Genomic DNA, 288,358 nt, shown 5'->3' on the forward strand with positions numbered 1-288,358 from the left:
TCGTCCCGCATTTGCATTCTCTGTTCTGTTTACTTTGGCATACCTGACGCCCAACCCCGGCACACTTTTAGTTAGAGCCCAAGTCAGAAACTGCAGTGCTGCAAGAGACCCAGCCTTGCACTCCTTAGAGCCATCTCAGCTGAAAGATGTTCTATCTGGTTTCTAAAGAATACAGATTTCTGGAATATCACATACTCACTCTCACTCGGTCACCCATCCTTGGCCCTTGTTTCAAGTTGACAAATTCCCTGGTGGGTGAAATAAATAAATAAGTATATATATGTGTGTGTGTGTGTGTGTGTGTGTGTGTGTGTGTGTACAGGCTATATATATATGTATGTTCTGGCTTCCCTTGTGGCTCAGACAGTGCGTCTCATGTTGGGGAGCATGGCTCTAGGGCATGCGGGCTTCTGTAGTTGTGGTGCGTTAGGCTGACTTGCCCTGAGGCACGTGGAAACTTCCTGGACCAGGGATTGATCCTATATCCCCCTCATTGGCAGGCGGATTCCTAACCACTGGACCACCAGAGAAGTCCTCAAGTGGTTTTTAATAACTAACCATCCTCCATGCTTTAAGGAAAACTCAATGTGTAATTTTTCTTTTCTGTATGGTATAGAAAAATAATTCCTTCTGAGAAATGACCATTTGAAATATTATTACTAGTTGGACTACAGATATTCAGAAGAGGCCACAAGTACCAACAGTGGACTTCTGTGACCGCATTGGCAAGATTTTGCCCATGTAATGAAGGCTTATTCGAATAATCCAATTTCTTATTGTTCAACACAAATCCTCTAGTATTTGCTGCACGCTGAGTGAGGCACTAGGGGTATAATGATGAGTAGGACACAGGCCCGGCCCTCACTGAGTCCCAGTCTATTACAGGGCAGAGGCACACACGTATTTACAGCAGTGTGAGATAAGCTGGCAATATATATTAAAAATGTGCATACTCTTTGAGAAGTTCCATTTCTAAGAATTTAAAAAAATTTTGAGATGAGTGAACAAAGTACATACAACTGATTATCTCAGCATTCCCATAACAGGAATAAACACCAGAAAATGACCACAACTGTAAGATTGTTTCTTACATGTGTGTCTGAACCCGCTCTTGAAGCTTCTTCCCAGTGAGTTCTGGCCCATGTCTGCCTGATAAATACCCTTTGACACAGAGACACAGGCGCCCAATAATCACAGCTTGCACCATATTCTCTCCAGACAGAAATTCCATCATTCAGTTTTCCCCTCACGCCAGTCAAACTGATCTGCTGGTAGATGTCAGGTTTGCTTTATAATACCAGGCTCAATATATCCAAATACCATTTTGGCATATAATCAACACAAAGTTATTGACAACATATTTTATATTTCTTTGTACCAAATCTTTCAAATCTAGTGTGTATTTTATAGGAGTTCCCTGGTGGCTCAGATTGTAAAGAATCTGCCTGGAATGCAAAAGGCCTGGTTCGATCCCTGGGTCTGGAAGATCTCCTGGAGAAAGGAATGGCAACCCATTCCAGTAATCTTCCCTGGAGAATCTCATGGACAGAGAAGCCTGGTGGGCTACAGTCCATAGGGTCACGGACAGTCGGATACAACTGAGCCACTAACACTTTGTGTGTGTATTTTACACTTGTAGCTTGTGTGAATTTGGACTAGCATATTTCAAATTCAGGGGGCCCAGGTTCGATCCCTAGTCAGGGACCTAGACCTCATTTGCCACAACTAAGACCCAGCACAGCCAAATAAATATTTTTAATAAAAAAAGGGGGCCTACCGCATGACACAGTGCAGTCAGAGGAAGCTTGGCAGGACTTCAGAGATCATCCAGTGGATTTCTTATTTACACAAAGGTTAAGAACATTTGCTGAAGTTATACAACCAGTGAGTAGAAAAGGTGGGAGTAGAATCCAACACTCTCAGTTTACCCTAGAGTTTTATTCACAAAGCTGATTAGTGACAAAGTTGGACTAGAACCCCCCATCCCATACTTCCTCCTGGCTGCTCACACCTGTGCTGGGGCTCTTTTTTTTTTTTAAATCAAGCATGGCCCCTCTACCTGTCATATTACCTTTCTCCTAAATAGTGAGGCTAACAGCCTCACTGGAAACACGTTGGCTGCCAACCAAGACCAGAGTGGAGTTGAATTTTCCCATCTTTCCACCAGATAATGCTTTTTATGACTTGCCACCTTTGTCCCTAGAAGCTCAGTTTCAACAAGCTACTTAAAAACCCTGATTCCTTTATGGAGCGGTTCTCAATAGAGGTGTCCCTCAGAATCCCCTATGGAGCTTTTCTTAAGACTCAAATTACTGGGCCTCTGCTCCAAAATTTTGATTTATAACTCTGTGCAGGAATTCATGTAGGCAGGTGTTTTTTAATTGTCCCCCAGTTCTGGGGCACACTTCCAAACTCACAAGAACCTCACCAGATGGCAGATCACCACTGCCATCGCCTGAGCCCCAGGTGGTGGAAAACAGCTCTGGTCCTGAGAAAGAGCCCAGTTTCAAGGAAAGAAACATGAGAAAGAGGTACCCTGGCACCTCCCAGGGCGGGGCTTTCTGGCTTGCTTTCCTCCAAGCTCTTTCTCTGCACCCAAGGACTCTTTTAGCCTCATTTCCTGATCTCACTGCCTCGCCTCTGCTGCTGTTGCACTCGGGGGCAGATGGGAATGCAGCAGACAGGACTCGCCCTCCTGGCTTTGGCTGCCTGTGCGGCTTTTCGCCCCTCGGAAGGTGAGTCGGGGGTCCGGCTATCTCAGCCTACAATGGAAGGAGGGGCTCTGCCTTCCAAGATGGAGCTGGAAGGAAAGAGATACTGCCAGCAGTTAGGGGCAGGAATTTCCAGTTATCTCCATGAGAATGGCATACATTTCAATCCCTCATCTCCAAGAGGCAATTTCAGAAAGGAACCTCATTTGAACAGGAATATCAGTAATTTGCCACCTGTGTAATTTTGAGCAGTGCTTCCTTTTTTTGATGATACTATCTTAGAAAATCCCCCAGTAGAGGCTGAACGAGAGCCTATTAAAGGCTGTCTTCAGCTATCTCCCCCTCACTCTACCTGCTAAACTGTCTAAATACAAGTGTGCACATTCCTGCAAGAAAGATAAACTTGACCTCTGGTTTAGGGTTTCGTAAGTTGCAAGCTTTCAGACCAAAGTCAGCCCTATGGATACTGAAAACCAAAACTTCAGTCTGATCTTACAAAAGGGACTCAGGAAAAAGGAGTTTGAACCATACAAATTATATCAGAGAGAACTTCTATTTTGAGTTGCTGGCATCTATATGAAGATTATAACTGCGTTTGGACTGGAGGCAATCTTTTCTTCTGTATTTAGGAAACCCTAAATATAGGTATTTAATACTTGACTGATTTGACTCTTTTCCACTATCTTCTTTTCTGAAACTTTACCCTGAATAGATTCTCTAAATTCAGAACAGAGGTAAAATGTAAATTTTGTTTGGTCTGCTTTTTGAAAACTTCAGGCAGCATTTTAAATTGATGGTTTCACACACACATAGTTGTGTGTACACACATACAAACTGGATTTTAGGGCTTCTCCTGAAAAATCAGGTCTGGCAACACTGGTTCCACTTTCTCTGGCAAGAATGAATAGAGCATACTATCCCTTTGCCATTCACCTGAAACTATCACAACATTGCTTGTTAATCAGCTATACCCCAATACACTATAAAAAGCTAAACAAACAAACAAACAAACAGCTAAAGCAGACTAGCCTCTTTCCTTCTCTGGACAGAGAGAAGGACATCCTATTAACTGCTTGGCTATTAACATCCTATTAACTGCTTGGCTCCTGTAGGCATTTGCTTAGGGACTCCCAATATAGCACCCCAATGTGCAGAACTTTACTAATGAGCACAGTTCTTCATCTCTATCCTTCTATTTTATCAAGGCAAAAAGGTTTTCATTTTATGTTTCTGTAAATTTTTCAGAAAATTTCACCATTGAGATTTTAGGACTCAGATCCGTTGTTTCCCAAAAGTCTACCAGCTAAAGCTTCATTCCTAGTATTGGCAATGCGATTTTTTTTTTCTCTTTTCACATGAAGCTTTGAAACAAAGGTGTATATGTCTCCCCCATCAGCTTCTTGGCCTGTTTCTAGCCTTCCCTGTGGCAGAGGCAGCAGCAGCACTCCTCCAGGAGAGGCGGGAGGGAAGGGCAGGCGGAGGGGGCAGGGTGATGAGGAAAGCCCTGCCAGACCCAAGGCCAAGGTCTGCTTGGGAATGAGTTCTGGCAAAGTGGGTGGAACAACAAAACACTGGGGTGTTTGAAAAGGAACACTTGGTGATGATAAGAAAGAGCTGAGGAGATGTGACTGTAATGTTCTGAGTTAGTCTCAGGGCTTCTCCTAAGGTGGTTTGTGTGTTAGTCACTCAGTCATGTCCAACTCTTTGCAACCCCAGGGACTGTATCCCACCAGGTTTCTCCGTCCACGGGATTTTCCAGGCAAGAATACTGGAGTTTGTTGCCATTTCCTTCTCCAGGGGATCTTCCTGACCCAGGGATTGAACCTGGGTCTCCCACATTGCAGGCAGGCTCTTTACCATCTGAGCCACCAGGGAAGCCAACGCAGTTTGGGTCACAGGAAAATCACATTGTCTGGGAAGCTCCAAGTTTCTGCCGTTTAGAAATAAGTGATGTACCTTCCTTTTTTTGGTGGGACATGTATTAATAAAAAGTTAACCTTAAAAGTACATCCCAATATATATTGTTGTTCAGTTGCTAAGTTGTGTCCGACTCTGCAACCCCATGAACTGCAGCATGCCAGGTTTCCCTGTCCTTCACCATCTCCTGGAACTTGCTCAAACTCATGTCTGTTGAGTCGGTGATGCCATTCAACCACCTCATCCTCTGTCGTCCCCTTCTCCTCCCACTTTCAATCTTTCCCAGCATCAGGGTCTTTTCCAATGAGTCAGTTCTTCACATCACATGGCCAAAGTATTAGAGCTTCAGCTTCAGCATCAGTCCTGGTGAATATTCAGGATTGATTTTTTAGGATTGACTGGTTGGATCTCCGTGCTGTCCAAGAGACTCGCAAAAGTCTTCTCCAACACCACAGTTCAAAAGCATCAATTCTTCGGCACTCAGCCTTCTTTATGGTCCAACTCTCACATCCATACATGACTACTAGAAAAATCGTAGCTTTGTTAGTTGTACCTTTGTCGGCAAAATGATGTCTCTGCTTTTTAATATGCTGTCTAGTTTTTTCATAGCTTTTCTTCCAAGGAGCAAGCGTCTTTTAATTTCATGACTGCAGTCACTGTCCAGTGCTTTTTGTAGGAAGCTTCCATTCAAGGGTCTGTGTGTCTCAAGTGCCCTGTGGAGGTTGTAAGGAATGCAGGCTGGGAGGAAGGTCAGGATGGGAGGAAGGGAGGTGAACACTCCCTATGGCTATTGTCTTGGGCTCAGGGAAATAAGGAAGTGGTCTGTGCCGGTCTGAGACTTGGAAAATATGTTTTGTTTCGTAAGGCATTAAATGTTCCATTATCTTAATGGTGCCTACAGTGGCCATCTTGACGTGATGGCTTAGTAACTGGCATTCACCAAATGTTCTGTATAAATCAGAAAGCGGTTGACTTACCCATAATTAAAAGCCTTGGATTCTACCCAAAGATAGGGCCATACTCCACCCGCAATGAGGTGGCTGCCAATTCCCAGAAATCAATTCTGACTCCATAAAAATGTCTATTATTCAATGGCAAAAAGCCAGATTCTTTGAAGCCACAATCCAGGGTTTGTGGATCTTACTGTTTTTATTTTACATTAAAGACTAAATGTCCACTTTGTCCAGCAGATACAAGTTGGGGGATTTTGCTTCATTGAGTCCCAAATTGGCTTTCTTCAAGTTTCTTCTGATAATCTGCCTTCTCAGAGTAGGATGGCTCCTGATTAGAGATATGTGCTAGGGACTTGCTGCTTGAATCCTGAAAGAAAACTTCATCTTTTGTTTGTTTCAGTTATAGCAGATTCACTACAGAGGGTTGCCAAGAATATACATCTGTGCTTGTAAACTGGGACTCTCCATTTTACCAGGAGTGGTCCCCAAGAGGCCAGACATGACATGCCCAGTAACTTTGGTTTCTCTTCAAGTTTGCCCTTCAGTGTGTTTTGTTCTGTTTTTAATTTACTTTTATTTTTAATTGGAGGATAATTACAATGTTGTGATGGTTTCTGCCACACATCAGCATAAATCAGACATAGGCTTACATATGTCTCCTCCCTCTTAAACTTCCCTCATATTTGGTTTTTTTTTAATGTTCTTTTCTATATTTAGAGAAGCAGAGTGACTTCTTATAATACAGTAGCAACTGTCTCAAATTTCAGTCATATATGGACTCCTTTAAAGAAAAAATTCTCTTTATTCTTAATGATGACATTTAAATTATTTTACTACATCACTTGATGTATAAACATAAACCAGGCATAGTCCCCGTATATATGTGTATATATATATATAAATATATATATATATATAAAATATATTTGTTGTTGTTCAGTCACCAAGTTGTGTCCAACTTTCATTCATTCCCTGTTACACAAACATCATCTCAGGGCTCCAAGAAGTATCTGGGAGGACTTTATTTGGACACAGCAGTTTCATGCATCATGGCTTAGTGAGTCCTTGCCTATGTGGTATAGCAGTGGACACCTTTGTTTGTAGGTATTTGACGTATGATTTGGCCCCATTAAAGTATGAAATTCAGTAGAAGGGGAAATGTGTCCCCAACTGACTATAATTGGAACATTTAAGTGCTGTCATTCTGTTTTTTTTTTCTTTCACTTAAAAAAATTTTATACCTATTGCCATTTTTAAATTGTACTTGTAGACTTGAGATACTGACAGAAGCCAAGTAAATCTTTCTTATCATTTTCAGCTTTATCCTGGGAATATTTCTCTAACAATGGCATGTACCTTTGCTCTGTTTCCATTCTACTGTGTTCTCTAAAGTGTTACTTGTATTGGTGTTTTCCAAACTGCATTTCTAATAAACCCCCAGGGGACACCATACCATAGCTCTGAGAACCACACTTTGAGTAGCCATACATCTAAGTAAGAGAGGAAGCTGGGTCACCTCTCTACAGTAACAGAATCCTTAAAGCTCAGAATCTAATTGTTATATCACGAATTTGCAGTGTTTTACTGTTGGTCTTATAAAGTCTTGAGTAAGGAAATAGTTAAAGCCTTCTCTTAGTGACCAAAATTGGATCACAGACATAAAGTCAAATCAGAGACTTGTAGCAAATTAACCATTCAACTCTCTGACACTTAATACTGGAAACAACAATGACAACCCCAAAGCAACAGGAACATTGGCAATAACACTATAGTAAAAGATAATGCTTTTAATGAGATACTAGTAACACCATCTTTAAAATATTAAATACAATACAAATGATTTGTCATATTGAATTAACCCCTAATTACTTGAGGGTGGGAGGATGGTATGTTTTTTAAAAAGCACTGTGCAGTTTTAGGACACTTGGGACATAAGACCTTGACCAAAAACTTATTTTTTAAAAAAGGAAAAGAAAAAAAAAAAAAGGAAAAGCACTAATGCCAGGCGCTGTGCTATGTGGTGTGGGCATAAATATATGCTGAGGGAGTTCACAGTCAAAAGGCATAGTCATATAAACCCTAAAATTTATACATATATAAAATATATAAAACCAGAAAAGCACATGGTACCATAAGACCTCAGATCCATGGGGGGAAAGGGCAAGACTGGGAGCAAGGAGGCAACTGGGATGCTCAGTAGTTCAAACTGATGAGGTCTGGAACTTGGGCAGTGATAACAGGGACGAAAAGCAGGAAGACAAATCTGAGAAATGTCCAGGGAGTAAAATTTACAGGTGTTTATGACTGGCTGTGGAGTGCAGGAAGAGGCCATGATATACAAGTTTCTGGCTTGGGTAATGGTAAATGATGGTTAAATGAGATGCGGACCCCGGTGAGGAGGGTATTCGTTTGCATTTGAACCCAAGCGATGTCCTGTAAAAGAAGACTGTCGAAACAAACAAAAACACCAAACCTGACACAATCTCAACAACAGTGTAAGATTTTTTTTTTTAACCTGCGTGCATCAGAAACGGGTAGATCAAGCAACAATAACAACAACAACAACAAAACTAACGGAGGTGGGAAAGATATGCCCAACACATCTGCTTTCCTCTTCAGCTCCAGGAAGGGCTGCCGGGACGCCGAAACGCGTCCCCTGGAGTTGCGGGGCAGAGGCGGCGAAGTCCCGGCGGAGGGCGCAGGTGCTTGAGGTTCCCGGGGATCGCGGCGGCGGAGCAGGCTCGCGCTGCCCGGCGTCCGTGGGCCTGTGAGTAGCCTCGCCGGTCGCAGGATGCCACCCTCCTCCAGGCGCAGTCCTTGTTATCCTTGACCGGGGCTCCGCTCCCAGTGCTCTCCCAAACGCGGGCTGAGACAGAAAGCCGCCCAGCAGGTTGCGCAGCCGCAGAGCCTGAAAAGCGGCCGGACGGGGCCCAGACGAGCTGCAAGCACCACCCGCTGCCCAGGGCTGGCGCTCCGCGCCGCTTCTCCCCTTCCGTGAGCTGGGCCCTCCGCTGCAGCACCGAGTCTCCCGACCCGTGGCGCCCTCGCCTACAGATGCGTGTGCTGGGACAGCCGTCAAGGCTGGGACACCGTTCTGCTTGTGTCTTTTCCCCATTTTTGTTTTAGTTTTTCCTCTGATTTTCCTTTTCTAGGGACGTGAGTGGAACACCTGTCAACTGAAGAAAATGCAAACCGTGAGAGTTGCCAGTTAAGTTTTATGTGGGACAGTATGAGGACTGTACCCTGGGAGACAGCACCTCAGCTAGCTCTGAGAAACTGTTCCAAAGAGGTCGGGGAAAGAGAGTCTGTATGTGATTTTGGTAAAGGCGGACTACATGCAATCAAGTACATAGTTTTGTGGAAAATTTCTGCTGGACTCCTGCAACTTCTGCTAGACGTGAGAAACAATCATCACCATGAAGAATTTTAGTGCTTTTCTAGACAGGAGGATCTACAAGAATTGCACTCATAAAATCAGTTCCTGAGAATATCTGTCTGAAGACCTGTCCTGCCAGTTTCCTGGAGCGGAGTGCCTCATTTCTGCTCTCCCCCCTGAACTCCTTCAAGGGGTGTTGGAGGTCAGCAGCTGCAGTCCAACAGGATTTAATCCTTGCAGAGGGAGATGGCAAGCACCCATGGCAGGTGCCAATTTGTGGTTGGCACTCAATTATTTTATCCTGTTTGTGTTTTAAATAAATGCACTTATGCTAGACTTAGCTCTGTCCCACCATTATAATAAATACCATTTCCATTATTTTCCAGAATTAATATTTTGTGATTCGCATTTAGCCTGAGTTGAAGGTATTTTTTTAGTTTCTGAGCAAATAGTATTTGTAAATTTATAAATACATTATTATTTAGATCAAAGTTTTTAAACGGTTACTTTGCACAGGAGCTGCCTATTCAAAACTCTATATAATGGAAAAAGAACTCTTAACTACAAATAATGGTGTAATGTAGGGGAGAGGAAAAAACAACTTTCGTTCCATCCTTCTAGGTTCTTTACTAGGACCCCTATAACAAAAGACAGATTAATAAGAAAAAAGCATACAAGTTTATTTAATGGGTGCCTTCACAAGGAAATGAAGACTCAAAGAAGCAGTTTGAGTCATGGCTTTTATATAAAGTTGGACAAAGTGGTAATTTGTGAAAATGTGAGAAAACGAACTTGAGGTAAGGCAGTTAAACATGGGAAAGCGACGAGGAAGATAAGGGTTAGTTTAACAAAGTTTGTACAGATTTTCCTTGGCTGCAACTTCATGTCTCATGGAGACACCATCTCATTTCACCCAATAGTTTGGAAAATGCTGAAAATTTCTTTCTTCCCCAGGTGCAGGGAGAGTACCTTTTACTTGGAAGTTTTGTATCTTCTTTTAGGAAGGTCAGCGTGCCCTTTTTGCATCTGCTGTTTTTCTGCCTTTAACTTAAAATAATTAACATGCCAGAATGGAATACTTTGGGGTCACGTGTTCTGAATTCTTTCAGAGACAAAATATTAAAAATTGTAGATGAAATGGACAAATTCTTAGAAAGCTATCAAAATTGATTGAAGTTATAGAAAATCTAAATAAACACGTAACTCTTAAGGAAACCAAGTCAGAGTTGAGCATCTTTTCTTCAGATAGACACCAGGCCTAGCTGGTTTTAGAGGTTTTACCAAACAGTGAAAGCACAGGTACCTCAATTCTTGTCTTACACAAACTTTTCCAAATAATAGAAAAATAGAGAAAGCTAACTGATGCATTGTTGGTGATTAATGTAATGTTAACACTCAAAACATTCAAGGATGACTTCAGGGGATTAAAATATAGACTAATCTTGTTTATGAGTATAGATGCAAAAATATAAAAATGAAAAAATAAAAATGATTTTATAGTTATATTAATTATTGAAATCAGAGGACATTCCTGATGGTTCTTTTCGGGGGCTGCACTGGGTCTTCGTTGCTGTGTGCAGGCAGTTCTGATGAGCTGGGGCTGCTCTCTCGTGGTGTGCTGGCCTCTGGCTGTGGAGCATGGCTCCAAGCCTCTAGAATACTGACTCAGTAGCTGTGGCTCCTGGGCTTAGATGCTCTATGGCAACATAGGATTTTCCCATACCGGGGATCTAACCAAACCAGTGTACCCTGCATTGCAAGGCAGATTCTTAATCACTGGACTGCTAGGGAAGCACAGACTGTTCTTTAAAAATGGAAATATTCTGACAGGAAGTTGCATGAGAAAACCTCTGGGGGGTGATGTTATCTACAAGAATCTTACCTTCGCCCTAGTCCTAACCATCCCACAAGCTTCATTGCCTAACTTGTGTACTCTTCAAAGGATTCTGTCTTTCTTGGCCTATTGTATTTCCAGGTACCTCCCTAGGGCACCAGTCACACCTACAAACACCAAGTATGCTTGCCTGCCTCTAGTCTTTTGATAGTTAATCTGATAGGTTAAGTGATCTCCAGGTGAGCCCATCTTGCCTTTATATCTGAGAAATGTCATCCAGTTTGTTAAGTACATATAGGTCCCCGGTGCTTTTCTGGGTTAAAGCTGTGCTTTTAATTGATGTCAGCATTCAGATAACTTGAATTCTTAAACACACAAGTTCACCTATGATTCTTAATTCCCACATAGCTTTTAAAAGTCCATTTCAGATTTTTTTTCTTTTAAAGTGATGGGTACCTTTATTTATTTATTTTTTTAAATTAGTTGGAGGCTAATTACTTCACAACATTTCAGTGGGTTTTGTCATACATTGATATGAATCAGCCATAGATTTACACGTATTCCCCATCCCGATCCCTTCTCCCACCTCCCTCTCCACCCGATTCCTCTGGGTCTTCCCAGTGCACCAGGCCCAAGCACTTGTCTCATGCATCCCACCTGGGCTGGTGATCTGTTTCACCATAGATAGTATACATGCTGTTCTTTTGAAATATCCCACCCTCACCTTCTCCCACCGAGCTCAAAAGTCTGTTCTGTATTTCTGTGTCTCTTTTTCTGTTTTGCATATAGGGTTATCATTAGCATCTTTCTAAATTCCATATATATGTGTTAGTATGCTGTAATGTTCTTTATCTTTCTGGCTTACTTCACTCTGTATAATGGGCTCCAGTTTCATCCATCTTATTAGGACTGGTTCAAATGAATTCTTTTTAACGGCTGAGTAATATTCCATGGTGTATATGTACCACAGCTTCCTTATCCATTCATCTGCTGATGGGCATCTAGGTTGCTTCCATGTCCTGGCTATTATAAACAGTGCTGCGATGAACATTGGGGTTCACGTGTCTCTTTCAGATCTGGTTTCCTCAGTGTGTATGCCCAGAAGTGGGATTGCTGGGTCACATGGCAGTTCTATTTCCAGTTTTTTAAGAAATCTCCACACTGTTTTCCATAGCGGCTGTACTAGTTTGCATTCCCACCAACAGTGTAAGAGGGTTCCCTTTCCTCCACACCCTCTCCAGCATTTATTGCTTGTAGACTTTTGGATAGCAGCCATCCTGACTGGCGTGTAATGGTACCTCATTGTGGTTTTGATTTGCATTTCTCTGATAATGAGTGACGTTGAGCATCTTTTCATGTGTTTGTTAGCCATCTGTATGTCTTCTTTGGAGAAATGTCTGTTTAGTTCTTTGGCCCATTTTTTGATTGGGTCATTTATTTTTCTGGAATTGAGCTACAGGAGTTGCTTGTATATTTTTGAGATTAATCCTTTGTTTCTTCATTTGCTATCATTTTCTCCCAATCTGAGGGCTGTCTTTTCACCTTACTTATAGTTTCCTTTGTAGTGCAAAAGCTTTTAAGTTTCATTAGGTCCCATTTGTTTAGTTTTGCAGATTTTATAGTTGTCTGGGTCACAACTGGGGCTGCCCTGGTGGCTCAATGCTAAAGAATCTGCCTGCAATGTGGGAGGCCCAGGTTCAATCCCTGGGTTAGGAAGATTCCCTGGAGAAGGGAATGGCTACCCACTCCAGTATTCTTAGCTGGAGAATCCCATGGATAGAGGAGCCTGGTGGGCTATATCCATGCGGTCACAAAGAGTTGTGACAACTAATAGAGGGTTCTGTGTAATAGTAACTGTTCATTTTTCTACTCCCAGGGTCTGACATACTGATTCAATATAAAAGAACTTGGAGACACATCTATAGATAGTATTTCATTTATAAGAATTCACATAATAATTCTTATATAGTAAGATGGGTGAATGAATGGATAGTTACATGAATAAGCCCAAAACCTTGTTTGGGGTATTAAAACAACTTTACTTGGAGAATAGCAGCACAGTGTAGCTAAAGAAAGGAACTATTAGTTTCAGGAAATCAATGCATTAATAAATGTGAGGAGAACCAGTGTTCTGTTCTCCCATTGCCCTTTAAAAAAAAAAAAAATTGAAATAGGTAATTCCTTGGCAGTCCAGTGGTTAAGATTCAGTGCTTTACTGTCATGGGCCTTGCTTCACAGTTCAGAGTGGCCAAGAAAAAATGGCATTTAATGTAGAGAGTTCACCAGTGGCCTAGTGGTTAGGATTTAGGGCTTTCACTGCCTTGATCTGGGTTCAGTTCCTGGTGGGAGAACTGAGATCCTGCAAGCTGTGAGGCACAGCCAAAACAAAAACAAAAATGAACAAAGAAAGTATATAATTCAGTGATTTTTAGTATATTCACAGAATTGTACAACTATTACTGCTATCTAAATTCAGCCTGTTTCATCACCCCTTAAAGAGACCTTGTATCTGTTAGCAGTCATTCCCCATTCCCTCCTACCCCCACCCCTGGCAAACACTAATCTGCTTTATGTCTTTATGGATTTGTCTATGGACATTTCATATACATGGGATCATACCATATATGGCTTTTTAAACCTGATTTCTTTCACTAATAATCTCTTCTTGTCCCAAGATGAGAGACCTCTGTGGCTTAGAGCTGACACCACTGAGGGATTTTAATCCTAATTTAGGGGCTAACTTCTGTCTGTTAAGACTGCCACCTGCAGCCATAATTTCTAACTTTTTAAAAAATGTATTACCCACTTGGAGGAATGCGGAGCATAGAATACTGTGTGTAGGTAGCATGTGCAGGAGGAATTCGCAGATATACATTTTAGTAGGGGACTAGGTTTCCTTTCATATTTGTGTTGCCCTTTTCTCCTTTTATCTGGGTCACATAAGTTTCTCCTAACTTGACTTCCTGCCCTAATCACACCCCACTTATCCCTACTTGCTCATCACTGCAAGACAAAGTTTTCCAAAACCCTTCTCTTTTCTCGATCTTTAGTGGACTCCATTTCAAAAAAGATAAACCTCCTTAGACTAACATTCAAGGCGTCAATGGTGTGATGTCAGTCTATCTTTTGAACCATATCCTTCATCAATCAGCTTCCCAGTAGCTTAGTTCAGACAAAGAGGTCTCTTTTTCTGTATTCCCTAAGTGTGCCCTGTACTTTCCTATCTCAGAACTCTTGACCGTGCACTTCATTTAGCCTGGACAAGTCTCCATCTTTTGCCATCCCTCCAAATCCTCAAAGATTCAGTTAAGTCCTTCCTGGGCAGTTAATTTCAAACCTGCTCCAGGGACCCATGTGGTTGGTCCCCTGTGAGTTTTTGGGACACTCTATCAATCTTGCTTCTTTAAGCAAGTCCAGTCGCAACACCACTACCCTCATGTTCCCTTGCTTTATGTCTTTGTTTGTGCTTAGTTTTATCTCCCCAAAATACAGTGTGAGTTCTGGAAGGTGGAGGTGTGTCCTGCTCTGTGGTCTGTGTACACAAAGCCCCCAGTAAGTGATTGCTCCTCCTTCAAGCAGGTTAACATTCTGTTTCTCTGGAGTCTCCAAGATAAAGCCAGGCCAGTGTTCTATAGATGGGGAAAAAGTGGAAACAGTGGCAGATTTTATTTTCTTGGGTTCCACAATCACTGCAGATGGTTACTGCAGCCACAAAATTAAAAGATGCTTGCTCCTTAGAAGAAGAGCTATGACAAACCTAGATGGCATATAAAAAAGCAGAGATACTACTTTGCCAACAAAGGTTCATATAGTCAAAACTATGGCTTTTCCTATGGTAAAACCATAAGAAAAGCTATGGTAGTGATGAATAGATGTGAGAGTTGGACCGTAAAGAAGGCTGAGCACCGAAGAACTGATGTTTTCAAATTATGGTGCTGGAGAAGACTCTTGAGAGTCCCTTGGACTTCAGGGAGATAAAACCAGTCAATTCGAAAGGAAATCAGTCCTGACTATTCATTGGAAGGACTGATGCTGAAGCTGAAACTCCAATACTTTGGCCACCTGATATGAAGAACTGACTCATTGGAAAAGACCCTGATGCTGGGAAAGATTGAAGGTGGGAGGAGAAGAGGACGACAGAGTTGTCAATGGTGGTCGCAAAGAGTTGGACCTGAGTTAGCGACTGAACAACATGTGTTCTATAAACCATACGATTTCACATTTCTTTCTTTTCTTCTTTTAGCCATACTTCCCATTGCCTCCAGCTGCTGCACCGAGGTTTCACATCATATTTCCAGAAGGCTTCTGGAAAGAGTGACGACATGTCGCATCCAGAGAGCTGATGGGGATTGTGACTTGGCTGCTGTCATGTGAGTGCTCTTTGGCAGGAGGGCTAAACCTTCTGAATGACCATTTCTCCACTAGTGAACCATAGGTTGGGGAGACTCTGCCTGCTCCCCAACATACAGATCATTATTTGAACAAGAGAGGAGAGGATGTCCAGAGCCCCACGTTAGCCCTCCGCATCCTGCACTGCAGTGCTCTGGTGAAGGCGAAATACTTTTAGTCACCAGACAATGTGCATGACTTTCCTCAGCCAAACGAGGGACGTTCTGAGTGGAAAAAGATTAAAATGAAAAAAACAAATGAAAACAGAAGGTGATTCTCTATAGGAACAGAAACGATACAAGTTTTCACTTCAACAATGGAAAATATGATCAAAAGCATTTTAAAAAGGACTCAATTTTAGTTAAAGGGAAACTATGAAGCCAATCATTTGAATCTAAAAAAACTTCATTCAAGTACAGTTTTATAAATTGACACCTCTGTGCTGATAAGACATTGAAAGATATAGAGTGCTTATGACTTGGTAAGATGGTTACTTCTCAAGTAAGATGAAATTGGACTATGTCTTATTTTGTAATCATAAGTTACATGATTACATGATAAATCATCTCTTTTGTGTTTCCTTACATTCGACATAAAAAGTTAAATGTTCTCTGTTTCCAAATTGTTTTACTACAGAACATGTTTTTACTTATCCAAAATGTAGTCCCTTAACTATGTTGTTTTTTTAAACGTTTTCCAACTTTTGGTGCCCCCAGTCTTCCTAATTTTAGTTTAGTGTGTTTAGTGGTATGTCATCTCAATTTTAATTTGCTCTTCTTGCACATTAGTTCCCTTGACTTTGAATATGTACAAAGACTATAAGGTTTGAGATAAGTGTTTCAGATGCAGAAACCATTGCAAGCATTGAAATGGCAATTCCGAAATAGTATGCATTATTAATCTCAATTAACTAATACAACTTAACTCACAGTGAGTTAAATTTATTTCACTAAATTTATTTCATTGTCCTTTTCTGCCTAGAAATAGGTCCTTTCTTTTCACACCCTTTACACAATCACTGTAATAGCTGATGTCTGAGACAGCAGCCTGCTTGTTTAAAATTTGTCTACAGTGACTTCACTAAAGAGTTTCTAGCTCTTTCTACACATAAACAAAACACAAAGGTGTATATCTTGGGAAGAGGGCTGAGTTTTCTTGAATCACATAGACGTCATCTGTTAGGAAGAAAATTTAGAATTATTGAATAAAGTTGTTTGGGAGGCTTGAGTATTTTTTCAAAAATGGTTGTTGAAAGGCTATTGTACTTAGAGAAATGGGCAAAGAAATAAAGTTTAGGGATCAATTATAGTTATAATCTATGCAGGGCCTTCCTTCAAAATCCACTGGACTGTCACTAGCTACTCTTATGTGTAAAAAAAGAAAAATCGAGAGATCAGCCTCGTGGTTTCCTAGCATCAATCTCTTCACCTAGAAATTCACAACTGAGGGGCTCAGTGCCCACCAGAATATTATGGAATTGGAGGAGGGCAGGGAGTGTGAAAAAGGCTACCCCCTTATCCTGGTGGAGACACGTGTGATACAAGTATAGGTTTAAGCAATCTTTAAATTTAAGGGTTTTAAAACACCAGCACATCTTGGGTCTGAGCACTATGTTTTGGCAGCTGATTTTTCTGCTTGTATTACATTGAGGGTTTGAGGCCCCACTGAGCATGCCTTTGAAATCCTACATGGCAGGTGTTGCTGTGTTCCTGTGCTTCCCTCCTGCCTGGATCCTCTGTCTGCATTCCCCATCCAGGTCTCTCCTGTAGCCCCAGGGCCAGTGCCCCTGCCTGGGGCCTTTCACTCCCCAAGCAATGCTGGCATTGAGTCCTAGTTCTCTCCCTTGCAGCCGACGGGCTTATCTGGCCGTCAGTGGGGTCCTTCTCCCCTGAGTGTCTGCTGGGATTCTTGCTGACACCACAGGGTAAGGAGAGAATTTAGTCCTTTGGAAAGGGTAGGAACTTCAGCTCTTTCTTTGTTGTTTTGTTTGTTCTCCATGTTAGTGCTATAGCCAAGTTTTCTCCTGTAATAGCTTAAGGCAAGCCAATGGGCCACAGGGAGAATTAGCTTTTCTTTTGAAGACCTCTCAATCTAATACACTTAGAGATGTTATTAAGATGCCTCCTATTAAGATGCCTCACTTCTTTTAAGTTAATAATCCCACATGCTGGCTTTATTATGCTCAAGTGTATTCAAGCCTTTCCCAACTTTTCATCCCATTTCAGAAGTCCCCACATTAGCTGATGTTTCCTCTTGGGTCATCTGGAGAAACAGCAGCCTACTTTCTATCCCCACTTGGTTTTTTTCCCAAAGAGAAGGGTGAAGGGTTTCCATTTATCCAGATACAGAAATATTGTATATGTATAACCAGCAGGATTTGTAACAGTTAATAAGAGCTGGATGGCATCTGATGGGGAATTAAAAGTCATGTCTATTGTAACAAGAAATTCTTAGGGTTACCAGAAATTGTGAATGGTGTTCTAGGATTCTCCTATGCCAGTGTCAACATTTCATATAGAAAAATGAAAACGAGAACAAATTCTGAGACATGGTACAAATATATATTATAGAAAGATTGTTTTGTTGAAACACAACCAGATTGTCCTTATTTTGAACATTTTTCACCTCATATCTACAAGTAATTATTGAATTCCTGCTGTGAACAAGGCCTTTTCAAGATACTTCCAGACTATTCTCCCTTCGAGGAGCATAACACCACAGAAAAAGAAGAGAGTCTGAAACAACTACTCAGATAAAAGATGGCAAAAACTAAGTGCCAGAAGACAGGTAACTGAGGGTCACAGAGATTGAAAGAAAAAAAGAGGCTTTTAGCTGAGAGGATCTAGAAAAACCTCATGGAGGAGGATGTGTTTAAGGTGGGCAATGAGGAAGTCATTGGTTTTTTTTGTTGAGTGCTTGGAGTCAGGACAGAGAATTGTTTTCACATGGTTTCTCTCCCTCCATCTCTCCCTTCTTTCACTGCCCTCCTCTTCTTTCCCCCTCCTCCTACCTCTCCCCATCTCCCTTTTCCTCCTCCTCCTCCAATTCCTCCTGCTGCTCCTTTTAATATTTTCTTTGGATGTCCGAGGGACCACAGGCAGCGCTGTACTAAAGATTCATCCTTGTGGTCCTCAGCTTTAGGATTCAGTCTGTGTCCAGACATACACCGTCCCCAAGTGGGAACTGCCTACAAGTTCACTAAGTTGTTACTTACTTGTCCCGTCTATCAGTGATTTTTTTTTCTTCCCTTCTTGCCAGCCTTCATGTCAAGCGCAGAAGAGTCTGTGTCAGCCCGCACAATCACGTTATTAAGCAGTGGATGAAAGAACAAGCAGCCAAGAAAGAGACTAAAGGCAACATTTGCCATAAGAAGAGACACCATGGGAGGAGGAACAGTCAAGGGGCGCGTCAGGAAAGACAGGAAACACATGGCCATAAAACGCCTTATTAGAGAAGGTACAGATGAAGCTACACAGATGAGTCCTGAGGGAACTTGGCCGTGGCTGGTTATAAAAGTATCATGCGAATGTTCCTTATTGGGAGCAAACAGGGCAAAACAAAATATATTTTTCAAGGGGATAATTATACAGATGCAAACATCGCCAATAATATACTCAACTGAAAAAATGAAGTGAAAAGAGAATACTTACCTTCACATAATATTTGAGGAGCAGCATACAGATCTAATTTCTCCAACTTTTTTACTAGGACGTTTTCCAAATCTGCAAAGAAGTTGAAAGAGTGGTACTGCGAACATCTGCATGCCTTTACCTAGATTAATCGTTCTTAATATTCTGCCATATTTGTTGTTTTCTCTCTTCTCTCCTTGTACATGTATATATAAAGCATTATATATACAAAGTTACAAATTTTTTCCTGAACCATTTTGAAAACAAGTTACAAACATCATGACACGTCACTCCTAAATTTTTTTTAGTGTTTCAACTTGACATCCGTCAAGAACAAAGATATTTTCTATAGAATCATGCCATCAGCTTTATACCTAAAAAGGCGGCAGTTTAATCATCTATATGATATAATATATATGTTCATATTCTATAATCATATATATGTTCATATTCTAATATATGAATGTATATATGAAATATAAACATATATATTCGACCCAGGGATTGAACCCAGGTCTCCTGCATTGCAGACAGATTCTTTACCATCTTGGGAAGGTCCCCTGGAGGAGGCCATGGCAATCCACTCCAGTATTCTTGCCTGGAGAATCCCATGGACAGAGAAGCCTGGCGGGTTACAGTCCATGGGGTCGCAAAGACACTACTGAGTAACTAACAACTTTACTTTTCAGGATCACATTCAGATTTAGCATTTTTGGTAAGAATTCTTCCTATGTGAATTTGTATATTTCCTAGTGCACTATTTAGAGTTTGTGAACAGTGAAGTTCATTTTTTACACAGAAGACTTTGGATTGACAAATTCTGACACTTAAAAAAAAAAAAAAGCCTGGTTTGCTCTGGGAGCCACCTGCCTCCTACAGTCAATTGTTGGAGCAGACTTGTCAGGGGTCCAGAGATGGGTCCTGTGTGAAATGATTTCACAGTTTCCTAAACAAGGAGCCTACATCCTTTCATTCCTAACACACCTTTACCACGCCTTGTGGGTCGATCCCCAAGGTTCTGCTAATCCTTTGGCTTCCTTGCTCACAGAGGCTGTAGAATAAGAGGTAGTTTTCGTCAACAGCCACCAGATGGCAGGAGCAGAGCGTGCACTCAGCCAAGCATCAGAAGTCTGGCTCTCCTCTGGGCCACCCCCAGGCAGTGGCGGTGCCAGGATGACCCAGAGGTGCTGAACCTGATATAAGCTAAAGCTATCACCAAACGACAGTCGGTCTAATGTTCCTCATGAACACTAATTTAGCATCAGTGAGCTTTGTATTGGTATTTCTAATTTTTTTAATTTTTTTTTCATTTATCTTTATTAGTTGGAGGCTAATTACTTTACAATATTGTAGTGGTTTTTGTCATATATTGACATGAATCAGCCATGGATTTACATGTATTCCCCATCCCGATCCCCCCTCCAACCTCCCTCTCTACCCGATCCCGGTATTTCTAATTTTTGAATGAAGAAATCAGAGGCTTATGGGGTAAAATGACCTCCCCAAGGGCACATGGTAAGTGGCAGGGACAAGCCTTGCGCCCACGTCTCCAGGTCTCCTGTTCTCCCATCACCCCAGCAGTGGGCCCCAGAAGCTGTGCGCCTACCTGGAGGTGCAGAGGAGGACTGCAGGTAAAGATCTGTGCCTCTGGTGCTCCAAAAGGGCCAGGGATGCCTGCGGACAGTTTTACCTGGGTCTAGAATGAAGAACGTTGCTCCTGGCCTTGGTGACCCTGATCCTGGCAAAAACCGTCTTCATAAATTAGAAAGTGCCCCAACCCGATTTTATTGAGTTAAGCACAATGAAGGAGATTTTATTGAGTTAAGGCAGTGAAGGAAATTGCACACTGTTCATGGCCTTTGTTTTGCAAAATCTCCCTCACTAGTGTCTTCTTTCCAACTTAAAGACAGATTTTGTCCAAAAATACAGGCTTTTCCCCCACTCAATTCCATCATGCTTTTTAATACGATAAAATGGGTAATCCTGAGGAAAATGATTCCTAAATAGCTTAGTCTGTTCCACTTGCTTTAATAAAATACCACAGACTGAGGGACTTATAGTCAGCAGACATTTACTTCTCACAGTTCTGGGGGTGGGGAAGTCCAGGATGGTGGTGAGGCAGATTCAGTGTCTGGGTGTGGGGGCTGTCTTCGGAGCTGAAGACTGCTGACTACCCCGTCTCTGTGTCCTCACGTGGTGGAGAAGACCGGAGGCCCTCTGGACCCTCTGTTACAGGGCAGGAATCCCAAAGACACCACCCACTAATACCATCCACTTTGGGGATTAAGATTTCAACATACGAGATTTTTTTAGTTTAAGTTGCTCAGTCGTGTCCGACTCTTTGTGACCCCATGGACTGTAGCCCGCCAGGATCCTCGGTCCATGGGATTCTCCAAGCAGGAATACTGGACTGGGTTGCCATTCCCTTCTCCAGGGGATCTTCCCAACCCAAGGATCGAACCCAAGTCGGGGGACACAAAGATTCAGACTGTAACACTAAATACTCTTTTTTGATCTCATAGTCCTATCATCCAAGTGTCTTCAAGTTTCAGGTTCTAAAAACTTAAAAAACTCACATTAAATTTGTAATGTAAATATAATATTAATTAATGTATTGTAAATTAAAAATTAAATAATGTAATGTAATTACATTAAATCTCAGTTCAGTTCAGTCTCTCAGTCGTGTCTAACTTGTTGTGACCCCATGGACTACAGCATGACAGTCTTCCCTGTCCATCACCAACTCCTGAAGTTTACTCAAACTCATGTCCATTGAGTTGGTAATGCCATCCAACCATCTCATCCTCTGTTGTCCTCTTTTCCTCCTGCCCTCAATCTTTCCCAACATCAGGGTGTTTTCAAATGAGTCAGTTTTTCACATCAGGTGGCCAAAGTATTGGAGTTTCAGCTTTAGCATCAGTCCTTCCAATGAATATTCAGAATTGATTTCCTTTTGGATTGACTGGTTTGATCTCTTTGCAGTCCAAGGGACTCTCAAGAGTCTTCTCCAACACCATAGTTCAAAAGCATCAATTCTTTGGCGCTCAGCTTTCTTTATAGTCCAACTCTCACATCCATACATGACTACTGGAAAAACCATAGCTTTGACTAGATGGACCTTTGTTGGCAAAGTAATGTCTCTGCTTTTTAATATGCTGTCTAGGTTACATTAAATTTAAAATAATAAAATAATAACTTGAGAGTAACTTAAAAGTCAATTAATTGATCTAATTAATTAATCATAACATAGGGAATAATACTATTAATAAATAATGAACAACATTAATGAAAAGCTAAAATGAAAACATTGGCGTCTAATCCTCTCAACAAACTTGAACTATTTTCAGTTTTGTTTTCCTTCCAGTCCAGATCCAGAATTCTACATACTTTTTTGTAGCTATTAGGACAGTAAGTTTTATGCTATATTTTAGAATTTTTATTTTACTGCAATGCAAATAAATGAAACTTTCTATAAGGGAGAACAGCTTCTTAAAGAAATTCCATTTGACAGGGTATCATATGTGCTTATTTAAACATTACTGTGTCACCAATACTGCACTATGAGTAGATCACCTAGGTTAACCCTCTAAGGTTTTTTTAGATTACATTTTTATTAAAGCAATGCAAGTGTGTAGTAAAAAATAAAAAAAGTGCAGCAGAAATTTATCATGAACAATAACATCCTCTTTCTCTGTCCTCTCTCTTCCCAGACCTGCTTCTTTGATGCGACTTCTTTTAAACTTTTTAAGTTTTGTTCTTCTGGTGGTGTGTGGGAAGAAAACCTTTTCTTCCACCTTCTTATTTTTCCCAACTGTGTCTGAAAATTCAACTGACAAACACAGATTAATGGGAGAAAAGCCTATACCTTTATTTAATATACATTTTGTGTGACATGAGAACCTTCAAAAGGAAATAAAAACCCAAAAAAGCAAACCTGAGTAGTTTTATGCCGAGTTTGATGGCGAATGGGTAGTCATTCATCGGAATAAATGTGATAGATCAAAGAACATGAAGGCAGTGTGGCCAGCTTGGGGAAAGTTAGCAAGACCTGTTTGTTGAGAGTGAGTGAAGTCGCTCAGTCGCGTCTGACTCTTTGTGACTCCATGGACTGTAGCCTACCAGGCTCCTCTGTCCATGGGTCTTTCCAGACAAGGGTACTGGAGTGAGTTGTCATTTCCTTCTCCAGGGGATCTTCCCAACCCAGGGGTCGAACCAGGGTCTCCCGCATTTCAGGCAGACCAGACGCTTTACTGTCTGAGCCACCAGGAAGACCTGTTTGTTAGGATTCTTCTTTATGTCCCTTTATCTTCAGAGATAAGGCTGCTCATCTCCTGCACATATAGGAAGAATACCTGTCACCTGAAGGTTTTATGACCTGTTTCAGGGAGGAAAGATGGGGGAAGGTCAGAAAGATCTTCATGCCTCTGCTGTTTTCTTGAACTCCTTCAGCTTAAAATATTTAATATATAAGGTGCCGTGTTTTGGGGTAGTGTGTTCTGAACCCCATCAGTGGTTACCTCCATAATTTCAAATGAAAACTTAAAATATTACTTATTTATCAATTTTAGGCAATTTCTATTGTCTCCTCATTGCATCCTATTTCCCTTTCTTTCTCCCTCCTCATCTTGATAGTTTTATCACTGTTATTTTTCTTTATCTTTATAATTTGAATAGTATACCCACCTTCCTTCATTAGTCCATTAATTCTAGAATTTCAGTCTCCTCTTTATGTAAAATGTAAATACCCCATTCTCCTTTTTTTCCTTCTATCCTTTTATTTTGTGTCATATCACCTATATTTTTACATTTAATGTAACTATAATTCTGTACTAAAATAATAATCATTTTTCATGCTTTAAGAGTCTCTCAACTCTAGCACTACTGACATCTTTGGCTGCTAATTCTTTACTATGGTGACTCTCCCATACTTTATAGGTGAATTAGCAGCATCTCTGACCTCTATCCACTACATGACATTCAAAGCTGTCTCCAGATATTGCCAAACATGTTCTAGGAGAGGGGAGTAAATTTACTCTCAACCCCAGTTGGGAATCACTAGCCTAGAATCTAAGATAGGTTCTAAAATTGAAAACTCTGTAGCTGGAAATTTTCTAAAATGACCCCTATAATTCCCTGCCCTGGTATACATATACCTTCCAAACACTAATCTAGGTGTTGCACTTTTTTTTTTTTTTTTTTCATTTATTTCCACCAGTTGGAGGCCAATCACTCCACAATACCACAGTGGGTCTTGTCATACATTGACATGAATCAGCCATGGATTTACATGTATTCCCCATCCCGATCCCCCCTCCCACCTCCCTCTCTACCCAATCCCTCTGGGTCTTCCCAGTGCACCAGGCCCGAGCACTTAAGGTAACAAATCAGTTGACTGTAAAATAGGGAGATTATCTGGTGGGAATGACTTAATCACAGGAGCCCTATAAGACTGAGTCTATAGGTCAGAGACAGAGTAGTCAGTTTCAAAACATGAGAAGGATTCAATATGCCACGATTGGCTTTAAGGACAGGAGAAAGGCCAAGTCCCAAGGAATGTGGGCGGCCTGCAGTTACTAAAAGAGGGCCCCAGCTGACAGATAGCAAAGAAATAGAGGCCTCAGTCCTGTAACTATAGAAACTTCCCTTGTGATTCAGATGGTAAAGAATCCTCCTGCAATGCAGGAGATCCGGGTTCAATCCCAGGGTCGAGAAGATCCTCTGGAGAAGAAAATGGCAACCCATTCCAGAATCCCTGCCTGGGAAATCCCATGGAGAGGAGCCTTGCTGATCCCATGTGACAGTCCATGGGGTTACAAGAGTTGGACATGACTTGGTGACTAAACCATCACCACCACCACCTACAAGGAGCCTCATTCAGCCGGGAATAAGAATGAGCTTGCAGCAGATTCTCCCACAGAGCCTCCAGAGGGAATGCAATCCAGTCAGTATCTTGATTTCAGCCTTCTGCTACCCTAAGCAGAGAACCCAGTCACACCACCCGTTTGGACTTCTGGCTTACAGATTCTGAGCTACTAAATGGGTGTGGTTTAAGTGGGCTTCCCTGGTAATACAGCTGGTAAAGAATCCGCCTGCAATGCAGGAGACCCCGGTTCAATTCCTGGGTTGGAAGACCCCCTGGAGAAGGGATAGTCTACCCCCTCCAGTATTCTTGCTTGGAGAATCCCATGAACAGAGGAGCCCGGCAGGCTACAGTCTGTAGTGTCGCAAAGAGTCTGACACGACTGAGCTACTTTCACTTCACTTCTTTTAAGTGGTTAAGTTCATAGAACTTTTTTAATGCAACAGTAAGAAGCTAGCACAACCAATGAGTGGCTCTTTTACCCTCCTGACTACATAAGTATTGTTCGCTTGCCAGGTCAAGTTGTGTGCTAGAGTTTAATATCCTTCTCAAAAAATGAACCCTGCATAATTCCCTATTCAGACAACTTGAGCCTGATAAAACACAACTACTTTCTCCATTATTTGTGTGCTTTAGATATTTGACTTCTTTCTCAGGTTTGGCCAGGCCTCCCTGTGAGCCCTGGATTTTTACACTATCCATGGACAAATAGAACTGTGACACATTTCATAATTTATATAACCGATCTGGTGCTCTTTTAACAATTGTAGCAATTTTCTTCTTTTTTTATTTTTGTAAAATCAGGTGTTCCCTGTAGTAAACGTAAGAGAATTCCAAGTTCATCCTATTCTCTCCCCAATACTATGACTATGCTCTTTTAATTCACTGACAGATAATTGGATCACTTAACATATTGTAGTCTATCCATCTTGTTGCTATGCTCCTTTTGCAAAAACTACCGAAACAATAAACATCCCCTTCCTTCATCCAGAGCTTAGCACATAGTAGGCACTCAATAAATATGTACTAAAAAAAAAAAATATGTAGGCAACTGACCACTTGTTTGGCCAATTACTGTGAAAATAAGACACCACGAGAGGCCTGCATTCCTGTAATGACCAGCCTCTACTGAAGAGTGAGAGGGATACTAAGGGTTAAATGCTGCAGGGTCCTGGCCTGGGACCTGACAATAACTAAACCCAGTGTTACTGGGCTCCATTGTTTTCAAGATTTTCTACATCTCAGAATGTTTGTCTTTTACCTCTTCTCTAGCTCTGACATCAGCCTGCCCATAAAATGAACTTTATCTCCATTTCTGTTTACCTTTCTCCCAGGTCATAATTTTCTGTATCAGTGAATTACAGAACCTTCTCTGCAGAAGGAAATAGGGCAGAAGAAATGGCTTCTGACAGGTTGACTTTGCTGAACCCAGACCACACTGAAGGCAAATTGTATAATCACCAAGAAAAGCTAGGTTTAGGAGGAAGTGGGGGTCTTGGGAATTATAAGAGGTGAAGAAAAGAGGTGACTTCCTATTTGAGTCTCAGCTTTCAGAGTTACCCTGGACTCACCAAAATGGCTAAAATTAAAAAGAAGATGCTAAATGTTGGGACTCATGTGTGCTGGTGGGGATGTAAATTAATAACATCACTTTGGAAAACTGTCTAGTAATATCTACTAAAGCTAGATACCTACCCTATGACCCAGAAATTCTATGCTTAAGCAATATCCAGTTAAATAAACATGTTCACCAAAGCACATACATAAGAATATTCACAGCAACAAATGAGAACTAAGTGCTCATCCACAGTAGAATGAATAGATTTAAAATGTTACATTCATTAATGGAGAAGATGTGGAGAAAAAGGAACCCCCTACACTGTTGTTGAAAATGTAAATTGGTGCAGCCATTGTGGAAAACAGAACGGAGGTCCTTAAAAAATTAAAAGAGAGAAGGAAATGGCAACCCACTCCAGTATTCTTGCCTGGAAAATTCCATAGATAGAGGAGTCTGACTGGCCACAGTCCATGGGTTTGCAAGAGCTGGACATGACTCAGCGATTAAACAACAGTGGAGGTTCCTTTAGAAATTAAAATAAAAATTAAAAATCCCAAGAGTTACCATATGATCTAGCAATGGGCTTCCAAGGTAGTGGTAAAGAATCCGCCTGCCAATGGAGGAGATGCAGGAGATGCCGGTTTGATCTCTGGGGTGGGAAGCTCCCCTGGAGGAAGAACTGGCAACCCACTCCAGTATTCTTCCCTGGAAGATTCCGTGGATAGAGAGACACACTTCCCAGACAGAGTGTAGGCCATCTCAGAACACCCTTGTTTGAGCCTGTTGAGAGAGTCTGAAGCACAAGACCAAGCTCAGCTGTATATGGATTACTGACCCACAGATACTGTAAGATAATAGAGGTGTGTTGTGTCAAAACATAAATTCTGAGGCAATTGGTTATGCAGCAGTAGATAATGAATATAAAAGAGATAATGTAATCAGAGAAAATGGTAACAAATCCTAAAGTATTTTGTAAATGTTTATTTATTCTTTTACTTATTTGGTTGCATTCTGGGTCTTAGTTGCAGCACGCAGGATCTTTAATTGCAGCTTTTGGATTCTCAGATGCAGCATGTGGGATCTAGTTCTCTGACCAGGGATCAAACCCAGGCCCCCTGCATTGGGAGCATGGGATCTTAGCCACTGGACCACCAGGGAAGTCTCATGCTTCTTCTTTTTTGTTTTTTCTTTAATTTTTGACTGCACCCCGCTGCATGTGGCACTTTAGTTCCTCAACCAGGGATCAAACCTGGACTGACAGGGAAGTCCAACAAATTCTACAATTAAAGAACACACACTGAGGATTGGGAATCAGGTGAGGTAGCTTCTTTTAAACGCTTTAGTAGAAAATATGGTCGAGAGCTACAGTGAGAGCTATTGATATAAAAGGCCGAGAGAAACTGAGGAAAAGGGAACTGCTTAACTTCAAACACAGGTATTCCAAGCCTGGCAAAAACCTCAGTGACAGGATATCCGAAGCCAAATGGAGTGAAGATTAATGCAATATTTAGATTTGAAAAACTGCTATTATCTTGAAATGTCAGGAAAGACACTGAGGAATAAGAGGAATTGTTTCTTATTTAATAATTTGAGAAGATCTCATTTCTGACTATATAAAAGCCAAATACTCGAATCAAGTATCTTTTATTGACATTGACATGGCGTCATACATCTGAACATAAAAATCCCAATAATTACTTGATTATTTTTTTTTTATCAGACTCAGCCTAAATTCTGCTGATTTAGGATTCTGATCAAGAAGCCGTATCCATGGCAGTTCCCCATGAAGTTCAAAGCTCAAACCAGAGGGTAAAATGTTTTTTTAAAAAATACACTTACAAGAAAGAAAGGTCTAATGGGGAGGAGGATAATAGTTAGTAAACACAATAATAATAGTAATTAGTATAGGAATTCATTTGAGTGGCGTGAGAACCAGTTATCTGAAGAAAGCTTCTAGACAAGACCATTTTGATCAACCACGAAATGCCATGAGACCAGTTCACAGAATTTTGACTTCGAGCCTTTAAATAGTTGTTTTGTTGTTGTTTGTTGTTTGGTTTAGGCTGCACTGCACAGCATGTGGGATCTTAACTTCTCTACCAGGGATCGAACCCACATCCCCTGCATTGTAAGCACTGGATGTCTTAACCACTGGATGACCAGGGAAGTTCTTGAATGGCTGTATTTAGTTCACAGGAGTAAATGTGCCCATTTTCTCCCCTCCTCCAACCCCAAATTATAAATATCTTCCATCCAAAATAGAACATTCCCCTTAGCTAAGAGTTACAGTAAACAGGCTGTTTAGGAATCATTGTTAGCTGACATTCTGGTTCAGATGCTGAAACAAAAGTAGTCCAAACTAGACAGAAGTTTGTTTCTCTCTCCTCGCATAGCACTCCAGGTGTAAAAACAGCCTTCAGTCCGAGGCTGAAGTGGTGGCTCCATGGTGTCATTTGCCTTGTTTCTCTGTGGTCCTCTCGTCCACAGGGGAGCCTGTCCATAGTTCACCACCATGAGTTGGGGCCACCCCCAGGCTGCAGTAATTTTGCTAGGTCTGTCATAAGAAAGTAGTATAAACGGGATGACCTAAATAACAGGAATTTATTTTCTCACTGTTCTGGAGGTTAGAAGTCCGAAATCAAGGTGTCAGTATTCTTGGGTCTTTCTGGGGTCTGTGAGGGCAGGGAGCAGCTCCTGGCAACCTCCTCGGCTTGCAGATGGTCCTTGTCTCCCCATGTCTTTTCCCATCATCTTTTCTCTGCATGTGCCTGTTTCTGTACCCAAATTTCCTGTTTGTAAGGATACCAGTTATATTGCATGAGGGCCCACCCCAGTGACCTTAATTAATTACAACAACCCTATTTCTAAATAAGGTCACATTCTTGAGTACTGAGGAGGAGGGGCTAGGACTTTAACACAAGAATGTGGCAGTGGGGAGGACAATCAACCCAGAAGAGTGAGGAGGAGTGAGGTGGGAGTGAGGCAGGAGATGCTCTTTTCTTTTAAGGGCATGACCTAGAAGTTAAGTACCATACTCTCTGGAATCCATTGCTGGGAGTTCACGACACAAACACCCAACTTCAAAAAAAAAGGAAGGGCTTCCCTGGTGGCTCAGTGGTGAAGACTCCACTTGCCAATGCAAGAGACACAGGTTTGATCCCTGATCTGGGAAGAAGCCCCATGCTGTGGAGCAACAAAGCCTGTGCCCCACAACCGCTGAGCCTGTACTCCAGAACCTGGGAGCCACAACTACTGAGCCTCCGTGACCTTCAGCCTGCGCTCCACAACAAGAGAAGCCACCGCAATGAGAAGCCTGTGTTCCACAATTAGAGAGTAGCCCCCGCTCACCTCAGCTAGAGAAAAGCCTGCATTCTCAACAAAGACCCAGAACAGCCAAAAATAAATACAATTATTTTTTTAAAAAGAAAAAGGACATACATTCCTTGCTGGTGGTCACATGCCCCACTAAAACTCCTATTAGAGGAAGAATGGGAAGATGGATGTTAGGGTGACCAGTAGCTTTAGACACATTATAGTTTGCAAAAATCTTAGGCAGCAGAGAGCTAACTTATGCCTCCAAACTGCACTGGTAATTAGTCTTATTTTCAATATTACCTATTGTACCAGAAATGTTGTTATATTTAGTTCTCACAATAACTCTGAAAATTTGATTTTTTTCCCCCATGTATTTCAAAAGAGGAGATCCAGGCTCAAAGAGACTAAGCAACTTCCCCAAAGCTGAACCTATTAAATGCTGAAGCCGGGAATCTAGCTGAGGATTCTGTCTAGTGCTGACGCCTGATGTATTTCACCACACCCACCGTATCCCGAACCCTGGCCAGCAGATCTCAGCATGCCAGCCTCACTGATAACTGTTCAACTTCAGCTCATTTCAGCCTCAGTTCTGAATGGGGACTTAAAGATTTGTATGGAAGACATCAGAAATGCCCATTTCTAAACTTTATAGGTTAACAAAGTGATGGGCAACCAAAATTTCATATAGAGAACACAATGCCATAAATACATATATATGTATTGTGTGTGTGTGTGTGTATATATATATACATATATATATAAAACACCCTACACAATACACGGCACATGCACACACGTGCGTGTGGACACACACACACGGACACACACACACTTTGCTTTTGTGGAAAACTACTACTGAGACAGGAAGCGGGCAGGGCACAACCTTTAGAGGAATGACAGCTGTTGAGGATAGGACATAAACTGGTTAAACCAACTAGGTCCAAGATAGTGATGAATTGACTTTCACTAGACTTTGAGCCTCAGCATATGCCCATCGTAACATCTAAAGAGCATACCCACAAGGTGCTGTGACAGCTCCAAGGTTGACCATAAAAGGCCAAAAAGTGGGCTGGGCCCAGTTCTCAGAAATCCCCACCCCCTTCCCCAAAAATAGCTTGAATACTCCTCCAATTCATTAGCCTATGAAATTATCCAGCCCTATTAAAACTGACAACCCTTTCCTTGGAGTCTCTCGCCTTCTGAGATGGCCCACACCCTGTCTGTGGAGTGTGTATCTCCCTGAATAAACCTTTCTCTTTACCATGGCTCAACCTTGAGTTCTTTCCTGCATGAAATCCAGAACCCACACTTGGCAGCCGTCCCAGGGACTCACCTCAGACGTGGGACATAAGCCTCCTCTTGTGCCCACTTTCTTTTTTGCAATATCATCCTTTCTTTCTTGACTCCTCACTTCTGCCCACAGGGCATCACTTTGGTCAGTTGTTGCTTGAGTTAAAAAATAATCAAATATGATCTCTTAGATATGGAACCTAAAAAATCTCCAAAATTTGTAGAAACAGAGAGCAAATTGCTGGTTGCCAGAGGCAGAAGCGGAGAAGGCAGTGGTACCCCACTCCAGAAAATCCCATGGAAGGAGGAGCCTGGTAGGCTGCAGTCCATGGGGTTGCTATGAGTCAGACATGACTGAGCGACTTCACTTTCACTTTTCAAGAAGGAAATGGCTACCGACTCCAGTGTTCTTGCTTGGAGAATCCCAGGGACAGCGGAGCCTGGTGGGCTGTCGTCTATGGGGTTGCACAGAGTCAGACACGACTGAAGCGATTTAGCAGCAGCAGCAGCAGCAGAGGCAGAAGAGGGGCAGTGCGCAAAATGGGTGAAGGTGATCAAAAGCTAGCTACAAGCTTCCAATTATAAGATAAGTAAGTCCTGAGGATGTAATATATAGCATGGTGACTATAGCGAACAATACTTTATTGTCTATTTGAAATTTGCTGAGAAAGTATATCCTGAAAGTTCTCCTCACAAGAAAAAAGAGATTGTAACTATGTGTGATGATGCTTGTTAATCATTTACAGTATATATGTGGGTCAAACTGTCGTCTCTGTACACCTAAAACTAATATAACACTTTTTGTTGATTATATCTTAGTAAAAAAAAAAAACAAACCCACAATTCTTATTAAAAAATGAAGCCTATAAGTAAGAATTCTCTGGAGATGAGCAAAGAAACTTTCCTCTCTCCCCCTCTCCCCAAAGATGAAGACAGATAAAACAATGCTGTTATGGTTTCAGTGATTTTAGCCCGTTTCTTTTTAGGCAGACAGAAAGTCACCTTGGGATAATGATATGCTAGTCTCAGTGGTTCTGCAGAGGGTTTCCTGAGTGGCTTTCATTTGCTGCATGAATGTAAGATCAGTGGGCGTAGGCAAAGATCACAATAAGGGCTCTCACTCCCCTTTATTGGGCTTCCCAGATGGCGCTAGTGGTAAAGAACCTGCCTGCCAATGCAGGAGACATAAAAGACACAGGTTCGATTCCTGGGTGGGGAAGATTCCCTGGAGGAGGGCCCTGCAACCAACTCCAGTATTCTTGCCTGGAGAATCCCATGGACAGAGGAATCTGGTGGGTTATAGTACATGGGGTCGCACAGAATTGGACATGACTGAAGGGACTTAGCAGGCACACACTTTATGGCTTAGCAGCAGTTTCTTCCACTGATCAATGTAAAATTCTGGGGAATGAGTATACAATTTGCAGAAGGAGACCAGAGGAAACCTACACTCTAATAAATGCTGGAATGAGAGTTAATGTCAAAGTAATTTCTCAAGGTCTGCTGGCAGACGTATCACCAGTTGCCACTGAGGGAACCTCATCTGAGCCACAGGATTCTTCTCATCTGATGACTCAGGCTTGATACCAAGGGCTCCATGTTTGGGTGCAAAGTATATCCTTTTTACCTCAGTGTGTAGTTGACAATCAAAGCTCTCAGGGCCTGGCCACTTTGGCATAGTATCTGAGCCCATGTGTGACCCAGGAGAGCCGCAACTATGGAGTAAAACACAGAGCATCTCCCTACTCTGGTCTGTGGTTTGGTTCAGTAAGGCTGTCATCCTCTGGACCACAGTATTGAGAAAGTCTCATGAGAATGGAAGCCAGGTCTAGTGTGTTCCCAGTTATGTCCTTGGTGTCCGGTGCAGCGACTGGTATATAGCAGATGCTTGGTGAGTAGCTGAGCATAAAATATACTAATAAAGGACCCAGAATCCATTGACAACACCCTAGCAGCCACACCAATTATAGATGCTAGTCTCTCTACCTGGTGTTTGGAAAGCAGGCGTGCCTTGTTTGAATTGAATTCTTAGATTATTCAAATAGAAGAGATAGAGTGGCCTTGAGAAGGAATAAAGGTAAATTGATTTGCAATCAGTTGATTGGAAGCATAAAAGAAATGTAACTGTATTTACATTCCAATTCAGTGGAGCAAGTTTTGCTGGCTGCATAAGATATTATTTCAGATATCTAAATCTTGTAGATCACAGGTGACCAATTGAAAGGTTCTGATTCCCCAAAAGGACAGGTCTGAACAAGGTTTATTTCAACAGGGTGCAACCTATCATATTAAATAAATGAGACAAGTAGGGAGGAGGACATAACCTTTAAAAGAATGACTTAAAAAAAATAAATAAAAGAATGACTTAGCCCAAGGACACAACATCAACTCGTTAGGATGAACTAGATCCAGGATGGTGGACAAGTTGACTTCCACTAGATCTTGAACCTCATATATCCTCACTGTAACACCTCAACATGCCATGACCATGTTCTGAGGCCACCGTAAAAGGCCAAAACGTGGGTGGGGCCCAATTCCCAGAAATTCCCATCCCTTCTCCAAAGTACAAAGTGAAAAGTGTTAGTCGCTCAGTGGTGTCTGACTCTTTGTGACGCCATGGACTGTAGCCCACCAGTCTCCTCTTCCAAAGGATTCTCCAGGCAAGAATACTGGAGTGGGTAGCCATTCCCTTCTCCAGGGGATCTTTCTGACCCAAGGGCTGAACCTGGGTCTCCCGCATTGCAGGCAGATTCTTTACCATCTGAGCCACCTTAGCCAGAATAATCCTCTTGCTGGAATAATTGTCCCACCTATAAGCCTATGAAATTACCTAGAGCTATAAAAACTGACAACCCCCTACCCTGGGGTCTCTCGCCTTCTGAGATGGTGCACACTCTGTCTATGGAGTGCATATCTCCCAGAATAAGCCTTCTTTCTCTTTACTATGGCTCAGTCTTGAATTCTTTCCTGCATGAAGCCAAGAACCCACACTTGGTGGCAGTCCCAGGGACTCACCTGAGACCTGGGACATAACCATCCTGTGTAGCCACACTCTCTTTCCTGCAACATAAACACATCAATTTTTGTTGTTGTTATTGTTAGAAACAGCTCCATGATCCAAAATGGGCTCAAGTTACTTTCCAGGGGTTAAAGTGGAAACTTGACATTTCTAGTTCCCCAAACCAAATCTCAAAATCAGGCCAATTTCCCCATCTTTCAGACTGAGAAATCAGAGATATTGAAGGTAGAGCAGATATTATATGTTTTTTGGAGCTAGTATACTCATGATGAGAGCTATGTAAATAATTCAAATAGATATTAGTTTTAATAATCATACATGAGTTTTGTGGTGTTAGTAATTGCTATTTTAAAAACATACAAAACTTGGAAACTATATGTGAATCTGTTATTTTATAAATCAAATATTCCCCCAAATGTCATTATTCAATTTTATTTTTATAAATTGAACTGTACTTTAAAGGAAGTAGGACAGTTTTGTTTTTTTTTTTAATTTGGCTGTGCCGTGTCTTAGCTGCAGCATGTGGGATCTTCTGTCTTTGTTGTGTCATGCAGGATATACTTGTTGCAGCATGCAAGCTCTTAGTTGCAGTATGTGGGATCTAGTTTCCTGACCAGAGGTCAAACCTGGGTCCTTTGCATTGGGAGTGCCATGTCCTAGCCACAGGACCACCAGGGAAGTCCCCAGGACAGTTTTTTACCTAAAGAAACTTCTACAGAAAAACTTGGGCAAAATGAATATAATTTTTTAAAAAGCTAATGCTGACATTTGTTTTTGCTTGTTTGTTTGTGTAGAATTATGTAGTAGAAAAAGCACTGGGTTGTTTTGGTCAGACATGCCTGAATAGTCACTGAAGGACTGATGCTGAAGCTGAAGCTCCAATACGTTGGCCACCTGATGTGAAGAGATGATTCATTGGCAAAGACCCTGATGATGGGGAAGGTTGAAAGCATGAGGAGAAGGGGATGACAGTGGATGAGATGGTTGGATGGACTGACTCAATGGACACGAGTTTGAGCAAAGTCCAGGAGATAGCGAAGGACAGAGAAGTCTGGCTTGTTGCAGTAAATGGGGTTGCAAATAATCAGACATGACTTAGTGACTGAATAACAACACAGAATGTTGGTTTGTTTATTTACAAATGGACATGGTAAAACCAGCCTCTAAAGATTGCTGTTGTGGAGTCACAGAAGGCGATGTGATAACAGAAGAATAATCTATCTCTGAGAAGGATTGTGTGCTGTGAGAAATTCTAAGCCACCACGGCTGCCTTAGAAGATGGAGAGGACCACCATCCATGAAAGTGAGCAGCCTCTAGAAGCTGGAAAGGCAAGAAAGGAAATGTTTCTCTGGTGCTTCCAGAAGGAATGCAGACCTGCAGACACCTGGAATTTTGCCTAGTGAGACTGACTTCAGACTTCGGTTTGATAATAAATTTATGTTAATAGAAGTCATTTAAAAAATTGGTGTGAGGGTTTAATGTAAAGCACTGTGCTGGCTACATAAGAGGTACTCAGGAACTATTTGTTCATTTCTTTTTTAAAATTAATTAATTAAAGAATTTGGCTGCATCTGGTCTTAGTTGCAGCATGCGGGACCTTTCTGGGATCTTTTGTTATGGTACGCGTGTTCCCCAATTGCAGCTTATGGGCTTTGTTGACTCGAGGCATGTGAGATCTTAGTTCCCTCAGCAGGGTGTTGAACCCATGTTCCCTGCATTACAAGGCAGATTCTTAACCACTGAACCACCAGGGAAGCCCCTATTTGTTGTTTTTTGAGAAGACAGCATTTTGGTTTAAGTGAGAAAAATCTTTGAGGGTGAAGGCATTCTCTCCAACTTGACTTTCACTTTCTGACTCCTAGCACTTGAGCATTATAACCTGACCTCAATCATGTCGTGAAGAATTGCGGGAAGATCTGTCAGGTGCAGGCTTCCCCGGTGGCTCAGTGGTAAACAATCCACCTGCCAAGCAGGAGACTTGGGTTCGATCCCTGGGTGGGGAAGATCCCCTGGAGGAGGGCATGGTAACCCACTCCAGTATTCTTGCCTGGAGAATCCCATGGACAGAGGAGCCTGGTGGGTTGCAGTCCATAGGGTTGCAAAGAGTCAGATACGACTTAGCGACTAATCAACAGTTTTGTGCTTTAGAAAAAATAACTAAAGGAAGAACAATGTCTTCACAAGGCCTGAGTGGTGAGGTGGGAGCTGTTACTAATAGAACAGAGAGTGTCTGTGCCCCTTAGGGCAGCAACTTCACATGCGACATTGTGGCTGAGGCAGCAACAAGGCAGCAGAAACAAGGTCAGAGCAAAAGTGCACAAATCGCCTGCCCCTGAGCACAGGTGAGCAACACCTTTGGGCTCTGAGGGTCACACTGAAGACAGGTCAAATATGACTATCTTGTTCGTGGGATTACAAAATATTCTAATTGGGCGTCAAAATAATGTGTCCCGGTCTTTTAGTCACATGCATTATTTGTTTTACACCAAGGAAATAGCTTCTGTTTCATTTATTTCAATTGGACTGGGGAGAAATCCCAGTCCAGGAAAGGATATCCAGGAAAGGATAAAGTATAGTTGTCTCCTGGTATCCTTTTGCCTGGGAGTGGGACTGGTGGGGGGACGGTGGATTGGGTCCAAGACTCCTATGAGTACCAAAATTCATGGATTCTCAAGTCCTTTATATAAAATGCTGTAATATTTGCATATGACCTACGCACATCCTCCCATAGACATTAAATACTACATAGATTCCCTATACTACGATGTAAATGTTATTAAATAGTTGCCAGTGTATGGCAAATTCAAGTTGTGCTCTTTAAACTTTCTGGAATTATTTTTCCAAATATTTCTGATCCTCAAAATATTAGTTGAATCCTCAGGTACAGAAACTATGGAGACAAATGGCCAACTCTAGCTGGAGCTCTATGAGATAAGGACAAGATTTGGGGATGTTCACAGTGTTCTTGTCTTTGTTTTTGGTTTCCATCTGCTTCCACTTGCCACCGAGACTACTTCCTCCAGGCCATAGACCGAGGTCAGTGACTGTGAGTCTTAACCCCTTTCCTGTGTCCACAGAAGGGGTGGGGTGGGAGAAGCGGTGCCAGAACTGGAGTCCACTTGGATCATCCATGGAATGCTGAATTGCTGGCCCCAATTCTGACTCTTCCCTGCAGACATGACCTTTGCCTGGTGATGCGGCAGCTCATCTTGCAAAAGCAGAGTGTGTTCCCTTCCCCTTGACCTTGGACATGATTCCATGATTTACCTTGGCAGGTTAGCAAATGTGTTACAACAGAAGCTTAAAAAGTGCTTTGAGGGCGGGGCTAGCCCTCTGTCACTGAAGAGGAATCCTCCACTCTGGATAGCATTTCCCTCAATTCTAGGTCCCAGGCCAAAAACACATACAGAAGAGATATGAGCTGGCCAGACCCAGAGTTGAGCAGTGCTGTTCTGCTGAACCCAGCCTGAATCAGTTAATCCTTGACTAACACTCAGACATTTGAGCAAATAGATGATCGCTGTTTGGGATGATTTCATATCAGTGCTAGTTGATCTATGCAGCATTGTTATCGTTCAGTCCCTCGGTCATGTCCGACTTGTGACCCCATGGACTGCAGCACACCAGGCTTCCCTGTCCTTCCCTGTCTCCCAGAGTTTGCTCAGATTCACGTTTTGTGATGCCATCCAACCATCTCATCCTCTGTCACCACCTTCTCCTCCTGCCTTCAATCTTTCCCAGCATCAGGGTCTTTTCCAGTGAGTCAGCCCTTTATATCAAAATGACCAAAAGATTGGAACTTCAGCTTCAGCATCAGTCCCTCCAATGAATATTCAGGGTTGATTTCCTTTAGGACTGACTGATTTGATCTCATATTTCCGTGGAAAGGAGGTAGAGAGCAAGGGGTACTGTTTTCATGGGAATTCATAGGAATATATCACAGGGAAAAGGCTGCTACATCAAGGAATGGAGTAGAAGAAACTTTGTGATGGGGTTAGAGTGACAAAGAGGCTATGAGAATAACAAGATTAATCTGGTGGATAAGAGAAAATAAAACCAGAGGAGTATTATTATGAAACCAAACCTGGATCTGCTCACCAGCAGAACAGTAGAATGGATCTCAGGTGGCCTTGGCATGTAGCGAGTTGAAACAGAGATTCAGGTTGGGTTGTGGTGGTTAGCACACCAGATCCTAGCCTCTATACCAGTGGTCAGTGACAAGGCCCTGGCGCTCCAGCTTTGCAGAAAAGAATTCCCACAAAGACTGAAAGGAATGAAACAAATAAAGTGCTTATTAGGATGGAAAAGAGTATGGTACGTGTGGAAAGACACATGGATGGACTCAGAGAGTCTGCACTCTGGTGGCAGTTTTAAACACTTACATGGGGCATTTCTTCTGGGTTTTCTCTGGTCAATCATTCTTATTTGTCTGGTTCAGAGTCCATATGTGGTATATCAGAGGATCCTTCCATGTATGGCCACACTTCTCTTAGCCAAGATGAATCCTACTGAGGAGGCCTAAGGGTGGTTATCATCACTTAGCATCATTCCCCTTTTGACCTACAAGGAGCTTTTCTGCACATGTGTAGTTGGAATGATCTCCTGACTTCAAGAATGAGAAATATGTTGAGATATTTAAAAAATGAGAAATATCTAATGATGCTTTCAAATTGTGGTGGTGGAGAAAACTCTTGAGACCCTTGGACTACAAGGAGACCAAGCCAGTCAATCCTAAAAGAAATCAACCCTGAAATATTCATTGAAAGGACGGTTGCTGAAGCTGAAGCTCCAATACTTTGGCGACCTGATGAGAAGAGCCAACTCATTGGAAAAAACCCTGATGTTGGAAAAGATTGAGGAGGAGGAGAAGGAGTAGGAGGAGAAGAGGTTGACAGAAGATGAGATGATTAGATAGTATCACTGACTCAATGGACATGAATTTGAGCAAACTCTGGGAGATAGTGGAGGACAGAGGAGGCCAGCATACTATAGTCCATAGGGTCGGAAGGAGTCGGACGTGACTTAGTGATTGAACAACAACACAACAATCTTCTATCTGGGTCAGACACAGCCTCTTCCCTAGATCATCTTGCTATTTTCATCTTTGAGTATCAGTCCACAGAGAATGAACTCCAACTATTTGCCCTGGGGCTCATCTATCTCCTGCCTCAACTTCATGGTCAGAGAAGGTAATGGCAACCCACTCTAGTACTCTTACCTGGAGAACCCCAGGGACCGCGGAACCTGGTGGACTGCTGTCTATGGGGTTGCACAGAGTCGGACACAACTGAGCGACTTAGCAGCAGCAGCAGCAACTGCAAGGTGGAGAAACTTGACAAACATGAGCCAGGTGATCAAGGTCAACGTCAACAGTGAGAAGTCATGGAGAATTCTCTGCTGGTCAGGTCTCTGTGCTTCCACTGTAAGGGGCACAGATTTAATTTCTGGTCAGGGGACTAAGATCCCACATGACGTGTCAAAATAAAAACAATAAACATTGGTGAGTCATGTTGATAGTAGGTAACCTTGATATGATCTGATGAGAATAGCACCTTGATCTCTGGTCTTCTTCCAAAATATCCCATAACCCTAGTCTAACCTTGGGAAAAAACATCAGACAAGTCCCAGTTGAGGAACATTCTACAAAATAATTGACCAGCATTCTCAAACCTATCAAAAACAGGGAAAGTCTGAGGAGTAAGGGAACTGAATGAAGGTGGTCAAAAGGTACAAACTCCTAGTTTTAAGATATATAAGTTTTGAGGATGAAATGCACAACATGGTGACTCTAGTTAAAGGTGCTGTTTTATATATTAGAAATTTGCAAGGAGAGTAAATCCAAAAAATTCTCATGATGAGAAAAAAACCACTTATCTTCTTTTTTGGTGTCTGTACGAGATGATGGATGTTAACTAACTTACTGTGATAATCATTTCATAATAAGTATACATATGTATATGTAAGTCAAGTCATTATACTGTACACCTTAAACTATCCAATGCTACATCTCAATTATATCTCAATAAAAGCGAAAGAAAAAAAAATACCCAAGGGCTTCCGCAGTGGCTCGGTGGCAAAGAATCGGCCTGTGAATGCAGGAGACATGGGTTTGATCCCTGATCTGGGAAGATCGCACGTGCTGAGGAGCAGCTAGGCCCATGAACCACAGCCACTGAGCCCATGTTCTGGAGCCCGGGAGCCACAACTACTGAAGCCAGGGCACCCTAGAGCCCTGTGGTCTGCAGCAAAAGAAGCTAGAGCATGAGAAACAGACAGTATCCCCTGCTTGTCGAAACTAAAGAAAAGCCTGAGCAGCAACAAAGACCCAACATAGACATAAATAAACAAAATTTTTAAAAATTCTTGAAAGCAAAGCAACAACAACAAAGCTATAACGGGGAAAGTCTGAGAAATGGTCACAGCCCAAACTGTCACAGCCACTTAATATAATGTGGTGTCCTGGTTAGGATCAAAAACAGAAAAGGATCATTAGATAAAGGCTAAAGAATATAAATTAATTAATGATAATGTATTGATATTGGTTCATTAGTTGTGATAAATGTATCATATGTAGGACATTAACAAGAGGGAAATCTGAATGTGGAGTACAGGGGAGCTTTTTTGTATAACGTTTGCAACTTTTCAATAAATGTAAAATTAATCTAAAAAATGTATTTTAAAAATTAGAAAAGTAGATAGTCTGAACCAAATTATCACTTTCTCCAAAAGGCTCTTTAGCTTTGGTTTCGCTTATTCATATCTCTTCCTTCTCGTTCCTCAAGTCCTGGAAATTCTAGTTCACCTGCCTGTCTTTGAAATGGTGCCCTTAATTTCTCTTCTCTCCCTGCATTTGTTCCCATGTCACCTGCTGTCATCCTAGCACCTCTGACCCAGTTTCTAGCTCCCAGATTGGTGGGTGTGAGTGGCATGATGCCCCAGGCTGGATAAGACATGGCAGGTCAAGACTGTCAATTTACTGTCATATCAACAACTCAAACTTTGTCACCTTAAATGGCTTATCTTTCTTCTCAGAGCAAAGGAAATTTCTTTTTCTTTTTTTTGGAAATTTCTTTAAGGAGCTGTGAAAACAAGCATTCTAATTTTAGGTATTTAAAAAATCTTAGAAATTAAGAACATGGTGGGGACTCTGAATATCATCTGGCCCAAAACTCTCATTTTAAAGATAAAGAGAACGAGGGCCAGAAAAAATAAGGTTGAAAAAGCTGGGTTTCCAGATTCAGATATCATATGTCTGAATGATGTTCATGACACAAAATGATGTTCATGACACAAAATTCATAGAGAACTAATGACCCAGATCAATTATATTTATATCAGAATATAGTTATCAAGGATCTACTTTGGACAAAGAGGTAATAGAACATGAGCTAGAGCAGTAGGTATCCTCAAGGAGCTTCCAATATAGGGATGGGTGGGAAAGAGCAGTAGCATGGGGGTAACCGTAATGTAAGCAAGAGTTACATGTGAATAAGAGGTATAAAGTAGTAAGGGGGGAGGTATGACATCCAGTTAAGTATATCAAGAAAGGATTCATGGAGGCGATATCATCCGTGGTGGACTTTGAAGGTTTGGTGAGATTCTGATGGGTGCACATGGTGGTTGGAGAGACATTCTAGGCAGAAGAAGAGTACAAGCCAAGTCAGAAACATGGGATAGTGCAGACTGCGTTGGTGGTTTAGATGCTAAGTTGTGTCCGACTCCTGTGACACCATGGCCATGCTCCTCTGTCCATGGAGTTTCCCAGGCAAGAATACTGGAGTGGGTTGCCATTTCCTTCTCTAGATCCTTCAGTCTCAATCAAGGATCGAACCCGGGTCTCCTGCATTGCAGGCAGACTCTTTACTAACTTAGCTATGAGGGAAGCAAGAGTAAATCCACTGGTTTGGGGAGAAAATTCTGCAATTGGCCAGGATAATATCACAGAGGGCTTTGAATGCCTTGTGACTTAGGCCTTTGAATGCCTGTGACTTTGGTATTTAATTCTCTAAGTGATGAAAGTGACAGTGAAATTCTCTCAGTCGTGTCTGACTATACAGTCCATGGAATTCTCCAGGCCAGAATACTGGAGTGGGTAGCCTTTTCCTTCTCCAGGGGATCTTTCCAACCCAGGGATCAAACCCAGCTCTCCTGCATTGCAGGCGGGTTCTTTACCAGTTGAACTGGAGTGGGTAGCCTATCCCTTCTCCAGGGGATCTTCCTGACCCAAGAATCGAACCGGGGTCTCCTGCATTGCAGGTGAATTCTTTACCAACTGAGCTGTCAAGGAAGGCCTGTAAGTGATGAGGAGTGCCTGATCTGTGCTGCTGGTAGGGAAGAGGAGGCCCTTTATCTGGCTCGGGTTGGTGCTTTCACTGCAGAGTGTTAAGAAGGTCAGAGGCACACTTGCCCCTGGTGTGGAAGCAGAGCATAAAATGGACTGGGGGAGAGAATGCCTCTCGAATGGGGCGGGAACACACTGGGGAACCACAGTGTCTTCTGAGAATATGGGGCTGAAGTAGACCAACACAAGCATAGCCAGGGAAACGTGTGAGCCTGGAGAAGGGGGACATGCATTAGAGTAAGAATGGACAGAACTCACAGCCAGTTTAAGAACCAGGGAGGCCAAGAGATTTTTCTGAGCGGTGAGCTATGGAATAAGATGATAGTAAGACTGGGAGGTTCAGGAAACTCTAAGAGGCTCATTTATTGTTGTTGTTTAGTCACTAAGTCACGTGGCCTCGTGGTCTGTAGCCCACCAGGCTCCTCTGTCCATTCTTTTTTCAAAAATTTTTGGCTACACCCCATGGCATATGGGACCTAGTTCCCTGACCAGGGGTTGAACTTGTGCTCCCTTCACTGAAAGATGGAGTCTTAAACACCCAACTGCTGGCGAGGTCCCTGCCACTATTCACTTGCTCATGCTGGGCATCATGGGGTTATAGAAGGAAATTAAATTGATGTAACTGGAAATTCCAAAGTGAGTGCTAGAATAAGATGCAGCTCTTCAAGGGAAATACTAAAGCACTGGTTTCAGAATTCCAAAAGCATTCAAGCCATAATAAGGGTGTGATGGACAGTTTTATGTGTCATCTTAGGCCACAGTCCCCAATTATTCAATCAAACACTAATCTAGGTGTTGCCTAGAGGGTACTTTGTAGATGTAATTAAAATCCAAAGTCAATTGACTTTTAGGGTGATTATCTGGGTGGGTCTAACTCAATTAGCTTAAAGGTTTGAAGAGCACAGGTGGGGCTTCCTGAAGAATCCTCTTGCAGAACAGCTTCAGCTCCTGCCAGGGAGTTCCAGCCTGACCTCCCAGAAGGCCTGCCTAAGGACTGGCCTCTACAACCACGTGAAGTCAATACCTTGGAATTAGTCTCGTAGTATACATCTCCTATTATTTCTCTATCTCTGGTTGAACCCTGACAAAGGGTATTGATGAGTTGACAGAGGAGGACTTAAGAAAGAATACAGTGAGGACAGTTTCTTTGGAGGGAGGTATGCTTTGATTTCCTTCCCTCAAGTTGGGTGAGGCTTCAGTGGGACCACTGAGAGTGGTAAAATAATTCTCCTGCTAATGCAGAAGACTCAGGTTCAGTCCCTGGTCTAGGAAGATCCCCTGGAGAAGGATATGGCAACCCACTCCAATATTCTTGCCTGGGAAATCCTGAGGACAGAGGAGCCTGGTGGGCTACAGTCCATGGGGCCTCAGAGAGTTGTATGCAATTGAGCACACACACATACAAATGATAGATACTTCACAAAAAATTTGCAAGAAGTATCACAGTATTTTTCTGATATTCTTTGTAGTTAAGAAACCAGGCACCAGGGAGAGTTACCCTGAATTTTTAAAGCAGTTAAGAGTGTCAGAAAATATAATTGACTTGATATCACCACAAAATACAATCAAATTAATATCAAGGTACGCCAGTTACGAATTTGCTGCTTCTTGGCTCCAAATGCACCATTTTTGTTTGCTCTTTGGAAACTGTTCTGGTTCCTTTAGATACTTTTCTTTTGCCACCTGGCATGATGTTAAGCTTTGTCAGCAGAGAGAGTGCTAGAAGGACATTGGAGGAGGAAAAAGGTTTTTTACTTCCTGATTCTGTGTGTGGCTCCCAAGGACACAGTGCCTGGGGAGATGGGAGGTGTGTGGGGTGGGGTGCGTGGGGGGCTGGGGTGCATGGGGGGTGGCTGGGGGCATGGGGAGTAGGGTGCATGGGGGATGGTGGAGGGTGTGGGAGGGTGGGGTGCAGGGGGGTGGGCCCCAGAGGCCAGTAGCTGTCCCCGCCCCCCATACTGGCTCCCTAGTCCTGAGCAGTTCTGTAGCCCAGTGCCTCTGGCGAGCCCTAACTACTTCCCCACCACTCCAGGCAGTTAATTTCCAGCAAATTATTAAAGGACCCGGCACCACAGCGATTTCTCTGTCCTTCCATGAGCCACAGCCAAGCTCTCTCCAACAGAATGTGGGGATCACAGCCTGGGGGAGCAGGGCTTGCCCTTCTGTGCTCTCTCTCAGCCCTGAGGGTAATGGCTGCTCCTTCTCTCTGCTATTGCTGCATGCTTTCGAATCCCCGTTCCTTCTGAACTAGCCCATCCTCTCAAACCAGAAAGGGAGGTCAGCCAGTCAGCACCAAGCCAGAGTCATGCCAGTCAGGAAGTGATCATGAATACACTTTGGAACTTCGCCTTTGGAAAACCTATGGCCCGGCCACTATCAGATCTCCACTTCTTTGCAGCACTAGCTCCAGACTCAATTCCCAGGTGGATGCATCTGACGGATGCCTTTCTCCCTAACTCTTAGGTGCTCTGGAAAAGTGATTAGCTGCTGTTCTCATCTGATTGTCAGGGGAAGACATAAAGAAACATTCATGGGGAATTCCCTAACTATAGGAAAGCAGTCTGCATGCTAAGAAGTCAGGAGGAAAGAACGACAAATGTGCTCTGTCCTTTTTGGCGTTGGTGCAGATAACCAATTATTTTTGGCATTGGAGCAATTAACCAAATGTTTGTATGGATTAAAGTAGGTCATGCTGAAACCCACAATTTTGTATTCTGTAGTAGCTTTATGATCACCAGAGAGATGAAACACAAAGCATGACTTTTCAAAAAATATATATATACAGTGAATATAATTACTGGGTGTAAAATAGATACCTAGTGGGAAACTGGTGTGTAACACAAGGAACTTGGCCCAGTGCTCTGTGATGGCCTACTGGTGAAATGGAGGGGGCGGTGGGAGGAAGGTTCAAGAAGGAGGGGATATATGTGTACTTATGGCTGATTCACCAACACATTGTAAAGCAATTATCCTCCAATTAAAAATAAAATTTAAAAAATGCACAGTGAATTTTATTTTATATTTACTTATTTTTGGCCTCAAGCCTTGTGGGATCCTAGTTCCCCAACAGGGATTGAACCCAGGGCCACAGCATTGAGCGTGCCAAGTCCTAACAACTGGACTGCCAGAGAACGCCCCACAAAGTGTGACTTTTAAAAAATTAAAGTCCATAAGATAAAAAGTTAATACAGCAATAAATGTTTACCTTCATTCCAACTGCAAATCAAGAAAATATGTAAACCAAGAAATATTAATAGTTCTCATGTTTATTATACCATACATTTTTATTAGTTTTTAAACTGTACATATTCAGTATGTGGGGACAGTGCTTTAACATTCTTTTCTCGGTTCATAAAGTGAGCCTCAAGCCAATATTCAAAAATGGCCACCAAGCTCTCATTTTTTTTTTCCTTTCTGTCTTTTTCTGAAGTACTCAGATTTGGTAATCATGTTGATAACTGTTCTGGGCATATTGCTCCATAATTATCCCAATTATCCTAACAGTTACTACAACTGGGGACTCATTTTCAGAGTAAGATTATAAAAGAATATAAACAGTATTTGAAAATAACTTCTGCAGAATAACATTTCATCTGCTAGGCTGGCAGCTGGGAGAGTTTAGAGCTCCATGCACTGTTCCCAAAGAAAGGAAACACATCCTTCCTGGACAGGACACACCCGCGTGCATCAAAGATACCCTCAAAAAAATGATTTTTAAACATCTGTGAATTGGCATTTCGTATTCTTGTTTACGGTCTTCCTAGGTGCTGCTGCTGCTGCTGCTGCTAAGTCGCTTCAGTCGTGTCCAACTCTGTGCGACCCCATAGATGACAGCCCACCAGGCTCCCCCGTCCCTGGGATTCTCCAGGCAAGAACACTGGAGTGGGTTGCCATTTCCTTCTCCAATGCATGAAAGTGAAAAGTGAAAGTGAAGTCGCTCAGTCGTGTCCGACTCTTAGCGACCCCATGGACTGCAGCCTACCAGGCTCCTCCATCCATGGGATTTTCCAGGCAAGAGTACTGGAGTGGGATGCCTTCTCCGCTAGGTGGTGCTAGTGGTAAAGAACCCACCTGCCAATACCGGAGACATAAAAGACATGGGTTTGATCCCTGGGTTGGGAAGATCTCCTGGAGGAAGGCCTGGCAACCCACTCCAGTATTCTTGCCTGGAGAATCCCATGGACAGAGGAAACTGGTGGGCTACGGTCCGTGGGGCCGCAGAGAGTTGAATGCAACCAAAGCAACTTAGCACACAGGCACACGCATTCTTGATTACATATAATACTTATTTTTCTGTGCTTTTCTAGGCAGCCATATTTAAAACTGGCATTCTGACTATAATACACATCAGAATTTTGGTTGATGAGTTTACTTCTGTGCCTTTTACCAGAAGTTGGCTTCTGAGCCCGCAAGGCCAAGTGCGAAGTCCCTGAGTATGTACCGTTTCTAAAAGAAATGAAAACTGGGCTTGTGTGGCCTCTCTGGAGAAGCTGCTCACCTTCCCTTTTTCCAGTGTCTACCACCTTGCCCTTTCCTTGGCCACAACTGTGCTTTTTCGTGTGTGTGGGGGGGGGGGGTGGTACACAGGATAGTGGAAAGAGAGTGAGTTTTGACACAGAAGACTTAGATTTGGATCCTAACTTTGTCATTTACTGTGGGAAAACTACTTTAAATGTCTGCAGTTTAGTTCTTCACTTGTAAATTGGGAATAATATCTGCTTACAGGTTGGTGGGTAAGATAATGTACCTAAGCTGCCCATTACAATGCCTAGAAAATAGTAGATGCTCAATAAATGATAGCTAGTATTAAAATGTTTTCAAGTGATTGGCAAGTAACGCCTAGAATCACAGTGAGGGAGGAATATGCCATTGAACTCATTTATTCTGCCCAGATTAGAAAAGAGGAAAAACCCACACACAGGAGGATTTTTATGCTGCTGACTATAATTTCCACATTTTCCCCTAGTCTCAAGTTCCACTGTTACTTTTAAGATAACTTTTTCTCTTCTGGTTAAATGTGTGGCTCCAAGTCTGGCTAATTCTTTTTAGTTCTTCAAAGCTCACCTCAGTCAGACTTGCCTTTTGTCCATTCTCCAAACAGGCAGAGTTTATTTCTGTCTCAGAACCTTTGTACTGGCTGTTGTTCTTGCAATATCCAGAGCTTTGTACGGCTGGCCTCTTCTCATCATTGATTTCCTGGATCAGCTGTCCCAGAAATAAGTTTTTTTCCTAACTTCCTCAGGTATCACCATCCTCCTCCCAGCCAATCAGCTTTTATCTTATTATCCTGTTTTATTTTCTTAATAATATGCAATGTGGAAATATTCCATCCTATTATGGATTTATTTATATATATATATTTACCTGGTGCCTCTGCGTGTTTGAGATAGTGATTTATAATCAGAAATATATTTTTGATCTTCATCCTGTTTCTGGCACAGAGAACCCTTGGAATTTCCTATGTCATAAGAGTGATAGAGGTATCTTGCTATTCAATCACAAACTTCTTTCAACCCATACCTGAGTTTATATTAATAAAGTGAATTTTTAAAAAGCATCTAAGGCTGTGACTGGTTGCCAAGGGAACCAACCAGGTGATTAGAAGCTTGGAACTTTCAGAACTTACTCCCAACACCTCTGGGGAAGGAAGAGGGGCTGGGTGATGAATCCAGTTAATAACAGCCAATGATTTAATCAACCATGCCTAAAAAATGAAGTCTCCAGAAAGCACCCAAAGGACAAGGTTTGGAGGACTTCTAGATTGGTGAACAAGAACATAGCCACATGCTGGGAGGCTGGCCCACTCCAAACTCCATGGAGACAGATGTTTCTGTACATGGGACCCTCCTGGACCTCACCCTGTGCATCTCTTCATCTGGCTATTGGTGAGTATCCTTTACTAACCTTTGTAATAAGCTAGTAATCTGGTAAATAAACTGTTCTCCTGAGTTCCATGAGACACTCAAGCAAATTAACTGAATCTGAGGATGCAGAATGGGAATTTCTGATACATAGCTGGCAAGTCAGAAACACAGCTAACCAGCTAAATATGTGATTGGTGTCTGAAGTGGTTTGGGGTGGGGGGCAGTCTTGTGGGACTGGGTCCTTAACCTGTAGAACTGAGTTAAACTGTGGGGCACCCAGCTGGCGTTGAAGACTTGCTTAATGTGTAGAAAACCCAGGTCTGGTTTCAGAAGTGAAGCTGTGTTATAGCAGAGTGTTGAGAGTGGAGGAAACACACAAGACTGTGTTTTCTTTAGTACATACTCAGTGGCTCAGCTGTGTCTGATTCTTTCTCGACCTCCTGGACTGTAGCCCGCTAGGCTCCTCTGTCCATTTCCTTCTCCAGGGATCAAAACGGAGTCTCCTGCATCTCGCTCACTGGAAGGTGGATTCTTTACCACTGAGCCACCTGGGAAGCCCATGCATTTTCTTTAGCCCACTCCACTAGAAAATAAGCCCTCTGGGAACAAAGACTTGTTCTGTCTTGTTTCCAACTGCTAACCTTATAAGGATGGAAATCTCGAGCAAGGAAGGAGACTTTCAGGGAAAACTGCCAGCTCCAAGGAAAGCATTCTTGAAACATGGAGACCACAAAAATAATAAAAGACATAAACTGACTTCTTGGATCAAATTATCCTTGAAACAAAACCAACCTCCTGGATTTTTTATGGGAACCAGTTGATTAGGCTAGTTCCTCTTGGTTTCTATTCTTTGCAACCAGAACAGTGACTCATACACCAACAAATGGAATCTCCAAATCAGATCAACCAGCCACCAGTTAGGGTTTAAAAGGAATGAACTGTCATAAGGCTGCAAGCATGGCTGGCAGAATCCTGTGGTTGCTGGCCCTCTGTGTAGCCCCAGGGACCCACACCCACACGTAGGAAGTGTGGGTGCTCCAGTGGAACAGCTTCCAGCTGGAGACTCCCCCACATTGGCAGATACCCTTCCTGCCTATCTTCAGTCCTTTGCGCCATCCTCCTGATGAACAGAGTCCAATTTTTAGGGGAAGTTAAAGCTAATTATGATCATTGTATCATAATGCTTGATTCTTGTCAACAACTCCAAACCTGGGGGTGGGGAGGCAGAGTGGATACCTACCCTCCCTTCCTCCACAGGGCAGGAAGAAATTATCTTCTTCCCCAAACACTGGACTCCTCCCAGGGCTGATGACTCTGACCTCCCTCTCTCCCTACCCTCAGCACCCCACCTTTTTTAGGTTGTGAAGGTAAAGCAGGTGGTGGTTGATTTTAGAAAGGTTTTCTTTCATCAGTTTAGAAGGCAGTGGTTACTCACTGGTAACCGCATTGCATAATTCAGGCTGTTTGTGGACTGGATGCTGTTAATATGTACCTTCCATACCCCACCATGAGGGAGAATGAGGGCAGTGTGTGGGCCAGGTAGGTGAGTCCACCGTGAAGTGCCCCCTAAGAATATCTGCAGAAGAATAAGCCTTAGAAAGCTGACACATACCAGAGCAGAGATAGAAAAAGTTAGTTGAAAGAATTAAGGCAATTAAGACTTGACTTTAACCTGATTGATTATACTGACTTGTTTAGAGAACTGAACTCTGGAAGGAGATGATCAACCATGGACTTGTAAAAAGGGAAGCCGTAGGTTCGAAGGCAAACAGTGTCAGATTAAGCACAGTCCACAGAAGAAGAGAGTTTAGGAGTAAATTTCAAGTATTCTAGTCTCATCAGCAAAGCAGGTCTTAAAGGGGCCTAGGTGAAGGCAATTGATGGTTTATGGCCTTGGCATATGTCCCCTCCTACTGGGAAGACCATTCTATTGAGAAATGGATACTTCATGTTATCTTAACCCAATAGCATGAAAGAGCTTTCTTTCTAACATCTTCCCAATTCCATGTTTACCAATCAATCGTCTGAGGATGACTTGGCTTTCTGTGTATAATCTAGAGGGTGAGTCATGTAGACTTTGAAGGTTGTGGTCCCTTTTGTACTATAACTAATAGGCTGGTATTCTGATTTTGTGCATTATCAACTTGGTTAATGTGGTATACTCCTCAGAGGACTTACTTCTAGAGCAAGCTGATAAAAGAGGTCTGCTGAGCTCCTGAACCAAGCACCAAACCTGTTCTATGGTAATAAGATTCCCCAAGGGTAATAAGTGCTGTCCTAGGAGAAGTTACCCACCTTTCCTTATTTGACGTTTACCACTTCACTCTAACTTTGAGTATAAATATGTTTCTGTACATAGAATGGTGGAAGGAGTATGGGTTTTGCATCCTAAGACTTGAGGGTTTTTTTTTTAGTATTTGTTTATTTGACTGTGTTACATCTTAGTTGCAGCACTCAGGATCTTTTATTGTGGTGCACAGACTCTCTAGTTTAGGTGCGCGTGCTTAGTTACTCTGAGGCATGTGGGATCTTAGTTCCCAAACTAAGGATTGAACCTGTGTTCTCTGAATTGCAGGGCGGATTCTTTAACCACTGGACCACCAGGGAAGTTGCTAGACTTAGGTTTTAACTTGAAACAAGCTATCTAACCACTCAGTGCCTCAATTTCCAAATTTGTAATTTGGGGTTAATTCAGTGGGGTTAAATGAAGGGAGAGTAGATGCTCAGTAAATTCTCTTTACAGATGTTGACAAGGGCGCTGCAGGCTGCCCTCCAGATTACAGTGTGGGAAGGAAGTTCCATTGAACTCACTCCTTTTCTTCCCAATAACACAGAGAAAAATGTTTAACCCTGATCCATTAACACTCCTTTTACCTGAAAAATCCAGCTCAAGGGAGAGCTCACTGTTACCATAATTTCCACTTATTTTTATCATTCTTGATTAAAGCTGCAGCTCCTGCATATATAGCCGATGGATCCCTTTTCCAGAAATGATTCTCCTCCCCGCTCCCCTCCTTCCTGCCCTCTGGTCTACAACCCAGATAACCTCTTAGTTCTTCAAAACTCAGCTGGGACACATAGGCCTTTTGTTTCCTCCTTTGAGGCCAGTTCCTCCCTGTGCATCACTCTGCCCCCAGAGCTTCATACATTGGCTCCTTCTCATCCTCTGTGTCACTGTCTCAGAGAGACCTTTCCTAACCACTTTGAGTGCATTCCCATCCGACAGCCAGTGTCTGTCTCATCACTCTGCATTATTTTCTTCATAGCATTATCATTACCTGATGATACTGCAACTTATTTTCTCACACAATGTTTAGTCGTCTCCACAAACTAAACTTGACTGGCTTAGACATTGTGTCTGTCTTGTTTAGCACGGGGAATCCCCTGAGCCTAGAACAGAACCTGGCACACAGTTGTGCTCAGTAGAGACTCCTGAACGTGATAAATTAATGAACATCACCCGCTCTGGAAAGCCTGCCTTAACTACTGGGATTGACTAGATTCTTCTCTGGACCTCCATTGTCATTTGGGCATGATTTTTTTGGCCATGCTGCACCGCAGGCAGGATTTTAGTTCCCCAACCAGGGGTCAAATCCATGTCCCCTGCAGACTGCCAGGGAAATCCTTGGGCATGATTCTTTATGTAGCACTTGAACTGTAGTATTATAATTATTAATTATGCTATTTAAAAAATATTTTTTAGGATCCTCAAATGGTAGTAACCCTTTCAGAGGTGAGAAGAGTAAGAGGTAAAACCCTGGAGGGGAGTAGTGTTGGAAACAGGAATGGCTTTTGCGGGTGGGAGTGCTAAATCAGTGGGTTCTCAATCAAGTTCTCATGAGGGGTGGTCAAGTGGTTCTGGTGAGAGAATAATCTCTGACTGTAGCAGCAGAATTTCTGTGGTCAGACTGTCAGTCTGCGGTCAGGTAGGGACTGGGCCCTAAGCCTCCCTCAGCTTCTTAAGTTATGTAGGATTATCTCTACAGAGATGCCCATGCCATGCAGAGGAAAGAAGCCAGCTGAAACTCTGGCTGGCACTGTTGAGGAGTTTCGCTGCAAAAGGGGCTGAATGAGCCTAGTAGTGGGCTGCTGAGTGCATACTACTGGGTACGGTGTAAATGAAAGTGAGCTCTGGGATTTTGCAGCACGAGACAGTACCAAAGTCAAGTCCTATTCATCAAAGGGAGGCCAGTACAAGAACCCACAGCTAGGACTGAGCCCTCTTCTGATGTAGAACAACCTGGGAGCCCTGGCAATTGCCATCTTGCCAAGCAAAAGGGCTTCAAGAGATAGAGCCCTGATAGGGAACTGATTTTTGAGCTGACAGAATATTTAAGCCAAATAAAGCTGCTTAGAGCTGAAGAGACAGAGATAACATTAACTGAAAAATCTAAGGATTTCTTCTATCCCATCCTCTCCTGCCCTTTATCTAGTGAGACAGTGGCTGGAAACTCAGCCCTTTGTTTTTCTCTCTTTCACTCTTTAGACTATAAACAGTTTAATGACAGAGTCTGTCTTCCAATTCTATCTTTCTACTGTAGCTCATTGGGAGTCATAAATGGAGCTGCGTATGTAGTTTTTCATTGTCTAACAGCCATGCAAAAAAGTAAGAATAAACAGGTGAAGTTAATTTAATAATTTTTATTTAACATAATATAACTAAAGTATCATTACAACAAGTAATCAATATAAAAATTATTAGTGAGAGAGTTCCTTTTTTGTACTAAGTTTTTAAAACTTGGTGTTTATTTCACACTTATAGTACAGTTCAGCTCACTTTGGACTAGCACTCTTCAAGTGCTCACAAGCTATGTATAGGTAGCACTTGCCTTATTGGACAGCATAGATCTAGCGCAATTCATGAGTAAAAAGTAAATGCTTGCTCAATAGATGAATTTATAATACTAAATGTTATCATTACATTGTTGACCAAAAGAAAAATTCACAACCTAAAACTTGAGCGTGCATGAGTTTGAGTCGCTTCAGTCGTGTCCAACTCTTTGCAACCCAGTGGACAGTAGCTCTCCAGGCTCCTCTGTCCATGGGATTCTCCAGGCAAGAATACGGCAGTCGGTTTCCATGCCCTCCTCCAGGGGATCTTCCCAACTCAGGGACTGAACCCCCATTTCTTATGTCTCCTGCATTGGTAGGTGGGTTCTTTACCACTAGCGCTACCTGGGAACACCCTAAAAGTTGAGAGTTATATTTTACTTGGTAGGAATTTTTAGGACTTTAACCTGGGAGGCAGCATCTTAAGAAACCCTGAAAAAACTGCTCTGAGGCATCAATGGGGGAGCCAGGTTATACAGAAATTTTGCAACAAAGACCATGTAGTTAGAACTTCCAAAGTTTACCGTTAAAGAAAAACAGATATCCCAAGTTAAGGAAGTTAGGGCCTTTCTGTGTATGGGAAGATGCAAAAGTCTGGACTCACTGAAATTATTCCTCTGATATGCAAGCTCAGCTATCTGGGGTCAGTATTCTGTATTTTAAAATTCTGAGTTTTCTCAGGGCTCACCGTAGGGAGTGGCTGCAGTTACATGGCTACAGTTGGCAGGTATTCTTTCCTTCCTGAGTTCCCTCAAGGCTCACCATCTCATGTATGGCAGTTGGCTACAATCAGTGATGACTGTGACATACTTTGTTTACTGATATGGCAGGCAATATTTCATTTCTTGCTTCTTAAAGTTCGTTCCTTTCAAAGTAAGGCAGAACAATAAAGTATACTTTCCCTTTGATATATATCATCTACAGAGATTTACTGATACTACTTGGCATTAAATTTAGAAACAATATCATTAAACATATATTAACAAGCTTAAAAATGCACATTCAAGTATGACATGCTTATGTCAAATTGTAGCTCAAAAATCCTTATGCTTGCAACCAAAATAAATGTATGTATATTTTGTCCTCAGTTGCATGGATGGCTAATACATATGTAGCCTGGTATAATCTACCATATTTCACAGAATCACAGGGGCTTTTTTAAAATTCAATTGACAAGTTCTATATTTAATTATCAACCTGTTTCATTGTCTATTGCTTGACTTCCCAATAATCAACAACCATGCTCACTTTGCTTAATTGGAGATTAAATCAATCAAAAAGGCAGTCTGGGCTTTGTGGGAATTTCCTGTTGTGCAAAATAATCTTCAAGACCATCTAGCTAATTATTTCCTATTGTGTACTCCTGGAGTTGGAAATATTTGCTCCACTGCTAAAAATATTTTTCTAAGGACAAAGCTGTCTTCTTTCTCGTGTCTGTCCTTACTGTCTTTCAGTGAATTTTAGCATGTCCAAAATGTTTAAATCCCATCCTCAAATCGCTATTGGTCACAATCAAGTGGTGTCTCTATCACCTAGTTACTTTATGAAGGTATCAGTGACATTGGTTCTGGAACAGAACGAATGTCATGAGCAATATTATGGAGTATAACCATTATTGAGTGGTCCTCTCCGCCAAGTAACTTACCCCACCACTCCACAGTGGTTCCATTGCCATTTTCCTGCTGAGAATGCCTCTTACTAGGTTATTATCTATAGTGGATAAGAAATTTCACATAACATTAGTTGTGTGATGTATAGAATCATCAGTGACCCCTTATCAACAGCATTCCTGTGTCATAATGAAACTGAAGGGGAGATACAAACAACTCAGAAACTCTCATCGTTTCCCACCAAAGTACTGCAGTTTCCCTATCTGAGGAGATGAGGCAGAGTCTTACTTAAGTCCATAATTATCCTCCTTTAGATTCTCCCAATGTTTCAGTGCTTTCCTGCAGCCTGAATTGCTCTCTATTTCCCGGGGGAACTAGATGGTGCTTATCCTGTGGGTTTGCTATACTGAGAATTATGAGACCCCTTCCTTCTTTCAACATCCTTTTATTCGGCAACTACCACATATCAAGCTCAGCAGATACAGTGGAGAATGGGCCAGGTGGAGTCACTTCCCTCAGAGTATATGATATGGGCTAGCAAAAATCCAAGAATTAGGACAAACTCCCTGCTTAGGGAAGGCCCCTTACCTTCCTCACTGGTGTCTAATCCCAAACCAACATGCTTTTAGGTTTAGTTTGTATAGAGGCTACAATATTATCTACAAATCTGGTATTTAGAATAAATTTACAAATTCTTGGAGATGTATTCTGCTCCAGCTTGTAATGCGGGCACGCCTGGCTGCTCTAGGAAACTAGAAAACGTTAAGATTGAATTTAAATCAAGTATTTTAGAAATCTTACAGGTGAATCGCGGCTCTGGTTGCTAGGCAACCTGGCGGACTCTCCAGCAGGGACCAACTTGCCTCCCACACTGGACCATCTCTCCCCAGTGGTGGGACGCGGAGGCCTCATTGGTTCTCATCTCCTCTCGCTGAGCTTCAATTGGCCGGAGAACCTCTCACTCCGCTCCCGTTGGCTCTCGCCGTGTCTCGCCGCTCTGTCATTGGTAGGCCGGCTCTCGGGCCACTACACGTCACTCTCTCACCCCATTTTCTCGGCCCTCCGGCTTTGTCCCCGCCCCTTCCCCCGCCCTTCCAGCCACGAGGGAAAACCCTCAGCGATTGCCTCCTCTAGTTTCCTTCGGATTGGTTGAAGCCGGACTAGGGGGCGGGCACTACGGGGCTCCTCTGCTGGCCACGATTGGCTGCTGGGGCCACTGTCCCACCTCTCACGGACTCCCGGCCTTGCCGGAGTCTGGTGGGTCCGCGGCTATAAAGCTAGTGGCTGAGGGGAGGCATCTCGCACTGTCCCTTCGTTGGTCGTTCACTTTCTACGGCCACCGCCCGGTCATATTTGGGTGAGTGTCCCGAGTGGAGGAGGCGACCCTGGCTGCTGAGGCCTCGCGGGCAGGGTGAGGGCACGGCGGATTGGTGTCCTTGACTAGGCCCGAAAGAGCTCCAGCTCCGTCCGGGTCAGGGCTGAGGTTTGGACCTGGACCTGGAGGGTAGGGCGTCGGGAGCGGCGGCCGTGCGGGGCTTCCCCTGCCAGGGACCTGGGGCCGACCGCGGTGGGTCCTGGAGGGCGGGGGCATTAATGTGGGCAGGCGAGTCGCAGAGGGAAGAAGGAGAGAGGGTATTAAGGGGCAGGCTTCTGATGACATAGTCAGGAGCTGGAGGTGCCAGGGGAGTGACTGTGACCACCTTGAGGGGATGGGGGTGGGTACATGAGGGGGACGAGAAAGGAGCTGGCCTGCTGAGGTGTTTCCGGCGCCTTGGCTTCAGGGTGGACGCCGAAGGATGCGGAGGATCACACTTGGAGCCTTGTAGGTTGACAGGGGGTGTGTCGTCTTGCTACTTAAAGAGAGTGACTGGGAGGAAGGGAGGTGGGCAGCGTTGCTCTTCGTCCCTAGCTCAGGTGCGAGAAAGCATCACAACCGTGGTTTAACCTGGCTGACTACTTCAAACTCTTGACTGCTTCGGTCTGTGCTTGCTTCCAATATCACAGGTTCCTGCCTCCCACCTTCCTGCCTCCATGTTTTTTAAGCCCATATATATGTCTCCTCCGTGTTCTGAAAGTCCTTATCTCCCTCCTGCTAATATTAATAGCTTGTTATGATGATGTAATGGGCAGGCACCAATAGGGCTTCACACACAGTAGGCTTTGGATTGAACCAAGGACTTTTCAAAACTCGATATATGGAGTCTTTGAAAAACGTGTGAACTGCCTTGGCCAGTGGTAGAGAAGGGATTACGCTGACCCACCCTGGAGGAGAGTTTTGGACAACAGGTAATGTGAGGCTGTCCCTGCTGGTTACACTTGCCCGGCGGCCTTGCTTTAGGGCATCACAGGCTTCTTTGCTCACCTCTGCAGCAGCTCTTCCCTCAGACTGATGCTCTTGCCAACCTGCTGCACCTGAGATGTTGTAGCCGCGGCTGAGTAACATTTGCTGTATTTCAGGGATGAATTATGAAAAACAATGGCAAGATAAATGACAAGATTAAGACACAAGGAAGGGCTAGTAAGCAGATCTTTCCTTCTGAGGTGGAGTTTGGACTTCTTCGCACAGATTTCTTTTAGAAGGCTAACTGAAAGTCCTTACCCTGTATCTGGGCCAAATGGTTCTTTGCAGCTCGATATATCCAAGCAGTCTGTGTTGTTTTTTGTTTTTTCTTTTTTCTTTTTTTTTTTTTGTTGGTCTTGTTTAGCTCACAAGACCTCCAAAAATTGAGGGTAATGCAGTGTATGTTTCTCCTCGGACCTAACCATGTGAATATGTGGTTTTTTATTTTTAAAATTTGAGTTAGTTTTTTGTGTGGATGAGGAGGGCAGGGATAGCATATCTTATGAGAAAGGAGAAAGACTTTATTTTCTGTGTGTCTAAACTTTGCAGGTCTCTCTCCTAAGTTTGTAAATTTGCACGTAAATCAGTTCCAGTGTAGTTCAGTTCAATTCTAGTTTAGTAAATAATCCCAGTTCTCAGAAGGTGTTGCAGATGGGGAGAGTTATATGGATATTATGTTTGGGGCCATAGAAGTCCACGTCATTTGTTGAACTAATCCTGGGCCTTTGTTTTTTTCTTTCTTTCTTTTTTTTTTTTTTTTTTAAATATTTCTCCAGAGTGCTTTTACATCTTGTTTCTCTTAACTGAGGGATTGATTTTGAGATTTTTTTTTTTTTTGGATTGACGTTTCAGATAGCTTTTCTCACGGGAAATGCAAAACCCTGATACTGGTGTCATATGTGTTTCCTGGGGATGCTAGCATTATTTAAAACAGCAGTCCAGTAGAACTGAATGCAGGGAGATGCATTGGGGCTGTGGATGGAGGAGTTTAATGGCTAAATATCAGAATCTCTTTAGTTTCATTTGGAAAAGAAAATAGTCATAATTTTATGTTGGGTTTATTAAAAAACCAAGCACATAGGATGTGATACTGTGTTTCTCAAGACAGTGGTATAGATTAAAAACATATTGCCCAATCTAATGGGAAGGCGATAGGACTCAGTTCTTAGTAATCTAGTCATCTAGTAATCTAATGCTGGGCTTGTGGTAGTGCCCGCTTGCTGCTTGTTAACCACGTGTAGTGAGAGCAGTAGAGAGGCTAGTCTTTCAGAACTTACAGGCTTCATCTTTGGAAGGCATGGACCTGGGGGAATGTGCATTTGGGAATAACATAAGACCAACAAGTGTTCTCTTCTGATTCCATATGAATACCTTACAGTTTTCAAGGAATAATTGAAACCTACCATTTGCTTTGAAGAGCAGCAGAAAAAAGCCCCCCCCCCCCCTTTTTTTTTTTTTTTTAAAGCTTCTGGACACCATTTGGGGCTGCAGCTCATCTTAAAGGGATAGTGAAAAGAATTCACTAATGAGGGCTGCTGCTGTAACTACTTGAATCTAAAAGATTTTTCCTCTAATTATTATAACTCCAAATTCAGCCACTCAAAAAATGCAATTGTGTGCCCTTTACTCCAGCGTCTCAAAGGGATTTTAAAAGAATCAAAATATAGCCCTTCTCCCAACAGGAGTCTAAGTATCCCGTATGCTTAAGAAGACTGCCAGAAACTAGCTTTCCACTGACAGTAGACTGTGAAGTCGTCAGTGTCATCGTGAATGCAGAGCCTGATTGGAAAGCTCGAGGAAACCTTCCTGGAAGAGGGAGTCTAGAACAGGACCTTGAAATATGAGTAGAGTATCTGATAAGCAGACCAGTACCTCTGGAATGGGGGGGGAGGGGGCAGGGTGTCTGTATTTTTTCCTTAGGGAACTAGACCAGGGTTGTACAGATGTGAGCAAGGCTTTCCTAACAGTATTTTTGCTTGCCGGCCCTCCTAAGGAGGAAACGTTGCCAGCTCATTCTCAGTTAAAAAGGATTCCTGGATTTCTTTCCTGTAATGGTGAAAAGGATCAGCAGGTAACTGCGTGTGGTTTATTGTGTACCAGAATATGTACTGGGTAAACTTCTCTGACTACCTCTTTGAATCCGTGCTAACAAGGGGGCCAGAGGAGGAATTCAGAACAACACTGAATAAACCCCAGGAGAAAGTTGGTTGGCCCTAGGCAGTCTCATCATTTTTCAGGGGTGTGTGTGTGTGTTAGTTACTCAAGTCGTGTCCAACTTTTTGTGAACCCATGGAGTGCAGCCCTTCAGACCTTCTGTCCATGGGATTCCCCAGGCAAGAATACTGGAGTGGTTTGCCAGTTCCTTTTCCACCTTCAGAGATCTCTGCCAAACTCAAAATGCCTATGATTCATTAACTGCCTCCTGAGCCATACCGCTTGCCTCTATCGCTTGCTCTGAAAAGACCTGTTAGAAATAAGCTGATGACCTGCTTGAGCCTTTGGCACTGCTGTTTTTGTCCAGGTAGAGAAGCCTCCTAGCAGCTGCAGAAGAGAATGGAAAGCTGCGGGGTTGGGGGGAGGTCCCTTTCAGATTGATTGTTTCCCAAAGAGGCATTTGTGACCTCCATTTCCTGTCAACTCCAGGCCTCTATTTCTCCTGAGAACTTGAGTAGCTTGGCAGTTCTGTGCGGATCTTTAATCTTCTGTGTCTATCCTTGCTTTCTCTTGTGCACTGAGTTCACTCCCTCCCTTCTCTCTGCTGCTGGCTCTATGCCTTCCCACCTAAGCTCCCTCCCTGATGTAAATAATAAAAATTGAAAGAAGGAATATTGTCAGTTCAGGAGAAATTCCCTCGATTAAAGTAGTGTCAAATGCATATACATACGTGGTTTCAAGAAGAAATATTGTGTTATTTAAATAGTTTCAACATTTTTCAGAGAAGAGGGAATCATGCCCCCCCCCCCCACTAGTCTCCATGGAATGCTTAATTTGCAGATTACAAAAGCATAATTTGAGGTAATCAAGAACACAAAATTAGTTCTTTTCTCATTGTATATATTATCCTGTCATCAGGTTTTTGGAATACAGTAGTCTTATCTTTTCCGATAAAACTCAGAATCTATTTAAGGTTGGGGGAGATTAATGAAGTAAAAGGAACTAAGTCTATAAGCTCTTAAATGATCTAATTATGTGAAAGCAGTAGAGCTTTACTGAATAGCATCTGAGAGTACTCTCCAGTTAATCAGGCAAGGGCAGATGCTGTATTCGCCAACAATTAAATAGAGACCAAAGGTAATTGTGTTTGCGTGCAACAGGAACTGTTCCAAGAAACAACCTTTCAAAGTAAATGGACAGAGGAAAATGCTCCAAGGTCACCTTCCATTTTGTTTCCACATAATTTAAATGATGATAAAGCTTAATGATCCTCGGTCTTGATACCAAATATCTACCTTTTTAACCCAAGCTCTAAGAGGAAAATCACTTTCTAAAAGGTTGGGGTAGGTGAAAGTGACCATGTTGAAAACCAGGAGCATAAGATTAAATAAATGAAGGTAATTAGCTCTTGCTAGAAAGATTTGTTTTTGTTTGAAAAATACTAAGAAGTAAGATAATAATCAGTGTATTGGTGCTTTATATTTTTTACAAATTTTATCTTCTCAAGCATCCTTTACAATGAACCGGGAGGGCAGGTATTAGCTCCATTTTACAGATGAGGAAATTGAAGCTCAGAAAGGCACAGACTGTCATTAGTCTCAAGCTCCTAAGTGCAGAGCAAGCTCTTGAATGTGTAAGTCTCTTTACTCCAGAGATTTGTTAGCCTAGTACAACTTATATTCCTCTCCCCCAATTCTTGAAAACTCTTACTTTAGTAAAGAAGATTACAACTCTCCCAGCATCATACTTGGTTTAAAGCCTGAATCAGTCATATGAACTACATGTATCAACTTATTACCAGGACTGAAACTACCACTGTAAGAGCTAATAAAATAAGGAGAGAAAAGTTTTACAATCTTTAAGTACCATTTCTTTTTTTTTCCTTAAGCAAAGTCAAATTCTGTTCTCTATAATGTAATTGGATCAGGAAATGTTTATTTTAACTTGCTTTGGATTGGAGTCATTATTTGATATGACTTTAAAAGAGGTTCTTATTTGAAATTCCTAGTGCCTGAAGGAGGAAACAGAGTGACAGACCTGGAGACTGCAGTTCTTTATCCCTCACACAGGTATGGCATCCTGTCATGCTGCTAAAGGAGAGTTTTCCTCTCTAATGGAAGGGGGAATTTTTAATTTTTATGCTAGGACAAATAACCATTGTGTGCACTACACATTCTTAAAACCCATTATAGAATTTTATTTTATCTTTTAAATATTGATTAATGCCATAACGCTTCAGAAGACTAATTTTGTGTTTATTAGACTAATGTTTAAAATCTAGAAACTAATTTTCAAAATTAGTGTTCACTCATAAGAGGAAAATATGTAGAGAATAAAATGTAATCCTATAAACTGCTTAATCAGAAATAGTCACAGGTATGCACGTGTACCAATAGTGCATGTTGAATTACAGCCTCAAAAGATATCCATCTGGGTTACAGATGAATGTATACAATTGTGAGACTGGACAGTAGTTATAAATGTGTTTGAACCAATAATCTAATTATTTGCAGCTATTGCTTTCTTCTGTAACCATGGAGCTCCTCTTATGATTCTGCTTTTTTATGCTTCAGCTTTATGATTTCTTATGGTTGTTACTAATTTTAGGTTAGAAGGCTAGTAGAATTTCATTTATTCAACATCCAGCTTCTAGCCTATGCCAAGCATTGGGCTGGAGACTAGGGACACAAAGACGAACAAGGTAACACTTCTTGCTTTCCAGAAGCTCCTTGTGCAATGCAAGGAAGAGGCTTGGAATAGTTTTAAATAGCATCTTATCAAAGGTCAGATGTGCATTTTAGAAAGGTGATACTAGGACAGGGGAAGGATGGAGGCAGAGAGCTCAGTTAGGAGGCTGGCATCATGGTCCTGGGAACTGACGCCGAAGTCCCTCCCTGATGGGCCCTGAGGAGCTAGGTTTGCCCTTATATCAGCATCCTTAGCTGATTTCCCTGTTTTTTTGCCTTTTTTTTTTTCCTTTTTCTTTTCCCATCTGTCTGTCATTCACAAACTTAAAAGATTCTCAGGGGATCGTATTGGTCCGTCTTGTGTCCTCCTAGGCAGGAAGCGTTCACAAATTGTTCACAAGGAAGGTGGGACCTGGAGCTCCTCCTGTCCACCAGAGGGGGTGAGCTTTCACTTTAGGACAGATTGAGTCTTCTTTTTGTCTTTGTTGGAAGATAGCTTTGGAAGGTTCACAGAGTTCTGTGGTAAAAGTGTATTTTTCTCCTCCCTTGTAGAGAAGAAATTTTAAATGAAAATTTATGTCTTTTTATTGAAAATCTCAGATCTTTAGCTGGTCTTTTTCTCTTTCTCTAGTTTATGTCTGGCCTATATCAGAAGACATTTGAGAGGACGACATAAGAGCACACACTTAATAGAATAAAGTAAAGATTTTAGACCAGAAACTATATCAATCTTTTTGTTGTTTTAAATGCCATGAAGCCAGTTTACTTTCTGATTTAATATTCCTTTCTTTCTACTTTTCTCATTCTCCCTCAATTTCAACCAAAAGGTAAATATTTTAAAATTACATGGTGTTTTACCAAGGCTTCCCTTGTGGCTCAGCTGGTAAAGAATCCACCTGCAGTGTGGGAGACCTGGGATTGATCCCTGGGTTGGGAGGATCCCCTGGAGAAGGGAAAGGCTACCCACTCCAGTATTCTGGCCTGGAGAATTGCATGGACTGTATAGTCCATGGGGTCGCAAAGAGTCAGACATGACTGAGCGGCTTTCACTTCACTAACTTTTACCAAGGATGTAACAAAAGTACTTTGGCTATCAAAAATCCTCAGAGAATGAGCAATGTTGACTGAATTAGACAATATAAAAAATTTTCCACACCAAAGTCAGTCATGATTTACTTTGTGATTCACTTTGATAGGTATGGGTTAATTTAGGTACATTTTTTTTTTCCCCCGAAGTGAAACAAGTCACTTGTTTAACTCTAGGAGACTTAATAATAGAGTTATACCTTATTTAGTAAGTACCATATAATAAGAACTAATCAGAGCTGGTTTGATTATGATAAACATAGATTAATTCTGGAATTAGAGCTTTGCTTTATGGCGTAAACTGGTTCACATCTTTAGAAGATTATATGTATTTTTCCTCTTTATTTCCAATAGCACTGCAAGCTATTGGACCAGGCAGGGAAAATTATATTGTCCTCATCATGTTTAGAGCAGTTTGAAGAGTTGAAAAGAATGTAAAGGGTAACCTTGTGGGAAAGGCTGGAAAAGTGGTTAATCCTATCGCCTCTGTTTTGGTGATTTAAAGGGTAGCATATAGGAGGGGTTCTTTTTATAAGTATATGGACTGCTTTTTGTTTTTAACACTAGTTTTTTTCTGTGGACTATGCAGATGACTTAAACATATTTTATTATAAACTTAGAATATGCCTTGCCTTGTGACACATTAGTCTCTTTAGGTCTTCGTTTCAACCTCAGTGTGGCCGAGTTTAGATTATCGTAAAATCGATGGGTTTGCCTATAAGAGGGAAGAGATGGGACAAAGTGGAGAGGTGGTTCTCTGCTCACTTTAGTGTATCTTGACAGTGAGTGATCCTGTCAAGAACTACAACAGTGGAGGCTAGAAATCTGGGAGTTATCTCCCCTAAATATTTCATCCTTTTCCTACCATCTGGTCAATCACAGTGTCTCCCATTTTTTTGTTTCCAAAATTTTCTGAAGTTGCTCCTTTTCTCTTCATGTAGTAATTACTCTGTTTCATGACCTATATCTCATTGGGCTTCCATATCAACTTCCTAACTCGGATCCATTCTCCACGTAGCACCAGTGACTGTGTAAAATGGAGACTCACACTTTTCTGGCTGTGACCCTCAGTAAGGAATCCACGTTGTATTGCAACCCAGGATATGTATGAATAATTAAAACAAAATTTTCATGAAAAATTCTTGGCATTTACCATGTGCTGTGCAATCTGATATTTTGTTTGTTTTTAAAAGATGTTGTTTGACACTCACTAAATTGATCCCAGAATTGGAAAAAGACGATCTGAACATTAATATAACCATGTTGTTTAAAACTCTTTTGATGGCTTCTTACTGCCTTCATGATGATGCTGAAGCTCGCTAACATCACATGCCAGAAACTTTATGACTCAACCCTTAGCTGGCTCTCCTGACCCACTACTTGCCTGATCTACTCATTGAAGGGCTCACATTTCACTTCGGTAAATTAGTATAACTTTTCATGGTTCCTTGTGGTGTGCCTTTGTTTATGTTGTCCATCCTGTGAAAACTACTACCATCTGCTTCTGCAGAGCTTTACTGATTATTCCGACTCATTCCTAAGACTCGGGTCAGGCCCCAGTAACCAAGAAGCCTTTCTTCTCGTTCCTTCCCTGGTTGGGTTAGGTAGTTCTAACAGAATGAGACTGGAATGTCTCTGTTGTTTCACTTGTTTATTGTTATATTTGTAGCTTCCTATCCCACCAGACAGTGAATATTTGAAAGGGCAAGGGTTACCTCCTATAAAACTTATCCCAAATGTTTGGCATTTAACATGTTGTCATTGTTTGGATGGATGAAAAAATATAAATAAGATTCTTATATTTAGAAGGAAGATTCAACTGGTGTCCCTTAAGGCCTTTAACTTAAGATTTTGTGACTATGTTTCCAGGTGCTTATTTTTCAGGCTTTAATACACTCATATCTTGATAACCTACAGGCTAAGGGTAGATCTCGTGATTTAAGGACAGCATCTCTGCTTGAGATATTTTCTCAAGATTTCAACAGTTAACAACTCACTATGGCAGCAGCCTGTGATTTCATTATCACCAGTGCTCCACCTGTGTTGGCAGACTGGCAGAAGAAAAATGACATAAATACAGGATGTGCCTTTGTCGGTGGCAGCAGCAGCGAGAGTGTGGGGCTTTGGCTCTCACTCAGCAGCCGGGGTGCAGCCTCAGTGGGAGTGTGCGCTCATGGGGTCCGAATAGTGACTGTCTTCCCCCCATTTGCTCCTGTAGCCGGGCCAACAGAGTGGTAACCATTTCCCTATATTAAAATCCTCCTCCTTGTTAGAAACATCTCGAGTAATTTCTCTCCTTCTAATTGAACTAACCTCTAAAGAAATTGAGGCTCTGACAGGTTATGTGACTTGCCCATAGGTCATAGCAACACTCTTGAGTGGCTAGCACATTTTCTTTGCACTGTTGGTGAATAAATCTAAACACTACTGAACGTTGGTGTGGCAACAATGCAACTTTTAAAGGCCATTTTTTAAAAAAAAGGGATTATTTTAAGAGGTGTTGTCTAAGATGCCATGCAAATAATATGTGGGTTATGGTACCAGTTTTCAGATTTGGATCAGTTGTGTTGTTTTGCCTGATGTAGAAGCTAAATGATAATCTTGTGATCTCATGATCATTTATCACCTGTACACTAGCTGTGGAAAGTACAGAATATTGACTTTTGACCTGTTATGGGTCCGGGAACTTGTCTTTGCTTTAAATTGTAATCATTTGGGTTCTAGATGGTGGGGTGGGGGTGGGGGTTACTTTGGAAGGCTGAGATTTTAATTGCAGGGATCTTGAATAGAGTGCCATGGCAGACTTGACAGTGTGGCTTTTCTACATATTTGGATTGTTTAGATCAATAAAGAATGCAATACTGTTTGATCTAATTAAAACTGTTAGTATGTAACAGGTTTAGTTTAGTATGTTAGTTTAACTAAAACTGTGAGTATTTAAAGTCCCATAAAGTCAATAGCTGTGAATAATCCATATATGGAAATGAATGAATGACTTAAACTTTTTGAGTGGCCGGGAATAGATCAGATACTTGAGTTCTGATCTGTGGGCCATGTTACTAAATTCTCATTTTATCTTATAGTTCTTTACAACATAGATGAGTCTTATTTCAGTTTTCTTTACCTCTAATAATCATATTTTTTTTTCACTTATTTTTACTAGTTGGAGGCTAATTACTTTACAGTATTGTAGTGGTTTTTGCCATCCATACATTGACATGAATCAGCCATGGATTTACATGTGCTCCCCATCCTGACTCCCCCTCCCACCTCCCTCCCCATCAATCTAAAGATACCTAGTTTTGAATAACCTGTAAGTCTTTCTAAAAGATGATAACTTTAAATAATAATAGAGTCAATAACTCTTGCTCATACTATCATTGCTACCTCCACATATTAAAATTGACTGTCCTAAGAATATACTAAATTTAGAAATTAATATCAATGTTGATTTCTCAAGTTTGAACTTGACAGTCTACAACCTATAATCTAAAACAATGTTTTGTTTTTTTTTTCTATTTTTCTTTCTAAAGTTCTTTCACCATGCCTGGGTCACTTCCTTTGAATGCAGAAGCCTGCTGGCCCAAAGATGTGGGAATTGTTGCCCTTGAGATCTATTTTCCTTCTCAATATGTTGATCAAGCAGAGTTGGAAAAATACGATGGTGTAGATGCTGGAAAGTATACTATTGGCTTGGGCCAGGCCAAGATGGGCTTCTGCACAGATAGAGAAGATATCAACTCTCTGTGCATGACTGTGGTCCAGAATCTTATGGAGAGAAATAGCCTTTCTTATGACTGCATTGGGAGGCTAGAAGTTGGAACGGAGACAATCATTGACAAATCAAAGTCAGTGAAGACGAATTTGATGCAGCTCTTTGAGGAGTCTGGGAATACGGATATAGAAGGAATAGACACAACTAATGCATGCTATGGAGGCACAGCCGCTGTCTTCAATGCTGTTAATTGGATTGAGTCCAGCTCTTGGGATGGTATGTTGCATATTTTTCCAAAGAAACTCTCCTTGAGGATGAATAGGCCCAAATACCATTTGCAGACTTTTACCAGTTATGCTTGTTTGAACGTGTTCAGAAAGATAGCTATGACTTTCAACTTATTTGATTTACAAATTAGTTCTCTTTATCATGTAGGATAAAATGATCTATCAAAATTTAGTCAATATTTTTTTTTCTTTACCAAAGATGGGAAAATATGATACATTCTGGGGAAACACAGTACTTTCAGTTTGTATGTATGATAGGGTGTCAATCACCTTCTTGTATACTAACAAATAATATTTTTCAGGACGGTATGCCCTGGTAGTTGCAGGGGATATTGCTGTATATGCCACAGGAAATGCCAGACCTACAGGTGGAGTTGGAGCCGTTGCTATGCTAATTGGGCCTAATGCACCTTTAATTTTTGAACGAGGTGAGTGGGAAGTATTTTTTTTTATTTGTACAATATGCTGAGAAATTTAAAAATTAGAAGCTTGTACTTGGTGTTCATTAAATGCCGGCACTACCTGCTAAGAGCTTTATGTGTATTATCATATTTAGTCTTCATAGCAATCCTATGACAGAAGTGGGGTCATCCCCATTTTACAGAGGAGTAAAATGGGTTTAAGTAGGGTTGCTAACAACTGGGAGAAGTAACTTGCCCATAGTCATATAGTAATTTGTTTTCAATTCAGAGCAATTGTGATCTCCCAGTTAGGTGTATGAAACTTGCATAAAATGTTGTATATCCAGATGGCTAACAAACACATGAAAAGGTGCTCAACATCACTCATTATTAGAGAAATGCAAATCAAAACCACAATGAGGTACCATTACACACCAGTCAGGATGGCTGCTATCCAAAAGTCTACAAGCAATAAATGCTGGAGAGGGTGTGGAGAAAAGGGAACCCTCTTACACTGTTGGTGGGAATGCAAACTAGTACAGCCACTATGGAAAACAGTGTGGAGATTCCTTAAAAAACTGGAAATAGAACTGCCATATGACCCAGCAATCCCACTTCTGGGCATACACACTGAGGAAACCAGATCTGAAAGAGACACGTGCACCCCAATGTTCATCGCAGCACTGTTTATAATAGCCAGGACATGGAAGCAACCTAGATGCCCATCAGCAGATGAATGGATAAGGAAGCTGTGGTACATATACACCATGGAATATTACTCAGCCGTCAAAAAGAATTCATTTGAACCAGTCCTAATGAGATGGATGAAACTGGAGCCCATTATACAGAGTGAAGTAAGCCAGAAAGATAAAGAACATTACAGCATACTAACACATATATATGGAATTTAGAAAGATGGTAACGATGACCCTATATGCAAAACAGAAAAAGAGACACAGAAATACAGAACAGACTTTTGAACTCTGTGGGAGAAGGTGAGGGTGGGATGTTTCAAAAGAACAGCATGTATACTATCTATGGTGAAACAGATCACCAGCCCAGGTGGGATGCATGAGACAAGTGCTCGGGCCTGGTACACTGGGAAGACCCAGAGGAATCGGGTGGAGAGGGAGGTGGGAGGGGGGGATCGGGATGGGGAATAAGTGTAAATCTATGGCTGATTCATATCAATGTATGAAAAAAAAATAAAAATAAAAATAAAAAAAAAATAAAAACACCAAAAAAAAAAAAAAAAAATGTTGTATATCAAGAGGCTTAGGCCTGTCCATGGATATTGTTATGTTTCACTTCAATTACATACTCGTTTCACCTTGTGATTTCTATTCTGCAAGTGATGAGTTGACTAGATTTAAGAAAAGTTACCAGATAATGCGATTTGCTTACTAGCATACATCAGGAAGCAGAGTTACATGGACCTCTTCCTTTTTTGTTCTTCTAGGACTTCGTGGGACACATATGCAACATGCCTATGACTTTTACAAACCTGATATGCTTTCTGAATATCCTATAGTAGATGGAAAATTGTCCATACAGTGCTACCTCAGTGCATTAGACCGCTGCTATTCTGTCTACCGCAAGAAGATCCGTGCCCGGTGGCAGAAAGGTGGGCTTTATCAATTTTCCTTGGTTTTGCTATCTGTTGAGGGCAGTGTAACGTACTCACTGTCTTTAGTGAGAAACTGCTTCGTGGGCATCCTTCTTTAGTGTCTTCCTTTAACCATTGCTTCCTCACCCACCAAATACCATAGTTTTCCCACAGTTTCTGGTAACATGTAATTTAAGAGGACAGGTAAACTTTGCAAATGAAGTTTATTTCTGTCAAAATACTTAAGATGACTTAACCCAGTAAGAATATCAAAAGTAAGATAAAAGAAAGTAACTTGAATCTGGTACATATTCTGAGAGAGGTAGACAGTTGCAGATTTTAGTTTGCAACTGTGATCTGGAGAAAATGAATGAAAATAAATTACCAAAGTGACCCCCGCCTCCCCACATAGTCTTTTTGTACTTGACCTGTGAATTCATGGGCTTCCCTAGTGGCTCAGCTGGTAAACAATCCTCCTGCAATGTGGGAGACCTGGGTTTGATCCCTGGGTTGGGAAGATCCCCTGGAGAAGGCAAAGGCAACCTGCTCCAGTATTCTGGCCTGGAGAATTCCATGGACTGTATGTATAGTCCATGGGGTCACAAAGAGTTGGACACAACTGGGCGACTTTCACTTCACTTCTGTGAACTAAAACTTGCTGTTTTAGTGTCATCATCAATCTCTATCTTTAACCCTGAGAAAGTGCTTGAGATACTGAGAAGGACAGTATTTGAATTAAAACCATAAAAGCACACAGTATTATATAAAGTATGCTTTTTCCATAGTCCAAGTTTGCTTTATAGGGTTTGTGAGAGAGGGTTAAAAATAAGATTCAATAACATATTAGGAAACATAGTGGCTTTAGATAAGAAGCATTCTTGAAGTATGTAACATATACTGTTTACCAGTATTTAACAGTACAGTGATTTTCTAACATTTATTAGAATCTGCAGTAAGAAATAGGCTTTGCATTGTTATGTGTAGTTAAATGGAAACTAATGTCATCAAATTTTTTTGCTTATGCTGGAAGTTATACAGTTTACTCTTTTCTACTTTTTTTCATTCAAACAAAGACAACCTCTTAATTTATTAAGATTTAAAAAAAAATACTGGCCTTGATCCACTAAATTGATTACACAGCCCACTAATGGATTGTGATAGTTTAGTTTGAAAACCAATAATAGTGTATATTGTTCTATTTCTGGATGTCTTTTTGACACAGATTTTAAACCATAGAGATATTTCATTATATAGTATATTTTTTATTGCTACTTAAAGATATAAAGACATCCCAGTCCTGTTCTAAAATCAGACTTCGAAAGTTAGTGGCTTAAATGGATTTCATAATCTCTTTGGATTTCTCTTTCAGAGGGAAATGATAGAGATTTCACCTTGAATGATTTTGGTTTCATGATCTTCCACTCACCGTATTGTAAACTGGTTCAGAAATCTCTAGCTCGGATGTTGCTGAATGACTTCCTGAATGACCAGAACAGAGATAAAAATAGTATCTACAGTGGCCTAGAAGCCTTTGGGTAAGAGGAATTACGATTTTTCTCCCTTCTATGTGAGAGTATTTTTTTATATTAGTTAAACCACTATTTATGCAGACATGAAAATTTTAGAGTCAAAAGAAGTCATCTTGTCTAACCTATTTAATCAGTGAGGAAACCGAGTCCCAGAGAGGTGGTCACTCACCTATATGAATTCTTTAGTCTTTCCTACTCAGATTTTCTTATTTCCTCCTTTTAGATCTGTTCCTGTTGCACCTTGATAATGTAGCCCCTCAAGTGCCTGCATTTATATGGCAGCGTCTTCATTCTACTCCCTGCCTCTCCTCTGCCCACATCCGTTCTGCCCTTGGCCACGCCTGATATCTGCTCTCATACTCCTTCCGTTTTCCCCACTTTTTGGGCCTCCTGGCCTGCCATGCCTGTTAAACTCTTGCTGTTTCTCCTGTGTCCCTTCTCCATCTGATAAAGTATTTTTTAACTGTTTGACACTTGGCTCCTATGAATGTGACTCTTCTAACTAAATAGACAATATTATGGACTTGAAATAGTAGTATATTCTGTTTGGTGATGACAGAGCTGTAGTGGATTAGAGTCTTTGGACACTGTAAGATTATCTTTTTTCTAAAATTTTCAGGGATGTTAAATTAGAAGATACCTACTTTGACAGAGATGTGGAAAAGGCCTTTATGAAAGCTAGTTCAGAGCTCTTCAATCAGAAAACAAAGGCATCTTTGCTTGTGTCAAATCAAAATGGAAACATGTACACGTCTTCAGTGTACGGCTCCCTGGCTTCTGTTCTTGCTCAGTAAGTATGGATTTCCACTGCTTCAGTCCCCTTGTCTGGGGATGTTACATTTCTGAGACCAGATCTGCTATCAGGCATGTTGGTGGCACAGAATGGTCTTTTACTTCCAGGTCCTCTAGCCTATTCTCTGTTGACTTGAAGACGATATGGAATGAGGCTATAGTTATTTATCCCAGAGTACTAAATTTCACACTTTCCCCGCTGCTGTTCTCATGGTCTTATTATTCTTGACCTACAGTTGAACCATAAATCCCCAGTTGACAAAGTAGTTTATTTTAGAGCATAACTTTTCTCAACTCCATCATTCCTAGAGAGATGAGAACTCTTGTTTTCAATCTGCTTACTGTAAACAGTAAAACTTTAGGTCAGATCCCTAGGCTTAGAATGAAGTTTCTTCCAGCTGTGGTTTTCTGCCCACTGTAGTAGGATGAGTTAAACTTTAACTTAAGAGCTTTTTTCCCTCCTACATAGGTACTCACCTCAGCAGCTGGCAGGAAAGAGGATTGGCGTGTTTTCTTACGGCTCTGGTTTGGCTGCCACTCTTTACTCCCTCAAAGTCACACAAGATGCCACACCAGGTAAATGCTGAGTCTTTTAACAACAATGTATTGAGGACCTACTGTGGTAAGGCTGACTTAGCAGGCTTCTCAAGTGAACACTTAACTCTCTTCCATAGATGTTTATGACATTTTAATCTTTATTACTTCTTTCAACACTCTGCCCAAAAATTCTGCTTTAACTGGGTAAATGGCAGGATTATGTCTGAGTCAGAATATCTTTCCTTCTTTCCAAGTCAGGAAAAAAAAAAAAAAAAACTATATAATGAGCTTAAAGATTTTTTTTTTTTTAATGGTATAGTGTTTGACTTTTCCTTCTTTGGCAAGTAATTTTATTTTTATCTGTTATCTCATTTAAAAAATTATTTATTTATTATTGGGCCGCGTGGGGTCTTAGTTGCAGTGCTTAGACTCTCTAGTTGTGGTGTGCAGACTCCGTAGTGTGTGTGCACGGACTCCCCAGTGCCTGGGCTTTGTAGTTGCAGCATGCTGGCCTAGTTGCTCTGAGGCATGTAGCATCTTAGTTCTCCAACTAGGGATCAAACACTTTCTCTGCATCAAAAGGCAGTTTCTTAACCACTGGACCACCCAGGAAGTCCCTTTTATGGCATTTTTAAAGCATAGGTAGAGAAAGGGAAGTGTCTTTATTTAAGGTGGGCAGCTTTTGAGTCTTCACACTAATGATTGAGACTGATCATAGGAGTGAATAATACCAGGCCATTTCTTGTAGGCTTGGTGGTTTATTAAGTTATCTAATGTCTATAGGGATGTGATCTTAGCTGTATTTAAGGGTACTTTTGTGCCCTCCCTGAGCAGGAAGGAGCAAAAATATAGAGAAAAATGGACTTGGCATTACTCTGAAACTGTTCGTTGACTCTAGACAAGTTATTTATAGTTTCACATCCCACCTATTTCCTCAGCTGTCTACTGGCCAAGGCTGAACAAATGTCTAGTCAAGGCTCATAGGAAGCCACGTCAAATAAATAACATCTTATCTTTTAACTAAACAATAGCCTGTAGTTCTGAAAGAAATGAAAAGTTGTTTTTTCCCTTTGGCAGCATTCTGTTCAGGCTTTGGGATATGTATACTATTTTTAGTGTTTTAATGTTGCAATTACTTGTTATTTTAGGGTCTGCTCTTGATAAAATAGTAGCAAGCATATGTGATCTTAAGTCAAGGCTTGACTCAAGAACTTGTGTGGCACCAGATATTTTTGCTGAAAACATGAAGCTCCGAGAGGACACTCATCACTTGGGTAAAAGCATTAAATTGTTAATATACACCCAGGAGCCTACTGGAGGGCTGTTTTGTTACCAGATGAGTTATACGTTATAACTCCTTTTTCATATCCTCTGCCTTTCCTTTAGCCAACTACATTCCCCAGAGTTCCATAGAGTCCCTCTTTGAAGGAACATGGTACCTGGTTCGAGTAGACGAAAAACACAGGAGAACTTACGCTCGGCGCCCCTTGCTGAATGACGACACTTTGGATGAGGGAGTAGGTCTTGTGCACTCGAGCAGTACAGCCGAGGTGAGTAAAGCTCATTGGGTTTGGTCTTGGGCTTTGATTGGGCTTTGATTGGATGAGAAAATCTCCATCCCCAGACCTCCTGACTGAGGTGACCTCACTGAGATTTATCCACTTAAAGGAATGTCAATAAATCAGGGTGATTCAGAACCTGGGCTTTGGGAGTGGGTTCCAACTGTGCCATTTTCCAGTTGTATGCAGTGCTTTGCAGTTATTAGTATTTTTTTAGTGCACAGTAAGTACTAGGTTTTTTTTGTTTTTTTTGTTTTTTTTTTTTTTTAGCAATACCAAAGTTTAAAGCAAAACTGAGAAGGCTCACTTGTAGTTTGTGTCTTGGTGAGAGATGAAGCAGGGGCTGGGTGTTGAGCCCCTCACATCCCTTCTCTCAGGCCATTGTCTAATCTATCTCCAGGTGTCAAGAAGGAATAGTAATTGCGATGACTGGAATTCCTATTACATGCTAGTCACTTTTTAGGTTTTCTACGTAAACCCTTAGAAAAACCCCTTTGAGGTAAATGCTACTGTACCCATTTTAGAGATGAAGCTGAAGGAAGTTAACTGACTTGACCAAACCAGGCTTCAAACTACAGACTTTAAAAACTTGGAGGTTATTTATTTTATCCACTCAGCACAAATGTGCTGAATGCGTAGTCTTGCTTTTTGAGGTAGCAGATCAAGCCACGAGTGTTTGAAATCAAAGGCAAGATATAACAAGGGAAATACTGGGTATGGTAGATAGATCTCCGTGGCCCTCCTATCCCTTGCTATAGGGGTAATCATATCATACGTTCACCATAAGGTAAAGAATGGACATTTTTGCTCCCTCCATGAAAAGTTCTATAGGATATATATTTAGCATAAGCCTCTCCAGAGCTGCCCTTTTCCTATTAGAACTTTGGTTAGCAGCATGATTCTTCCTGGGGGAAAAAAACTCTTAAGAGGCAACCACATTTTTCTTCTCTTTTGTTTTTAGCATATTCCAAGCCCTGCTAAGAAAGTGCCAAGACTCCCTGCAACAGCAGCAGAACCTGAAGCAGCTGTCATCAGTAATGGGGAGCATTAAGATACTTCTGTGAGGTGGAGGACTTCAGGGGGCTTGGGGGAGCGTATGGGAACGGTTGGGGGAACGGGACATCTGGGGTCAATTTTAAAAGATTACTTGTTGCTTAAATTTTTACGTGACTGACATGGAGCCTGGAAAACTGTTGTGTTCTTGAGAAAGTCTCTTTGCTCAGTTTGCTAACATGCTTCCTGTTGTGGTCTAGCCAATGCTTGCTGTACCCGAATGATGGATGTTAAGGGCTCTGTAAGACTTCATACCTCTCTGGCCATGTGTATGCATGAAGCTTAGTTTCTAAATGTAGCCTGAAATCGTGCACTTCTGGCGAGGAAAGCAGTGGTACTAGTCTCCGATTTTAATTTTTTTAAACATGTAAGAATTTTATACTTGGAACAAACAAGATTCCTGAAGGTTCCTGTGGTTTTTGAAAAAAATTTAGTTTAGGGAATGTGTGGTTTTAATGTAATATGCACAAACCCGGTTTGAAAATGACAAGACAAACACACTCTTTTTCTAGAATTTGTGAATCCTCAAGAGAGGGAGGAGTTGGGACGGTAACACTGGTTCTGGAAACTGTTGCTTTAAATCCAGGCCGGCAGTGATGAGTTACTGTCATGACCTCTGAACAGAGGGATGCCAGCACTGAGCAGACTCTGGTATAGAAAACATGGTACCTTTGAGGGCTATGGATCTGCTCCCTAGGTCTGCTCCTGACTCAGTTCAAAGTGTATTTTGTGGAAGAGCCTTGAGATGTTATTGGAGCTGTGTATGAGAAAGCTTGTGGCTGTGATCCTTCCCTTGTACCTTATTTTGAGGAATAAATAAAACATTTTTCTGGCTGCCTTTCAGAAATTTAAAACAAAAAGGAGGATGGGGACAGGGCATTGTGAAGTTATTTCTAATGGTTCAGTATTATAAATCCAACTTTAAAGACTGACAGCCTAAATTCATGTTGTAAGTATTCCTTTCCTTTTTTGTTTTTGTATCTGTTCAGTGAAAATTAAAAGATTCAACTCAAGTTTTTTACATAGTGTGACCAGCCAAAAAGTATTCCACTTCTCAAGGTCTGGAAGTAGGATATATAAAGCGTTTTCTCAGACTTTTACCTTAAAAATAACAACAGTAACAAACTATCACTTAGAATGAATAAGAAGACTGGTTCGACAGTTTCTTAGATCTTTCTGGTGCTGAACTATGACATGAGCCTTATAGATTGTAAAATAGAGATAGTTGGAACTAATGTACAGAATTAAATTTTTTAAACTTTATTTGCCGTTGAATTCTGTGAAGTTTCAGTTATCTAAAATAAACTTACACAAATATGAAATGTAATGTTTCAGATTGCAAGGTAATACGTAATGTAGTGTTTGTAAAATACTCTTAATACTGACTAGTGGTGATTTGATTTGTACAGTCATGCTTTGTTGAAATGACTTCATTTTAACATACACTGATGTAGATTAATAATGTAAGTTCAGATTTAAAGATTGATGGGGAAATGGTGCATGTAATACTTTTTGCAAGTATCGGGAGTTCAGTATGTTTTGAAAAGAGTAATTTAACTTTTGGGGTGTCAGGAAATGGGTTTTCTCAAAGTCCATTGCCGGCAATGGGCAGGCCTAGTAATACTGGCACAGAACATTAATTGTACACCTTATTAACAGTGAGGTGGATAACTTTGAATAAAGTTTTAGAGAAATATTTCAGATACTTGAGTATTCTTTTTTTTCCCCTCCTGAACTAACAGTTTAGGCAAGAAAGCAGCTAATAGGCTATTTTTAAATGCAGGCATCCTTTTCACTTCAGTTCACTGATTCACTAACTCTTTCACCAAAATTTGTAAACCTGATATAAGCAGGGTACTCTACTTACATCACTTACGTCAGAAAAAAAGATTTACAAGATATATGGTTTTGCCTTCAAGGAGCAATTTGTCTAGTATGGAGGAACATACACTGATAGTTTATTATTCTTATACTTCAAACAAAGAAATTAACTCCCAAATTAACATGTATAAATTTTGCCACAAATAGTTGTGAAGAGAGTTACTGTGTTTTCCTAACAACAACCAAAGATTAAGTATTGGCAATTAAACATTAAAAGCAGATTTTATATCCAATATAGAACTGCCTGCTACCAACTAGAGCCTCCACCCTGAGTGTCTCAGGTTGCTGGTGTTCTCCCAGATGTTTTATAGAGAGAATTTTTACATTGGCAGTAATATTGGATGAGATAATCTCGATCACTATCAACTTTTAGGGTTATGTGAACCAGAAATTAAATCAGAATATTTTCTAGTACTGATCAATTATTTTATCATGCTGTCATGTCTAGATTCAATACTTAGTAATGATTTTATTTTCTGGGCCAGCCTCCCAATTTCTCTGGGTGATTTAGAAGATAAGGCCTGTGTTCTCGAATCCTGCAGTTCTAGGAATTCTAGATTCTAATTCTGCAAAGTCTAAGATCCTAATTAATATGACTTTGAGAATTCTATCCTTCCCCTTCTCCTTTTTGGAGTTTTTGCAGTTAATTTTTTATTTTTTTTACCTTCTGGATTTTGTTTATTTCATGAATAGTGATGGGTACATTGAAGATGAATGCTAGACAGAGCTCAAACAGATGCGGACTGCTACTTCTGATCCTTCTGGGACTTGGTTGAAACCCTTCATCTCTTGTTTGCTGTTTGAAATGTCCTGACACACTAAAGTAGAAGTGGAGAGACCAAGGAATGTAACAGGATCTTTAAATAATTTAGAGCTATGTAATCTTCATATAAAAGCAAACACGTTCTTTAAAATTTCTAGCAACCACTCTTAATTAAATTAGAAGTTCCTTTTTTTTTCCTAGTTAGTGGGAGAAAGAAATAATTGACCTGTGGGGTTTTTTTTCCCCCCTCAAACTAGTACAAAGTCAATACTACGGTGCTGAAGATTATGAATACCAAGCTTCAGGAAGTTTATATATTATCAGGGGTCTAGCTTACAACAAAAAATGTACTTTTCATTTTAAATGTTTAGAAGTGTAAAACAAAGAATTCACCTTTTCTTTGTCTTATTTCATTACTGTGCAGTCATCTAGAGTAAAAAATAATGAAAGTTTTGAACTAAAGCTTCCTTTTGCCTCCAACTCTTCCTGCATGCTATTAAACTAGCACCTCCACTTCATCTTAGCAAAGCCTTATTGACCTTTGGGTATCTCCGCTCAAGATCTGCTTCCTCCCTGAAGGCTGCCTGGACTACCTGAGTAGTAAGCACTTCTCACCCTACATATCAGATTTCCTTATTCAAACTTGTCAAGTACTGAGGCATCTGGCCCCTGCCTATTCAGTATCACTAAGGCCTCCCATGTTTTCATTGCCGCGCCTTCTCTGCTCCTCAAATATGCCAAGTTTATTCCACCCTGGGCGTCCCTGATGGCTCAGAGGGTACAGAATCTAACTGCAGTGCAGGAGACCCAGGTTCAGTCCCTGGGTCAGGAAGGTCCCCTGGAGAAGGGAAGGGCTACCCACTTCAGTATTCTTGCCTGGAGAATTCCATGGACAGAGGAGCCTGGCAGGCTGCAGACCAGGGGGTCACAGGGAGTTGGACATGACTGAGCGACTAACACTTTCACTTCGCTTACTCCAGCCTCAGAGCCTCCGATCTGTGGGCCCCACCTCAGGCCTCCTCTGCCCTGCCTTCTACAACAGTCACGTCTGTGACAGCTGCATCCATGCGGTCTCTGACCAGGATCTCAGAACACGATGGTACCTCTCTTGGGATTCCTGCTGCACACCCCTCGTTTTGGTCTCACTGTGATATGAAGTCCACACAGAGGTCATTGGAACTCATAATTTCATGGCCCAGAAGTACAGAGAAGTTAAGTTCCCACAGGGCCACTCTTGACAAGAGTGGACCCTTACTTGCTGGTCGATAAATGCGTCCTCCTCTCCCTCGCCTGGGCAGGGAAGCCTTCCAGACTGGTAGTTCCTCTGCTGAACTCCAGTCGCCTGATAGCTCACTTGGTAAAGAATCCGCCTGCAATGCAGGAGACCCTGGTTCAATCCTGGGTCGGAAAGATCCCCTGGAGAAGGGATAGGCTACCTACTCCAGTGTTCTTGGACTTCCCTTGTGGCTCAGCTGGTAAAGAATCCTCCCGCGATATGGGAGATCTGGGTCCAGTCCCTGGGTTGAGAAGATCCCGTGGAGAAGGGAAAGGCTACCCACTCCGGTATTCTGGTCTAGAGAATTCCATGGACTATACAGTCCATGGGGTCACAAAGAGTCGGACACGACTGAGAGACTTTCACTTCACTTCACTTCAGCCAATTTGGCAATACGTCCTTTTATTGGCTTGCCTCTTTTATATTTCATTTCTGCATTGTAGGAACATTTCCCAAATAAATGACTTACATGGAAGCCTCTGTCTCAGGCTCTGTTCTTTTGGAGAAGCCAGGCTAATAACAGTTGGTACCCAGAATAGCCTGACCCTCAGGATAGATGGTTGGAGCTGGTTTACCAACAGTCATGGCAAAAACCCCACTGCTATTTGTAGTAGGCAGAATGGTTTCTGCCCCCCAGCCAAAGATCTCTGCCTCTGGGAACCTATGAATATGTGACCTTACATGACAAAACCAGAAGTGATCAAGACTGAGGACCTTGCAATGGGGAGATAGCCTAGATTGTCCGGATAGGCCCGACATAATCACAGAGTCCCTTAAAAGCAGAGAACCTTTCTGGGCTGTAGTCAGAATGAGATGTGACTATAAAAGGATGACCAAAGAGATGGCCTGTTGCTAACTTTGAAGATGGGGAAAGGAGATCACGAGCCAAGGCATATGGGCCACCTCTACGAGCAGGTAAAAGCAGTAGGTGCTCCCCTGATGAGGAACCAGGCCTGATGCCACCTGGATCTTAGCCCAAAGAGACACATGATGGACTTCTGTCTCACAGCACTGTCAATAGAATGCTAATGTGCTGTTGGTAAGCAGGGTGCTGACAACCCTGGCTTGCAGGAGCAGAACGATTACTACTGAGACTGTGGTCTGCAGGTATAGATGGAAGATGAGATACTGGATCATGTGGTACCTGATGGAATGGGGCACTGATAAAGCCTCTGGATCTGGCTAGCTTTTGTTAACTGTTTTGGAAACCCGTGGGGCTTGGTGGGGGGGGTGGGCAAGGACAGGTTTAAGTCAACTATCAGCTCAAGGTTGAGGGCAGGAGGAAAAGGGGGGTGACAGGATGAGATGGTTGGATGGCATCATTGACTCCATGGACTCGAGTTTGAGCAAGCTCCAGGAGATAGTGAAGGACAGGAAAGACTGGCGTGCTGCAGTCCATGGGGTCACAAGGAGTCAGACATGACTGAGAAACTGAACGACAACAATCAGCTCAAGGTATACTGAAAGCCCACGGGCCTTTGATGTGAGTTAACGAGAGCTTCTCTCCTGTAGCAGAGAGAAAACTACATAAAACAGGCACAAGGTCTATTGTAAGGCAGGCTGAGCTGCAAAGGAAATAAAATACTCAGTCTTGACCATTACGTATCAAAGTTGCAGCCTCAATAACAAGAATAGGACAAGGCAGGGTAAACAGGGTAGATGATCCTGCAAATGCTGAACACCAGGATCCCGCGAGTGTGGGGCTGGTAGGAGCAGCTCGTACTTCCTTTCCTGAAAAGCCTGCCGATACCTTTAGTGAGACCGACACCCGAGGATGCTTGACCTCCTCAAGATGTTCTTCCAACACCCTTATTCTCCAAACAAGGAACTGGTCCTGTCTCAACATAGTCTGAGCAGAGAAATACAACCTCTGTCAGGGAGAAAGTACCCAGACACTGAGGGGATTACAGAACCTAGCTAGTATGCTACTGTCAGGAACCAAAGGGGAGTGTGTGCCAGCGGATCCTGAGGGTAGCAAGCCGGGGATGGAGGTGGAGGCAGGATGACGGAGAGTTTATTATCATGGGAGCCTGTCCCTGTGAGGTGAAGGACACCAGAAGCTGGTCCTAATATTACTGCTGGGATGGCTGCTGAGGTTTGGATGTGAGTCTGGCATACCAGCGAGGTGGAGATGGTGGAACTGCTGTGCTATAAGATTAAGGAAAGGCTCAGAAAGTTCCAAGAGGTGCAACTGTTAGAATGGATTCATTATGTGAGTCTGAAGAACCACCAAGTTCCCAGGCCACTGCCTTCACGCAGGCAACAAAGACTGCGGTGGGGAGGGGGCACCCCAATTCCCACAAGCTCAGTGACGACCGCCCCCTGCAGGCAGGGATGACAGTAGGAAATGCCGTCATGAAACGGGGCGTGCATGGGATTCCAGAATGGCAGAGGCCATGTTATCATTACTTAAATGTCAGAGGCGAGGTGGACATGGGCAGTGAGACTAGAGTGGGAGTCAGGGTGCTCGGTTTGCAGGGCTTTGGGACAATGGCTAACAGACCAGAGTTCTGAGTGACAATTTGTAGAGTGTTACTTGACTTGTATAACCAAAAAGGAAAGAAAAGAGGCAAACTGTGAGCAGAAGGCTGGTGTAGCCTGTCACAATGAGAAAATTATGATTCCAGATCTGAGTTAATTTACAGATCCAGTGCACAGTGAGGGGAGAGCCAAGATTCCGTGACGAAAGGCTCTGCTACAAGTGCATATGATATGTGCACCCTGAATGTTTAAGGCCTGTTGGATAAAAATTGTGAACTGAAGTGGACACCAGAGAACCCAAGTACCTTTACAGCCCTATGCATAGATAGAGGGGATGGAGACCTGTGGAATCCCGGTGGTGGCTGAGTTCTGGCCAAAGTCTGTCTCACACCGGGGGGCTCATCTTGGGGTCCTTTCCTTCATCTCCAAGTACCTATTTGGGATAAACACATTTAGACCCCTGACCTGTGGAGTAAGAACCATTTTGAGAGGAGGCACCACATGGAGACCTCTGAAAGTATGTCATCTCCCCAGCCATGTTAATAACTCATAAGTAACCACATGAGGAAATGCATCCTTCAGTGTCACCGTCGGAGAATAAAGGACCCAAAGGTCATGGGTTCCATCATAACCTTGTTAACGTACTTTAATTTACCCATCAGACTCCTAAAGAGAGCAGATGGCTAATGAAGGATGACGGCGGATCGCTGTTAGTCTCAGTTTTCACTGCCATATTGGATGTGAATTTTACACAAAGACTCTAGCATCGATATGCAGCTATTTGGAGGGAAATTTTCATTCTCATTTTACATCAAAAGGGAGGATTAAAAACAGTTCACAGACATACGGAACAGACTTATGGACACCGGGGGCAGGGGTTGGGGAGAAGGAGAGGTTAGGACATATGGAAACAGTGACATGGAAACTAAGTTACCATATGTAAAACAGATAGCCAATGGGAATTTGCTGTATGACTCAGGGAACTCAAACGGGAGCTCTGTAACAACCTAGAGGGGTGGGATGGGGAGGAAGGTGGGAGGGAGGTTCAAGAGGAAGGGGACGTGTGTATTCCTCAGGCTGACTTGTGTTGATGTTTGGCAGAAACCAACACAATTCTGTAAAGCAATTAGCCTTCAATTAAAAAATAAATTAAAAATTAAAACAAAAAGCAGTTCACACTTTCCTGGGATAGACAGACATTCTCACTTATTCTATAGCCGTGAGGCAAGGTGAAATCTCCTGCTCTACGTCACAAGATAGTCTAAAAGGACCATCATCTTGATGTTCTGCAGCACTTTATGCTGGTCCATGCGACAGCATTCTAGGCAGATGTGGCATCAGAAAGTAGCGAGTCCTCCAGGGGCCTGTGTGTGTCAGAGTGTGGGTGATAAGTTCTATGAAAAGGCAGGGGCCAGGCCACACTGATGAAGTGTGTAGGGGACCAGTGACTTGAGGCACATCTCTGTATGTTGCACCTTGTACCCTCTATCACTGAGGTAGAGACGCAGGGTTTAGTAGGCCTCTCTGGGTTTTGGAAACACACATGTTGCACCTGGTATATTCCTCCAACCCATTTATCAGGGCTGCTGGTTTCAAGGGATGCCACAGAAAAAAGACCTAGTTTCAGGCCTCAGTGCAAATTGCCTTGCTACTCTGACTGTCTAAGTGGTGCTTAAGACCATGGTGTGTTCTTTGGCCACCCCTGCAGGATCCGGGAGTGAGGCCACGCTTTCTGCAACAGAAAACTTCTCAGGCTCTCGGCATGTTTCTGGGCCCTAGGAGAGACTGAACACTTGATTATGGGTCACCAAGGGAACAAGCAGATCTCCTCATGAGCTGAGCATTATCAGATCCACAGTCATACATTCAGACAGACAAAGCGACGATTCACCCTCACAGAGCTGACATCTACACAGGATATAGGTTCACCTTTCCTGTCTTCCATGAATCCTCCAAGACCATCATGCCAGGTCCTGGAGAATACCTGATCCATTGTTAAGTATATTACATAACATTGCCTCAAGTACCGCATCTTTGGTAAAAGCAGTGGGGGCAATGGGCACATGACCATGGGATGTACTTCTCTTACTAAGTACCTCAGCAGCAGAAGCAGCCAGCAGAGACAGAGTGATGGAGCGGCTCAATTAAGACACCGGCCATAGGACAGCATCCTGCAGGGCTGGGGTGGAGACCCCCAGGATTCAGTTACATGCTTTAACACTGGCTCATAAATATATGTTCCTTGCTGTTAAAATATACCAGTCTGGGCACCAATGGATGGAAGCAGGATTGACTTTTCTTATTATGACAGTCTCTGATAGCTCAGTTGGTAAAGAATCTACTTGCAATGCAGGAGACCCCAGTTCAATTCCTGGGTCAAGAAGATCCCCTGGAGAAGGGATAGGCTACCCAAATCCTGTATTCTTGGGTTTCCCTTGTGACTCAACTGGCAAAGAATCTGCCGTCAATGTTGGAGACCTGGGTTCAATCCCTGGGTTGGGAAGATCCCCTGGAGAAGGGAAATGCTACCCACTCCAGTATTCTGGCCTGAAGAATGCCATGGACTGTATAGTCCACGGGGTCACAAAGAGTCAGAAATGACTGAGTGACTTTCACTCACTCACTCACCATGACAGTCAAGGACCCTCTTGAAGAATTTGTATTTCCATACTTTGGCCACCTGATGTGAAGAACTGACTCATTGGAAAAGACTGTGATGCTGGGAAAGATTGAAGGCAGGAGGAGAAGGGGAAGACAGAGGATGAGATGGTTGGACAGCATCACCAACTCGATGGACATGAATTTGAGCAAGCTCCGGGAGCTGGTGACGAACAGGGAAGCTTGGCATTCTGCAGTCCATGGGGTCACAAAGAGTCAGACACGATTGAGTGGTTGACCTGAACTGACTGAGCAACTCACACTTTCACTTCTGACTCCAAAACTGGGGGCAGGGCCTCATAGTCTGTTTTAACATGCCTTCTGGGTGATCCTGCTGACCTGGAACTTGAGAATCACCCCTGGGACTTATTTGACTAATCCTACTGCATTAAGTCCTTCCAGCTCTCACCCCATGAAGGAGACTGACAGCAATGGACCAGACTTAATGGAGGAAGAATATGAGGAGGGCTGGGGGTGGGCTGTGTCCGATCACAGACTTCAGATCCTTTCGGCCATACTTCCTTCTCCAGCCACTGATGCAGCAACCATTGGGGCAAGTTGGGTGGCTTCGAGCAGCCCCTACTTGACCGAATCTTGTCTCAGGGCCAACTGTGTGTACCTCTTAACATCCTGCCCTGGGGTTGCCCTGGCTCTAAGGCATGAGAAGCCTGGGGAACCCCTGTGGCCCTCACTCATCACAATCTGGAGGTGCAGGTGGGATCGTGGGGCCCCAGGAGCTGCTGGATAGACACTTTCCCTTTGACTACCCTGGGCGGACTCCTCAGATGTGTTTCCTAAGGCTCCTCAAAGGATCCTACAGAACTGGGTGACAGTCACCTGGAGCACGGGCCACCCTGCAGTGATCCTCCCTGCTTCTCGCCTCTACCCTCCCTCCTGCTCTCTAGGATCACTTCCCAAATCAATCATTCTACATGGAGCCTCTGTCCCAGGCTCTGTTCGGAAGGAACCCCGTCTCAAACGCTTTGCTGCTTGGAAAGCTCACGGCTGGCTTTCCAAGAGTCACTCCTGCTCTCATTCAGATCTCAGATCATTGGCTACTCAAACCGGCCTTCCCCAACATCTAATACAAAGTGGCAGCTCTCTGACATCAGATTACTGTATTTGAATTATCTGTGTAGCATCTATTACTATCTGATATTTTAGAAAATGTCGTTGCTGTTGTTAGTACCTTTGTTCAGCACGAGACTATTCCACACAGGAGAGGAAGGACTTGGCCTATTTTTTATTTTGCAGGATCTTAAACAATACCTGGTATATGGTAATGTAACACAATGTGTGTGCTCAGTCCTGTCTGACTCTTTGCAATCCCATGGACTGCAGCCCGCCAGGCTCCTCTGTCCATGGGGATCCTCCAGGCAAGAATACTGGAATGGGTTGCCCATTTCCTCCTCCAGGGGATCTTCCCAACCCAGGGGTTGAGCCCATGTCTCTTGTGTCTCCTGCATTGACAGACAGATTCTTTACCATTGAGCTAGCTGGGAAATTCATTCAGCAGTGGGATTCAAACCCACACCTCCAGGGGAGACTGCAACCTGAACACAGCACCCTGGACTGCTTGGCTATCCTATTTTGCAGCACCTTAAAGCATGCATAGCACGTGGTTGGCACTGTGTATATATTCTTCAATTAACTGAATGAAGGCTAGAGTTTGAGAACAAGACAAGATTGCAAACCAAGCTAGAATCTGAGCTAACAAACATTTGGGAGGGGCAGGGGGAAATGCATATCTTCAATTTAAATTTATTTAAAAATTACAAAAAGTCTCCACTCAAGTTGGTGAAAAAAATTTAAAAGCAGCAACAACGATCTTAGTTAATTACCAGCAGTCTAATGCAATTTATAAAATTGAACAAAATTTGGATGTGTGTCTTATGCCTCTATAAACACGGGATCCTTTCTTTAGGTCCTTGTCTTTAGGGTCTGGTAGTATCATTATTGGAACACTTTCCAAAGCCTTTTTCTTTTGGACTCTATGCAGAATAATTCGATAGACCCCTGTGATGGAGCTTCGGGCATCTCTCCCTTGGTTATTGCGAATGTGCTCTTCGGTAATGCCCAAGTGTTCTAAAGTGCTTTTGACCTCATTTTCTTCTTCTTTGAGGCTGCTGGTCTCTGACAAATGTTTGGGATCTAGCTGGAAAGGCTCCAAAGGGGTGGGGTATGGCACCCCTTGCATCCACTCATTGTTCATGATGGAGTCGATTCCGTACCTCTCCGTGGGTACTGGCTGGAGGACTCCCCGGATGAGGCGGAGGCAGGGCTCTGACACATGTGGAGGCACGCTGTAGGTGCCTTCCAGGATGCTCTTCTTCAGTTTGGCCACCGTCTCTGCCCGAAATGGCATGGTGCCAGTCACCATGAAGTAGAGAAGCACCCCCAAGGCCCAGATGTCCACATAAACGCCGACGTAGTGCTCATCTCGAAAAAGTTCAGGCGCTGCGTAGGGTGGAGACCCACAGAAAGTGTTCAGCATTTCACCTTTTTTACTGACTGTGCTGAATCCAAAGTCGCCCACCTTCACACAAGTATTATTGGTATAGAACACATTTTCTGCTTTCAGATCTCTGTGAATAATTTGGTTTTCATGCTATGGAAGAAGACAAAGAAGGGAAAGTTATCATTCTCAAAGTAAAAACCAATATTAAAGATACAGTAATTGCTCTGAAACAGTGAGGTGATGTTGGCGTAACAATAGAAATTCAATGGAGATCAACTTAAGTCATGTCAGACCTCAGACCTTGCGAGCTGCCCTGGCATAATCTTTAGCCAAATGTAAAACCCGAACCCTCCAAGCAGACCAAAGGTTCTGTTCTATGGAGTCAAGACAAGTCTGTCCCACACACATGGACTCAGGAATAAGTCCAAAAGTAAGACTTAGATCGGCTTCCCTCATAGCTCAGTTGGTAAAGTATCTGCCTGCAATGCAGAAGACCTGGGTTCAATTCCTGGGTTGGGAAGATCTCCTAGAGAAGGGAATGGCAACCCACTCCAGTATTCCTGCCTTGAGAATCCCATGGACAAAGGAGTTTGGCAGACTGCAGTCCACGGGGTCACAAGAGTCGGACACGACTTAGCAACTAAAGAGAGAGAGAGAGAAAGATCTAGATCTTGTGAAACACGATGAAACAGTAATCCTTCACCTCTGAGACCATATAAGGGTTTTCCTGGCTGAGCAATCTCTTGACTAGGGCCAGCCTCAAGAAGAAAAAGAGCCCTCCTCCGACCCCCTACCCCTGCTCCTTTGGATGGGCTCCTCTAACTTTATACAATTCAGGAGAAGGGAGCAAGTTATAGTGGGCAAGTTTCTGGCAGCAGATCCCATCCGACCCTTGCATTCTGGATCCAGACAACATTGAAGACTCTTGACCAGTTTAATGCCAAGGGCGCCTGGGAAATGGTTTTATGCTACTTTTCCGGATGGACCTTCTGGGGTAAGAATCCAGGCTTTGGAGCCTGACATTTTGATTAGTTCTAGGTTCAACTATACCGGCTGTGTATGTGAGTGTCAGCTTCCTTCTTTGTAAAACAGAACACTGAGTACCACCTCCTAAGGCTCTCATATAGACTTCCCTGGTAGCTCAGATGGTAGTCTCCCAGCAATGCAGGAGACCCAGGTTCAATCCCTGGGTCGGGAAGATCCCCTGGAGAAGGAAATGGCAACCCACTCCAGTATTCTTGTCTGGAAAATCCCTTGGACTAAAGAGCCTGGTGGGTTACACCCCATGGGGTGGCAAAGAGTCGGACACGACTGAGGGACTAACACACACACAAAGCTCTGTGAGAACTGTGATGCTTGTGAGATCTGTAAGTGATGCTTGTGAGACCTGTAAGTGATGCTGAACTGTAAGTGATGTTGTATCTGCAGTGTCCAGCATGGTCCCGGCATACAGCAGGCAAACCCAATAAAATCCAGATCTACGCCTGTCTTCCTCTCTCTTGGAGACCCAAGAGCTGGAGAAAGTCATGGTATGGAGCCTCAGAGGACTCAGCCTGCATTCTCGACTGCTAGATCCTCTCTGTTCTCCTGCCCAATCTCTTTTCCGAGTAGTAGGATGTGGAAGACTCCGACCATCTGCTCCACTGCTTCATATTTGTTGTTCAGTTGCTCGGTTATATCCGACTCCATGGACTGCAGCACTCCAGACTTCCCTGTCCTTCACTATCTCCCAGAGTATGTTCAAACTCATGTCCATTGAGTCGGTGGTGCCATCCAACCATTTCGTCCTCTGTCATCCCTTTTTCCTGCCCTCAAACTTTCCCAGCATGAGGGTTTTTTCCAATGAGTTGGCTGTTCGCATCAGGTGGCCAAAATACTGGAGCTTCAGCTTCAGCATTATGCGTGGTATAGGTCTGGCTTAGTTCTCGGCCTGGGGAAAGTCCACCCCAGCACAGAGTCACTTAGGTGACAATCGGTGGGACCACAGGTCTGAAACAGGCACCACTATCAAGCTTAGGTTCTCCCTTGCTCACTTCTTTTTCTTCCCCCTCTCCCTCCCAAATGTGATCTCAGGGTCCCTAGGTCACTAATAACCTGCTAATAATTTGGCCAGGAGCTCACTGATCCCAGTTCTTATCTCACGACATCCAAGCAGAGGAGCAAACTAGATACAGCTTCTCAGCTAACACAGATCCCAGACAAGTGTCTCTTCCTGCCAGTTACACTGAGAGCTGGGCAAACAGGGCGGCCAAAACTTCTGCACTAACAGAGTGGTACCAGTGGCGGTCAGGACTGCAAGTCCGAGTCCTCCTGTGTGCCCAGTAATATGGCTGTTGATGGAGAGGACACAGGAGAATCAGTTCATGGAGGGCCTGGGGAGTGTGCTTAAGGAGTTCCAGCTTTATCTAAAGAAATAATCAGAGAACTAAAATCAGAAAGACACAAGCAAGTGTTCGTGTGCTGAGCACGAAGTGTTAGTGTGAAGAGCTAGAAGAGTTCATCAAAGGCATGAAGATCAGTGCGGGCTGAGCCCAGACTGAAGAAAGCTTCAGAGAGAGAGACAAGCTGAGCTCGGTCAGCGTGGATGAGATCGGGAACGTGAGGTGTGAGAAGAGGGGAGAGGGCCTCCTAGATGCAGAAGGAAGGCAAGGCCAAGAAGCAGCCAGAAGCCAGCTCTCTGAGTACCAGGAGATGGGGATGGAGGAGTGGGTGTGGCCAGGGAATGGATGACGGTCATCCAGCTGCTCAGAGTGACTCCTGCCAACTTCCGCAGAAGCCAGGAGGCTGCCCTGTAACTGAGGCTCCTGGGCATCACTTAGGAGGTCAGGAGCACAATCCCAGCCAGACATCGGACTCTCACAGAAGGGACAGCTATCTGCCCTTATAAAGGACTGAAGCCCTCAAGGATGCTTAGATCAGGGGCCCCCGACCCCCAGTATTGGCCCGTGGCCTGTTAGGAACCAGTCTGCACAGCAGGAAGTGAGTGGCAGGTAAGCAAGTGAAGCGTCACCTGTGTTTACAGCTGCTCCCCATCACTCGCGTTACTGCCTGAGCTCTGCCAAGGGCATTAGATACTCAAAAGAGTTCGAACCCTACTGTGATCGCTGCATGGGAGGGATCTAGGTTGCAAGCTCCTTATGAGAATCATCCTGAAACCACCCCCTACTCCCTGGCCCATGGAAAACTTGTCTTCCACAAAACTGGTCCCTGGTGCCAAAAAGTCTGGGGACTGCTGGCTTACACAAAGGTAAACTAAAGCCCCATGCTTCCATCGTGGGGGGAATTGGAGCTAGATCTTCCCTCCTCACCCCGCTCACCATATGCTTCACAGCAGACACAATCTGGGAGAAGATGAGCTTGCTTTCTGGTTCTGAGAACTTCCCTTCTGTGCTGATCTTCCCAAAGAGCTCCCCTCCCCCTGCATACTCCATCACCAGGTGGAGCTTGGATAGAGTCTCCACGACCTCATAAAGGCGGATGATGTTGGGATGGTGCAGTTTTTCCATGCTGGAGATTTCGCGGGATAGTAGCCTTTGGGTTTTCTGGTCTAACTTGGTCTTATCCAGGATCTTAATGGCCACCTTTTCTGGAAAAAAAGAAAAAAAGTCAAAGGATGTGCCTGAGTTCATAGCTGCCTAGAACTGGAAGGAACCTAGTCCTTTTATTTTTATTTTAATAGACACAGAGGTTAAGTGGCTGTTTCTAGCTCAGAGAGCTCCTAGCAATTTTCGAGTTCAACATCGGTGCTGGTCCCTGGGATCAGTGTGACTCTACCATGTACAGGTTTTAATGCCAACTTCTGCCTCCCAAGGAGGTTTCAGTTTGGTGAGGTTTATCCAGTTTTCTGGATAAAGCACTTCTACATAGCCAACAGAGACTCTCTTGATCAGGCCCAAGCCACCCCTTCAGCCTCATTGTCCATCACTCCTGTCCACGGTCCCCACCTCCCCATGTACCCTTCAGTCTGTTACAGAATGTTTTGCAGTTCACTGAAAAGGTCTTGTATATTCACACCTGGGATCTCTTCTCTACCTGCATCTACCAGGACTATTTCTCTATCCAGCTCATCACTCCTTCCCTATCTTTACTCGGTTAATGACAGATAATTCTTCATGGCCAGCCTCAGAAATCACCTCTTCCAGGAAGCCTTCTATGACACCTGTCCCTGGAAGATGACATCCAATTTCTGTGTATTCTCTGTACAATAATCTCAGCACCCTGCCCTGTAAACGATGACTCCTTACTCGTTTCTTCCTCCTACCCCCTTCCCTGCCTGGGCCGTGTTCTGATTTGACTTTGTCAGTGCCCGGCACACCATGTACCAGCATGGGAAACATCAGTGCTCAGTGTGGGTGAAGTGTTAGAGAGCCATGAGGAGATCGGCACTGCAGGGTACCGCTGGTGGGAGGACTAATTGGTAAAATGGTTCTGGATTGTAGTTTGGTTTTACATCTTGAGAGCCTTAAAAATGGTCGAACACTTGACCCAGACTTCTTCCATTTTGGCAGTTAATCTTAAATAATCTGATGCATATACAAGATTGCTTGTGTAAGAAGACGTCGGTGATACAGAGAACAGCTTAGGTGTCTAGCAAGAGATATAGTTAAAGTGTGGTTCACCTATTTCCGCAATGGTACAGAGCTATCAAAATGGTAAGCACAGTGATTAAAATAATGATGTTGATCTTTATTGATGGACATGAAAAGACATTCAACATAGAACATGTGAGGGGACTTCCCTGGTGGTTCGGTGGTTCAGTGGTTAAGAATCCGCCTCCCAATGCAGGGTACATGGGCAGGATCCCTGGTCCTGGAAGATCCCACATGCGGCGGGACAACTAGACCCATGAGCCAAACTACTGAACCCCGCACTCCAGAGCCTGTGCTCCGAAACAAGAGAAGCCACTGCAATGAAACGCCCGTGCGGTGCAGCTATAGAAAGCCCGCGTGAAGCAACAAGGACTCAGCACAACCAACAAATAAATAAACATGAAAAACAAAGAACGTGAGGAAAAATACAAATATGCATTTGCATAGGAAAAAAAAAAATCTGGCAAGATGATAACACACCAAAGTCCTTAGAATAGTTATATTATTAATAGGCGGATCACGGATGGTTTTCCTTTTTTAATTTTCCTACAATTAATTATATAATTAACATCAATAAATTATGTATTAAAAATGGTTAATGTTTGAAAATGAATGAATCTCTACTAAAAACTGACACTTCATTTTTTTTTGCTCAAACTGGACCAGACTTTGATAAGAACTTTCTAGGCAAGAAAACTTCGGAGAACACAGGACGGGCAAGGCACCTATGTGACCTACTTGAAAAACAATTTCTTTGAAGAACTCTGGCACAGTGGTTGTCCTCAGTCGCTCCGTCATGTCTGACTCTTTGTGACCCCCATGGACTGTAGCCCACCAGGCTTCTCTGTCCATGGAATTCTCCAGGCAAGAATACTGGGGTGGGTTGCTATTTCCTTCTCCAGGGGATCTTCCCAACCCAGAGATCTAACCCAGGTCTCCTGCATTGCAGGTGGCCTCTGAGCCACTAGGGAAGCCCAAGGACACTGGAGTGGGTAGCTTATCCCTTCTGCAGGGGATCGTCCCAGCCCAGGAATCAAACCGGGGTCTCCTGCTTTGCAGGAGGATTCTTTACCAGCTGAGCTACCAGCTGAGCTTCTATCTTACAGGCGTGAAAATGGAAGCAGCTAGTTTAAAGTAAGAGTGTCGGCGGTTTTGTTAAAGTAGGTCTTCCTGCCCGGAAGACAGCGGCAGGGTTTCCCGGTGCCTGACGTACTGGGATGCACACGCTGGCTTAGGGTGTACGCAGTATTGCAATATCATCCGGGAGGCTCTACCGAGCGGAACCCTGTGGGCTCCCGCGCCCTCCCTCCGCAGACTCTCCTCCAGGCAGAGGGACGGACCGCCACGGCCAGCCCCCCGGGGTAGGGAGAGATGGATGGGGGGGGGGCGGGGGGCGGGGGGAGGCTTGGGAGGGATGGTTGGGGAGGTAGGGCCCCACCCCCGCCTCGTCGTGGCTTTCCTATTCTTCAGTCTTTGGGATTAAGAATCCGGGCAGCTGTTCACTTGAAACAGAAACTGGTTTTGCGTAGCCCGTTGGGCGAGCTGTTATTTTATTAATTTTTTAATAATTCGCACAGCACACAATCCACCCATGGTGTGCAATTCCATGGCTTTTTAGTACACTTGGAATTGTAAAGCCATCCCCACAATGCAGGAGACCTGGGTTTGATCCCTGGATCGGGAAGACCACCTGGATGTAGGGCGCGAGCTGTTCTTTTTAAGGGCTGGAATAATGAATTCCGTCCTTGAGTCTGGCAGCTTGACCCTAGGAGAGGCCGCCTCTCCGCCCGGTCCTCCCAGCGCCCGCCCGGCTTCAGTTCAGGGGCGGGTCCTTCTCTGCCGCCCCCTCCCGCCCGGGAGCGGCACGCTGGCTCCTTGCGCTGCGTGCAGGTCAGGCGGCTGTCTCCACCCGCCCTTAAACACCATTGTGGTTTTGGTTTTTCAATTGTATACCTGAGTGGGTGTGAGCAGAGGCTGCCCTCCAGGGGCCGGGGTCAGAGTGAGGCAAGAGAGGAGCTGTGGGGGGGAAGCCCTTCCTGACATCCCACACCCTATGCCTGCTCACTCTAGTCCCAACCTGCTGCCTCCACTTGTGTGCAATCAGATTCTAGCCATGCCTCCTCTAACGTTAATGTACAATCACAGGAAACATTTAAAAAGCCCTGGGGTTCTGGATTGCCATTCAGTAGTAGAAATCGCAGTTCCATGAAGAACTGGGTCTCTAAGGCCACCCCTTCAACAAATGTTCAGGCAGTACCTACTGTGCTCCAGATGGTGAGGAAGACAGACATGTGAGACAGAGGGACTTTGAGAAAAACCTTAGTGCACTGTGGCACGTGTTAGGAAGGGGTGCAGACGGGAGAACAGAGAGCTCCCCACTCAGAAGTGACACGCCCTGTGACCAGGAGGTGAGGAAGGAGGCCCAATACCTGACCACGGGAAGGAGAGGGTGTGCCAGGTCTGGGCAAGATGTCCTGTTTGTGTCTGAGGATCCCACTGTGTTGGACATTGAGAATTGGAGGGGTGGGGTGGAGGGGAAGGAGTCACTAACCAGCCGGAGCAGTAGGCAGGTGTCACATTACTCAGAGCCTTAGAAGTTTTTTCAAGAAATGTAACCTTGGGTCTTCCCTGGTGGTCCAGTGGTTAAGAATCTGCCTTCCAATGCAGGGGAAATTCGAGTCCTGGTCGGGGAATTAAGACCCCCACGTGCCTCAGGGCAACTAAGCCAGCCCGCCCCACGCCCTGTTACTACTACTAGAGAGAAGCCTGTGCACTTCAACAAAAGGTCCCACATGCTGCAACTAAAACCTGATGCAGCCAAATAAAGAAATATTTTTTTTTAAAAAAGAAAGAAACGTAGCTTTGAAGGAAGGCAATGAAAAAATAGGTTATACGTGAAAAAAAATGTTGCCTGACCTATCAGTAAGCAAAGAATGTTGCAGCCATCAAGCCTTCACATTACAGCCGCTGAAGGTGAGCCCTGAGGGAACTGAGGATGGAAATGGGATGCCAGCCATCAAGCAGTCAGCCCTGCAATCACCCCCATCTGCAACCCCAGCCCCCTGCACCCAAGGAGACTCAGGATGAGAAAGCACAGGATATTGGCTCCATTAGCTGAGGTGCATATCCAAGGAATGATTTCAATGAGTCCAGACTCTTGCATCTTCCCAGACATAGAAAAGCGCTGAATTCCTTAACTTGGGATATCTGGTTCTCTTTAAGAGTAATCTTTTGAACTTCTGATTATCTGGTCTTTCTTGCAAGAACTCCTATATATTCTGACGACTCCTTTACCACTTCAGAGCAATCTCTCAGAGATATCTGAGAGACTGTGTCCCCCTCTTAAGTCCTCAGTTTTGTCTGCTGAATAAAAGATAATTTTCAACTTTTAGACTGTGCTTTTCATTTTCAATTGACAAGGACAGGTTAAGAGGTACAAACTTCCAGTTATAAAATAAAGGTCACAGGGATGTAATATATATTTTAGGGAATATAGTCAATAATATTATAATAACTCTATATGGTGACAGATGACTTATGGTGATCATTTTATATTGTATAAAAATATTGGATCACTATGTTGTATATAATTTCTTTTTATCAGGGAAGCCCATTATAATATTGTAAGTTAATTGTACTTCAAATTTTTAAAAAACTGCCTTTATTTTTAGAGAAGAATAAAACATTTTTATTCTTAACATTTATTCTTAAAATGTGGGAAGACATTTTAAGGTTTTAAGGGATTGTCATAATCTGATTACCATTTTATTCTTTTTTAAAAAAAATTTTTGGCTGCACTGGGTCTTCCTTACAGTGAGCAGGATTTCTCTAGTTGCAGCTTGAAGGTTTTCCTTGTTGTGGAGCACAAGCTCTAGAATGTGCAGGCTCTCTAGTTGTGTGAGGGCTTAGCTGCTCTGAGGCATGTGGGATCTTAGTTCCCCGACCAGGAATCAAACCCATGTCCCCTGAATTGCAAGGTGGAGTCTTAATCACTAGACCATCAGGGAAGCCCCTGATTTCCATTTTAGAATGGGTACTCAGGCTGCAGTGTGGGGAATGGATAGGAGCAGAGGATGCCTAAGAGCAGGGCAGTGTTTTCGGAGGTGATGATAGCAATGGCAGAGAGCGGACTCTTGGTAGTGGCAGAGAGGAAAGAAAGAAGCAGAGAAATTTGAAAGGCAGAGCTCCCCTTTCTCTAAATTTAGTGAAAGGACTGGCACATTCTTTAAACCAGGACTTGCAAACTCAAATGTCTCTAGAGGCTAGGGTGTAAATAAGGTGGCAGGCTTACTGTAAGGCAACAGGGAGTGGTGGGGACTCTGGCGTCCTGAGGAATACATGCCTCAGAGCAAAGGGGCAGCTGCTACTCAACTTCAGACAATTGTTACTATTGGGAATGTAGACTCAGTGTTGCCAAATCGAATGTTTTTCAAGAGACATCGGAATTGTAATGCAATCATTCTAATCATTAAATGTCAACAACTACTTCAAAGTTTTCAAACTTAGAGTGGATCAACCAAAAATCTGTCTTTAGGACCAAAGAGATAAGGGGAAGGAAAAGATACTAGAACCTAGAGAGTGCTGTGTAGAGACAGCTGCTTGAGAGGAGCTGAGACCACTCTTCCAGAGTACGGCTGACCCAAATCAACCTCACAGTCAGGCTGGGGGGACAGAGCTCAGATTCTCGCTCTCCTTCCTTTGATCCCCTGCAAGATCTCCCTACAAACCAAAGCCAGCTAGAACCTAGAGGACTACAGGCTGGGATAGAGAGGAAAATGAGGCGTGGAAAATGGACCTGGGGAAGCAGATGGGAGATGTCCAGCACAGCAGGCTTGGAGGGTGAGAGAGCAGGATGCAGTCGAGTGAAAAACAAGGGGAGGTACCCCGAGTCATGGAGTCAGGGAAGATTTTTTAACACTTTCCCTGGAGTCTAAGTGTTAACTAGAGGAAAGTAGGGGAGAAGCAATAAGAAGATATATACATATGGAGGTGAGTATATATATAGGGGTGTATAGGGATGTATAGGAGAAAAGACCTTGAGGCAGGAAAGCCCCTGACACCTTAGGGGACTGGTCTATACACCTTTTTGATTAGCTTCCCTTACTAATAAAACATTTTTAAGCACTGCTCTAATATATGTATATTTACAAATTAGATGCATGCACTATTTATATCTTTTTGCCTTTTCATACTGTTCATGGTGTTCTCAAGGCAAGAATACTGAAGTAGTTTGCCATTCCCTTTTCCAGTGGGCCACATGTCAGAGGAGAAGGGGATGACAGAGGATGAGATGGTTGGATGGCATCACCGACTCAATGGACATGAGTTTGAGTAAGCTCCAGGAGTTGGTGATGGACAGGGAGGCCTGGCGTGCTGCAGTCCATGGAGTCACAAAGAATTGGACATGATTGAGTGACTGAACTGTAACTATAAATATACACACTGTTAATATATGTAATCATAGATATTAAAAAACCATGCAATTACAAATAAATATTAAAAAGGCTTTAATATTTTCCTCCCTCATCCCAGTGGGCACCCCCACTTAGGCACCTCCTGGGGTACATGAACCCTACTTTGGAGACCACTGCCTCCGAGGAACTGAAAGCAGAGAGTGGAGCTGGCACTTGGGGAATGAAGGAAAAGATAAGCCAAGATGAAGCCGGAGAGTCAGTCAGGACCAAAGTCCCTGAGTCATATTCTGGACCTCAGATTAAGGACATTGAGAAACCATGGGAAAGCTCTTTTACTTTTTTCTTTATTTTATTTTATATTGGAGTGTAGCTGATCAGACGGTAAAGAATCTGGGGAGACCTGGGTTCGATCCCTGGGTTGGGAAGATCCCCTGGGGAAGGGCATGGCAACCCACTGCAGTATTCTTTTTTTTTTTTTTTTAATCTTATTTATTTATTTTTTTTAAATTAGTTGGAGGCTAATTACTTCACAACATTTCAGTGGGCTTTGTCATACATTGATATGAATCAGCCATAGATTTACATGTATTCCCCATCCCGATCCCCCCTCCCACCTCCCTCTCCACCCGATTCCTCTGGGTCTTCCCAGTGCACCAGGCCTAAGCACTTGTCTCATGCATCCCACCTGGGCTGGTGATCTGTTTCACCATAGATAGTATACATGCTGTTCTTTTGAAATATCCCACCCTCACATTCTCCCACAGAGTTCAAAAGTCTGCTCTGTATTTCTGTGTCTCTTTTTCTGTTTTGCATATAGGGTTATCGTTACCTTCTTTCTAAATTCCATATATATGTGTTAGTATGCTGTAATGTTCTTTATCTTTCTGGCTTACTTCACTCTGTATAATGGGCTCCAGTTTCATCCATCTCATTAGGACTGGTTCAAATGAATTCTTTTTAACGACTAAGTAATATTCCATGGTGTATATGTACCACAGCTTCCTTATCCATTCATCTGCTGATGGGCATCTAGGTTGCTTCCATGTCCTGGCTATTATAAACAGTGCTGCGATGAACATTGGGGTGCACATGTCTCTTTCAGATCTGGTTTCCTCAGTGTGTATGCCCAGAAGTGGGATTGCTGGGTCATATGGCAGTTCTATTTCCAGTTTTTAAAGGAATCTCCACACTGTTCTCCATAGTGGCTGTACTAGTTTGCATTCCCACCAACAGTGTAAGAGGGTTCCTTTCCTCCACACCCTCTCCAGCATTTATTGTAGTATTCTTGCCTGGAGAATCCCCATGGGCAGAGGAGCCTGGCGGGCTACAGTCCACCGGGTCGCAAAGATTCAGACACAACTGAGTCTCTAAGCACAGCGCAGCACATAGTTGATAAACAACAATGTTGTGTTCGTTTCAGCTGAACAGCAAAGTGATTTCAGTTATGCATGTATCCATTCTTTTTCAAATTCTTTTCCCATTTAGGTTGTTACATAATATTGAGCAGAGTTCCCTGTGCTACACAGTAAGGCCTTGTTACTTACCCATTTGAAATACAGCAGTGTCAATCCCAGACTCCCTAACTATCCCCCCTGCCCCCCACCCTTCCCCTCTGGTAACCAAAAGAAACCACTAGAAAGTTTCAAGCAGAGCTCGCTTACATGACCAGGCTTGCATTTTCTAAAAGATCACTTCTGGCTGCAGTGTGGATAAACACGGATGAGGGAGACAGATTACAACAGCTTAATCAACTAGGATAGGGTGAGACATTTAGAAGGCGGAGTCAGTAGGACTGGGGGTTCAGCTAAGGTTTAGGGTTGAAGAAGAGGTCAAGGTTTCTGGGTTGAGGAACTGAGAGGATGAGGGCATGTGCTGGAGAAGCATCTTTATTGTTGTTGGCATGGATTTGTGTGCTCCCTCAGCATCTCTGCTCTCTCTCTCATCCTATTCACTCAGCTAAAACATACCTGGTTACACCCAGCCTCTCACCTACTCTCTGCCTGTGCCCATGCAGTGACGATGATGGCTTGTCTCACTTTGAATTCATGATTTATTACCTTGGGTGCGTCTGTAATGCTCCTGGCAAACACTTTATTTGTCTGGTCCAATAACACTCCTACACATTTAGATGATACTTTCATGGCTTCTTTTCTCCCATCAGTTCTTTAATACTTTCTCTCCTTGCTCATAGCTGAGTGACTTTGCTTTCTATTTTATTGAGTAAAGAAAGCAATAAAAGAGAATTTCCTCAAGTCTTCCAACCTACCTGAATCTGTGCTCATAAACTCTGTCTTCCTTTCTGTTCCTCTGGATAAACGGTCCCTGCTCTTATCTAAGGCCTGGCTAAGATGCCTCTATGTGTTGAATAGATTCCATCTACTCTCATCTACTCAAGAATAGGCATCCAAAATTTCTTCCTTCTCTCCTGCATCATCAATTTTAACCTTTCTACTTAATCTTTTCCATCTGCATACATTCATGCTATTTACCCATCTAAAAAAATGAAAAATCTTCCCAACAAAAATACATACATGCTAGCAAAAGACTGTACTAGAATATTCATAGTAACATTATTCATAGTAGCCCCAAATTGGAAACTATCCTCATGTTCATCAATAGTAGATTGCATAAATTATAATATATTCATACAATGAGCTGCTGTATAGCATAAGAATGAAACATCTAAACTACACAAAATAATAGAAATGGTTTTCCCCCAGTTTTTTTTTTTTTGGCTATGCTGTGCAGTTTGCACCAGCGATTGAACTAGGGACCCTGGCAGTTGGCTCCTAATCACTGGACCACCAGGGAAGTCCCTGGTTTTCACAAATTTACTATTAAGCACATGAAATAAGACAAAAGAAGACACACTCTATGAGGTCATTTACATAAAGTTTTACAGGTAATCTGTGATGTTAAAAGTCAGGATAGTGGTTACACTTGTTCAGTCGCCACATCATGTCCTACTCTTTTGAGACTCCATGGACTATAGTCCACCAGGTTCCTCTGTCCATGGGATTTCCCAGGCAAGAATACTGGAATGGGTTGCCATTTCCTTCTCCAGGGGATCTTCCAGACCCAGGGATCAAGCCCGGGTCTCCTGCATTGGCAGGTGGATTCTCTACCACTGAGCCCCCAGGAGAGCCCAGTTATACATGGGGATGTAGTAAATAGAAGCGGGGATGGGGAGCCTCTGAAGTCCTGGGGATGTTTTCTCTTGAACTTGGTGGTGGTTATATAGGTCTTTTTTAGTTTGGAAAATTCATTTAACTGAATATTTCAGATTTAAAACTTGCGTTTTCGTGTTTATGTACACTGAACATCTTTAAAAGTTTTTGAGAAGCCACAGAAAAACCTCTCTTGACCTCACTTTCCCCTTCAGCATTAGACCTCTTTTTCTCATTCTCTGTATAGAAAAGCTCCCTTAGAGAGTTGGTTCTATGTCACTGTCTCCGGTTCTCCCACTATATATATTTTTTAATTTATCTGTTTATTTAGCTGAGTTGCCAAATAAATCTGAGTTGCGGCACTCAGGCTCTTCTTTGCAGCGCACGTGCTTCTCTCGTTGTGGCGTGCTGCCTCCGGTGCCCCTCAGCACGTGGGATCTTAGTCCCCCACCAGGGATCAAACCCGTGTCACTGTATTACAAGGCAGATTCTTAACCCCTGGACCACGAGAGAAGTCCCACCCTCGTTATATCTTGAGCCTAAGAGATAATGCTACTAAAAAATGCTCTTCTCAGAGTCACCGCTGACCTCCAAGTTGCTAAGAACAATGGCCAGTTCTCAGGCTTCATCCGTCCTTCTAGAAACATTTTTGTCACTTAGTTTCTGAGAAAACACACACTTGTGGTTTTCCTCTTACCTCTCGCCACTTCTTCTAAGGCTCCTTTGCTGTGTTCTTTTCATCTGCCCAGCCTCTAAATGTTGGACACCTGAAGGCTTAGTCCTTGGCCATCTCTACAATCATCTCCTTGGTGATCCCAGGTGCATAAATACACCTGCCTATAAGACCTCTCCATGGGGTTGTCTCAGTTTGGGTTCCGAGCAGGTCATGAGGTAGTGATTCAACTGCAAACAGTGGATGAGGAATGATACAACTGTACCCAGCAAACAGTGGTAGAAGAAGGAGGAAGTGAGAGAGGAAAGGAAAGGCAGCCAATTAAAGATGTGTTACTAAGCAAGTTATCAGTTAATTCTGCATGACTGTTGGCATAACTGACACCATCCTGGGCCCATACAATTCCTCCTGTCCTTCCACTGACCCTATCCAGGACTTTACCATGCAGTAAATCACTTTTCTGTTGTCAAGAGCTATGTAGTTAACATTGTTGTTTAGTCACTAAGTTGTGTCTGACTCTTTGTGTCCCATGGACTGTAGCCTGCCAGACTACTGTGTCTATGGGATTTTCCAGGCAAGAATACTAGAGTGGGTTGCCATTTCCTTCTCTAGGGGATCTTCCCAACACAGGGATCAAATCCAGGTCTCCTGCATTGGCAGACGTTGGCAGGCAGATTTTTTACCCCATAGATATTGTTTAAGGATTGTTAAGTTCAGGTGGCCTTTATGCTCTGTTAGTTCCCAAATAATGATAAAGACTTTTGCTGGCATATTCCCAGTACCCACAAGACTCGTTACCTTTTCAATCATCTTGATTTAGGAATACACCTCCTGTTTTAAGCGCATACGTACCCCCATATCCTAGGTTAGCTCTAAAATTGTCCCAGTGGCCCTGCAGTGCAGAGTACATCCTACAAATGCTTCCAGATCAGTCTGTCCAATCCTGATCCCACTTTATGAGTAAGTTACCCTTTAATAAACTGATCCATGAGGTTTATGGACCTGACTGCTTCATTTTTCTGTGGGTTTTTTGTTGTTGTGGTTGTTCCCTCCATCCTCCAAAAATCCTGCTGCAAGTTATCAGTTGAGTCTTACTATGAGAAGAGTGAGAGAGCGGGGGTATATCAACTAGTGCCAGTAACTGGTTGTTGGATGCTCTTGACAGATGTTAATTCCCCTGTATTTTTGGCCTCCCATGCATGCAGGAAAAGCAGCTCCAGCAGCTAGAGAAAGCCCAGAGGCAAAGAGATGAGAGACAAAGGTCCCGCTTGCATGCACTGAGATGGTAAGACCCAAAGAGGCACAAGTGAGGCACCAACAGCCTCTGTGTTGTATAACAGGCACGTCCAATGTGTACATTCAATACTGATCTCTTCCACCCCAAACCCGTTCCTCCTAGTCTTCCCAGTTTTGGTAAATGGAAACTATTCTTGCAGTCAAAAACCTTGAGTACTTGACTCTTCCCTTTTACACTCCACTTTCAATCTGTCAGCAAATCCTATTATCTCTACTTCTAAATATAGCCAAAAGCCAGCCCCTTCTCAGCCTCTCACTGCCCTCTTCCTGGCCCAAACCACCATTCTCTCTTCCTGGATTATTCTGATAGGCTCCCAGGTGAGCTCTCCTTTTCTGCCTCTGACCCCTTGCAGCCTATTTTCAACAGAGCAGCCAGGGTGATCCTATTAAGCATAAGCCAGGTCGCATCATTTCTCTGCTCCCTTCAAGGGCTCTGGTTTCCCTTGTAGGGAAAGCCACAGTCCTGACAATGCCGTTCGTATTGCACATTAGCGATCCATAACCTGGTCCCTGCTGCTCTCCGCTACGACCTGCCTCGGCCATTTCTAGAGTATTACAGGCACTCTCCCACCTGATGCTCTTCTGCGGACTGTCCCCTCTGCCTGACCACGTTCCCCCATGGACCCCATGGCCAGTTTCCTCATTCTCTTCAGTTCAGTGATCACTGGACCGAGGATCAGTGATCCTCAGGAAGGCTGTCCCTGGGCATCTTGTCTAAAACTGCAGTCCCCAAGGCTCCACCTCCTTCCCTCTGCTCTATCTTCCTTCTTGTCTCTTATCACTACATACCATAATGAATATTTTCCTGGCTCACGTTTGTCTGTCTCTCTCCACTGGAGCATAAGCTCCACAGGACAGACCATTGTCTATTTTGTTCACTGCTGTATTTCCAGTCCCTAGAAAAGTGCTTGTTACATGGGAGGTGATCAACAAATATTTGTTGAATAAATGATCTCATTTAATGCTCACAAGAGCCCAGGATAAGTATCCCCATTGAAGTATAAACTAAAAATTTCTCTTTTTCATTTACTATCATGTCCCAGGCATCCTCCATGTTACTACAGACTCCCCATAATCGTGATGTTTTTAATAGTTGTGTGACTTCCATCCAGTATATATGCTTTAATGTCCTTGAGCATGCCTGTATCATTGGATCATATAAATTATTTTTAGTCTTTTGCATTATAAATATAGAACGTTCTTCTGTTATAGTAATTCTGGACTTTTTCTTAGGATGGATTCACCAAAGCCAATAACTATTCTTAAAGCAAGAAAACATAATTTTATCTATTTTCATTTTATTTTTTTGGCTGCACTGGATCTTCATTGCTGCGCTCAGGCTTTCTCTAGTTGCAGGGAGTGGGGGCTGGTCTTCGATTTGGTGTGTGAGCTTCTCATTGCAGTGGCTTCTCATGTTGCAGCTCGAGAGTTCTAGAGTGCACGGGCTCAGTAGTTGTGGTGCTGGGACTTAGTTGCTCCAAGGCACATCACCTGCATTGGCAGGCAGAGTCTTAACCACTGGACCACCAGAGAAGTCCCTTTAATTTATTTTTTAATCGAAGCACAGTTGATTTACAATATCATGTTAATTTTTGTTGTACAGCAGAATGACTTGTACACATGTTTTCATTATTTTTAATATTCTTTTCCATTTTGGTTTATCCTAGGACACTGAATGTAGTCCCCTGTGCTATACAGTAGGACCTTGTTTATTCACCTGTTTGGGATGTGTAATAACACTCCCAGCCCATCCCTTCCCTACCCTACCCCTCTGGTAACCACAAATCTTTTCTCTACGTCTGTGAGTCTGTTTCTGCTTCACAGACAGGTTCATTTGCATCATATTTTAGATTCCACAGAAAAGTGATATCATACATTATTTGTCTTTCTTTTTTCTGACTTATTTCAGTTAATACAATAATCTCTAGTTGCACCCAGCAAGCATCATTTTAAATTGCTGTTTTAATGAATGTACCCAAGAGGAGGGATTGCCTTTAAAAACCAGTGGGGGGTTCCTTGGTGGTCCAGTGGCTAAGATTCTGTGCCGCCACTGCAGGGGGCCCGGGCTCAAGCCCTGGTGGGAGAACTAGATCCCACGTGCTGCAACTAAAGATTCTGAGTGCAGCAACTAAGACTCGATGCGACCGAATAAATAAAAATAAATATTTTAAAATACAATAAAAAAATAAACACCAGTAGGCCTTATTGGTTAAGCTTTACTAGAGTCTGTGTGAGTCTTTCCAGCTCTGCTCTCCTGGGAGATTACAGTGTGAGGAACCCACCGGAGAGAACTGCCAGACATGGCTCCCTCCCACATCTCTTCTCATTACTGCTGGATTTTCAGAGGACGTTGTTATACTGACTTCATTCACCAAGTATTGTTTGAATGTTTATTACTTATACTGCACGTGGGGGGAGACTGAGGATCTGTAAGACACAGTGTCTGACACCAAGGAGCCTGTGACCAGGACATACGAGACTTTCACTCTATCTGGATTTGTTAGGCTCCAAACCTTTATTATTCATTCTTACTTTCTCTTGGGCTCCAAGATGGTCATTTAGCTCCTCTACTTCATGACCTCTGTGTATCTCCAAGTCAGGGCTTCTAAATCTGCACTCTCAAATCCACTTCTTCTCCAGTAGTCACTATTCAGTATAAGTCATTGAGGCTGGAAACCTGGGAGACATTTTTAATTCTTCCCCTCCCTGTCCCCCCCTCCTTCTCCCCTATGCAGTCGACCACAGGTTTTCCAATATTCTGAAATAGTCTTCAAATGCATCCTCTTCTCTCCATCCTCACTGTCACTTCCTTAGTTGAGGTGGACATCGTCATTCTTCTGGACCACTAGACTAATATTTTGTTCTGACATCCCTGACTCTTGGCAAGCCTCAACTTCAGTTCACTTTCCTCACTAAAATAATTAATAGTTAATCACTTTGGGGGCTCCCTAGGGGGCATAGTGGTAAGAGAATCCACCTGCCAATGCAGAAGATACAAGAGATGGGGGTTCAATCCCTGGGTCAGGAAGAGCCCCTGGAGAAGGGAATGGCAACCCATTCCAGTATCCTTGTCTGGGAAATTCCATGGACAGAGGAGCCTGGTGGGCTACAGTCCATGAGGTCGCAAACAGTCAGACATGACTGAGTAACTAACACTTTCACTTTCACTTTTCATTCATTTATTTGGCTGTGTTGGGTCTCAGTTGTGGCACCCGCCATCTTTGATTTTTGCCAGTAAACAGGATCTTTAGTTGCAGGGGGTGGGATCTAGTTCCCTGACCAAGGATTGAACCTGAGCCCCTGCATTGAGAGTGCAGAATCTTAGCCATGGAACTACCAGGGAAGTCCCCCTCACTGGATTACTTTTAAATCTCCAAACACTCCTCACCCTGGCTCATACCTCCATTCACTTTACATCTCTCTCTGCCTGCCATCCCCCTTCCCCTTGTATCATTTCTCTGCAAAACTCAAGACATAACACAGCCTTTCCTGATCAACTGACCCTTTCCTGATGTCAGGTACGGTCGAGCACACCCTTTGTCCCTCACCCTGTGACAGCACTTATCAACTGTTTCCTGTTTATCTCCATTACTTACTGAGAGTTCCTGTCAAGCAAGAACTGTATCTTATTCACCTCTGCAAGGCACGGGAGAGTTAATTATACTTTTTTAAAAAAAGAATGAATGAGCCAATGAATAAATAAATCGAGAGAGAAGGAGGAAGGGCTCTAGGAACATGAGACCAGAGTGACAGAGAAGAAGACAGGGAAGAAGGGGTCAGGAAGGGCAGCATCAGAGAAAGGGCCAGGCACTGTGGCCGCTTTTGCTTTTGTTTGAGGCAACAGATGGGACATAAAATATTCAGAAGCCGAGTGTGTCATCTCTTTTGAGAAATTTCTCATCAGCTAAAAGGGGACTCGTGGTGGTTTCAGCCTGCCCTATCTGCTTGCAAGGCCCAAGGGAATCTGAGCCATTAGCTATAAAAATAAACTCCAGCCAGCGGGAGGTCTGTATGGAGCCTTCTCTCTAGGGATCATGAGCAGCAGGCGCCTTTTTATAAACCACTGTCCTGGGAGCTACCCCCAGCACTGAAACCTTCCACTTCCCTGCAATCTACTCCGCGATCTTATCCAGATTGTCCACATTTCCTAGAAAACCTAATGACAGTTTGGGGCCAGCTGGCTTTGTATGGGAACCACATTTAAACAAATGGCTCTTCAGACGATGTCATCTGACACGGTTTGGTAATGGGACAGGGTATTTGGAATTCCCAGCAAGGCTAAACCACTCCCTGATAAATCTCCTCCCATTATAGAGGTGAAGATTTTGGAGGAATGTTCCTCTGTCTTTCTATCCCAGTCCCCTCCAGGTAGCCTAATGTCCTCCTTCTTGTCACAAGTCACAGTCCTTTAAAAAAAAATTCTTTATTTATTTGGCTCTGCACCAGGTCTTAACTGCAGCATTGGTGTTCAGTCACTCAGTCATGTTCTACTTGTTGCCACCTCATGGACTGCAGAAATCCAGGCTTCCCTGTCCTTCATTATCTCCTGGAGTTTGCTCAAACTCACATCCATTGAGTCGATGATGCCATCCAACCATTTCATCCTCTGTCACCCCCTTCTCCTCCTGCCCTCAATCTTGCAGAATCTTTAGTTGAGTCATGTGAACTCTTAGTTTCGGCATTTAGGACCTTACTTTCCTGACCAGGGATCAAACCCGAGCCCCCTGCCTTGAGAGTGGGGTGTTTTAGCCACTGGGCCACCAGGGAAGGCCCACAGTGTTCTGGGCTTCACTCTGTCATCCTCCCTGAGTTCTTGCTTCCTAACACATGACCTGCCCGGCGCTTTCTTCATCCTCACATCAATTTTGCATCTGGGTCCCCCTTCTTCACATTCTCAGTTCCTTTTGTTCTCCCTTTCCTATTCTTTCCTGGGCTCTGTTCCGGGAGAACCAGAGGAGAGATGAGCATGGGACCAGAATGAGGCCATCAGGGCACAAGTCCGCAAGTCAGGAGGTGAAGTCCAGGATTCACTTTCCTGTTGCATCTGTACCAGCGTGCAGTGACCTGCCGTTACATTTTCTGGCTTTGTTTATACGTTGAACTTGTTGAACTGGTTTTTCCTTTGCCTGTCTTTCCCTCCTTTGCCCCCATACTGTTCCATAAGCAGAGGATAACACTGAACCTTTGATAACAAGGCTCCTCTGTGGAGGGTTAGGAGTGAGGAGAGCATGACAGTGAGGCCACGGAGGCACCGTCAGCACAAGCAGGAAAAGCCATGCTCTCTGAAGTCCAAAGGACTAGAATTGTTAATTCTGTAGTCACCATGTAAATGCCAATTGTTGTTGATCCTCTCTCTTCTGTCCTCCTCACATAACAGTGTCTACAGAATTAGATGCTCTGCTGCCGTTGGCTAGTGGCAGTTCCCTGCTTAGCTGGTTACAGTCTTTGTGATGATGTGTGATGATGATGTGCTCTCCCTTCTAAGAGATGCTTCTTTGGACTTTGGGCTTTTCTGACAGTGAGGTGGGCCATGGGACCCTAGGGGCTGCCACTGACTTGACGCAGGCAGGCCCTTGACTCAGCGGTGGCCCATCACCGGCTGGCCTGCGAGCACTTATATTCTCTCTCTTTAAAATCTGAGCTGCAATAGGATGAGGCTGGTTGGATGGAGATGGGCAATAAAGCTGAGAGATTACATAGATTTGGGAAACAGTTATTGTTGGTGATGTGCTTTTGGATAATTAAGCACAGAAAACCACTCTGCAGAAAGAAGTATGAAGTAGAAATGAGAAACCATGTGGCCCCAGAGAAAGGAGAGGTGGAGAGGATAACCTCCATCCCTGAAACCTGGCTCCACCACCCCACTGTGGGGCCACAAAGTTCCCCTGCACACGAGTCACCCCGTCACTGAGCTGAAATCCCAAGGCAGCTTGGGTGCAGCAAAAAAGGAAGCTGAGTTCTAACCTTGCCTCTGCCCGTGACCTCAGGACAGCCACTCCTGAACCTCTGTTACTCCCATTTGTAAAACACAGGAGGATGAGATGAGGTCAGTGTCTCCCAAAGTGGAACCTTGAACACTCATGGGGCATGGCAGTGATTTTAGTGCAAGGAAACAGCCTTAAATAGCACCGAACCACAGCATAAAAATGTTATTTTCATATCACTTAAGAGTATCAGTTAAGAGTTCTCCCTTAACTCTCCTAAGTAAGGTAAAGAGAAACTCAGATGGGTTTTTGGCATGTTTTAAATTACTTTCAGTCACTTGTTAGGTTTCCTTTAAAAAAATTTTTTTAATGTAAGATATCACACTAGTAATTTCTTATATTGGATACATGTTGAAATGACAATAGTTTGGACATAGGGTATTAAGTAAAATATTGTTAAAATTGAAAAGAAAATTTGGCCGCCCTGGATGGCCTGTGGGATCTCAGTTCCCTCAGCAGGGATCGAACTCATATCCCCTGCAGTGGACACGTGGAGTCTTAATGACTGGATTGCCAGAGAATCCCCCCATTACAATTTTTTGAAAGTTGTTAAGAGAATAGATTTTAAAAGTTCTCACTATATACACACACACAATTGTAAGTACATTCGGGGATAAATGTGTTAAATAACCTTATCCAGGTAATCAGTTTGCAGGATATACATATATAAAATCAGAATGTTGTACTCTTAAACAATATTGTACATCAATTACATCTCAATAAAGCTGGAAAAATAAATACAATTTTGAAATTTGTTTGCCTTGTATTACTTTTACCACTATCTTCTATTCATAGGTTTTCAAGACATTAATATCAAATTTCCATCTGAAATAAGTTTAAGTAAAAAATAGACGTGCACAGTGATAGCTACCATGTATTAAGTGGCTACTATGTTCCATGTAGTTTGTTATTCCTAATTTTCCTAACAATTCTAAGAATCATTACCTCTGTTTTACAGTTAAGGCAACTGAGGACCAAGAGAATGAGTATGATATGCACAAAGTCAGATACCCAGCAAGTGAATGAACAAGGATTTGAAGCCCATGCTCTGAAGCCCATGTTTTCAGATTTGACTGTTTCTGAAGCCCACATTCTTTCCACTCTCTCTTGATTCCTCTCCACTAGAATCGAGTATCTGAACCCACATTCAGGAAAGAGTTCCAAGTTGGCCACATCCAGTAGGCTTTGCTCAGACGTCAGCCCCTGTGCCCTCTCTGCCACTCTGGGTACTCTCTCCTTTCTGAACTCCTCTCCTGGTTTGCGTTTATCCAATTTCTTGTCTCCCCTTCCTGATCACGTCTTCCAACTGCTATCTCAATCTCCAGCCCCTCATCTCTCCCTATGTGTTTTATCTTCTGCCCCCTCACTCTTGCTCTAGACCATTGAAAAATTCTTTTGCCCTTCACTGTTCCTCTAGACCACTGAAAAGCAACATCTGTCCTAATTTAGATTTAAATCCTATAGGCTTCCCTGGTGGTTCAGACGGTAAAGAATCTGCCTGAATGTGGGAGACCCAAGTTTGATCCCTGGGTCGGGAAGACCAGATACCCTGGAGAAGGAAATGGCAACCCACCCCCAGTATTCTTGCTTGGAGAATTCCATGGACAGAGGAGCCTGGACAGCTACAGTCCATGGGGTTGCAAAGAGTCAGACATGACTGAGCAACTAACACACACACATACATATACACATGTGCGCGTGTGTGTGATTTACTTTTATGTAATCAGTGCTCCTGGCTGCATTCTGTCAGTGAGGAACCCAAGGCTCACAGCAATGCTGTCATGCACCCAGGTAGGTAAGATGAGTAGCCGAGATGTGAAGGCATGAACCCAGACACTCAGGCTCAGAGCAAGATAGAAGGGGACCTAAAGCTGCAGTGACTTGGGTGTGTGTGTGGGCGTGGGATTGTGGGGGGAAGGGGGTGTGTGGTGCTTTCTCTATAGGGATCCAACAGGGATGAGAGTGGAATGGGATTGGAGGTTAGAGAAGAAGAGACAAGAAAATTCTAACATAAGAAAGAACACCCTTGAAGACATGGTGGCAGCCTGGGTCCAAGGAGAATAAATGTCAATATGGGACTTGCAGGAAGACAGCAGAGCCCGTGGGCTTTAGAAAGTCAATAGATGATACTGAATTGCAGGTGTTCTTTTTCTGTCTTGTAACTCCATTATGTCGATCTCCAAGCTTAGCTAAGTTCCAGGTAACTTGGAGAAGTGCCCACGTGGGTTCTCCTCACAGCTCCTGAGGCCAGCGCAGCGGGCACTTCTGGTCTAGAGCCCAGAGGGGCCAGCAGTCAAGCAAGCATGGGTCTGTGGTAGAAAGCAAGGAGCTAACAACAGTGAGAACTGGTGCGGGGCAGACGAAGCAGAGAAGATCCTGAGATCAAGTGCCTTTTCCCCAAACCTCACAGAGGCTGCAGCCTCAGGTAAGGAGGAGAGGCTGGACCCCATTATCCACTGGCCATCCGGGAGGGCCCCTGTGCCATTGGTATGGACACACAGATACAGACAGATGTTACAAATAAGGACTGGGAACGTGAGTGGCCTTGGAACCAAGCCACACTGCACTCGGCTTCTCCAAGGCAGAACTGGAGAGAACACCCTCAGTGTTTGAGTTCACCTGCACGGTATAGCAGAAGAGTTTTGGAGTCAAAATCATCTAAGATGAAACTGCTAAAGCCACACTGGACTTCTTTGGATCTTAGTTTCCTTATCTATAAAGTGAAAATAAAAACACTGAGCTCATACCATCACTGTGAAATTGAACTGCGATAACGACGGACAGCAGCTGCCCTAATGCTTGCCCTTAGCAGGGACTCAGTGATGCTGCTCACCGGCTTCCCTGGCCCCAGACTCCTAACCCGCCCCCCTAAACCAGGTCCCCACACCCTAGACATCACCCACAGAGGTCAGTTCCTACCTTTGGTTAGGGAGTGAATCCCCAGCTTGACTTGGGAGAAGTTCCCACTTCCGATCTCCCCTCGGATGCGATAGAAGCCGATCCGCTTGCCCAGAGTGATCTCCCTCACCACCTTCTCATCCTGGGACATGTCCTGGGTCAGCTTCTCAAAGGGTGTCAGCTGGCGAGGCTCTCCCTCCTCGTCCTCCTTGGCCAACTCCGTCTGACAGCCACTCTCCTCGCTTTCCCGCCGACCCCATCTGGCACAGTGGGGGTTCACCAGGCCGCCTCCATTCACAAACACAGCAGTCATCGTCCACGGCAGGCTCACCGCTCCATCTCAGCAGAGGCACCGAGCAGGGGCAGGATGGGGAGGAGCAGAGGGCCCAAGGGGGACGGGAGATGGGACTTAAAAGGCTGTAAGGGCCCTGTGTCCTTGAGAGCTGGGCAAAGACTCCTGGATGCACAAACCCCCTTCTGGGCTTCAGGCAGCCGAAGGCAGAGACCAACTCCAGCACTGCCTACCCAGCCAAGCCCAAAGCCGCCCACCTCACTTGAGACATTTCACACCTTCCTTCACAGTGAACTTCCCCGCTCTAACTGGACCATCAGGCACACATCCAGGTACCCTAGCCTTGCTCAGGCTCCAAGAACTTTCTGGCAGGCCGTGCCGATGCTCTGTGGTAGGTGGCTCTGTCCCAAAACAAAGGCTCCAGTTCGCTATTTCCTTTGATGGTCAGAGAATCTTCTGCCCTGGTGTGTAAAAGCCCCCAGGAGGCCCCCAGGTCTCCGCTGCTGACGCTTATCTCTGATCTTCTTCATTTTGCACTTTTGCTGTCAAGTCGCAGGTCCCGGGAGACCTGACAATCCAGACTCCAGGAAAGAAGAAACTTGCAAATCAGCCTCTGGTCACACGGGCAGCTAGAGGATTAAATCCCTGCAATGCCACCTTAGCCGGCCTTAATTTAGACGAGCTTGCCTCTAAGCCGTGAGCGGTCTCAAAAATTTGGTGGGTGCTGATTCATCCTAAGAATAGAGAATAAGAAAATACATTGGCCCGTGTTAACACATTGGACAGCATTGATAATGAATGCAGAACTGCTGGGGAAGCAACAATCAAAAAGCATCTACACATTTCAGTTCTGACTCATATCATAGTAAATGCTTCATCACATATGATTTAGTCAGAAGAAAATGTACATGCACACAAACACACCTGTCAACATTTCAGAAAATCCCTCACAGGCTGTAGTATTTCTAGCAAAACGACATCTCTATTTTTGTTTCTAGTAAAACAATTTTTCTTTTTCTTGATGTTTAGGGAAATATTCAGGTTGCCTTGGCTTGCTTTAAAGCAAGACTTTTAAAATTATGTAATAGTTTCATGGTGATAAAGATTTCCTATTAATATTAGTTTTCAAAAGTTCTTACATTGATTCAAATAACAATGTATTTCCTGATGCAAAGAGCCAACTCATTGGAAAAGACCCTGATGCTGGGAAAGTTTGAGGGCAGGAGGAGAAGCAGGCAACAGAGGATGCGATAGTTGGATGGCATCACCAACTCAATGGACATGAGTTTGAGGAAACTCCAGGAGACAGTGCAGGACAGGGAAGCCTGGCACGCTGCAGTCCACGGGGTCGCAAAGAGTCGGACATGACTTAGTGACTGAACAACAACAACAAATATTTCCTTAACCCTGTATGTTCTCGTAGGACTTTTCCTACAGGGGCTGCTCCTGCTCTTTCTTTCTGTAGTATTCTTTGTGCATGCATGTGCATATTCAGTCACTCAGTTGTGCCTGACTCTTTGCAATCCCACGGACTGTGGCCCACCAGGCTCCTCTGCCCACGAGATTCTCCAGGCAAGAATACTGGAGTAGGTTGCCGTTTCCTGCTCCAGGGGATCTTCCTGGACCAGGGATGGGGCCTGAGTCTCTTGTGCCTCCTGCATTGGCAGGCAGGTTCTTTACCACTGGACCATCCTGGAAGACAGGTATTCTATAACGCAGGCCAATTTTTCTCTGAGGCTTATTTTCTAGGATTTCTATCAGCAGTGAGTCTACAGGCCCAGCAGCTTAATTTAAAGGTTCAGAAACAGGGTAATGTCACTGGAGGGCAATTGTCTATGGCATCCTCTGTGATGAGCAATATTGCCCAGCTGGGGTATCTTCATGTTTTCTTCTATGTAGCCTCCAGCAAGAAATAATCACTTCCTCTCTGGATCCCCACAGCACTTTGTACCGTTTCCAACAGGTCTCCTTTCCCTGAAGGTGGGAATGGGGTTTAATTCCCCTGTGTATCCTGCTCCTCTCCTGTCTTTCTCAGCATGGAGCATGATGTCCTATATAAGGAAAGTATTCACTTAATATGTGTTGAACTTGATTTTTGGACTTAAGCATTCTGAAACAAAACCTGAGCAAAAACATAAGAAACTGCCTTGGAGATGGGAATTCCCAATTCTGTTTGATGATATCAAATTATTACAATTAGGTACAGCATGGTTTACATTGCTATTGTGTGTAAGTATGGGGTTGCTGAATAAAGAAAAATAAGGACAGGAAAGAGGAGGTTGCTGCCAGCACTGTGCCTGTTCCTCCATGGGAGAGGAGAAGCTGGACAAAGGATAAAGGGGCCGGGTATCAATAACCACACACACCTCCAGGCTAGAGTCTGGTTGCGTGCATGCTAAGTCACTTCAGTCATGGCTGACTCTTTGCGACCCCGTGGACTATAGCTTGCCCAGCTCATCTGTCCATGGGATTCTCCAAGCAAGAATACTGGAGTGGGGTGCCATGCCCTCCTCCAGGGGATCTTCCCACTCAGGGATTGAACCCGAATCTCTTACATGTTCTGCATTGGCAGGAGGGTTCCTTACCACTGTCGCCACCTGGGAAGGCCCAAGAGTCTGATTAGGGTTTCTTAAAAGATATTTTTTAAGATAAAAAGAGCCTGGATCCGCTTGAGGAAAATCTAAGTCACTTGTTCTTAGGCCTTCTGATGTTGCACACTCCTTGGAGATTCTAATGAAGTCTGTGACCCTACCTCCAGGAAGAAGCACCCACACAAAGTCTGCATCCAGCTTTACGGGTTCACAGACCCTCTGAGAACACCCCTGTACTTCAGATGAAAAAGCTCTATGAAGATCTCCTCAGATTCCTGACAGGGCGAGACCACAGACAGGAAGTGGGGTAACAGTTGTATTGGGTTGGCCAAAGGTTTATTCTGGTTTTTCCATAGGATGTTATGGAATGAACATTTGGTCAAACCCAAATGAACTTTTTGGTCAACCCAAACGAACTTTTTGGTCAACCCAATAATTCTGGAAGAAACTTTAGTTTCGCCTTCACAAAGAGAGTGCGGCCTTCCGACAAGATGCAGTGCTTGATCACCTGGTGTTCCTGCAGGTTGGCTCTATGCCCTTCTGGGGCCTTCTGCAGGACTCCAGGCCTGCCTCTCTCCGAGCACTTCACCACGGTGCTGTCACCGTTGCCGACCTACTTGTACCCCAACTGGATAAGCTCCTGGAGGCAGGAACCTGCACCTTATTCTTCCAGCTCCCAGGGCTCAGTCCAGTCCTTGGCATTTGTTTGATACACATTTGGTGGAGAAGGAATGAATTAACTTACCCAGTCATCGATCATTATATTCAGGTATTATCTATCTAGTACAGATAAATATTTTTATTTATAGACAGATAATGGGGCTTCCTAGGTGGTACTAGTGGTAAATAACCCACCTGCCAGTGTAGGAGATGCAAGAGACACAGGTTCGATTCCTACATCGGGAAGATCCCCTGGAGGAGAGCATGGCAACCCACTCCAGTATTCTTGCCTGGAGAATCCCATGGACAGAGGAGCCTGGCCAGTTACAGACCAGAGGGTTCCAAAGAGTTGGACACAAGTCAAGTGACTTAGCACACACACAACACCATTGCAACATTTACTTGAGTTATCCAGAAAGCTTATTTCATTCCACATTTTCAAGACCCAAGCTACCTTCTAGGGGCAATAGGATTCCTGGTCCCGCCTTCTTTTGTAGGGAAAAGCTTAGCTTGAATTCCCCCATACGACTGAGAATTGCTACAGGACTGCTTAAAAATTCAAAATCTTTGGTCAACCACTTGTAAAAGAATGAAATGAGAACACTTTCTAACACCATACACAAAAATAAACTCAAAATGGATTAAAGATTTAAATGTAAGACCAGAAACTATAAAACTCCTAGAGGAAAACATAGGCAAAACACTCTCTGATGTAAATCATAGCAGGATCAGCATGACCCACCTCCCAGAGTAAAGGAAATAAAAGCAAAAATAAACAAATGGGACCTAATTAAACGTAAAAGCTCTTGCATAATAAAGGAAACTATAAGCAAGGTGAAAAGACAGCCTTCAGAATGGGAGAAAATAATAGCAAATGAAGCAACTGACAATGAATTAATCTCAAAAATTTATAAGCAGCTCTTGCAGCTCAATTCCAGAAAAATAAGCAATCCAATAAAAAAATGGACCAAAGAACTAAACAGACATTTCTCCAAAGAAGACATACAGATGGCTAACAAACACATGAAAAGATGTTCAACATCACTCATTATCAGAGAAATGCAAGTCAAAACCACAATGAGGTACCATCTCACACCGGTCAGAATGGCTGCTATCAAAAAGTCTACAAACAATAAATGCTGGAGAGGGTGTGGAGAAAAGGGAACCCTCTTACACTGTAGGTGGGAATGCAAACTACTACAGCCACTATGGAGAACAGTGTGGAGATTCCTTTAAAAACTGGAAATAGAACTGCCATATGACCCAGCAATCCCACTGCTGGGCATACACACCAAGGAAACCAGAATTGAAAGAGAAACGTGTATCCCAGTGTTCATCACAGCACTGTTTACAATAGCCAGGACATGGAAGCAACCTAGATGCCCATCAGCAGACGAATGGATAAGGAAGCTGTGGTACATATGCACAATGGAATATTACTCAGCTATTAAAAAGAATGCATTTGAATCAGTTCTAATGAGGTGGATAAAACTGGAGCCTATTATACAGAGTGAAGTAAGTCAGAAAGAAAAACACCAATACAGTATACTAACGCATATATATGAAATTTAGAAAGATGGTAACAATGACCCTATATGCGAGACAGCAAAAGAGACACAGATGTAAAGAACAGGCTTTTGGACTCTGTGGGAGAAGGCGAGGGTGGGATGATTTGAGAGAATAGCACTGAAACATGTATATTATCATATGTGAAGTAGATGACCAGTCCAGGTTCGAGTCATGAGACAGGGTGCTCAGGGCTGGTGCACTGGGATGACCCTGAGGGATGGGATGGAGAGGGAGGTGGGAGGGAGGGTCAGGATGGGGAACATGTACACCTATGGCTGATTCATGTGAATGTATGGCAAAACCCACCAAAATATTGTAAAGTAATTAGCCTCCAATTAAAATAAAGTTTTTTTGTTTTTTTTTAAAAAGAGAGAGAGAAAAAAAAGAAAGAAATTCAAAATCTTCCTCCTACCTGCCCCGTTCAGGGGATCAAGTCTCCCCAAGCACCCAGGCCTCATGCCTCCTGGGATTGCTCTCCGACTCCCTGGGGCACAGCTTGGCCAGGGCTTCTCTGCTTTTCTGCTTCCCCAACTCTCTCGATTTGGGATCTATATCTTGAGCTTCATTTTGGCTTGGGATTTACAATGGAGTTTTAGACTTGCTACCCTGACTGACTTCAGGTGCCCCCAGGGATTTCTCCCTTCTTCCCTCCTAATTCAGCTCAGAAGGAGGAGGGATCTGACACAAATGCCAAGTGTAGTCAAGCTTTATTTTGGATTACATCCCCTATATCCACACGTTAAATTTCTTACACAGTGGCCTTGAATCTATTGTCTTGCCTTAAAGTCCAGAGATTTTAATTATCTGTTTAGATCAGATAATAAAGTTGTTACAGTTTTGCAAATAGTGCTGTGGGATTGTATCGAGAATGAATCTCAACTTGTTGGGAGAGCTAGCAAGCCAACTAGAAAAAACTGAACCCTTATCTCGTATCTACTCTCAAATAAATTCCAAAATAGATCACCAAATAAATGCAAAATAAATGATACCAGAAAATACTAGAAAAAAATCAGAAACTTTTTAATGATCTCAGAGAAGACCATAAAATAAAATACTTTCTGACTAAATAAAATTATAACTTTCTGTTAACACAACATTGTAAATCAACTATACTTCAATAAAATAATTTTTTAAAACTATAACTTTCCATTGCTAAAAAGTGTATCATAAACAAACAAAGCAAATTGAATGATAAACTGGTAGAGAAAACTTTCCAATGCATATGAAAGACAAACAGCTAATTTTCTAAATAAGGAACTATTTTTTACAAATTAATTAGAAAGAAAACAATATTCCAAAAGAAAGTGACAGAGAGCCTGAGCAGACATTTCACAGAAAATACAAACGACTTTGTAACATACAAAGAGATGCCCAATCTCACAACCAAAGAAATAGACATCAAAACTATGCTGAAATTATGTGAGTTTTTTTGCCATGCTGCATGGCATGCAGGATCTTAGTTCCCAGACAGAGATTAAACCCATGTCCCCTGCAGTGGAAGGGCAGGGTCTTAACCACTGGACCACCAAGGAAGTCCCCAAAATGAGATTTTGTACAAATTATATTTAGAAACTACTAAAAAAAATTATAATACACTGGTTAGGGAGGGAAACAGGAGCTTGCATTCATTGCTACTGAGGATATAAATTGGTACAATTCCTTGGAGGACAATTTGGCTATAGCTATTAAAGTACAAGGGTGTGTAATCTTTGCCTCAGCTATTTTACTTCTAAAATTTATCCTATACGTGTGTAGGATATGCGTGTCTTTGTGTATTGACACACATATTTTGAATATAAAGATACATATTCACTGCTGCATTGTTTTACAGTAATTGTATATAGTATAGTAAATAGTAAAGACACTGCATTAATGCCCATCAGAAGGGATCAATTGAATAAGATACACTACATATATATACAAAAATAATGGATTACTGTGCTTCTGTAAAAAAAAGAATGAGTTATGATATCCAAGAAATATTGTTAAAAGGTCAGCAGAGTATACATAATTTGATATCAGAAGTATAAGGGGACTTCCCTGGTAGTTGAGTGGATAAGGCTCCTCGCTCAGAGCCCAGGTTTGATCCCTGGTCAGGGAACTAGACCCTCCATGCTACAATTAATGATCCCACCTGCAGCAACAAAGACCCGGAGCAGCAAATAAATAAATAAAAATATTTTTTAAAAATGAGAAACAGGAGGGTATGCCTGAGAAACTAGCAATAGCTATTGCACCCGGGGAGGGGAGTTGTTGGATTGGGAATTGGAATGAGAAAAAGGTGTGTGTTTTTTCACTACTCTTTTACATGGTTTACTTTTTTTCTTTCATGTGCATGCATTTACCTTTACAAAAGAAAAGTTAGGACTTCCCTCGTGGTCCAGTGGTTAAGAATCTGCCTGCCAACACAGGGGACATGGGTTCAATTCCTGGTCCAATTCCTGGCCCAGGAAGATTCCACATGCTGCGGGCAAGTAAGCCCTCGTGCCACAACTACTAACCTCTGCTCTAGAGGCTGGGAAGCACAACTACTGAAGTCTGCGGGCCCTAGAGCCTATGCTTGGCAACAAGAGAAGCCACTGCAATGAGAAGCCCATGCGCTGCAACTAGAGAAATCCTCCTCGAAGCAAACAAAGACCCAGTGCAGCCAAAGATAAATAAATTAAAAAAAAAAAAAAGAAATAAAAATATGTAATGTGTTGCCATCTTACACAATTGGTGTACAAAATTTTTGCTTTACTTTTGGTTATATAGGGAGACTACCATCCATGCATGCATGCTAAGTCACTTCAGTTGTGTCTGACTCTTTGTGACCCTATTGGCTGTAGCCCACCAGGCTCTTCTGTCCACGGGATTGCCCAGGCAAGAATACTAGAATGGGTTGCCATGCCCTCCTCCAGGGGATCTTCCTGACCCAGGGATCAAACCTGCCTCTCTTATGTCTCTTGCACTCTCACACTTGATTCTCTAATACTAATGGGTTGCTTTTAAAATCAAAAGAAAATAAGGAGCTTCCTGTTAAATGAGGAGTAGCTCTCATAGTCAACAAAAGAGTCTGAATTACAATATTTGGGTGCAATCTCAAAAATGATAGAATGATCTCTGTTCATTTCCGAGGCAAACCATTCACTATCACAGTAATCCAAGTCTACGCCCCAACCACTAATGCCGAAGAAGCTGAACAGTTCTACAATGACTTTGAAGACCTTCTAGAACTAACACTGAAAAAAAGATGTCCTTTTCATCATAGGGGACTGGAATGCAAAAGGAGGAAGTCAAGAGATATCTGGAATAACAGGCAAGTTTGGCCTTGGAGTACAAAATGAAGCAAGACAAAGGCTAACAGAGTTTTGCCAAGAGAATGCACTGGTCATAGCAAACACCCTCTTCCAACAACACAAGAGGTGATAACTCTACACATGGACATCACCAGATGGCCAATACCAAAATCAGATTGATTATATTCTTTGCAGCCAAAGACTGAGAAGCTCTATACAGTCAGCAAAAACAAGACCAGGAGCTGACTGTGACTCAGATCACGAACTCTTTATTGCAAAATTCAGGCTTAAATTGAAGAAAGTAGGGAAAACCACTAGACCATTCAGGTATGACCTAAATCAAATCCCTCATGACTATATAGTGGAAGTGAGAAATAGATTTAAGGGACTAGATCTGATAGACAGAGTGCCTGAAGAACTATGGATGGAGGTTCGTGACATTGTACAGGAGGCAGTGATCAAGACCACCCGCAAGAAAAAGAAATGCAAAAAGGCAAAATGGTTGTCTGAGGAGGCCTTACAAATAGCTGAGCAAAGAAGAGAAGTTAAAGGCAAAGGAGAAAAGGAAAGATACACCCATCTGAAAGCAGAGTTCCAAAGAATAGCAAGAAGAGAGAAGAAAGCCTTCCTCAGTGATCAATGCAAAGAAATAGAGGAAAATAATCGAATGGGAAAGACTAGAGATCTCTTCAAGAAAATTAGAGATACCAAGGGAACATTTCATGCAAGATGGGCACAATAAAGGACAGAAATGGTATGGACCTAACAGAAGCAGAAGATATTAAGAAGAGGTGGCAAGAATATACAGGAGAACTATACAAAAAATATCTGAATGACCCAGATAATCACGATGGTGTGATCACTCACCTAGAGCCAGACGTCCTGGAATGTGAAGTCAAGTGAGCCTTAGGAAGCATCACCACAAACAAAGCTAGTGGAGGTGATGAAATTCCAGTTGAGCTATTTCAAATCCTAAAAGATGATGCTGTGAAAGTGCTGCACTCAATATGCCAGCAAATATAGGAAAACTCGGCAGTGGCCACAGGACTGGAAAAGATCAGTTTTAATTCCAATCCCAAAGAAAGACAATGTCAAAGAATGTTCAAACTACCACACAATTGGACTCATTTCATACACTAGCAAAGTAATGCTCAAAATTTTCCAAGTGAGGCTTCAACTGTACGTGAACCAAGAACTCTCAGATGTTCAAGCTGGATTTAGAAAAGGCAGAGGAACCAGAGATCAAATAGCCAATATCTGCTAGATCATAGAAAAAGCAAGAGAATTCCAAGAAAACATCTACTTCTGCTTCATTGACTACACTAAAGCCTTTGACTGTGTGGATCACAGTAAACTGTGGAAAATCCTTAAAGAGATGGGAATACCAGACCACCTGACCTGCCTTCTGAGAAATCTGTATGCAGATCAGGAAGCAACAATTAGAACTGGACATGGAACAATGGACTGGTTCCAAATCGGGAAAGGACTACAACAAGGCTGTATATTATCACCCTGTTTATTTAACTTATATGCAGAGTACATCATGCAAAATGCTGGGCTAAATGAAGTACAAGCTGGAATCAAGATTGCTGGGAGAAATATCAATAACCTCAGATATGCAGATGACAATACCCTTATGGCAGAAAGCGAAGAAGAACTAAATAGCCTCTTGATGAAAGTGAAAGAGGAGAGTTAAAAAGCTGACTTGAAACTCAACATTCAAAAAACTAAGATCATGGCATCTGGTCCCATCACTTCACGGCAAATAGATGCGGAAACAATAGAAACAGTAGCAGACTTTATTTTCTTGGGCTCCAAAATCACTGCAGATGGTGATTGCAGCCATGAAATTAAAAGACCCTTGCTCCTTGGAAGAAAAGCTATGTCCAACCTAGACAGCATATTAAAAAGCACAGACATTACTTTGCCGACAAATGTCCATCTAGTCAAAGCTAAGGTTTTTCCAGCAGTCATGTATGGGTGTGAGTTTTACCGTAAAGAGAGTTGAGCACTGAAGAATTGATGCTTTTGAACTGTGGTGTTGGAGAAGACTCTTGAGAGTCCCTTGGACTGCAAGGAGAACAAACCTGTCAATCCTAAAGGAAATCAGTCCTGAATATTTATTGGAAGGACTGATGCTGAAGCTCCAATACTTTGGCCACCTGATGTGAAGAACTGACTCATTGGAAAAGACCCTGATGCTGGGAAAGATTGAAAGCAGGAGGAAAAGGGGACGACAGAGGATGAGATGGTTGGATGGCAACACCGACTCAATGGACATGAGTTTGAGCAAGCTCTGGGAACTGATGATGGACAAGGAAGTGTGGCGTGTTGCAGTCCATGGGGTTGCAAAGAATCAGACATGACCGAGCAACTGAACTTGAACTTGTCCAGTTAAATACAGAATTTTACAGTTTCATTTATCTTTGTGTGTGTGTTAGTCACTCCGTCGTGTCTGACTCTTTGTGACCTCATGCACTGTAACCCACCAGGCTCCTCTCTCCATGGAATTCTCCTGGCAAGAATACTGAAGTGGGTTGCATCCCATTCTCCAGGGGATCTTCCCGACCCAGGGATCAAACCTAGGCTTCCTGCATTGTAGGCAGATTTTTTTTACCATCTGAGCTACCAGGGAAGTCCTTCATTTATCTCTAGTTCCTTCCAAAACTCCACAGTAGGAACAGGAAGGGAAAAAAGCATAAACCCATTAGGATAAACAGTGTAAGAGAAGTAATAGCAGATGCAAGGTGTCCACATGTTTTGGGGAGATGGAAAGCAAATTGAAGAGTGGTTAATGACTGCAAAGAAGGTAGAGAAAACTGCAACCTAAATTCCACATCAATTCAATTCAGTCACTCAATCGTGTCCGACTCTTTGTGACCCCATGGACTGCAGCACGCCAGGCTTCCCTGTCCATCACCAACACGCGGAGTTTACTCAAACTCATGTCCATCGAGTCAGTGATGCCATCCAGCCATCTCATCCTCTGTCATCCCCCTCTCCTACCGCCTTCAATCTTTCCCAGCGTCAGGGTCTTTTCCAATGAGTCAGTTCTTCACATCAGGTGGCCAAAGAATTGGAGTGTCAGCTTCAGCATCAGTCCTTCCAATGAGTATTCAGGACTAGATTTCTTTACTATGGACTGGTTGGAATTCCACATCAGGGCATGCCAATGAGATGCAGCTTTCTGAACACTCGAGAGACTTCAAACTGTAAGAGACCAGCTACCTCAGGGTCTGGAGGAGTGAAGAAGACCAAAACCACGGGGGCTGTCTGAACGCAGAGCAGTGGGCGCCCAAGCCTTTCTCTGCTCAGAGCGCGGCTGCTCTCTCTGCTCACACGGAGCAGCTCAGGCGCAGAAGGCACGGGACGGGCCCTTAGCTCAGACTCGGCTATGGGATCTCCCGTCCCCTCTTCTCTCTGCAGCCCGAAGCTCTGAGCTTCCGGAATAAAGGGAAACAGGTACAAAAGCTGCTGGGCATGGGGTTTCTCTTTTGGGTAAAGAGAAAAGACCTCCTGAAACCCATATTAGGAGCTTCTCCAACCCGCCTGACCACCCACCGTGCAGTCCTCCAGGAGCCAGGTTCACTTGCAGGCAAGGAGCTTCCAGTCAGATCTGAGTGCCTTCTGCTTAGAATGAATGTCCAGTCAAGTGGCACCAGACACCTGAGGAAAGGCTCCCAAATGAAAGCAAGCAAGCGAACCCAACCCAAATAGGAGCGACCAAAAGGAACCTGAAGAAAACAGAAAGTGACACAGGACAAAAGATAAAGTACTGCATCCATAAAACCAGAACAAAATGCTGAAACCAAACCAAAACCCTCAGAGAACAAGAAACAGAGCTCTTGGAAACCGAAATTAAGGAATTCAGTTGAAGAGCTGTTTAAAGAGACCATGAAACAGAGGACCATCCATCCACAAAGTCCAACATCTAATTATCAGAATTCCCGGACTCACACTATTGTGTTCCCAATAAAGACACACGGTTTCTATTGTACTTGAATTGCCTGCAAATCTCAGAAACTTCAAAATTAGTGATGAATGGGGAAAAACTCCAGATTCTCACAAATTCCAGGAGAATATAAAAGTAGAAGAAAAAATCTAACTAGAAAGATACATCCTGCTTGGCGATGAATATTCATTTTTATTTTGCAGGATTTTTTTTCCTAAAGACTTCTCTTAGATGTCTGGAAGCACAAATCCTGATTAGAGGTTGTAAAATTACTATAGTTTATATTTGGACTGCTTTCTAGTAGTGTCCTAAAATATCAAGCTATATCATGTTGAAAATAAGCAAATAAAGGAAATTATGACATACCTAATTGCAGACAAAATCCTCCCTTTTCTTAGATGATAGCATGGGCTGTTATTGTTTTACTCTCTGCCCTTTTGATTTTGACCAGTTTTTATGGACATTAATGAGAGCTTAGAAACCCAACCAGCCAAAAATACAAGTCGCTTCACTGTAGATCAAAGCCTCTGGAGGAGGCAGAATGGTTCTTAATTATTAGCTTACTGTGGCTACATAGCAATGCATTAAATAAGATTAAAGAAAATGGAGCTTACTCGGTCATTTATTTTCTTGACTTGCAACCCACTGTGAAAATAATATCAAAGAAAACCATTTCGTCTTTGTTCTCTTTGTCTGAGTTTAAATTATAAAACTTCTGGGCAAGGCTCACAGACAACCTCTTCCTTGGTCGGCAAGGCCAGGCACGGATTTGCTTAGAAAAAAAAGCTGGGTTTTCTCTCCATGTGGCGACAGGATGGGAGGACAGCCAAAGCTCCTGTAATCCTCCTCAGATGCGGTGGACCCTCGGGGGAGATCATTAGCAAACACGCTCCATTTGAAAATCTATTTTAACATTTAAAAATTATTTGCACCTTATTAGCTTTTGGCCCCAGCTTTGTATTCCCCAACACAGCCGTCAAGATCCCCATGGGAGGCGGCGAGCAGGGATGTTGGCAGTTAGGAAACTGCAAATGGAAAATGAACGTATTGACTCTGCCTTGGAAATGAACAGCAACGTGGCTCCTTGACACATTCACAAGCTACTTTCCCAGCCTCCAGGCTAGGTCTCCCCATTGCCCTTACACTTGTGACCATGGCCGTCCACCCAGGCTGATGGGCTTACATCAATCGACTTTTTCCACACAGCTCTGCCACCGTTGAGGTTCTCTTGACCATCAAGGTCACAGACTCCAATGCCCAGGAGGGTTCTGCAGATGTTCACGGGGCGTAGCGCAGCCCCTAACCCCAGCATGATACAGCCGCCAGGCCCAGCAACAACATGGGCAGCCACGCTGGAAGGCAAGCTTGCTTTTCCTAAGCCTTCTAATCCTTTAAAGGCAACTGGAAATCAATAAATTTTTAGTCAACTCTCTCAACCTTTAAATGGTGGTTCAAATATTTTAAAAACACTGTGTGGCCATGTGAAACAGAACCCTCTGTTTCACAGAACGGCCAGATTTGACCGTCAGGTTGCTAACTTACCAATTCTGCTCTAGGTTTTATAGGAACGTCATCAGAGAAAAAGGCAAGGGGAGTCAACAGATCCATAGTCAAATACACCTGGGAATGGTGCTTGCTCACCCTTCTTAGATTTCTGCGTTAGTACCTCACTATCTTGCGGTATTTAAAATACATACACAAATAAAATCTGTTTTTTGTTTGTTCATTTAATTCAGTGTTCTCTGAGTTTATTTGACCGTGGAATTCATTCTTACAGAATACCTTTATCTCATCCTTTATCTCATTGGCATTTTCTTACAACTCCGATTTCAGAGTTAGACAAAGTTATAAAATCCTCAACTAACTGTCAGTAAGACAGCTGTAAGAATTTGGGTCCCAAGAGGAAAATTATGAAAACACTTCACTATAAAATGAAACAGAAAATAGATTAGCCTAGTTTAATCCACAAATGTAGCTAACTGGGTGAGGGAGGCCCACCTCTGTGAGGTGTAGGATGACATAGTTTCTTAGTGATTAAATAAGTATCTTTTAACCTTGGGAATATACCATTTTTGTATCTGTACAAAAAAATTTTTTTGTATCTGTATTTAAACCTATTTTGCATCTGTACATTTTGTATAGATACAAATCCATTTTGTATCTATACAAAAAAATACATCATTTTGTATCTGTATTAAATTTTCATATAATGCAGTTTTAAAATTGTTAAAATGTACTAGATCAAAAAATATAATATTTACAGTATTTTACAACAGGCAACAGTGCAGTGGACGACTGAGTGAATGAATGGATGAATGACATGACAAGCCTGCGAGGTGAGGTATTGTCACTTCCTTTCCACCGATTAAAACAGTAAACAAAACCAAGGCTATCTGAAATTAAGAAAGCTGTCCTTGATGTCTTGACAGTTTACTCAAAGAGAGTGAAGACTGCCTATTTAAGTCACCCTTACAACATGTGAAACCAGGAATTTTAAACACATGAGCAAGAGAATGGGGACATGTTCCAGTAGCGACATGGCAGAAACTCAAGCCCTTCCCCATAAAGATATAAACCTCAGTTACAATTCATTTCCAAAACACAGGTCTTCCCAGCTTTTCTGAGAGAGCATGCCTGCCTCCAAACAAATAAGGAAAGGCATTAAGATACAGAATGAAATCATGGGTTGAATCACAAGCAGGTGGCCCCGAGCAGAAAAACAAAATGTATTCTACATTTCCTCAGAAATAACTAATTTAGGACATGCAGTACAGGAACATTCATGCCTATTTGCAGCTCATGGCTTATTTTTAGGGGATTAAAAATATTTGCAAGTCACAGCAGAAACTGCTCTTTTCCTGCCTTATAACTTTCTTCAACTCTAATGTAGTGTGTTCACTAAGAAGCAGGAATAAACTTTGAGGGATGGGCATAGGGGATGTTAGGGAAAACGTTTTTTTCTATTTGAGCAGAACTCCAGAAAGTCTAACATGGCAGGAGGGGCTGGAAGGCTACAGTCATGCCGGAGAACAAAGCCTTTACTTTCATCATCGTAAAAATTTCAGGTGGATTTGAAATCATTATTAAGATCCTCACATCTCTCATAAGTGATCCCTTTACACAGTATAAGCAACACATCTGAGCATTCTTAAATATTTACACAGCAGTGGAGGTAAGTGAGCAAGGGGTGTTGGTGGCAGGGGACAAGAGAGAAATTACTAAATATAAAAAAGTGAACAAACCTCAGCATGCAACAGTGATTTGCACTAATAGAATAGAGAATTTTAAAAAATCTTCATAGATATGGAAACTTAATGTGTACTAGAGATGACATTTCAAACCACTGGCAAAAGATGATTCAGTTTATGATGCTCGTAGGGACAGAACCGGGAGGCAACTTGTGTAGACTTTAGCTCTCCTACCATCTAAATTCTCCATCAAATTCCCCCATTCTTTGATATAGATTATTCATATTTTCTTAAATGAATGTAAAGGGCCATGGAAACACACCTCTTCCAGTAATATTACTAACCCAAGACTCAAATATACACAAATTCAGGAGTCACTATTTGGTGCTGGGACAAACCACATATATATGTACATTTGGGTATTCATAGAAAAAAGGTCTGGAAGAATACATTTTGAACTAGTGGATGACAACTGGGAAGGGGCAGGGAAGTGGGTGGTACAGAATTGGGGGTAGTGAAAAGGAGTGTGGTGGAGGAAGCTAGTTATCCCCCTTCTACCTGTTCTTTCTTTCTTCTCTTACAGTGGCTTTCAGCCTTGACTGAATCAAAATCACCTCAGAGCTTTTTAAAGATGCAGAAGCCCAGGCCCTGTCCCAAAGATTCTGATTTAATTGGTCTTGGAGGAAGGCATGCCTTTTTATCTGTTTTTCAGCTTCCCAAGTGATTGTGTTGTGTAGCCAGATTTGAAAACCACTATTCTACCACATTAAAGTTTTATCTGGGGACTTCCCTGGTAGTCCAGTGGTTAGGATTCTGTGCTTCCAGTGCAGGGGCATGGGCTCCATCCCTGGTGAGACTAAATATTTCTATTTTATTATTTATGCTGCATCTCATGGCCAAAAAAAAAAATTTTTTTTTAATCTGGACACATTACTACTCAACGATCAGTCTGACCTAATGTTATACAACTTTTACGATGTTTACAGAATGAACTTGTTTCATTTCTTGATGTATTTCTGTATTGTTTGAATCTTTTATAAAATATATAATTACTTCCACAATTAACTAGATAGATAGAAAATATGTGGGTCATTGATAGAAATAGCAACTGCAGAAACTTCAGATTTTGGTTTTCTGGTACCTCAAAAGATTTCAAATCACGTATACAAAGTCACAAATACTTATTGAGGACTGGTCATATGAAGGAAAATAAGGTGATATGAAAAAGTATATCATTGTTTTTAAAAGTACCATATTATCGAAACATGTATATTATCTAGGGTGAAACAGATCACCAGCCCAGGTTGGATGCATGAGACAAGTGCTCGGGCCTGGTGCACTGGGAAGACCCAGAGGGATCGGGTAGAGAGGGAGGTGGGAGGGGGGATCGGGATGGGGAATACATGTAAATCCATGGCTGATTCATGTCAATGTATGACAAAAACCACTACAATATTGTAAAGTAATTAACCTCCAACTAATAAAAATAAATGAAAAAATAAATAAATTAAATAAATAAATAAAATTAAAAGTACCATATTTACTTAATTTATGACGAACAAACCAACTTCGTCAAAAGAATTTCATCCATAATTTTCAGGTAACATTGTTAATCTAAATTTCATTGAATGTCTGATTACATTTAATTTGGTAAACTTTGTTTTGCTTTATAGCTGTTTATAAGCTACAAGGAAAAAGAATATAAATGGAGTTTCATATTCATACATTTTTTGATGTCTTTAAAGTAGAATTTTTATTTATAGTTATCTAAATAAGTTCAAGGAGTTGTGAGAATTTTATTCCTTTAAAAGTAATTTTTACATGACACAAGTTTGAGAAACTTGGCTTTTGACAGTGAATCTCCCAAATCAAAGGACCAGATGGGGTTGTGGAATTAGCACTGACTCAGGTCAGAATGAGGTTCAAACCTCAACTCCCACTAAAGTCTGTGGGGCCTTAAGCAAGTCCCTCCGGTCTCTGAGCTTTAGCGTCTTCACTGGCAAGTGAGAGTATTGGACCCCATGACAGCGATAGATCATTCCAGCCCTGACCTGATGTTGTTGATTTTAACAATGGAGGATGAATTCCAAAGTATTTATGGGAAAAAAGGCCTCCTGAAGTGCAAGTGTCGCTTCGCCCCCTTCTGGACCTTTGTAGTCTTCGCATGAGTGAGATGATAAAAAAAATCCAGAAGCCTGCATGGACATGCTGAAATAGGAGAGTCCCTTTTCCGCTCATAGACAATTTAGAAAGTCAGATTTGAAGGTTTCTTATAGAAGCATTAGAAGACAACCCAGGAAAGAAGAAAGGGCAAAGGCCACCAAAGGAGTAGGACATGGGAGTGGGGTGGAATCAAGAGAGTCTGACTCACAATTTTGTCATTATTCCTCCCATAGAACACCTACCATTGGCTATCGTTTCTCAGGCGTCTACTAAGTGCTGTCGGAGAAGGCAATGGCACCCCACTCCAGCACTCTTGCCTGGAAAATCCCATGGACGGAGGAGCCTGGTGGGCTGCAGTCCATCGGGTCGCTAAGAGTCAGACACGACTGAGTGACTTCACTTTCACTTTTCACTTTCGTGCATTGGAGAAGGCAATGGCAACCCACTCCAGTGTTCTTGCCTGGAGAATTCCAGGGACGGGGGAGTCTGGCGGGCTGCCGTCTATGGGGTCGCACAGAGTCGGACACGACTGAAGCGACTTAGCAGCAGCAGCAACTATGTGCTGTGCCCAGTCATGTCTGACTCTTTGCGACCCCATGGACTGTAGCCCGCCAGGCTCCTCTGTCCATGGGATTCTCCAGGCAAGAATACTGGAGTGGGTTGCCATGCCCTCCTCCAGGGGATCTTTCCAAACTGGGGATCGAACCTGTGTCTCTTATGTCTCCTGCATCGGCAGGCAGGTTCTTTACCACTATTGCCACCTAGGAAGCCCTTGCCCCAATATTATTCACATCCAAATCATCTCATTATTATCACTGAGTCCAAGACACTGTCAGATTTTTTAAATTATTTAATTAACATTTATTTATTTTTGGCCGCACTGGGTCTTCATTGTTGCGTACAGGCTTTCTCTAGTTGAGGACAGCGAGGGCTACTCTAGTTGCAGATCGCAGGCTCTAAGTGAGTAGGCTTTGGTAGTTGCGGCTTACCGGTTCTAAAGTGCTGGCTCAGCAGTTGTGACCAAGTGGGCTTTGTTGCCCCTTGGCATGTGGAATCTTCCCAGACCATGGTTTGAACCCGTGTCCCCCACATTGGCAGATGAATTATTAATCACTGGATAACCAGGGAAGTCTCACCATCAGATTTTTTTTTAGATTATAGTTAGTCTCTTTAGGTGGTCTCAGAGCTTCTGTTTTATCTGGCGCCCACTGGCGAGGCAAGTCAGAAGCTCTGAAACCAGCTCAGACATGGTCTCTTTCAAACAGAGCATCCAGGAAGATCCTTCTGAAAGATGTCAGATCATGTCACTTCTTTATTCAGAACCCTTGGATGCCTTCTGTTCTCATTTGGAGTAACAGCCGAGGCTCTTAAAATGACCTGAATTCAAGGTTCTGCCCAGTACAGTCCAATTCCCCTTTGATGTCATCTCTCCCAATCTCCACCTCACTCAGGCCACTCCAGCCACACTGGCTTCCTCTCTCTTACTTGAGGGTACCAGGCCCAGTCCCCCACAAACTACTTCAGGATCACTTTAGGTGTTACCTCATTCAGGATGCTTGTGCACCCACCCACTTAAACCAGGCGGAGTTCTCTTTTGTACGTCCAACACCTGTAGCTGGCATGGTGAATTTCTCCATCTCTTTGTACAATTAAGACTTCTATGTTGTCTGTCTCATAAATCAGATGGTAAGCTCCTTCAGGGTGGTGATCATACTCTCTTATTTGGACTATTTCTATAAGAGCTACAGCAATTGGGACGGTGTGGAAAGACAGACTGAAAGATCAAAAAGAGTCCAGGAACTGACCCGCACATATGGTCCATTATTGATTTTCCACCAGGGCACCAAGCCAATTCAGTGGGGAAAGAAAAGTCTTTTTTAAACAAATAGTGCTGGAAATACTGGATGTCTGCGTAAGTAAAAGTTGAACCTTAACCCTATCCTACACCATAAACATAAAAATTAATCTGAGATAGATCATTGACTTAAACATAAAACCTAGCACCAAAAAGCTTCTATAAGTATACATAGGAGAATATCTCCAGGACCTGGAAAATTCTTAAAAAGATGGGAATACCAGACCACCTTATCTGCCTCTGAGAAATCTGTATGCAGGACAAGAAGCAACAGTTAGAACCAGACATGGAACAATGGACTGATTCCAAACTGAGAAAGGAGTACGTCAAGGCTGTATATTGTCACCCTGCTTATTTAACTTCTATGCAGAGTACATCATGAGAAACACTGGGCTGGAGGAAGCACAAGCTGGAATCAAGATTGCCAGGAGAAATATCAACAACCTCAGATATGCAGATGACACCACCCTTATGGCAGAAAGTGAAAAACTAAAGAGTCTCCTGATGAAGGTGAAAGAAGAGAGTGAAAAAACTGGCCTCTTCACTCAACATTAAAAACTAAACATTCAAAAAACTAAAATCATGGCGTCCATCATCACTTCATGACAAATAGATGGGGAAACAATGGAAACAGTGACAGACTTTATTTTCTTGGTCTTCAAAATCACTGCAGATGGTTACTGTGGCCATGAAATTAAAAGATACTTACTCCTTGGAAGAAAAGCCATGTCCCACCTAGACAGCATATTAAAAAGCAGAGATATTACTTTGCCGACAAAGGTCCATCTAGTCAAAGCTAGGGTTTTTCCAGTAGTCATGTATGGATTTGAGAGCTGGACCATAAAGAAAGCTCAGTGCCAAAGAACTGATGCTTTTGAATTGTGGTGTTGGAGAAGACTCTTGAGAATCCCTTGAACTACAAGGAGATCAAACCAGTCAATCCTAAAGGAAATCAGTCCTGAATATTCACTGGAGAGATGGGTGCTAAAGCTGAAGCTCCAATACTTTGGCCACCTGATGAGAAGAACTGACTCATTGGAAAAGACCTTGATGCTGGGAAAGAGTAAAGGCAGGAGGAGAAGGGGGCAACAGAGGATGAGATGGTTGGATGGTATCACTGACTCGATGGACATGTGTTTGAGCAAACTCCGGGAATTGGCGATGGACAGGAAAGTGTGGCATGCTACAGTCCATGGGGTCACAAAGAGTCAGGTATGACTGAGTGACTGAACTGAACTGAACTGAACAAGTAGGACAAGAATTTTGGATGAGATACAAAAAGTATAAACCTTAAAAGGGAAAAAATTAAGTTTAACTTCATTGGCATTTAACATGTCTGGATATCAAAAGATACCATGAAGAAAACCAATAGGGGTTTCCCTCGCAGTGCAGTGGTTGAGAACCCACCTGCCAGTAACAGAGGGTACAGGTTTGACCCCTGATCGGAGAAGATCCCACATGCCATGGGGCAACTAAGCCTGTGTCCCACAACTAATCCATGTGCCCCAAGTATTGAGGCCCATGTACCCTAGAGCCTGTGCTCCGCAACAAGAGAAGCCACTGAAATGAGAAGCCCGCACGTGGCAACTAGAGAGTAGCCTCTACTGGCTGCAACTAGAGAAAACCCTCGAGCAGAAACAAAGACCTGCTTAGCCATAAATAAATTAATTAATTAAAAAAACTGCTTAGGTCTTTAGAAGAAAACACACTTAAAAAGCATTAAAAAAGAGAGAGAGAGAGAAAACCAACAGACAAATCAGAGACTAGATTATATATCCAAGACTCTAAATGGTACCTGGCACACACTAAGGGCTCAGTTAAATATTTGTTGAGCTAAGGTACAAACCACCTGACTCTTTTCCACCAAAATACATGGATATTCTAGCGGTACAGAGCTTCCCTGGTGGCTCAGACGGTAAAGAATCTGCCTGCAGTGCAGGAGACCCAGTTTCAATCCTTGGGTTGGGAAGATACTCTGGAGAAGAGAATGGCAACCCACTCCAGCATTCTGGCCTGGAGAATCCCATTGACAGAGGAGCCTGGTAGGCTACAGTCCATGTGGTCCCAAAGAGTCAGACATGACTCGGCGACTAACACTTTTACTTTTCACATACAGCTGAGATGTCAATATCCTATGACTATTGAGTGGGCAGTGCCAGTTAGAGGGGAAATCTGCCATACTGGAGGAAGGAAAGTGATCATGATTCACTAGTAGAAATGCAAACGAGTTGTGAGTAAATTCAGGAAAATGTGTGCAGGTCACCAAGACCTGTAGAAAATCAGACAAAATGAGGCTTGAGTAACAGGAGAACACTCACTTCAGGAAATTAGCTAAAAACACAGGAAGAATTTCACCAAGTGGAGCATAAAGCATATGCCTCACTCTTAGTTGCCTCGGTAATGCTAATGATTTTACAATGAGAAACACAGATGCTGCAACTAGCCAATAAAGGTGAAGCTACAAGTGATCTGGAGTTTCCCAGGTGGCTCGGTGATCAAGAATCCACTTGCCAATGCAGGAAGATGCAGGAGGCATTGGTTCAATCCCTGGGTCAGAAAGATCCCCTGGAAGAGGAAGTGGCAACCCACTCCAGTACTCTTGCCTGGAGAAATCCCATGTACAGAGGAACCTGGCAGGCTATAGTCCACAGAGTCTCAAAGAGTTGGACACGACTGAGTGACTGAGCACACACTCACAAGAGATCTACCTTAGCTATTAAGAGGATTAGATCTGAGATCTTGAGAGTTCTATCACAGGCAAAGGGTGGAGTCAGGAACGGAAAATTTCTAGTTAGGTAAAAAAGGGCAAAACTGATGCTGAACATTTGAGACTGCTTCTGTGGATGACATAGATCCAGGCTGACTGTACATTCTGGTTTACTTAAGATGTACAAGTGTTTACATGTGATTGATTATCATCTCTTTATTTGGTAAAGTGTCCTTGTTTGGATGGTATATATTGTGATTATTTTACTTAAATATGTTATTTCTATCTCTTAGTTTGAATACTCAGTGAGGGTAGATAATCATGTAGCTCAGGGGTCCCCAGTACCTGAGCCACAGACTGGTACTGGTCCATGGCCTATTAGGAACCAGGCCACACAGCAGGAGGGGAGTGGCAGGTGAGCAAGTGAAGCTTCATCTATGGCTCCCATTCGTTCGAATCATCCCTCACCCCCCGCCCCACCCATGGAAAAATTGTCTTCCACAGTCCCTGGTACCAAAAAGTTGGAGACTGCTGATGTAGTTGCATATTCGCTGTGCTACTTCTTCTACCTATTAGCATCCATTCCTGGAAGGAGAGGTTCCTTCCAGGCCAAATAAGAGCGAGTGCTCACTGTCCTAATGACCTGTGTAAGACTACTGACAAGTGTATAACCTGATGTTTAGATTGCTTCCCTGCTTCTTGCTCTAATCAGGTGAATTGAGCAGTAGAAGTCTTCAGTGTAATCAATTTTGAATGAGCATAGTTCTGTTCTACTCCTAAAGCCACTAATTATATTCTAATCGATACTTTATTTTAAAGACATGTAAACTGAGGCAGAGAATGATCTGGTTAAATTACTTGTCTGGGATCATTCAGGATAAAAATCTAGATGAGATTCCCATTTATAGTAAATGTATTTTCAGCTCACCATCACCACAATCATTCATTCATTTAACAAACATTTATTAAACACCTGTTATGTGTCAAAAATCCCCTTTCCACATGATGAGTTTACTAAGGATCCAATGACCTGGATACTCATGAGCATGCATGGCTTAAAACGGGCAATCCGCAGCTCAGATAAGCACACTGGGAACCAATGTTTGGGGTTTGAAGTGTGTTCTGTGTTTCTACAGAGAAAATTGAGTGGAAGGGACCCTGCTGTTCTACAGTAAGACAAATCTTGATTGTACAAGTGAATGGTACTTTAAGGGTCCAAGCAATACAAGTGGGTTATAGAACACTGATGGGGAGTGTTGGTGTAGCGGGTGGGGAGGGTTCTTGCATTCAGTAATGGAAATAAATATCCAACCTTTCTACTGTATCTTTCCAAAGAATTTTTTTAAGCCTTAAAAAAAGAAACTTTCATGGTGCTGCTGTCTTCCAAGATAAAACCAGCTAGGAACAGTCATTAATTAGTGTTGTGAATGGCTCATACATTTACATTAGGAACATCACCTGTGGAGACTTTGATTCCTGAGTTCATTGATCTGACACAGCTTTGAAATCTCTGGCAGGAATTCATTAAAAGCAACCTAATTTGAAAGAAAAACAACTGCTTTCTTGCCCTCTGAATTATCTATCCAGGGGGCTCCTCTCTGTTCTGGTAATCTCAAGAGTAGAGACGGTTTTCCAAAGGGAGAAAACAGCTCTTTGTCATAGTAATTGCTTAACAAAACGAAATAAGCGAATGTTAAGAAGAGAGCTGCTTCATAACAACTCAAGCTATAAAATGATAAATCCATATTTATATGATTGACTGCTACTCTAAGAAGATTCCTGGCTTTACTGGTAGCTCAGACAATAAACAATCTGCCTGCAATGTGAGAGGCCTGGGTTCGATCCCTGAGTTGAGAAGATCCCCTGGAGAAGGGCTTGGCTACCCACTCTAGTATTCTTGCCTGAAGAATCCCATGGACAGAGGAGCCTGGTGGGCTACAGTCCATGGGGTCACAAAGAATTGGACACGATTGAGCAACTAACACACACACACAAGAAGATGCCTAGGTACCTAGGTAGTATGAAAATGAGAAGTCTAAAATTGTGTTGAAATTTACTGATAATCTCAACTAACTATTCTAGTCTTTGTTTAATATGTTATTACATCAGTAATAATAGCTAGCTTTTACATATTACATACTATGTGGTAGGCACTATTCTAGGAGCTTTATGTGTATTAACCATTTAATCCTTCCATGCACTCTGGGAGGTAGGTACTAGCATCTCAATTTTACAGAAAAGGGAGGTCAGGCGACTCTATCCATCCAGGATTCAAACCTAGACAGAGAAGCTCCAGTCTCAGGACTCATCTTAACCACTACAGTAGACTATATAGTTATTTCCAAAATGTTCTTATCATACAGTAGTTTTTATGTCTAGGATTTAATATTTGGCATAGGGAAAGCTGACACTTTGTTCTATGCATCTCTAACCCCACTCCAGTACTCTTGCCTGGAAAATCCCATGGACAGAGGAGCCTGGTAGGCTGCAGTCCATGGGGTCGCAAAGAGTCTGACACGACTTCGCTTTCACTTTCCACTTTCATGCACTGGAGAAGGAAATGGCAACCCACTCCAATATTCTTGCCTGGAGAATCCCAGGGACGGGGGAGCCTGGTGGGCTGCCGTCTGTGGGGTCGCACAGAGTCGGACACGACTGAAGCAACTTAGCAGCAGCAGCAGCAGCAGCAGCAACCTGGTACAAAGCAAGCTTTCAACAAAATGCTGTGGGCGAATGAGTGAGTACCAGATGTAGATCACAGGTTTTCTCTCGGTTGTTTCCATCTATCACCAATAGCTGTCTTCTTCTCCTTTCACTGCCCACCCCTCACTCTACCAACTTGGTTAATAATAAATGTATTTTGTCTTCCTTCTGCTCAGACCTAACCAACAGGCTTGCACGTCTCATCCTTCAATAATTGGACATCCTGCTTAGGACCCACTAAGGGAGTGGGGATGTGGGACACAAGGCGAGACCAGCTCAGAAGAAGCACCAGTTTAGACCCACAGGCACTGAGGCAGAGATTGCATCCATTTGGGGGACACAAGGACTTACAAGACTGATGTTCTCTTGCCTCATTCTCCAAGATGTGCACCAGCCATAGGATGCTTTACTCATTCATTCAACATTTACTGAGCATCTGCTATGTGCCAACACTGCTAAACCTCAGTTACATGTGAAACTGAATGAGAAAGACATTCTCTTCTTTCTTCTCAGTACGATTATTACCTCTCCCCCAATAAGCACAACTCACACAACCTTGCTCTCTTAATGTCTTTGTTATTCGTCTCTACACCTTATTGGGACTCTCTTTCTCTAGGAGTTCATTTATTATCTGTATGGAGATCATTATTCATTAATTTATATATTTAATGAGCATCTACTATGTGAAAAACACTGTTCCAGGTGCAGGGGATATGACTGCACAAAGTAGAGAGCATTTCTTCATTGGAGGGATTTGTAATAACCCCCAATTCTATTTACACTTGTTTTCCTTTCTTTTCTCAGCTTCTCTAAAAGACATTAAATTAAATAAACTAATAACAATATGCTGTTTTATTTTTAACATAGATACCATAATTATAACAATAATAGTACAGCAAAGGGGAGGTGGGAATGGAGCTATAAAGGGGTAAAGTTTTTTGGTTTCACTAAAATTGAGTTCATATCAATTTAAACTAGGTTCTGGGAGTTCCCCAGTGGTCTATTGGTTAGGATTCAGTGCTTTCACTGCCATGGCCTGGGTTCAATCCCTGGTAGTGGAAATGAGATTCTACAAGCCTCACTGTGCAGTCATAAATAAATAAACTAGGCTCTGATAAATTAAAATGTATATTTTAAGCCCTACAGCAATGACGTGGAAAATAAGTAGAAATATATAGTCAAAAAAATAATTAAAGGGCTATCCACATGCAGAAGAATGACGTTAGGCCCCTACCTTACACCATAAACCAAAGTTAACTCAACATACATCAAAGATCCAAATGTAAGAGCTAAAACTATAAACCTCTTAAAAGAAAACATAGGCGTGAATCTTCACATTCTTGGAGCAGGCAACAATTTCTTAGATGTGACACCAAAAAAATGAGAAACAAAGAAAAGGCAGATAGACTGGATATCATCAATTAAAAGCTTTTATGCTTCAAAGGACACCATTGAGAAAGTGAAAAGACAACCTACAGGATAAGAAAGACTTTTTTGCAAGTCATGTTTTTGATAAGGGATTTGTATATAGAAATAAAATAAATATAAAATAACTCAAAAATAGAAGGTAACTCAAAAAATAACTGAATAAAAAGATATATATATAACCCAATTAAAAATGGATCTAAATAGACATTTCTCCAAAGAAGATGTACAGGAAGCCCATATTTTATATATATATATATATATATATATAAAGGATGCTCAACATCCTGAGCCATCAGGGGATGCAAAACCACAATGACATCCCACTTCACACCCACGAGGATAGTAGAATAAAAAAAGTAGGTGATAACAAGTATTAGAGAGGATGTGGAGGAACTGGAAACTTCATACAGTGCTGGTGGGAATGTAAAATGGTGCAGCACCTTGAAAAGACAATCTGTCAGTTTTTAAAACAGTTGAATATAGTTATCTCATAACCCAGCACTTCCACTCCTAGGTATACATACCTTAGAGAAATGAAAACATGTTCACACCAAACCTTATACACAAATGTTCGCATATAATAATTCATAAAAGCTAAAGAAGTAGAAACAACCCAAACATCCATCACCTGATGAATAAATAAATAAAATGTGGTATATCCACACAACTGAATATCAGTCATCAATAAAAAGAAATGAGGTACTGATATAAGCTGCGACAAGGACAAATCTTGAAAGCATTCTTCTAGGTGAAAGAAACAAAGGACTAAACATTGTATGATTCCATTTACATGAAATGATGAGAGAATAGGCAAATCTATAGAAACAGAAAGTAGATTAATGATTGGTTAGGGTTTGTGGGGAATGTGGCTAAGCAGAGCAGCATTTCTTTTTAGAGTAATGAAAATACTCTAAAGTTGATTGTGGTGATTGTGATGATGTAAATATACATATCTCTGTGAACATACTAAAAGTCATTGAATCATATACTTCAAATGAGTGAATTGTATACTATTTGAATTACATCTTGACAAAGCTGTTAAACTACATTTGAAACAATGGAATTAAAATCTTACTACAAAATTTTCATTTAATGCAAACTACCCAGCCAGCTGCCTTCAAATCTTTTCCCTACCTTGACCATATATTTGTATTAAATACAATCTTCTGATTCCAAACCATTCATGATCTCTTTTTGCACTCACATCTTGCCCATATCTTCCATTCCAGCTCACAGTCTTAATAGCTATCTTCCCTTTCACACGTTTATTTAGGTCTTGCCTACAGTCCTTTACCCACCCTGTCCAAAATGGCTGGAACAAAGAATTACTCAATCCTGGAATATATTTATATTCCATTTCTTTACAAAAGTAAGACCCCCTTAGTGCTCCTCCCCTCCCAACTCTTCATTTTAGAGCTTAGGAGATAAGGGCCCAGAGAGGTTACATGATGTATCCCTGGTTCCCAAAATATTGGGTTGGCCCACAAGTTCGTAGAGGTTTTCCATAACACCTTGCAGAAAACCCCAAAAGAACTTGTTGGCTAACTCAGTACTTTGTCTTTGGCTCACCTCTTCCAAAAAGCCTTCATTCATTGAGTGAACACTTCCTTATCTTTCTACCCAATCTGTGACACCATTCTTTATCGCACTACTGAATGGTATTAAATGCATTGATCTTAAGACATCATTCACATTTAAAGTCAAATTTTGCAGCCCAGAGAGAAAAAAAGCAGCCCTTTTATCTCCACGACCACTATATCTGACGTCTCAGCTGTTGTAGCTTTTCCTTCTTCAGTTGTCATGAACAATTCAAATTTCACAGGAAGCTGGCCTCGGACCAGCCAGGAGCAAACTCAGGACAAACTCCTTACCCAGTTTCCATAAAGGACATTCCCTCAACTCACTTCACAGAAAACCATTTCTGAGGTCTTCAGTAAAGAGCAATTTAGTCCATACAAATACAGCATCTCCACATTCTTAAATGCCCTTGGGAAAAAACATGGTAACAAAGGGTACTTACATGTCCTTATAGGTTGATACCCATAGGTATACCAGGATCAAAGATTAAGTTGCTTTTTTAAAATCAAATAAATATTTATCTTGATGAGAAACAGAAAATTCTCTAAAGTGTTAGTCACTCAGTTGTGCCCTACTCTTTGCGACCCCATGGACTGTAGCCCACCAGGCTCCTCTGTCCATGGGGATTCTCTAGGCAAGAATACTAGAGTGGGTTGCCATGCCCTTCTCCAGGGGATCTTCCCGGCCCAGGGATCAAACCCCAGCCTCTGGTCTTGCAGGCTCTCTAGAAAGGCAAGAAATTCATCAATCATGTAGGTACAAGCAGTCATTCTGGATTTTATACGAAGAGAAAATACATTAAAACCAAACTGGCCTTCCAGGTGAAGGGAGTAATGTAGTAAATAATAAGGCAAACCCATTAAAGAACATGAGTCACAAAGTCAAAGACCACGTAGGCTATCTGGCTTGGAAAAGCAAAATTCACTGCTCTCTAAAAGGAGAGGAAGGGCCTTATCATATCTGGCTGTGCCTTTGTTGCTCTAGGAACTGCTGGGCACCGGTGTCTGCACAGAGGACCACGGTGACTGAGGAGGAGAAAGACAAATGTAATTAGAGATGCTGCCTTTCCCAGAGCAGGACCAATCTGGGGCTGATTGAAGAAGGAGTGATTACTCAGTGTTGGGAGGCAGTTTAAGTGGTGCCCACCAGGGAGCAGGAGGCTTTCAGAGCCAGTTCTGAGAATTACATACCGTTCCACGGTGCTTCAGCTAATTGACCTGGTATTTCTGGCTGAAAAAATGCTCCCCAAGGAGGTGAGTGAAAGTATATAACAAAGATCTCTCATCTCACAGGGCAGCCCATGAGTAGAGCGTGAGCTCTAGAGACCCAGGTATTATTCAAATGTATAAAACCATGAAAAGATCACAGACTGAACATGGAAAGATTCTGCATTATGCATCAGGAAGTTTTCTGCTGTGATTCTCAGCCCACACTCCCCCTCCTCCCTGCCCTGTACGACCTTCTAGTTGGAGTTTTATGAATTATTTATCATTGTAAAGATAAGGGGTGTACTGGGGAACAGCCATGAGGCCCAGGAAATGGGCACATCTTTGGGACCTTCATGATAAGAGTCACTATTCCTACGAAGTCCAGGAAAAGCTCTGGATGTGCAGTACCCAACTGTTGCCAGGGAGGAAGGCAATGAAATAGGGGTAGATATGGAGAATAAAGAAGCTCTTCCACATTTCACCCAGCTTACTTCTGTGGTTGTTGCTAGTTGGACTATTTATGATTGATTGTGATAGTGACTGTCTCAAGGACTAAAAATATACATTCATCTCCACTGATGTCCGGGGGATGCGGCCTCTCTCTGGTGACTGTGTATATAAAAGTAACTCATCTCTGATACAGTAAATTGGCCCACCCACCCGGCATGGTGGAAATGGTGACATAATTACCAATGGACTGTAGAATACACCCCCCAGGCAGAACAGGGTGATGGAAGACAACGCATGGCACTACGGGGCCAGCATCTGGACAGCGGGCCTGGGGAGGGAGTTACAGCTCTCACGGAGAATATGTGCTGGTGTGCGTTTGTTTTTGTCTGTTTCTTAGAAGTTACAGCTTAGGGAATCCCTAAGAAAACAGAGCAATGAACAGTGAGGACCAGGATCATGGGGGGAATTCTCTTCCCAACTGAGTTCTTGATATTTCAGAACAATCCCAGAGACATATTTAGCTGCTGTCTGGGACCTTGCTCCCAGACAAATTGGGGGCCGGCGGTGGATTCGTTATGGGTGACTATGTCTCCATCAGGCTGCATCTTCTCCTTTTGTCACTGGGCCACAGTGCCAGAGTGAACAAGGAAACAGGGTTACCTTTGCTCGGAGGAGCCACCTACAAGGAAAGGACAAGAGATGGGAGAAAGAAATGGGGGTCCCTGCTGAGCCCTCCTGTCTGAGCCAAGGTTGAGCCAGGAGCTTCATGACAGAGCTGTGCTGAGACAGAGGTTATGTCAGAGGCTAAATCTGACCCTGAGGATTTTCAAGTTTGTGAATAATTACTGGAGGCCCTAAGAAGAGGGCATTTTAAAATACCCATGGGAGTCTGGACTAAGCACAAAGGATGGAGGAACTCTGCAGGGGGAACAGATGCTGGAGGTGTGCCTGCTGGGAGGGTCCTCTGCCACATGTCAGGAGTGATGAATGGTAGATATCCATGGTCACCACTCTGCCAACCAAGCCAGAAATCTAAGCGCCGGGCTTCCCTGGCTCAGTGGTAAAGAATCCAGAATCCACCTGCCGGTGCAGGAGACACAGGTTCCATCCCTAATTCGGGAAGATCCTGCTTGCCATGGACCAACTAAGCCCATGTGCCACAACTACTGAGCCTGTGCTCTGGATACTAGAAGTGGCAACTACTGAGCCCACGTACTACAAATGCCGAAGACCACGCACCTAGAGCCCATGCTCCACAACAAGAGAAGTCACTGCAATAAGCAGCCTGTGCACAGAAATGAGAGAAAAGCCCGTGCAGCAACAAAGACCCAGCACAGCCAAAAATATTAAATAATAAATAAAATTACACATGTGAGTGTGTGTGTATCAAAGAAATCTCAGCGCCATCTCTGGCTTCTCTCTTTCCCGAACCCAGTCACACAATCCTGTTCATCCTCCCACTTTAAACCACCCCAATCCTTTTACCTATCATCCTGACCACCACTTCTACAGGGCAGGGCTGGATCTCACAATTCATAGAGATGCACATGTTTTAGGGCACTGGAGAGGCAATAGGCGTCTTAAGATATTTTGATATTTGATATAATTTTTGCAATGCATCTAAACAATCATCATAAGAAAAATCAGAACTTGGGTTTTCTTATTTTACGGTTGAAAGTGAAAGTGTTAGTCACTCAGTCATGTCCAACTCTTCCTGACCCCATGGACTGTAGCCCGCCAGGCTCCTCTTTCCGTGGGATTCTCCAGGCTAGAATACTGGAATGGGTTGCCATGCCCTTCTCCAGGGGATCTTCCTGATTCAGGGATTGAACTTGGATCTCCTGTACTGCAGGCAGACTCTTCACTGCGGGGTCTCTGCTTAAATTTTGATTTGCATGTAGGAGATGATGAGGGTGATAGCCTTTAGAGGTCTTAATCCCCCTAGTAGCTACTTGGCTGAAACAGTAGTCTTCTAGCAGGCTTTTCTACTTCCTGTCTTGCCCAGTTCAGCTTTATTCTGCAGCAAACCACCTGCAGGATCTTTCTAAAATGCGGATATTACTTTCCCATTTAAAGTCCTTTATTAAAATGACTATAGGACAAAATTCAATTTCCATTGCACAGTACAGAAAACTCTGGAAGGTCTGGGTCTTGATTTTATTTCCAGCCTCATTTCTCATCTCCCAGGCTCCCTCTCATTTGTCCCCCTCCATATACCCTGATGGGGTTCAGGACAAGCTACCCCAAAATATGGCACCCTAGTATTTTCAGCAGGAGGGTCACTCTAGCTCTCTTCCCTGAAACATGTTATACAACCCTCAGGTGAGACAGCCTTCCCTACATCTGGAGGAAAGGAGCAGGCTTATCTCTGAAGACAAAGGGACTGAAAGAAGAATCCTAACAAACAGGTCTTGCTAAATTGACTACACTCAACTCTCCTCCTCAGCCTATCACATTCCTCCATGACTGTCCACTTGTCATCAAATCCAGCGTAAAACACTTAGATCTGTTTCTTCGGATCTTCATTTCCTTATCAAGTCTCCCATGTCACATAAAATATATAGTAAATAAATGTGTATCTTTTTTCCTGTTAATCTGGTTTTATCATTTAATTTCCAGATCCAGCTAAACTTTTCCTCCCCTGTGTGTGTTAGTCACTCAGTCACGTCTGACTCTTTATGACCCCATGGACCACAGCCTGCCAGGCTCCTCCATCCACGGGATTTTCCAGACAAGAATACTAGAGTGGGTTGCCATTTCCTCCTCCAGGGGATCTTCCCAACTCAGGGATTGAACCTGGGTCTCCTGCATTGCAGGCAGATTCTTTACCATCTGAGCCCCCAGGGAAGCCCTAAGCCTGAGGCATACCAAAATACCCAAGATCCCATAAACATCCCAGGCTGCTTCGTGCTCCTCTCCCTTTGCACATGACATGCCCTTTCCATGAACTGTTTCCATGACCCACTCACCATCAAACCTGCAAAACACTATCCTTCCTTGAAGTCTTCCTTGAGTTTCTTTTTAAAAATAATTTACTTATTTTGGCTGCATGGGTCTTCGTTGCAGCATGTGAACTCTTACTTACAACGTGTGGGATCTAGTTCCCTGACCAGGGATTGAACCCAGGCCCCCTGTATTGGGAGCATGGAGTCTTAACTACTGGACCCCCAGGGAAGCCCATCCTTGAATCCCTTATATCCATAGTGCTCTCAGAGCATTTCGTGCATTCCTCTGTGTATATCTGTGGTGTCAATGTGCACACATCTCTGTCCACCTTTAAACTATGACGGAGCTGACAGCAGAGGTGGTCTATCTCATCTCTATCTCTAAAGAGTGCCTGGCACATCATAGGTTCTCAATGTATGTTTGTGGAGTAAACAAATGAGTAAATGGATTAAAACAGGTTTCTTTTGTTGATAAGCAGAAAATTATTTTAAATTCTCATTTTACAAGAGATTAATTTCACTGCTTTTCTTATTTCAGTCACCCAATAGTTGAAATTCTACACATTCAAATCTAGACTAAATTCCATTCTCTTCCCATTCTTTTCCTTCTCCTTCTGGTACTCCAGGCAAGAATTTAGCTCCTTCTCTGGTTTTCCCCATGAACTCCAACATTCTCAACATCTTCAAATCCTGTCTGACGTTTGAGTTACTTGGGTACACATTTGTCCTCCCACCCAGAATGTGGGTTTCTATGGACTAGGTCCTTATTATTAATTTCAAGGTTCTGGGCACCCAGCATCCAGGAGGAGTCCATAAATGCTAGCTGAATTGAACTGCATCATACAGATACTTTAAAAGGTAGTGTGGATCCTGGAAGATACAAAAATAGATATTTATCTCATAGACATCCTTCTCTGGCTAAAAAACAAAAACCTCACCACAAACAACTGTTGTATCATGAAGAAAAATATGGTAAAAATTTAAAAAGGCAACCAAACAAAAAAACCAAAATTCTCTCAAGGCTGTCTCCTAAAACAAGAGCGGGTTTGTTACAAGTGCCCCTAACCCGAGCACCTCTGGCTGGAAAATTTCTGAAACCTTGTGGGTCTGACGAGATGCCCCATTGCTTCTGTACAGTATTCTAAGGTTCCCAGTGAAGCACACCTCAAATGTGGGTAGACATTCCTAAGAAGGCTATTTGAGTTGGAAGCATCCAATGTTTACAGACCAAGGCTTGCCCCTGCCCACAGACAATAAAAACAACCTGATTATGGCTTCCCTTTGGAAGGTTACCGAGGTTAAAAAGGATCACAGAACAAGAAGGCTCCATCTCCCTTCGTTCTTATTTTCAGAATGTGACACGTTAGTAGCCTCCAGCAGATTCTGTTGTCTTTAAAGCTTGAGGACTAATCCCTGTTCTATTTTCAAAACCTTCTCTGCATTCCTCAGTTCCTCCAAAATGGTTCTGCAAACACACACACCCATGCACTTGCTTCTGCCCTTCTCCCTACTCCTTGCCTTCTCTGTGTTTACTCTTCCCTGGGGAAGCCAACACCAACACTAATTAGCAGTGAATTAAATCCCACTGCTAGGACACTAGAGGGTCAGTGTTTTCCCAGCATTCCTAGGCAGTCCTCCTCCCTGGCCCTAAGCCTGAAGACTCACAGTTAACTATGCAGCCCGGAAGGGCATTCTGAGATCTGAATCTATCATGCACTTTATTCCTACATCTTTACCTTTCCTATCGGAAAGCATCCTTTCATGCCCAGGAAGCGTGACAAACCCAGCTTCCCTGACTGGGGCACACTTGCTTCTTGTCTCACTCAGTCTTCAGGGCCCTGCTGAAATACCACCTTCTCAGTGTTAGACCAGACAGAACTAGCTGTTCTGCCCTCTGAAATCCATTTATTTTTTAAAAAAATATTCATTTAGTATTACTACATATTTTCCTTCTCAAGGCGATCTTCCCCACCCAGGGATCAAACCCAGGTCTACTGTATTGCAGGTGGTCTCCTGCATTGCAGGCGGATTCTTTACCAACTGAACCACCAGGGAGGCCCAAATAATTATTCTAATATTCACTTATTTGGCTGTGTTGGTTCTTTTAATTAAGTGATTAATTTTAATTGGAGGCTGATTACTTTACAATATTGCAGTAGTTTCTGCCATACATCGACATGAATCAGCCATGGGTGTGCATGTGTCCCTCTATGTGCTGGTTCTTAGTTGCTCAAGAGCAAGCGCTGGCTCAGTAGTTGTGGCACGTGGGCTTAGCTGTCCATTGGCACATGGGATCTTAGTTCCCCAACCAGCAATGGAACCTGGGTCCCCTGCATTGGAAGGTGGATTCTTAAACACTGGACCACCAGGGAAGTCCCTGAAATTCATTTTTTGATATTTTCAGATCTCATTCTGATATTCTAACTTGACATCTCATATCTGATCCCTTATCAGGTCATATTCTAATTATGTTTGGCCTTTCTAGACTGACCTCTGCTGCTTGTTTACCTTATATCCTCAATATTCCCCAGCAGCCAGTCCTAGGATGTGGTAGGCACCAAATCAATATTTGCTTTAAAAAAAAAAGACTTAAAACATAATATATATAAAAGGTGATGTATTTAATATAAACCTATAAACCATAAACTAATGGTACTTTTGGAAGGTCATTTGGAAGCAGTCATACTTTTAGTTGGTGTTAGTACAGTCTTACTAGCATTTTATTCAATACAACAGAGAAGGTATACTAAGAGCTACTTTTATTAAGCATTTACTATATACCAACACTGTGTTGCTTATATTATTGATTAGTCATTATGACTAACACTGTAAGACAGATACTAAAATTCCCATTGCATTGATGAAATAATTAAGGTTTACAGAGGTTGAGTGGAGCTTCCCAGGTGGCTCAGTGGTAAAGAATCCAGCTGCTGATGCAGGAGACACAGGAGAAGCAGGTTCAATCCCTGGGTCAGGAAGATCCCCTGGAAGAGGAAATAGCAATCCACTACAGTATTCTTGCCTGGAAAATTCCACTGACAGAGGAGCCTGGCAGTCTGCAGTCCAGTCCAAGGGGTCGAAAACAGCTGGACATGACCGAGCGACTGAGCACACACACACACAGGTTGCACAATTTGTCCAAACTCAGAGAGCAAGTGAGTGTCAGGGCCAGCCTGGGCCCCAGGCCCTCCTGATTCCATCGGCTGCCTCCACATGGGGTCACTACAGAGGAACAGGCCCCTGCCCTGAGGTCCAAGCTTGGGCCTGGGCCAGAGACAACAGCAAAGGCAGGCAGGAGAATCGGAAAGGAAGAGTCTTTCTTTTTTATTGGAGCGTGATTGCTTTACAATGTTGTGGTGGTCTCTGCCGTATATCAATGCAAATCAGTCATAATTATATATATGTATCTCCTCCGTCTTGAGCTTCCTTCCCTAATGAAGAGTCTTCAAAGTGCTTTCCTTTTTAATAAACCATTGGGCCTGATGAATATCAGTGACAGTACAAATACAAATGAAAGTACCCTTGGTTCCCAATGACATAAGGATATAAACTGACTGATGAAACTCTAGAAAGCCCTATGCTATTGGATGACAACCTACTCAGAGAAAAAGCAAATAATAATTCATAGTGATTATGATTGCCAAACAAGTCTGAGTGCCTCAAAGAAAGCTATAAATAAATAAGAATGCACAGCAATATTTGCTGTATATGTACACACCAGAAAAGAAACAAGCTATACTTTAAGTTAGGTCACAGCTCAGGCCATCTTGGAATAGAATATCTATTGCAAGTTTAGCAGACTGAACAAAAGAGCAAAATTACAAGCCAATTTCACTCCCTAATGTAAATACCAAAACTGTAGAACACATAGTACTAAATCAAACCTGGCAGTGTATTTATAAAAATATGATTGACTGAAACTTCCCCCAAGAATGTGAGCATGGCTTAACTATAGAAGATATGTATATTTAACACATGAATCAATTAAAGGAGAAAAACAAAAAAGCATCTCAGCAGGTGCAGAAAAAGCATTCTATAAAAATGTATACTCATTATCAATAAAATTGTTAGCAAACTAGATATAGAGGGGAACTTGCTCAACCAAGTTAAGGCTATTTACCAAAACCCTCTAGCAAACATCTTTTTAAATGACGAAATATTAGAAGCATTCCCACAAAATCAGAAAGAAGACAAAACCGCCTGCTAACACTGCTTCTATTCAATACTTACTGAAGCAACTAGCCAATGAAAGAAGACAAGAACTAAATACTGAAAAGAAACAAAACTATTCTGCTTTGCAAAGGTTTTAGACCTTCTCTCTTGCTGTTCTTTTAAAAAATTTTTTATTTATTTTTAATTGGAGGATAACTGCTTTACAATATCGTGTTGGTTCCTGACATATATCAACTTGAATCAGCCACAGGTATACATATGTCTCCTCCCTCTTGAACCTCCCCCCGACTTCCCACCCCATCCCAACCTTCTAGGTTGTCGCAGAGTATCAGTTTGAGTTCCCTGCTATTAAAGCAAATTTCCACCAGCTGTCTACTTACCATATGGTTATGTAATTGTTTCCATGCTACTCTCTCAACTTGTCCCACCTTCTCCTTCTCCCACTGTGTCCACAAGCCTGTTCTCTACACAAAGATTTTAAACACTGAAAATCCTAGAGACTCTATTCATAAACCATTAAAACTAATAAGTAAGTTTAACAGTGTTGCAGGAGACAACATTGCTGCAAATTCAGTAACATTTGAATTCACCAATAATAATCTTGTAATAACAAGGAAGTATAATAAAACATGTTCCATTCATATGAGTAACAGTAAAATTCATGAGATACCTAAGAATCAATCTAACAAAGGAGGTTAGAGAAACATAAATAAAGAGAATTATGGAAACTTATTGGAGAATTTTAAAAAAATACCTAACAAATGGGAAAAAAATACCACATTAATAAGACAATACTCACTATCAAAAACATGTAAACTCATCCCCAAATGAATCTATAAATTTAGCAAAGTTCAGTTTTTTTGGTTTTCTGTATGAGTATGCTTAAAACATTATATTGAATCGTATTCAGTAACACATACACACAAACACATTTGTTTCATTTTCATGCTGTAGATTGGTACACTTGCTCTCATCTCCAAATTTCAGGTGAGCAAACATCTTTTGTACCCTCCAAAAGAGGTATCTGCAAAACCGTTACATGAGTCATTCAGAATAGCCACAGAAATGCAGAGTTTTATGCAACTTTCCAAAAAGGCAATGAGTTGTCCTGGGCATGAAACGGGTAGGAATCTTTCTCAGTATTTCCACCAGTTTGCTCAATTAGGAAGTACTCAGCAGATTATACTATCTTCTGATAAGTGAAAAGCTGAAGAAACAAAAATCCTACCTGAGAAAGATTTCATAAAAATAAATGATTTTTTATGAATGGGGAAGAGAGGTTAGCAGAGAAGGTAGAGATGATAACTTCCAGGGAAGAAAAATTCCTAAAAATAATTTCAAACCACATTAAGGGTGGTCAGGGATGGGAGCATGGAATGGGTCAGGAATTCCTATTCCTTGGTACCTTGAAGACATCAGTCCAGCATTACCATTTCAACAGGCAACTTAACTGTCAAAATCTATGACATCGTTACTCCTTAAAGTAGCAGTGTGATATTGGGATACTAATATATTCATCTACTTGGTAACATAATATTTCCCATGGGAAAATCTAAATAAAAACTAGTTGGGATGTTTGAACATGCAAATTATCTCGATTCTAAGTCTTTCCTTTCAAAATTCAAAGTGATAGTCAAGTATGGTTGCAAAACATAAGGGATGTCTTTTAGAAAGGAAGTCATAGCAGATATGGGAGTGGAGGGGTGGAGTTGAAGAATGAAATGATAAGACTAGTGAATTGTGGTTAAAACATCATGTGAAATCTTGGCGTGTTATTTATCTATAGTTGTAGTCTAGTCCCCTTACTAATAACTACTGTTTAATGAGAGTCTACAATAAATAACAAGTGTTTAGTAAGTAGGGAGACATAGAATTTGTCATTCAAATCAAGGCACTTTTGAGAGTTGAAGGGTGTGATAGTAATAACCACTCTGGGACAACAGGTGTAAACCAGGGCTTCCCGTGACCAGCTGGGACATAAGGTTGCCCTGTCAGTGATGAGGGCTTCCCCGCTGGCTCAGCGGTAAAGAATCCACCTGCCAATGCAGGAGATGCAAGAGATGCAAGTTTGATCCCTGGGCTGGGAAAACCCCCTGGAGTTGTTGTTTATCAGTTGCTAAGTTGTGTCTGACTCTGTGACCCCATGGACTGCAGCACACCAGGTTCCCTGTCCTTCACCATCTCTGGGAGTTTGCTCAAACTCGTGTCCCTTGAGTCAGTGATACCATCCAACCATCTGTTATTGTTTAGTCTCTAAGTTGTGTCCAACTCTTTTGTAGCTCCATGGACCATAGCCCACCAACGTTCTCCATCTATGGGATTCTCCAGGCAAGAATATTGGAGTTGGCTGCCATTCCCTTCTCCAGGGATCTTCCCCACCCAGGGATCAAACCCACATCTCCTGCACTGCGGGCAGATTCTTTACCACTGAGCTACCTGGGAAGCCCACAATTAGGTTTAGATGAGGTCATAAGGGTGGGGCCCTCATGATGGGTTTAGCGACCTAATAAGAAGAGATCAGAGAGTGTTGCCTTTTTCTCTCCCTCCCTCCCATGTGATGGCACGGCAAGAAGCCAAGAAGGGCACTTTCAGCAGAACCCAACCAGCCTGCCACCTTGATCTCAGATTTCCAGGCTCCAGAACCGTGAGAAAATTCATTTCTGACATGTAAGTCCCCAAGTCTATGGCATTTTGTTATGACAGCCTGAATAGACACATACATCCATCTAGAACTGCTCTTGGGCAAGAAAAATAAACTTATTTTAGCTGAAATAATATCTTAGCCTCACCTTCCTTAAACATGTTCCAATCACTTAGATTAACCTGTGTGCATACCTGCTCAGTCCCTTTAGTTGTGTCCAACTCTGCAACCCTATAGATTGCAGCCTGCCAGGCTCCATTATCCATGGGATTCTCCAGGCAAGAATATTGGAGTGGGCTGCTATGCCCTCCTCCAGGGGATCTTCCCGAACCAGGGATCGAACTGGCGTCTCTTATGTCTCCTTCACTGGCAGGCAGGTTCCTTACCACTAGCACCACCTGGGAACCTACAGTCAGCAAGGTCACTTAATATGAAGCCTATTTTATAATAAAGTGTTGAATATCCTATGCAACTGACTGACCACTATACCGAAAGTGAAAAACAGAAGGTGGTCAGTGCAGAGAATGGCTGTAAGGATTTCAGGGGTTTGCCCTGGTGATTGTGTGCCTGACTGGGAGCTACAGCTTGCTGCCCCTGCCTGGCATCATGAGAGAGTATCGCTGGCCTGTGAAAAGATTAAAATTCAAAACTGGAGGTCTGGTTTCTACTGAACGTGTGTGACTTTCACACCATCGTAAAGTTGAAAAATCCTAAGTCAGAAGTGGTCTGTATATACTTTCTTCCATCCTTATAGCAGCCCTGAACGGAGCCTGCAGTTTTCCTCATTTTTCAGGAACTTTGAAAGAATTTGGTAACTTGTCTAAAGTCATACAGGCAAGAAGCGTCAGAGTCCAGGCTTTTCTGACCTCAGAGCCTGTGCTTCAGCTGAGCACATCACAGGTGCTCCGCTCCCCCTGGTCTTGTGAGCAGGAGGTGTGTGTCTCACAGGGTGCCCTTACAGAACAGGTGCTGCAGGAGAGGATGAGGTTGAACATGAGGTCATCCTCTCCCACTTCCCTGCTCTCTCAGTCGTGCTCAGTCCTGTCTGACTCTTGTCAATCCCACGGACTGTAGCCCGCCAGGCTTCTCTGTCCATAGGATTTCCCAGGCAAGAATACTAGAGTGGGTTGCCATTTCCTGCTCCAAGGGGATCTTCCCAACCCAGGGATCCAACCCGTGTTTCCTACATTGGTAGGCAGGTTCTTTACCACTAGCTCCACCCTCTTCTTGCTGTCACCTAAGCAATGGGAGGTTGCTACATTCTTTCTCCACTGGGGAATATTCCTCCGATAACAGGACCAAGTGTCCAGTTCAGCAGACTATTTTCAAGGGCCTGCCTACTTGAAGCCAATGGTACGAGGTCCCTCCCCAAGAGTCACCTGGATGTGATTAAATCATCAGCTTGTGGGGAGGCGGGCAAGGTGAATACATAAATAGATAACTAAATACAATGTTCAAAGCACTGGGCTGGACATCTGTATAGCAAGGATGGGCACCCAGAGAGAACAGGCGGTACGGGCCCTGCTCAGGGAAAACTTGAAGGATATTTAGCCTGAAAGAATCTGCCCCTGTGATTCAGCAAGGGCTAAACTAAGGAAATGTAGGTCAGGGAAGTAGAAAGTGAATATGTTTTATTGTTAGTAAATGTACTTGAACTTGACAATGTAAAGGGTGGGAAAATCTGTACCTCATTGTCTGCTACAAGAACTAGTGCTGTTTGATCATGTCCAAGATGTGTTTGCCTAAACTAGAAGTTCAGAGAAGTTTAAAAGGTTTTAAATATTTTTTCATAATTAAATATGATCAAAGCATATCTTACTACCCAAGAATGGGAGTAATAGTCTGTATTTGAATTTTAGTCTCTGTTCTGATGGGCAACTTTCAACCAATCTAGCACTGAACAAAAAGTCACCAATTTTCAACTCTCACTGAACATTTCGGCAATGAGACAAACAGCTTTACGCCAAGAGTCTACTGATTTTGAACTGCGATATACTACCCTTTGAAACTCGTTGCATCCTGTTTCCTACAGATATTAACCATGTCCCTCGTTTTGTGGTTTTGGTAAACCTTTTTTACTTTTCTTGGCAAGGAGTAGTCACCCAAGCACACAGGCTGGTTCTCACATGGATATGATGTGCCACCCGGAGAGGGTGACTCTTAAGGAAGCTTGAGTTTAGGCAAGACAGAAGCGTCCCTCCTCACCTTCTGTATCATCTTCTACATCTCTCCATCCAAAGCTGGATACCCGGCCCACAATCCTCTGCCGAACTTCTCTGCCTGCTGGGAAGATAGTAACTCTAGTACATGCGACATGACAGAACACACACCCGCTAACATCCATTTGTCTCAGTGTTACATGGAGTGCTCTCAAAAGGCATGACTCTTCACTGGGCTGCTCACGGCTCAATTCCAAAATTCTGGACACATTGCTAGATTGCCTGTTTCTGGCCACACAGGTCCTGTGTGAGAGCAGCAGGCTGGTGACTATCATGTCCTGGGGAGAGGCCAAGTCACGTCAGCTCTCCCAGGAGATCAAAGCAGCTCCAGCTTTCAGGATGTGTTTGCAAACAGAAGCCTTTTCATTGGCTTCCCAGCCTCACGGAGTTGCTGAGGTTCCAAGGAAAATTCAAAAGATCAGATCCACATTCCATGTGGGCTCTGCTGTGTGGGTGGGGAGACCCACACGTCCACGGGTGATGGCCCCACTGACTGCCACCCCAACACTGCCGTCTGGTTCTCACCCAGCCCTCCCCCTCCTCCTCCATAATCTTTTCACACAAGTACCCCCTCACTCTGTTCTAATACACACTTTTCAGGTGCCATCTCCAGAATACTTTCATTGTGTAGAGAAAGAGAAGGCCTCTCTTCATGGTAACAGGGTCTTCTCAAATTCATGATGGGAGGACCTCTCGCTATACGTGTTCTAAACCCGAAGGGGTCCAGAAGGAAGAATTGGCTTCCCAGTCAGCTGCTTCTAATGAAGAACCTAATTTGTAAGGCTGTGTGTTAGGATGAATACAGGAAGCCAATATATCAATATCAACCAGAAGAATACCGAATAATCAACAATATGGGGAAAAAGCTCAAACTATAAACACAAGTGGAAAAATAAACAATAAAATGATATGTACAATATTCCTTTTTTTTGCTTTAACTACCAAAAAACAACCCTCTGAAATTTTAACCACAGTCGTCTCTCTAGTTGGAATTATTGATGGTAGTAGAGACAGAATAATAGATTATTTCTTTTAACACTTATTTCTGTACTTTTGGCAATAATACTAGCAACATTGATATTTATTGTATGCCAGGCACCATTCTAAGAACTTCACATGAATCAACTCATTTAATTCTCACAACTATGTGAGAAGGTCGGTGCATTACTATAGGCCCTCAAAACTGAGGCATAAACCGGTCAAATAACGTGCCAAGGTCACACAGTAAGTCATAGAGACAGGATTTCAACCCAGTAGGCTGGTTCCAGAATTAGACTTTAACCACTATTCCTTGCTGCTTCTGGAATACGTACTGCTTTTGAATACATATTTTATAATGTCTTATAGTAAGGAATTATGTTTCTTTAAAACTAAAGAAAATAAGGGTCTCCCTGGTGGCTCAGCGGTAAAGAATCCACCTGCCAATGCAGGAGACATGGGTTCAATCCCTGGTCCAGGACGACCCCACACACCATGATGCCTCTAAGCCTGACTGCCACAACTATCGAGCCTGTGCCCTAGAGCTGGGGCTGCAACTACTAAAGCCCGCACACCTAGAGCCCATGCTCAACAAGACAAGCCACCACAATGAGAAACCCACACACAGCAACTAGACAGCTGCAACTACAGAAACTAGGGAGCTAGCCCCCACTTGCCGCAACTAGAGAAAAGCCCATGCAGCAACAAAGACCCAGCACAACCAAAAATAAATTAATTATTATTTTTAAAAAAGATTAAGAAAGAAAAAGAAATATAAGACAAAGTAACCAGGGAGAAAGAGGAGACAGGATGAAAGAATAAGGGTTTAGCAATGAGTCAGAAGAAATGACTCCATGCTAAACATCTCTGGATTGGTTTCCTCCACTGTAAAATGTGAAGGCATGTAAGTCTACATTCTAGAGAGATACCAGTTCTGCAAATTACCAATAATTGACGTGAAAGGTTTGAAAGCTGTACCAGCATTTTAGACTTGGCCTTCATATCCTATAACAAATTTGCTGTCTTTGTGCTTAGATTAACATCTTTAAACCAATATGTACATAAAGCAAATGCCCAAGAAGCACCAAAATTATTAATAAAGTGAAGGATATGATCCTATGTGATTGACACAAGAGATCAGTTTCTGAAAGACAAAAAGTGGTGAGAACAGAGAAACTGGTCTGGCAGCATGCATGATTCCAAAGGACAGCAACCAATTTATTCAAAGGTAAAAATCCTGAGTTGATACAATTAACAATAACCAACACATGACAAGGAAAAGAAACCAATAAAATGGAGTAATTTTCCAAGTATGTCTACATCATCACTTCCCCGAAAGTGCAGGACGTGTTTCTTGGCTCCACCAGGTAGATGAACATAGCCCAGAGAAAGTGAATCTGTACTCAGTGAAATTTCATTTTAAAAATGAGAGACCACCACAAGGTCCCAGACAGAAAAAACAGATCTCACGCCAAGAATCCAGCACCAGAATGACACTGAACTCAGAAACACTGGAAGCTGGAAAAGAATAAATCAATGCCTTTGGAAATTTGCAGGAATGAATTTCCAGCCGAGAATCCTATACTCAGGCAAACCATCAATTAAGTGTGAGAGTGAAACGGACTTTTCTAGACATGCAAAGTCCCCCAGATTTACTTCCTATACCCCCTTTTAAGAAGCTATTTATAGCAAAACAGATGCTTTATAAAATGAAAAGCATAAACCAAGAAAGAAGAAGACAAGGGAACAGGGAGAACAGGTAATCAACACAAAGGCGGGGTGAAGAGAAATCTCAGAAGGCCCCTATATGTCCTGGCCATCAGAAAACTGGTTCAGACTGGAGAACTGAGGGGGTCCATTCAGAGGGCTGGGGTGGGGCCCAGAAGGAAGAGGATTGGCAGATGCATTTCACTGTGTGAAAAAAACCAAGGAGAGGCATTTTAAAGAGCCACTAGAATAAACAATGATAGGTTCTAAAAAGCAAACAAACGAAAAACTATTTTCCCCAAAAAAGTTGTACAGAAAAAGAAATACATCCACAGTCCACAACCTGGCTCCAGTGAAAAATAATTACACGGTCATTGTCATGCAGATGCAATGTTGATGTAATTAACGTTGTGAGGTCACTTGTGAGAAGCACTAATAGGGCAGAGCTTTGCACGGAGACGTGTGCAAGTTCTTTCATCCTGCACCCTCCCTTCTCACCATCCTAGCACAAGATATTAGGCCCTGACTCTTCCTTCCCACTCCCCTATAGAAAATCCATTTTACTCAAACAATGGCTACCAACTTGAAAGAGCAATTCCTCCATTTTCTGTCCTTGACCAACTCTTTCCTTTTTTTTTTTTAAACTTTTTTATTTTATATTGGAGTACAGCCAGTTAACAGTGATAGTTTCAGGTGAAGAGCAAGGGGACTCAGCCATACACACACATGTATTCATTCTCCCCTAAACTCCCCTCCCATCCAGGCTGCCACATAACCCTGAGTAGAGATCCCTGCACTATACAGAAGGTCCTTGTTGGTTATCCATTTCAAATATAGCAGTGTGTACATGTCAATCCCAAACTCCCTAACTATTTCTGAAATTAACCGAACTTTGGCTGCTCTGGCTAGAGTCCTAGGAAACATCCAGTCCTCCTTCCCTCTCTGGAGCATTCCCCTGCCTGGCGTTTGTAAATAAAGGATTATACTAATGGTGCTCTGGTTGATTTTTTCCCCCCAACTGTGTTGCAAAAATGGAGGAAGGGGAAGTTGGAGGGGAGGAGTAAGAGAGCTATTTCCTCCCCTGTAATAAAAGAAAGTGTACAGATTCTGTCTAAAATTGATAACTCAAGGACCAGCCACATAAGAGAATTATTTCCAACTAGGGAAGGATGTGATCAAACAGCTAAGAAAGAGCAGAGCAATCGTAACCCAAGAGAGGGACTGTTTTTTTTTGTTGTTGTTGTTAGAATCTTTTAACATGCTATAATCCATAAAATTATAGATGAATGCACTCGGTTGATAACAACTTGAGCAGTTTTTAAAAGTGAAGCTTGCAACTTAAAGTTAAGAATGACCAGACTAAATGATCCAGCCAACGCAGAGTAGAAAGCTTTCTTGGTGGCTGAAGGGTTGAGAAGAAGCAGGTCTAGCCAGCAGACGGGAAGGCCATACCACTGGAAGTGAATTTTGGTCCAATCTCAGTCCTCCCAGAGAGCCTCTAAATTGGAGAATTTGGCTAAATAGGACAGCAAGAGCTTTCTTGAAAAGTTATCAGGTTCTCTGTTCTCTGTGGAAGGCGAAGAGTAGAGTTTGTTTTAGCTTCCTGTTTCCCAACTTGGGTTTTTTTGTTTTTCTGTGTAGCTCCCATTACACTATTATTTTTTTTCTTTTTACTCCCTTCCCTTTAATCTGTGAGTTTTCTTCGCATTTAAGACTCTTTCCCCCCTACTGTGCTATTTTTCTCTTAATCCCAAATTCTTCCTGCCACTGTACCTTGTCTGCTTCTCGCCTAGATTTTCTGAGTCCTCCCTGATACCCATATTCCTACACATGTCAGGTGGTTTTAGTTTTCATCTCTTAATTTTCCAAGAAGTTACCTGAAATGACTTGAGTCTTTTGAACACAACTTGCCTATCCATAAAACTGGTTAATATTCCTCAGGATGCTATATGACAATGGTTGAGCTATCTTTGAAGTTCTTGAGAAAAAGTAATTTAAGAACTGTGATCTGCTTAATTCAAATTGTAGGCACTGTCATCATAAGAACTTGGACTATTTTCTTCTTTTCTCGAAATTTATAGCTTCAATTCTAGAGAACGTTTTCTAGAATGACCATGGAAAGTGAAAACATAGAATGAGACTCATTTTATAAACTAATTTTAGTTGTCATTTCAACAATTGAAAGAAAATCAGCAAATGAATTAAGAGTCTTTAGTCCTTAGAGAAATACTATAATGAGATTCAAAGAATGCAGTTGGATTTTCACATTATATTTTAATTTTTAAGTTTCTCAAAATGGAACTAGATATTTGGCTGAAAACATTAACCTATTAAAACAAGTTCTTTTTCTAATTAAAAAAAATTTTTAATATTTATTTGGCTGCATGGGCTCTTAGTTGGGACATGTGGGATCTAGTTCCCTGACCAGGGATCAAACCCCAGATCCCTAGTTTACAGAGTCTTAGCCACTGGACGACCAGGGAAGCTCCACGTTCTTTAAAAAAAAAAAAAAAAAAAACAACTGTAAGTCTAAGGACTGGCTTTAAAATTTTCCAATCATATGCTATCAATATGTAAATTTAATTTATATGTTTCAATGCTTAGGACTTGTGAATGTGTAAAGAATTAGGGTCCTTTAAAGACATCAACATGTACTAATAAAAGTATTTGACTGGGACCATTACTCTGCCCGAATTAAACCTTTTTAACTGAAAATCTGAGGCCAAACCAACAGCATAAAGGGCTCTATGGCCTATCTGTAGTTATTACTGGGAAATTTAGGTTTCACACAAAACTGCCTTTATTCTAAATGCAGTTATTATTAGAAAAGAGCACACACCTCAAACTAAATATCAATCCACGTTTTCCCCTAGCACAGAAGGAGACCTCTCTGAAGGTTTTTCCAGGCTTACCACTTAACAGTGGTCAAGCCAAAAATAAACCTATGAGGACTTTACTAGGCAAATTCAACAACATACAAAACACCAGTCCGTGGAGAGTTGGACTTTTTCCCTATTAGCCTCTTTCTGGGCTTTCCTCTCGCATTCCTCCACCTCCTAATTAGAAAGCTAATTAGGAGTCCAAATTTAATGCTAAATGGGGAGAGAGATCTGGTCACAGGCCAGGATTCCTTTCACATCAAACACTCTTCTCGGTCTCCCTTCCTTAGGGCCGCCGAACTGCGGGAAGAGAGCTGGGCCAGCAGGACCAATTGGCTGCGGGCAGTGTTTACTCTCAGTTGTCTGCGAGGGAAGATCTGTTTCACAAACTGCGAACTCTGCAAAGGTAAAATTAAACAACACGCCTCAGGCCTTCGGTACCCTAAAGAAACAAGTATCTTCTAGGCTCAATTATTATTACCATGGTAACATGAGGGGCTTGGGGAGGTCTCCTCAAGAACGGTTCCCGGTTCCATCCAGGCAGCCTCTCAACAGTGCCGGGCGACTTCTCCAGTTACCATGGCAACCAAAATTAGAAATGCTTTTGCAACACTAACAGAAACCATCTTTTGAGGCTCTTCTGTGAATCACATTGAATACTGATGATGCAAGCTTGAGTGATACATATTTTACAAACATTAAAAAAAAATCATATTGCCATAAACAAATACTCGTTTCAGAGTCCCCTTTGAAATCTTAACCTTGGAATCGATCCTTCGGTCTCGTTTTGTTTGTTTCCCTTCTGGATTCCCGCGGCCTCGAGTGCAAAGGCGATTTGTTTAACTTCCAAACTTGTCTGAATTGCACGGGTGAGAGCTTAAAATGTGGTTCCTTCGCTCTGGGTTTGAAACCGGGAGAGGAAGGGGGTGGGGGAGGGTGGGTATAACAGAGAGCCCTCTTGTCTAATAAAGTCGGGAGGACGAAAACCGGGAGGGGGTGGAGAGAAGAGCCGGGAAGGGACGGAGGAGGAGGGAGAGAGACGGGAAGAAAAAAGCGCAGATGGCTGAATCTCCGCTGCTCTTACGGGGGCTAAGAGCACCTTTATCGGGTGCCTTGACCTCTCCATCTGCTCAGATACTGGGTCAGGCACACGCTGATCGGAAACGGCATTTAAAACACCCTGTTGCGAGCCTTTCCGGGTCGTGTCGCCGAATCCTCGGGCTCCTAATATTCCTGAAGGGACCTCAAGGAAGAAGAGACAGGCTCTTCTTTACTTGTACAGTCTTTCCAAAGGAGCGTCTTTAGGGCGCGTCATGGCGTGGGGTGTGATGGAGGGTCCACTCCTCTGGACCACCGCCGTTCGCTATCAGGGCCCTTCACTACCCACTGCCCGCCGGGGTCACGCAGGTCCCCGGCACTCGATTCAAACTCGGCGGCTCCGGGTTCGCGCCCCGGGGGCGCTGGCGGCGCGCGGCTGGAGTGCGCGGGGCGAGGCTGGGGCTGCGCGCACAGACCCGGGTGTCCGCACCCATCCGGCACTCGGGGACACAGGCGCGCACACCCCGGGCGCACGCACCCAGGCACGGGCAGGCTGCTCGCGCCGGGGCACCCCGGCCTCCGCCTCCAACGCGCTCGCCTCCCAGGCGCGATGGGCCTCGGAGGGGGCGCCCCTAAAGAGCGCTAATCTTCTCCTGACCCCAATTCGCCCACCCTCGCCGGGAGTTGGGTCTCTCTATGCCCCGGGGTTCCAGGGAGGAGAGGCGTCCCTGCTCAGCACCCAAGTCGGCAGCCTGGAGGAGGAAGGGGCGGCCGGGTAGGGTGCCGGCTGCGAGCCCCGCGGCCCTCGCTTACCTTGGTGGCGAGCTCCGCTCGCGGGCTCGGCTGCGCGGCGCCCGGCCGGGCTCTCTGGGCGGTGGGCTCGGGCGCGGGCGGTGCGTGGGTGTCAGAGCTCAGTGGCCGCGCTGAAGGCTCGGGAGCTGTCAGGGGCGGCAGTGGCAGACCCCGCCCACCGGCCCGGCCGGGGCTCCGCAGCCGGGACTCAGGCGCCCCGCAGCGTCTCCCGAAGGACCAATCCGGAGCGGGGGGCTGGCCCGGGGGAGGGGGAAAGGGGAGGCCGGAGGGGCACCGGGACGCGGGCCTGGACCTTGTAGGCCGGTTTCTATGGCAGCCGGGAGGGAGGGGCTGAAAGGAGGCGCGGTGCGGGGGGGGGGGGGGGGGGGCGGTGCGCGCGGCGCGGGGACACCCATCGTACACATTGCAGCAGGGGGGTTGGCCCTGCCGCAGAGAGGAGCACTCCTGGAGGATGGATGGCAAGAGGCGACACGGCTCCCATCAACTCCCGCTGCGTGCTGAGTCGCTCCAGCCTCTTGATAAAAAGGGTTTCCATGTCCTTGGGAGACCCAGTAATCTTCCTAACAGAACGGGGTTTTCTAGCAAACCACCGTGACAGCTCCTTCAGGTGAGTCTGGGAGCGTTTAAGCTTTGCAGAAAGAAGTGCTAACACCACCCTCAGCCCGGATTCCTCGAATACATTAGGCCCGGCCCCTCGGGTGCCCCTTGGGCAGTAGATCCCCAATGTCCTGTGTCCTCCCCAGCTGCGACTCTCCAGCTCATGGTAGGTGCCAAGTGTTTTTCCAGCTTACGAACAAGGGGAGAATGCGATTCACCGAATACTAAAGAATAGAGATAATTTATTGAAGTTCACGTCCTTCATTTTACAGAGGAAGAAGTTGAAGTCCGAGAAGTCAGTTGACAAGGGCCACAAGGCTGGTTAATGGCAAGGCCGTGACTGGGGGCCCTAAGTCACAGCTCTGTGAACAATCTTTCCACCTCCTCATGTGGCTGATCCTCCATAATTGCTAGGGTGTATTTACAAAAGCGAAAGAGCTAAGGAGAAAAATAAACTGAGTTTAAAGCCCTTTTATGGTAGAAATTAGGGAATCCAAAGATTCCTTGTTTTGCTACTTGCCAGTAACTGTTATAAATACTTTCACAGAGTGACTGATTAAATCCTCACAATAACCTTTTCAGTTAGGTGCTCTGATTACCACCCTGTTTTGACAGATGAGGAAACTGAGGCCCAGAAACTTATTTGACTTGCTCGAGGTCACACAGCTGTCCAGTACTGATGCTGGGACTCAGACCTGAGCGTCTGACCCAAGGTTGGTCGTCTTCCTCAGTAGCCTGTGCTGCCTCTTCGTATGATGATTAAAGGGGCCAGAGCAGGAAGGACAAGAAATAAAACCTTGGACAGCTCCACAGACTGACCATTGGGATTGGCAGGAAAACCAAGAGAACCTGGAAAAAGTGCTTTCTTGTTTTATAAGAGTGGTTATAAAGGTTCTCTGTGAGAAAAGTGTGTCTTTAAAGGGAGGCCTTCTCCTCAAAGACAAAAGGACTTTTTTTTTTTTAAAGGAGTAATCTTAAAATAGTACGTGCCATCAGTCTTTCTAAAACAATGAGGTACAGGATAAATCATTGCATATTTTAAATACAAAAGGCTCCTTGAATTCTACAACATGACGATACACAGAACAAGAATTCATAAAGAAACAGCTTAGAAACCAAGAGCCTCAACTTCCCAGGTGACGCATACTCTGTCATAGGTCATCCCATGGTGCCCCTGTGGAGCAACGCTTGGCAAAGCCAATCCTGGATTCCAGAGAATTAAGAGGTTACTGAAAACTTCAGGCTACCATAGAAAAGGAAAACTGAAAACTCAGTTCAGAAACCACTTCTCCTAAAGTCCACTAGCCAGACTTTTTCCCAGGAGTCACCCACATTCCTCTTGCAGAGAGACTGCTAGGGCCTGCTCCTTTTCAAAATATAAACCCTTCCTTCATGCCTTCCTTTCCCTTGGGGGTCCTGCGATACTCAGCCATACAGGACTGACCTCACACTGAATTCCCTTCACTTGAAAAAAATGTTGTTTTTCTCCTAGACAGGGTCATTCAACAATAGGCTAATTACAATGTAACAGTATATAGAAAAGTTAACATTTTTGTTTTGAAAAGTATGGGGAAATACTTTCAACATGATAAGTGAAAGGAAAAGTTACAAAACAGAATGACACAGATTTGTGATATATATAACTGGAAGGAAATACACCAGACATTAGAAATACTTTTTCATTATCTGGTAGAACCTCAGGTGATCTAAACAATGTTAATACTTTCCAGTGGTGTTTGCATTTTCTAGAATGGGATGTATGTCAGAAAAAAATTTTAATGTCAGAAAAATATTATTTTCCAAAAGAAAAACTGTAAACTGTAAAACCTATAAAGACAGTATAGTTTCAGGTTATTGGAGAGCTCATTAAAATTTAGTGTATTACAACAAAGGAAACTATAAGTAAGGTGAAAAGACAGCCCTCAGATTGGGAGAAAATAATAGCAAATGAAGAAACAGACAAAGGATTAATCTCAAAAATATACAAGCAACTCCTGAAGCTCAATTCCAGAAAAATAGATGACCCAATCAAAAAATGGGCCAAAGAACTAAACAGACATTTCTCCAAAGAAGACATACAGATGGCTAACAAACACATGAAAAGATGCTCAACATCTCTCATTATCAGAGAAATGCAAATCAAAACCACAATGAGGTACCATTACACGCCAGTCAGGATGGCTGCTATCCAAAAGTCTACAAGCAATAAATGCTGGAGAGGCTGTGGAGAAAAGGGAACCCTCTTACACTGTTGGTGGGAATGCAAACTAGTACAGCCACTATGGAAAACAGTGTGGAGATTTCTTAAAAAGCTGGAAATAGAACTGCCATATGACCCAGCAATCCCTCTGCTGGGCATACACACTGAGGAAACCAGATCTGAAAGAGACACTTGCACCCCAATGTTCATCGCAGCACTGTTTATAATAGCCAGGACATGGAAGCAACCTAGATGCCCATCAGCAGATGAATGGATAAGGAAGCTGTGGTACATATACACCATGGAATATTACTCAGCCGTTAAAAAGAATTCATTTGAATCAGTTCTAATGAGATGGATGAAACTGGAGCCCATTATACAGAGTGAAGTAAGCCAGAAAGATAAAGAACATTACAGCATACTAACACATATATATGGAATTTAGAAAGAAGGTAACGATAACCCTATATGCAAAACAGAAAAAGAGACACAGATGTACAGAACAGACTTTTGAGCTCGGTGGGAGAAGGTGAGGGTGGGATATTTCAAAAGAACAGCATGTATACTATCTATGGTGAAACAGATCACCAGCCCAGGTGGGATGCATGAGACAAGTGCTCGGGCCTGGTGCACTGGGAAGACCCAGAGGAATCGGGTGGAGAGGGAGGTGGGAGGGGGGATCGGGATGGGGAATACATGTAACTCCATGGCTGATTCATGTCAATGTATGACAAAACCCACTGCAATGTTGTGAAGTAATTAGCTTCCAACTAATAAAAATAAATGGAAAAAATAAAAATAAAATAAAATAAATAAAATTTAGTGTATTAAACCCTGCTCCCTTGTGTTAGCAATAGCCAAGTACATTCTCAGAAACAACTAATTATTAATAGAAGAACTGACTCTAGCGCAGGAGGTCCTTGTTCTGTACTTTGAGAAGCACTGACAGTGGCTAAAGGTTTAGTTTTGAGTCATAAAGCTACACCCTGCCTCTTAGCTCTGTTCCTTACTAATTATGTGACACTCTGGTTTCATGTACCTTCATCTGTTCTCTCATCTGTAATCTGGGAGTTGTGAAAATTAATGAGACAAAGTTTCTGGTAAACAATGAATTAGGTTTTCTTAACCCGGAGTCCCATGGACTTGGATGGCAGGAGGCTCCCCCATTGAGAATGTATTTGTCTACTTTCATCACAGTCTCTAAGCAGTTGGGGCCCACATGTCAGTGTTCTGCCCGTAGTCCGAGTCCCCCGTCGGGAAAGAAGACTCCTCGAAACAATGCAACTTGCAATAGGGGAATTTATTACTGACTTGAGCCAGGGCCTCCTGCCCTCACCAAGGGTGTGAGGACGAAAAGGCCCCGAGCCCCAGTTCTCTCGGGTATTTATTAGGTCAAAAAAAGCAGCAGGTAGTTGGCGCAAGCGGATTGGTTACACAGTTGCAAGGCAATTTTTGTTGGCCCAAGGTGGGGCTTTCAGCTTTCCCCTGATAGGTTCCCTTTTTCTTGCTAGGCATATGTTGATTGGCTAGCTCCAGGAGGCCTGATAATTATGTTACCCCGGGAAACCAGGCCTACTCCTAATCTAGGCTGCCTGTCATGGCCTTAGCCATGACAGCCTTACAGTCAAAACCCCCTCAATAAATACTCAATAAATGGTAGCATTATTATTTCAAGTTCTGACATATCCCCCCACCTTTAGTGCTGTTCTAGCAAATATAGGTACATTCTACTCTAATTTTAAGTTACCTGGTACAGAACATCCCTATTGAATGTGAACCTGAGCTTTTCATGAGATTTTCCTACCTCTGCTTTTCTTCTTCCTCTTCCACTAGCCAGAAGTCTGGCTAGTGGAAGGGAGAGATATTTGGAGAGATATGGGAGGGATATTTGACAAATGTCAGGGAGAAGACACAGAGCAAAAGTTTTTCAGACTGTATTGCTGCAGAGTTGAATCTATAACTCAAAAGGCACATCCTGTTTCAGGAAAATTTATTTATGCTGTTTAGATTCTAAGTGCTACCTGAATCTGAGACTTCATGTCTTAAGAGACAATTCAGAAACATTCTCAGACAGTATCTCTTTGACTATGATCCCTGTCCCATGTTTATCTTTCTTTCAGAAATTCCAGTTGAACATTATGTGTCAGACCTTCTCATTTTATCTCATGTCTTTCTTGCATTTTCCAGATTTTTATCTTCTATTTACCTTCTTTCACATTCTGGTTAGTTTCTTCAGATCTATCTATTTCACAGATTCTCTCTTGTACTGCAATTAATCAGCTGTTTAATTGGCACACTAACCTCACAAGCCTTGACAATGCAAGTATAATTAGCAAACCAAATTGAATCACAACAATTAGGATTTATTAAAATCTTTTTCCTTAATTTTATAAGCACTTTTAAAGAACCAGCAGGAAAGAAACATTTATTTGAGGTTTACCCATGTATTATTTCCCTTATTTCTATTAATTTCAAGCAATATTAAACCAAAAGAACTAAGATTAGTATGGTAATTGTTTTTAAAAGTTTTCTCTGATGTGTATGGAGAGATATTCATGTAATGTTAGCAATAATTATTTCTGATTAATGAACTTTTGAACTGTGATGTTGAAGAAGACTCTTGAGAGTCCCTTGGACTACAAGATCAAACCAGTCAATCCTAAAGGAAATAAATCCTGAATATTCACTGGAAGGACTGATGCTGAAGCTGCAATACTTTGGCCACCTGATGCGAAGAGCTGACTCATTAGAAAAGACTCTGATGCTGGGAAAGATTGAAAGCAGGAGGAGAAGAGGAAAACAGAGGATGAGAGGGTTGGATGTCATCACCGACTCAATGGACATGAGTTTGCACAAGTTCCAGGATATGGTGAAGGACAGGGAAGCCTAGCATGCTGCAGTCCATGGGGTCGAAGAGTCAGACACAACTGAGTGACTGAACAACAAATGAGTCTTGGAGTGGCTTTTAACTTTCTTACTTTTCTAAAATACATGAATCTTTTTGTTGAGCAAGTATAACTTAACAACAAAAACAACAAAGTAGAAAAAAAGGTTGTACATTTCAGTGACTGGGTGAAGTGCTAATACTTCCCCTACCAAGTCAGCTTAAATTCTGTTGATATTCTGAGTACTTTAATTCACTTTAGACATTCCTGCCTCATCATTTAGTCATTAGTGTTCAATACTTAGCTTTCTTCCTAAAGGTACAGTACAATGAATAGAGGGGGTAAAAAAGAGAAAAATACTCAAATTGTAATCTTGAGACATTTTCATTATAAAAGTAATTTTCTTTATAAAACTTGAGTTATTACCTGAGATTCCTACTATAATATTAATAGCAACTGTACTCCAACCTTTTCTTGAATATGTAGCCAAGTATAGCAATGTGCTGTGTGGTGCTTAGTCACCCAGTCGTGTCCGACTCTCCGGAACCCCATGGACTGCAGCCCTTCAGGCTCCTCTGTCCATTGGGATTCTCCAGGCAAGCATATTGGAGTGGGTTGCCATGCCCTCCTCCAGGGGATCTTTCCAACCCAGGAATCGAACTCAGTTCTCCTGCATTGCAGGGGGATTCTTTACTGTCTGAGCCACCAGAGAAGCCCAAGTATAGCAATAAGTGTTGTATTTTCTTAATAATCAGCACTTGGGTATTATCTACAGTTGAACAACGAACAGATGAAGGCTCTGGGCCCATTAATCCTTTGCCGAAATTATCTCATGAAAAGTTTTAAGAATCAAATAGTTACTTCTGCTTTTGTCTTTAGTTTTTAATAAGCACCATTTCAACTGGACTAGGGTTCTGAATCTGTTATTCCCTCCATAATGTTTCATAGCAGTATCTAACAGATCGCTATTATTTCACAGGACACAGATACTGCTCTAATACACCTCTAATAAGGTGGTCTACCAGGTGACAGAGTTAATGATCAGCTCTTCTCTTAGGTGAGTTCATACACTGACATTTGCTCCTCAGCAGATATTAGTGATCATTTTGTCTCTAAAGTGTATATGAATTACCCAGTGGAAGCAAAAGTATTCAATTATTCTGATTTTCCAGTTTTTATTATTCTCTAACAGATCATGTCTTTGTGGCATTTTCATTTCAGAAACATAAAAGCAATTCATTACTAAGTAGAATGTTCTTGATTAATATGAAAAGACAAGACCATTGTCTTAGTCCAGTGTATTACATGAATAATCAACATGGACAATAAGTAACAAGATATTTTGAAAGTAGCACCTGACTACCTATAAAAAAGAGACCCTCAAAATGTTCACACCACTGGCTAGTCATCTATGCTTAAGTCTATGTCAGCCATTCTCCAGGTGTGGCTCCAGGACTATCAGTATATTACCTGGGAATGTTAGGAATGCAAATTCTCAAGTCCTAATACTAACCCAGACCAACTGAGTTGTGTTTTAACAAAATGCTGTTGCATGCTGTTGTTGAACCATTCCCTAGACAGTGCAGTCTCTAAGCAAGGAGACAGCAAGGAGCTATCAGAAGGCAATTTGCTGTGAATCTCTTGCCACCTTTTCTGATCTCCTGTTCCCCCCACCTCAAACCCATCAAGGGCTGATGTAAATTCCAGAAGGAAAATGGCTATTTTGCTATGCTCTGTGCAAGCCAACACTGTCAGCCACAAAGATCTCATACAGAATTGACAGTAGTCTGTGAAGTCAAGCTCTCTGGTTTCAAATACTGGCTTCACTTTCCACCAGCTATTTCTCATCTCCTCATCTTAGTTTCCTCTATTTGTAAAATGACAGCTAATAATGTAATTACTTCAGGAGGTCATTCAGAAGATTAAATGTAAAGTGCTTGGCATAAGTGATTCATAAATGATGCTATTATGTTACAAGATTCCTCTCCTAGGCTGTACTTTGGTACAAGTATCAAGGTGGGCATCACTTCAGTTGTATAATTACATCATATTTAGTGTCATATTAGGTGGGAAAGTTAGGCAATTATGAATTCACATGCTGCCTTCCTACATATCATGTCAACAGAATTAAGGAAGTAACATTTATAGAACATGGAGTAGTTAACATTCAGCTTAGGTTTCTCTCTCCTGATGTAACAAACACAAAGTTCAGTGTTAAATTCAAAGCTGCTATCTCCAACAAAATCAGGCTAAACTTTGAAGGTCACTTAGTTGTAATTTTACATGATGGTTATAAAACTTTTTCCACGTGAATACTGTCATGACCATCTGATCATTTAAAACAGTTAACATTGAAGATGTGCATTAAAAGCCACTTGATTTACCAGTGGACATTTTGTCACATTCAGGCCTCAGTTAGTGCTGTTCACTTATTCAAAGTATAAAGTGGGTAATTAGCCTAGAAGATTCTCATAGACTTTTTAAATCTTGAAATATTACTTCAAAATTTAATGTAGTAGGATCAGAAGCACTTACCTTTCCATGAAAGTATTTCTACTTTCAATATTAGGAAGAGGGTTGCAGCCTATTTTTAATGGTAGGACTGTAAGATCCTTGTTTTTGTACATGTTCAGAAGGTTTCTAGGTTTTAAATTTGACATTGGGGTTCAGTTAGTTTCCCTTTGAATCCCAGATGATACATGTGGTATAATAAAAAAAATAAGTATCCTGGTTCCTGGCAATGAGCTCTTAAAACCCTTGCAATTTCCTGAGTGATATCTTCTGTTATTCCTAACACGCCTCTACCTGAGTTTATGTAATGCAGTGACAGCTTCGGTCACCAGTCATCAACCATATGGATTAGAGGGCTAGAACTATCGCCCCGCCCCCAAGGGAAGTAAGTAAACAAGGTTGAGGGAGCATCTGGGCAAACACATCCACGTGCTGGGAGGGAGGGAACACCAGGCTAGGACAGGATGTGCTGTGCACCCCCGCCCCCCACCTCACCCCTCTGCCCTATGGATCTCTCAAGCTGTTCCTGGTTTGTATCCTTTATAATAAACTACACTCCATAGTGCTTTCCTGAGCTCTGGATCATTCCACTGAATCATTTAACCTGGGAGGGAGTGGGAACGTCTAATTTGTAGTTAACCAGGCACAAGTGTGGGTACCCTGGGGACTCTTTTTGGCTGGTGTCTTAAGTGGGGGCAGTATTGTGGATGTTCAGTTGCTAAGTTGTGTCCGACTCTGTGACCCCATGGACTGCAGCATGCCAGGCCCCTCTGTCCTCCACTATCTCCTGAAGTCTCAAATTCATGTTCATTGAGCTGGTAAGCTATCTAACCATTTCATTCTCTGCTATCCCCTTCTCCTTTAGCCTTCAATCTTTCCCAGCATCAGGGGCTTTTCCAGAGTCAGCTTTTCTCATCAGGTGGCCAAAGCATTAGAGCTTCAGCTTCAGCAAGTCATTCCAATAAATATTCAGGGTTGATTTCCTTTAGGATTGACTGGTTTGATTTCCCTTCTCACTTTCTGGAATCTGTGTTAATTCCAGGTACTGTCAGAATTGAAGGACAGCCAGTTGCTGTTTAGGAATAAAAGAACTGGTGTTGAACAGTGGAGCAGGGTAGATAGGAGAGGCTCTCCTATCATTTTCCAGTGCTCTTGGGATTCCTGTGGGTGACCAACATCTGCAGTACTACCCAGCTGTCACACTGTAGACCTAGCTAAAAACTCCAGTAGGAGTAAAGCGAGAACAAAACATCCAGTTCAGTACTTTAATATACATTATCGTTCCCGGGTGGTTCAATGGTAGAGAATCCATCTGCCAATGCAGCAGACTTGGGTTCAATCCCTGGGTCAGGAAGATTCCCCTGGAGAAGGAAATGGCAACCCACTCCAGTATTCTTGCCTGGGAAATCCCATGGACAAAGAAGCCTGATGGGCTACAGTCCATGACGTTGCAAGAGACATGCAAAAAGAACATGACTTAGTGACTAAACAACAACATGCAAAATGCTTTAGGAACTGCAAGGTTTACTACCAGTGGGTACCTTTCCTTGTCTTCTGTGATAATCTAATTTACTGGCATTTGGAGCACACATAGCCTTCAAATCTTTTGGGAAAAGTAAATGAACTGTATCTGTTCCTCAAACCTGCTTTGAAAGGTCTTGCCAAATCTGAAAACTCAAATGATAATTTTAATGCTTTGCTGTGCCTTTGTCCCTGATCTCTACATTGCAGTCAGAGCTCTTGAAAAATTATGTTTAAAAATAAACCTTGTTTCATACCTTGGCTTAAGGGCACAGCATGAGTTATTTTCAGCATTCAAAATCCACTAGATACTAACTAGTAATTTATATACTTGAGACCACTGTCAGGAATTTAAACACTTTTAAAACTATAACTCAGGAACATGGACATCTTAAGGCAAACTGAAAATTTCAGTTAATTCTATCATCAGAATTTTCTGACTTCAAAGAAAAATACGTCTATATATATAAAACATAATTATGCCTTGTAGCATTATGCTTTGTAGCAATACCCAACTATCAAAGAGAACAGACTTGGAAATGTTCATACACTTTGATTTAAAATAAAGACAGTCTCCTAATTCCTCTTATCTCTAAATCCATGAATTCTCCAGTCATGGAAAGCCATTCTCTTCAATATACTTCATAAATGTGATAACCATTTAACATCAGGGTTACCAAAATGTGTTAACGTGGAATTGATCTTTTAAATTTAACACACTGTAAGTGGAGAAAGGATTTTTAAAATAGGATCTACTAAAACTCCACTGGTTACTGTGTCCCACCATGTAAAATAGCAAATATCAATCTCTTCCTTCTTTCTTTTGAATTGATTTTTGAGGACTGGAGATATATACTGAGAATGTTATATCTCAATTCATGTATCAGTCATATTAGTACAGATGAGAAGACACCTCTGATCACAAACCAAATTAAACACTGGTTAAATTGAAAAAAAAGAGTCATAAACACATAATTTTAAAGTTTACTTTAAAAATGTAAATATCTCCCAATATTTAACAGGTAAAGAAAATAGCATATTGGTTTATTTTCTGTAGTTGTTATATTTTATTTTCCAAGTAATACTGATTAAAAATATTTACACACCTACTTTTAAGTCCACAGTTTAGCACTCTTATTTGTATGGCTTTAAAAGTTATAGCACAAGATCTTTACATTAAGGATTGGGGGAAAAGATTCATTCAAAACAAAGCCTGATATATTATATACATGTTTTTCTCTGTACTTTATTTTAAATACATTAATTTTTAAATGATGCTCATCTTGTTTTCATCTGGTGGTAAAATACTAGTGCAACTTTTCATCAAAATAAAGTTTACCACAGATATAAATGAATTTTCCCAATTGAAAATGGCCCTTCAGCTGCCATTAAATGAAATTTCTCAACCTAAATGAAAAAGAATTGGTAGCTGTCATTATAAGAAAAAAAATATAAAGTACTACAGCATCACCTACACTGCTTACAACACAAATTTTGAAAGAACTAGAGATGCTTTATAGAAGTTTAGTTGGTTTTGAAAAGGCACATGGGTGTGTGTGTGTGTTTTTTTTTTTTTAAACATTCTAGAAATTCGCCACCACCACTCTGTTTCTGTTGCAGAGATGACATCTATGACTATCCATCAGGGCAGACAAGAATGTTGTTCAAACTAAAGGAAGCCAGAAGCCAAAATTTAACTGCACAGTAACAATGCACTTTTCTTCATGCAGCCTTGTTTCCTATATATTCAAATTTTCTAACATGCATTAGAATACATAAACTTGTATTCTAATGATTTTACATTTGATTTTACAACATGGGGGGGAAAAAAACTTGAGGAAGGACATGACCAGGGAAAGAGAGTAAGAACTCTTACCACAATGAAAATATACATTCGTACCCAACTATATAATAAGAATATAATCCATTTAAGTTTTCCAGAAATATACTTCTCAAAGCTTCCCATTCACTTATGGGAAAGATCCCTCCTCTGTGGCAAAGTGGGGGGAAATCAGTCTGCTTCCATAGAAACAGTTCAGCACAACAGGAAAGAGTTTAACTTTGGTCCACATGTCTGTTAGCGTAAGGACAGTCACACTGCCCATCATCAGTTCAAAAACCCAACAGATAACTTTAAAAATATATGCATTTGTTATTTCATTCTAAAACTGGCATAGGTGTTCTGTTCTCATTTCCTGCCTTTTCGGCTTGGGAATCCACTGTTGATTTGGTCTCTAAAGCCTCAGCATCTTCGTGTTCTTCTGTAGCAGCCTCAGCAGCATCTGCTTGGGTAGGGTCTCTCTCCTCTTGGTTCATGATTTCAGGGGTCACTTGATCCAAGTCTGCTTCTAGAAGCTCAGTTTGTACTTCCACTGGCATCTGATTTACCCGTTCAACATGCAGCTCCTCTACATGGACTTCAGTACCTTCTTCAGTCTGAATTCGCCCCACTTCTAGATAACTTACCTGGACCTGCTCTGGAAGCTCACTCATGTGTGACTCGTGCACTTGGCTGTCCTGGAGCAGATCTGGATGGACCTGTTCCACAGTCACTTGTGCTGAATCCACCTGAACCTGGAGCAGTGGTAACACATGCACCTTCCCAACTTGTTCTATAATAGTCATTGATGTCACAGGTTCAGTTTGCACACGTGTTTCTACTGAAAGAACTTCTTCAGTTACCAGGCGCTCTGAAATATTATGAGTATCACTGAGATGCCTCCTTAATTCATTTCCTTGCATAAACCACAAGTCACACAGAGTACAATGGTTGGGTTTATCTCCAGTGTGTATCACCAGGTGATCTTTGAACTGGTCCCAGCTGTTAAACACACTATTACAGACCTGCAACAACCAAATAGTTAGTATTAACACTTAACATTCAAACTGAAGAAAATACGGGATGTATTTAATCTGTGTAAGGAAAAAGTTGCAGATTTTTCGGAATATGTTATAAATATAACGTCTGTAAGATAGTCTAAGGGATTTCATAAATCTTTTGTTTATTTGACTTTTTAGCTGTTGTAGCTAACAACTGAAATCCTTTTTGGGAAACATTTTAATATTTCCTTCATTGTTTAAATGTCATAAATTCTAGGAATATAAAGGTAACACTATTATACTTTCTTACATAATATCAACATTAAGAACAATCTCACCATTTGGAATAAAAACACTAACCAAGGAAGAAGAGCCCATTACAGCTGGTCTGCCTCTTTCACCCCACTCCGGAATTCCAATGACTGCTCTATGGTTAAGAATAACCACAGTTTCATACTACTTGTTACTTAGGACATGATGTTAATAACATTGGTATCATCTAGGATTGGGTAAAAACAACAGTTTTCCTTATAAAAGCAAGACAATTATCTTCTTTAGTCTCATTTCTTTCTGAACTGTCAGAGCCATACTTTTGGTCTAGGCTTGTTACTCGTCCCTTCTAACAATTTCAAACACAGACTTCTTTGCTCAGGACAGAGTACACCACATCCCCACATACCTGACATTCATAGAGCTTCTTCCTCCCCTTTTTTGCTCCCACTCCAGTTTGGCATGCAGTCAAGTGACATTTGAGGGTACTATTCCTAGCAAATCGTTCATGACAATTTGGACATTCAAAAGGTTTTTCACCTGTTAGAATTATAAAAAAATATTGACAAATCAAGAAAAACAGAAAATGCAAAATGTTTTTTTCTTTTTGGGTAATTCTGATAGGACTGTCTTGAATGGAAGAGCAGAACTTATAACTTTGATGTTTCTACCACATCTAAAAGACTATTCTAAGAGGTGGAAATACAAGTTTTTAATGATTCTTATAACTGTGCTCTGGCAAAGAAATAAAAATTTGGATCTGAATGTTGTTCCATGCTTTTGCATTTCTTAAAAAACTGTCTATTTTCCCTTAGATAAAAATCAAAGTCAAATTCCTTTTCGGGGACACGCAGGCCTCTCCATTCCACAGCAATTTTTGAGCACTTATTGTATTGCCAAGCATGTGCTAGGTAATGAAGATAAATTGTCCTTATTTTAAAAAGTTTCATAGTATAGGCCAGGGTATTTCAGGAAGGTGAAATACATGGACATAAACAAATGCAATACACCACAGAAAGCCTGTTACAGAGAAGAGGGCAATGAAATGGGCTGTAGCAGCACAGAGGAGTGACGAATTCTGCCTAAAATGGACTAAGAGAAGTTCAGGAAAGAGAGTTTATTCCAGGAGGCGGCAGAGAGGTGTAAAACAGCATGGAGGGTGAGGACTAAGACAAGAGGTATCATACTGACTCCCAGATTGCCGGTTTAGAACACCAACCAGAATAAAGAACAGAGATGTTTAAGGAGGCGTGCAGTAGGATGTGCTGGGGAAGATTACAAATTAAGTTTTGAGTCTAGTGAGTTTGAGGTACTCAGAGCAAAGTGGCAAAGTCTGGTAGACAGAAGAACACTAAGGAAAGTTAAGGAAGAAATGTCAAGAAGATAAGGTAGTAAACAGTGTTGAACCGAACAGAAATGACAGGTAGGGTAACAACAGGGGGTTGGGGTCATGCTAGCAAGAACACTGGGAGTGGTATGGGGCAATCAGGAGCCACGCTACAGTGGGGGGTAAGGGAGAGTGAGTGAGGCAAGTCAATGAAAACAGTCAGTACAGAAATTCTTTCAAGAAGGCTTGGAAGTAAAGAAGAGAAGTGGCTCAATGGGGACAAGTCAATAAGAGGTTCTTTCAGCCAGAAAAGAATCATTACTTATTTGCTAAGGAAGAAGGAACCAGTGGAGAAGGAGATAGCAGTAGGAATGACAGGTGAAACATGGTTTTGGAGAAGACATTGAGATGCAGGATTCAGGACTGGCCTTGAAAAACAGGAAAATATCTTTCTCTGTAATAAGAGGAGGAGACAATGAAGGAACCACACAGGTTTCTTCACACCTAAGTTGGGGTGTGGACGGGGGCTCGAGTACTGCACTGAAGGTCTAGAATGGCAATTAGGAAAGGAAAGATATACACCAGATACCAAAGGCCTAACTTAAGGTCTGATAAGACTTTTTGCCAGAAGTGCTCAGCAGGGAGCAGAAGTAAATGACTACAATAATTCCAGGATGTAGGGTTCAAAAGCCAAGGAAATGTGCTTAGAGCACAAGAAAAAGTGACTCAGGAAGTACACAATGAGGAGAAGATGGAGTAAGAAATGGGGCAATAAATGAGGTTTAAGGGATACAGAAGGACAGGCAGTCTAAATGAGGTTAAAGGAGGCTGAGTCCCACAGCCAGAGGAAGGAAAGCAGGAGAGAAGTCCAGAGAGGATGATGCCTGGAGAGAACAAGAGGAAGATTTCAGAGGTGGAGCCTCAGTGATGATCAGGTCCCAGACGTGACCCTCATACTCACGTGGAACCGACACAGTCAAGGAATAACTCTGAGCTGTGTTTTTTCCCTGAAAAAACAACTATAGCAATAAAAAAAAAAAAAAAAAAAAAAAACAACTATAGCTTATTTTTTATATAATTTTCATAAGATGAAAAAATTAATGAGAAAAGATCTAATCACCTAGAATTACTGTTGGTACAGAAACTCTTTTACAACTCCCCAAATGTTGGAATATCGCTAACTAGAATGGTTTTAATAGTATATAATTTTTCACTGTAAAATGAAGCCTACAAATAAAAATTGTTGTTAACTTCTTTAAAGGGCAATTTGATAATATTTGCCAAGATTTAAAATGCACATATCCTTTAACTTGGCAATTCTGTCAAAAATTAAGTTACTTAAACATGTACACAAAAATTATGTACAGGTAGAAAAGAAAAAAGAAAAAGAAAAAAAATTATGTACAGGTATGTTTGCTGCAGCACAGTTTGTAGTGAATGGCAAAAGACTAGCAACAACCTAAAATTGTATCATCATGAGTGATGAAGTAAATTAGGGCATGCAGGTAACTGAAATCCCATATGGTCACAGTGACCAAAAAAAAGTGCATTCATGAATGTTTCACATGTTAAAAAAGATTTCAAAATAAATTAAATGGTGTACCACTGTACTGTATGCTGCTGTTTGTCTTTTTTTTTTTTTTTTTCCAAAAGTTCTGTGTTTATGGTTACTTGAAAATGCAAAGAACATATCTGGAAAGATAAACTTAAGAAAATGAAGGCAGTAATTGCTTCTGGGGAGACCTATTTAAATAGCAAAGAGACTGACTTTTCAGTGCACATTATTTGAACTTCTGCTATTTAAAAACTTAATTTAATAAAGTCTAGAAACAGTAACAAATTATACTTTAGATGTGTAAAAAGTACAATCTTCAAAGTGCTTTTATCAATTTCTCTTGTCATAACCCTGTAAAGTAGGTGTCATTACTCTTATTTACACAGATAAGTAGAGAGATCCAACAATAAAGAGACCAGTCAAGTTCATCAGGCTGACAAATGTCAGAAATGGAGCCTGGGAATTCCAGTGCTTAGGACTCCACGCTTTCACTGCGGGACCCAAGATTCAATCCCTGATCAGGGAACTAAGATCCCACAAGCTGCACAGTCAGGCCAAAACAAAAAAACTGGAGCCTGAATCTAACACTGGTTTCCAAACCTATATTTTTTCCTAAGCTTCCATACTACCTCCCTGAAAAACTAGGGAACAATTATTTGAAAACATGGTTACAGGTCACCTTTAAGTTCTCTTTCACACTGGGTGTCCCACAGGTATAGCTGTCAGTATATCTGCTCTCTCCCCTCATCCCCAAATTTTACCCTTCTGTATTTTTCTTTCTAACATTAAACTTTTGATCACTAAGCCACCCAAATCAGAAAGCTGGGAGTCACCTTCTCTTTACCCCTTACTTGCTCAGTCATGTCCGACTCTTCGTGTTCCCATGAACTGCAGCCCACCAGATTTCTCTGTCCAAGGGATTCTCCAGGCAAGAATACTGGAGCAGATTGCCATTCCCTTTTCCAGGGGGATCTTCCCGACCCAGGAATCAAACCCAGTCTCCTACACTGGCAGGCAGATTTTTTACTGTCTGAGCCACCAAGGAAGCCCCTCTTTTATCTCCACGTCTCACCAGTCACCAAACCCTGCTGACTTTGTCTACTTCATGTTGTACCTTCAAGCCTTTACCATATTACTGCCTTTATTCAACCCCTCATCCTTGTTTAGATTACTCAAACAACTTCCTAATTAGACCCAGGAGGCTTCACCCACTCCAATCCTGCCAGTTCTCTGTCTCTAAAGCATAAATTTAATTAGAAATCTCCCTGGGTTAAATTTCTTAAAAGTTTCTTAAAAGCGACCCAGTCTTCCAAGATAAAATCTAACTCATGTGGAGCATTTATCTACATGATCTTAGCCTCATCTCTCATCACTTTCTCTCTTCTGTCCTTGAACCACTGGCAGATGATCCATGATGCCAAAGTGCATGTCATATAGTCAGCCCCAAAACTCTTTAGCTGCATCTCCTGGCGTTCCTCTACTTGGACCCAACTCTAGCCATAATAACCAGCTAACAAGTACTCCATATGAGTGACTTTTCTCTCCTCGTATCTGTACACTTAGCTTCTTTTGCTGGAGGGCTCGTCTCATGGCTAACTCCTTTTCCTTTGAGAATCATCATAGGATAAACCCTCTAGGAAGCCATCCTTGTCCTCCACCATAAACAGCATCAGCAGGCATTCCCCTAAGACTCTGTGCTTTCCTCTATCAGCACTCAGCTGATCGTGCCTGCTTGTCTCTCTTCACAAAACTCTGAACTCCTTGAAGGTAGGTACTCTAAACCTCCATGACCTAAAGTACAGAAACCTTACCCTTTTCATCTCCCTGGCTGTCCACCAGTCCTGACATGTTTGCCTTGGAGAGATGAGGGAGATGGGCAAATACTGCCTACCTATCCGCCAGGTCAAAACAGATAAGCAAATGTTCGCAAAGGTATAAACATGTTTGGGATTGTTTATAAATGTATTCATCTATGTAATGTGCTAACATAAGGCAGATAAAGTAAAAACAGTTAATAGTGAAGTTTCATATAATTAAAATTTCATAATCAATAATCTTTAATAATAATCACAGTGTTTATGTATATCTTTTGAAAATACAAAAATTGGCAAGGTGTAAGAATGACAATTAACTTCAAAGTTAATACTGACTTTGCTTGATAGCATCAATATCAACAAACTAGTATTATAAAAACACTGTGCTCAGCCTACAATTAGGAAACACACGAAATGGTTTCTATAACACTAATAAAAAAGAATTGAGACACTCAGCTTGAAGTGAGTGTGGAAAAAAAATAAACTTCTAATATAAAATATTTGTTACTTACCTGTATGTTTTCGAAGATGCTCTTTAAAATGTCCAAAGTGGTCAAACTGCTTCTCACAGTACTGACATATGTGTATTTTTTTCCCAGTTCTCTGCTTCTTACTGACTCCACCTTCTTCAAGGTGGTAACAACTGAGGTGCTGTTTCCACGCGCTCTCCCGAAGATACCTTTTATTGCATATTTCACACTTGAAACTCTCAGTGGAGTGTGATTTCATGTGTTCCTTAAAATGGTAAAACAATTTAAATGAACGGTTACATTTCTCACAATGGAACAAGTCCTTCACATGTGACAGCTGAAGTTCCACAATTTCAATACCTTCTACCTGTTTGCTTGTGGGGTCAGATGCACAGCCGTCTTCATCTTTAATCTGCCCTTTTCTATCGCCTTGGCGGTACTTGCTGGTAATATCTGCCAACAATGCCAGAGCGGAATCATCAGAGGAACCTGTGCTCTGAATGTACTTTATGGACTGCTTGGCAGAAGCCACTTCCTCCAACGTTTCGATGCCTTCATCTTCCACTTCGATTGTGCCTTCAGCAATCTCCACCTCAATTTCAACAGGTTCAGATTCTGCAGATGGCAATGACTCAGTGATAACATTTGAAGTTTCTGCAATCTTTCTTTTTTTTGCTTCATTTTTCCCCGTGGTATTTTCCTCTAGTGGAGCTGAGTTTTCTTTGTTTCTGAAATACATAACACACGGGTTTAAAAATTCTCTAGGACCAATCAATCCAACTAGGCTTTTTGGAAGAAATTGATAAGCTGATAATAAAACTTGTATGGAATGGCAGAAAACAAGATTGCAAGACTTATATTAGCTGATATCCAGACTTATTACAAAGCTACAAAATTTAGACAATCTGACTGGGGAAAGGATAGACATGGAGATTAATGGAGTAAAAGTCCAGAAATAGACTACACGTGTATAGTTAATTGATTTTTGAAAAAAGGTTCCAAGATAATTTAATGGAGAAAACATATGACAGTAGTGTTGGAACAACTGCTATCTGTATAGGAAAAATAAACCTTGACCCTTACTCACTTAACATACACAAAAAAATTTAAAATGGATCATAGACTTAAATGTAAGAACTATTACACTTCTAGCAGAAAACTGGATAAAAATCTTTGCAACTTCAAAGATTTCTTAAGTAACACGCAGAGAGCAAAAACTGTGAGTAAAAACTGGTAAGATAAAAAAAAAAAAAACCTGGTAAGATAGTTTTCATCAAAATTAAAAACTTTGTCCTTTGAAATACACAGTTATTAACAGGAAGGCAAGCCACAGAACAGAAGAAAAATATTTGCAAACTATTTGTCAAAGGTTTTATATAGACAATATAAAAAGAATTCTTACAATTCTATAAACTCAATCTCTTCAGACAACTGTTGGGAAACAATTCCCCATGAGTCCCTCGTGTTTCTGTGTATCTTGTGAAGACAGCTTTGGTTCTGGATTATTTTTCAAAGGTGTTTGCAGAGGCGCCAACAGCCTTGGAATACAGAGTGGCTCCTCTGGAGAAGACAGCTTTACTTACTGTCCATATAATAATGTCCCTGCTATGGGACAAAGGTCAGGCAGGTTTGTCTGCAGCCCATTCTAAAGGACTTTGGTTTCCCAAGCTGGGCCTTCTTCATCTGTGATGAAAACCAACCACATGCAGGCCACTCTATGTCACCTCTGGGACTTGAGGAAGGGAAAAGTGGCACAAATAGAGTAATAAAGTTCTTTTTTCTGACCTACGAGTCCTGTTATCTTCTATCAGCATCCGTGAGATCGTGGCAGATAATGTGCTGGCTTGCAAGTAGGGTAACATCTCTGATCCCTCACAGATCTTGCCAGATATTGGCAACCAAAAACAGGATGCTGAAAAAGACAAGACTTTCTGGAACAGGAAGGATGAGACCTCACAGAGCAAATGGAATTTGAGGAAGTCTGCTGGAGCTGGCATCAAACACGTTTACCAAATTGTAAGGTCAACAATTGGTTCTCTACTGACTTGCCTACTGCTCTGAGCTGAACTGTGCACCCTCAAAAGATATGATGAAGTCCTGACCCAATAACTATGAACGGGACCTTATTTAGAATGTCTTCGCAGATGTAATCAAGTTGAGGTCATCAGAGCAGGCCCTACGCTATGTCCTCGTAAGAAGAAGGACTTTGGACCCAAAGAAGAGAAGGCCATATGAAAACAGAGGGAAGATGGCAATGTGAAGATGGAGGCAGAAACTGGAGTCATGCTGTCACAAACCAAAGAACACCTGGGGCTACCAGCCTACGAGAAAGGAGAAAGTCAAGTCAAGGAAGGAAGGATTCTCCTCTAGAGGCTTCTGAGGGAATGTGGCCCTACCAACAGCTTGATTTAGGATTTCTAGCCTCCAGAACTGTGTTAAGACATGCAGTGTGTGGTACTTTGTTACGGTAGCCCCAGGAAACGAAAATACCTATGAATAAGGAAAGGTACACTCTTTTGAAAAAGCCATCACTGCGGAAGTCAAGTCTGAGTCAGCTCAGAGGCATAAACCACGTGGCCCGAAGTGGAAAGCAATGTGGATGGGGCTGTTGAATCAAGAGAACCCCCAGACAGACACTGATGGGGTCTGCAACAACCTTTCTGCCTGACACAGGGCTTTGAGGGGGATGAAAACACTGGAGGTTTGTCTGGCTGAGCCATTCGCAGCTCAGGTGCTGCTGGAAGGCAAAATGTACCTTTCTGTCACCGTCACTTTCTCTCTCCACAGCATTTCCCCTTCTACCTTCTCCCTTTGCCCCTGACTTAACTTCACCTGCTTGGAGAAAGAGAATTACAGTTGAAGCCAAAGTCTCCTTGCTCTCCATTCAAGGGTAAATAGTGAAGACACCATACACATCCAAGCATGATAAGGAAAACTCAAGGATGGTAAAGACACAAATTGCCATAGCTCTATTATATTCCACAGATGTCCAACTCCCCATTCCATCTCTCATCCTCAGAGAGAGGAGGTGGTTTCATTCAAGTGTTGGGAGTTTGGGCAAGGTCACAGAAGGAAAGGGAGGTTGTCCTTTGGGTGGGGCTGATGTTACAGAAAAATTCAAATAAACATTGTGGCCAACACAATATATACTGTCATTGCTTTGACATCTGTATGCACAGCAGAGATTGGTATGGTATGGGCATTTACTACTTCCCCATAAGTACCAGAGATGGACCATTTCCATGGAGAAGAGCCACATGCAGAGAAGAGGTACTGGAAGAAACTCCCCTGACATTAGCCACCAGTAGCTAGGTCAGGATTTAGCATGAGTGTCTCTATCTCTTGATGTTTACATTGCTGATATCCTATTGACTGGCAAGCCCGAAGTCTCAGTCTGAAAAGCCCTGACTATAGTGTCACAACACTTCTACCAGCAGAGACTGCTGATAAGTGATTAAGAGAAACTCGCTCAGTTGTGTCCAACTCTTTGTGACGCCATGGACTGTAGACCACTACACTCCTCTGTCCATAGGATTCTCCATTCTCCTACACTGTCCATTCAAGAATACTGGAGTGGGTTGCCACTTCCTTCTTCAGGGGTTCTTCCCAACCCAGGGATTGAACCTGGGTCTCCTGCATTGCAGGCAGACTCTTTACCATCTGAGCCAAGTCCAGAGACTGCTGATAAATCCCAACAAAATTCAGAGGACTGCTCACCAAGTAAAATTTCTTGGGACTAGATAGGCAGATTCACAACATTCAATTCCCTCCAGCAGTAAAAACAAAACAAAACAAACAAAAAAACAGTTTCTCTACCTCCTCCCTCTTCCCACCAAACATGAGGCCCAGTAACTCACTGGATTTTTTAGGTATTAAGGAAAGCATGTGCCTCACCTGGGCACTCTATCAATACTTTTTTCTGTATATTACTCAGTCTGCAAAGCAGCACCTTTTAAGTGGGCCTCCAACCAATAGGCTGCACTGGAAGTTTCCATATAGCTGTAGCACATTCCCCACCTTCAGGGACCCCCTCGTCTAATGACTTCTTTGAGCTCTACGTCTGAGACTGATACTTTTTGCAGATTATAGCATCTGCTACTGGCAGGCTGTCTCCACCCAAAGATATTCCTTGGATTTTGGACTTGCCAATTCCTTGACATGGCCATGAGGTACACTCACTCTGACAAGAAAGGGTTAGCTGCTATTTGATTCTTGTTAAAAGTGATGCCCGATCCATGGAAGCTTTGAGGCTCTCCAGCCTGATATTGCCATTTCGGACTGTTAACTAAAACTTTATGACTATCAAGGCAAAAGGTGCCCAACAAGTCTCACTGGTCCCAAAGAAATACTTACATTCAAGAAAGCAGTTGAACTCTTGGCTTTACATGAAAAAGTGGTAGCACCCCTGCTGCCCAAAGAAAGCCACTAGATCAATGGGGTCTTTCATTCACTGGTGGCCTAGCTAAGTTGAAGGCTGATGGTATTCACTGGGCTGCCAGATGCTCAGTCTCAGCACCAACTTTTCAAAACCAAAAGTGGACACAGTTGCTCTGCTTAGAAGGCAGAACTCAAGGATGTTTTCGTCACTCTAGACGAATACACACTCTGGACGACACTCTTCACAATGAACCTTGAGATATTTTTACCGACTCCCGAGCTATTGCAAATGGCCAAGCTGTCTGGGAGACCTGGAAATCTTGGCAGATTAAAGACACCCATCTTGAGGGTCAAAACTATGGAGACAAAGAGCTGTTGATCCAACTATCTGAGTAAGTAGTTTAGATACTCATGGTAAAGGCCTATTCTCTAATGATACCAACTGGAATCAAGTTGCTTATCAACCTACACTGTCCAAATTTCCATCACTGCTGCCTATGTCCCACATTATTCTGAACCTGGTGATACATCCACCATCAGAGACTGAGCAGAAAGTCAAGGACCCTATGCTTCTGATGGAGACGTTACTATAGCATGTCAGACTTGTGACACTGGCCAAAAGTTGGCCTGTCTTATAGTGAATGAAGCCAAATCATACAGGGCATTGTCTCCAACCGTTCCTTGCAGACTGACTACACTAGACCTTTGGACCCATCTCAGGGCCATATGCCTCTCAACTACTGACACTTCTTCAGGTTATACTGCTGCTGTTCAAGCCTGAGCCGCTGGTTCTGGCCACACCATCCGGCTCTGGGAACTGAGCTGTGTCGTATGTTTAGCTTTCTGGACCATCTGCAGTCTGACACTGATGCACCAAATGCCACTCAATCGGCTGTTAGTCAAGGTACTGTTAAACCTTTCAAGCTTTCTACCAACCAGATACTGGTGGTGTAGAGAACTGCAGCAACTTTCTCAAACATTGACTCAGAAAACTTTCTGACTCTCCTCCCCTCACTTCTTCCTCGTCCAAAAATCCAGTAGGCAGTTTAGTCATCAAATTCTACTATCCCCAGAATCATCTATTTTTGGCTGCCTCCTGGGTAATAACGATCAAGGCAAATGGAGTGGGAAGTTACATAAACCTCAGTGGAAATTCAGGGTCCGCTGTGACCATTCTTAGACATGATCTTCTTCCTTCTGCCTAATGGCAACCTGGGGTCAGCCTGGTCAAAAGTGGGCCTAGCAGATTTAAACTTAGTTCCAGTTCAGCTATCTGGATTCTCTTACGGAATGGACATCATCTTAGATCCTAAGCATAATGACTAGTTGGTTGAATATATGCTTGCCAAGTGTTCTTAGATTGGTTCTCATGACCCAAGGTGGAAGAAATAATAGGTATCTTAAGTTTTATAAAATGTCCTTGTCCCTGACCATTCCAGATGAAAGGTCTGGGTAAGAGAAGGAGAGAACTGGAAATGGGGTTAAGTTACAGCTACTAGAATGGCACACACTGGTTTTGTGGGGGTAGAGGGAGAACCATCACCCTGGAACCTGGAGAGAAAACCTCGTAGACTCCAGGAGGTACAGGGGAGAAGAGACATTAAAGGTCTCTGTCCTTCAGGACCACTCTGAGTCTTCCTCAGGTAGGAAAAGGCTCTCGTTCAGGTTTCCTCAAGTGCTGCAACTTGCAACTCCTTGATCTGTCGTCTCACGCCAAGGGCTCTAACAATTCAATCACCATCTCAACTTTACCAGGAAGGATTTTGCAAAGAGCTGGGGATGGCAAAGACTTATATGTCCCATGCAAAAATACCAGATGTTTGCCCGCTACCATTACCAAAGCTGACGCTCAGTTCATGAGGCACCTGACTGCCACTCAGCTGGCATCCAGGTGCTCATGATAAACAGACGGATTAAACTGGCTGCCCTTAGACATTCTCTCCAAAAACAAGGCCTACACACAATCATTGAAGCTGAGCTGGGAAAAGGAGAGGCCATGCTGGTGACAACATCAACCTGTGAGCCAACTGAAGAAGGTTGTCCCACTTTGGGGCACAAACAAATTGTAAACAACACTTTATTCCAAAAGCACCTGTGTGTTCCAAGGACTGTACTTCTTGTATGAAGTCAGGTACTAACTTCCTTCCCTCCCTATAAATGCCTTGCAACTCTTGGTGGGAAGAAGACACCATCCAATGTTTAGGGAAACACCACTGGTGTATCAATTTAGTTCTCAGATGACCATATATCTCTCCAAAATGAGGCTACTTAAATAAAAAGCTGGTACAAAATTTGTGCCTGACTCAATACAATGCGATCAATGATAGCACTTGGGCTCTGGAAGGTATTCATTTTCACCTCAAATCACTAGCCAAGGTTATTACGGAGGCTACACTTGCCCTGTGGACCAATAATGAGACTGTGCAATTGCTAAAACATCTTGCTATACTCAGATTGATGCTTACAGCTAAGTGGAAAAGCCAATACAGAAACTAAAAGAGAAAGCCACCTGGCTTTCTAGGGATTTACTCAGCTGGCTTAGTGCAGGACCTTAGGGGAGTGGGTGCACAGTTAAGCTTAGCACTGCAGGGTGGCCATATCCTGCTACTTGGAGTTCTGCTGAAACAGCTGTCTTAATTAAATCCAGTGTGAGAAAAACTGAATGGATTTGGTCCAAGTCCCCTATTGGTCAGATTAATCCAAGTGGTTACGGAGTAGCATACTCATGAGAAAATTCACCAGAAGCTGAGTGTAGAAAAACCATACTGTGGAAGAAAATTCTCCATGGATCCCTCAGATTTCTGCATATCTTATACACAAACATAGAGCCAGTCTTGTTCTGTCTTCTGAGTTGTCTATATAGCAAATTACCTTACAAAATACAACCTTTCTACCTCCAGAATGGAGGACAATTATTTATTGTCAGAATAATAAAGACAATGGCCCCTCTGGGGAAAAACCTGGGCAGGTTTGCTTGCAACTCGTTATAAAAGTTTCCTAAAGCCCAGAGTTTCTCGGCTGTGATGTAAACCACTGAGCGCACAGTACACATGGAAGTGACGGCACCATTCCGCACGGGACGCGGGGTACGGAGGCGAGAGGAACTGGTGTGAACATGAACTTCAGGCTGGTCTGTACGCTGAGAGAGAAATAAAGTCCTTTCTGACTCACAAGTTTCATATCTTCTGCCAGCATCCATAAAACTGTGGCATGCCAACTTATTAGCTTGCAAATAGGATGAAATCTCACACCTGTCACAGTTCTTGACAACATCCCAACTTTAAAAATGGGTAAAAGATATCACAAAGAAGATAAACAGATGGCAAAAGAGCACATGAAAAAAGGCTCAACATCATTAGTCATTAGGGAAATGCAAATTAAAACCACTATATACTTACCAACTTAGCTAAAATAAAAGTCTGATCATATCAAGTATTAGGAAGGCTGTGGAGCAGTTGGAACTCTTATACACTACAAGCTGGAATGCAAAATGGCACATCACTTTGGAAAACAGTTGGGCAGTTTCTTAAAAAAAGAACAAAACTAAACACATCCATAATACAACCCAGCTATTCCACTTCTAAGTATTTACTGAGAGAAATGAAACCATATATACAAAGACCTACAAATATGCATAGCCCTTTCATTTGTAACAGCCAAAAACTGAAAAAAATATCTAAATGTCGATCAACAGATGGTGTATGTTAGTCGTTTAGTCATGTCTGACTCTTTGCAACCCTAAGGACGGTAGCTGGCCAGGCTCCTCTGTCCATGGAATTCTCCAGGAAAGAATACTGGCTGGAGGTTGCCATTCCCTTCTCCAGGGGATATTCCCAACCTAGGGATTAAACCCAGGTCTCCTGAACTGCAGGAAGATTCTTTATCACGTGAGCCACCAGGAAAAGCCCAGATGGTATATTCATACAATGAAGTAACAGTCAGCAATAAAAAGGAACCCATGACAACATGGACAAACCTCTAAAGCATGAGGCCAAGTGAAAAAAGTCAAGCATGAAAGACTACACAATATAGGAAGCCATGTATATGACATTCTAAATAAGCTAAAGCCACAGTGATAAAAATCAAGATCATTGGTTGCCTGGGGCTGGGGATCACAGCTGATTGCAAAGTTATAGGAAAACATAGGGAGATGGGAATATTTGTGGTGGTGGTCACACCACTGTGTACAATTAACAAACTTCAAACTTTACATTAAAATGAGTGAACTGTATTATGTGAATTATATTTCAAACAGCTGAGGAAGAAAACATCTATAAGGCAACTGCTGCTTCCTAACAAGTAACAGGAACCTTCTCATACAGTTTTAAATGAAAACAATGATGCAATTTCAGCAAAATAAGGAGAATCTGGAGATTCTTTTCCAGTGCCATTCAAAAAGTTTACCACTGTATTTCAAAAATACATGCATACTGCAAATGCTAGAAGAGCATTTATTCACCTTCTCTATCTGCAAAACAGTTATACAATAAGCTTCTCAATATAGAGTTGCCTTCACCTGTTGACTTAAACACAACTAAATTATGCAATTTTTATTCCTAAATTGCATAATATTGACATACACATAACCTATTAAAAACAGCCAATATGTAATACTGCTACCTTCCTGAAGAACTCTTCAGACTACACTGCATGTATAACTGGTTCATCAACAATTCAACATGCCAACATATTTATCTTGGCAAGCACTGATGGCTGTAATTACTGTAAGGACCTCAGTCTTTTTTTTTTTTTTTTTTTTGGACCTCAGTCTTATAATAAATCTTCTAAAGGTTCTAAATGGCTGTACCCAGCTATTCTTACCCTTTGACTAGACACATAAACTCAGTTAAATGCCTCCCAAATCCAACCTTGTCCATTGTCAGAGAATATGTTCCAATGTTCTGCTACTCAGGACTTTCCCTATAGTGAGATGCTACTCACTACCCCGAGCAGCAAATGGACCACACAGAACATGTTTTCAGAGAGTTCATATACAGGATTTAACCAGAAATCTGATGCTGCTGAATCTACCTCCACTTTAACACAGTATGATCTAATCAGGTACATATCCACAACACACCTTTACTTTTGCCATCCAGATCTCAGCTCTCTCTGCAGAAGAATGCTGGCCTGGTTTTAATTGGCATGCACCATTCATCCATTCATAAATGTTTACTGCACACAAACCATGTGCCAGATGCTAGTCACCAGAGAATATATACACACCAAGCTCCTATCAGAAAACTCTAATCTTGAACTCTGTCACCAAACTAATTAAAAGCTCATTAGGAAAAAAAGTATTTTTGGATATCTACAGTTCAATTATTTCTAAATTATTTTAAATTACATCTAACTGAACCACATCAGTGAGTCAGACCAAATCATTTTGTCCCATGCGAAACTGATTTTTACCAAACTTCACCTTCATGTTTTACCAATGACCTATATCGAGGGTCCTAAGAAACAGAGCCAGGGGCTACCACCAACGGTAATTCACATTTAGAGTCCTAAGTGCCAGACTCCAGGCTAAGCACTTTACATTCATCCATTCAACCCTCACAAATAATCCTATGTAGAAAGGTCCTTTATTAATCCCATTTGACAGATAAGGAAACTGCACAGCTGATAGGAGGTGGAGTAATTTCATTAAGGCCACATAGTGGCAGAGCTGGCGTATTTTCGAGGCAGCCTGTCTCCAAAGCTCTTGTTCTTACTCACTACATTACAGTGCCACTATTCATTATGTAAGATGTTGAGGTTATTTATTCATGATACCACTTAATGTCTTCCTAATAATTTCCTATGAGAAATTGTGTGTTTTAATACCAAGAATGGCTCCTAAGCAATTAATTTGTTCTCATCCTATAACCATAAATAATGTAACTGACATTCAGTCATGTCCAACTCTTTGCAACCCCATGGACTATCAAGTCCATGGAATTCTCCAGGCCAGAATATTGGGAGTGAGTAGCCATTCCCTTCTCCAGGGCAATCTTCCCAACGTAGGGATTGAACCCAGGTCTCCCACATTGCAGGCAGATTCTTTACAGCTGAGCCAGCAGGAAAACCCTCTTTTATACTAGGTGCTTCAGAACTCAGAGCTACATTTAGCCTATCTGGCAAGTACAGACTCAAATGGCATGTATTTTTGCCACCATATTTCTAACTTCACTGATTATCACCTCACCTGGCCTATTTCTTGTATCTTCACCAACTTTCTCACTTATTTTTAAAAAATACCATGTTAATCTTTGTAAGCCAAGCATTTTTTAGAATAAGTCTTGGTACAAATAATTAACAACTTGACTCCACAGAACAGTGCATAGGAACCCAGAGAACTCCTTAAAAATTGCCTAGCCCTCCTTATTTTATTGGGGCTTCCCAGGTGGTCCAGTGGTAAAGAATCCGCCTGCCAATGCAGGAGATGCAAGAGACATGGGTTCAATTCCTCGGTCAGGAAGATCCCTTGGTGGAGGAAATGGCAACCCACTCCATATTCTTGCCTGAAAAATTCCATGGACAAAGAAGCCTGGTGGGCTATAGTCCATGGGGTCACAAAGAGTCAAACACGACTGAACATGAGCATGCCTTATTTAATTAAAAATAAAATATGCTATCTTTGTTAATATTAGGACAATTTTTACTGTAAGGACAAGAAATCAAGTGTGAGGGAAAGAACAATCAGCAACCAGTAAAACTTAAAGCGTGCTAAATCGCATTAGTCATATAAGACTCTTTGCAACCCTATGGGCTGTAGCCTGCCAGGCTTCTCTGTTCATAGTATTCCGCAGGCAAGAATACTGGAGTCGGTTGCCATTTTCTTCTCCAAGAACTTAACAGATCCTTAAATATATTCCTGATTTCAAACTATCAGTTCTTTATGGCATGACACATACGATAAATTCTTGCCTAAGAGTCAGGGTGAACATGACTGAAAGTAACTATCTGCTCCTCATTAAGGGAATAATTACCTGACTTCAAGGGCTTTGATAGCTTCTAGCATCTGTAGAAACTCTGCTGCTTTCCATACATCATTGGCTTCTTCTTCTCCTTGTATCATTAACTTTGCTGTATATGTGAACTCAATCAAATGACGAAAGGCCATTTTACTAACACCTGTAAAAAGGATGTGTATTAACATGCATTCACATTGATTCAAATCTTACAACATTTAGTAATGGGAATAAAAAGAAGCCCAGTGTTTGAAAACAGATTAGCATTTGTCATTTTGGAAGACAACTTCTGGGCAGAATTCTCATTTACAGCATAATATTGTAGCCAAATTCAACACTAACTAGCAAACTACTTTAAGATTTCCTTTCCCAAAGATTTCCTAAGGCTCTTACAGAACAGTAAAATCTATCACTCAAATACACAAATGGGCTAACTACTACATCAGAAGTTCTCCCTCTTGCCAGGAAGCTGTCTGTCAACTCAGCTCCAAAATCATCAATAGCTTTCCACAGCTTATCAAGTAAAATTCAGTACCATTCTGCCTTTATTTCAAGGTCTTTTACATTATTTTTCTACTTACCACTATTTTTCCCTTTCAAATTTTAAAATGTATCAAACCCACATTATATACTGATCCTCAAACAAACCTGTCCCTTTCTAAGCACTTTCTTGCCCTTTAACATCCTCCTTTCCTGAAGGCTTAATCACTTTATTTCTGGACAAATTCTATGACCCTTGAGGGTCCAATTTTAATGCCATGTCTTTAACGAACCTTCTTTAATACTCCCCTCAGGCTGAACTCTGTACCTAGTCTGATAGTTAAAATTCAGACAACTCTTGACTGCAAGTTACTTGAGGAGAATTTCTGTCTAAACTCACCTCACAGTATCTAACACAAAGCTTCCTAAAATGAAAGCACACAAATTTGGTATAAATAAAGGCTAAAGTCATTTTTATATTAAGCTTCCATAATTCCAAGCTTTCTTTACAAGTTCTATGTTTAGATTTTGGCCCAAAATGATACTATACTTCCCTGAGCTCTTCAATGCTATGTAATATTGCTTCAGTCTGCTAATGTGAGGTATGAAAAGCTACTGACAGGAACAAAGAGAAAACTTTTTGCAGGCTTTTTTATGCTAAGAAATGCCTAAGACCAAACTGCACACAATATGCACCATTACAAAACAAGAATGTCCTCTGGCAGTCCAATGGTTAAGACTCCAAGATTTCACTGCCAAGGGCATGTGTTGTTAGATCCCTGGTCTAGGAACTACAATCCCAAGAGCCACTTGGCGCAGCCAAAAAAATATAAAAATATTTTTATGTTTTTCCAATGCAGTTTATACACCTGAATGTAGCCTTCCAGACAACAGTAAGAAAGCTGGTGGAATATCCATCATCCTCTGTGTAAGGAAAAATATGACTCAGGAAGTCAGAACTTTCAAGTTTTAGTCTAGGCACTCCATGACTTGTGCAATCTGGGACAAGTCAGAACCTCTGAGTCTCAGAAAACTCATCTTCAAATTGCCTGACAACAATCTGAATATTGAAAAGCACTATAGAATACAATGTAACTTGACCAAGTTACATGCTACCAAATAAGCAACTAAAAATAACTGATTCACTGAAGGCTAGTTTTATTTGGGTCTCCTAAGTCTTTTTTCTCTTGGCCTTTTTTTTTTTTTTTTAAATATTTAATTGTGGCACACATGATCTTCAATCTTCATTATGAACGCAAGCTCTTAATTGCAGTATGTGGGATCTAGTTCCCAAACCAGAGATTGAACCTGGGCTCCCTGCATTGGGAGCACAGAATCTTACCGACTAGGCCACCCAGGAAGTCCCTCTCCTGGTTGACTTTTGACCATGTTATTCAAGAGTAGCCTGAGGAACAGACAACTAGATTTTGCTTCCTTTTTTTTAAGATGGTTTGATCAAACATTTAAAAGTGAATCAAAAATTCTTCCTATAAACGATGTGCAAATTTTTCCTGAAGTGAAATGAAATTTGGGTTTTTAATTAAACACACACACATATATATACATACTATATACATCAAGCAGGCCTCTAAATACTTTAGAAAATTATCAACTGACTTAATATTCACAACAACCCTATGAGGTACTGTTATAATTCCCATTTTAAAGAAATTGAGGCACGGAAAAGCTAAATAATTTGCCAAAGTCAACATAGCTATTAAGTGATAAAACTAGAATCAAACCCAGATGGTCTGGCTCCGAAGTCCATGATAAAGATTTTTGAACATGATGATGCTAAGGAATATTCCTTCTTGGAAGAGTCTGAATACCCATGTTCTCACTCACTACGGGACTGACTGCAATCTCTTACTCATACGTCCAAAGTCCCCCACATTTCTTAAAACCAAAAGTTCCCAATAAACGTGGCAGCAAAATTTGATCTGAACCAACATGAGGCTATTTATAATCTTTATCCCACTTACAGTAAATTTTAATAAGCTATGTTGCTTATTAATAATACACTGGATTATTATTATTTGGTTATAGGATACTGCCCCAGGCCCCACTGGGAGTACTGCAGAATACACATACTGGATTACCTTAGGAAAGTCTAAAAGTTAGTAATTTAAAGAAACATTTGACCTTCAAGGACCTGTGGATTTAGCTCCCAATCTTGGCTAATCAGAGTCACCTGTGACTTAAGCATGGGCTCCTCATCTCCAGAATCACAACTGAGGTAGTGAACTGTTTTTTATAAGCACCGAGGTGCTTCTTAGGTGGCCAGTCCAACACTGGTCCTAGGAATAAACCACGGACCTGACTAATTAGTTAACAGGAACCAAACTTACAACACCTTTATAACACCTGCCCAGGTAAGTGAAGGGTTGGTAGGTAATGCACAGCTCTGCGAAAATATTGTATACTCTATCAGGACTAGTAGGCTAACTTTCAAATTTCAGCCCATGTTTTCAATTCCTTCCTCCTTTCAAAATATAAGTGTGCAAGAAAATACAATTTTTTAAACGAGGTATCTAAGAAAATGTTAATACAAACACCTCAACCTGGGTCATTGTTCCCATTCAGAAAGAGGCAAAGGGTTGAGGGGTAGAGGGCATTCTGGAATTTCTCTAGTCTACAGAATTCCCCAACTAGTGGAAAACTCCTACTCAACTAGGATGTATGAACATGTCCTTGCATGTTTCATTCTTGATATTAGGAGCTAAAATTTTGGACAGAGTTGCTGTTTGAGAGAAACTAGGTGCTTATGGATCTGTGGTTTCAGGGGACGTAAAGAATGGATTCGGAAAATTGGAAGCTCGGTTTAGAAGGCTGTTGTGTTCCAAACAAGGAAATCAATGTCTGTTGAAGATGTAATATGGTGTGAATCCAAGTCACAAAGCTTAGCTGGGATGCTTCTCAGTTGAAAAAACAATTTTAAGTCAAAGGTGAACCTGTAGTCCTATCAAAGATAACTCACTTCACTAAAGACAGAAAAAGCAGAGAGAGAGCTGGGTCAGCTTGCATCTAATGACAGTTCATACTCATAGAACATATTATAATTTAAATTCCCTTTATATACGCTTGTTTTACAAAACCCTAAGGCAGTGGTTCTCAACACTGGCTGCATACTGGACTTATCCTAGGGCAGAGCTGCCATAACTTTGCTGTTCAAAGGAGTCATCTGAGGATTCTGTTCTAATTCAGCAGGACGAGAGTAGAGCCTGAGAGTCCACAGCTCTCACAAGCTCCCAGGCGATGCCATGCATCCTCAGACCACACCCTGAATGACAAGGACCGAGAGAACTTTGAAAGACAGATGCTTAGACTTCACCCCTCAAATAGTGAACTGATCTGGAGAAAAACCCTGGCTATTAGTACTTGCAAAAGCTCCGCTGGTGTTTCTAATGTGCTGCTAAATATGAGAACAATCACTATTTTACAGGTAGGAGTTCCAGTTTTAGCTACGATGAAGAAAGCATACTCCATTCTATCTTGTCCATTGATACAACTAAAGACCCTGGACAGAACATCTAACGCAAATATAAAAGGACTTTCAAGAAAAAATAGAAGAAAAGAGCCTGGGAAGAGAAACAGAACTCAAAGAAGAGCAGTGAGTTTCCTGTTTTATATTTTTGCTCCTCCATAGCACAGCCTGAGGACAGTAAAACTCCCATAACCAGGGAGTAGGTGCAGACAGAAAAAGTTCCAAGAGGAACTGAGTAGAGAACTAGGAAAGGAGATGGAGCGTGTGTGGCGGTGGGGAAAACAACTGTTTTTTATTCCTCTCTCAGCTCTTCCCCAGTTAGAATGCTGCATAACTGTGGCTAGCTGCCACCAAGCAGGCACCTAAATTCTATGACAAAGTTCCTCTGGCTGAGAACTAGGAAAGAGACAATCATCTGAAGAGATGGAGAGAATACTTGTTATTTTCCTCTCTCACCATTTTACCCAGGAAATGGATCCTATCACAGAAAATGTAGGAGACCACAGAGAGGCTAAGTTCCCAGTTTTCCAGCCAGAGGACCAGGAAAGAGAGCTCTGGGGAGCTAAAGCACAGAGAAAATCAGGAGGGGAGCTGGTGAAAAGTCCAAGTCTGTGTATGCAGTCTTGAGCATACTGCCTAGCTACAATAATGGGAGGTAGCACAGCAAAGGCTCTGAGAATTAGACTGTGTGTGGACTACCACCCAGGTCGGCACACCTGGGGCCTGAACAGAACAAAGATGTTAAGAACTAAATTGGAATTGTATCCACAGCCCACACAAGGCAGTTTGAACCTAATCAGGTTGACTGCCAAAACAAAATAAACCACAATCAAATCAGTAACAAAAACCAAAGCATTTCCCAAAGATTCTAACAGATCGCAGAGTATCAAAATGTAATATTCAAAATGCCCATGACATCATCCAAATTTACTTGACATATTTTTGCAAATTAAAAGAGAAAAAAAGGAAGATGTTCAGTGTTACACAACTAACGAACTGTAAAACTAAGACTACAACCCAGGTTTTCTAAGTGCACGCCCAGGGCTTTCTCTACAGCCAGGTGACCTAGCCAGATAGTAGTAAAGCAATTTCAAAGTTAAAGGCTTAAGAAGACACCGAGTCAAATTGATTCTTTAAACCTGGATCTGGCAAATAAAAACAAAGAATGTTTTTACATGTTTCCTTCTTACTTTCTATAATTTAAATACTGAAGGTTGTGTGTCCTATACTGTAATGGATCCTGACCCAAAGATCAAACCCAGGTCTCCCGCATTGCAGGCAGACTCTTTACCATCTGACCCATCAGAGAAGTACCTATAATGGACATAGCACATCAGAAATATAAGAAATAATTCCAAAGTGATTACTCTTGAGAAGAAAAGACCCTACTTCTTCAGGTAGGTCAGTATTCCACACTCCACCAGCAATACATATTCTAGCCCTGGCTACTTACTTTTTGACTTAGGATTCTGCCCAGAAGTTACCTCCTCTGTGAAATTCTTCCTCTAAGCTTCTAAACCACTCATCCTTCTTCTTCCCTTCTTACACCATTATGCAATAAAATTCCCTGCAACATTTTTTTGCACTCTTCTACCTGTTGCCTACCCATGATTAAATTTGGAAACTCTTAAGGGCTGCCTTATTAATCAATTTCTCGCACGGTATTAACAGGTATTAAATTTGATAAATAGCCACAATTTAGTAAACTTTGGCAATGCACCAATCACTATGCCAGGCTCTGCACATGTTAATTCAATTAATCATTAGTACTAAGCCTACTAACAATCATACTTCTCAGATGAAGCAACAAATATGCAATTGAAGTAAAGTACCCTGCCTGGGGTCTGATACCTCAGGTGAATAACTGGATGCAACTTTGCCTTGTAATAGAAACAAATACCATGTAGGATCCTGGAGTCTCACTTTAGTATGTTTTGAGGATTTCTGTTATGCCTGTGCTCTCTCCATCACAGATATCAAAAGATCATCTATGGATACCAGTTAGAACGCTAGATAAGCTGGCATTATCAAAGACGATCTTTTAACTCTACATCTTCTTTACTCCCCTAGGCACCAAATTTTTCCAAGGGAATACTGTTTCCAGGCAACCCGTTCATAACAGAGAATATATATATAATGAAAGAGATACAAGACCAAAATTCAAGAACCCCAAATTTATGTAAGAAAGCTGATTTATTTCCTACAGTTTTGGATTGGGGATAGAGAGCAAGGTATTATAGTAGCAGAAAACAAAAGCATGGGAACAGCATAAACTGAATCCCTTGCTAGGTAGGCAACATTAGGTAAGTAACCTTTTAGAGCCTGTTCCCTGGTATGTAAATTGAAAATAACTTACTTCAAAGGATAGATGTGAAACTCAGAAAATGCACACAAACAACACAGCATAATACCTGGCACTTGGTGGACTATTATTACAAAAAAACCAAGTATAACAATTTCTATTTTAGGACAACATGTAGTGGATGACCCCTTCCATTCTAGACCTTCTACAACCACTTGAACTTCTTTTAAATGTCACTTCAGTTCATCTTTCCCAGCCTTTTCCATATTATAGCAGCCCATTTTACACTGTGCATGTCACGCTAATACACAGGCCTGCAGCATCCTGATCAGTCTAAAACATAAGGCCACTAAATAAGATGGAAATTCACTTTTAATACATTTTCAAAAGACAGTGACCACTGGTTGTAGCAATGAAAAAGACTCGTTTAAGAGACCAACAAATACCATTTAACCTGTTTTTCCTGGAAGATCATTTTACCAAGCACGTTACTAAAAGTAAAAATTCTCAGGTGTCAAAAGAACAACTTATCCAGTCACCTAACAGGAACCATTGATACCTGTTTCCCATAGTATTTTACTAAATTACTGTCTAAAAAACTTCATCAAATTATAATGTTTACTAAACAATGTATTTAAAACAAGCATTTACCTTCTATCTCCACCAAAGGTTCCTGAGTAAACTCCTGAAAGAATTTATAGAAGAACTTGCTGCAAGCAGCCAAAACAGCCTTGTGGGCCTTAAAATGGTGTCCTAGAGAAAAAAAAAACGAAATCATCATATTCACAAAAAACAAAGTATAAAAAATTAAAACAAGTTAAAAAATTAAACTAAAATCTTTCTTAATATAATTTTAAAAACTATATTCTGGGCAGCTATCTTGACAAATTTGAATCTCAATTAGACATGAAGCCAGATCTTTACCTCAAAGGCCTTACTTATTAAGTCAGTTTTATAAAGGATATCTTACTACATTTCAGGAGGTACCACTTTCAGGCAAAAGCATATCCTATTCAGTTGAAACTGCTAAATAGAAACATAACTCAAAAGGTTATACATCATTGGAAAAGAGAAGAAAAAGCCACAGAATAAGCACCAAGCTGGATGTGTTTGCTATGAAAAACACTTTAGTATGCCTAATATTTGGAAACTCAACCTATAGCAGACCTGTAACAAAGATTAGCTTGCCTTAAGTCTGTTTTCACTAAATAGAAAAGACACCTAAGCTGTGTTTGTCTCCACTGTAATGACAACTCTCAAGACTGGTAAATACCCCATTCTATTTTGGGGGTCACCAAAGCGGGTACCAGTCCTGCTAAGGAGTCTCTCACATTCTACCTCCAAGACCATTTGAGAAACTAGAAAGAATCAACACTTCCCAAATGACTCCTCTGAGTGACTGCTCAAAGCAGCTTAGCAGCAGAAATCTACTAACCAAACATTCAGAGACATCCTCCCTAACCCACACCCTCATCTTGCACTCAAGTGTGCAATGTGAACACTTCAAAAGACTGCAAGAAGTTAAAATACCACGATTACGTTTAAAGTGTGACCAGCCTTCTGCAGCATGGTCTCCGTTAAGGGATACTGATAAGTGTCCTCGGGTCCGAGCGCGCACCCTCCAGACTTTCGATAGGTAGTACAGAAGGTGGGTAAAAAAGGCGGGTGGGGGAAGGGAAGAGAGGATCTGAAGGCACAAACTTAGCTCCCCAGCCCACCACCCTGCTCACCGTCGACAATCAGGGTGATGTCAGTAAACCGGTCCTGCTCTCGCTGTTCATTCAATCGGTCCAGGATCATTTTATGATGTTCAGGGAACTCCTGAAGGCATTCCATCGTCTCTTCGGCCTCCATGGCCGTCCGGTTGCTCTACAAAAGAGGAGCATGATAATGTACACCCATGAGCTCGGGCTGAGGAACAAAACCCCTAAAGCACAAAATAACAACAAAAAAAACAAAACCCAAGCAACGTGAAAGAAGGGGGGAGGGTGAGGCAAGAGGAGAGGAAGGCGAGGGAAGAAAGAAAGGCGAGCCGGGCGGCCGCCGCGCGTTGGTGGCCGGAGCCGCGGCCGCGGGACTCCGAGCCTGACCTAATTGGAGTCGGGAGACGCGAGCTGGAGCGGGGTGGGCACAGCGCCGGAGGCTCCGAGCGCCGGGGCGCGCAAGTCCGGCAGGGGAGGAGACCCTACAGCCGCCGCGGCCCGCTAACGGCCCGCCAAGCCCCTCGGCCCGGCCCTGGCTCCCGCCTTCCCGGGACCCGGTCCGGCCCGCGGCCCACAACGACTCCCGGGTCGCCTCTCCCTCCCCCGCCCTCCCTCTTCTCCCCCGCCCCGACCGGGCCGGCACTCACTCAGGGAAGGAGGAGCGGCCCGGGCCTGCGCGTCACTTACGTCGACGTGCTGCGTCACGGCGTCGGACTCCGACTGACGCGAACGCCTCAGCGCAGACTAGAGAGCGGGAGGGCCACGCCCCCGCCCGCCCGCCCGCCCTCCTCTAATGGCGGGGCGGAGCTAACTGAGAGGATTTGGCGCTCGCGAAGCCTAGGCCGCTCGCGCGGGGAAGAGGAAGTCCAGCTGAGGCGTGGTTAGGCCGGTTTAGAGCTTGGCTTTGTCGGGGGTGGGGCGCCACCTTCCACTCACTCGCGCCACACTCCAGGTGTGAACACTTCCGAGCCAGACCTCAGAATAAACAGGCAACCGGTTCCGGGTGTGCTTTATACCGCTGCCCCCCCCCCCCGCCCCGCCCCGCCCCCTTTCCTCCAGAGGCCTAAGTCTGGCCGCCTTACCTAGCTCACGATCCTCCCTCTCTCCTCTCAGTCCCGAAAGCCTTTCCTTCTCTGCTCTCCCCTCTCGGGGCGTAATTCGCCCCGCACTTTTCCCTACCCCTGAACAGCGCCTCTCCAGCCATTTCCTCGCCAGTGCCCGGGCGCTCCCTCTGCTTGGGTCCGGCCGAGGCACGTGCGCTCGCTCCGACACCCGGTCGGCCGCGGCGCGGGCAGCGGCGGCCACGGGCGCGAGCACGTTCCGGCCGCCTAGGATCTTCCTCCCGGGTGCCCGCCCTCTCTGTGTTCGGCGGGCAGCGCGTGTTTGCTAGACTTAGGGCCTGTGGCTGCTCGGCTTATTTCACGTGGTGCTGTTAACTGCAGCTCTCCATTCCCCAGGTCCCGCGCTTAAAGAGGCCAGTGACCCTTAGTCAGCCCCACGTGACTGCATCATTCATTCCTCCGGGTGGTGGTGGGGGGATGACTTTTTGAGAATGAGACAGTCAAGATTTACTCATTGTTTTCTCTATAAAGAGAGATTAGGATTAAGGATTAGGAAGGATTTAAATAGCTGTCTGCAGGGGTAAATGTCGCTCAGTCGTTTCCTACTCTTCAGAGCCCCATGGACTGTAATCCATGGAATTCTCCAGGCCAGAAGAGTGGGTAGCCATTCCCTTCTCCAGGGGATCTTCCCAACCAGGCATCCAACCCAGGTCACCCACATTGCCGGTGGGTTCTTTACCAGCTGAGCCACCAGGGAAGCCCAAGAACACTGGAGTGGGTAGCCTATCCCTTCTCCAGGGGAATCTTCCTGATCCAGGATTCGAACCGGGGTCTCCTATACTGCAGACGGATTCTTTACCAACTGAGCTACCGGGAATCTGGGCTTCGTTGCTGCCTCAGACGGTCACACAACACAATCCTCAATGTCTTTCTTTATACCCACTATAATGTTTTATATATATGTATACATATATATATATATATATATATATATTTTTTTTTTTTTTTTTTAACTGACATCAACTGCTGGACTCTGTTTGCCTGATCTTCAGAGGGAAAAAAACAACAAAATAGGAGTTTAAAAGATTCTGAAGAAATCGGTGAACATATAAGAAAGTGCTTTATCAAGAAAAATAAAGCTCTGGGCTCTAAAGCTTACAATAGGAAGTACCATATGGTGGCGAGTCAGGGAGTCTCATAGTAAGCCCTTACTCTAACTCAGAGGTTTTCACTTAGACCTAAAAAAACTCTCATTTATCGCAATCACCATCAGGCTAGCCTGGACACAGGCATTACTTTCATTATTGTGCCAAGTGACTGCTAAATCTTGAGTGTTCAAGTTTAACTCTGGCCCCTTCTTGGAATAGCAACAATATGAAATGTATTAGCATGTAGATGTGGAACTAGTTACTATTCTCCTGGAAGTTGGAGAAACTTCTGAATGTTTATATTGTCAAAGGGTCCTTGAGGATCCAAGCGTTGCTGCTCTCATTTTTAAATTTTTATTGCAAGCAAGGAACTTACTGAACCCTCTCTGGTCTCACTGTGGATCCTCCTCTTTTCCTTAACTTCTTAATGTTGGAGTACCCCTGTGTATTACTTAGTCATTTTAATATATTTGGAATTAAATCTGTTATGGTAACATTTGTTTTCTATTTGTCTTACTCTTCTGTGTTACTTCTGTCTCATTTCTTACGTTATTTTGGATTGATGTTTTTCTCAATTATTCCAGCCTCTATGATGACTTCCAAACAGGACTGGAAGTAGGGTGAGGTGAAGGAGGTGCTTGCCTAAGTTGCCAAATTTAAAAGGGGATCAAAACTCAGAAATCAAGATAAATAATATTCTTACACATTGTTTTTAGAAAGCATAATGAATGAAAGACTTCCACTGTTAGAGAGTAAATGTACCTTTCACTGTTTCTCTCACTAAGTGCACACACAAAAACCCCTATACCTTATGTAAAAAACAAACATAAGAAGACTCTGAAAGATAAACAGAAGAAAGAAGGCTGAATCGGGATCTCAGAATCTGAGAAACAATACACTGGTAAGTTTCTGGAATTTTCTTTTGGCCTATATATCCCAGATTTGTAGGCAAAGAATCCAGAATATCAGAGGTGCCAGTGAGCCTAAGGGAAAAAAAGCCTGCTCAACAAACCCCTGCTGTCTCTAGTTGAAACACCAAGAAAGGGGCAGCTTTACAAGACATAAAACTTTTAGGAAAAACAAAACAAAACTGCTCTCTTGAAGCCAAAACACCACAGGAAAGAATATGGTCCCATCCCTACCCCCAGAAGCAAAGCTGAGTGAGGAGCCGGAACATTTGCCATCTCAGGGCCATAATGAGGAACCCCAATTCCTCTTCTCTGATGGGGTGGTGTCAGAGAAGGCCAAGCAGGAGCCCAGATTTTTATTCACACCCAGCAGTAACAAAGTTCCCCTAGCTCTTTCCCTGGGGTGATGTTACAGGAGGCCTAGTGGAGCATCAGGGCTCTCACCATTATTCAGCAGTAAGAGGCCACCTCCATGGCCTTGTCAGTAAAGACCATGTAGGGAGCCAGAACATCCGTTCCTGCCCGGTAATGACAAGGATCAACCTCCTCCTTGGGTGTCAGTGGAGGCCAAGTGAGGAACCTGGACTTCTGCCTCCATTGAACAGTAATAAGTTGCTCTTTTCCTTTGCAGGAGCTGTGTCATTAAAAAAACAAACAGTCAAAACAGAGGGTTTAAATAAAATTCAGAGTCTTATAACTTGTAAAATATCCAAGTTTCAATTTAAAAAGTTATTCATCCTAAGGGAAAAAAATCACTTATTCTACTAAGCAAGAACCAATAGATTTCAAACTATTTTCAATCAATAGATGCCAACAAAAAGATGACAGAGATGTAAGAATGAGTAGACAATTTTATCCATGATGAAAATGTTTCAAGAAGCAATTATGTATATGGGTGAAATAAATGAAGAAAAACACAAAGCCTCAGCAAAGTAATAGAAGATAGAAAAAAAAGAACCAAATGGAAATTTGAGAACTAAAAATTCAATAACTGAAATAAAAAGCTCTATGGATGGGTACAGTAGAAGAACTAAGAGTACAGAGAAAGGAATCAGTGAACTGGAAGATGGAAGAATCAAAAAATAACCCAATTTGAAGAACAGAGAGAAGAAGAAAAGTTAAAAAGAAGAAAGAAAGAGAGAACAGAGCTTCAGGAATCTATGGGGACTACAGCAAAAGATTTAACATTCATGTCAGCAGAGACCCAAGAGGAAAGAAGATAGAGTGAGGCTAAAAAAGTATCAATACTTGAAGAACTAATGGCTGAAAACGTCTCAAACTGGATAAGAGGTGTAAACATATGGATTCAAGATGAAGAGCAAACTCCAACCAGGTAAGTCAAAAGAAATCAAAATCAAGATACATCATAATCAAACTTATGAAGCCTAAAGACAAATTCTTAAAAGCAGCCAGAAAAGAAGTAAAAACTTATAAGGGAAAAACAATTCACATGATTGTAGATTTCTCATTAGGAATCAGAATGTCAGAGGGATGTGGCATAGTATTTTTCCTATTCCTTCCGTTCTATTTGCTGGCTTCTTTTGAGTTTCCAAATACGTGTGTATTAGACTTTCTATTTGCATTCTCGATGTTTTTTTCTTTTTTTAACCTCTTCTGTATTTTCCATCTCTTGCCTTTTCTCCTTGCTTTCACATGGACATTTTCTTCTGATCTTGCAGCTCACTGATTCTCTGCTCAGGTGTGTCTAATCTTTTAATTTATTGAGTTCTTAATTTGGTTGTTATGTATTTTTAGTTATTTTTACCTTTTTGTTACCATTTCAAATTCTCTAAGTTTCTCAATCTTGTCTTTAATTTTCTCTTTACACATTAAGAGTGGTTATTTTACAGTCTATATCTCATTGTCTGGAGACTCTGTTTCTTTGTTGCTTCTCTTAATTTTTTTTATCATGTTGTTTTATTTCCTTGTTTCTTAATTATTTTTTCTTGAATGCTGATATTATGTGTGAAAATTTTTATAAATAATTTGAGGCGTACAATGGCTTTATTTTCCTCCATGAAGTGATTTACTTTTGCATTTGGCAGGCAGCTAGGGACATTGGTAACTGGGATAAGCTTTTCCAATGTTAGAGACAGAGATGATTCAAACTGACTTCTTGCTCTTTGAGGAATAATCTACTTCCTGTTCTCTTTTTTCTAGGGTATAGGTTCTTCTGGTGGCTCAGATGGTGAGGAATCTGCTTGCAATATGGGAGACCCGGGTTCAATCCCTGGGTCAGTAAGATCTCCTGGAAAAGGGAATGGCTGCCCACTCCAGTATTCTTGCCTGGAGAATTCCATGGACAGAGAAGCCTGGCGAGCTACAGTCTGATTATGTATCTTTGGTAAACTTTGGGGCTTCCGTGGAGGTTCAGACGGTAAAGAATCCGCCTGCAATGCAGGAGACCTGGGTTCGATCTCTGAGTTGGGAAGATTCCCTGGAGGAGGGCATAACAACCCACTGGTATTCTTGCCTAGAGAATCCCATGGACAGAGGAGCCAGGCGGGCTATAGTCCATGGGGTCACAAAGAGTCAGAAACGACTGAGTGACTATGCACAACATAGGTTCTTAACTCACATCAAATCTTCTTCTTTGTTAGTATGCAGATTTGTTCTCATTGCTGGTTTCTGGAATGTTATCACCAACCACATATACGTTATCACTAAAGACTTCTTTAAATATTCCATAACTGTCTATGCTGGTAATATTTTGTCCTTCCTTGAGCCAGACAGAGTTAAAGGGGAAGTAATGCCTATGTCCAGGCTAGCCTGATGGTGATTGTGATAAATGAGAGTTTTTTTAGGTCTAAGTGAAAACCTCTGAGTTAGAGTAAGGGCTTACTATGAGACTCCCTGACTCGCCACCATGTGGTACTTCCTTTTGTAAGTTTTAGAGCCCAGAGCTTTATTTTTCTTGATAAAACACTTTCTTATATGTTCACTGATTTCTTCGGAATCTTTTAAACTCCTATTTTGTTGTTTTTTTCCCTCTGAAGATCAGGCAAACAGAGTCCAGCGATTGATGTCAGTCAAAATATATATATATATACACACACACACACATATATATATATATATATATAAAGCATTACAGTGGGTATAAAGAAAGACATTGAGGACTGTGTTGTGTGACCAGTCTGTTTATAACCTGTAGTAGGGAGGAGACCTGGGATGGTCTTAGAGACTGTTAATTTGGAGGGACTTCCACCCAAATAATTTGTCTTTCCCTAAAATACTCATGACTGATAATTGCACTTCATAAGATGACATTAACTAGAAGAAAAGTGGTAAAGTAACTTTTCCAATACATTTTGAACCCTTATTGAAATAAAATGATAGGAGTAGCAGAATGGGACATGGGAATTAATTGAAAACTGAACAGTAAATGGAGTGAAAAAATTTAGCATTTTTCCCCTGAGCACTAAAGTACTTCAATTTAGTATCTGTTACTGGCCAGACCATTGTTGTTGTGGCCATTGGTTTGTTTTGAAAGATGCACACACTGGGCTTAAGAAAGCTTCAGGTCCACCTAATACTGAAATAGCATGTTAATGTGTCTCTGTCTCCCCTTAGGTTGGAAGTTTCTTGAGGATTGAGACTATGTCTTCTCTGTGGGCTCTCAGGTATCAACAGGGCACAGCGTCTCTCATTTTTGGAGGTTTCTGGCATGTTAGAGCATCAAGAAATCCTGAAACAGGTTTCCAAAAATGGTAGCCTATTTTAAAGTGTTGATTTAACAAATTTCTGATGTTTGCAAGTTAAAGTATAATATAATATAGTTATGCTTTCCCCCCCAAATGACAGGATTTTTAGAAAGAAGATAATGGGTAGTGCCAAACAGGGACAAAAAGTTAAAGTTGTAGAATCACCATCTTGCATTCCTGTCACTGTAACTCTGTCTCTGAGGCCTTTCAAGTATATGAACTCTTAATTCAGGGGGACCTCCTGCTTCCTCTGACTCCACCTCTTGCATTGGCCTCGGTCTTATTCATCTTCGTACCAGGAGCCTGGCACTCTTTGTGAACCTATGGACTCTAGCCTACTGGGATCCTCTGTCTGTGGGATTCTCCAGAGTGGGTTGCCATGCCCTCCTCCAGGGAATCTTTCCAACCCAGGGATCGAACCTGCATCTCCTGTAGCTCCTGAACTGCAGGTGGATTCTTTGCCACTGAGTCACGGGGGTAGCCATTTTATATATAGTAGTGTGTGTATGTCAGCCCCACTCCCCCACTTTGTTGCTCCCCACTCACTCCCTGGTAACCATAAGTTTCTTTTCTGTATCTGTAACTCTATTTCTGTTTTGTAGATAAGTTCATTTGTACCCTTTTTTTAGAGTCCACATATAAGCAATATCATATTATATTTGTCTTTCTCTGTCTGACTTACTTCACTTAGAATGACAATCTCTAGGTCTATCCATGTTGCTGCAAATAGCATTATTTTGTTCTTTTTTTTATGGCTGAGTAATGTGTACGTCACCCTGCTTATTTAATTTATATGCAGAGTACATCATGAGAAACGCTGGGCTGGAAGAAGCACAAGCTGGAATCAAGATTGCCAGGAGAAGTATCAATAACCTCAGCTATGCAGATGGCACCACCCTTATGGCAGAAAGTGAAGAAGAACTAAAGAGCCTCTTGATGAAAGTGAAAGAGGAGAGTGAAAAAGTTGGCTTAAAGCTTAACAGTCAGAAAACTAAGATCATGGCATCTGGTCCCATCACTTCATGGCAAATAGATGGGGAGACAGTGGAAGCAGTGTCAGACTTTATTTTTTTGGGGCTCCAAAATCACTGCATATGGTGATTGCAGCCATGAAAATAAAAGACGCTTATTCCTTGGAAGGAAAGTTGTGACCAACCTAGATAGCATATTTAAAAGCAGAGACATTACTTTGCCAACAAAGGTCTGTCTGGTCAAGAATATGGTTTTTCCAGTGGTCATGTACGGATGTGAGAATTGGACTGTGAAGAAAGCTGAGCACCGAAAAATTGATGCTTTTGAACTGTGGTGTTGGAGAAGACTCTTGAGAGTCCCTTGGCCTGCAAGGAGATCCAGCCAGTCCATCCTAAAGGAGATCAGTGCTGGGTGTTCACTGGAAGGACTGATGCTGAAGCTGAAACTCCAATACTTTGGCCACCTCATTTGAAGAGTTGACTCATTGGAAAAGACCCTGATGCCGGGAGGGATTGGGGGCAGGAGGAGAAGGGGACGACAGAGGATGAAATGGCTGGATGGCATCACCGACTCGATGGACATGGGTTTGAGTAAACTCCAGGAGTTGGTGATGGACAGGGAGGCCTGGCGTGCTGCAATTCATGGGGTCGCAAATAGTTGGACATGACTGAGCAACTGAACTGAACTGAACTGAACTGAATGTGTATGGAAACATGAAAGACCATGAATAGGCAAAGTAATCTTGAGAAAGAAAAATGGATCTGGAGGAATCAGGCTCCCTGACTTCAGACTAAACTACAAAGTTACAGTAATCAAAACAGTATGGTACTGGCACACACACACACACACACACACACACAAATATAGATCAATGGAATAGGATAGAGACCAGAGATAAACCCATGCACCTATGGTCACCTAATCTATGACAAAGGAGGCAAGATATACAATTGAGAAAAGATAGTCTGTTCAATAAGTAGCACTGGGAAAATTGGACAGCTGTATAAATGAATAAAGTTAGAACACTCCCTAACACCACACACAAAAATAAACTCTAAATGGATTACAGACCTAAATGTAAGGCTGGATACTATGAAACTCTTAGAGGAAAACATAGGTAAAACTGCCTTTGACATAAATCACAGCAAGACCTTTTTCAATCCACCTCTTAGAGTAATGAAAAAAAACACAGAACCAAATTAAATTTAGAAGATTTTGCAAAAAAAAAAAAAAAAGATTTTGCACAGCAAAGGAAACCATAAACAAAACAAAAAGAGAACCCTCAGAATGGGAGAAAATATTTGCAAAACAAGTAAACAACAAAAGATTAATCTCCAAAAATATACAGCTAAACAGCTCAAAAAAAAAAAAAAAAAAACCCAATGAAAAAATCGGCCCAAGATCTAAATAAACATTTCTGCAAAGAAGACATACAAATGGCAAACAAGCACATGAGAAGATGCTCAACATTACTAATTTAGAGAAATGCAAACCAAAACTACAATGAAGGAGATTGACCACACTGAATTCGTGTGGTCCAGTGGATAACAGTTTGCCTTCCAATGCAGGGGGTATGGGTTCAATCCCTGGTTGGGGAGCTAAGATCCCCATGCTTCAAGGTCTCTCTCTCTCTCTATATATATATATAATATTATAACAAGTTCAATAAGGAGTTTAAAAAACTACAATGATTTATTACCTCACATTGGTCAGAATGGCCATCACCAAAAAATCTATAAACAATAAATGGTGGGAAGTGTGTGGAGAAAAGAGTACCCTTCTACACTGTTGATGGGAATGTAGATTCACTATGGAGGAATGCAAATTCCCTACAAAGCCACTATGGAGAACAGTGTGGAAGTTCCTTAAAAAGAAAATAGATACATGATGGAATATTACTCAGCTATTAAAAAGAACACATTTGAATCAGTTATAAAGAGGTGGATGAAACTGGAGCTTATTATACAGAGTGAAGTAAGTGAGAAAGAAAAACACTAATACAGTATACTAATGCATATATAAGGAATTTAGAAAGGTGGTGACGATGACCCTATATGCAAGACAGCAAAAGAGACACAGATATAAAAAACAGACTTTTGGACTCTGTGGGAGAAGGCAAGGGTGGGATGATTTGAGAGAATAGCATTGAAACATGTATATTATCAATTGTGAAATAGATCACCAGTCCAAGTTCAATGCATGAAACAGGGCACTCAAAGCCAGTGCACTGGGACAACCCCGAGGGATGGGATGGGAGGGAGGTGGGAAGGGGTTCATGATGGGGGACACGTGTACACCCAAGGCTGATTCATGTCAATGTATGGGAAAAACCACTATAATATTGTCAAGTAATTAGCCTCCAATTAAAACAAATAAATTAACTTAAAAAAAAGAAAAATAGAGCTACCACATGATCCAGCAATTCCACTCCTGAGCATATATCTAGAGAAAATCATAATTCAAAAAGATACATGCACCCCATTGTTCATTGCAGCACTATTTACAATAGCCAGGACATGGAAGCAAATTAAATGTTTATCAATAGAAAAATGGTTAAAGAAGATGTGGCACATATATACAATGGAATATTAGCCACAAAAAAAGAATTAAATTTGTTTTTAAACTAAACTCTTTCTTTAAACTGACTCATTTTGACTTATGAAAGTTAGGGTACCAAAATATGAATTTCATATTCCACTGCTAGGACTCCCAAAATTCCATTTTACACATAATTTTGCAATAATGCAATAATGTTTCCAGACTTCCAGTGCATAATTTTCCCTTGTACTTTCCTATCATGATTAAAAAATCTTAGCTGGAAAAAAATCTAAGCTAAATTCAAAGAATGTATGATCATGTGGAGGGAAAAGGGAGGAAGTAAACAAAATCTATACCTCAATTTTGACCCCATAAGCCAATTTGATTAATGATAAACCCAAGGGATAACTCAATCAGGGAACTCCAGAGCCATCTTAAGTGAATGTCAGGGTGGATGGAAACTCTAGATTGTCCTAGAAATATCCCACCCATCCCCCAGACTGGAGAGTCCAAGGCCAAGTCTCTGGGACAGTGCAAATTCGCTGAAACTCAGCTTTTATCCTTCTCTTATTCTACACACTCTAGCTAGGTGATCTTACTCTTCGTCTTGCTTAATATAAAATCCAGACCCAAATCTACAGCTCAGACATTAATGTTTAGCTCCAGGCTGGTGGCTCTGTTGGGATGCCCATGGGGTACCTCAAAACCATATTTTTTGCATATGAAACTTACTCCTTTCACTGAATTCTATTCTTGTTTATTGATCTCCGCATCTGCCCATTAGTAGAACAAGTTATAAATCTGAGAAGCATCCCTTTTTCTTTTCTCTCACACTTTTCTCTCTCTTTCATATACACATAATCTAATCAATGTATTACCAAGTTCTGTTTATTCTAAGCCTCTAACAACTCAGATCATTGATTAACAAAACTCCTGGAAAGCCATTTGGCAACCTTTATGAAGAGGCATTGACAGTTTCATATCCTTTTACAAACTGTATAATGTATGTAGGTCAAGGGTACAATAAAATCCCAAATTTTAAAACTATATATATGTGTGAATGTAGGCATCCCCTTCATGGATCACAGCCTCGTCATGGGGAAGTGGCTTTCAGTCCCAAAGAAGGGCAATGCCAAAGAATGTTCAAGCTGTTGTACAACTGCGCTCATTTCACATGCTAGTAAGGAAATGCTCAAAATCCTTCATGCTAGGCTTCAGTAGTATGTGAATCGAGAACTTCCAGATATACAAGCTGGGTTTAGAAAAGGCAGAGGATCAGAGATCAAACATTCACTGGATCATAAAGAAAGCAAGGGAATTACAGAAAAACACGTACTTCTGCTTCATTAACTACGATAAAGCCTTTGACGGTGGATCACAACAAACTGTGGAAATACCAGCCTACCTTACCTGTCTCTTGCAAAACCTGTATGTGGGTCAAAAAGCAACAGTTCCTTACATGGAACTACTGACTGGGAAAGGAGTCGACAAGGCTGTATATTGTCACTCTGTTTATTTAATTTATATGCAGAGTGAAAGTGAAAGTGCTTGTCCCTTAGTTGTGTCCAACTCTTTGCTACCCCATGGACTGTAGCCCACTAGGCTCCTCTGTCCATGATTTTTCAGGCAAGAATACTAGAGTGGGTAGCCATTCTCTTCTCCAGGGGATGTTCTCAACCCAGGGATTGAACTCAGATCTCCTGCACTGAAGGCAGATTCTTTACTGTCTGAACCAGCAGGAAAGCTGCGAAATGCTGGGCTGAGTGACTCATAAGTTGAAATCAAGAATGCAGGGAAAAATATCAACAACCTCAGATATGCAGATGATACCACTCTAATGGCAGAAAGTGAAGAGGGACTAAAAAGCCTCTTAATGAGGGTGAAAGAGGAGAGTGAAAAAACTGGCTTGAAATTCAACATTCAAAAAACTAAGATCATGGCATCTGATCCTATCATTTCATGCAAATAGAAGGGGAAAAAGTGGAAGCTGTGACAGATTTTATTTTCATGGGCTTCAAAATCACTGCAGAGGATGACTGTAGCCATGAAATTAAAAGACTCTTACTACTTGAAAGGAAAACTATGACAAACCTAGACAGTATATTAAAAAGCAGAGACATCACTTTGCCAACATATGTCCATATAGTCAAAATTATGATTTTTCCAGTAGTCATTTACAGATATGACAGTAGGACCACAGAGAAGGCTGAGTGCCGTAAAACTGATGCTTTTGAATTGTGGTGCTGAAGAAGACTCTTGAGAGTCCCTTGGACAGCAAGGATATCAAACTGGTCAATCCTACAGGAAATCAACCCTGAATATTCATTGGAAGGACTGATGCTGAAGCTGAAACTCCAATACTTTGGCCACCTGATGCTAAGAGCTGACTCAATGGAAAAGACCCGGATGTTAGGAAAGACAGAATGCAAAAGGAGAAGGGAGTGACAGAGGATGAGATTGTTACGTAGCATCACCAACCCAAAAGACATGAATCTGAGCAAACTCTGGGAGATAGTGGAGGACAGAGAAGCCTGGTGTGCTGCAGTTCATGGTGTCACAAAGAGTCGGACATGACTCAGAGACTGAACAACAATAGGCAAAGCAAAAAAGTGAACTAAAAATGCATCAAAATGTTAAAAACGCACTATCTTTTGTTGGTAGAGTAATAGACTCTTTTTCTTTTCTTCCTTACAAGGTTTAGTATTTTCTAATGTTTTATACCAAGCATGTGCTATTATCAAATGTAAGTTCCATGAAGACAGATGCGTTTTTTCTTCCCTTATGTATTTGAAGTGCCCAGAACAGTGTTTTGCATATAGTAGGTGTGTAATAAATAGTTTTAATTAATTAATTAATTTGGTTTTGGCTATGCTAGGTCTTCGTTGCTGTGCATGGCCTTTCTCTAAATGCAGCAAGCAGGGGCTCCTCTGCATTGCAGTGCTTAGGCTTCTCACTGCGATGGCTTCTATTGTTGCAGAGCACAGCTCCTAGGCACATGCGCTCAGTAGTTGTGACACATGGGCTTAGCTGCCTTGAGACATGTGGAATCTTCCTGAACCAAGGATCAAGCCCTTGGTCACCTGCACTGGCAGGCAGAATTTTAACTACTGAACCACCAGGAAGCCCTTAATAAATATTTTTGAATTAATCTTTATAATATCAAAAATAAAATGAAGAATAAATATATTAAAATTCCATTTCTTGTTCTTTCTGGATTGTATATAATATTCATCCCTTCCTTTAAACCACCTGTGGCTAAAATGGTCAGCAGTGGTCATACCTGCAAAGTCATACCTGGCTCTTGATTTTCTTTTTCTGCTCAACTTTACAAAGACTTGCCTTCTATTCTTTCCTTTCACCTCTCCCAGCAGACATTGATAGGAAGAATAGTACAGAGGAGTTTCCAGAAATTGGCATCACAATCATGGTGGAATAAGATGTTTCTTGTTTTTGTCTGCCCCATCAACAACATTAGTTTGGCATCTGTTTACAAACAAAGGTGTCTTTGTGGGAGCTGTGGGATACAGCACCATATGCCAAGGGCCTCAGGAGAAGTTTTTCCCACTGTGCATCAGGTAATATGCATTTAGACCTTGATTCTGGTTACTGGACCCTGCAGTGATCTGTGATCTAGCTCTAGCTGCTCTTGGTTGCAGCCCAGGAGCCCCTGGAAAACACTGTCTTAGAAAATCACCAATGGATGACAAGAGCCTTTTGTGGAAGTCCAAGTTTCCAGAGAACTTCTAGCATGTTACTGGATGGGGAAAATATATGTGTGTGTGTGTGTGTTTGTGTGTACACATATATGAGTTTAGATGTATCAAAGGGGGTAAGAATACAGCTTGACTTTACTTGCATCTCTCACCCAAGAAGCACAGTAAGGCCAAGAGAGGTCTTCTCGGTCTATGCTCTTTTTTGAGGGGATGAGAGCCTGTGAGTGAACACCGCTTCCCCAGCTCTGAGATACTGACAAAAACGCCCTGTCCCGCTACGGCAGAAGGAAGGCGCTTTGGCAGATGGCAAGTGAGCATGCGCGGAACGCCGGCCCAACTCGGCGTGCCAGTGTGTGTCCAAAGTTGAGCTTGAGCGCCACCTTTGGGAAAACCAAAGAGAGGCAGTCAGCCCTAGGCCAGGTTCATTGCAGAATCCAGTTCGGTTCAGTTCGGACACTCAGTCGTGTCCAACTCTTTGCGACCCCATGGACTGCAGCACGCCAGACTTTCCTATCCATCACTAACTCCAGGAGCTTGCTCAAACTCAAATCCATTGCGTTGGTGATGTCATCCAACCATCTTATCCTCCGTCGTCCCCTTCTCCTGCCTTCAGTCGTTCCCAGGATCAGGGTCTTTTCCACTGAGTCAGTTCTTCGCATCAGGTGGCCAAAATATTGGAGTTTCAGCTTCAGCATCAGTCCTTTCAATGAATATCCAGGGTTGATTTCATGTAGGATTGACCAGTTTGATTTCCTTGCTGTCCAAGCGACTCTCAAGAATCTCCTCCAACACCACAGTTCAAAACCATCAATTCTTCAGCGCTCAGCTTTCTTTATGGTCCAACTCTCAAATCCATATATGACTACTGGAGAAACCATAGCTTTGACTAGACAGATGTTTGTCGGCAAAGTATGTCTCTGCTCTTTAATATGCTGTCTAGGTTGGTCATAGCTTTTCTTCCAAGGGGCAAGCGTCTTTTTATTTCATGGCTGCAGCCACCCTCTGCAGTGACTTTGGAGCCGCCCAAAATAAAGTCTGCCACTGTTTCCATTGTTTCCCCATCTGCTTGCCATGAAGTGATGGGACCAGATACCACGATCTTAGTTTTCTGAATGTTGAGTTTTAAGCCAACTTTTTCACTCTCCACTTTCACTTTCATCAAGATGCCCTTTAGTTCTTCTTCGCTTTCTGCCAAAAGCGTAGTGCCATCTGCATATCTGAGGTTATTGATATTTCTCCCAGCAATCTTGATTCCAACCTGTGCTTCATCCAGCCTGGCATTTTGCATGATGTACTCTGCATACAAGTTAAATATGCAAGGTGACAATATACAGCCTTGACATACTCCTTTCCCAATTTGGAACCAGTCCATTGTTCCATATCTGGTTCTAACTGTTGCTTCTTGACCTGCATACAGATTTCTTAGGAGGCAGGTCAGGTGGTCTGGTATTCCCATCTCTTAAGAATCCAGAGAAGGCACATAAACTGAAGAATTCAACCACAAGAGGGAACAAGAAGAGTGGAGTAGGTGTGTCCATAGCCTGGCTGAGAGAGCCTCAGAATCTCTAGGGGGGCTGACAGAAGACATTTATCTTCACAAAGTAAAGCCTGGTGGAGGGGATTGCTGTTTCAAATGAGAAGCCAATGATGCAACTTCAAAGAATATGAAAAATCTAGAAGGAGCATAAAACCCTGAGAACACACAACACACTCGGTAAGGTTAGTATACAGTCTAATTCAGAATACTCTGACCCTGTAATTTGGTGGTGTGTTAACCACTTAACTCTAGAGTAAAGTTTAAAGGATAAGAGTGTTAAAAAAATAACTACAGCTACAATAATGTGTATGAATACACAGTATAAAAAGAGGTAAATTGTTAAAAACATTAAAGGGGTGGTAAACGGGTAGTTTATGTATGCAATCAGTTATGTGGCTATAATCATAAGAGACTGTTCTTTCTATAAGATGTTTTATGTTAAGCCTCTTGGTAGCCATAAGGAAAAAACCTATAGTAGATTCACAAAAGATAAAGAGAAGCAAATCAAAGCATACAACTACAAAAAAATCACCAATCCCCAAAGGAAGGTAACAAGAGAGGAAGAAAGGAATGAGGGAACTTCAAAACAGCCATAAAACAATGAGTAAGATTGAATTAATAAGTTCTTACCTATTAATAATCTTCTATTTGTAAATAGATTAAATTCTCCAGTCAAAAGTCATAATGGCTGGATGGAAAGAAAAAAAAGAACCAACTATATGATGCCTATAACAGGCTCACTTCAGATTAAATAACATATATAAGCTCAAAATGAAGAATGGAGAAATATATTTGATACAAATGGAAACCAAAAGAGAGTACGGTGAGCTATATTTGTATCAGACAATATAGACCATTTAAGCCAAATGTCATGACTAGAGACAAAAATGGTTATGTAACCATAAAAGTGTCAATTCATGAAGAAACTATATCAGCACATACCTACCTAAACATATTATTCAAATACTAATAGATCTGAAGGGAGAAACGGACAGCAATTCAGTAATAGTAGAAGACTTCAATACCCCACTTTCAACAATGGAGGGATCCTCCAGAGAAAAAATCAGCAAAGAAACATTAGACTTGAACTATACTTTACCCTGAATGAGGCTCATAGACGTATACCGGAGACTCTGACCAACACATCCTTCTATCTGGAACATTCTCCAGGACAGCTCATATCATAGGTCATAGAACAAGTGTTAACAAATTTAAGAAGATTGACATTATACCAAGTACTTCATTATCACAATGGTATAAAACTAGAAATGAATAACAGTATGCCAACTGGAAAAATAATAAATATGTGGAAATTAAGCAACATAGTACTGAAGAACCAATGATCAAAGAAGAAATCGAAAGAGAAGTAAAAATATCTTAAAACAAACCAAAATAAAGAAAAAACAAATAAAAAAATACCAAACATATGGGATATGGCAGAAGCAGTTCAAAGAGGAAAGTTTATAGTGATAAATGCCTTCATTAAGAAAAAAGAAAGATCCCAAATAAGCATTCTAACTTTACAACTTAAGGAGCCAGAAAAAGAAGAACAAACTAAGCCCAAAGCTAGCAACGAAAGGAAATAAAGAACAGAGCAGAAAGAATGACATAGGGACCAGAAAAACAATAGAAAATAGAAAAAATCACTGAAACTAGGAGCTGTTTTTTTAAAGATAAACAAAATTGACAAACTTTTAACTAGACTAAGAAAAAGAGAGAGAAAAGAAATAAAAAGTCAGAAATTAAAGAGGAGACATTACAAGTGATACCACAGAAATACAAAGAATCATAGGAAATTACTATGAATACCAACAAACTGGATATCCTAGAAGAATTGAAAAATTTCTAGAAACATACAACCTACCAAGAATGAATCATGAAAAAATAGAAAATCTGAACAGACCGATAATGAATAAGATGATTAAACCAGTAATCCAAGACCTGCCTAAAAAGAAAAACCCAGAACCAGATGGTTTTGCTGCTGAATTCTACCAATTATTTAAAGAATGATTAACACAAATCCTACATAACCCTTCCATCAAAAAATGAAGAGAAAAGAACAGTCACAGAATCATTTTATGAAGTCAGTTTTACCCTGATACCAAAGCCAGATAAGGACACTGTAAGAAAAGAAAACTACAGGCCAATGTCTCTGAAGAATTCAAGTGCAAAATTCTCAACAAAATTCTAACAAACTGAATTCAGCAGCACATGAAAAGGATCCTATACCATGATCAAACAGGTTTTACCCTTGGGGTATAAGGATGTTTCAAGATATACAAATCAAAACATGTGACACACCACATTAATAGAAGATAAGATAAAAGTTATTACATAATTTAATAGTTCATATAATAATTTGACAAAGCATAAAATCTTTTTATGACAAAAACTCTCAGCTAATTTAGTATAGAAGGAAATGCGTGTGTTCTAAGTTGCTTCAGTCATGTCCGACTCTTTGCATACCTATAGACTATAGCCCACCAGGCTCCTCTGTCCATGGGATTCTCCAGGCATGAATACTGGAGTGGATTGCTGTGCCCTCCTCCAGGGGATCTTCTCAACCCAGGGATCAAACTCTCATACCTCCCGCATTGGTAGGTGGATTCTTTGCCACTAGCACCATCTGGGAAGCCCATAGAAGGAAAATACATCAACATAATAAAGGTCATATATGACAAGTGAAGTCGCTCAGTCGTGTCCGACTCTTTGCAACCCCAGGGACTGTAGCTTACAAGGGTCCTCTATCTATGGAATTTTCCAGGCAAGAGTACTGGAGTGGGTTGCCATTTCCTTCTCCAAGGCTTGCTAATATCATACTCAATGGTGAAAGGTTGAAACCTTTCTATGTAAGATTAGGAACAAAACAAGATGCCAACTTTCACCACTCTTATAAATATAGTGCTGGGAGTCCTAGCCACAGAAGTCAGGCAAAACAAACAAACAAACAAAGAAACAAAACAAAAACAGCAATAAATATCCAAACAGGAAAGTTAGAAGTAAACTTTCCTTGTCTGCAGATGGTATGATCTTATACATACAATCCTAAAGGCGCTACTAAAAAATTGTTAGAACTAATCTACAAATTCAGTGAAGTTGCAGGATTAAAAAATCAACATACTGAAATCAGTCGTGTTTTTATACACTAACAACAAATGACCTGAAAAATAAATAAAGGAAATAATCCCATTAACCATAGCACTAAAAACAAGAAAATATTTAGAAATAAATTTAACTATGGTTGTGAAAGATCTGTATATAGAAAACTATAAAGTAAGAGAAATCAAAGAAGACACAAATAAATGGAAGAATAACCAGTGTTCATGGATCAGAAGAATTAATATAGTTAAAATGTTCATACTATACAAAGCCTTCTATATATTAAATGCAACCCCTAACAAAACCTCATTGACCTTTTTCACAGAAGTAGAAAAAAGTCCTAAAAATCATAAAATTTGTATGGAATCATAAAGACCCAAATAGCAAAGCAATCCTGAAAGAGAAGAACAAAGCTGGAGGCATCACATTGTACTACAAAGATTCAGTAATCAGAGCAATACGGTATTGGCATAAAAGGAGACCAGTGGAACAGAATTGACAGCCCAGAAATAAACTCAAACATGCACAGTCAGCTAATATTTGACAAGGGATCCAAAAGTACTTAGTGGGGAAAGGATGGTCTCTTCAATAAATGATGTTAGGAAAAATAGATAACCGTATTCGGAAAAGCGAAATTGGATCCTTATCTTTCTTACACCACTCTCAAAACTTCACTTGATTCCTGGTCCAGGAGGATCCCCTATGCAGTGGGACAACTAAGTCCATGCACCACAACGACTGAGCTCACGCACCGCAACTCCTGAGGTCTGTGTGCCTAGAGCCTGTGCTCTGCCACAAGAGAAGCGGCTGAAAGAATGGAGTAGTAAATGGTAGAAATGAACAGTAGCCCTCGGTCGCTGCTGCTAGAAAAAGCCCACATGCAGCAACGAAGACCCAGCACAGCCAAAAACAAATAAATTGTTTCAAAAAGACTTAAACAGAAAACCTGAAACTTAAAACTTGTCAAGGAATCATAGGGGAAATCTCCTTAACATTGGTCTTGCCAATCATGTTTTGGCATATGACACAAAAAACCCAAGCATCAAAAGCAAAAGTTAGTAAGTGGGGTTATATAAAAAATAATGCTTCTGTATCACAAAGGAAACAATCACCCCAATGGAAAGGTAAACCTATAGAATGTGAGAAAATATTTGCAAATCAAATATCTTATAAAAGGGCTCATATCAAAATACATAAAGAACTCATAACTATAGCAACAAAATCTAATTAAGAAATAGTCAGAGGAACTGAACAGATATTCTTTCCTAAAGTAGACATACAAACGACCAACAGGTACAAGAAGAGATACCAACATCACTAATCACAAGGGAACTGTAAACCCAACTACAATGGGATAGAACTTTATACCTGTTGGAATGGCTGTCACCAAAAAGACAAGAGGTAACAAGCGTTTGTGAGGATGTGCACTGCTGATGGGAAGGTAACTTGTTGCAGTCACTAGGAAAAGGAGGATGGATTTTCCTCAAAAAGCTAAAAATGATCCACTCATCCCCCTTCTGGGTATGTATATCCAAAGGAAACAAAATCAGGCTCCTGATGAGCTATCTGCACTCCCGTGTTCATTGCAGCGTTATTCATAATAGACAAGATATGCAAACAACCCTTGTGTCAGTCAACGGATGAATGGACAAAAGAAGACGCGATGCATGCGTGCCCGTGCTAAGTTGCTTCAGTCATGGCTGACTCTTTGTGACCCTATGGACCGTATCCTGCCAGGCTGCCCTGTCCATGAGATTCTCTAGGCAAGAATACTGGAGTGGGTTGCATGCCCTCCTCCAGGGGCTCTTCCCAACCCAGGGATTGAACCCGTGTGTTACATCTCTTGCATTGGCAGGCAGGTTCTTTACCACTAGCACCACGTGTATATACTCAACAGAATACTACTCAGCCATGAGAAAGAACAAAATCCTGCCATTTGCAACAACATAGGCAGAACTTCAGGGCACTATGCTAAGTGAAATGTCAGACAGAGAAAGACAAATACTATATGGCCTCACTTTCATGAGGGATCTAGAAAAGCTGAACTTATAGAAAGAATGATAATTGCCAGGGCTGGGGTGTGGGGGAGAAGAAGAGAGGTCAAAGAGCAAATTTGCCAGGAGAGTAGATCTTAAATGCTCTCATCAGGAAAAGAAATGGTAATTATGTGAAGTGATGAAAGTATTAACTAATGTTCCCATAGCAATTATTTCATGGTATATAAGTATATTAAATCAACACATTGTATACCTTAACTTACAAAATAAATGTTCACTATATATCAATAAAGGTGTGGGGGCGGGACGGGAAACAAAATGTTTTTACTTTCACTTTTTGAGAAGGCGACATCACTTCCCTGGTGGCTGAATTTGGTTAACTGGTTAATCCTCTCAGGACTGAGCCTGTAGCTTTAGGCCATTGCAGGTTCTAGGTTTGCATCTGAACCGCAGCGTTTGGATTTGTATCAGGGGCAAATCAGTGTTGACGCCTCAACCACGGTAGAGCCTGGCTTGCTGCTGCCCCCTAGTGGTGAGTGGGTGGCAAAGGGCCCACTGCTTTTCTTCCAGGAAGAGGGAGCCCCAAACTTCCAGCCTCTTTGTGTGTGTTAGTCATTCAGTCGTGTCCAACTCTTTGCAACCCCGTGCAGTGTAGCCCGCCAGGCTCCTCTTTGTACATGGAATTCTCCAGGCAAGAATGCCGGAGTGGGTTGTCATTCCTTTCGCCAGAGGATCTTCCTAACCCAGGGATCGAACCCAGGTCTCCTGCTTTGCAGGCAGATGCTTTACTATCTCGGAGAAGGCAATGGCACCCCACTCCAGTACTCTTGCCTGGAAAATCCCATGGACGGAGGAGCCTGGTAGGCTGCTGTCCATGGGGTCGCGAAGAGTCGGACACGACTGAGCGACTTCACTTTCACTTTGCACTTTCATGCATTGGAGAAGGAAATGGCAACCCACTCCAGTGTTCTTACCTGGAGAATCCCAGGGATGGGGGAACCTGATGGGCTACCGTCTATGGGATCGCACAGAGTCGGACACCACTGAAGCTTCTTAGCGGCGGAGGCGGCAGCGGCTTTACTATCTGAACCACCAGGGAAGCCCTAACATCCAGCCTGGAGGTTAACAAAGGCTGAAACTGGCTGGACTTCTGAAATCCGTCACACCCAGTCTACTCCCCTCAAGCCTCTCCAAGTAATTCAGTCAGGCAGGAGGAAGGGTCAGGCCCAGCACTGGGAGGGTGGGCTGAGATGGGATCCCTCAACCGAGGTGCCAGATCTGAGCCCTTTCCTGGTCAGTACCATCTCCCTACTTGCAGGGATGTGAAACGAACATGACATAGAAGGTGGACAGAGTGGACCTTCTGGCAGGAACCCAAGTCTAAACTGTGTGGGAAATTTCAATTTTGTTTGTTTGTGTTTTATTTTACTTTTGCAAATGAATTTTGTTGGCTGTCTAGTTTTAGAGGGGGCAACTCTAGTGGACAAAAGTGTGCCTTGTAGTTTGGTTCAACTTTCAAGTCTACAGGATATTTTTTTTTTCCCCAAATGTTTATTTGTGTCCCAACTCCTTTTTTGTTTGTTTGTTTTTTGGTTTTTTGTTTGTTTGTTTGTTTTAATTTTTTTTTTTATTAGTTGGAGGCTAATTACTTCACAACATTTCAGTGGGTTTTGTCATACATTGATATGAATCAGCCATAGAGTTACACGTATTCCCCATCCTGATCCCCCCTCCCACCTCCCTCTCCACCCGATTCCTCTGGGTCTTCCCAGTGCACCAGGCCCGAGCACTTGTCTCATGCATCCCACCTGGGCTGGTGATCTGTTTCACCATAGATAATATACATGCTGTTCTTTCGAAACATCCCACCCTCACCTTCTCCCACAGAGTTCAAAAGTCTGTTCTGTACATCTGTGTCTCTTTTTCTGTTTTGCATATAGGGTTATCATTAGCATCTTTCTAAATTCCATATATATGTGTTAGTATGCTGTAATGTTCTTTATCTTTCTGGCTTACTTCACTCTGTATAATGGGCTCCAGTTTCATCCATCTCATTAGAACTGATTCAAATGAATTCTTTTTAACGGCTGAGTAATATTCCATGGTGTAAATGTACCACAGCTTCCTTATCCATTCATCTGCTGATGGGCATCTAGGTTGCTTCCATGTCCTGGCTATTATAAACAGTGCTGCGATGAACATTGGGGTGCACGTGTCTCTTTCAGATCTGGTTTCCTCAGTGTGTATGCCCAGAAGTGGGATTGCTGGGTCATATGGCAGTTCTATTTCCAGTTTTTAAAGGAATCTCCACACTGTTCTCCATAGTGGCTGTACTAGTTTGCATTCCCACCAACAGTGAAAGAAGGTTCCCTTTTCTCCACACCCTCTCCAGCATTTATTGCTTGTAGACTTTTGGATAGCAGCCATCCTGACTGGCGTGTAATGGTACCTCACTGTGGTTTTGAGTTGCATTTCTCTGATAATGAGTGATGTTGAACATCTTTTCATGTGTTTGTTAGCCATCTGTATGTCTTCTTTGGAGAAATGTCTGTTTAGTTCTTTGGCCTATTTTTTGATTGGGTCATCTATTTTTCTGGAATTGAGCTTCAGGAGTTGCTTGTATATTTTTGAGATTAATCCTTTGTCTGTTTCTTCATTTGCTATTATTTTCTCCCAATCTGAGGGCTGTCTTTTCACCTTACTTATAGTTTCCTTTGTAGTGCAAAAGCTTTTAAGTTTCATTAGGTCCCATTTGTTTAGTTTTGCTTTTATTTCCAATATTCTGGGAGGTGGGTCATAGAGGATCTTGCTGTGATTTATGTCGGAGAGTGTTTTGCCTATGTTCTCCTCTAGGAGTTTTATAGTTTCTGGTCTTACATGTAGATCTTTAATCCATTTTGAGTTTATTTTTGTGTATGGTGTTAGAAAGTGTTCTAGTTTCATTCTTTTACAAGTGGTTGACCAGTTATCCCAGCACCACTTGTTAAAAAGGTTGTCTTTTTTCCATTGTATATCCTTGCCTCCTTTGTCAAAGATAAGGTGTCCATAGGTATGTGGATTTATCTCTGGGCTTTCTATTCTGTTCCATTGATCTATATTTCTGTCTTTGTGCCAGTACCATACTGTCTTGATGACTGTGGCTTCGTAGTAGAGTCTGAAGTCAGGCAGGTTGATTCCTCCAGTTCCATTCTTCTTTCTCAAGATTACTTTGGCTATTCGAGGTTTTTTGTATTTCCATACAAATTGTGAAATTATTTGTTCTAGTTCTGTGAAAAATACTGTTGGTAGCTTGATAGGGATTGCATTGAATCTATAGATTTATAGGATTTTTTGACCCAAAGTTTCCTTTCTTCTCCCTTTTTCTTTCTTCCAACTTACTTTTCTTCCCTGCATTTGCCTGCTCTGATAGCTCCGAGCCTCTGCACCATTGTCGTATTTTCTAAGCCTAAAACCAAGATCCTTGTAGCATTTGAGGGATATGGCATAAATGTTGTTTTGTCACTAAGTAAAGTCTGACTCTTTGCAATCCTATGGACTGTAGCCAGCCTGCCTCTTCTTGTCTGGATTTCCAGACAAGAATATTGGGTTGGGTTGCCATTTCCTCCTCCAGGGGATCTTCCCCACCCAGGGATTGAACCTGAGTCTCCTCCATTGGCAGGCGGAAGAGGGACGAGGGAAGGGTTGACTTGAGACTTGGGAAAATTCCATGATCTGAAGCTGCTAAAATTTTCTGAGAGTCAAACACTACTATTTTATTTTCTTCCTCTTGCACTATCTCCTGTTCCCCTTCTTCCCTTTTCTTCTCCTTCTTCCCTTTTCAGGGAAGGTGTGTGAGTAAATGAGGAAAGAATGAGATTAATCATGAAGTCTTTGTCTCTTTGATGACTTTCCTTCTTGGTCTAGCTAAGGAACTGCACTTTGGTCTTTAGTTTCAGGTCCTTTCAACTGTCCACATCCACTCCACCACTAGGCTCAGCCTCTCATCACATCACACTCTGGCTGCCCCAATCTCTGGGCTACTTCAGCGCCTACCAGGGGTCTGAGCAGTTCCTTGCTCCTGCCCCAGGATCCCTGTGTTTAAAAGATTAAGGCAAACAAAAGACATTTAAATATCTTTATTAGAATGGTTTATTTAATTTGTGGTTGAAAGATGTGTAAGAAAGGAAAGGTAAAATTTCAAGATAAGGTATTGAGAGACAATTTTCATCTTTTAACCTTATGATCTCATCTAAAAACCCTGAGACTTCCTTGGTGATCCAGTGGTTAAGAATTCACCTTGCAATGCAGTGGACATGGGTTCCATCCCTGGTTTGGGGCAACTACTCAGGCCACACACACAATGAAGATCCTGTGTCTGGCAACTAAGACCCCAGGAAAGCAAATAAATAAGCATTAAAAAAAAAACAATACACTAATAAATATAAAACAAATATTCTCAAAATATCCTGAAAACAAAAAGAAAAATTTGAATATTTACATGTTATTAAGGAAATCTAGATTTATTCCACTATGATTGTTAAACAGATTGCAATAAGTAAATATAATGTTGACTGGAGCTGCTGTTGTATTTCTTTTTATGGTTTTTAGGAACAGAAATGGAATAGCTCAATCATGTAAATGTAAAATAATTTATTAGGAGATAACACATAATTTGCGGGGTCTCCCCCAGGACACCACACAGCGGCCTCGAGGGCCTCAGTGTGCGGCTGGGGGCTGGAAGCTGGATGCTGCGGAGCCAGGGTGCATGCTGTGCCTGGAGACCCAGAGTCCCCGCTGCCTGCAGGTGGAGTACCTGACCTTGCGCCTGAGTCGGAGAAGGCATCCGCTTACCACAGCCTGGAAAACATGGATTTCCATTTAGCTTTCAGCTTCCATCTGAACCTTTGGTAGCCTCATTCATCTGGAAATATGCAACTATTCAGTACTGTGTATGAACCCCTGTATTGAAAGCTCAAGAGAAAATAGTTGGCTGTTGGGTTTTTTAATTAATTAATTTTTTCCATTTTATTTCTTTTTAATTGGAGTATAATTGCTTTACAATGTTGTGTTAATTTTTACTGTACAACAGCATGAACCAGCTATATGTATGCATATATCCCCTCCCTCTTGAGTCTCCTTCCTATTCTTCCACCTCCCACCCCCTGTTAGTTTTTCACCTCTGGTCCAATTTCACTGAGTGCTAAGACTAAAGGAAAGGGATCCTGCAATGGAGAAACTATTCCAATCTATGCAGAAGTAGAGAATTGCTGCTCTTGTCTGATTGATCCCAAAGTGGCGGTTTTCCAGATGCAGACATAGCTGGCCAACAGGACGACAAAGACTGGGAGGCTGGAGGTGGCCAACCTGACCAGGAACCACCGACAGCTGGAAAGGGAAGATCCTTAGGATCCCGCCAGTGACACCAACCATCCTGAACTGCTGCAGCATAAAGCGGACTACTCTTTAGCTGTGTCTGTTCACATTCCTGGTACTAAAACAAACTGATGCTTGAGCTGCTGTTACTGATTAGCATGATTCCATTACTAATGGTTTTGGCAGCAGGAACTCCAGAATATCCAGGCGGTTCATATAAGTTGGTTGACACTGACTCTGCCAGATCAGCCAGAAGCACCACCAAACTATGAAGACGTGGCATGGGAGGAAGAATTCTCTAGACACACTTCTTACCTTCAACCCCCTGTGAGGGGGAGTCAGGCCATCCTTCGTTTATCTTCCCTCAGGAATCAGATTTCGGACTCCGCCTCTTTATTCAGAGGTAAATTCATATCCTAGAGATGTAGAAGAGACCCAGCCTGTTTCCTTCATTCTCTGAAAGTATTTCAGAAATCACTATGTTAATCATCAAAGTAGAACATTGGTTCTTTACCCCTGCCGTTTTGAGGAAGAGGGAGGGAAGATGAGCTTAAGGACATAAATATATATCAACACTGAAGATGACAGAAATTAAAGAATTTATCACTTACCAGTGGGGCAACAGGATTGTTGCACAAGTTTGTGATGTGGTCTTGTGTCCCTTTTGAATGAGAGGGTAAAGATGCGAAAAGTCACAGAATGTGATGAAAGTCCTGATGTGATAAAGTGGAGGGGTGCCTGTGTTGACCTAAGAGAAAGTGCCTATATATAGTGGAAACATTATGTGAGCATATCTTTAAGAAGGTTTCTCAAAGTGGAAAGGCTGTATCCTAAGCTTTAAAGTGGTATGGGTGTATTGGGAGGAGATAATTTTGGAGAATATAGCAGGACAGGGGTGTAAATGAACAGGAAAGGGGCCCACTCTCAATACAAGGTGAGGCCCTCTGGTGTCAGGGTCTTTACATTCCACAGGACAACTGGAAGAACCATAGCTTTGACTAAACGGACCTTTGTCAACAAAATAATGTCTCTGCTTTTTAACATGTTGTCTAGGTTTGTCATAGCTTTTCTTCCAAGGAGCAAGCATCTTTTAATTTCCTGGCTGCATTCACCATCTGCAGTGATGTTGGAGCCCAAGAAAATAAAGTCTGTCACTGTTTCTGTTGTTTCCCCATCTATTTGCCATGAAGTGATGGGACCAGATGCCATGATCTTAGTTTTTTGAATGTTGAATTTTAAGCCAGCTTTTTCACTCTCCTCTTTCACCTCCATCAAGAGGCTCTTTAGTTTCTCTTTGCTTTCTGCCATTAGAATGGTGTCATCTGCATATCTGAGGTTATTGATATTTCCCCCAGGCAAGCTTGATTCCAGCTTGAGCTTTATCCAGCCTGGCATTTTGCATGATGTACTCTGCATAGAAGTTAAATATGCAGGGTGACAACACACAGCTTTAACATACTCCTTTCCCAATTTTAAACCAGTCTATTATTCCATGTCTGGTTCTGTTTCTTCTTGACCTGCATACAGGTTTCTCAGGAGACAGGTAAGGTGGTCTAATATTCCCATCTCTAAGAATTTTCCAGAGTGTGTTATGATCCAAAGGCAAAGGCTTTCATGGTCAATGAAGCAGAAGTAGATGCTTTACCCTGATAACCTTACATGAATTGAAGATATGCATACACAAAACGATGCCACATATTACAAGTCTGATACAAAACCACATGTAGAAAATAAAATAGTTCTTTAATAGAAAGAATTGCAGTAGATGCAGGGAGAGCAGAGAGAAAGAGGAGCCCGGAATAATAGAATGAACATAATTACATAAGAAAGGATAACAGTTCTCAAATAACAAAAAAGAATGAAAGAAAAAAGTCTTGAAAATGTGGCATTAACTCAATGCATTTGTGAAGTAGGTATGAAAACCATAGTATATATGAAGTCTTCCTTTGATTTAGATCATCTGTTGTAGAAAAAAAATAGGAATATTACAATTCTAAGTAGGCATGGAACTCTCCTTTTCCTCACCCCTACGTGATCACTCGATTCCTCTTTTCTCTTCCTGATGTGAAAGCAAGAGGACCTGGAATCTCAGGCCAGCTCCAGCATGAAGCAGCTGTGGGCTTTGGCAAAGGTGGAACCTGGGGCTAAGCCTTCTCTCTAACACCAGCCCACCCTCTCTCAAAGAAGAGAAACTGAAGTGTGATTTGACCAGTCCTGCCTCCCAATCAGAGAAGCTTCTTCCAGTGAATGGCAACTGCCAGGGACCTCTTCTTCTCCCAGCCCCTTCCTTTAACCCAATCACCAAAACCCAATCAGAATTTCCGTGTCCCTCCCAGAACGAGGTGGTTTTCACCTCAATCCCCAGAGACCCCAAGGTAATTTGCAAGGCAAATGAGTGTGTATCCCACCTATCAACACCAAGGCTTCCCAAAATCAGGTCAGGCAGGCACTATAAAAGAAAGGCACACTCCGCACCCAACTGAATCATTCAGTCTTTCGTCCCTGTGGTTAGATCCACTGCGCTCTCGGCCTGGTGAGGAGGCTGAAGCCATGGAAGCGCACGCACACTGCTCCTTGGAAGCGCAGTCTGGGAGGAGCGCACATCCCGAGCCCCATTTGCCTCCGGGCCTGAACCGAGAACAGGCCTGGGCCTGGGCCCTGGATAACTTCCCCGCGCTGAGCCGCCCTTCCTGCCTAAGCCCCGACTTCTGCGGGGACCCGCACTACTGCGCCTGTGGGCTGCCGCGCCACGATTGCCCCGGACACGCGGACGGTCCCCGCGTCGAGAGCGGCCAGAAACGCTGGCGAGACCCGCAAGTCCAGCAGCCGGCTGCTAGTCCGGGTGGAGAGACGGTCCTGTTAACAAGAAGCCAAAGCCGCACAGCGCGGGGCCCAGAAGGGTCTGAACAGCCAGCAGATGCCAGCAGCTGCGGAGGCCGCCAGACCCCGCGGCCAGATCGCCTCCAGGAGCCCAGCACCCCCTCCACCCCACCCCACTCCACCCCACCCCACACACCCCGAGGCTGCGGAAAACAGACTTGAAACCCGGTGGAACCCCGCAAGGGAAGGAATAGTAGCCTCCTGCCTGGCCCACAGCACCCCTTCAATCACCGCCCTGGACTGGAGCCTGAGTCACCCCAGCGGAGGCCCAATCTGCCGGGCTGGACTTCTCCCCTGGGCTCCACCTCTCTCTGGGACGAGCCTGGAGATATCTGTGGGGCAGAACATTCCTTCTTTGTCCTTCCTTTCTTGTATTATTGACGGACTTTTCAAGAAGAAATCTCTTCAGCCATAAAAAAAGGAGCGCATTTGAGTCTGGTCTAATGAGGTGGATGAACCTAGAGCTTATTATTCAGAGTTAAGTCTGAATGAGAAAGATAAATCTCTTATACTAACGCGCATACATATGGAACCAAGAAAGATGGTACTGATGAATTTATTTGCAGGGCAGCAATGGAGAAACAGACATAGAGACCAGGCTTATTGACAGGGCAGGGGGAGGAAGGAGAGGGTGAGCTGTATGGAAAAAGTAACATGGAAACTTATATTAGCATATGTAAAATAGATAGCCAATGGGAATTTGGTGTATAACACCAGGGAACTCAAACTGGGGCTCTGTAAGAATCTAGAGAGGTGGGATGGGGAGAGAGATGGGAGGGAGGTTCAGACCAAGGGGGGACATATGTATACCTATGGCTGGTTCATGTTGATAGTTGGCAGAAAACAATGAAATCCTGTAAAACAGTTACCCTTCAATTAAAAAATTAGAAAAAAAGAAATCTCTCTTCGGGAATCTATGCTATCAAGCAACTTTCCTGTCGATGTACTCAGAATTGTCATGTTTCTTATATTAATTCCAATTTGCACAATGATTAAAACATGCTTCCCTAAAAAAAAGAAAGTAAAAGCTTCCCTATTCTCTGCTTCTGGATTGATTTGGGTGGGTGGGGTCAGGATTGATTTCGGTGGGTAGGGTCAGGACTGGAAGTGGTACTGGGATGGGGGGGGGGCGGTCTTTGAAAGGAGAACTGAGACTCAGGTCAGGGTTTCAAAAGATTAAAGAAATACAAAATGAAACCATGACATATAACCTTGAGTACCTTGGTGGCCTATATTAATCTTTTTCATTTGTTCAAATATTGGTAAATTAGCATTCCCCAACATAGCTTTTGAGAAAAATTTGAAAGGATCTTTGGAAAGCCAGTATGATAATATGCACTAAACATTTCAACACGAATACTCTTGAGCCAGAGTACTAATTCTATAAGCAGAAATTGTAGTGAAAAACAGACATGTATGCCAATACAAGATAAAAAATGTAAATGATAGTCATATCTACACAATTCCAAACTATACTGCTCTTAGAGATAAAATGGGAAGCATGATTTAAATTTTTTTTTTTTTTTTTGGACTGCTATTTCTTTATTGCTATGCTGGCTTTTCTCTAGTTGTGGTGAGTAGGGGCTACTCTTCAGTTGCAGTGTGCGGGCTTCTCGTTGCAGTGGCTTCTCTTGTTGCAGAGCATGGGTTCTAGGGCTTATGAGCTTCAGTAGTTGCAGCACGTGGGCTCTAGAGCACATACTCAATAGTTGTGGCCCCAGGGCTTAGCTGTTCCACAGCATGTAGGATCTTCCCAGATTAGAGACTGAATCCATGTCTCCTGCACTGGCAGGCAGTTTCTTTACTGCTGAGCCACCAGGGAAGCCCCTGCAAGACATGATTTTTAAAAGACACCCAGAGGCTGAATGTACCACAGCAGTACGTGAATCCTAAACAGGTAGTAACTATAGCAACTAAGCATGAAGGGGGTATTTCTAAGCAAATTGGAGGGGAAAGCACTAACGCAGAGCTACCCGTAAGGCTGAGGGAGGGCAGAGTTTCCAGAGCCTTTCCTATGTGACGTTCTGCTGCAGTTCCTTCCACAAGTGCACACGTTGGTCTCTCATGGCTTTTTTGGGTCTCACGAGCTGCCTCATCTACAGTATTCAGCTTCCTGGGGGCTGAAGTTAGAGAGGATGGGGAGCCATTATTTGCCACACAATTCTCAGCCTAGAACAAGCGGAGCATTCCCCCAGCCCCTCCTCAGCCTCTGGGGGTTCTTCAGACCCAAGTTCCTGTTCCCTGTGGGACAGGGAGTAACCCGTGCTACCCCTCTGGCTTCCAGACAACAATACCGTTGAGGGCAGACAGATGAAGTTCCAAACCTTTAGTCTCCTAGATGCTGAACCAACACATCTGGGCGAAGAGGTTGGACCCGGAAAGAGTTTTGTGGAGAACAGGGAGTGCCCACGTGACAGTCACACACAGCTGTGTCATTTTCAAACGGAAATCAGAGATCCCAACATGTGCTAATCAGCACTTCATTCTGAAATATTACTTAAATTCTGTAACCCTACATTTTCTTACTTATAAAATGTAATTTATAATAGCACTTAAGTAAATGGGATCATAAAAATGACACAGTACAGTGCTTATCATAAGTTCTTAGTGACTATTACCTGTTGTACTTTTAAAGGTAGTGTGAATAGGCATTAGAATCCTTCTATTTCTTGTTGAACTATCTCTAAACATTTTAATATCAGTTATAAATATTTTAAAGTGAAATAGGACAGTACCTTATAAATTGAAAATATAACTTACACCCTACCCCTTCCCAACTGATGAGTAACTATATTGATATATTTTGAAGTATGTTTATATTTTTTACAATGTAAACATACTAATGCAAATTAATTAAACAAATATTATTTCCCTTCAAAGAACCACATTATATGCATGGATTAATAACTTGACTTGTCAGTCATTACTACTTTGGACACCTTTCTTACTTTATTCAAAGATGCGTTGTGTGCATGCTAAATTGCTTCAGTCATGTCCGACTCTTTGAGACCCAATGGAATATAGTCTGCCAGGCTCCTCAGTCCATGGAATTTTTCAGACAAGAATACTGGATTGGGTTCCCATTTCCTCCTCCAGGGGATCTTCCTGAACCAGGGATCCAATTGGAGTCTCTTATGGCTCCTGCATTGGTAGGTAGATTCTCTACCACTGAGCCACCTGGGAAGCCCCATAACACAGGCTACTTGCTCCTAACCTCTGTGGGGGAAGTAGCTGTCATTTGTGTTCAAACAACTTTCTGGGAAGTTTCCACACCACCAGAGCCTAATAGCATCATGCTGAGCCTTCAAAGAGAACAGTGTTATTGTCCTTCCCTTAAGCCTGGACCAGCAGAGCTTTCTGCCTTGAATATCCTTATTAGATTTCCCCAAGTCAGTTGCTTCCCAGGTGACTCAGTGGTAAAGAATCTATCTGGAACACCAGAGACTTGGGTTCAATCTCTGGGTTGAGAAGATCTCGTTAAGAAGGAAGTGGCAACCCACTGCAGTATCCTTGCCTGGGAAAAACCCATGGACAGAGAAGCCTGGTGGGCTACAGTCCATGGGGTTTCAAAAAGTCAGACTCGACTTAGTAACAACAAGAACAAAGTCAGTTGCTCTAATGAACCCCTTTAACTTACCACTCTTGGCTGCCTTGACCAGAGCTTCCAACTCCCTGCCTCTTGTGTTGTCCATATTTTCCATCCTCTTTATTTCCTTATTTCTCATTTTTGGGTTTGATTCTCTTCCCTTTTTTCTCTATCTCCTTTCTCATTTTTATTCCTACTTTTCTTTTTTTCCCCTCAGCTCATGCACAACACTGGCTTTAGTGGGGATCATCTTAAACATTAGAGTTTGCTTTCTTGACAGAGAATCAACTACTGTACGGAAGAAGATTCAGCTGTGTCCTCACGGTCTCTTGTTTATAAGTTTGCTCTTCCCTTAAAATTCAGCTCTGCCAAAGCAGGAGCAGTTTCTACAAGTCGCTGTGCAGTGCCTATCACAGCACCTTGCTCATGGCAGGTTGTGGAAACAGGCTTGTTTAAAACACTTTGAATTAAACTGACTTTGTTAAGTTGAAGATAAATGACTGATCAAGGACATCTAGGCTTGGATGCACTGACATGTTTGCCAAGACAATGCCTGAAACATCTGAGGAAGGATATAAGGAGATGCATTTTCACTATAAATCTGACACTAGAAGGGAAAAGCAAACCACTATGATTAAACACAGAAAAAGACAACATTTTGAGTTTGTTATTGATTGATGTTTTGTTTAATAGCCATGATTATAGCACTAAGAATGACAATGAAAATAACAATAACTGTAATGGAGCAACTTATCATTTTGCCTGGGACTATGTAATTACGTGACCTTTGTTAATGAATTTAATAAAAAAAGTTGCCTTTAAAATGTTAAACTTCAGCTACCATCCAGGTAAGAATATGAAGACAAGAGAGGTTAGACAAGTAGCTGACTATCTCCTACCAAAGAGTCTGCATCTAAATCTGTAGATCTTGACCCTGGCATTTCTACTGGTTGGCTGCAAGTCTGAAGCAGTTTTAACTTAGAATTGAAGACCAGAGGGGAAGTCTGACCAGCAGTGTGGTTTCCTGCAAAGATGGCCACAGTTTGATCATCTTGATAAAATCTAATGATACTCTGTTTCTAAGCAAAATGCCCCGAGAATCAATGGACACAGTAACCTAAAAGTAATAAGTGCTTAGGATACTTTTCATAAGAGTAGCCTCCCAAATAGCTTTTCTTGACAGAGCCCCTGTACCTCTATTTCGTTTAAACAAACAAGTTTTAATCCTCTCAAATCAACAAAATCAACTCAACTTCTAATAGCTCCATCCAAGATGATTGAATTTTCCCTTAATCTTCTCAGGTCCCACCTTCTGAAGCAATTTGCAACCACCCACCCTAATAGCCTCTGGTTGGACACTTAAGAGCCCAGAACACTATAAATTCGCAAGGACGGGATCCACGAAGGCTCCTCTTCTCACCGGCTGAAGCGATGGAGCACTTTCCCCGCTGTGTGCGCGAGGCCTGGGATTCCGCGGAGGAGCCCCAGGAACCGGAGGTGCAGGGGCTCCTTCGCTCGGTGAACCCTAAGGGATGGCGGCTCCCTTGCTATCCTACGCTGGGCGAACTCTCTCCGGACAAGGAGGACTTCAGTCGGGAAGAAGCTTCTCCTCCCTGCAGGCTTCTGCGCCCATATTGCCCCAAACACGGACCCCAAGCACAGAGCCCCTGCAGGCCGCGCGGCGAGTCTCGGGCTTGGGACACCACGCCGGCTCCCGGCCAGGAGTCACCGACGCCCTCAGGACGGGAGGACGTCGCGCGCCCCGAAAGCTTCCCTGGGCGGATTTTGCCAAATGAGGAACCCAGTGTCTGAAACCCGAGACCTCTGACGCCGGAGACCCTTCCGGAGCATCGCCCTCATCCTTATCTGGAGAGACACCACCAGACGCCCCACGCACTGGTCAGAAAGACCCCAGGCTGTTTTTCCGGCCGCCTTTGTCCCCAGGACCCCTCCTCTCCGCGAAGACCCTTCATTGGAGGATTCCCTGCGACAAGATGCTATTACAAGAAAACCTCTCTGTTTAACAGTTGTGGAAGAATTCTTCTTCATTAGACATTTGAGAATTTCTTTCCCTTACTTAATAAATTGTATCTTTATTACGTACTTAACCATTAAGTCTCTTACTTAACCAAATTACAACGTCTTTCTCTTTGTTGCTTTGGCTTTTGGGCAAGGACCCGGTGCGGGGCGGGGTGGCCGGCGCAGTTCTCCCGCGGGACCCTCGGTCCCGTGATTTGCTCAACTGGGGTTCGGGGGTCGAGGGATCTCTTGGGCACACCGGCCGGCCAGGGGGCCAGCACAGCTGTTGTCAAACTGGGTCAAACTTGCCAGGATCCAGGAGATCGCCTAAAGCGCATCCAGCAGCCCTGAGAATTCGCTTCGCCCTGGAAACACTCCTGCGCGCTCCACCCGCTCTTTCCCTCCCAGTCCATCTGCCGGGCATCCAGTCATCTGCACAGGGCTCCCCGGCCCCCGGCGCAGGTCGCCGCTCCAAACGCATCCAGAAGCCTGGACTCCAGCAGCGCAGAGCTCCTGTCTCGGTCGGACACTTTCCTGGGGGCGGTCTTCTTCCTCTGAGCCGCCCCAACTCGATTTCCAGCTCTCACATCCGAGCTAACCTGTAGCCGGGGTGCTGGAGCCTTGGAGACTGGTTTTGTGGGAAGGGATTTCTGAGGCCAGATTCTGGAACGGTTCCATCCTACCTCCAACTCGGCGACTCGCAAGACTCGTGACTTCTCAATACCAATCAGAGCAGAACTCTGTTTCCACCAAACCCGGGATTGAAATCAGGGCGATGAGAGAACAATGGCAGGCCAAGTGTAAGACCTTGTTTAGTTGCTAATGTCCAACTATGCTACTGTGGCCCGCCAGGCTCCTCTGTCCATGGAATTCTCCAGGCAAGAATACTGTAGTGGGTTGCCATTTTCTTCTCCAGGGAATCTTTCTGACCCAGGAATCAAACTTGCGTCTCCTACATTGGCAGGCAGGTCTCTACTATTAAACCAACATGGAAGCTCATGTATGAGTGTAATAAACATTAATACAGTCATTCTGAGATTTTCTCAACTGCTGTGATTCCTCTGGGGGCAAATCCGTCACTGGGATTAAATTGGCAGGAGTCTGAAAGTGGGGGCTCCCTCCTTGGGGAGGTATTTCCTATGATTCTTTCAACTCACCTTTCTAGTTTCTGGTATCACACCCTAAGCCACCCTTTTTCTCTTTCCCTGCCAGGATTTCATGGACCTCCTGGGCCCAATACATGCTGTGGCTCAACCAGTGTGTAACCCTGACCTGTACCAAGGAATTACAGAAGTATTCTTTTCACCCCCATTGGAACATAGGATGATATTTTACTTTTTCAGATTCAGTAAAAAATTTCCCAGTGAGGCTTGAGCCTGTAAAACAAACAACACATAACAAGAGGACATGATAACATGGCTGTGTGTTGTAGTCACTGCTGTGCCTCTATTGATGTACTTTCATGTTCTACTTTGTCCTTTATTTCTTAAAGAGTGTATATGAGAAATGAAATTAATAAGAACTGGAAATAAAGAAATTACTTTTACATTTCATCTTCCTTTTTTCAGTAGTAATTTCAAATTCTTAGATAAATAAATGAAATAGCCCTTGAATTCATGGAAAGACACAGTTCTTTATAAGCCCACTTGTCAAGAATCACTAGCAGGATTTGGAATATACAGTTCTAGAGTCCTTTTAGCAATCTGAAAATCCAAAATTTTAGGCAACCTAACCTTTTGTGTGTAAATTTCAGTTCAAAGCTCTGTTGAAAGCAAAATATGGCATAGAGTGATGTGAAGCCATAGGACCCAAAGTAGCAGGAGTGTTTGTAGGAATGACTGCTTCCTGGGGCTGTCCTGGACCTTGCAGATAGGGTTGCACTCTATCAGGTAAGCTCTTATTATCACTTTATAAACTTCTTACATTTTAAATTATGATATACATCTAGACACCAGTGTTTTATTAAATATAATATCTTTAAAATTAAATAGGAAGCTGAGTGCAGCTGTGTTATGCTAAGTAGCAGAGATATATCTGTGCAGGTGTGAACTGTGTGGGGACATTTGCATTGTAAGAAGGGAAGGTGCGTGGGTGGCTATAATGCACAGAGGAATGAGGTTTCCCAGTGGGGAGTCCCATTACCAAGGCAGAGACCTACTGAGCAGCCCTCTAGCTGACATTTCCTCGCCCTCCAAACCGTGAAAATCACCATACTGGTTCCTTTCAACTTCCCTAGACAGAAGTTGCTAAGAGGGGAGATGATATATTAAAGGATCTTCAGTTTACATACTCCAGATTACTCTGGTATATGTAAAGCCAATTCTACTGCTCTCTAGTGTCTTGGAAAAGATTTTTGAATAGTCACATTTTTTTCTTCTGTTTATTTATTTTGTATCTACCCCAGAAAAAAAAACAATGTCATAACCTAGAAACTAAACAGCTTAGCTAATGTATGGAGTCATATAATCTTACAGAGTGAGGAAGAAAGTGTGAAAACACCTTCAAATACCATCAGCTAGTTCTCTCTTATCAATCTCTTGGCTACATCATGGTCAATCTGATCATTGATTAGGTCAGCAAAGTCAGTAATTCAACTATTCAAATCTAACACAAAATTTAATCTTTCATTATAATTGTCTATTAGGTATCATTTTATGCTAGCAGGTCCTCTCAGAAAGAAGACTCTGAGATTGCAAATGTCCAGATAATCTCACTAGGGCCATAGAAAGCCTGCATTTGCCTTCCCTCTGTCCATGACTGTATTCATCTTTTTCTAGGCTGAGTCTGGGAACTGGATGTCCTCTCTTGATGGTGAGGTTTTCCTTCCTCTAGCATTTCCATCACACTATTGAGATCTAAGTTGCAAGGACATCCTCATGTCTCTAACATGCTAGTTTGACTCTTCAAGGTAAGCATAGCACCCTCCTAGTTACCTTCTTTCAATTCACTTACAAAGCATTCTTGATAGCACTTATCATACTAAATGAGTTTTATTTGCTTATTTATTGGCATGTTTACTGCCTGCTCCTCCCATGAAAGTCAAACACTAAGACAGATCATGTCTGCTGGTTGATGGCTTTAGCTTCGGGATCATGTACACATGTAGTACAATACTGATGCTTAGAAAGGCTTTTCGAATGAAAGAGTGAACATAGAAAAAATAATTCTTCTGCTACATGCTGAACAGAGGAAGGGCAGATGTCACTGAAAAGGACAGAAATACTTTTCTTGGGAGGATTTATTTCTTTGTTTTTTCTTGCTGGTTCTCAGAAATGCTGGTAAACATGCTGTGAGGATCAAATGCTAGGATGACCTAATCAATCAGATCTGACCAAAGCCACACTCAACCTAGTTTTGTCATTCAGAAGAGGATATTAATTTGCTTCTTCCCCTGGACTTAGCATCTTGAAGGAATGTGTACTGAGGGTTAATACCTATGCCTCTTTCTCAGCATCTTGTTTCTGACATCTTGGAGGTCCTAGGCTAGAGGACTTCTGCTTCTTGTTCCTCTTTCTTGGCCCAGACATGCTATTTCATGGTACAGAAGAGGGAAGGTTTGGCACTTCACCTGTCTTCTTGCAAGGGCTGTGTTGTCTGCAGGCAAGAGCAGGAATCTGGCTACTGCCCTCCCTTCACTGGATAGAATCCTGGGTCTGGACAACCTCCAGGGGCTGAGCAGAGGCTCAGGGGAGTGCTCTACTTCTGAGAGGGTAGGAACTACTGAGCAGGAGAGAAGTAGTGAAGACTCAGAGGCTTTCTCTGTGCCCTGAGTACTTTGGAAGCTCCCCCAAAAGGCCCTTCTGGGAGTTGACACTTGGGTACCAGCCTGGTCCCACTACAGCCCCAGAGAAGCCAAATACTGCGGATCAAGTGGCTGAATGGGATCCAGAAAAGCCGGGATATCCCAGGGTAGGTGGTCACAGGGTGTCCACAGGGGAAGGACCTGGAATTCTGCCCTGTCTTAGCCTACATGGGTGGTTGTATCACTGCCTTCCTCTGCAGCTTGGTTAGAATCTCTGCCTTGAGTTCAAGCCCTGTTGTTACAGTCACTGCACTGTGTTCCAGGTTATCTTTTCAAAATTATGTCTTCCATTTTGTTTCTAGGGCTGCATACATTGGGATTGTTCAAATATGACTATCATTTTTAAAATCTTGTATTGGAAAACCCATCAGTTTTGAACTATAATTTCAGACTTGTAGGAGTGGGTTTCTTGCTTTAGGGGTATACATATTGAAACGTTTAATGCATATTGTCAATTGGCTTTCCAAAGATTCTTTCAACTTCTTTCTCAAAAGCTGAATTGGGGAGTTACTACTTCATTAATATTTGAACATATGGAAAAGATTAACACAGGCCACTAAAGTAGTCAAAGTTATATGCCATGGTTTCACTTTACATTTCTTTAATCTTAATGAACCCTTACCTGGGCCACAGTTCCCTTTTCAGCCACAGAGCCTACACACACCGCACCCATCCACCCACCCAAATCAATTCCACAGGCAGAGGTTAATAAGTTACAGTTTAATCATTGGGCACAATTGGAATGAATTACAGTTACAAGGAAGTTTCTTAAGAAAGCATGGATTCCCAGAAGTTGTTATTGTTCAGTTACTCAGTTGTGTCAGACTCTTTGGGACCCCATGGATTGCAGTTCACCAGGCTTCCCTGTCCATCACCATCTCCCCAGAGTTTGCTCAAACTCATGTCCATCGAGTTGGTGATGCCATCCAACCATCTCATCCTCTGTCACTGCCTTCTCCTCCCACCTTCAATCTTTCCCAGCATCAGGGTCTTTTCTAATGAGTCGGCTCTTTGCATCAGGTGGCCAAAGTATTGGAGTTTCAGCTTAAGCATCAGTCCTTCCAATGAATAGCAGGGTTGAGTTCTTTTAGGATTGACTGATTCAGTCTCCTTGCAGTCCAAGGGACTCTCAAGAGTCTCCCTTAACTCCACAGTTCAAAAGCAGAAGAGAGATTTCTAACTGAAAAGTCTGTCAGTAATTCAGGAAAGGAATGATAAAGAAGGAATGCTCTGCCCAAAGAGATCTCCAGGCTCATCCCAGAGAAAGGCAGGGGGCCCAGAGGAGAAGTCCAGCCAGGTAGAATGAGGCTTCCACTGGGGTGACTCAGGCTCCAGTCCAGGGCAGGGCAGGGGTTGATGGGGTGCTGTGGGCCAGGCAGGAGGCTGCTATTCCTTCCCTTGCGGGGTTCCACCGGGTTTCAAGTCTCAGTTTTCCACAGCCTCGGGGTGTCTGGGATGGGGTGGAGGGGTGCTGGGCTCCTGGAGGCGATCTGGCCCCGGGTCTGGCGGTCTCCGCAGCTGCTGGCATCTGCTGGCTGTTCAGACCCTCCTGGGCCCCGCGCTGTGTGGCTTTGGCTTCTTGTTAACAGGGCTGTCTCTCCACCCGGACTAGCAGCCGGCTGCTGGACTTAGCGGGTCTCGCCAGCGTTTCTGGCCGCTCTCGACGCGGGGACCGTCCGCGTGTCCGGGGCAATCGTGGCGCGGCAGCCCACAGGCGCAGTAGTGCGGGTCCCCGCAGAAGTCGGGGCTTAGGCAGGAGGGGCGGCTCAGCGCGGGAAAGTTATCCAGGGCCCAGGCCCAGGCCTGTTCTCGATTCAGGCCCGGAGGCAAGTGGGGTTCGGGATGTGCGCTCCTTCCAGACTGCGCTTCCAAGGAGCGATGTGCGTGCGCTTCCATGGCTTCAGCCTCCTCACCAGGCCGAGAAGAGAGCGCAGTGGGTCCAAGCACGGGGCCGAATGATTGAATGATTCAGCTGGGAGCGGAGTGTGCCTTTTATAGTGCCTGCCTGACCTGGTTTTGGGAAACCCTGGTGTTGATAGGTGGGATACACACTCATTTGCCTTGCAAATTACCTCGGGGTCCCTGGGGACTGAGGAGATAAGTACTGCGTTCTGGGAGGGGCATGGAAGTTCTGGGTGGTTTTTGGTGATTGGGTTAAAGGAGGGGAAGGGGAGAAGATGAGGGTTCCTGGCAGTTTCCATTCCCTGGAAGAAGCATCTGTGCTTGGGAGGCACAACTGCTCAAATCACACTTCATGTTCTCTTTGAGCAGATGAGAGGGGATGCGCTGGTGTTAGAGAGAAGGCTCAGCCAGGTTCCCCCTTTGCAAAATCCCCAGCTGGTTCGTGCTGGAGCTGGCCTGAGATTCCAGGTCCTCTTGCTTTCACATCAGGTGGGAAAAAGAGGAAGGGAGTGATCATGTAGGGTGGAAAAAAGGAGAGTGCAGTGCCTACTTAGAATTCTCATATTTCTATTTAAATATATATATATATATATATATATATATATATATATATATATATATATATATATATATATATATATATTTATGCCTGCACCGGGTCTTCCTTACAGGACGATGAAGTTGCAGAGAGACAGGACTTGGCTCTTAACACTTTCACTCTTCTTCAGGTCTCCCTTGTGGCTCTGTCGGCTCCAGCATGAAAGGACTGTGTAGTTTTGGAGCACGAAGTCTCTCTAGTTGCCCTGTCACTTGTGGGATCTTAGTTCCTCCACCAGAAATCAAACCCACATCTGCTTCATTGGTTGGTGGGTTCTTAACCAACCTGGTTTGACCTGATTATCTTACTTCTCAGAGCACATTGAATTGAGTGAACACCGTGCTTTTAATCATATCTGTTTGTATGGCCCCTGTCCTGTTTATTTATAATTATTGCCATTCTGTCATAAGTGATTCTCATCTGTCTGCTCCCCTTTACATGTGATTTTTTTCTATTAATAACTATTGTGGTTTTAGTGTGTATTTTAATATTTTTCAGTGTTTAATTATATAATATTTTTCTGCATGCCTCTATATTCATGTAAAAGGAAATGTGTTCTATTCTGATTTTATTCATTACATTTCACTCATTTGCCAATTTACAAAATCTCTGTATGAAAATTTCATCTGCTGCTTCCTTCTCTTGCCTGTTCCCCTCTAATGAACTTCTGTCATACTTCACCCCTGCACTATACCCCAGGGACAGATTGCTAAGTCATTACCATATGAAATTATTGCCGTTACCATATGGAATCATCTCTGTTGGTCACTGAGACAGTTTCTCTAGGATAGTTACCCAGGAGCAGAACTGGCATGTCATGGAAAATGCATCAACCAAACTTAAGGGAGTATTGCCAGATGATTCTTTGGGCTCAGTGCAGCATTTGTGATCAGGAAGTAGTGCATGAGGAGTACAGATTACTCGATGCATATGTTCCCCACATATTAATACTTGGAATGACCTAGTATTCTACCCCGTGCCATCAGTTGCATGGTCCCAAAGAGAGCAGCTAGTGAGTCTTCAGATTCAATGTTTTTCTTTTTGGATCTCTGACGGTGTCTCTCTTGGGGGGCCAGTTTGCAGTGTGGTTCTCAGACTCTTTTCCTGAAGGATGTTCAGTCTGTTGTCTTCCTTTTCCATCAAATTCCAATTATCTCCTTCCTCTAATAAATTTCATGTGTAAGTGATTTCAGTGTTGTGTTTGTTTCTTAGAAGGTATAAACAAGTAAGGCAGTGAAAAGACACTCATCTTCATCCTTACTGACTTATTACAATCCTATTTATTAAACCAACCTTTTAAAAATGAATCTAGATGCCCTGAATGAGATGTATAAATATTTTTAAAGTTTACTTTCTGCATTCAGAATATTTTCAGGATGTTTGTTTGGTACTGATCATGATTTTTCAATGAGAAAAAAAGTAAAAAGAAGAAAAATTCCCCACAATATTTCATTTGGGACTTTTACAGTTTCCCTTTGTACATGTATTTCCATCAAGAAATAAATAAAATAGTTAAATAAGGATGCTTTATTTCTTTTATATATGTTACTTTATTTTTTTATTTTTAAAAATTATTTACTTGGCTGCACCAAGTCTTAGTTGCGGAACGGGGGGGGGGGGGGGGTCTTTAGTTGCAGCATGTGAACTCTTCTCTGCGACATGTGGGATCTGGTTCCCTGACCAGGGATAGAACCTGGGCCCCCTGTGTTGGGAGCACAGAGCCTCAGCCACTGGACCACCATGGAAATCCCTATGTGTTACTTTAAATAACATAGAATCCCAGGACAAAGCCAGGAGCTCCTCTGATTCTTGCTGGTCACTAAAGTAGCTCAGTGATCAGAGCATCAGGAGTCTGTATATGGTAATGGACCAGGATTGGTGGTAGGTGAGGGCCACAGGGAATGCAGAGGACTTGAAACTGAAACTCCTAGGTGGTGTTTTGGGGGCTCCAAGGACCTTCAGTCCTTTTGTCTCAGCTCAGAAAGCATTCAGCAAGAGATAAAGTGATAGATAAGTTATTTACTACAATAGGAGGCTTGTGAGGCTTATAGGTGGGTGGGCAAGAAGGTGCCATGCCCTGAAAACTTAGTGACCTACATTTTTTATAATCAAAGGAAAAGTGGGGAAGGGGAAAAACCACTTTCTTCCTCACTTTTAAGTAGATGTCATGTTTCCATCCTCTCTCCTCCTCCAGGTTGGGCAGGGGAATTTTCTTGTCCTTACATGGTCAAGTCAGTACTGTGGCACTGTAGAAAAATTATTTTAGGTCTCAGTACAATGGGGGTCTTCCACTTTGAAATGTTACCTTTTCATAAATCATTGCTTTTTAGCAATGCTTTTTAGGTGTGCAGAGAGCATGTCCTATGGGTCATTAGCCTACTGAATTCACAGAATATGGGTCTCAAGCTACCGTTATTTTATTGTTTGGGGGCATATCTTACACTTTCGCTACATGGTTTTTTTGCTAAGCAAGCCTGTTGGTTTTGCAGCTAAGCAGACCTGCTTTCTTGGGTAACAATTAACTTACAAGTGTCTTCCATACTTACTACTTCTTTACTTACAATTCTCTAGTGGGATTAGTTATTTAATTACTCATATTATCCCTTTATTCTGTCCACGTTGGAAGGAAGAGCAGCTCCCTAGCTAGACCCAGAAAGAAAATTATCTAAGAGGCAGGTTACTCACTGACCCAGAATCCTACCCACACTCATCCTGGTCCCAAATTTGTAGGCTGACTCTGAGACCAACAGCTGGATCTCCTCTGCCACTGGCCACTTTGGATACCCTCCTCTCACACACACCAAGCCCAGAGGTAGGAAATGCATCAGCCCACCCACCAAAAGAAGGAAAGTGTTTTAGAAATCCATACGAGTATGATCCTCACAAAAGTCAGGATCAGGGGTCTGGCCAATACCCCTTTTCATTTATAGCCTATTAATTTGATCCTGAATCATTAAGAAGCCAGAGAAGTGAGGTAGAGATGCCAGAGCAGCTGGAATACCTCAAAAAGCCCCCTCTCCAGGAGGATTGGGACCCCAGGAGGTACAGGAAGACTTAGTTGGGACCCTGGACTCATTGAGCTTCCCTGGCAGCTCAGTTGGTAAAGAATTTGCCTGCAGTGCAGGGGACCAGGTTTGATCCCTATGTGGGGAAGATCCCTGAAGAAGGAAATGGCAAACCACTCCAGTATTCTTGCCTGGAGAATTCCGTGGACAAAGAAGCCTGGTGGGCTGCAGTCCACGGAGTCCCAAAGAGTCAGGCATGACTGAACGATTAGCACTGGACTCAACGAACTTCTCAGATATCCTGTCTACTGGATCTTCTAGAAGACCAGTGCATGTCTGTGACTTTGTAAGCTCTGACCATCTCTGTATGCCCAGGGGACAGAACCACCCTCCCTACGTCCTGATAATACCAGCCCCAAAACCTGCACTCACACCTCCACCCCTGTACCTCCTCCATCTCCAACAGCCAAAGTAGAAATCAACCTGAGAAAGAAGAATCTCACATTTATGGACAACTTTATTAAAAGAGTGGGGGAAAATGGGCACACATTTTTTGTAGACACAACGTTGCCCATCATGCGGGCAGAGGGATGTTGCTATAATATCCAGAGTGGAGGATCACCCAGTGAAGGGTCTCAGTGGAAATCTCAGGCTTCTGGACACAGAAGATGGTGACAGCCCATATTCTTACAGGCCTCAACTCTTGGCATCTGCTGCCACCAGCACTGGGACACGCAGCAGTGGCTCCCAGAGCAGGAGCAGGGCAAAGCCATCTGTGTTCTGGTGCTCCACTTGTTCATCCTAAGAAACAGTGTCACCTGCTGAGGGAGACTGCCATGGAGGTGGAAATGGGGCTCCTCATCACTGACGGCCACCTCTCCCGCGGGCACCTTTGGCAGGTCGTGGGCATCCAGTCTGGGGCTGGTGGCTCAGTACCTCACCTGGAGGTACTCTGGTTTCTGAGCCTTAACTCAGAAACTTGTAAAGACTGGAAAGCAGTTTGCCACTTAAGTCTAGGTGATCCCCAAAAGGGGGCTTCTTTGGTGGCTCAGTGGTAAAGAATCCCCTGCAAAGCAGGAAACACAGGGAAGATCCCCTGCAAGAGGTCATGGCAACACACTACAGTATCTTGCCTGGATAATCCCATGGACAGAGGAGTGGGCTATAGTCTATGGGGTCACAGAGTTGGACATGACTGAAGTGACCTGAGTACGCATGCATGCAGGCATGATCCCAAGAGAGGTGACTCGGGCAGGGTCTGGAATCTGCTGATCTTTAGGCTGGCCACTCTTTTGTGCAATCCCAGGCCTGCAGCTCACGGCCTGGAAGTTCTGTTCCAGTGCGTAGCTCTCAGACCAGCTGACACAGAGCACCGCTCTGGTAGTGCTGGAGCACAGGTCCTGCCAGGGAAATGGTCATGGGGGTTGTGGGGGTGGCTAAGTTCACTTCAGTCGTGTCTGACTCTGCGACTCTATGGACTGTAGCTCACCAGGCTCCTCTGTCCATGGGATTCTCTAAGCAAGAATGCTGGAGTGGGTTGCTGTGCCCTTCTCCAGGGGATCTTCCCGACCCAGCGATCAAACCCACGTCTCCTGCATTGACAGCCAGGTTCTTTACCACTAGTGCCACCTGGGAAGCTAGTGGGTGGAGGGGACGCTTAAAGGATGATCTAGGATGAGGGAGCCAGGAGGTGTCACCTTCTGATCCTATCCAGGGTGAGTCTACTCTCTTGGGACCTCCAGGACTTTGAGTGAGATTTGTTTTCTGGTCTCTGTGAGTTTGTGCATTGCCCCTGTCAGTGACACAGACCCAGAACGCAGTGCATCCAGCCGCAGTGCACAGAAACAGCCTACAGCCCACTCCTGAGAGTCATAAGGGTCCATAAGAGGAGACCCCAGAAGAGGCGGACTCTGTGGAGATCTGTTGATGAGGGATCTCACCATCAGCCGGAGTTACCCGACTCTGAGAACTGAGCGCGGACACTCTAGTGTCCAGGACACTTCCAAGCATTACAGCTCAGCTCCTGCCCCAGGAACCACCATTGCCAGTTCCAGTGATGCTGGAAGCAGAGCCTAAGCATCTTAGGAGCCCTGAGATTTCCACTGAAACTATTCCTCTGGTTGTGCTCACACGGGATGGGAAGGCTCAACAGAATAGGGTGTAGAATGGATGGAAATAGCAGATAAAGAAACCAAAAAAAAAAAAAAAAAGAAACCAGAAGACTGCTAAACTTTGGAATCCTAGGGACAAGGACAAGCTAGCACAAAGAAAAGGAAATTCAAGGAAAAAAATTAAAAATCTAGGATCAGAGTATAGGAAGGTTTGAGATTATGAATGAGAAATGTGCTATCTTGTTGGGCTCTTTGGGACTGCAAGGACTATACCCCACCAAGCTCCTCAAATTTAGTTTACAAGCATAAAAGCAAGTCATCTACATAGATTTTTGTAAAAGCATCAGAGTGAGATAATAACTACAAATGACAAAAGACAAAAAAATATAGCTAAAGACCTGGTTATAATACAGTTGTCAAGGAAATTTGGCTATTTCTGTGACATACAACATTTTGAGACAATAACTGGAAATGACTGAGAACATACCACAACATTTCAAATTTTAGGAAAGATCATATAATTTCTAGAACATTTGTAACCTAAGAAGGTTTATCATTATTTGACAATATTTTCCACGTAATTTAGCATACCAAATAAGCCTAATTAGTTTAATATCTCTCTTTGAGATGTTCAGGGATGCATTGGAGCATTCCAAAGTTAACCAGAGGTCAAAAGAACTTCATTCAGAATTTGATTTGAAAAAGCTTGTCAAAGATATCAAATGGGTTTTTAACATTTGGCTAAGTAGGATCATAGTCACTGTGAAACACCACTTAGTCATTTAGCCAAAGCAACAATAAAAGATTTCAAAGGCAAATACAGAAAATTACAACAGATTGCATAAGAGTTAGTAAAGAAAGTTTATAAGCTATTTATCAAAAAAGATCAGTATTTCAAGAAAACTTTGTCCTCTTAATAAGGGAAAAGACAAGTTCTAGATTTGTACAACTTCACTATTAAAATTCATTCACCTGATTGAATTCAATCTATTTTTATTCATTGTTCACCATGCATAAAACTCTTTTTTTCAGAATTCCTTTTAAAATTTCTTTCTGATCCATGCATCCTTTATTCCATGACCAACTACTGTGTCATATCCAAGCAACAGTATACAAACTGGCGATCCATCTTAATCCAACTGGACAGCAATTTAAGGCTTTCAAATTTGGGGGGAGAAAACCATTTTAATAAAACCAAAGACTCCCTCAAACCCAAACCCCAACCAGTACAAGTAGTGTAGCAGTTTTAGTATTTTTACACTTCTGATGCTTATTGGCACAACTCCTGTGTCAAACCCAAGTAACTCCTAAACTAAAAATTTAGTGAAATTTTAATTATGTAATTTTTTCAAAGCATAAACTTGTAATTTTTGTCTCAGAAATGTTATAACATTTTTAATAGCAAAATATAGGAGTAAAACATATTAAGAAAATGTATTCAGTCATTTACATTACAAATAAATTTGCAGTTTTGTTGTTGAAGCCTGACAAAAGAAAATTACTCATTAACAATCCATGCACAATGTAACTGCAAATATGTACAGCACTTTAAAGAAGCCTACAAGGAGGACTTCACAGACTGGACTTTACAGTCCACTAGATTCTTTGTTAGACTAATCAGATGATCAAAATATTAAAACTCTGTGGATTAGTAATAAATTTATGCTTTAAAAATCCTATTTACTTTTGTATAAGAAGGCTCCAGTTATATTTATATCATTCCAGTTGGTGAAGCTGTTCACAAGTGTTCCAATAAATTACCCCTTAATTGATTTGTGTGGGGGAAAGATCAGCATGTTAACAAAAATTAGCAAAGGAATTTTCATCACAATGGTTTCCAGTTACACTACCACAGCTTCACAATGGATTAGAGCCACGAATCCAGTGGGTCAAATACTGATAACACTGGTGGAGAGAGGTTGAATTCTACAATAAATGATTCCCACCTGATGGGCAAGGTGGAGAAAGGGGTGTGAGCATCCCTTTTACAGCGCAAGAAAACGATCCCCCCACTCAGCTCTCCTTTCCATTCCACAAGGCAACAAAGCTGGAAATCACAACTGTTCGGTTTAACATGATGTGTGAGTTAGGAGAACCTCTATATACCAAAGACCAAGATGTCCTCAGGTCTTTGATTAGGACTCCCAAAACGCTGGGCATTTCCTAGTGGTTATCAGGCCCGTGACAGCCATCCAGTTGAAGCACGTTTACAGTTGATGAAGTAAAATCAAGTCATATTCAGGAATTAGGAAGTTCGTGAGATATGAACTGTAGTAGACTTTCTAGGTATTGTATATATAAAACTCTATGTCATTATCCTCGGTCTCTTTGACCCAGAGGGGCTCCACGGCCCCGGGAAAGCGCTTGTACATGGCCATGACCTCGTCCTGTGTGCCGCGGAAGTATGGGAGAGGTGACTTTAAATATCTGTCAATGCTAGGGAAAGCATCAAAGCAGTGTGTTTTCTTGGTATCGGGAAAAGCCACACGCAATCCACACATCAGCGGCGAATGGAGAATTACAGCTGCACACTCGTACCTGGAGGCCAGGTCTACCATGGGGTAGGAGCTTCCAAAAGCTGTGACCAGACAAGATGATGTTCTCAGGACTTAACGCCATATGGGGTGCAGCGCCCGCCAGGCGGCGTCGGTATCAGTTTAGAGGGCTTGCCCGAGCTGACGTCGTAGCCCTAGTCGAGGTAGATGTTGCAGTTGATGCGCGAGCGGAGGCCGATGTATCAATAGAAGCTGCGCCTCTGGCCCAGGCCCACGGCGTTGCGGTGGGAGAGAACAGCGCGCGGCGCCTGGAAGGCTCCCAGCACAAGAACAGGCAGCCGAGCCGCTTGTCCCAGGCGGTGAGCGAGAAAACCTCGACGTTCAACGGGAGCATCTCCAAGTGCGCGCGCTCGCTCCGGGGCAGGCTGCACGCGCCCCGCCCCGCGCCCTCCTCTGGCGGCTGCTGTGCGGCTGGGCCAGGGCGGTGGCGGTGGCGGCGGCAGAGGCCAGGGAAGGTCGCCAGCACAGTGCAGATGGGCTCAGGAGTCGGCAAGGCCAGCTTGACGGCGATGCGGCTCCGGCAGGCCCAGCAGCAGAAGAGCCAGCTCCGCTTTCCAGCGAGAAGCCCTGCATCCTGGGGTCTGGTTTGGGCATCCAGGCGGCCTCGAACTCGCGGCCGCCGGCACGGCAGGTAGGCAGACTGGCTCCGCAGCGCAGGCGAGCAGGGCAGCTGCGGCCAGCCTGGCGGCTGGACCTGGAGGAGCTGGGAGGCGTGGCTGGCCTAGGCCGGCTTGGCGCTTCCAGCCCGGCGGGTCAGCTGTCGTCCCGGGGGCAGGCAAGGCGCGGACGGCCCCGGGCCCTGCGCCGCGGACAAAGCCCGTGGCAGCCCAGGCGGCTCGAACGCGCGATCCCTGCCTCCCTTCATGAGGACTGACCTTTTCAAACACGTCTGCTAGGTTCTCAGTCGCTTGAGAACGCCTTGTGGACTGGAAGAACAAGGGTCCCTTTTCTTCGGAGCGGAGCCGACTGTCTCTCACTAGCGAACGGTTTGTTCAGACCACATATACACAGTCGTTCCAACTTAAGCCAAAAATTCAAAAAGGCAATTAAGCTAGTTCTCTCCACCCCCACCCCCCACCCCCCGCCTCCCCGTCCCAGTGTAGGAAATGTCAGTACCCACCTGGGAGGCCAAGTCCCAAGGAAAACAGCTTGAGTGAAACTTTGGATGTCATTTAAACTATAAATTTAAAGCAGTGATGCCAGGATATCAGGAGAATTTACCAAAAAGATAAATACTGAAAAGGAATACCGAGAAGCCAGTTGGGCTCAAAGGGCGGGGCATGTGTCCAAGCACCTGTTCACGGTAGAGTCCAGATTTCCTCTGTTGGGTGTCTCTTATATCCTGCCAACTATGCCAAGCAAATATTGACAGGAAATCAGTTAACAATCAAGAAGCCAAAAAGAATTTGATTCAAGTCAAACTGAGGATTGTAACCCAGGAGATAGAGCCTTAGAAGCTCTGAGAACTCTTCTCCTGTTAGCAGCCCAAGGCGTAGTCATATGCATTTTTGAGACAAAGAAGCCTACAAAATGACATTTTACATAAAGTTCACCAAAGATACATTGTCCAAGTAAACACAAAGCAAGCAGTTTGTCACTCTGACCCCCTATGGAGTTGGGAAAGGATGGTCATCTTTAAGAAGTTGCATTGCTAGGGTCACAAAAAGAGGGGAAAATATCTCTGCTGTGGAACAGGTATTCCCCTCTTTCAGGACGTCTGGTGTGTATCACAGGATGCACACTCGGAGGGAAAGGGGAGGCTGAAAGGGGGGCGCATGAAGGGAAAAAGAGTTTTGTGTTAAATTTTATTGTCTTGCCTTGAAATAGAAATTTTATTTCCTCACAAATCATCCAGTAGTTGACCCATTTCCCCCAAAAGGCACGAGATCGTATTTCCAGTTTTGTACCAAGTGGAACCCATCTTTGTGTTCATCCCCTAAGGCCACAACACTGCCAGGCCGGTTTTCAAAAAACACAGAGAATCATGAGGTATCCCCCTTTTGAACAGAGTAGACTGATTACCAAGAAGCTTCCACAAAGGCCCCTCAACAGAATTGGAGAACTCAACACAAAGGGAGAAGAGCTGAGATCTCAGATCAGTCAGAAATCAGTGAGCGCAGTGGGCTCCATGGGTACCAGTTGCAGTTACTCGCCAGCTTCAGATTACTTCCTACCCTATTTTAACAACAAGAATTGTTAAAAGAAAATTCAGAGAGCTTTACTGGATATAAATATTTTATTGAAAAAGAAACAAACTTCTCAAAAGGGAAGATTTCAAATTCAAAACTAGTATGAAGCTCCAGAGCCTTGATGTCTCAGGGCAGCCTATAAAGTGAACGCGAGGAAACTGTTTGACCTTTACAATGATTGGTTATTACGCTGGGGGTTTCCAGGGAGCAGGGGACTAGTTAAAGTGATTATCCTACTTCGTTTTAAGAAGATAACAACAGTTTTTTAAAAACCACTTTCAAAGGCATTTGTAAGGAATAGCCTGAGTTAAATTAACCGTGTGTTTTGAACAAATTCGATTTAGTTTTGCTTACGTGCCTTATTCAGTTTTCTCGATCAGGGGAGTTTTCACAGCCTATCTATGTTTTATTTCTTTTCACCTCACTTTATTCATGCCATTTTATCCCCTGCACCTCCGGATCTTTCAAGATTTCAAACTCTTTTGAAACTCGGTTCTCAGTTTCTAGGGGACAGCACCCTCGAAAAGCTCCAAAACTGACATCTGCCTTTGGACACAATGTTGCGACCTGCGCTGTGCCCGCCTGCTGGGTGCCGCCACGCTTAGGTCTCTGGTCGGCAGCGTTTTGTCGATCGCCCTCGGGCAAGTGCAGGGGGGCGGTGTTTTCTCCGTAGTTTCCGCCAGAGCCGAGCTGGCCCTTTCTCTGGGTCGCAGCTTTGTAACAACTGAGTCACAGCGCTCACGTCTACACCTGCGGCACAGAGAGGCCTGTCAGCGAAGGAAGGGGGAGTGTGGGGTGCCAGACCCTAGGCGGCGCCTGGGGAAGAGAGCACAGATTTTCAATCACCGCTGAGTTCAATCTTCTGGGACTATTTTGGCCCCGAGAAATCGCAGTAGGAGAACGATTCTAAGACTTGTAGTTAACATTCACCGAGCGTTGAGACGGTGCTGGACGTGGCTCTAACTAGGCGCCCCACATCAGCCCGGGACAGGGCGTCTATACTGTAGAAAATCCCCTTTTCCTTAGGGAGGTGAGGCGCCTGGCGCCGGGAAAGGCGCCGGGAAAGTCACCGAGAAACTCTGAGACCCTAGCGGTCAGCGGCCAAGAAACATCGGATTTGGAGGAAGGAAAGGTGCCACCGCCAACAAGACACCCAGCGGGTAGCAGACTCGCCTTGTGTCAGAAAAAGGGCAGTCCGTCTGTCTCCCAGAAATGTTACTAGATGTTACTAGATCCCCAGGTCGGGGCGAATCCCGGCGCCGCGACGCTGACCCGGCGGCACGAAGCGAGCGGAGCGAGGGCCGAGAAGGGACAGCACAAGGGACCTGGGGCCCACGCGAGGGAGACAAGTTCCCTTTAGTGCCGGGAGGGTGGATGCCAAAGAGAAAGCGCCGGCTAGGCGCTTGCAGGCCGAAGTGCGGCTGAGAAACCCCCGGCTGGGCGGCTGGAACAGCCCGCAACCTTGGCTCCCGGACCCTCCACTGGCGGCGCAAGATCCAGGGGCGCCCCAGAGGGTTACCGTTGAGCGCAGACAGACTCAGAGACTCGGTGGAAAACTACACTTACATTATAATAACACAAATGAGAATACGTCCTCAGGCGCAGATATAAGTAAAAACAAAACAACACGATCGCACCGATTGCAGAGCAAACCATACCGAAAAAGAATTTCTGCAAGCCAACCGTTCAGAGATGCTAACTCTACAAAGATCAGACAGCAGACACCGTGGATAGGTATAGTCTACTGCGATGGCCTGAGACCTGGGACCCTTTGCTGCAGTCCTGCAATGCTTGCACCTGGACAAAATGTCTCCTCCAGAGGCACCAAGATAAAAGAAACTATAAGGTACTAAAAAGAACCGCGTGCCTGCCCAGTTGGGGCAAAGTCTGGACAAGGAGACACAGAAAGACCTAAAATCCCACCTGCCACTTACACAGAGCAGAGAGCAAGAGCAGGGTACTGCTCACGCTCCTTGCCCACGACACCCTCTAAGGTGTTGGTAAACCACTCAATCCACCAACCCCTGGGCACACCCCTATCCTCACCCCATATAAGGAACCAGCTGCCCCACCTCCTTGAGAAAGCAAGTTCTTAGCTCCCACTTAGCAGCGGGGGCCCCAGTAAAGACTTGCCTGAATTTCTCATCTAGCCTCTCTTCAATTTTTATTGATTAAAGAGGCCAAGAACCCTGGTTAATAACACTACCATTAAATGATTGCTGTCACTCTTGCTAAATCAGTGTTGGCCACGCTGAAAATCACTGGGCAGGACATACTACGGCTTATAAGACTTGTTGATTTGTACAAGAGTGAAGTGGGAAGCAGAGGTTAACGTGGAACTTGCCAAATTGAAACCAGCTCTGAGCAAGTACATTGCTTCTGGCCACTCGCTCTGAGGATGGGGATGGCCAACGGGCTGCGACCCTGAGAAAGTGCCAACTGGGCTCTAATTGCAAGTTCTGAGAAAACTGCGGTCCAGTGTACTGGCCAGGGCCGCAACCTCCAAAACGCTGACACAGAGGCTCTAACAGGGCCGCTTCAGGGACCCAGCCAGACAGGCAGAGTTCATCAGCGTTGTGTTCAAAGGCAACTATTCATTGTGGAGCTTTCAAGGCACTAAAAATAGCGGAGACTGAGAAATGAGGGTGTTAACTCTCAGGAAAGATCAGAGTTGCAGGGGATAAAATGAGATGAATGATGTGGGATGAAAGGAAATAAAATATAGATAAGGCTTGAAAATCCCCCTAGGGGACAAAACGGTTTGGGCCACGTAAACAAAACTAAGGGTTTCCCAGGTGACTCAGCAGTAAAGAATCCACCTGCCAATGCAGGAGACACAGGTTCAATCCCTGGGTTGGGAAGATCCCTTGGAGTAGGAAATGGCAACCCACTCCAGTATCCTTGCCTGGACAATCCCATAGATGGAGAAGCCTGGCGGGCTACAGTCCATGGTGTCGCAAAGAGTCCTGTCGGATTTTGCGACACACACACACTGCCACTAAGGGCTACAATCACACGAGGCCAATCTCATCGTTCCACCACCGTCCAGAGGCATCAGGCAGACACCAGCTTTGCGAGATCCCACAAAGCGACCACATAGGGGAGGGGTCGGCCCACCGGGCCCAAACTTTGGCTTTGGAGCTTCGGCGGCACCGCAAACGAGGAACCACCAGTCAGGACTTGCTGTTCTGAAACTGGAATTTGCTACGACTGAAAACTCGCAGGCCGCAATGAAGGGCGTCTTGCTACCCTAGGGAATCCGACCAGCCCGGCTTGCTCAGACTGAAAAACCCCGAGAGCAAGGTTAAAGCCCGACTTTCTACGACTGAGAAGTCGCAGGCGGGGCTAACCCGCTGCTGGTCCTGAATAGCGACTCTCTTTGCTCGAGAAACCACGCTGACCAGCGCTTTCTCCAACCGCGATTCGCAAAACACGGATGCCAGCGCCGCAACTTGCGCTGGCTCCAAGCAACGCGGCCCGAGAGCAAGGAGCCGCGCAGGGACGCAGGAGGAGCACCCAAGCCACCGGGAAAACGACTGCATGCACACGTGTTCTGTGATAGAAAGTGCCACTGGTAACAGGGGTGGGGAAGATGTCCTGGGAGAACTTAGGGGTTCGATTGTGGAGAGTTTTCCCACGCCCTGCGCTCCGGTCGAACTGGAAGGTGAGTTCTGTGCCGCACGGCGGTTTCTGGGCAACTTACTGTTTTGTTTTGTTTTGTTTTTTAACTTACTGCTTTTACCAAGGGAAATATCCCCGGGCCGCTCAAGTAGCTGTGCTGCTGACGAGACAGCGGGGACAGTGGAGAAGGGTTGGTGCGCGCATTCGGAAACACTTTGGTTGGAAGGATAAACCGCCCTGCCGGTGCGCCAATCACAGACTCAGGAAACGACGTCCCGGGCTGCTTAAAAGTACTGAGAAGGAGCGAGTGCACACAGCTGCCAGCCAGCGAGCAACCTCGGGATCATCCTTTTACCTGATTTTAAAAAGTATGGTTATATCAGCATGATCCAAAACTACACAGCCCTAGAAATAAATGGTTGTGGTTAGTCTCTCGTGTTCGACTCTGCGACCCCACCGACTGTAGCCTGCTAGGCCTGGAGAATCCCCAGAGGACTTCTGTCCATGGGGATTCTCCAGGCAAGAGCACTGGAGTGAGTTGCCATGCCCTCCTCTAGGGGGTCTTCCAAATCCAGGGCTCGAACCCAGGTCTCCCGCATTGCAGGCGGATTCTTTACCGTCTGAGCCACCAGGAAAGCACAGAAGAAATAAGTGGAAGGCATGATTTTGAAAAGATATCCCAGAGGCTGAATGTATACTAGGGGGACTGAACGCTGGGCAGACGGTGACTATAACAACAGGACTTGGAATTCAAGGAGATGGTTTTAACCAAGTCAGAGGGGAAAACACTGAGGTCACCGCCCATGTAAGTTTAGAGAAGACAGAGTTCCAGGTTCTTACCCTGTGGGCACCCTCTGACCACCTGCAATGTAGTTTTGTGGCTTTTCTGGGTATTCAGCTTCTCTGGGGCTGCAGTGGGACCAGGAAGGAACCCAAGTGTCAACTCCCAGGCAGGTGTTTTTGGAAGCTTCCCAATTATTCATAGCAGAGAGATAGCATCTGAACCCTCATTATTTCTCTCCCACACAGTATGCTCCCAGAAGCAGAGCACTCCCCTGAGCCTCTCTGCCCAGCCCCTGGAGGTTGTCCAGACCCAGGCTTCTACTCAGTGAAGGGAGAACAGTAGCCAGGGTCCCACCTCTTGCTTGCAGACAACCTTTGCAGCAAGACAGGTGAAGTGCCAAACCTTCACTCTTCAATAGGGTGAAGCAGCATGTCCCCGCATAGAGAGAGAAGAACAGGAAACAGAAGTCCTCAAGCCTAGGACCTCTAAGGAATCAGAAACAAGGTGCTAAAACATGGATGCGATAACTTTCATTGCACATTGCTTCAGGATGCCAGGACTGGTGAGAATAATATCTAAATATGCCCTTCTTGAATGCTACCCAATGAAACTAAGTTGAGTAGGGTTTGGTCAGGTTTGATTGGTTCGGTTGTGCTAGCATTAAAAAGTTACAGTAAGTCTAGTAGCATCTTCTGAGGAATAGCATGGGAAAACAATTCCCTCCAAGAAAGGTATTTTTCTCCTTTTCAAAGAAATCTGCCCTTCTTCTGTTCAGCCTGTGGCTGGAGAACATGTTTTGTGTATTTATTCTTTCTTCATCCCCAAGACTTACTAAGCACAAATATTATGCTACCTATGTATGTGGTCCTGGGTATAAAGACAAAACCCAGCAGACAGTGAGAGCTGCCGTAAAGTGCCAGATACTTTTATGGGAAGAACAGACAGTAAACATGTCAACAAGTAAATTTATAAGGTTATTTTAGTGTATTGAGAATGGTTATAAACTCATTGAATGTTTTTGGGAGGGTGCTCCTCCTATCTGCAAAGGTCAAGATAGAATTATTAGAGATACAGGAGTGTCCTTTCAACTTGGATCTGAGTTATGTGATAGAAAATTATGCAAAATCTAGAGGAGGGGTCATCATCAAGAGAGAAAATCAATTTAAGGGCTCACCATAGAACAAGATTTATTCAGTCAGGGAGAGAAGGAGGGCAAATTCTGGCTTCATGTGGCCCAAGTATAATGCACCTTCATTTCTTTTCTTTTCTTTTTTTTTTTTTCTATAGTCTGTTTTGCAGTGATTATTCTGTGTTTCAGGTCACTTACCTGTTCTTCAGCCTCAATTATTCTGCTATTGATTCTTTCTAGTGTATTGCTCATCTCTGTTCTTTAGTGCTTCTAGATCTTTGGTAAACATGTTGTGCATCTTCTCTATTCTTTTTCTGAGATCCTGGATTATCTTTGCTATCATTATTCTGACTTCTTTTTCTGGAACGTTGCATATCTCCACTTCATTTAGTTGTTTTTCTGGGGATATATCTTGTTCCTTCATCTGGGATGTAATTCTATTTTTTTTTTTTTTTTTTTTTTTTTCCATTTTGGTTAGCTTTCTGTGATTGTGGTTTTTGTTCTGGAGGCTGCGGAAGTGTAATTCCTATTTCTTCCATCTGCCCTCTGGTGGCTGAGGATAAGAGGCCTTGTATAAGCTTCCTGATGGAAGGGACTGGCTCTGGGGGAAACTGGATCTTACTCTGGTGGGCAGGGCTGTGCTCAGTAAAATTTTAATCCAATTGTCTGCTGATGGGTAGGGCAGTACTCCCTCCCTGTTAGTGGTTTGGCTTGATGTGACCCAGTCCTGGAGTCTACAGGCTCTATGATAGGGCTAATGGCAACCTCCAAGAGGACTTATGCCAACACACATCTCTCAGGACTGCTGCTGCCAGTGCCCCCATCCTTTCAGCGGAGGGCTTCTGCCAACACAAGCCTCTGCAGGAGACCCTCAAACACTCACAGGTAGGTCTGGCTCAGTCTCCAGTGGGGTCACTGTTCCTTTCCCCTGGGTCCTAGTGTGCACAAGGTTTTGTTGTGTCCTCCAAGAGTTGGAGTCTCTGTTTCCCCCAGTGCTGTGGAAGTCCTGTAATCAATTCTTTCTGGCCTTTAAAGTCAGATTCACTGGGTCCCAGTCCCTTTCTGGATTCCCAGGCTGGGGAGCCTTGTGTGGGGCCTAGAACCTTCACAACAGTGTGATAACTTCTTTGGTATTACTGTTTTCCATTTGTGGGTTGCCCACCCAATGGGCATAGGATTTGATTTTATCCTGATAGCTCCCCTCCTACTGCCTCCTTGCTTCTCCTTTGTCCTTGGATGTGTGGTATCTTTTTTTGGTGGGTTCCAGCATCCTCCTGTCAATGGTTGTTCAACAGCTAGTTGTGACTGTGGTGCTTTTGCAGGAGAAAATGAGTGCATGTCCTTCTACTCCACCATTCTGAACCAATCCTAAGTGTAATGTATCTTGACCACAGCAATTGTGGCGTTCTCTTTTCAAGGGGCCCTGACAGCATCAAAGTACACTTGATAGATCATTTGGATGATGGCTGAAGTTTTTAGTTAGTTTTGATTGAATGATATAAGTACTGGCTATAAGACTGCTCAAATATATGATATTGACCTAATAAATTATGAGATTAACTATAGATGTACCTGAAGGATTGATAAGGGAGACCTAACTGATGGTGTTTAAAGATGTGTTCACATTTCCTTCTTTACTCTGTTAGATTATATGACCCCATACATCAGCTGAGTTATTTAGTTTCTAGGTTATGACACTATTTCTCCATGGTAGATACAAATGTGTGTAAAAAATGTAAGTGATGATTCAAGAAGCTTTTCCAAGACACTAGTGACCAGTAGAATTTTAAAACAACAGTGTAATTTGACTTGTGTAAACTGAAGATTCTCTAATACATTATCTCCCCTCTCAGCAGTTCTTTCTAGGGAGGTTGTAAGGAACCAATAACATGACTTGTATGGCTTGGAGGGAGAGGGGTGTCAGCTAGAAAGCTGCTTAATAGGTCTTTGCCTGGTTAATGGGGCTCCCCATTGGGAAACCTCACTCCTCTTGTGTGCTATAGCCACTCAGTCTATTTTCTCTGTACTACGAAAAGGTCTATTCACTGTTCATACTGGGACAGACATATTTCTACTATTTGGCACAGCAATGCTGCAGCCAGTCCTTTGGGGGATCACTGCTGAAGTTTTCCAATAATCACTTGCCAATTATCTGTTCCTGCTCTCAGGATCCATCATTTAGAAACCTAGTGTCCCCTTATAAAGTTGCTTTTACATCCTCTTATTATATACTGTATGTTTCCCATGCTGAAGTATCACTGGAAAAATTCTATTTGAGTCTAAAAGGTAAAATATCACTCTGGGGCCCAATAGGTGGGTGAAAAGAATATTTTTTTGCAATTCCCCAGGGACAGGTCAGGGTTACAAACTGGTTGAGCCACAGCATGCAGGCTGCACAGGTGGTCCATGGAATCCTAGTGTGAAAAGAGAGAAAGGGTGGGTTTGAGAGAGTTTTGGGGTATACCAGAAACTGGAGAGGTGAGGTGAAAGAATTAAAAGAAATATCTACCTGGGAAGGGAGTCCTCACTTTCAGACTCTTGTGAGCTTAATCCAGGTGAAGGATTTTACCCCCAGATCACAGCAGTTGAGAGATTCTCAGAATGACTGTGTTAACGTTTATTAAGCTCTTACACTTGGCGTGCCATTGTTCTCTTAGCGCCCCATTTCAACCCCAGGTTTGGGGGAAATCGAGTTCTGCTCTGATTGGTAATGAGAAGTCCGGAGCCTTGGCAAGTCGTGGAGTTGGAGTTAGGATGTGAAGCGAGCCTAACCGCTCCAGAATCTGGCCACAGAAATCCCTCACCACAAAGCCAATCCTGAGTTCTCTCTTGTCCGCGGCCCTAGCGATCTGGCTCCAGGTCAGCTCGGGCGTGCGAGTTGGAAATCAGGTTCGTGGCGGCTCAGAAGGGACGCGCCCAGGAAAGTGTCCGAGGGAGACAGGAGCTCTGCGCTGCTGAGTCCAGGCTTCTGGAAACGTTTGGAGCGGCGACGGGCGCTGGGGCCGGGGAGCCAAGTGCAAATGACTGGACGCCCCGCAAATGGACTGGAAGAGGGAGAGTCGCCGCGAGAGAGCAGGAGCGTTTCCAGGAAGAGAAGTTGTCAAGGCTGCTGGCTGCGCGTTGCTGGATCTCCTGGATCCCGACATGTGTGACCCAGTTTGACAACAGCTGTGTGGACCTCTGGCCACTCGGTGTGCCCAAGAGACCCCACTGATTCCCCCACCCCCAGTTCAGCAAATCAGGGGGCTGAGGGTCCCCCGGGAGAACTGCACCTGCCACCATACCCCTGTGCCCGGTCCTCCCCCAAAAGTCAAAGCAGGAGAGAAAGACGTTGGAATTTGGTACCGTTTATTAAGAGAAAGAGAAGTTCCCAAATGTCTATGAAGACGAATTCTTCCACAATTTTTAAAAAGAGAGGGGCTATTGTAATAGCGTCTGTCGCAGAGGATCGTCCAATGAAGAGTCTCAGCGGAGATGAGGGCTCCTGGGGCCAAAGGCGGCGGGAGAGGCAGCCTCTGGCCGCTGAGACTAAGTCCGCGGCCACCATTCTTTGGACTTGCGGTGATGTCTCCCCAGGTCAGGAGGAGGGCGATGCTCCGAAACAGTCCCCGGGGTCAGAGGTCTCGGGTTTCAGACGAGGGGTCCTCCTGTTGAGGCAAGATCCGCCCAGGGAAGCTTTGGGGGCGCGCGGCGTCTTCCCCTTCTGAGGACACCGGTGGCTCCCGGCCGGGCGCGGGCGTGGTGTCCGGAGTTGGCGGCCCGGCTCCCGGTCTGCAGTTGCTCTGCCTCCGGGTCCGCGTTTCGGGCAGTATGGGCGCAGACGCCCGCAGGGGGTAGAAAGTTGTTTCCGATTGAAGTTCCCATTGCTCGAAGAGCGTTCGCCCAGAGTAGGATAGCAAGGCAGCTGCCATTCCTCAGGGTCCGCTAAACTCAAGAGTTGCAGCACCTCTGTTTCCTGGGGCTCCTTTGAGGAACCCCAGCACTCGTGCACACAGCGGGGAAAGTGCTCCATGGCCTCGCCCCTCAGCGGAGGAGAAGTTACCAGGAATCCCCTCCATGCGAGTTTATGCTGTCCTAGGCTTAATATAGTCCGGATGTGTGGTTGTTCTCCTGTTACAAATTGGTTCAGAAGGCCAAGGAAAATTCAGACTCAGTGGTAAGGTATCTGCCTGCAATACAGGAGACCCGGGTTCCATACCCTGGAGAATGAAACGGAACTCACTCCATCCAATATTCTTGCCTGGAGAATTCCATGTGCAGAGGAGCCTAGAGGGCTACAGTTCTTGGGGTAGCAAGAGGGTCAGAGGGGACTTAGTGACTCTAAGCTTTTAATCCTGACCTGTCTTTTTATTCCCGTTGCAAATTGGTTTAGAAAGAGGGATCTGAGGAGGTTAAAGGAAAATCCAGTCATCTGATTGAGTTATTCAAAATAGAGTTGATTTTGTGTTTTGAGAGAATTAATGTTCTTGTGTTGTTTGTTTTTACAGGAATAACAGGTACAGGAGCTCTGTCAAGACAAGTCCTTTGGAAGATTACTCTTTTATGAAAAGTATCCTAAGTGCCTGACACTTTTAGGTAACTGTATGTCCATTGAGTCTCAGGGCCCTTCTGCTGGGAAAATTCCATCAAATATTACTCAGTTGATCAGAATAAGAAGTTGGCCGTTTTTGTTTGAAATCATACTGCTGGTCAGACTGTCACTCTAGTTCTTCAGTTCAAAACTAAAATTACTTCAGACTTTGAGCCAACATGTTGGTAGGGGGAGTTGGTCTAGAAATCTAGATGCAGACGTCTTGGATACAAGTTCTGTCTATTATTTCTATATGACTCAGCTAGTTACCTACCCTTTCTTGTCTTCATATTTTTACCTGGATAATAGCAAAAATTTAACAGGAAGCTTTTATGGCTAATTCAATAACAAAGCCAAATAATTAGATATTTCCTGACAAAAAAACGTTATTCACTTAAAATTGTTATTGTCATCATCATTCTTAGTAATATGATCACAGATATTAAACATAACATCAATCAATAGCAAACTGAAAATATTGTCTTTTTCTGTGTCTTTAATCAGAGTGATTTGCTTTTTCCTTCTAGTGTCAGATCTAAAGTGAAATTACATCGCCTTACATCCTTCCTCATTTCTTTCAGACATTGTCTTGGCAAACATGTCAGTGCATCCAAGCCTGAATTTCCTTGATCAGTCATTCATCTTCAACTTAACAAAGCCAGTTGAATTCAAAGAGTTCTAAACAAGAATGCTTTGACAACCTACCATGAGCAAGGTGCTGTGATAGTGCTGCACATACAGAATTGTAGAACTTGGTCCTACTTTGGCAGAGCTGAATTTTAAGGGGAGAGCAAAGACACAGACCAGAGAACATGAAGATACAGCCGAATCTTGTTCCCTATGACAGTTGATCTGCTGCCTGGAAAGAAAACTCTAATGTTTGAAAGACTCACTAACACCAATATTTTGCATGATCTGAGGAAAAAAGACAATGGTAGGGGTAAAAATGAGGGGAAAGGAAACAGAGAAAAGAAGGAAAACAATCCAAATGAAAAATATGAGAAATAAGTAAATAAAGTGAGTGGATGAAAGTATGAACAACAGATGAAGTAGAGGGTTGGAAGCTCTTGTCAAGAGAGCCAATAGCGGTAAGTTGAAGGGGTTCATTAGAATAACATGGAATGGCTGCAACTGATTTGGGGGGAATCTAATGAGAAGATGTGGGTTTGATCCCTGGGTTGGGAAGATCCCCTGGAGAAAGAAACAGCAACCTGCTCCAGTATTCTTGCCTGGGAAATCCCATGGACAAAGGAGCCTAGCGAGCTACAGTCCATGGGGTTGCGAAAGAGTTGGACACCACGACTGAGTGACCAAACAGCAACAATCTCTTTTAGTCTGTAAGGGTTTCCATTCTCTTTTACCTTTTTCAATTTTCAAAGAAAATGGCAAATCAAGTACTGTGTGCTACCTGTTTTTTCTAAATTTTATTCATAAATAACTCTTCTGAGCAACAAAAATAGGAGAATTCCACTGATCCTGTAAGCCAGCATGGAGCAAACTCATCCTTCAATACTGGGCATATGAAATAGGAATATATCTTCCAGGTAGCTATATTCTCAAGACAGGAATGAGGTGGTTTCAAGAAGGGAAAAAAGAATGAGTATTTTATAGATTCAACAAATAATCATCAAAATGAATGTGATATAATGTAGACAGGCTTCTGAATAAAATAAGTCCATTTCTTTTTCTGCCTATACCAAAAATAAGTATTGGTGCATTGTTAGGAAAAAGAGTATCATGATAGAATATAGATAGATCTGTGAGAAGAGTTAACAAGGGTATGTGAGGCATGGATTGGCTTCTGGTGAGAGTCAGGGACAGTCTTAGTGTGGGACTACAGGATCCTCAAGGATCCTTCTATTCTCAGGGATCCTAACTATATGTTTCAAAAGGTGGGTTCCTTTTCCTGGGGGGTGGGATTCTAGTTTGAGAATGAGGAGGCCTTGCTTATTGACTGCTTTCTTAGTGCTGCTGTTCTTTATGTTTTGAGAAAGAAATGAAACAAAATGTAGACTCCTGAACGAGGAACCACAGTTTTGTCTTTCAGCCCTCCTAGCACAAGTGGGTGATAGCTGTGAGCCCACTTGATTTAAGGGAGCAGTACAATCTGGAGGGTCTGAGAAACCCAGTTGGCTCGGCTTAGTGCACAGGGTAAATATTCAGATTCTATTTTGAATCATTATTGTGCCCTGTAAGTAGACTAATTCTAAAGAGGCTCATCTTCTACAGTGGGTCATAGGGTACTCTCAGAATGATAACTTTAAAAAAATTAAATAGTTTAATTTTCTCCTGTTTGATGTGTAGTTTCCTTCACATCCTTCTATAAAAATCAATATAGCTGTTCAACCTTGTGTGATGATACTTCATGGGATTAAAGAATGGGCAGTAAAGAGGAAATGCATCCTGAAACAGTAATCTTTTTTCAGAACCAGCTCACTGACAACTGTGTGCTGTTAGGGTGACCATGCCCTGGCATCTAGGGGCTTCCCTGGTAGCTCAGACAGTAAAGAATCTGCCTGCAATGTGGGAGATCCAGAATCAGTTCTTGGGTTGGGAAGATCATCTGGAGATGGGCATGGCAACCGACTCCAATATTCTTGCCTGGAGAATCCCATGGACAGAGGAGCCTGGTGGGTACAGTCCATAGCGTCACAGAGTTGGACACGACTGAAGCGACTTAGTGACATCACACACACATGTCCTGGCATCTATCCATCCAGTGGGAGAGGAACAGTGATGTGAAGTTTTCTTAAAGAGGAGCTGGGAATAACAGAGTGGGCCACAGTGAGGGCTGTGATGTAATGGTTGTGTGAATGATCCAGTAAGAGACATGAGAACATTCCTTTACACATAGACATGAGATAGATAACAAGAAATTGGAAAGGAAATTGGTACTTAGAGCACATGTTAAGATCAAATTCTAGGGCTTCCTTGGTGGTCCAGTGGTTAAGAATCTGCCTGCCAATGCAGAGGACATGGGTTCAATCCCTGGTCCAGGAAGATTCCACATACTGTGGAGCAACTAAGCCCCTGAGCCACAACTACTGAGACAACATTCTGGATCCCACAAGCTACAGCTGCTGAGTCTGTGGGGCAACTACTGAAGCCCAAGCACCTAGAGTCCCTGCTCCTCAATAAGAGAAGCCACTGCAATGAGAAGCCTGCACACCCCAATGAAGAGTAGCCCCCATGTGCCACAACTAGGGAAAGCCTAGTGCAGCAAAGACTCAGCATAGCAAAAAAAAAAAAAAAAAAAACTTAAAAAAAAGATCAAATTCTAAGTCTCAGTTGCACATTCCATGGTTTGGACTTATTGACTTGGCTTGGGTAAATGCCAAGATCTAGATCATCAACCAATACCCAGTTAGCACAAAGGTTTAGCATTAACTTGGCTACTCCTGCAGACATATGAATAGGGAAGTGGGAAATAGTTGTGAAAATGGGAGAGGGGCTCCTGCAGATGTATATTTTTTCCCCAGCCTTTACTGGAAAGCACTTTAAAAAAAAAAGTATAATTCTTTGCTTGTAAGAAGTGAAATTCTGGGTCAAAATAGTGTTCACATTGAAATGTTTAATGTGCTTTCCATACAACATTGCCTTTCCAAAGATCCTTTTAAATCAATTCCCAAAAGCTGTGTTGTGGAGTTTTTACTTTACCAACAGTGGATAAAATGAAAAATTTAATATAGGCCTCTATGGTAGTCAAAGTTATGTCATTGTTTCACTTTTCAGTTCATTGATGTTAAGGAGCCCTGACCTGGGTCTCAGCTCCCCTCTCAGATACAGCCTTCCCCCTCACCCCTACCACTTCCAGTCCTGACTCCACCCACCCAAATCAATTCCACACGCAGAGAATAGGGAAACCGGCTTTAATCATTGTGCACAGTTGGAATACATAAGAAACACAACTATTCTGAGTGCAGCTACAAGTAAGTCCCTTGAGATAGCAGAGCAAGGCGGGGCCCAGGGGAGAAGTCCAGCCTGGCCAAATGAGGCCTCGACTGGAGTGACTCAGGCTCCAGTCCAGGGCAGAGGTTAAAGGGGTGCTGTGAGTCAGACAGAAGCCTGCTTTTCCTTCCCTTGCCGGGTTCCACCGGGTTCCACGTCTCAGTTTTCCGCAGCCTCGGGGTGTGTGGGGTGGGGTGGGGTGGGGGGTGTCCTGGGCTCCTGGAGGCGATCTGGCTGCGGGTCTGGCGGCCTCCTCAGCTGCTTGGCATCTGCTGGCTGTTCAGACCCTCCTGGGCCCCGCGCTGTGTGGCTTTGGCCTCTTCTTGAGGGGACCGTCGCTCCAGCCCGGACTAGCGGCCGGCTCCTGGACTTCGGGGTCTCGCCAGCGTTTCTGGCCGCTCTCGACGCGGGCACCGTCCGCGTGTCCGGGGCAATCGTGGCGCGGCAGCCCACAGGCGCAGTAGTGCGGGTCCCCGCAGAAGTCGGGGCTTAGGCAGGAGGGGCGGCTCAGCGCGGGGAAGTTATCCAGGGCCCAGGCCCAGGCCTGTTCTCGGTTCAGGCCCGGAGGCAAATGGGGTTCGGGATGTGCGCTCCTCCCAGACTGCGCTTCCAAGGAGCAGTGTGCGTGCGCTTCCATGGCTTCAGCCTCCTCACCAGGCCGTGAGCTAAGTGGGTCCAAGCACAGGGGCGAATGATTGAATGATTCAGCTGGGAGCGGAGTGTGACTTTTATAGTGCCTGCCTGACCTGATTTTGGGAAACCCTGGTGTTGATAGGTGGGATACACACTCATTTGCCTTGCAAATTACCTCGGGGTTTCTGGAGACTGAGGAGATAACTACTTCCTTCTGGGAGGCGCATGGAAATTTTGAGTGGTTTTTGGTGAATTGGGTTAAAGGAGGGGGAGGGGAGGAGAGGAGGGTCCTCTTGGAGAGAGGTTCGTTACTGGTCGTTTCCGTTCACTGGTACAATCCTCGCTACATGGGAGTCCCACCTTACAAAGTCACTCGGTTGGAGTAGGAAAGGCAGAGATCGGTCCGTCCCAGCAGAGCAGGTTTCCCGGCCTCTAGCCCAAGGTCATTATCCCCTCGGCTTCCACGCCAGCGATCTCTGAGCAGATCATCTCCGCCGGTCGCTGGCGGGCGTTGGGCAAGGACGGTGGGGAGGGTCAGAGGGATTTAGGGACACTTTTTTGGGATTTGGATTGCGCCTGAGAAAGCCGAAACATCTGGGCCTTAGGAACCCTGAACTTCTGGGTCAGTTCGGGGAAGGGGTGGAGGAATGCGGTGGAGGCGGTGCCAGAACCGCGCGCAGGTACTGGAGGGCCCTGAGCTGGACTCGGAGCCCAAAGGGACCACGGCCACGGAGCCGGGGCCCTTCCCGGGCGAGCGGAGTCCTCGGGGCTGCAGACCGCCTGTCTGCTCTCCTTGGAGGCCCAGTGTGGGTCGGGATTCGACGGGAGGCCACGCCTTTCCCCCAATGTCCCCCCCTCCCCTGGGTGCACAGGCGACCCCAGGGTCCCAACGGCGCCCAGCAAAGTCGGGCGACCAAGGATCTGCGAACAGGCAGCCACCGCCGTCCGTGCGCCTCGTCTTCCCAAACGGACAAATCAGAGACTCACCGGAGGAACTGCGAACTGTGACGTCGTTTCTCGTCATCTTTATTAATTAGCGAAAGTAAAATTATCCGAGAACTCTGAAGGCAAAGGGCTTCCATCCTTGTTGAGCAAAGGCAGAGTTGTTACGGTAGCATTTGCTCACGGAGATGAGGGACTCAGCGCAAACCTCGGACTCCTGGCATCCTTGGGTCTTCCGGGCCCCTGCGCGTCGGATCCGCTGCCTCCAACCTTGGCACCTGCGGTGGCTTCTGAAGGCAGGAGCCACGCGAGGCTCCGTAGGGTCCCCGCTTTCGGCGCTCTCTGGATCCTCTCGTCGGTCTAGGGAACGGAGCCACCCGGCAAGGGAGGTTGCAGCGGCGGCGGCCGCCTCTCCCCGGGGCGCCTCTGGGTCCGGGTGGGTCGCGGACTTCGTGTCCGGGGCAGGGGGGCTCTGTGTACCGCCGTGAGGCGCTCCGGCCTCCAGCAAAGCGTCCGTTTCAAGAACTGTCCCGGTGCCGGAACCCTCAGGGACTAGAGAGCATTTCCCCATCGAAACCTGGACGGTCCCAGGAGAGCTCACACAGGGCAGTGTGGAAAGGGAGTGGTGGCCACGCGGGGTCCGCGAAGGCTGGTCTGGCGGCTTCTAGGGCCCCGGAGCCTCGCCGGCGGGATCCGAGGCGCAGAGCTCACAGCCGCGAAAGCGCTGCGCCAAGGCGTGGTTCTCACACCAGGAGATGCAGAGTGTCTGCGATTCAGAAGTCCTCAGTCCGCAGTTTTTATGCTCTTCTGGCCTCCTGACGGCCCTATCAGATAGAAGGAGATTGGGTGGTGACAGTAATCCTAGGAGATAACTGCATCAAAAGCTCTAATACTATTAATAATACATCTCGGATAAAATTACGCAGGTCAAATCTCTTCAAGATAGGTTGGATTAGGGTTGAAAAGAAAAAGTACTAGTACACTGGAGGGGAAAAATGTTTGAGCGAACACTGGGGTACATAAGGGCTTCTCAGGTGGGCTGGGGTAAAGAACCCACCTGCCAGTGCAGGAGACGTGAGAGACACGGGTTCAAGGCCGGGTTGGACAGATCCCCTGGAGGAGGGCATGGCGACCCACTCCTGGAGCATCCCCATGGACAGAGGAGCCTGGGTGGGCTACAGTCCATAGTGTCACAAAGAGTCTGAGCAGGCAGGCAATATTCCATTGTATCTATTTATCTATAGTCTTTTTTATCTGTTTGTCTGTTGAGGAATATTTAGGTTGCTCCCATGTCTTGGCTATTTTAATTAGTGTTGCAGTGAATGTCAGTGTGAATCTTATCTAAGTGTACTTTTATGCAAATACATGCCAAGTAGTGGGATTGCTGGGTCACCTGGTAGCTCTAGTTTTACTTTTTAAAAGGAACCTCCATGCTGTTTTGCATAGTGGCTGTACCAACTTACATTCCCACCAACAGTGTAGGAAGGTTCCCTTTTCTGCAAACCCTCTCCAGCATTTATTGTTTGTAGACTTTATGATGATGTGAGCTGATACCTCATTGTAGTTTTGATTTATATTACTGTATTAATTAGTGATGTTGAGCATTTTTTCATGTACTTTTTTGTGTTGAGCATCTTTGCATGTGCTTTTTAGCCATCTGTATGTCTTCTTTGGAGAAACGTCTATTTGGATGTTCTAATTTTTTTGATTGAATTGTTTTTTATTATTGAACTGCATACTTTGGAGCTTATATTGAGTTTGTATACCTTGGAGATTAATCTCTTGTTGGTCACTTCATTTGCAAATATTTTCTCCCATTCTGTGGGTTGTCTTTTTATTTTGTGTATGGTTCCCCTTGCTGTGCAAAAGCTTTTAAGTTTAATTAGGTCCTGTTTTTTTTTTTTTAATTTTCATTACTCTAGGAGGTGGATCCAAACAGATAATGCTGTAATTTATGTCAGAGTGTTCTGCCTATGTTTTCCTCTAAGAGTTTTGTAGTATTTGGTCTTACATTTAGGTCTTTGGTCCATTTTGAGTTTATTTTTTTGTATGGTGTGAGAGAATATTCGAATTTGATTCTTTTAAATGTAGCTGTCCAGTTTTCCCATCACCACTTATTGAAGAGACTGTATTTTCTCTATTGTACATTCTTGCCTCCTTTGTCATAGATTAATTGACCATAGGTGTATGAGTTTATTTCTGAGCTTTCTGTACTGTTACATTGACCTATATTTCCATTTTTGAAAGCCAGCTTTTTTTTGTTAGCTGCAGTGGGGGAAGACCGTAATAGAAATAATAAATGGTAAAAGTAACAAAACAGAAAAACCAAACAACAAACAGTAAAGATGGCAGATGATTGAAAACTAGCTGGATGAATTTAGGAGGCAATTTAAAGGCATTTACAGCTGAGGTGAAGTGAAGTCGCTCAGTTGTGTCCGACTCTGCAACCCCGTGGACTGTAGCCTACCAAGCTTCTCTGTCCATGTGTTCTCCAGGCAGGAATACTGGAGTGGGTTGCCATTTCCTTCTCCAGGAGATCTTCCTGACCCAGGGATAGAACCTGGGTCTCCCGCATTGCAGGCAGAGGCTTTAAGCTCTGAGCCAGATTCAGACAAAGATATTCAGAGTAGATAACAGAGCTCTGCTTTACTGGATGGAGAGTGAGGCCAACTCAGAATTGTTCAAACCCAGTCACAGCTGAAATCCAATGTGGGGGGAGGCACAACTAGTTATTATTTGCTTTCCCTTCTTTCACTGCAATTTCTTCCTATGAATATTTTATTTAAAAAGTCTTATGTCAGTCTTGTAATGTGTGATTTATTCTTTTGTGTGCTTATATTTTCAATTCATGTAAAAGATATTAGGCTAAACATGTTATTTTATTTATTATTTCCCACTCATTTGCAAATTCCTAAGATCTTTACAGGGACATTTGATCTGTTTCCACATCTGGCACATTAGCCTCTTATAAGTCTCTGCCACTTTATATATTTGCTATCTCCAGTGGGTGCTCAGATGGCTGTTTAGTCACCACTACCATATATAATAGTCCCTTATGGACCTGTGAGAAAATTTCTGTTGGATATATACCAATGAGCAGAATCATGTCATAGAAAATGTATAAACCTAACTCTACCAACTTTTGCTAGGTGGTTCTTTAGAATGTAGTATTTACAATCCTCTAATAATAGTGCATGAAGTTTATTAACACTTGATGCACACATTTCCCACAAAGACTAAATGACCCCAAATCCCAACATTTGCCAGGGTCTGCATGGTCCTCAGAGAGCAACTGCAGGGTGATAGCCACAGATGCAGTATTTTCTGATTTCTGACCGTCTCTGTGCCTTAGTTTGCAGTGAGCTTCTGAAAGATACTCTCTGTTGTTCAGTCTAAAATCTGGATTCATCTTTCTATTGAATTTTGAGTGATCTTTATCTCCTAATAAATCCTGTTATGCTTAAACTGTTAAGTGCATTCTATTTCTGTTGCTAAACACCAGAAAAAGAAACAACAGTGACAAACATTCAACTTTATACTTCTTAAAGTTTATTACAGTCTCTCTGTCTTTTAACAACCTTTATAGAATGAATCTAGATTGTCTTTAGAAAACATTCAAGTATTCATTTTTTTTTTTCTTTTCTGTGTTCAGGATATTTTGAGAATATTAGTTTGATATCATTCATGATTTTTAGATGAGAAAAAGGGAGACATAAAAGAAAAAACCCAAATTTTTCTCAATATTTTATCTTAAAAACTTAGTTTCCCTTTCTTATCAGCCCTTCCTTTATGAATTATCTGTAATCAAAATAAAAATATTTTGATCCTTTATATATGTGATAATTTTCATTAACATGGGGATCTTAGGAAAGGAGCAAGGAGGGCTGCATGCTGGGACCTCTGATCCAGGCTGGGTGCTGCTCTGCTAGGCCAGAGACTGGAGTCTGAATGTGGCTAGGGTCTGGGAGTGGTGGTGGTGGGCTGGTGACAAGCATAGAGGGTCAAGAAATGGAAGACCTAAAAGATGTTTCTCAGGAAAGGAACATTTTCCAAGCAGAAATATCTCGCACTTAACCAGATTCCTGCCTCACTGCATATCCACTCTCACAGTTGCCCAGATTTAAAGACCGGCTTAGTGTGAGGCTGACCATCAGTACGCCTCTGCCACTGGCCAGGGTGAACACCTCCCACTGCTGTGCCCAGGACCAGGGGAGGACCTGTTAGCAGACTGCAGGAGAGCTCAAGATCAGAGCTTTGTCCCCTGTCCTTTGCCTTTCTCCAGATCAAAGCTTTTATTCAAAATATTAAAGAGAAAGAAAAAGCACTTTCTTACGTGTATATTCTTCCTCTCCTCTAGTTCCTCTGTACTTTTTTTTAAAAAAATAACTTTATTAACAGTGATAACTTCTGACACAATATAATTAATAACCCTAAGGTATAATCATCATTATTTGATCAATACTGTTACGATAGAGGACTTCTCCGGTGGTTCAGTGGTAAAATAAAATCCACCTGTAATAAGGAGAGGTGTGTTGGATGCAGGGAAGATCCCCTGGAGAAGGAAAGGCAACCCACTCCAGCTTTCTTACCTGGGAAATCCCATGGACAGAGGACCCTGGCGGGCTACAGTCCATGGGGTCACAAAGAGTCCTACAACTAAGTGACTAACAACAACATCATGATAGAAGCGTCAGGCGAGTGTGTGCTCCTCGGTTTTGTCTTGTCACAACAAAGATTTGGAGTGACGGACATTAAAGCCCCTCTCAGCGTGTTACAGCTCTCGGGTCTTGGACAGACCGTGTTATAGCTCTCAGGTCTCGAATGGACCATGTTATAGCTCTTAGACAAATCTGTGTTACAGGTCAATTTTATTTAGATAATAGCAGGAAAATCCATCTTTGAGGCATGAGGGCATGTCGACCCAAAGATTTGAAAAGAGCGCCCCAGCGCGGGGAGGGGGGTGGGGAGAGAGAGAGAGCTAGATTTGGCTCCTCTTTTTATATGTTTTCCTCTCCCTGGGCCTGTCCTATGTGAATTGGGCCAGCCAGGAGTGCTGTTTGTTTTACCTGAGGTTCTCATTCCAGTCCTCTGACCTTCCTTTGTTCTATTTTCGCAGGCTTTTCCATTTCAGGTCTTTTAGCCACTGCCATTCTGGACTCCTTTTCCCTATTCTAACTACCTAACAGAAGGTAGGTAGCATACTCCCAATGAAGAACAAATGGCCTTTAGAAATATCCTTAGGGATTTTTTGATTAGTATATGGATCCACAGTAAAACTGTAACAAGAATAGCCATCCTCCATTTAGCATCTTTCATGACCAAAGTTTATTCTCCGGTGTTGTAAACTTTGCATAATGCCATTAATTTAATAATCCTTTATTGAGAGCCTGCCCTTTGCCAGGTTGTATGAAAAGAGCTACTATTGTTGTAGCCATGCATTCTGGGAAACAAGTTCACTCAGAAGGACAATGCAGATAGTGGAGTGCAGTTTACCGGCGAGCCCAAGGCAGAGTCTCCTCTTGGCCAAGGACCCCTACCAGTTTTTGTGAAAACCTTATATACCCTAAGTGTACGTGCCCAAACCCACCTCCCCAAATCCCCTGACAATCAAAGTTAACCCGTGATTCATATGCCTTAAGCCTAGGTAGTTAACAGTAGACAATTATCAATAGGCCTGTGGTCACACCCCAATAAGCATAATAGAATGTATGATTCTATTCTGTTACACAGATAATTAGGGTATTCTTTAGGCTTCCTGGGGCCTGGTTCTCCAGTTGGTATGTCGTTTCCGTAGATACTGGGCATATAGCTCAAAGTCCACAGTCCCCATGGAGATGGGAGTCCTGCTTTCAAGATAAGAGCCTGTTCTGTTTCCTCCTTCACTATACATACAAAGACAACTAATGCCCACTTCTCTTCCACCTGAAGCGGGTGCAGAATTCTGCAGGCGGGGCGGGATTTCTGCATGTTGGGAACCGGGCAGAGCAGGCAGGAAGGTGGGCACAGCGCGGACTGAGGTTGTGAGCCTATACACCGTGATCGAGGGCCTCAGCGCGGGCGGGGTCAGTTTCCTTTCCCTACCTTTCATTTTCTACGCATATAAAAAGTTTTCCGAATAATATCACCTGCATTTGGTCAATAATAACGTAACAATTTGTGCTGACAGGATTCATAGACTGTGAGGAAATGTTTTACATGACAATTTACCTTTCCAGCCATAAAGTAAGTCGTTTCATTGATTTCTTCATTGATGTTAAGGAGGAAAGCGAAGAACTCAATTAATTGGTGTCACGCGAGTGTATGCTCCTTGGTTCTGTCTCGTCACAATAAAAATTTGGAGTGGCGGACATTAAAGCCCCTTGGCGGGTCACAGCTCTCGGAGGATAGACCGTGTTATAGCTCTTAAATAAATCAGTGTTACAGCTCAGTGTTACAGCTCTATTTATTTAGATAATAGCAGGAAAATCCATCTTCGAGGCATGAGGCACGTCGATACAAAGACGCGAAGAGAAGATCGCCCCATCGCACGGGGGAGAGAGAGAAAAGGAGAGAAGAGGGCTTTGGCTCCTCTTTTTATATGTTTCTCTGTCCCTGGGCCTGTCTTATGTAAATTGGGCCAGCCAGGAGTGTTGTTTGTTGTACCTGAGGTTCTTACTCCGGTCCTCGGACCTTCCTTTGTTCTATTTTCGTGGGCTTTCCCTTCCAGGTCTTTTAGCCACCGCCATTTTGGACTCTTTTTCCCTATTCTAACTACCTAACAATTGGGAAAATGCAAGTCCTTAGTGCTCATCTTTTGCCTTCCAGGTTAAACCCTGACATGTATTTGAAAGTATTAGCTTGCATTTCAAATCTAAGTTTGCTTAAAATAAGACAAGTGACCCAATTGCACAGCATTACTAGGCAATGCTAAGAAGGCATTCACATTAAAAGTGAGCAAGCAGTTGGTAGCCATTAAAGCAAAAAATCTGAAACCTAGAGAAGAATGGGGGAACACTTACTGTTTTCAACACACACACACACACAACTACGTGAGGTGATGGATGTGTTAATTTGGTTATATTAATCATTTCACAACATATATTGTATATTAAATCGTTATGTTGTACTTCTTAAAAAAATAAGACAAAAACAAAAACAGGAGCACAGAAAGGAGTTTGAACCAGAGAAAAAAGTTTCCTCCCTGTTCTCTCCTCCTCCTATGACCCAGTCATTTCCAACACAAACACAATGCAACAAAACCTTGTCAGAATAACAGTTTCAATGCCAATAATACGATAACCAAAATCACTATAATTTGGGGGCAGTTTTTAAAATCTTAGGTATATCCCACTGGAGAGAAATTGTAAAATTATTGTCTTTAAAGTCACTTGAAATAATTCCTCTTTGTGTGGTTATGACACCAGCTTTTACACATTTAGCATCTTTTAAAATTCATTTTGTTCCAGTTTTAAAAATTATTTTACATAATTACGAAACAATTTTTAAAGTATTAAACTTCTTTTCAAATAAAAATCTACAAATTATATTCACAGGTGTTTAGCTTCAATCCAAGTGTGCTTCATATATACATGGAGAGAGAGAGCCTGGCTACTCCCTTGGCTACAATCTTCTCCCATCTTTCAGGATTCCATAAAGGAGTCTCATTATGTCTTATTGGTAAAGGAAATAATTTGTGATGGAAAAGTGAAATTTCTCCCCCTTCCCTCCCACCTTATTGATTTAGAGTGAGAAAAGTAGCGGGGAAAAATAAAGGTAGAGGATGAACAGAAGAAAAGGGATTCCCTCTCTTCCGAGTGCTTCCCTTGTGGCTTTGCTGGTAATGCTGCCTGCAATGCAGGAGACATGGGTTCGATCCCTGGGTTGGGAAGGTCCCCTGGAGAAGCGAAAGGCTACTCATTCCAGTATTCTGGCCTGGAGAATTCCATGGACAAGAGTTAGACAGGACTGAGCAACTTTCACTCAGGAATGAAGGGACTTAATTTTGACTCATAATTGGCAGCATTCAGATAAATAAATTCTACTTTTCTGCTTTCCTACCAATAGCTGTGAAAAGACAGACTCTCTTGACTTCCTATTGGTTATGGTTATTTTGAGGTCTGTGAAAAGATGTTTTAGAAAATAGAGAAAATATTTTAAACATGGCTAGTGATAATTCATAAAATCTATTATTAACCACTCTACAGATCATTGAATCTAAAAATGTAAAGACATGAGATTTAAAAACCCATTTCACTGCCTAAAATGAAATTTTGTTCTCCAACATCATTAAAACCTCAGAGTCATTCATTATTTGAAACTGCAGTCTGACTGCTGTCTCCAGATCACAGTCTGGAAGATGAGTGTTTCTGACCGATTCATAACAGAAACAGTGCAGAACATTATTTGTTTGCTTAGATATTATTCATCCTGTCCCCCATTCCCAGCTGCCACCCTCAAAAGAAGTTCATTCATATCTCCCCCGGTGGACTTACCTTCCACCTTTGCACTGTTAAGTCAGTGGTTGCAGCTGCCAACAGGAGGGCCTGATTAGTTAATGGAAAACAGCAATGGCTTCCCCCACTTCCTACCTTGCCCTCCCATTGGGTGGGATGTAAGCTGGAATAGTATGTAGTCTACCTTGCTGCTCAAAGTGTGGTCAGCAGAAGGACCTCCTCAGGCATCACCTGGCAGATTTACTCCAGATTTGTTAGTCAAATTCGCACACAGGGAGGCCAAATAAATGGAAATGCTGGAGTCTGGAGCAGAGAAAGGTTTCCTGCAGGGCCGTGCAAGCAGAAGGGTGGTTCATGCCCTAAAATACCCTGAGCTCCCCAAAAGGTTTGGGCAAAGCCTAAAAGGCCTCATACAAAGGCCAGGTGAGGGAGGGGGGTTGCAGTGTCTAGGGTCAGCTTGTGCACAGCCCTCTGACTGGTTGATGGTGAGATAGCAGGCTGTTTCACAGGGGTTAACCTATCAGTCCTCAGGCTCCTGGAGGCCTGGGGGTGTGTGCTTCAGATCATCAAGTAGTTAACATTTTCCTTTTGGTGGTGGTCTTGGGGGAGTTCACATCTGCAAAACAACTCAGGACATTTGCATAAAATACTATTATCTAGGAACTTCAGAGAGGAGCTGAAGAAGAGGATGTGGGGGAAGGCCGGTCCTCTGCAACACCCCTTGTGCCCCGCCCCACCACCACAAAGGCCCCATGGGGTTCTGCTCCGTTACAGATTGACTGAATTCATTTTTAAAGTTTTAAAGGTACCCACAGGTGATTTGTGTTTACTCTGGAGCTGAGAAGCACTTGGATTGTGTGCTGAGAGTTGGAAACGAGCTTCTTGTAAGAGGTCCCAGGGATGCAGAGGCCAGATGCAGCCATCCGATCCTCAGGTGACAGATGGGAGGAGCATGGTGCTTTGTTGCTCAGCCCAGGACCGTGGCTCCTGAGAGCGGTCAGGCTGCCCCGATTCCCAGCCAGTTGGTCAGTCAGCTCCTGAGAAGGGGGCGCCTCAGGTGACTGAGGCTTGAAATACCACAGTGTCTGTCTCCTCTTTTCTTGGTTCTAAACCTGAGGACAGTTACATTTTTGTTATTGAGAATTACTGTGGGACAGGCTAGTCTGTAATATAAACAAATTAAAATCGCTTGATTCTTATCGAATGGATTGACTTAGAGGGTGGATCCAGAGGCAAACGGCAGGATCTTTATGAATGGATTTTTAAAAGTTTTTTTAAAAGAGGAAAAACTTGAATAGATATTGAATTTCTGTCAAAGGAGTTTTCTCTTTACCTGTTGAGATTTTTTTTATTTTATTCTTTTAGTGCATGGAGTTATACTGGACAATTTGACACTAAGATGCACCCAATTTGTTCTTGATATTTTTATATATTTTAAAATATTTGCATTATTTTTCATAAATGAGATTGGCTAGCGGCTTCCCCCCCCCCCCCCCCCATAATATCCTTTTCAGTTTTTGTATTAAATTTATTCCGGTCTTACAAAACGACCTGGGAAGTGTTCCCTTTCTCCAGGTTTTTGGAAGCTTGTGCAAGTGTAGACTTACTTGTTCTTTTAAAAAGCTGGCCTCCCAGAGGGCTAATGCAGAAGGCAATCAGTCCTGGTAAACAACAAGGCTTGTTGTTACCCAGATGATGCCAGGGCAGGGATTGATGCATTCGAAACTATGAATGTCAACATGGCCAATTCTGAAATATCATGAAACATCAAGAACTATGGTCTTATAATACACTTTGTGACATAAACAGAATTCTTGCACAGTGAATTCAGCTTTTTTCAATGAAAACATTTTTTTTCTCTTCCAATAAGAATGAGTTACAACTACTGATATTAGAAAACTCAAATCTATAAAAATTTAGAAAGTGTCATATATGGAAATTTTAGGCAAATTCAATATTCATTGTTTTGCTGAATACTTTGTTTTTACCATAAAATCATGATACTAAAAAGCAATGATTTTTAAAACCAAGCCCTATAAACCTCTCCCCAGTTCTCTTCACTTTATCCTAGGTGCCAAAACACACACAATTCTCTTCACCTTATCCCAGGTGCCAAATATTTTCATCTTTTATGTGTCATGATATGAAAACATTAAGAAGTGCTGTTTGAAGTTATAGCACCACTTAGTTACAAACTGTATCTGTAAGGTACAGTTCCGGCGAGGCAGAAAAGGAAAGACGACCTCAACAGAAGTAGGTTACCTTTATTCAGGCAAGGAGGGGCGACAGTCGGCCTAATGACCAGGCTGAGCGCCGAAAGGGATCAGGGAGGCTTCATACTTATAGGGAGGTTTGTGGAAGCGATAAGGGAAATGTCAATCAAGTGGGATATTTTGAGTATTCTTTTGTGGAGATGACACTTGTAGTTGGGCAGGGGGTGATAAGTCTTCTGGGCGGGTGTAGGGGGTGGTAGGTTTCCGGACAGGGGGTGATAAGTTCCAGATAGATGCAGCTGGCCTGGAGCATCAGGATGGAACTAAAGTTATACTTTGTTTTCTCCGAAGTTAGATGATTCAGCAAGGGGCCTTTGAGACTGTTGTTCTCTTTTCTAGGCCCAAAAGACTCCTTCAGTATCTGTCACATATTTTCCAAAACTCTTCGTGTAATTGTCAGGCAAGTGTATGCTCCTCAGTTCTGTCTCTTCACAACAAAGATTTGGAGTGACGGGCATTAAAGCCCTCGGCATGTCACAGCTCTCGGGTCTTGGACAGACCGTGTTATAGCTCTCAGGTCTCGAACAGACCATGTTATAGCTCTTAGATAAATCAGTGTTATAGCTCAGTGTTACAGCTCTATTTATTTAGATAATAGCAGGAAAATCCATCTTTGAGGCATGAGGGCATGTTGACCCAAAGATACAAAGAGATGAGTGCCCCAGCACGCGGGAGAGAGAGAAAGAGAGAGAGCTTTGGCTCCTCTTTTTATATGTTTCTCTCCCTCTGGGCCTGTCCTTTGTAAATTGGGCCAGCCAGGAGTGCTGTTTGTTTTACCTGAGGTTCTCACTCCGGTCCTCGGACCTTCCTTTGTTCTATTTTTGCAGGCTTTTCCCTTCTAGGTGTTTTAGCCACGGCCATTCTGGACTCCTTTTCCCTATTCTAGCTACCTAACATAATCATAACTAATCTGACTTGGGAAAAAATGGATGTTTGATATTTTAAAAGCCTCATTCATTGTGTTTTTATGAAAACATTGAATCTCTGCAAGGAGGAAAGCCTACTTGTATTCCAATAATGCTTTCTGCGATAACTGCTATTACCAAGGTGATAAACTATAAAATCACTTTAGACTATAGAAGTGTTAGGTAGTTAGAATAGGGAACAGGAGTCCAGAATGGCGGTGGCTAAAAGACCTGGAAGGGAAAAGCCTGCGAAAATAGAACAAAGGAGACAAAAACCAAGGAGCTTACACTCGCTTGACAGAAGCGTTTAAAAAATACTGAAGTTAGTGATTTTAAGAGGCTTTCACTGCTGGACAGAAGCCCTTGAAGGCAACAGTTAACATTTAGCTCTGATACTACCCCTCTTGTGGCTCCATGTGTTGAGATATCCAGCCCTACAAGAATAGCTGAAATAATCTAGACAACTTTGAAATATTTTCCCCTGAACTCAGAAAAAGTCAGAAGGTACATGAGAATCCTAATTGGGCCATAGTTTTATCAGAACACTTCCTTCCTCTTTCTCACCCTTTGTCTTTCATATCTTCCCTCTTTTAGTGTTTCTTTCAGGGCTTCCCAGGTGGCTCACTGGTAAAGAATTTGCCTGCTGATTCAGGAGACTAGAGTTCAGTTCCTGGGTCAGGAAGATTCCATGAAGGAGGAAATGGCAACCCACTCCAGTATTCTTGCCTGGAAAATCTAATGGACAGAGAAGTGTGGTGGGCTACAGTCCATGGGGTCGCAAAGAGTCAGATACGACTGAACAATTGAGAACACACACACAAACACAGCGTATCTTCCACCCACCCTTTTGCCAAGAGACTCCTTTTCTCAATGCGATTTTCTTAACCACTGAAAGATGGTCAACAACATAAGCAAATTTTGATAGGCTCAATTTCAGAAGGAAACTCCCACCACAGCCTAGATGCTATTTCCTGGTAGCTATGAGTACCAGGCATGGGGTTAGGAGGACACCAGGAATGGGATCAGACAAGTCTGAGTGAGCCTCACCACTTCCAAGGATAAGGCTCTCCAGGTCTCAGCTTCCTCTCCTTTGCAATTGTAAATGGAGGGACCTCTATAGACACAGACTTTAAAAAATTTTTTTTTAATTTATTTATTTTAGTTGGAGGCTAATTACTTTACAATATTGTGGTGGTTTTTGCCATATATTCCCATGAATCAGCCATGGGTGTACATGTGTTCCCCATCCTGTATCCCCCTCCCACCTCCCTCCCCATCCCATCCCTCTGGGTCATCCCAGTGCACCAGCCCTGAGCACCCTGTCTCATGCATCCAACCTGAACTGGCGATCTGTTTCACATATGATAATATACATGTTTCAATGCTATTCTCTCAAATCATCCCCCTCTCACCTTCTCCCACAGAGTCCAAAAGTCTGTTCTTTACATCTGTGTCTCTTTCGCTGTCTTGCATATAGGGTCATCATTCCCATCTTTCTAAATTCCATATATATGCATTAATATACTGTATTGGTGTTTTTATTTCTGACTTACTTTGCTCTGTATAGTAGGCTCTAGTTTCATCCACCTCATTAGAACTGATTTAAATGCATTCTTTTTAATGGCTGAGTAATATTCCATTGTGTATATGTACCACAGCTTTCTTATCCGTTCATCTGCTGATGGACATCTAGATTGCTTCCATGTCCTGGCTATTGTAAACAGGGGCACAGACTTTTAATCTCATGAGTCAGGAAGAAATACATAGTTGAGTCCTGGGGCAGTGACAAAGTGGTGTAACTGTCTGTCCGGGAGGCTGGCTTCCTGTTGTCCGTAAGCTCTTAATAACTCTGTTCTTATGCTATCAAGGTTGGAGACAGACTGGGAGCCAAGGCCCCAGGGTCTGGCCTATGACCTCCCATTCTTAGGCTGCCTTTTCATTTTGTTGATAGTTTGCCTTACTTTGCAAAAGCTTTTTAGTTTAACATAGTTCCATTTGTTTATTTTTGCTTTTTTCCCCTTGACTGAGGAGATAGATCCACAACACATTGCCAAGACTGATGTCAAAGAATACATTGCTAATAGGCTGGAGGGAGGATTCCAAATGGTGCTTGCCAGCACCAGTGGAGCTCCCCAGAATGGTTGTGGCCAGTGTCTCTAGCTCCGGGCAAGTCCCAGTTGCCTCCTGCCTCTCCAGGATGCTCTTCAAGATCAGCAAGTGGGTGTGACCCAGGCACCTTGCAGATTACCACCTCTGACCGAGGACTTGGAGCATGTGAGATTTTGTGCGTGCCCTTGAAGAGCAGAATCTGTTTCTTTAGCTCTCCAGTTCTCCTGCTGGGGGACTTGTTAGTGCAGAAGCCCTGGCTGGGGAGCCCAATGTGGCGCTTGGACCCCTCACTCCTTGGGGAGGACCTCTGTGATTGTAATTATCCTCCCACTTGTGGGTTGCGGCCCGGCATGTGGGTCCTGACATACCTTGTCTCCGCCCCTTCTATCCATCTTACTGTGGTTCCTTCTATATGCCTTTAGTTGTGGAAACTTTTTTCTATTAGCCTTCAGGTTGTGCTCACAGATAGTAGTTCTGTGAGTAGTTATAATTTTAATACATTCATGGGAGGAGGTGAGTTCATGTCTTCCTATTCCATCAGCTACCTCCCCTCCTATAGCCTATGCTTCTATTTGATGCCACTCTCTGGGGTCTAAACTGTCTTCTTGGAGTCCCTTTATTTTCTAAATGTCTAAAAAATGTCTTTGATTATTTAATCCTCAGTACATCATGATAAAATATAAGCCACTAGAGAAGATTTCCTGAGCATTCAGCTTGGTCTTTCTGGTCTTTAAGTCAACCTCATGGGGTCCTGGTGTTGTCTGGCTCCCCAATTAGACTGAGTATGTACGGAGGATGGGACCCAGGCCTCACTCACTTTTTGGGTGTCCAGGATAAAGCAGGCACTGTATGTCCATTAACCTCTATGTCTGTTAATTGAATTTTACTATGTTTAATGGACAGAATCAGTCCATTAGGAAAAAAGGCATGATCAATCTATATGCTCGGTGGAGGAAAACTGTAATCTGTTTCCATCAGTGTTTCTGAAAACAGGATCAGAAACTAACTATGGATATAAGAATTATGGGCTTCCCTGGTGGCTCAGATGGTAAAGAATCTGTCTGCAATGCAGAAGACCCAGGTTTAATCCGTAGGTTGGGAAGATCCCTTGGAGAAGGGAATGGCTACCCAATCCAATATTCTTGTCTAGAGAGTTCCATGGACAGAGGAACCTGGTGGACTACAGTCCATGCGGCCACAGAGTCAAACACAACTGAGTGACTAACATACACACATACAGGAATTGTAAAATAATTTCACTGTATATTTGATTTAAAAAGTCAAAATTATCCTTTCACACCAAGAACACACTAAAACTCAGCCAATTCATTTTTTGGCGGGCAGTGCATATATTCTTCACTAAGGGCTTCCCTGGTGGTTCAGCAGTAAAGAATCTGCCTGCAATGCAAGAGACCCAGGTTCAATCCCTGGATTGGGAAGATCCCCTGGAAAAGGGAATGGCAACCCACTCCAGTATTCTTGCCTGGAAAATTCCATGGACACAGGAGCCTGGCGGGCTATAGTCCAAGGGGATGCAAAAGAGTCGGACACCACTTAGCAGCTAAACAATAATATTCTTCACTGATGGTAAGTGTCTACCTTAAGAAATAACAATAGACACCTGCTGAGCACTTTGCTTGTAGTCACCATTTTGAAAAGCACTTTACCTAGTCACTCTCTGAGGCAGGTACAGACAGTCTGACTTATGCTGGTCTTACACAATTTTTCGACTTTATGATGGTACAAAAATGACACCCATCTGTTAGAAACCACACTTTGTATTTTGATCTTTCCCTGGGCTAGTGATATGCCCTATGACACTCTCATGATGGTGGGCAGTGGCAGCCACAGCTCCAAGTCATGGGATCCTCAGGGTGAACAACCGATATGCTTACGAGCATCCAGTACACACACAATTCTGGTTTTCATTTCCAGTACAGCATTCACTAAACTGCACCAGCTGTTCAACACATTATTACAAACCGGGCTTTGTGTTAGGTGATTTTATTCAACTGTAGGTCTATGTAAGTGTTGACAACTACAAATTGGCTCTTGCCATCTACCTCTACAAGGATTAAATCATGAGTTGCTGCAGCTGCTGACCTTCAATACCCTCTGAAAGGAGCTCAGGGGGAGAGCAGAAATGAGGCACTCAGTACTGAGGTAATGGGGAACTGGCAGAATAGGTTTTCAGACCCTTAGATATTTTCAGAAGCCGATTTTATCAGCCCAATTCTTGTAACTCCTCATAGCTAGAAAAACATTTAACATTCTTTATGGTGAGGAATTCTCCTCGTGACTAGCAGAAAGCTTCTGCAAAAAAAAAAAAATGTGCTTGATTGCATGGACTACCCCTTCACCAAAATTACATATATACTGACCTTCCCCCTACTTCTTTGGAGCAATTTCTCTGAGCTATCTGAAATACTGTCTCCTGAGCCATAGTACTCATTTTGCCCCAGTGAAGTAAAACTTCCCTTACAACTCTTACACTGTGCTTTTTTTCTTTTTTTAAAGTCTACAGTGTTCTGAGCACATTTAAGGTAGGCTGGGCTAGGCTATGATATTTGGTAGGTGAGATATATTAAATGCATTAAAATAATTTCTTTTTAGCTGTGCTGGGTTTTCATTGCTGTGTGGGCTTTTCTCTACTTAAGGTGAGCGGGGGCTCCTCTCTAGTTGTGGTGCCAGAGCTTTTTGTGGCGGTGTTTTCTCTTGTTGCAGGAGGTCGGACTATAGGGATGCAGTCTTCAGTAGTTGTGGCACACAGGCTTAGTTGCTCTGAGGCATGTGGGATCTTCCTGGACCAGGAATTAAACCCATGTCCCCTGCATTGAAAGTGGATTCTTAACCACTGGACCACCAGGGAGGCCCTTAAATGCATTGTTGACTTACAGTATTTTCAACTTACTATGGGTTTATCAGGATGTGACCCCTCATCGTCAGTCCAGGAAGATCTGTGTTCTTACTGTCCTTGCTTTACAGGTAAAAAAAACCTAAGGGTTTAGAGATGATATTGACACAATTTAGTAAGTGTTGGGACTCATGTTTGCACCCAGATAGTTTGAATCCCAGAACTCAGGATCCTGTAATTTTGCTCAGTTGCACTTTAAAAAAAAAAAGTTTCCTTTTAGAAAGAGACGTTCAAAAGTAGAAAATTAAAATAGGTAGATAAGTAGAGAGAGAGAGGGATTAGTGTTTTTTCATCTGCCCCTGTCTTACCTCTCCTCACTGCCTGAACCAAATACCAGGTTGCTCCTTCTTCCCAGCATAAGGCTGCTTGGAAGACCTGAATTCCATTCCCACCCCAGCACTAAGTAGGACTGTGAGCTGAACTTTCTGTAAAAAATCAGACAATTTCTGCCTGGAAGAGATGCCAAAAGAAGTAGCCGCCATGAACATTCTAGAGCAGACTTGCCAAGGTGGTAAAAGCTGTGAATAACTGCCCCTAAGTGACCTTTCTTCACCAGGTCCTCTACTGAAGTTTTCCCAACTCTGTTCCAATCCATACGACAGTCAACTCAACTTTGAAAAATATATGTAGGATGGCCCAATTTCCCCCTATTCTGCCCCTTTTGGATTTCTGACACCCTAAGAGGCCTGGCACAAACTTCACTTTATCTCTTAGTCCAGACATGCTTCTTCTTTAGACCTGGAGATGAAGCTAGGTCACAGCCACACTTTTCCTACAGAAAGCAGGCTTGAAATTCTGTGGTGGAAGAAGCAGAGCTTCAGGCATCATCGGCCTTCTTCCAGGGATGCTTTAGGCAGTAGGCATTGTCTTATGACCCCAAGTTGGGTGACCCCTTTTAGCCAGGGCCCTGAATTCACCTTGAACTTACTCCACTGTTTTTGTGGGCTGTCTTGGTGGGGTGTCAGAAGGAAATGGCAGTCCACCCCAGTATTCTTGCCTGGAGAATCCCGTGGACAGAGGAGCCTGGTAGGCTGTTGTCCATGGGGTCGCACAGAGTTGGACACAACTGAAGTGACTTAGCAGCAGCTTCTTGGTGGGGTGTTGGCATTGATTTTAGGTGACATTGATTTAAAAATGCCAGAATTGATGGAACTGAGGAGGGAAATTATGCCATTCCATCATGGAATCATTCTTACTATTAATACTGCAATTAATAGTTTCAATTCCTGGAGGTGCTTTCATAGGAAAAACCAAAAGCAGAAAACTAAAAGTCAAAATGTTGGTTATACAGTTCAAGGCTTGTCCCCATTATATCTTTATATAACCGGATAACATTCACTTAAAAATTATCAATCTTTTAGTTATTCTTTTCTTCTAGATCAATTTGCCTAATGAAAGACAAATCCCTAGATAATAAATCTTCTAAATAGGTTTCTGGAAGACAATTTACCATATTTACATGTTTCTTTCAACCCTTTAGTTTACTGAATAGTTTTCATTGACTATTCTTATCAAGATTTTAAAGAATGTTGTATTTCTCTGTCTCAACTTTTTCTGCTGCTGCCTATAAATTTGAAATAAAAAATTCTTAGAAAAATATCAAAACTGACCCTTTGAGTGCTAATGATACAACATATAGAGAATGAGATTAATTTTGTAAGTATGTATGTATTACATGCATTTCCACAAATAAGCATACATATGAGCCAAATATATGAAAATATTGTTATGTGTTAGTACCTGTTGAAATTATAGGTCATTTACTTTTATTTTTTAGTCTGTTTTCATTTTCCACGTTTTTCAAAGTGAGTGCATATTTTTTTGTAATACTAAAAAGGATTACCACAGGAATTAATATGTATTAAACATAACAAATAACTTTTGGAAATAGACCTGAAAATTTAAACTCTGCCCCTCACCAGCTGTAGGACTGGGTAAATTAAAGTGATCTAACCTCTCCAACCGAGCTGGTTTTCTCACTTGATACACGTGTACAGTAAATTTCTTCTTTGTTAGGACTGAATGATGCCACATGTAGGAACTCAGTTCGGTTCAGTTCAGTCACTCTGTCGACCCCATGGACTGCAGCACGCCAGGCCTCCCTGTCCATCACCAATTCCTGGAGTTTACCCTAATTCATGTCCATTGAGTCAGTGATGCCATCCAACCACCTCATCCTCCGTCGTCCCCTTCTCCTCCTGCCCTCCATCTTTCCCAGCATCAGGGTCTTTTCAAATGAGTCAGCCCTTCGCATCAGGTGACCAAAGTATTGGAGTTTCAGCTTCAGCATCAGTCCTTCCAATGAACACCTGGGACTGATCTCCTTTAGGATGGACTGGTTGGATCTCCTTGCAGTCCAAGGAACTCTCGAGAGTCTTCTCCAACACCACAGTTCAAAAGCATCAATTCTTTGGCGCTCAGCTTTCTTTACAGTCCAACTCGCACATCCATACATGACTAATGGAAAAACCATAGCCTTGACTAGACGGACCTTTGTTGGCAAAGTAATGTCTCTGCCTTTTAATATGCTGTCTAGGTTGGTCATAACTTTCCTTACAAGGAGTAAGCGTCTCTTAATTCCATGCAACTCAGGCACATTCAATGAGGATTGTTTCTTTCGCCAGCGAACCGAGCTCTGAGTCCGACCCTTCATCTAAGGCTGTGTTGCTCTAATCCCGCCTCCCGCGGGCGCTGCAGAGGGGCGGGCCAGGGGTCCGGGCGGGTTCGTGGCGGCTACAGCTGCCGGGGCTGAACCGCCGCCTACGTTCGCCTCCGCACCTCCGCTGCTGGGGTGACGCCTTTGCCCGCCGGCCTCGGAAGGATAACCTGTAGTCGCTCCCCAGGCTCTACGACCGCTCGGTGGGTACAGCGGGGAGGCCGGGATCCGCAGCTGAGAACTGGAAACTGGATGGCACCCTCCACTCTCCCGAGGTGGCGGGGAAGGCGCGCGGGCGCCGGGGCTCGCAGGGCTGGGGTTGGGGGCGCGGGGTGGGCAGCCTGGAATCGGAGGGGAAAGCCTCCGCGTGGCCTGGGGGCTGGGGGTGCGACGCCAAGAGGTCTATAAGGGTCGGAAAAGTTCGTCCTCTCAGAGAGCTCTAGCCAAGAGCAGCTGGGTCCCGGGGCGGGGGCTGGGGTGGGGGGTGCGGAGGGGTCGGCCACGCTCTGGACTGGGGGCGCGCCCGCGCGCGCGCGGCGGAGCGGGCTTGGTCCTAGCCGCCCGGAGCCCCGCGCGCCCAGCGCCCCCGCGGAAAGTCTTCCGCTGGTTTCTTAAGCTCTTCGTCCGCCCCGTTTCCCCCGGTTTCCGCTTACAGCCCACTCGGATGCCTGGAGCCGCTGGTCTCTCCTCCAGGGGCCCACGGAAACATCAGCAGCGCCGAAGGAATAGGGGGAGGCTTTCCGCCGCCTGGGGCCTCTGGGGGCGCTGCGCTGGCTCAGGGTGCTGGGGCGAGGGTGCTGTGGGGCAGGGGGGGTTCCGAGCTATTTCCCAAAAGTCGCCGGGGATTTGCGGCCACCAGGGGCGACCTAGTGGACAGCGAGCGTCGGAGCACCTGGAGGCCTGAGCTGGGTGGCCGGGGAAGCCGGAGTGCAGAGGCTTCAAAAAAACGCGCAGCGCCTCGTGGTGGCAGTTTTCCGCATACAGTAAGCTCTGCGTGAGCTTGGAATAGTCACCTTCTTCCTTGTCCACCGTCTGCTTTATGCTCTTCCAATGAGCGTATTCTTTTCTCGGATCTCCCTCCTTTGGCGTTTTCCATCCTCCCTCGAAAAGGATGCCGCGGGAAAGGAACATTCGGATAATTTAACATTCATAAGTTGGCGTCTGGGGAAGGTTCATCTTTAAGCTAGTGAGACTTGAGCTTTCAAGAAGTGTAAAATTCGCAAAATTAAGATTCCTCCCCCCACTCCCAGCCCCGTCCTTCTTAAAGACGTTCCTCACCCCGCATAAGCTTCCTGCTCCACAAAACCTTGATGCACCTTTGGCTGGAGTCACTGGAGGTAAGAGTGTATAGGGGGATTTCAAAAGATGCGGCTGTTAACAGAAGGGAGAGAACTAGAACTTCCCCTCATGGGGAAGGGAGTGTCTTTAGACTAAAACGGGTTCAGAAGCCCGTTTGTCGCCTGCTTTCCTTTCTCATCCCTGCTTTTGGTCCTTTATCGTGCTTGCAGTTAACAGTATTTTTTTTTTTAACTTTTTGTGTTGGAGTATAGCTTATTAACAATGCTGTGATAGTTTCAGGAGTACAGCGAAAGGACTCAGCCATAGAGCAATAATGTGTGTTCATACTGGAAATTTTGCTAAGTGAGATCTTACTTTAAGTGTCTTTGTCTCATGCAAAAAAAATAAGGGGGTGAAGGGAAACTTTTGGAGGTGATGTATTTGTGGCACAGACTGCGGTTTTATCAATGTATGCTGCTGCTGCTGCATAATCGCTTCTGTCGTGTCTGACTCATTGCGACTCCGTGGACTGTAGCCCCCCAGGCTTCTCTGTCCATGGAATTCTCCAGGCAAGAATACTGGAGCGGGTAGCCATTCTTTTCTCCCAGGGATCTTCCTGACCCAGGGACTGAACCCCCATCTCCTGCACTGCAGACAGATTCTTTACCCTTGGAGCCCCGAGGGAAGCCCTGTATGTCAATCATAGCTCAGTTAAATGTTTCATAAAAGTTAGACTCACTGGTCTAAAAACTCTTTCCATATCAATGGTTTAAAATGTAATTCTGTTGACAGAAATGAAGTTTCAGAGACCATATTAAAAAAGCTTATTTAGAATTCTTGACTCAGGCAGTATCTTTTGGTAGGAGGGTAGGAGTGACTATTTTCTCCACAAGCACTAGTGTAGCTGTCTTATCTGTATTATTGAGTCATGAGCTGTGACACCATGTTTGCGAGACAGAATAATGGCTTCTAAAGATGCTCACGTCCTGATCTGCAGAGCCTGTGAATATGTTACCTTACATGGCAAAAAGGGACTTTATAGATATGATTATATTAAAGATCTTGATGATGAAAGATCACCCTAGATTATCTGGTAGGCCCAATGTAATCACAATTTGATGATTGCTGCTGACCATGAACTGAGGCATGCGGGTGACTTCCAGAAACTGGAAAAAACAGATTCTTCCCTGGAGCCTTCGGGAAAAACGCAGCCCTGTTGATACCTTGATTTAAGACTTCTGACCTCTAGCACTGTAAGATGATAAATTCATGTTGTTTTAAGCCATGAAGTTTATGGTATTTTTTTTGCAGAAGCAATTGGAAACTAACTTACCCGAGTCTCTTCTTCATGTCCTCTTTTCTCATATTTGTGTATCAATCATACCCTTAGCTTTTTAAAAACTTTCAGTAACTTCAGCGCTTACATACTCTCACTTTTAACACCCCCTCCTCTGACCATCTCCTTCTGTTTTTCTAACTCATTTTCTCAATTACTCTGTCTGGATTCCTACAGTTTTGACCCCACAAGAGCCCTTAATTTTTAAATTTTACACCTTTTCACTTTTCCGTCTCATGTCTTCTCTTTACCCAACTTAAATTTCTTGTTTAATTATTATTTAGAAAATTTATTTTTGGCTGCGCTGGGTCTTCGTTGCTTTATGTGGGCTTTCTCTAGTTGAGACGCGGGGGGTACTCTTCATTGTGGTGTATCAGGGCGGCTTCTCTTGTTGCAGAGCGCAGGCTCTAGGGCTTGCAGGTTTCAGCTGTTGCGGCCCGGAGGCTCTGTAGTTGGTGAGCTTGGGCTTAGTTGCTTCAAGGCATGTGCAATCTTCCTGGACCAGGGAATGAACCCATGTCCCTTGCATTTACAGATGCATTCTTAGCCATTGTGCCACCAGAGAAGTCCTGTGTTTAATGATCACATCTGCACTCTTGCATAAGCCTTCCACATCTTTGCCCCTTTACTGTCTTGTTATACTTGGTGAAACCACAACCCCCTTTAAGTTCATCTCTAATGCCTGCACTTGCCAGCCAAAAAAGCCTGAAGGAAAACATAGCACCATGCTCACTGATCTGCTTTTAAATTCATAATTACCAACTTTAAGTCCTTATCTTACTTGGCCTCACTGTAGTATTTGACTCAGCTGATTACTTTTTCCTCCCTGAAATACTTTTACTTGGCTGAATATTTGTGTACCAACTTCCCCTGACTTTTCTGATGGCTCTTGAATTCAATCTCCTCTGCTGATTCCTCTTTATCTGCCAATGGATTGAAATACATCAAACAGGTGAAAATTCATGATATTACAAAAGAACTCATTAAAAAAACTTGGAAGTTTTTAGCACCCCAAATAATTATTAGGAAACTGGTGAAAGTGTGAAAGTGTTAGTTGCTCAGTCGTGTCTGACTCTGCAAACCCATAGACTGTAGTCCACCAGGCTCCTCTCTCCCAGGCGAGAATACTGGAGTGGGTTGCCATTTCCTTCTCCAGGGATCAAACCTGGGTCTCCCACATTGCAGGCCAATTCTTTACTGTCTGAACCACCAGGGAAGCCCCTTAGAAAACTGGCAGATAAATGTTTATCCTGATTTCTCTTCTCAAGCCAAGTTTCAGGGTAAACAAATAGTTGATAAGGAAATGTTCCTTCTTTTATAAGAAGTCCCACTAGTAAAAGTAGAATGTTAGAATTACAGTATTGCCATTTTGTAATTCTTAATAAAATAATGGAGCTAGACAGTATCAGTCAATGGCTCCTAAAGTCATCATGTGAAAGTCTGATGGAGAACTTTGTAATAAATGGGTTGGCCTGAAATTGCTAATCAATTTTAACTTTATCCAAAGGGGACAACTGGACAAAATGTACCTCTTAAATGACACAATAGGTGTGCATGTATGCTCAGTCTTGTCCGACTCTTTGTGACCCCATGGACTGTAGCCCTCCAGGCTCCTCTGTCCATGGGATTTCCCAGGCAAGAATGCTGGAGTGGGTTGCCATTTTCTCTCCAGGGGGTCCTCCCAAGCCAGGGATTGAACTCACATCTCCTGCATTGGCAGGTGAGGATTCTTTACCCCTGAGCCACCTGAGGATCCATAGTAGGTATATGCAGCACTATCTATTAGGTATTGTTGCCAAAAAAACCTCAGACTCAAGCCTTAATTGAATCCAGATGCAGTTCTAACTACTAATTTAGAAAGGGGAACTTTGGGAATGTAGTTAATCAAATCAAGAATGCTGGAGTGTTTCATAGGAAATTATGATGGAATTTCTTCAGTAAATGTCACGGAGAAAGAAAAAAGGTGTTACAGATGTAAAGAGAGGGGAACAGAGTTAAGAAACACATTGCCTGTCTTAAGCTGGGCTCTCTAGAAAGTAAAGGCTAAAGCCAGAATTTAGATGCCAATAGTCCCTTTGGGTTGTGCAAGCTCTGGTGATTAGGAGGGAAGAAAAGATAGCAGAAGGAAGACAATACACAATGTGATGGGATGTTATCGTGCTGCCTCTGCCTTAACATGAGTGGGGAAGACACACAGCAGATGACCCAGCACGGTGGGACTTGACTCGAGTTCTCCAGCTGGAGTTGGGGAGAAACCACACCTTGGATGGTCTGCTGAAGAATGAAGAGGAAGTTTACTTGCCAGGTTCCCTGATATCTCCGTTTTTCACTGGTCAAATTTCCCCTTTCAGGAGCCTAACTGTTTTTCTTGGGTTGTTTCATCCGTCTCTCAGGCTTTTCAGGATGTTAGATCCCATACTTGGTGGGCTGGGATTACACCCAAGACCCAAAGTGGCATGCCAACTAAGAAGGAGAAAGGAAGGTAGTTGAGGGCATCTAAAAAGATGCTTAAATTTGTGTCTTAAAGCTGTTTACCCCTTTTCCCACGTAGATACTCTCATACCTTCCCGATATACCTAGCTCTCAAACCACAGTAGGGGGATTCCCTTTTCTTCCTTGGGAACAAACAAAAATGTCCTCTTTCTGTTTCAGGAGAGGTTCAGGTCCAATTAGCCATAGATTCTTCATGATCTAGAAAAGGAAGGCAGGAGTTAAAACAAATAGCATTTCCCACTTCTGTGGCTAATCTCAAGGCTGTCAAACAGTTTCTCAATGTTGCCACCAGGTGGAGCTATTGGACCAGGCCGGTTTCCTCATGCCCTGAATAAGGATGGTGGATACAGAACCAAATATGTTATGAGATAATTGGTATAAGGAAACTTTGGAAAGTGTTTCCAATTAAAAGTATACTAATTAGTAAAGTGTTGTTACAAAAGTGCCTCTTTTCAGAATTTTTAGGTTTTGTGGTGAGGTGAGACAGAAACAAAATACATTAACATTTTATTGAGTATAAATGATTTCTTTTCATATCATGTCAATAGCACTTAGAAGATTGTGTCTTTCCCTGCGCTAGGCCTTGGAGCTACAAAAACAAGACATCAAAGCACTCATAAGCCAGTCAAGAATAAAACACATGCAAAGGCGATTACAGTATAGTCTGCCAAATATAAAGAAAAATATTTTAAGTAGATGTTGGAAGGTGGAGAAGGACCCAGCTTCAGGGAGAACTCTCCAGGAAGATTCTCAGATCAGATGACATCTGAATTGATGATCATTTAATTAAGGAGAACAGCATAGGAAAGGCACAAAGAAACAGAGTGACATGGATGGGTAGGTGATCTCCTATGAAAAATTCATCATTTTAGGGAGCATAAGGACACAGGCTGGGAATGGAGGAGGACAAAGATGGGGACTGAGGCAGAAGTCCAATCACTAAGAGGCTTGTGTGCTGTGTTAAGCAGCCGTGCCCACAGGGGCAGGCAGACAATGTTTACAAGGAGGGGAGCAGGCTGACATTTTACCCTTATCTGTAGGAAGGGTCTTTGAAAAAACAGGCTCTCTCCCATTTGTTTTTGAAACATACTGCCCTCTCTGTCTGTCTTTTACTGCTTTTATTTATAACAGAAATCCAGAGCAATATTCTTCCCCTCATTCACAGGCCCTGAAATACTGTATGCTGAAAAAGCAACTGATGTTTGGCTGCGAAGCCAGGCAGGAAACAGGAACTAGAGGCAAAGAGCAAAGTGGAAATCCCCTGTTCTAAAAGCACACTGCTTTGGGAAATTGTTGTCATGAAGTAACTCAATACAAGTGTTCTTGGGACCCTTTAGTTTGTTTCAGAAAGGCAGAATCTTCAGGGATGCCTCAATTTGTGATGTCTTCTTTAAGTTAATGGGAACCACGGAAACATTTTAAGCAGAAGGGGGACATGGTCAAATTCACATCAGAAAAATTACGGTGGCATTTCTAAGGAGAGTGGATCGGAAGAAACAATAGGAGAAGCATGGACAGTTGTTAGAGACTTATTGAATAGTCTAGGTGACTGGTTATACAGATTGGAATTTGGGCAATAGTGAGGGGAGGAGA

General features: G+C 43.0%; 5 protein-coding genes and 2 pseudogenes across 17 annotated transcripts; 3 read left to right on the forward strand and 4 right to left on the reverse strand.

The window, feature by feature from the left end:
- The first annotated feature begins 2,567 nt into the window (after window positions 1-2,567).
- On the forward strand, window positions 2,568-35,354 carry CCL28 (C-C motif chemokine ligand 28). Of its 3 annotated transcripts, XR_006337866.1 has the most exons (5): window positions 2,568-2,735; window positions 15,035-15,161; window positions 18,439-18,636; window positions 27,948-28,036; window positions 34,646-35,354. XR_006337866.1 is itself a non-coding variant. In XM_043887829.1 (4 exons), the coding sequence occupies exons 1-3, from the start codon at window positions 2,666-2,668 to the stop codon at window positions 18,629-18,631; spliced, it is 390 nt and encodes a 129-aa protein (XP_043743764.1). In that variant the 5' UTR covers window positions 2,569-2,665; the 3' UTR covers window positions 18,632-18,636; window positions 34,646-35,354. The 3 variants fall into 3 exon arrangements, 2 of the variants coding, with proteins under 2 accessions (XP_043743764.1, XP_043743763.1); XM_043887829.1 differs by lacking the exon at window positions 27,948-28,036 and having other exon boundaries at window positions 2,569-2,735; XM_043887828.1 differs by lacking the exons at window positions 27,948-28,036; window positions 34,646-35,354 and having other exon boundaries at window positions 2,573-2,735; window positions 18,439-19,160.
- Window positions 35,355-55,705: 20,351 nt separating this feature from the next.
- Window positions 55,706-75,945, forward strand: HMGCS1 (3-hydroxy-3-methylglutaryl-CoA synthase 1). Of its 2 annotated transcripts, XM_043887294.1 has the most exons (11): window positions 55,721-55,854; window positions 61,001-61,061; window positions 66,299-66,756; window positions 67,070-67,195; window positions 68,628-68,792; window positions 70,144-70,309; window positions 70,923-71,093; window positions 71,565-71,671; window positions 72,781-72,906; window positions 73,019-73,182; window positions 74,153-75,945. In XM_043887294.1, exons 3-11 carry the CDS (start codon window positions 66,309-66,311, stop codon window positions 74,240-74,242), a joined length of 1,563 nt encoding a protein of 520 aa, XP_043743229.1. In that variant the 5' UTR covers window positions 55,721-55,854; window positions 61,001-61,061; window positions 66,299-66,308; the 3' UTR covers window positions 74,243-75,945. The 2 variants fall into 2 exon arrangements, with proteins under 2 accessions (XP_043743230.1, XP_043743229.1); XM_043887295.1 differs by lacking the exon at window positions 61,001-61,061 and having other exon boundaries at window positions 55,706-55,854.
- Window positions 75,946-85,044: 9,099 nt separating this feature from the next.
- NIM1K (NIM1 serine/threonine protein kinase) lies at window positions 85,045-158,958 on the reverse strand. Of its 3 annotated transcripts, none has more exons than XM_043887620.1 (5): window positions 158,798-158,958; window positions 151,369-151,443; window positions 109,804-110,808; window positions 89,079-89,347; window positions 85,045-85,911 (listed from the first exon to the last, which is right to left on the reverse strand). In XM_043887620.1, exons 3-5 carry the CDS (start codon window positions 110,093-110,095, stop codon window positions 85,162-85,164), a joined length of 1,311 nt encoding a protein of 436 aa, XP_043743555.1. In that variant the 5' UTR covers window positions 110,096-110,808; window positions 151,369-151,443; window positions 158,798-158,958; the 3' UTR covers window positions 85,045-85,161. The 3 variants fall into 3 exon arrangements, with proteins under 3 accessions (XP_043743555.1, XP_043743554.1, XP_043743553.1); XM_043887619.1 differs by having other exon boundaries at window positions 151,369-151,446; XM_043887618.1 differs by lacking the exon at window positions 151,369-151,443.
- A 10,523-nt stretch (window positions 158,959-169,481) lies between these two features.
- Window positions 169,482-197,423, reverse strand: ZNF131 (zinc finger protein 131). Of its 8 annotated transcripts, none has more exons than XM_043887538.1 (8): window positions 196,714-196,801; window positions 196,094-196,232; window positions 195,015-195,116; window positions 188,116-188,260; window positions 177,135-177,495; window positions 176,810-177,032; window positions 172,011-172,141; window positions 169,482-171,355 (listed from the first exon to the last, which is right to left on the reverse strand). In XM_043887538.1, exons 2-8 carry the CDS (start codon window positions 196,215-196,217, stop codon window positions 170,669-170,671), a joined length of 1,773 nt encoding a protein of 590 aa, XP_043743473.1. In that variant the 5' UTR covers window positions 196,218-196,232; window positions 196,714-196,801; the 3' UTR covers window positions 169,482-170,668. The 8 variants fall into 8 exon arrangements, with proteins under 8 accessions (XP_043743473.1, XP_043743474.1, XP_043743470.1 ...); XM_043887539.1 differs by having other exon boundaries at window positions 196,454-196,717; XM_043887535.1 differs by lacking the exon at window positions 196,714-196,801 and adding an exon at window positions 197,149-197,423 and having other exon boundaries at window positions 176,810-177,495.
- Window positions 197,424-216,122: 18,699 nt separating this feature from the next.
- LOC122683642 lies at window positions 216,123-222,555 on the forward strand (annotated as a pseudogene).
- Window positions 222,556-244,236: 21,681 nt separating this feature from the next.
- LOC122683480 lies at window positions 244,237-245,147 on the reverse strand (annotated as a pseudogene).
- A 10,706-nt stretch (window positions 245,148-255,853) lies between these two features.
- ANXA2R (annexin A2 receptor) lies at window positions 255,854-256,288 on the reverse strand. The gene has a single exon (XM_043887434.1). It carries the CDS (start codon window positions 256,286-256,288, stop codon window positions 255,854-255,856), a length of 435 nt encoding a protein of 144 aa, XP_043743369.1.
- Between the last annotated feature and the right edge of the window lie 32,070 nt (window positions 256,289-288,358).

The sequence above is a fragment of the Cervus elaphus genome, chromosome 25 (assembly GCF_910594005.1).
Source record: "Cervus elaphus chromosome 25, mCerEla1.1, whole genome shotgun sequence".
Lineage (NCBI taxonomy): Eukaryota > Metazoa > Chordata > Mammalia > Artiodactyla > Cervidae > Cervus > Cervus elaphus.

Excerpts from the sequence above, each read along its gene's own strand:
- CCL28 (XM_043887829.1), top strand. The coding sequence starts at position 2,666 with ATGGGAATGCAGCAGACAGGACTCGCCCTCCTGGCTTTGGCTGCCTGT. Across the intron at positions 2,736-15,034 it reads GGCTTTTCGCCCCTCGGAAG|CCATACTTCCCATTGCCTCC; the intron begins GTGAGTCGGGGG and ends TTCTTCTTTTAG. Across the intron at positions 15,162-18,438 it reads TGTGACTTGGCTGCTGTCAT|CCTTCATGTCAAGCGCAGAA; the intron begins GTGAGTGCTCTT and ends CCTTCTTGCCAG.
- HMGCS1 (XM_043887295.1), top strand. The coding sequence starts at position 66,309 with ATGCCTGGGTCACTTCCTTTGAATGCAGAAGCCTGCTGGCCCAAAGAT. Across the intron at positions 71,094-71,564 it reads CTGGCTTCTGTTCTTGCTCA|GTACTCACCTCAGCAGCTGG; the intron begins GTAAGTATGGAT and ends CCTCCTACATAG. Across the intron at positions 73,183-74,152 it reads ACTCGAGCAGTACAGCCGAG|CATATTCCAAGCCCTGCTAA; the intron begins GTGAGTAAAGCT and ends TTTTGTTTTTAG.
- NIM1K (XM_043887618.1), bottom strand. The coding sequence starts at position 110,095 with ATGACTGCTGTGTTTGTGAATGGAGGCGGCCTGGTGAACCCCCACTGT. Across the intron at positions 89,348-109,803 it reads GATTCACTCCCTAACCAAAG|AAAAGGTGGCCATTAAGATC; the intron begins GTAGGAACTGAC and ends CTTTTTTTCCAG. Across the intron at positions 85,912-89,078 it reads TGTCTGCTGTGAAGCATATG|CATGAAAACCAAATTATTCA; the intron begins GTGAGCGGGGTG and ends CTTCTTCCATAG.
- ZNF131 (XM_043887535.1), bottom strand. The coding sequence starts at position 196,217 with ATGGAGGCCGAAGAGACGATGGAATGCCTTCAGGAGTTCCCTGAACAT. Across the intron at positions 172,142-176,809 it reads GCATCTTCGAAAACATACAG|GTGAAAAACCTTTTGAATGT; the intron begins GTAAGTAACAAA and ends TAATTCTAACAG. Across the intron at positions 171,356-172,010 it reads AGAAGCTCTATGAATGTCAG|GTCTGTAATAGTGTGTTTAA; the intron begins GTATGTGGGGAT and ends TGGTTGTTGCAG.
- ANXA2R (XM_043887434.1), bottom strand. The coding sequence starts at position 256,288 with ATGGAGCACTTTCCCCGCTGTGTGCACGAGTGCTGGGGTTCCTCAAAG.